Source organism: Schistocerca piceifrons, chromosome 1 (assembly GCF_021461385.2).
Source record: "Schistocerca piceifrons isolate TAMUIC-IGC-003096 chromosome 1, iqSchPice1.1, whole genome shotgun sequence".
NCBI lineage: Eukaryota > Metazoa > Arthropoda > Insecta > Orthoptera > Acrididae > Schistocerca > Schistocerca piceifrons.
This window is the reverse complement of record NC_060138.1, coordinates 324,799,262-325,087,619: the sequence shown is the minus strand read 5'-3', so window position 1 is coordinate 325,087,619 and position 288,358 is coordinate 324,799,262. Positions and strand designations below refer to the sequence as shown.

At 42.1% G+C, this 288,358-nt stretch overlaps 1 protein-coding gene and 1 non-coding gene across 6 annotated transcripts; both read left to right on the top strand.

Moving 5' to 3' along the window:
* Positions 1 to 7,763: 7,763 nt before the first annotated feature.
* Positions 7,764 to 7,838, top strand: Trnas-cga. Its single transcript has one exon. It is a non-coding gene; the product is annotated as a tRNA-Ser (tRNA).
* Positions 7,839 to 139,922: 132,084 nt separating this feature from the next.
* LOC124782314 (nicotinate phosphoribosyltransferase) lies at positions 139,923 to 267,811 on the top strand. Of its 5 annotated transcripts, none has more exons than XM_047253929.1 (13): positions 139,923 to 140,193; positions 141,451 to 141,621; positions 151,689 to 151,815; positions 154,134 to 154,217; positions 154,814 to 154,941; positions 166,360 to 166,478; positions 166,659 to 166,837; positions 196,863 to 197,003; positions 197,099 to 197,223; positions 212,556 to 212,699; positions 241,981 to 242,117; positions 247,330 to 247,458; positions 265,879 to 267,811. In XM_047253929.1, exons 1-13 carry the CDS (start codon positions 140,076 to 140,078, stop codon positions 265,954 to 265,956), a joined length of 1,680 nt encoding a protein of 559 aa, XP_047109885.1. In that variant the 5' UTR covers positions 139,923 to 140,075; the 3' UTR covers positions 265,957 to 267,811. The 5 variants fall into 5 exon arrangements, with proteins under 5 accessions (XP_047109885.1, XP_047109884.1, XP_047109888.1 ...); XM_047253928.1 differs by having other exon boundaries at positions 166,659 to 166,852; XM_047253932.1 differs by having other exon boundaries at positions 139,933 to 140,193; positions 151,754 to 151,815; positions 166,659 to 166,852.
* Positions 267,812 to 288,358: the final 20,547 nt, after the last annotated feature.

Here is a 288,358-nt window from a genome sequence, read left to right as displayed (position 1 = left end):
AGATGGGTAATACACAATACGAACAACCAAAGAAAGAATTCCTTGGAGAGAGAAGCTTCTAATACGTATAAACTGTGGGCCTTTAGATTTTTCTGAGAACGTACAGCTGCAGCGCAGGATTGTGTAAAAGTAAATCATGGGCTGTTGGAAAAGTGAGAAAGGAGAGAATCGAATAGCTTGAGATGTGGTGTAACATAATGGAGCTCAAAATCAAGTGGCCTGCTAAGACCAGAAATGGGGAGATTCCTCCTAGAATCAGCAACGAAAGTAAATACGAGAGGCGTTCAATAAATGACGCAACACATTTTTTTTCTGAGAACAGGTTGGTTTTATCCAGGATTCCAATACGCCATATGATTCCCTATTCTTTCGGCTACAAAGCCCTATTTTTCAACATAATCTCCGTTCAGTGCGACGGCTTTACCCCACATTACTGGGAGGTATAGCCGCATGGTACCACTCTACTGGTCAACGTCAGAGCCAACATTTTGCTACATCAATTACCCCCCCCCCCCCTCCCTCCCTCGACCCCATCGTCCACGTACTGCACCCCGCGGAGTGCAGCCTTCATTGCGCCAAAATGATGGAATTCTGAAGGTGCGAGATCCGGGCTGTATGGTGGATGAGGGAGAACAGTCCAATGAAGTTTTCTGAGCTCCTCTCGGGTGCGCAGACTTGTATGAGGCCGTGCATTGTCGTGGGCAAGCAGAAGTTCGTTTGCACTTTTGCGTCGACGAACACGCTGAAGTTGTTTGTTCAATTTCCTGAGGGTAGCACAGTGCACTTCAGAGTTTGACGTTGCACCATGAGGGAGGACATCAAACAGAATAACTCCTTCAGAGTCCCAGAAGACCGTCGCCATGATTGAAGGCGTGGCTATGAACTTTATCTTCCTAGGAGACGTGGTGTGACACTACTCCATGGATTGCCGTTTTGTTTCCGCCTCGAAGTGACGAATCCATGTTTCATCGCCTGTGACTATGTTCGACAAAAAATTGTCACGATCAAGCCTCATAACGCACAAGTAATTCTGCACAGGTGATCCTTTGCTGCTCTTTAAAATCTTCTGTTAGTCGGCGAGGAGTCCAGCGGGCACACACCTTTGAGCACCCCAACTGGTGGACGAGTGTGTCAGTACTACCAACAGAGTCGTTCAGTTGAGCAGCAATGTGTTCGACTGTGATTCGTCGCTCACCTCGAATGAGAGTGTCCGCACGTTCCTACACTGCAGGCGTCATAGCCGGCCGGCACGCGGGAGATCGGACAGGTTTGCGCCACGTTGTTGCGATTACGACAGACTACTCACACTGCTTTTTTTCACTGCCGTAGGCATTCTGCAAGCGCCTATGAATATCTGCGATGCTCTGGTTTTTACGCCAAAAGAAACTCAGTGACAGCCTCCTGCTTGAAACACACCTCCGTTACAGAAGCCATTTTGAAAGCTACGTATAGCGCCGCCGCCTATCGGAACTTCACGAAGCTATAAGGATATATTCCACGATATTCCACGACAAATTTCGCATTTCTTCGACCGAGAAAGAAATGTTTTGCATTACTTGTTCAAGCCCCTCGTATAAGGAAAACACTATCTAGAAGAAGAGACAGAATGGTAGGGCACATATAAAGACACCAGGGAATAGCTTCCAAAGCGTAGAGAGGTGAGGATGATGAAAACTGTACAGCAATACATACAACAAATAATAGAGAAAGCTGTTTGCGGTTGCTGTTCTGAGATTAAGAGACTGGCACAGCAGAGCAAATCGTGCCGGACCGCATCAAACGAGGGGGAAGGACGCTCACATAGAAAAGAGATGCGTATCGCATCACCACGACTTGCGAAAGGCAGTTGCCACTGTCCGAGTGTTCCTCCGCCACACAATTTTGACTTTTCAAAAACGGTTAACGCAGCATACGTTATACCAAAATTACACTACTGGCCATTAAAGTTGCTACACCACGAACATGACGTGCTACAGATGCGAAATTTAACCGACAGGAAGAAGATGCTGAGATATGCATTCACACAAGGTTGGCGCCGGTGGCGACACCTACAACGCGCTGACATGAGGAAAGTTTCCAACCGATTTCTCGTACACAAACAGCAGTTAACCGGCGTTGTGTGGTGAAACGTTGTTGTGATGTTTCGTGTAAGAAGGAGAAATGCTTACCATCACGTTTCAGACTTTGATAAAGGTCGGATTGTAGCCTATGGCGTCTGCGGTTTAATTTTATCGTGACATTGCTGCTCGCGTTGGTCTAGATACAATTACTGTTAGCAGAATATGGAATCGGTGGGTTCAGGAGGGTAATACGGAACGCCGTGCTAGATCCCAACGGCCTCGTTATCACTAGCATTCGAGATGACACGCATCTTATCCGCATGGCTGTAGCGGATCGTGCAGCCACGTCTCGATCCCTGAGTCAACAGATGGGGACGTTTGCAAGACAACAACCATCTGCACGAACAGTTCGACGACGTTTGCAGCAGCATGGACTATCAGCTCGGAGACCATGGCTACGGGTACCCTTGACGCTGCATCACAGACAGGAGCGCCTGCGATGGTGTACTCAACGACGAACCTGTGTGCACGACGGCAAAACGACATTTTTTCGGATGAATCCAGGTTCTGTTTACAGCATCATCGCGGTGAACGCACACTGGAAGCATGTATTCGTCATCGCCATACTGGCGTAACACCCGGCGTGATGGTATGGGGTGCCATTGGTTACACGTCTCGGTCACCTCTTGTTCGCATTGACGGCACTTTAATCAGTGGACGTTACATTTCAGTTGTGTTACGACCCGTGGCTCTACCCTTCATTCGATCCCTGCGAAACCCTACATTTCAGCAGGATAATCCTCGACCGCATGTTGTAGGTCCTGTACGGGCCTTTATGGATACAGAAAATGTTCAACTGCTGCCCTGACTGCCGTGCGGTAGCGTTCTCGCTTCCCACGCCCGGGTTCCCGGGTTCGATTCCCGGCGGGGTCAGGGATTTTCTCTGCCTCGTGATGACTGGGTGTTGTGTGATGTCCTTATGTTAGTTAGGTTTAAGTAGTTCTAAGTTCTAGGGGACTGATGGCCATAAATGTTAAGTCCTATAGTGCTCAGAGCCTGCCCTGGCCAGCACATTCTCCAGATCTCTCACCAATTGAAAACGACTAAAGTGCACGTCATTTATGTTGGCGGCCGAGTTTAGGTTCGTTCTGCGCATCTGACGTCACAAAACACAGTCAACTAATGAACAGAGAACGACATTGCCAGAGCTCCACTGCAGTGCAGAACACAGACGAGTCGCTTCAGTTTTAGAAACGTTCAGTCATAAATAAAGTAATAGAACAAAAGAAATGTCTTGATAGCACGCATTCTTTTATAGAAAGTTTGGAAAAAGCATTCTTTATACCAATTAATTAATTAAACCAAACAAGCAATAAGACTCCTAATTCAGGCGATAGCAAGGATAGGTGTTTGTATCACTCTCACGAACCGCTTTTTCGCAATAAAGAACAGCGGTAATTGTTTATTTCCTATTGCACTTCGACGAAGCGTGAGTAATTCATAGTCATACCAACAGTGTTTGTCAGTATTTTGCGTGACGTGTTATAGTATATACATGGCGTTGTATTGTCAGATAAGGTGCGTTAGCGTAGCGGTTAAGGTGTTGGGCTGCTATGTGAAAGGTTCTGAGTTCTAACCATGAGTGAGCTGACATGACTAAGTTCGATTCTCGGTGGAACAACATGATATACGTGAAGACGTACCTGGATGATGAAGCGTAAGGAGAGTAGCGACACACCCTTCTGTATCCTGTATGAAGCACTTTTTTTTTTTCGTTTTCCTCATATACATTACCTCGGTGTAGGAACGTGCCGAGATATTGTTTTCTTTTTCTCAGAGCACGATGCGGTGCTAGATACATTTATTTTTGTTGTGGTATAAAGTAAAACCACATTAAGAATGTATTAAAACAGTAAATAAAAATAAATAAATAAACAATAATTCCCACAAAAGATTTCCCCTTCCCATCCCTGATTCCTTGACGGACGAGGGGGACACTGCGACCAGGCCTCGGGTTACGACCCCTGATCGCTCTGCCTTCCGCACCCTCCCCCACCTTCTTAAAAAAAAAAAAAAAAAAAAAAAAAAAAAACCCTTGTGCGATGCTTAATATTTTCATTATTTAAAAACAATATCGAAGTGCCTTACTTCACGAATTATTCGTTTGAATGCAATTTTTTGAAATTTCTAGTGCTTTGTCTCTTCATTAACCCTTTCGCTGCTGCAGACACGTGCTCGCCGGATTCCGCGCTGTGCGCGATTTTGTCATCACTGCACTGCACGCCTGTGCAGACACATGGTGTTCCGACTGCTTTGACACACTTATCATTCGATTTCACAAAAACTATTTGGCCCAAAAATTTGATTTTTACACGTCTTCTTGACTGATACGTTCCCCCCATAAATGACTTAATTTTGTTTCGATGTTCAACGCAGCTATTATGCAGCATTAAATGTAGTAAACCATTGCACGAAATTTTGAAGAGTTTGCAGAGGTAAAAGTCCATAGCGTATACTTTCCGTACGGTCGATTTTAGTTGCCACAATGTTGAGAATGAAATGTGGACGAGATACCTAAATTTCATATAAAATTTACTGTATAACAATATCTCATTTAATTTAAGTACGACATAGGTGTCGTATGCAATATTGAGAAATATTCCGTCTTCCGCGACTGTAATAAAAGTATTATTTACACTAGACGCGTTTGGCTTTATTTTAAAGCACTTCAATCAAGGAAAGGTATGGCACATACACAATGGTACTCATGTTCTCTTTCTTGCTTTTGTTCCACAGTCGCAGTTTTACCAATGGTACTGAAATATATTCCTCTTCTGCAACTGTAATAAGGGGCTTATTTAGACCAGACGCGTTTCTCTCTTTTGAAGCATCTTCAGTGGACAGTATTTTGTCTCCTCCATTGCCAAGTCACCTTTCGTAGTTTTGTGCTGCGGTAACACAATATTCAACGTTTGTGTTGGCAGATCAGTGTTTTAGCAAATAAATGATGTTTGTGTGTGCCACACACAAAAATTATATTTTACATAGCTGAGAGCACTTCAGTGATTGATGGTATATTCAAGTCCTAATGTTTTTATAAGTCCACAGTTTTGTTTAATGTATTTTGTCTACTTCCTTTTGATTGATTGAAGTGCTTTAAAATAAAGCCAAACGTGCTCAGTGTAAATAAAACTTTTGTTACAGTCGCGAAAGACCGAATATTTCTCAATATTACATATGACACCTATGTGGTACATAAATGAGCTATTGTTATACAGTAAATTTTATATGAAATTTAGGTATCTCGTCCACATTTCATTCTCAACATTGTGGCAACTAAAATCGACCGTTTAGGCGTGGGAAACTCCGGTAGGTAAGCGTGCACAGTGAGTGAGATTGTGCAGTTAATTGTTTATCAGAGACATGCAAGGCAAAGAAGAACGAGCCGGACAGCTGCAGCGCTGATAAGGAGAAACGTGTAACACAAGGAGCCGCACGAGGCGATGACGCTGCACTGCCAGTCGCATTATGCGAAGCATTCACCTGCGGAACCGCACATGTGTCCTTCTTCTTGTGCGAGAACAGCAAATCACAGGTCACTGAGCTGTACAGAACGGCCTTGTAACTGACCGAGGTAGTACCTGCAGCAGAGCAACGAGAAATCTTGTGTTAGCGAACTTTATATGCAAAAGTGTTTGCAACTGCGATTCGTGGACACCGTATTTGCATCATTCCAGTCACCCTTCTTCATTTAGTCCGCAGCTTGTGGTCTAGTGGCTGGCGTTGCTGCCTCTGGATCACGGGGTCCCGGGTTCGGATTTTCTCTGATCGGGGACTGGGTGTTTGTGTTGTTCTCATCATTTCATCATCCTCATTATCATTTGTGACAGTGACTAGACTGGTCTGTGAAAAAAATGGACTGTGTAAAAGTTAGGATTTTGTACGGGCGCTGATGACCACGCAGTTGAGCGCCCCACAAACCGTACATCATCATCATCCTTCTTCCCTTATTGTTGCTGCGTACGTGGAAAGAAGAAAATTCAAAAAGTAGACACCTTCAGTATTTGAGGCTACAAATTAGAAAATGCACACTTAGACTTACTAGATGATCTTGTTGTATCCACATTCGCAATGCGCACGTTTACGGGTGTAGATAGATAGCGGATGAAGGAACTAGCATATTGCGCATATTCCCATTCACTGGTTCGATTACGTAACAAATTTTGGGGGAACGTAGAGTCACAGAGACAACATTTCTTTTCATAAGCATTAAAAAACTCTCGATGATCAGAAAAAGATCATCGAAACGGGTAGCAGAGTATTATATTAAATTAAAAATAATAATGTAACTGGTAGCAGGACAGATCGGTTACTCATAACAGTCGAGGCAAGTTCAGCGGGCGAATAATTGATCACTCTCTAGAGCGTACGTACGGATGAATCGTTAAGCTCTTACAGATGGCCCAGCGATCGAGTCACATGATCGACGGCGCGCGCACTGCCTCTTCATGAGAATAAGGAAGTAGCGATCAGTAGGTCATCTATGTTTCAAGCGGATATTGCTAGTAAACATTGGTAAATAATTTAAGGGCGTGACAGAGTGGCAGAAAGGAGCATTCGTGTTTGGCCGTGTGCATGGCCGTACGGCGTATCAAGTCGCTGGACATGTTGGCATTTCGCGACTCTTCAGTGTGTCTACAAGCAATCGTGTAATACACGCGGACAAGAAACACGACATCGAAATTGTCATCGGGAAAAGATCCTCAGAGGGACCGGAGACGCTTATCACGATTTGCGAAAAAAAGTCCCTCTCAAATCCGACAGGAATTCCTGCAAACTATAAATGAAGGTCCAACCCCACTTGTTAGCGAGGGACCAGTGCTACTGGAACTGCGTGCAATGAACATTTGGAGTCGCTAACCTTTCAAGAGGCAACTGCTCCCACATGCACACAAATCTGTGCATCTTCAGTACGTTAGAAATGATCGAACATAGACAATATCTGACTGGCGGAACATAATGCGATCTGACGAACCACGTTTCTCCCAATATTCAAAAGACGCATGTCGTCGAGTGTACCGAAGACGAAGTGAATGTGTCCGGTTCAAGCCGAAGGTGGGTCTGTGACGCTTTGAGGATGATTTTCTTTTCATAAATTGGGCCCGCTCACTGAGGTGACCACTAACATGAACCAGCGTGTTCATTTAAACATTCTGAATGATCATGCGCTGCCTTTCAGTTCTACATGATGAGCATTCTATTCACATCCCTGTTTTTAAAAATGACTAGACGGACTGAAAGAATATGTGACTATGAAACTTCCCGGTATATTAAAACTGTGTGCCGGACCGAGACTCGAAGTCGGGACCTTTGCCTTTCGCTGGCAAGTGCTCTATCAACTGAGCTACCCAAGCACGGTTGGTAGAGCACTTGCCCGCGAAAGGCAAATGTCCCGAGTTCGAGTCTCGGTCCGGCACACAGTTTTAATCTGCCAGGAAGTTTCATATCAGCGCACACTCTGCTGCAGAGTGAAAATATCATTCTGGAAACATCCCCCAGGCTGTGGCTAAGCTATGTCTCCGCAATATCCTTTCCTTCAGGAGTGCTAGTTCTGCAAGTTTCGCAGGAGAGCTTCTGTAAAGTTTGGAAGGTAGGGGACGAGGTACTGGCAGAAGTAAAGCTGTGAGGACGGGGCGTGAGTCGTGCTTGGGTAGCTCAGTTGGTAGAGCACTTACCCTCGAAAGGCAAAGGTCCCGAGTTCGAGTCTCGGTCCGGCACACAGTTTTACTCTGCCAGGAAGTTTCATATCAGCGCACACTCCGGTGCAGAGTGAAAATCTCATTCTGGAATATGTGGCTAGTTTTCTGAACACTCTTCCACCCTGTTACATCTCGACTGGCCTGCAAAATCACATGACTTGAACCCCATTGAAAATCTGCGTGGCATGTTGGAACAGCGGATAAAACACTAACATGAGCATCCCCCCAATTTGGTGGAAATGTGCAATCAAATGTTCAGCGAATGGCTTAACCTGGATGCGACATACCTGCACAAGCTTGTGAATTCACTTCCTGACCGAACACAGAGGGTTATCAAGTCCAGGAGCGGATTTACACGGTATTAAATGATGCGCGTAATGATGATTCTAGGGGTGACTAACTTTTTGTCAGATGAGCTCACTAACACTTAGCCACTACCGCCACATTTAAGTACGCTAAAACTCTGATTATCCGCTGTGGCTGGATCCTGGAAATGTTCGGATAGTGCAAAAACTCGGATATTAGGAATGAAAAAAAGAAATGTCCAATCTACAAACATTTGTACTGGAATCACGAAACCCTTAATTTGTGAGCTAATTAAGATATAAACGATCGTTAAATTTTGTAATATTCAGTTGACACATTCTGATTACAACATTTCAAAAGAAAATAATTGAAAATAATTCTGAATTATGAATTTTTGCTCCAAAGGGTCTGCGTGTCTCTGAGAGCCGCCTCGTCTCTCTCTTTTTTTGTCCCTACCTCTTACACAAGGTGTTTTTTTTTTTTTTAACTTTTAGGAGAAACTTATCATGAAACCAACCACGAAAGAGCTTTGCATACATCCAGCTATTTTGATGATTTTTGTAATTGACAGGGAGACTCTGAGACTTTCGCAGGCAAACATTTTAAAACCCTTGGTTTGACCATAATCGTAAGCTGCTGGCAGCTGAAGTATTAGCACACGTCGCCACTATCGTTCTTTATTCTTTTTAACAGCGCTCACTACAGGATCATTTCCAGTCAGTAATGGTTTCGAAACGAACGTTTAAAATGCAAACTTACGTCATTAGTATTATATAACCCATTTTCTTCACCAAAAGGTGTAATTCTTCACATAACAGACCAGCTAGTATATAAACTGCTGATAACTTTTCAGCCGAGTACTGGTATCCGCCATAACGCTTAACATATTTCTACTTATTTAATGAACCATGAGTAGCAAAGATTTTTCCCTTACGACTAAACTGTACGGCCAGTGCCTTCGCCTTAGCTATAATTATGAGACCTGAAATGATCATGTCTCTACAACGCTGTTGTCAGGACAAGACATGAACAGCTTCACGGTAATATTGGCTGCCGCTACTTTTTATCACCAAGATCAGACGTAGATTGTTCTGAAAAATTAAAATTATGTTTCTTCTTCAGTTCAACAGTCTGGTTTGATGCACTATACTCACAACCAACTGAATACAGTTTCTCACTATTGTCATTGCATTTTATTCCCTGTAATTTTACATGGGTTTCGTGGTTTTTGCGGAAATAACTAAACTGGAACACGGAAGACTTTCAGCTAGTAGCTCTGTTATGGCAGCAGAAGGGAGTATATTCTCCGAAACCAGGTGTCAGTAAGACTTTGTATATAAAAATGGATAGAATGATAATGACAATAACGTTACCCTGTAACGTCAATAACAAAACAGCAGCCTGAATTTGCACATCTTCTGTAATCCTCGGATAATCGAAGGGGAAGGGGGAATCACTGAATTCCAAAGAAACTACCAATAATCAGAAGACGAGAATCGCCCTTCATAACCACAGACAATACGGATACACTGTACTTGGATAATTGAAATTCTACTGCAATATGCTTCTTGTTCTGGTTCTTGAACAACACATGAGAGACTTTGAATAACCTGTCTGCCTGTCCCACTGCGAACAAGAACACTTCCACTTGAAATAACCAACCTCCTCTCCCTCTGTCTGTTAAGGATTCGTGTAAAGCGTTACCTTTTCTCCACAACGCCTCTGTAAGACAATAAGCGTGTGTGAATTCCTAAGGGACCAAACTGCTGAGGTCATCAGTCCCTAAGCTTACACACTATTTAAACTAACTTATGCTAAGAACAGCACACACACCCATGCCCGAGGGAGGACTCGAACCTCCGGCGGGAGGGGCCGCGCAGTCCGTGACACGGGCCCTCTATCCGCGCGCCCACTTCGCGCGACAAGACATAAGTATCTCGCGCAGTTGTTAGACCGGTTACTGCTGCTACAATGGCAGGTTATCAAGATTTAAGTGAGTTTGAACATGGTGTTATAGTCGGCTTATGAGCGATGGGACACAGCATCTCCGAGGTAGCGATGAAGTTGCGATTTTTCCTTACGACTATTTCACGAGTGTACCGTGAATATCGGGAATCCGGTACAACATGAAATCTCCGACATCGCTGCGGCCGGAAAAACATCCTGCAAGAACGGGACCAACGAGGACTGAAGAGACTCGTTCAACGTGACAGAAGTGCAATCCTTCCACAAATTGCTGCAGATTTCAATGCTGGGCTATCAACAAGGGCCAACGACTGAACCATTCAACGAAACATCATCGATATGGGCTTTCGGAGCCGAAGGCCCACTCGTGTACTTTTGATTACTGCACGACACAAAGCTTTGTTCCTCGCCTGGGCTCATCAACACCGACATTGGACTGTCGATGACTGGAAACATGTTGCCTGGTCGGACGAGTCTCGTATCAAATTGTATCGAGATGGACGTGTACGGATATGGAGACAACCTCATGAATCCATGGACCCTGAATGTCAGCAGGGGACTGTTCGAGTTGATGGAGGCTCTGTAATGGTGTGGGGCGTGTGAAGTTAGAGTGATATTGGACCCCTGGTACATCTAGATACGGCGCGGGGCGTGTGAAGTTAGAGTGATATTGGACCCCTGGTACATCTAGATACGGCGCTGACAAGTGACACGTACGTAAGCATCCTGTCTGATCATCTCCATCCGTTCATGTCCATTGTGTATTCCGACGGACTTGAGTAATACCAGCAGGACAATGTGACACCCCACACGTCTTTAATTGCTACAGAGTGGCTACAGGAACATTCTTCTGAGGTTAAACACTTCCGCTGACCACCAAATTCCCCAGACACGAACACTATTGAGAGTATCTGGGATGCCTTGCAAAGTGCTGTTCAGAAGAGATCTCCACCCCTTGTACTCTTAAGGATTTATGGACAGCCCTGCAGGATTATTTGTTTATTTTCATTCACTGGTTTTCGCATGCAGACATTACATATTCACGTTTGAAGTGTGATGCTTACTATTGCCTCTGTTACAACAAGACGGGGAACACTTTAACGTATCACTATGTGTATTAGTTATTAGAGAAGTTGTACAAAAAACGACTTTCTTTGCTTACTGCGACAGCATGGACGGTACCGGTGTTTATATCCACGTGGTAGCTTCTATCTTCATTGCCTGTCAGGGTCATAATTAAGCAGTGTTCTCTATAAACATTGAGTGTCACCACAAATCCTCCAGCGTCCAACATGCGCTGTACAGACTGTGTATACTGTGAAGACCTTCGTTCAAAGAAGTTACGTTTCTCGCTTGGAAACATTTCTTTGGTTTTTGTGTGCATAATAAAGTATAATCGGTGTGCGGACAAATTCATGGAGTGTGATAAATGAAAATGTATTGAAACATTTAATGTTAAACGAAATGAGTGAAATTAATTGACATTGTTGTCCTATCAGCTACAGCCTCCCCAACCACCAAATGAAAGCTAGCTTACCTGAAGATCTTCAGTCTCCTGAGCATGGCAACATCGGAGATCGAATCTACAGCAGGTGTTTCAGTCATTGAGCATTCCATAAACGCTTTACAGAAAAGCAGTAAATCGATTGAATAAATACACTGACTGAAAAAAAATCGCGACACCAAGAAGGAGTTGTGCGACTTAGACGAAAGTTGGTAGGCATGTTTCTACATCTGAAAGATGATATCTGTTAGGATTTCGCACCAGTCTCAGAAGACTGTCGCTGGTAGCACCACCATGAGGATGCAAATCAGGTTAAAATACAAGCTGTGAAGGACGTGGACGTTAGTTACCTTTGAGATTGGACATGATGTTAGTCACGAATGCCTTTAAGGCGACAAAGATGCCTTAAATAGCTCCTCGCTGAATTTGAACGAGGACTTGTAACAGGGCTACGAGAAGCTTGATGTTCCTTCCGTGATGCTGCAGAAAGACTTGGCAGGAATGTACCCACTATACCTGACTGGTGGCAGCGGTGGTCACGAGAAGGTAGGAGGCAAGATGACCGGGCTCCGGACTGCCACGTGGCCTTACCGAGAGGGAAGAGCGTCATGTTCGGCGTATGCGTATCGTACTGCAGCTGCAGCAGCAGTTTGAGGACCAGTTGGCACCACAGTGACACCACCATTTGTTGCATATCGTTTGCTTCAAGGACAGCTCCGAGCCAATTGCCGTGTAGCGCTCATCCCACTGATCCCAAACCGCCGTACTAGACACACTGGACCTACATCTGCAGTTAATGCGTGGGTTGCAATTTCCTATGACGGCAGGAGCTCTCGCGTGGTTATCCCACGCACCCTGACTGCAAGTCTGTACGTCTATCTGGTGATTCGACCTATTGTGCTGTCATTCATGAACAGCATTCCAGGGGGTGTTTATCCAACAAGATAACGCTCTCGTACATACCGCTGTTGTAACCCAACATGCTCTGCAGATATGTTTCCAATGGAGCATATTGGGACATCCTAGGACGGCAACTCCAGCATTAGCCGTCCCTGTATTGACCGACCAAATGCAATAGACACGGAACTCCATCCCACAAATTTACTTCCGGCATCTGTATAACACAAGGTATTCACGTTCGCATGCTTGCATTCAACATTCTGGTGGTTACACGGATTATTAATGTACCATGTAATATCCATGACACTATGTTCTAGCCACAAGATGTTAAAATGAACTAACTGTACAAACTTCAACAAATATTATCGATACTACGTATAAAAAAGACTGTATCGTGTAAAAGTGACGATAATTATTTCATTATTTCTGTAATAATTTAATTTCTGTGTGAATTAAGACTTTTGTCAGAGAACTACATTCATAGGAAACGACAATTCTTTTTTTTGTTATCTGTGATAATTGTGGTTCAGTGGTTCTTCCTGTGCTAACCGATGAACTGTTCGGACGTGAGACGTGTGATGTCTGTAAAGAGAAAACCTGTAACTATATTTTTAGTTATTATTTGAAAAATAGAGTCGCTATTGTCGAGATGTGGATTTGTATTTATTTCAGTTGTAATCCAATCTAATTAATGTTTTCAAGTGTGAATTTTCAGCTCCGCAATTAGGAGCGCAGCCGTTAGCGCTAGTGACTTACAGCGGAGTTTACTAGTGGCTGGTATAAAAAATATGAAGTATTTTTCATTGAGAGTAATTTAAAATGCTAAAGAATAGAAAGTAAAAGGTTTAAAGACTTTTATCTGATTTTTTAACTTGATGTAAAAGGAACGGAGAATAACAATAGACAAATGGACTATCGTCTGTCTGCCGCCATCTTAGCAAAATTATCTCCGCGGCAGTTTTGAATCGAGGATTTTAACAAACATAAATGTTGCTAGATACAAATCAATGGAAATAAATGTGTACCGGTGGTCCCGAATCTACTTTGAAAAACAGAATTTAACTCAGATTGACTCTTTAAAAATAGTGCTCGCAGCACGTTGATGATGATGAGGTCTCATACTCCAAGGAGAATAGGGGACGATGCGGGAGACCCACACCGCTGACTAGACAAGGTCCTAAGGGAGGTGGTTTGCCATTGCCTTCCTCCGACCGTAATGGGGATGAATGATAACGACGACGACATAACATCCAGTCATCTAGAGGCAAGTAAAACCCCTGACCCTGCCGGAAATCGTACCCGGGACCCCCTGCGCGGGAAGCGAGAACGCTACCGCAAGACCAAGAGCTGCGGACGTTACGTAATATCAATTTCTTATTTGCTGATGTATGAAGCCTAATTATTTCGGACGATTTACATGACGTATTTTAATAGGAGACATACGTCAGTGTTGTGCGCGGGTAGTATTTTGTGACTAAATTTCCTTTTGCTAGAGAAAAGTGTTTCCATCTTAAGTAACAGTCGTGTAAAATCTGATAAATGATATGCAATTTAGTGCCACTCACACGACTTTACAGCCAACATTTCTACACAACGTCAAGTGGAGATTTCTTTAGCAGAGTGAAAAATATTAGCGAGGATAATTATTTTTGAGATCAAACGAGTTGTTACGCTGACAATAGGTAACTGGTTTTATATTTTATTGATCTACCTAAAATATCATTTGTAGGTAAATAAAATCACGAAATACTATAAACCGGTTCCAACACAACCAGAATGTCACATTTGGAGTGGTTTATCTCACGTTTACATTAACCCGCAAGCTTGCAATGTTATCACGTAAATATGTTACCTAGACAAATATATTTCAGAAGTTTCATTACTCTACATAATTATTTTTGGTGTTGGAATTATATTTCCGTCACTGTTTATAATGACTATTTAAAACACAACAGAATGCGAGATAGCCTTTTACAGCATGGGACGACACCAATACATAATTCTGGGTTACTCTCTCCACGGGAGTTAGAAGTTGCAAGAGAGTCGTAACTAGTAAAACCATCTTGAGGAGAAGATACGAGATATCGTTGACCATGAGAGATACGAGATACGACTGCAAAACGCGGCATGTGGGACAACTCTCACGCAGCCATCGTCAGTGAGTGGTACGGTGAGCAGTCAGCTCGCAGAATAAGCGCACGAAATTAGGCGATTGCGGCAAGCGCGTCCACACCCTCGTGTCACAACCGTATTTTTACCGATGTGGTTCTACACGTGACTGGCTCCGAAATAATAGAAGCCATGTTAAACGAGACTAGTGGCAACTTCTGCACCAATTGTTTCTAACGATTTAGCAACAGCATCACGAAACTGCGTCAAAATGGTCTTTGTCAATAAACTGTGTCCGAATAGTCTCGGAGGACGTGTCTTCATGGTTTTATTGTCATGGAGAAGAAACATCGAAGTGTGTACTAAAGTAAAAAGTAGTTCCTGCAGTCAGCCTTAATGGGAAAGCTGCACTGACCACTCATGTGGCTTTTTAGCCGGAGTGGCGGAGGAACACATCCGACAGTTAAGTTGGTCATTCTGTTGTATCACTCTGTGGATAGCTTCGCGGAAAAAAGTTGTTCCTTCGCAGTAGCGTGTTCTGCGTCTTCAATGTTATTGCAACAGCTATTTTCTTTAACGTTTTACGTCCTCTAGTTATTTGTATAAAATTACGTGTAGCTGAGGGAAACTTTATATTGGAACAACGAAAAGAAGTGTCAATACCCACTTAACCGGACACAAAAGAAACTGTCGACTGGGACATACCGACAAATCAACTGTAGTGGAACATGTTTTGAAAGACGGTGATCTGGAACAAAATTTAGTGAGACGGGCGTGCTAGCCAGGACATCGCATTATTATGCACACATGTATAGTGAACCTATAGAGATTCAGAAACACCACAATAATTTTAATAGAAAAGAGGAAGGCTTTAAGTTAGATAAGATATGGCGGTCGACTTTGCACCAACGATGTGACAATCGATTACTTTCAATCGAGAATAATAACGTTGGTCAGAGATAGACTTACAGTCGGCCCCACGTGACGTATGGTGACGCGCACTATATAAACGGGAGCGAGTCGTTGACTCACCTCGGAAGATGTCGCCCGCGATTGACAACGAAACCCCAGGAAGAAGTAGTTTTACAGATCGACCATGGCCTCTCAGCCCGGAAGTTTTAACTAATGATTAGTACAATCGGCACCACAATACAGACAAACATATATCCTACACTTACAGGATAGTCCACAAGAATACACCGACGCATTGCCATGCAGACACTCTATAATAAGTGTAATATCAGTAACAGTTATCTGAGAAATTTTTTTATGTATTATTGGAAAATAAAATTTACAACAATAAAGAAAAAACATTATAATATACTCCAAAACTGTCAGCTACTAGTGTAAAGCAATTATGGCTAGAATGTTACAGCTATCAAAGGGCTCTGATTGTGACATATGGCCCATCAAATGTAAAAAGAACATGCTTAGAAAGTACCGGGTGATCAAAAAGTCAGTATAAATTTGAAAACTTAATAAACCACGGAATAATGTAGATAGACAGGTAAAAATTGACACACATGCTTGGAATGACATGGGGTTTTATTAGAACAAAAAAAAGTATTGCTAGACGCGTGAAGTGAAAGATCTCTTGCGCGCGTCGTTTGATGATGATCGTGTGCTCAGCCGCCACTTTCACCATGCTTGGCCTCCCAGGTCCCCAGACCTCAGTCCGTGCGATTATTGGCTTTGGGGTTACCTGAAGTCGCAAGTGTATCGCGTTCGACCGACATCTCTAGGGATGCTGAAAGACAACATCCGACGCCAATGCCTCACCATAACTCCGGACATGCTTGACAGTGCTGTTCACAACATTATTCCTCGACTACAACTATTATTGAGGAATGATGGTGGACATATTGAGCATTTCCTGCAAAAAACATCATCTTTGCTTTGTCTTACTTTGCTATGCTAATTATTGCTATTCTGATCAGATGAAGCGCCATCTGTCGGACATTTTTTGAACGTTTGTATTTTTTTTTTTTTTGATTCTAATAAAACCCCATGTCATTCCAAGTACGTGTGTCAATTTGTACCTCTCTATCTACATTATTCCGTGATTTATTCAGTTTTCAAATTTATACTGACTTTTTGATCACTCAGTAGTATAAAAAGGTAGGTTGGATATTTTCATGCATCAGTTTTATAAGCATTATACACAAACAATTGTTTAAGACTATCAGGTGTATGGCAGTAACTTTGGATTATCACAGGGACCAAAATACAAGTGTCCTTATTGAAGAAAATCAGGTCTAGGGGTGTTCTCCCCTGAATAAATACTGGACTAGGCAATGACAGTCTGGTTGCACCAGACTGGATAAACCATGTCAATGTACTGCATATTAAAATACAACAGTAAGCATCAGTCATAAGAAAGAAAATACATCCTAACATGCTAACATATTGAAGTGCATCACAAACTGCCCAGTGGGTAAACCTCTAATAAATCAGTTTTTGATGTTACTTGTCAAAAGTCATATAATAATTTTTGAATGAACACACCGTCATTTGACTGAATTGTTGTCTATTTAATTACGACCCAGGTTTCGGCCTTTTATGCCATTTTCAAGTGACTGAGTTTATCTCATTGATATATATGCAGGACATCAAACTCAAAATTGACCATTAATTATTTTTCTTAATTTACAGCCAATTTTGAGCTTGATGTTCTGCAATATATGTTAGTGACATAACCGCAGTCACTTGAAAATGGCATAAAGGCCGAAACCTGGGTCGTATTTAAATAAACAACAATACAATTCATTAAAAAAAGACTCTAATAAATCGTCCACAATAGAGAAACGGGCTTATAACATTGTAGATCCGAATATGACAGGTAGACTGTCGAAACTGGTCATCGAGGAAATTAAATAATCTAAAAATATTGCAACACACGATCCTGACTGGCAAATATTCTTATTTACCAAATATCAGATCCCTCCCAACATGTGCAACATCACGTACTACGTCACACTGCAGTTAAAATATTCTTAAAAAGCCAATGACGCATGGACAGGTACGTATTAAACACAAAAATTGTCCTGGCAATGTTAGGATAATTCATGACTTAAATTCCGTCCAGTGCATATCGTAATAGATGTCGTACGCTGGACCGGTATTCATCATCATGAGACAATAATTCAAGGTAATTTTAATAAAAGACCAGATAGAAAGCGGTAGCTAATTGTATATAAACATGCACACGCTATTCGGTATTAAATCTACTGGACAGAATTTACGTAATATACACTATGTGATCAAAAGCATCCGGACACCTGGTTGAAAAGGACTCACAAGTTCGTGGCGCCCTCCATCGGTAATGCTGAAATTCAACACGGTGTTGGCCCACCCTTACCCTTGAAGACAGCTTCCACTCTGGCAGGCATACGTTCAGTAACGTGATGGAAGGTTTCTTGGGGAACGGCAGCCCATTCTTCACGGAATACTGCACTGAGGAGAGGTATCGATGTCGGTCGATGAGGCCTGGCTCGAAATCAGCGGTCGAAAACATCCCAAAGGTGTTCTATAGGATTCAGGTCAGAACTCTGAGCAGGCCAGTCCATTACAGGGATGTTATTGTCGTGTAAACACCCCGCCACAGGCCGTGCATTATGAACAGGTGCTCGACCGTGTTGAAAGATGCAGTCGCCATCACCGAATTGCTCTTCAACAGTGGCAAGCAAGAAGGTGCTTAAAACATCAATGTAGGCCTGTGCTGTGATAGTGCCACACAAAACAAGGAGTGCAAGCCCCCTCCATGGAAAACACGACCACACTATAACGCCACCGTCTCAGAATTTTACTGTTGGCACTACACACGCTGATAGATGACGTTCACCAGGCATTCGCCATAATCACACCCTGCCATCGGAACGCCACATTGTGTACCGTGATTCTTCACTCCACACAACCTTTTTCCACTGTTCAATCGTTCAGTGTTTACGCTCCTTATAACACCAAGGGAGGCTTTGTTTGACATTTACCGGCTTGACGTGTGGCTTATGAGCAACCGCTCGACCATGGAATCTAAGTTTTCTCACCTCCCGCATAACTGTCATAGTACTTGCAGTGGATCCTGATGCATTTTGGAATTCCTGTGTGATGGTCTGGATAGATGTCTGCCTATTACACATTACGACCCTCTTCAACTGTCGGTTTTCTCTGTCAGTCAACAGACGAGGTCGGCCTGTACGCTTTTGTGCTGTACGTGTCCCTTCATGTTTCTATTTCACTAGCACATCGGAAACAGTAGACCTAGGGATGTTTAGAAGTGTGGAAACCTCGCGTACAGACGTGTGATGCAATTGACACCCAATCACCTGACCCCGTTCGAAACCCGTGAATTCCGCAGAGTACCCCATTCTGCTCTCTCACGATGTCTAATGACAACTGAGGTTCCATATATGGAGTATATATGAAGGTAGTATCTATTCCCGAAAGAACAGTTACCGTTGATGACCATGCAGCTTCGCTAGAATGAAAAGGTAATTAAATGGACACCCTAGCTGCAAACAGGCGTTGATATACTTCATTGGGGCATGTTGAAAATATGTGCCCCGACCGGAACTCGAATGATGGATACAGTGTCTGCCATGTAAGCAAGAGATCCCGGGTTCGTGTCCCAATGAAGTATATCAACGCCTGTTTGCGTCTAGGGTGTCCATTTAAATATCATTTCAATATATGGAGTACTTGGCAGTAGGTGGCAGCACAACGCGCCTAATATGAAAAACATATGTTTTCGGAAGTGTCCGGATACTTTTGATCACATAGTGTATATTCTGCAAGAGTAATGTCGAAAGCTTCCTCCATTCGTCAAAAATTTATGTTTTCATCTTTTTCTTAAATTATGATTTAATGGCCGATGCCATTCTCGGCCCCAGACAAATCCTAGCTTGCTCTCAGTCTTTAACTCCTTAATGCTGAACGCCGCAAATTCGTATCATACCCAACTGACACTAATAAACAGAAGGTTCAAAACCCAGAGTGTGTTTCAAATGGTTACCCAGATTCACAAAATAATGAAGAGCTGGACACAACTATAAAACACAAGCTGAATTACTGTGCATTAACGGATTAACTAATGAGAAGAATAAATGGCCCTAACTGTGAATTTCGAAGTGGAGAATTGCATAATACTGAAATGAGATTAACTGAATGTGGTGACAGAAACAAGTTTCAAATGAATACATTAATTTATTCAGTTGAAACCACAAACATGAAACCCATCCAACTATCTAATAATCTCAGTTAATATTACAAAGTTGTATCGCACGGATTACACCAAGTGAAGCTGGTGACCCTCAGAGTTACTTGAAAGTTTTGAGAACTTGCCCTTTAGATGCAGTTGAATTCTAAAAATGACGTGTAGGCTTGTAACTAAATAAACGCAGTGATTTCTTGCCTGATAGACAGACTGAAAAACGCATGCATCTACCCCGAGCTCTGCTGGACTTGAGACAGAAACTGCAACGATCTAACTAAATTATGACCAAGAATTGTCCTAAGGTGCCGCTGCTGCTAATAATGTTCATTGCAAAATGCAGTGTTGCTGTCGCGACTGTCTCTCTGAAGGATTGGGCACGATTGCTGACGGCGCTCCTCAGAACACGAGGCCGGCTGCTGTGGCCGAGCGGTTCTAGGCGCTTCAGCCTGGAACCGTGCGACTGCTACGGTCACAGGTTCGAATCCTGCCTGGGGCATGGCTGTGTGTGATGTCCTTAGGTTCGTTAGGTTTAAGTAGTTCTAAGTTTTAGGGGACTGATGACCTCAGATGTTAAGTCACATAGTGCTCAGAGCCCTTTGAACCCTTTTCAACCATTATTGTAATATTCCTCTTCCTCATTATCTGCTTAGTAGAGTGCAGCTCTCGTATTAAGTGAAAAGGAACATGGCAAATGGTTGTCGCTTTTCATAACGTCCCCCCAGCAATAAAATTTTTCACCGGAGGTGACCTTCTTAAGATAGGTAATAGGGGCAGTGACTAGCAAAATTTACCACCAACAATGTGCTGAATTCAGAGAGAATATCAAGTCTGTCTAAGTGACAATCAACGTCAGTATCTGTCAATAGGGTGCAATCAGTAACACTGACAACCACAACATGTAAATAATGACCAACTGGTAATCAGTGATTAACACGTACATCCTCAAGGAAGCCACCTCAACTTTTACTTAATAATGGCTGAAGGTAAATCCTTGATAAATTAATGACCATACAAATACAAACAAGGATTCTATTACCACCTGATAAAAAGGAAACATCACTCTAGCAAATCAAGAGCCAGAATTACGTTATAAAATTATCTCTGGTACTCTGCTCTTCATCATGTGTCGTTCCTTGCCAAGTAATTGAGAGGATAAATTCTAGTGACAGAAGATCTACTCATACCAAATAACTTACAAGAATATTTGTACAGTTACTCAAGAGGATACAGAAGTTGCAAGACATCTACAGATATTGTGTGTTGAAACAACGATATGACTATAGCTTTAGGAAAATATTGGCACATACCACAGATGTAAACATTGTCAAGTTCAACAAGCGAAATATGTGAAGATACAGTTGGTAGCACACAATGATGCATAAATCAAGTTGTGTAACATTGACACAAAAACGAAAGCAAATATAATTCGAATTATGTGCTTACGACTAATCATATTGTTGGGTAATTGAGAAGTGTTAATTTCATGTCAAAGGTAATACTAATCGTGATATGGAATACAGAATGTTTCAACTTATTGAAATAGTTCGTTGGTGAAAAACACGTTGTGTGTGTGCTAAACCTAATGTGAACATGGCAACAAAGAGACTCGTCTTTATGTGTGTAATTGAATCCTTAAAAATGAACATGTGTATGCTTGTTAATTCCAAATTAACTGGCAGGACATGTGAAGGATACGAAGTTTACGTAATAAATATGAATACATTATATAACAGAGTACATGATAAAACAGCAGAACATAGTCGTTGATCATAATAATGATCCATCAATATAATGTAGAATAAATCTGATCTGGGAGTGGTATCAATATGTGTTTTCACACGGGCGCTGTGGGGTTCGCTTTGAAACACAAGTGTATTGAGTGCTCTCACTGATGCACAATCAACATGGAGAGGCCGCAGATCAGTTTGTTGCTTTTTCCTCTGGTTGGCACTCGCAGTGTGGGTGTGAGGTAACTGGTGTGAGCAGCAACAGCAGTGGGGAGCAGTTAAATCATCCACTAGTTCTCCCAGGCATAGTCAGCAGAAGGGTGCCAACGAAGCTAATGAGACTTCACCTGCCACAATGGTGACGTAGCACTCAGTTTCTAAAGTATCAGTCCGATAGCAATATGTATGTATGTGTGTGTGTGTGTGTGTGTGCGCGCGCGCGCGCGCGCGCGCGCGCGTGCGTTTGCTTGTGCGTATGCGTGGCCAGAAACCGTCTGAGGTACTTCCCAAAAATAAACGTGCTGTTAACAGTACTGGTCGCTCATTGTCAACGTTGACAAGTCGTGGAGTAGCTTCTACAATCTTTGCTATCCAGCGGTTTCCATTTGAAGTGGGTATGCCGATCAGAATCGAACAAGGCAGCAGATAACACCTGGATATTCCCACCAGAATAGAAAACTTATACTGGGTAATGTTTTTATGTACAGTACTGCGGTGTCATACAGACTGACTAATGAATAAAATCGTCCATAAGGAGAAAAAAATGTGAGTTTCACCATACTAATGTGGACTCTTTATGAGAGGGATAGATGAAGGTGAAAATAGTTCATTTGTTATGATATTGCACGAACATGAGCAGTAATTACGGTACTCGTAGTGCACGAGGTTCCTTTGTTTACATTGACAGCTTTGTCGTCCTGGAGAACGACTGTGCTGAGACGGTGAAGCTAACTGTGTTGCCGTCCGTCTCTCTCGACCTGGACGTTCCTGTTGAGTCCCCAAACCCGCAGGTCTGCCATTCATGTCAGTGTTAGTGTTCTGGGCGAACCTGGCCGCAGCTGCCTCCTGTTAGGGTAGAGCATGCCTCCGTCGAATCCCCCGTTCCTCGCGCACGTGGCTCCGCGCTATCCTCAAGACCAGATTCCGTACAAACATTACGTTATTACAATATTAAATGCAACCTAAAATTATATCTCCATAATTATGGCGTTACAAATTTACATATGGAAGTGATTCTAACAGTATAAGATGAATTAAAACGTCTGCAGATATAGTCCTACGTATAGAAAGTAAAGAAAGTTTCCTCACAGGATCTGAATAGTTATGTGATCTTCGCAAAAGTTCTCCGTTTAATCATCGTTACTAATTCTGTCTTCAATGCTGTTAATGTTGTATAAAGATCTCATTCACAGTCAGTGGCTCTTACGGTATGTCAGTTATTCTGTCTCTTGCACTTCACGAATATTTTTCGTTAAAGATTTAGGGCTAGTGGGAGTTGTTACAAGATTAGTGTCAGTCCATGTCTTTCGCTCATGCCATATCTTAAGTGTAACAACGTAATTATTTGCATGCTCACTGTGTCCCATTAGTTACATAGATAGTGCAAGCAAACTAAGGCAGGTAAGATTATCGTTTACAAACTGAGGTGCTTGCCCTTGATGATACAATCCTTTCGTATCTAGCCGTCATCATAGTTCACCTTTCCTCCCTACAATATTCGCTTTACCAGAGGTTCACACGCCACGAAGTTCGCCTGTCAACAGAAACCTCACAACAGGGAAAAGAACATCTCACCACATGTTATTTACATCAAGTTATTATACCCCTGCGCTGGATTAGCCGAGCGGTCTTGGGCGCTGCAGTCATGGACTGTACGGCTGGTCCCGGCGGAGGTTCGAGTCCACCCTCGGGCATGAGTGTGTGTGTTTGTCCTTACGATAATTTAGGTTAAGTAGTGTGTATGCTTAGGGACTGATGACCTTAGCAGTTAAGTCCCATAAGATTTCACACACATTTGAACATTTTTTTATTATACCTCTCAAATCGAATATGAAAACCAGCTGAAATGCTCACTAAACCACTCTGTACTCCACATAAAACACGCAGCTATTCATAAGAGCAGTCATTACTTTACGTTATCCTCCTCGTTGCGTTAAGTAATCAGTGTGCTCAAAACTTACGTATGTCATAGCCGTCAATTCCATATCTCTATCCTCACATCAGAACGGCCGACCGCATTGGCCGGGCGGTTCTAGGCGCTTCAGTCTGGAACCGCGCGACCGCTACGACTGCAGGTACGAATCCTGCCTCGTGCATGGATGTGTGTGATGTCCTTAAGTTAGTTAGGTTTAAGTAGTTCTAAGTTCTATGGGACTGATGACCTCAGATGTTAAGTCCCATAGTGCTCAGAGCCATTTGAACCATTTGAACATCAGAACGAACCAAAATACCTCACGGTTCCCAGACGGCGTCAAACACAGCTCTGGACTTTCTTACACTATATTCCCTACGCTGAAATTAAGTAAGGTGCTAGAAGAACACGTTCCCGGTAACGGGAGAATGAAAAACAAAAAATAATTCATGGTCATGATTGACATTCTTACATTCTACTTAGCTCCAAACACAACAATCTTTACTCTAATGTTGCCCTCTGCTGTATGTAGCATCAGTGGTAAACTCTCGTAACCAGTAGCACGTATCCTAAATTTAATGATAAACAAAACAACTATGCTGCTCTCCCTTCTCTGTCAATAACTCCGTGTCCTTGATGTGCCCCAGTCGGCGCCTGGCGCCTACTGTCTACAACTCAGCGCTTTCGTTTCAATTACGTCCATATCTCTTATCCTTTACATCCTGCTTTCCATACCAGAGTTCACTCCGTTCATAAATGACACGAACAAACTTTATTTTGCCACGTTCGTGGTCCACACCAATAGGTATGAGGTCTCCCTCGCCTTCTTCCTTCTCTCTCGTCACACTTTATGCCCACGTGTCCTCCAGGCATCTTCTGAATTCATTCACGCTCTCTTTCTTTGGACCGACTAAGACCCAACGATATTTCGTTAGCAGCTTGTCATGACACAACCACATGATTTATGTATGAGAGAAAGGTTCGTCTGGATACATATTCGTCTCTTTCAGCTCGTCAAGTGACAGGACTGGGATACAGAAACCCATCTCCTTTAGAGGCCGTAAACTTAAAATTTCTTGCCTAACCTCGTCTTCTGTCACACACGATCAGTACATCGATAAATATTCTCTCCAAATATCGCAAACGATCAACATTTCTTAGTAATTGTAAACACTCAATTTTGCTCCTCTGTGTCAATGCGACTCATCACGAAATCTATCCGACGTCGTGCAGATCAGTTGGGAGGATTGGCCAACGCAGGCCACTGGATGTATCGATATCCCATTTCCTTTGAAGTCATGGAATGCACGTGCTAACATGTAGAATTCGTCATCCCTTTCTCTATTTCCTCACGACTTATCCTTTCTGACTGTGCTGAGACGGTGAAGCTAACTGTGTTGCCGTCCGTCTCTCTCGACCTGGACGTTCCTGTTGAGTCCCCAAACCCGCAGGTCTGCCATTCATGTCAGTGTTAGTGTTCTGGGCGAACCTGGCCGCAGCTGCCTCCTGTTAGGGTAGAGCATGCCTCCGTCGAATCCCCCGTTCCTCGCGCACGTGGCTCCGCGCTATCCTCAAGACCAGATTCCGTACAAACATTACGTTATTACAATATTAAATGCAACCTAAAATTATATCTCCATAATTATGGCGTTACAAATTTACATATGGAAGTGATTCTAACAGTATAAGATGAATTAAAACGTCTGCAGATATAGTCCTACGTATAGAAAGTAAAGAAAGTTTCCTCACAGGATCTGAATAGTTATGTGATCTTCGCAAAAGTTCTCCGTTTAATCATCGTTACTAATTCTGTCTTCAATGCTGTTAATGTTGTATAAAGATCTCATTCACAGTCAGTGGCTCTTACGGTATGTCAGTTATTCTGTCTCTTGCACTTCACGAATATTTTTCGTTAAAGATTTAGGGCTAGTGGGAGTTGTTACAAGATTAGTGTCAGTCCATGTCTTTCGCTCATGCCATATCTTAAGTGTAACAACGTAATTATTTGCATGCTCACTGTGTCCCATTAGTTACATAGATAGTGCAAGCAAACTAAGGCAGGTAAGATTATCGTTTACAAACTGAGGTGCTTGCCCTTGATGATACAATCCTTTCGTATCTAGCCGTCATCATAGTTCACCTTTCCTCCCTACAATATTCGCTTTACCAGAGGTTCACACGCCACGAAGTTCGCCTGTCAACAGAAACCTCACAACAGGGAAAAGAACATCTCACCACATGTTATTTACATCAAGTTATTATACCCCTGCGCTGGATGTTAAGTCCCATAGTGCTCAGAGCCATTTGAACCATTTGAACATCAGAACGAACCAAAATACCTCACGGTTCCCAGACGGCGTCAAACACAGCTCTGGACTTTCTTACACTATATTCCCTACGCTGAAATTAAGTAAGGTGCTAGAAGAACACGTTCCCGGTAACGGGAGAATGAAAAACAAAAAATAATTCATGGTCATGATTGACATTCTTACATTCTACTTAGCTCCAAACACAACAATCTTTACTCTAATGTTGCCCTCTGCTGTATGTAGCATCAGTGGTAAACTCTCGTAACCAGTAGCACGTATCCTAAATTTAATGATAAACAAAACAACTATGCTGCTCTCCCTTCTCTGTCAATAACTCCGTGTCCTTGATGTGCCCCAGTCGGCGCCTGGCGCCTACTGTCTACAACTCAGCGCTTTCGTTTCAATTACGTCCATATCTCTTATCCTTTACATCCTGCTTTCCATACCAGAGTTCACTCCGTTCGTAAATGACACGAACAAACTTTATTTTGCCACGTTCGTGGTCCACACCAATAGGTATGAGGTCTCCCTCGCCTTCTTCCTTCTCTCTCGTCACACTTTATGCCCACGTGTCCTCCAGGCATCTTCTGAATTCATTCACGCTCTCTTTCTTTGGACCGACTAAGACCCAACGATATTTCGTTAGCAGCTTGTCATGACACAACCACATGATTTATGTATGAGAGAAAGGTTCGTCTGGATACATATTCGTCTCTTTCAGCTCGTCAAGTGACAGGACTGGGATACAGAAACCCATCTCCTTTAGAGGCCGTAAACTTAAAATTTCTTGCCTAACCTCGTCTTCTGTCACACACGATCAGTACATCGATAAATATTCTCTCCAAATATCGCAAACGATCAACATTTCTTAGTAATTGTAAACACTCAATTTTGCTCCTCTGTGTCAATGCGACTCATCACGAAATCTATCCGACGTCGTGCAGATCAGTTGGGAGGATTGGCCAACGCAGGCCACTGGATGTATCGATATCCCATTTCCTTTGAAGTCATGGAATGCACGTGCTAACATGTAGAATTCGTCATCCCTTTCTCTATTTCCTCACGACTTATCCTTTCTGACTGACTCCCAATCTTTGCCTAATCCTAGTTCATCGACGCCGCCAAGGCTAAACCCTGTACCATTAACTGCTGACTTTACACTTCCAGCTTGTTGCGCGCCCTTCCTCACGGCCTGCCCGCAACCTCCTGCTCTAACAGTGACTGTTCTGTTCTCTAGCAAACACATCCTACCTGTTTTCAACCGAACAATGTTCTCATTCCACTACTCTATTCTTTTGTTCGCCATGTGACTAATTTTGTCCTGCTGTTGTTCGGAGTGTATGCAGCCTTGGCGTTTCCGTGGATTTGGCCTTGTGTGTGTGACATTTGACCCTGTCTATGCCTTACGCATCAGCTTCTGCTACTAGTTCACGTTTCTTGACCTGTAATCGATTTATGGCCACTTCATATTTCGCCTTAATGCAGTCTTCGGGTTGGCCGACACGCTCCTTTGCCATGTCAGCGAGTTTCTCTATCTTTCCTTACAATATGTCTCGCTTAACTGCACTTGATCTCTTTGCAAATCGGAAAGTTCTTCCAGTCCACATTCTATGGCTTTCACTCTACAGGTTAATTTCTTTACCTGATCGTGGCTTTCCTACACTGCTTTCTGCATTTTTCACTCGCCCCCAAGCCTACCTTCTTGGCTTCTTGTGTTACGTTCTATTCCTTCTGTGCTGGTTTCTTAGCTCCTTCTCGTAATTTCAGAATTTCCTTCGAACCTTCGTTTCGTATCTTTTCTCCCATATCCTCGGCTTCTTTCCGCATGTCTTGTATCTTTTCTTCCATATCCTCAGCTTTTTTTATCATTTATTGTATCTTTTCTCCCATAGCCTCACTTTCTTTCTTCGGGTCTTTCCTCCTTGCTTTTAAAAACTCTATAACGTTAAACTATCATTTCCGGTCTCACAGTCCCCATCTCGTGAAGATTCGCACGAACCCAATAGAGTACTGGTGTGCTTGGCCTCTGACTCTCTTCTTCCTCGCAACTGCGAATAGTTACTAACACTTCTGTATGTCGTGAAGTGCAGCGCGGTGTAGCCTCGCGGTCTTGGACGTCTTGTCACGGTCAGCGCGGCTCCCCCCGTCGGAGGTTCGAGTCCTCCCTCGGGCATGGGTGTGTATGTTGTCCATAGCATAAGTCAGTTTAAGTTAGGTTAAGTAGTGTGTAAGCTTAGGGACCGATGACCTACGCAGTTTGGTCCCATAAGATCTTACCACAAATCTACAAATCTGTTGTGGCGTGACGTGGTTTCTTCTCCTGCTCATCGACAATCAAGCACGGCATCTGCTTCCTGAACACTGGGATTCACAGCACTCAACACACTGACTGCATCTTTATGTTCGCAGTGACCTGCACTAACCGCACAACCACTTTTACCTTCACCTTCTCTCACAATTTCTTCACAATCTTCAACACTACTTTCCTTTGCATCACAACTCATTAGTTCATCATCCTGACAATAAACTGTCTTTTGTGTTTCCCTACAGTCGCTCTTACGTGTTATTTGATCACCCTCCCCCCCAACTTTCCTGCATTGAGTATCCTTATCCGAACAGCATGTGTCAGCTATCACCAGGGGGTTCACCTCTTTCAGGAGACGGCGTCTTATCGCGTATACGCGAATCTCGCAGGTAAGATACGCGAACATCAGAATTGCCGTACAAAGTCTGATACAGACATGCTTACAACGTGGTGTAACGCAACAAACTACACTCCTGGAAATGGAAAAAAGAACACATTGACACCGGTGTGTCAGACCCACCATACTTGCTCCGGACACTGCGAGAGGGCTGTACAAGCAATAATCACACGCACGGCACAGCGGACACACCAGGAACCGCGGTGTTGGCCGTCGAATGGCGCTAGCTGCGCAGTATTTGTGCACTGCCGCCGTCAGTGTCAGCCAGTTTGCCGTGGCATACGGAGCTCCATCACAGTCTTTAACACCGGTAGCATGCCGCGACAGCGTGGACGTGAGCCGTATGTGCAGTTGACGGACTTTGAGCGAGGGTGTATAGTGGGCATGCGGGAGGCCGGGTGGACGTACCGCCGAATTGCTCAACACGTGGGGCGTGAGGTCTCCACAGTACATCGATGTTGTCGCCAGTGGTCGGCGGAAGGTGCACGTGCCCGTCGACCTGGGACCGGACCGCAGCGACGCACGGATGCACGCCAAGACCGTAGGATCCTACGCAGTGCCGTAGGGGACCGCACCGCCACTTCCCAGCAAATTAGGGACACTGTTGCTCCTGGGGTATCGGCGAGGACCATTCGCAACCGTCTCCATGAAGCTGGGCTACGGTCCCGCACACCGTTAGGCCGTCTTCCGCTCACGCCCCAACATCGTGCAGCCCGCCTCCAGTGGTGTCGCGACAGGCGTGAATGGAGGGACGAATGGAGACGTGTCGTCTTCAGCGATGAGAGTCGCTTCTGCATTGGTGCCAATGATGGTCGTATGCGTGTTTGGCGCCGTGCAGGTGAGCGCCACAATTAGGACTGGATACGACCGAGGCACACAGGGCCAACACCCGGCATCATGGTGTGGGGAGCGATCTCCTACACTGGCCGTACACCACTGGTGATCGTCGAGGGGACACTGAATAGTGCACGGTACATCCAAACCGTCATCGAACCCATCGTTCTACCATTCCTAGGCCGGCAAGGGAACTTGCTGTTCCAACAGGACAATGCACGTCCGCATGTATCCCGTGCCACCCAACGTGCTCTAGAAGGTGTAAGTCAACTACCCTGGCCAGCAAAATCTCCGGATCTGTCCCCCATTGAGCATGTTTGGGACTGGATGAAGCGTCGTCTCACGCGGTCTGCACGTCCAGCACGAACGCTGGTCCAACTGAGGCGCCAGGTGGAAATGGCATGGCAAGCCGTTCCACAGGACTACATCCAGCATCTCTACGATCGTCTCCATGGGAGAATAGCAGCCTGCATTGCTGCGAAAGGTGGATATACACTGCACTAGTGCCGACATTGTGCATGCTCTGTTGCCTGTGTCTATGTGCCTGTGGTTCTGTCAGTGTGATCATGTGATGTATCTGACCTCAGGAATGTGTCAATAAAGTTTCCCCTTCCTGGGACAATGAATTCACGGTGTTCTTATTTCAATTTCCAGGAGTGTATATACCGTGTAGGACAAGAGTGGCACTGCGGCCTTCTTGTCTGTTACAGTAATTTTACCAAATTTTGCATTAATTGTTGCTTTTTACCCAATACCCGGTCGTCATCTACTTTTTCCCTGTGCGTCACTCGATACTCTGCTTATTTTTTCCTCCCTGTGCATAGCCAAGTGCAGCTCACTCATTCCTGGCTGAGTGGTCATACAGTATGCACGTGGTACAAAATTCCTACTTTGCCCGATTACACAGTGCACTATGCCCACTGAAATTACTCTGAGTACTCTTAGTAGGATGCAGATTGTCTCCTCCTCGTTAGTTACCCTTGAACTGGCTCAAATTCGGGAAAACAGTCTCCTGACCAGAAATACTAGGTATCGTGACGTATACTCACCGCTATCACACTCGCGAATGTTGAAACTGCTCAAAAAATAAAAAATTCCTACAACTGTTATCTAGTTTCCTGCACAGTGTAAAATGAAATCACGTAAAAGTTTTACACACAGAACCTTTCTAAATTTTTTCCAATGCTGATTTACAACGCGGATAAACAAACAGGCGTGGAACAAAGTCCGTGAAACCCTAAATATGGAGCTGAAAGTAAAATTTCATATGTTATTTATCCGCACCAGCAAAGTACTATGAACTACCATGGTTCTATGTACTTATCTTTACCAAGTCATTGACGATGAACACGAACGATGATACTTGACTACTTCACATAACCACCTATGTTGGGATGATCAAGGCAGGGTCCGCCAATTTATGCAAAACAAGGCGCGCGTTTCGAATGGCTACCCGTACCCAGAAAACTAAATAACAGCCGGACACGCCTTTAAGGCCCAAGCTGAATTTCTGTGCACAAACGGGTTAACTAATACAAAGAATTGATGACCCTAGCTGTGGATTCTGAAGTGGAGAATTGCATAGTACTAAAATGAGATTAATTGAAAGTGTTAACAGAAACAAGTTTTAAATGAATACATTAATTCATTCAGTTAAAAACACAAACATGACACCCATCTATCTAACAAGCTCAGTTAATGTTACAAAGCTGCTCTGCATGGAATACACTAAGAGAATCTGCTGGTTCTCAGAGTTACTTGGAAGGCTTGAGAACTCGCCCTTCAGACACAACTGGTGTTCTAAGAATGAACCGCAAGCTTCTAACTAAACGAACACAGTGGCTGTTGGCCTGACAGTAAGTCTTAGAAACCCACGCATCTACCCAAAGCACTGCTGGACTCGAGACAGAAACTGCAGTTTTTTGACTAAATTCTGACCAAGGGTTGTTCTAAAGTTCCCGCGGTGCTGATAATGCTCACAGTAAATCAACAGCATAGGGTATGCAGAAGTACAGGGCAAGGCTGATGCTTCTGCCGATCCGAACTCTGGACCCCGGGCTATCTCGTAGATCCACACTCGTCTCCATTTCTGGAAGAACTCTTCCATGGAGGTTCGCCTCCTTCCCCGGACGAACTCCCTATTTCCTGATAGTCACATTTCAGTTCGCTGCAGACAGAATCACACTGACTGCATTCACACAAGACATACAGCGCCAGTTCAAGGCCTTACGAAGTGGGGTGCTATTGGGTACAACCACAAATCACACTTGATGTGTGTCCAGGTCACTCTGACCAGTGTGACCTACGTGAATGACATGCAGCGACCCCTAGCCATACCCTTCCTGCATAACACCCCAAACGCCATTTTTCAGCAAGACAATGCATGACCACGTGTTGCTGCATGAACACGTGCTTTCTTGGTGTTACAGGATGCCCTGGCCGGCCAGATCACCAGACTTCTGTGTAAGAACACTGAGCCCACCAATGGCGTGATTGCTTCTTCTGCAAAAATCCCGCTAAGAAAAACCTGCCACCTTAAAACACCAGTGACTTCGATCGACCCCTCTTTTTCTAAAAACTTCTCCCTTTGATCTGTCTTCCTGACCTCACGAGCATTTTTTTCCAATAGTACGCTTTCATAGCCAGCAGCTAGGCTCGCATCAGAACTCCCCAGAAAGCAAAAAACTGCGCTTGAGACAGGACTCCTATTTTGCGGCATGCCGCGTTTTTTTAGGATAGTGCTTGACTATTACTCGCTGAAGGCAGCCTCCAGAACATGGCAGAGCGCCAGTCTCCCACTGATTAAAGTTCCTCCTCTCTGCGTTGCTCGCCTGCTAGACTGAGGATGAGTCTTAAACGAACAATAGCACCTGGCCCCAGAGTCTCGCCTGGTGATGCAGCATGCTAAGAAGCACTTTCAGAAAGCAAAGAAAAGGTAGACTCGCATCATGTTAAATGCAGTTGAGATACGACATTAGTTAGATATAAGTACAAACAGCGACTGCAGACAAATTGGTTTTATAATGCATTGTTGTAATGTTTCACCTCCTCATTATCCTCTTAGTAGAGTGTTATGCTCATATTAAATGGAAAGAGATATGCCAAAAGGCTTCAAGGTTATTTGTTTTTGAGTGCCAATGACGGTAGGTGTGGATTCTTCATACAGCTATCAACACCTCTGACATGTGCTTCTGTCTCCTGAATGTTTCGGGTACCTCTAGAATGACTTGCTGTTTGCACGTTTGTTCATGACACATAAACGAGAAATTATCGTCATTGTCTGGACCATTACAGCTAGATACGGAGTCTACTTATTTATTTGTTCTATAGTATCTTTATTGTGACACAAATCACATTTTGATATAATAAACTCCTTTCACATGCAAGGGAATTCGAAAATAATGTGTAAATTACGCATCATTGGTCGTTTGTGTACCTCTGCGGGCACATGCGCGAGATGAAATCTTGTAAAGTGAAAGTTAATATTTCTGTTGATCATAGAATACTTCAGCAGCCAGCTGCGTTCATAATTTATCTATATTTACTTTAATTTATTACAGGTTTTTAATAGTTTAGACAGACATCTGACCTCAACAACGTTTTCACTGATTACATTTCATTTTTATTGTGATGTGAAAATTCTAATGAACTGCTAACACTCTGAAGCTGTTATTGTATTAGCGACAGATCCACGAACTGCAGAGATTTTAAAGGTTGTGTGTCACAGCGTAAAGGAACTGTGAGAGCTTCAAAATTTCCTGTAATAAACAAAATGATATGCTTGAATTCTCATCCAGAATAGCAGAGGCACTCTGCAAGCAGGGAAAAGACATGATAAATAAAAAGATAAATAGGCCCTCAGCTAGTATAGAGGCTGAACTACTGTGCGAGAAGCAGCAGGGTCCAACAAAACCGGTTCCAAGTAAGTCTACCTGGACTGATGCAGTAGGTCATTGGCCTCAGGTTACAGATTCAAGAGGAAGACGTAAAAGAACAAATTGTAAATTTTTCAGTTTCAGTCATGTAAAGCCTATTAATTTATTATCAATATCTTAAATAAAAGTCTTTTTCTAAATGAAGTGTTTTTAGGTGTTGAGTATCTCAAAAGCCTGTTGTCACAAACATGCGGCATACGCAGTTATATATGACAAGTGTAACATATTTTAGATTTGACCTTGTGTACCTTGTAACTCTTCATTACTGGATGAAAAATATGATTTTTGATTTTTTCCTTTCGAGTAGAAATTTATTCATGTGTCAAGGGGCCAATAAACCACGACGATGACATTGCATTACGTTATAACATTCCCTCCACTAAAATGGACCGTGTACAAAATAAAATTGTATTCATATTGTTATGGTTTCTTGAACAACTTTTTCCATTCTATTTTCGTTCTCAGCCGGCAGATATTCTTTCCAGAACTGTTTGTACTGCTGTACTATCGCTGCCGAGCGAACTGGCATAGCAATAAACTCACTGGGCCCGCATTCTGGAGGAGTGGGGTTCAAATCCGTTTCCGCCAGTCCGGATTTAGATTTCCCGTGGTTTCTCCAAACAGATCAATGGAAACGCCTGGAAGGTTCCTTTGAAAACAGCACAGTCAGGTTTCTTCCCTATCCTCAAACAATCCAAACTGGTGTTCCGTCCACAGCCGCCCGCAACGGGGGAAGAGGGGGGAGGGTTGAAACGACAAGAGGGGAACTATATACTTACATGGATATGGCCGAAAGAACAGACACCATATCCATATAAGTATATAGTTCTGGCAATACCGGCCATGACCTTCTTCTTCTGTGCGGATGCACACATATTCCTCGAAACTCTAACGGGACTTGGTAAGAATGTCTTCCACGAGTAATGAGTACGTTGGGGTGGGACACTACGAATGTAGTGTGTGGACATACAAGGTGAGAATGTGGGTCTCGTGGGAGGCGTGAGCGAGATAGTCCCTGCAGTCACACTATCCTCTGTGTCCTCGATGGCTCAGATGGCTAGAGCGTCTGCCATGTAAGCAGAAGATCTCTAGTTCGAGTCCCGGTCGGGGCACACATTTTCACCTGTCCCCGTTGATATACATCAACGCCCGTCAGCAGCTGAAGGTATTAAATTAATTCTAATTTAGAGGGGGAACTTCCCCCCCCCCCTCCCTCCTCCCCTTGGAATCTGGAATACCGTCAGTTCTCTAGGACGTAATAAGTACCTTATATGTAAATTGAAGGCAGAGGAGGGGAGAAAGAAAAGGAGAGGTAAGGGGTTACTGATGTCAGCTGCATTGGGACATTACGCGCAATCAACGGCGACGAGTGAAAATGTGCATTGGACAGGGATTCGAACCTGGAATCTCCTACTTACTACGCAGGTACGTTAACCATTGTGGCACCCAGGAACAGTGTTATCGCAACTGCGTAGATTATCTTGCCACGTCTCACAACCGATCAACATTCCCACCGAGAGCCACCTACCTGCAGTCCCTGTCCATTTCCTCCATGTTTGCTGCTCTGAGATTCCTACAGGAGATCAGACATACTTGTGCATCCGCTCCGAAGAAGGTGGATCCATTGCCTAGCTAGGCGAATCAGTTATACCAGCTGAATGTATTTGGCAAGTATACTAATTTACAACATCACTCTCTTTTGTGATGTGTGTGTGTGTGTCACCCTCATGAACGGCAAATCATTCCTTATAAATGCAAAAACCGTCATTTCTTATTGTAGAGGCTACATATTACTAGTCACTGATGTACTAGCCTCAGACATCACACGGGTCTGAAGAAAACTGGGGTTGGGATGGGCAATGTTGAGAATTAATCGATGTTGATTTGGACTCCATCGACTCCAAAACATCGATTTTAATAACAAATTTATAGAATGGCGTAAAGAGCAACATACAAATTGATCTTATATCATATTTAGAGTGTGAAATTTTCACTTTGTAGCGGAGTGGCTTATTAAAACTATACGCTGGATGAAGCTTCTTGCGAGCAAGTAAAACTCGAAATTAGGAGAGGAATCAAAACACTTTTGAAAAGGAAATAACTCAAGTTATACAAAATCCGCCTTACACATATCATGCACCAGACGCTGTTCACTAAGGAAATGGTTCGGGTTCTCGAACAACTAAGAAAAAGAAAAAAAAAAAGAAAGTCTCTGCTGATTGGTGAGTGCTTCTGCATTCGGGCACGTCGTCTCGTAGAATTGGAGGAGACAACCGTTTTGTCATGATCACTGTATGCTTCTTCATCATGTTCAACATCAGCTTCTCATACCTGGGACGTTCCAGTTTTGCGAAGGATCTTGTGACGCACACCCCAGGAAGTCAGAAAAAAAAACTGTTGCTATTTCGGGTTGCGCACAATCGCCGTATACCTTTCATACAGGTGGTTCCGGAAGTCCAGCACATTCTTCAGGCCGTCGCGAAGCAGATAATGCACTGCTTGGCGTGCAGTCATGTCATCGCGTTCGTCTTGGTTCGCGATTTGTACGTTCCGTCCGGAAAAAGATCTGTCGTAGGACCAGTAACCTGTTGCCCTACGCGACGAAAAAGGCAGTCATCTTCGTCAGTAGACGCCACACTTCCGCAAAGGGGCCGCACGTAATACGATTGGTGTCGACATCTGTAATCTGACAATCCTGGCCTAAAGGGGAGTTCAGGATATTGACGTCATGGAGGCGAGATCAGGTGTCTTGTTTGCCACTGACTACATTGTTCATGTTTATGTGTCAAGGGTGGTATGGTGAATTGTCCACCATATCAATGACCATTGATTGTGATGTGCCATGTTTCCACACGGTTGGCGAGGCGCCTGTTCTTGAGTATTTATTAGATGTCGCGCGCTGTCGTCTGTCTATTGGCCACTAGATCTCTCACAAAGTAGCTATATTCAAGAAAAGATATCTAGTATGATGAAATGGTTGAGTAATTTGAGAATCTGCTGCCATTTCGTCTGTCAATAGTCCCGACAGACTCGGATGTTGTGTAACCCACGTTTGCAACATCGCGCTGAGATAAAGGGCCACCGTGCGATCATGAACGTGTACGAGCCCGATACCTCCTCTGCCAATGGGTAGGGTCAGGGCATCATATCGGACCTTATAAGTAATCCCGGGTTGACGAAGTATCCAGCTGCTGCTAATACGTATCAAGAAAGAATCTGTGTGTAAAGAGGGTACGTGGCCCCAAGTAGATATTTACATAGACGACCCTTGGAATCATGTCTAAAGCGTGCAATCCGTTCTCTCTGACACCATTCCGGATGGCTTCGAGCAACTTCTTAAAGTTGATGAACACCGTGCGTCGTGCGTTATTCGTGAACACAATCACCACACACTTTATACTGTCCTAACGCAGCCTGCAGGTAGCCCAGTACCAATATTCAGCCGGCCGCTGTGGCAGAGCGGTTCTAGGCGCTTTAGTCTGGAACCGCGCGACCGCTACGGTCGCAGGTTCGAATCCTGTCCCGGGCATGGATGTGTGTGCTGTCCTTAGGTTAGTTAGGTTAAAGTAGTTCTAAGTTCTAGGGGACTGATGACCTCAGATGTTAAGTCCCATAGTGCTCAGAGAAATTGGAACCATTTTGAACCAATATTCAGGGCGACCGATTCGTCCACATTCATACAGCTACACGTAGTGGTACTGTATCTACAGATCCAACCTAAAGCCTCCAGCAATATGACTTCCGCCTCCTGATCGAGTGTCCCAGAAAGGACGTGAGTAACGTCTTGCTTGGCTGTCGTCTCATGTTTCTTTCGGTGTATAATCGGGTGTAATTGTTAACAAAGGTATATGCTATGTAATTTTATGTCGTGAGGTGTGTGGCATCCTCTGTGTCAATGGTATGTGCAGGGCTCTGCGGCACCGTTTGTATTCATTAAGGTCATAGTGCATCGGTGGGCGTCCGTCTGCAACTCGATCTAGTGTCCTCGCGTGGACCGCTGCTCCTTCTAGATGAGGAAACATAATAGCAATGATTTTTGTCTTGGCTCTTTGTACTACCACCTGTCGTTCAGGAGAGGCAGCCTTTGGTACATTCACGTAATATCGTGAAACAAAAGTTTAAAGTCTGTCGTCTCCACTGTGAATGTTCGTGCCCCAACGCAATCAATACACGCTGTATCACTAGTTTTGTATATTCCAACCACCAACGTAATACCATAGAGTATATCCGTCGATGCTCTTAACCAGATTACCATACTTCTCGTATAATTTGGTGGCACTTTGGAACTTTAACGTGAACCACACAGACTGTGGCTTGGCCACACCTGCTGTCTTTAGAGGGCAATCGTGCAGATATGTACTGTGCGGTCGGTGAAGGCCGCTAGCTTAGTTCCGTGTCACGGACGTCAGGTTGGAGGCGGCGCATGATGTTAGACGCGGTCGAGGCGGCTGGTGGAGTGGCCAGTTACATATATGTATATCTGGTTCGGCCTCCACTGACGTGTTCCCACGAATCTACCAACTGCAAATCCCACACTAATGTTCTCAGTTCTGCTCACGAATTACACTACTGGCCATTAAAATTGCTACAACAAGAACAAATGCAGATGATAAACGGGTATTCATGGGACAAATATATTATACTAGAACTGACATGTGACTACATATTCATTCTACATGTGATTACATACTCACAGGACAAATATATTATACTAAAACTGACATGCGATTACATTTTCATGCAATTTGAGTGCACAGATCCTGAGAAATCAGTACCCAGAACAACCACCTCTGGCCGTAATAACGGCCTTCATGCGCCTGGGCATTGAGTCAAACAGAGCTTGGATGGTGTGTACAGGTACAGCTGCCCATGCAGCTTCAACACGGTACCACAGTTCATCAAGAGTAGTGACTGGCGTATTGTAACGAGCCAGTTGCTCGGCCACCATTGACCAGACAGTTTCAATTGGTGAGAGATCTGGAAAATGTGCCGGCCAGGGCAACAGCCGAACATTTTCTGTATCCATAAAGGCCCGTACAGGACCTGCAACATGCGGTCGTGCATTATCCTGCTGAAATGTAGGTTTTCGCAGGGATCGAATAAAGGGTAGAGCCACGGGTCGTAACACATCTGAAATGTGACGTCCACTGTTCAAAGTGCCGTCAATGCGAACAAGGGGTGACCGAGACGTGTACCCAAAGGCACCCCATACCATCACGCCGGGTGTTACGCCATTATGACGATGACGAATACACGCTTCCAATGTGCGTTCACCGCGATGTCGCCAAACACGGATGCGACCATCATGATGCTGCAAACAGAACCTGGATTCATCCGAAAAAACGACGTTTTGCCTTCGTGCACCCAGGTTCGTCGTTGAGTACACCATCGCAGGCGCTCCTGTCTGTGATGCAGCGTCAAGGGTTACCGCAGCCATGGTCTCCGAGCTGATAGTCCATGCTGCTGCAAACGCCGTCGAACTGTTCGTGCGGATGGTTGTTGTCTTGCAAACGTCCCCATCTGATGATTCAGGGATCGAGACGTGGCTGCACGATCCGTTACAGCCGTGCGGATAAGATGCCTGTCACCTCGACTGCTAGTGATACGAGGCCGTTGGGATCCAGCACGGCGTTCCGTATTACCCTCCCGAACCCACCGATTCCATATTCTGCTAACAGTCATTGGATCTCGAGGAACGCGAGCAGCAATGTCGCGATACGATAAACCTCAATTGCGGTAGGCTACAATCCGACCTTTATCAAAGTGGAAACATGATGGTACACATTTCTCCTCCTTACACGAGGCATCACAACAACGTTTCACCAGGCAACGTCGGTCAACTGCTGTTTGTGTATGAGAAATCGGTTGTAAACTTTCCTCATGTCAGAGCTTTGTAGGTGTCGGCACCGGCGCCAACCTTGTGTGAATGCTCTGAAAAGCTAACCATTTGCATATCACAGCATCTTCTTCCTGTCGGTTAAATTTCGCGTCTGTTGCACGTCATCTTCGTGGTGTAGCAATTTTAATGGCCAATAGTGTATAACGTGAGAACAGATCCTTCGGCTCCAGCACACAATTGAAGTCGCTATCGAGGATGTAATGAGCGTGCCTTCCAAGAAAGAGAGGGGCTACGTCTTCTGCGAAGAAGCGAGATCGTTCTTTTCGTTTGTCCATCCTGACGGGGCACAGATGTTGATAAGCTGCACTCCAAGTTCTGTTATAGACATTCCCCGTGCCAGCGCTACGTAGGTAGGTGACGCCCACCGTTACCGTGCCTTCCTTAAGGAGTATCGCTATGTCACTACCGGTTTCTGAAGCTGGTGACATAAAGTTGTAGTAACTACGAGGCGCGGGAAATTCGTCGGTGTATGCTCCCTATAAAAGGGCGATATCTATATCTGCCGCTTGTAGCATATCTTAGAGTAAGGTCGTTTTGATCCGTAATCGTGTGATATTAGTATTAATGAATGCGATGTGGCACACATGTTGACGTCCTACGTGTTGTGGGGCATGTATGTTAGGTACACATTATCCTTGTCGGTACGATCTTCGTCGGTGGCGTCAGTTAATCGGCTATCATCGTTTATAATGTTGGCGCTGTGCAGGAGTGTCACCTCAACCGTGATTGCAGGCAGCTGGATTTTCTCACTGTCATCGGCCCAGTTCTGCCAAGACTAATCCGGTGGCCGGACATTCTCGGCCTCAGCTGTTATGGTCATGTCTTCCTTTACTGTGTCGAGTTCTGGGACTTCCTGGGGATATGCTTGAAAGATCTCTCTGGTGTAGAGAAGGGCATCGCATTCGGTCATATAGCGTCGGTCGTCGTCGAAGATCCCCGTTCTTTAAGTGGAGTCGTCATCGTCTGCCTGTTCGCGTTGTAACGTCCCCTTAGAAAAATTATGAATGACTGTGCTAGTAAACTTCTATGTTATTTGATACAAAGACAGCTGAGTAAAACTGAACGTACTCAGACAGTTCTATCTTTACTTATTCTGATCATCACTAAAGAGACACACAATATTTTTAGCACAACGCAATCTGACTTTCAAAAATGCCTACAAAAGAATGGCCCTGACTAACAATCACTTACCTCACAAGCATTTTTGTTACTCGAACTACTGCAATACAGCGAGAGCCATTACTGCTAGCTAAATAAAAGATTCTAACTACTGAAGGCACTAACTACTGATAGGCATAGTCAGCAGATGAAAGATTTTGATAGAGAACAAAGAATGTATTTACCTTAAATGACCTTCAAATGTCATCATACATATATCTATCAATTCATGACATCCATCTTTACAAATTTCCTTTTTCTGGCGGACACACGGCCAGGTCGTCCGCTTATAGTGACCTCTCAAAACTCTGCCATCTCTCTCCCCACATCCACCACTGCTGGTGGCTCACCTCCAACTGCGCAACGCTACGCGCTGTTCACATCCAACTGCCTAACACTACACAAGCGAATATTCCAGCAATGAGTCCAACCAGCCACAGACTGCACACAGCACAGTCAGTGATTTTCATACAGAGTGCTACGTGACGTTACCAACATAAAAACCTAAACAGCCTACTTACAGCATTCGTATTCTCTCGTATGAAGAAAGCAATCGTCCGATGGTGTGTGATGTCTTTTCTTTCATCTTTTTGGAGACCACTGTTTTCTCTGTTGTACGTCCATATCCGTATTGGAATGCTGCTTGGAAACTTCGTCGTCTTGGACAAAATTGGGCTTCAGTACAATCAGCTGGCTGATCTCTCTATTCATCTCCATTCGTGTGACGTAGGACTTCCGTTACATTTCCTCAACAGCGGATTCCTCGCCTGACATCTTGGACACATTGTCATCCACTTGTGTCGACTGAGCCATGGGATCCTCCGTCATTTGGTAGTGTGAAACGTGAAAGAGGGAATCCTTCTGGAAGGTGGCCATGTATATGAGAGGCATGGATGCTGTCGTGGGAATGGTTACAGCTTTGTCTGTCGGTATCTCAATTATACTCCTTTGGACGCACTGTGAGCGTAAGGGCCTTCCTTACCACAAGCTGAGCAGGTCCTGGGCTGCCCGTCATAAATAATTATAGCTCTACAGCCGCCAATGAGGAGGTAAGACATGACATGCCGTGTAAGGTCGATCCGATCTTGCCTCACCCTGCTAGGAACGGGGTATGTCGTCAAACTGGTCCACGTTTTGGCGACGTGGCTGAATATACGTCCATATTGTTGTAAAGCAATGACCACGACATCTTCTGGAGCATCGAAGGGAAGTTCAAAACCTGTAACAGTGCATAGCCCGAGTCTTGTGTGATCAGTGGACGTCAGAATGTGCGGATTTTAGCCTCCTATTACGATCACGTACAATTATATCACACACTGCCTCGTTGCTCAATTTAAGGTAAACCGCACTACTCATAATAGAGAGATGGATTCCTATCAGGTCTGTTTTGGTGTCTTCCTGTACGAATCGTTTGATTTCGAAAGCGGATCCATTAGCGATGCTGATATTGATGGTTCACTTATAAGTGTGCCATGTCGTGTCTATTACGTAGTTGCTCGCGAGAAACACAAAAGATGAATATCCTTGTGCAAGCAACACTCCGCGGTGTAGACATAAACAACTATCCATGCCACTCCGCCGCTCGCTGGAAACCGCGCCAAATGAGCTATTCGAGCACCACTCACAACCCGTCCTCAAAGATTTAGTTCCACCGGTACCTCATCTCATCTTCCAAAACTACATACAAGCTCGCCTGTGCAACTTACAGGACTAACACTGCTGGAAGAAAGACTATTGCGGAGACATGGCTTGGCCACAGCCTGTGGTGCTGTTTCCAGAATGAAATTTTGACTCTGCAGCGGAGTGTGCACCAATATGAAACTTCATGGCGGGTAAGAGATGAAGTACTGACGGAAGTACAGCTGCAAGAATGGATCGTCATTGGTGCTTGGGTAGCTCAGTTGGTGCCGGCACGGTAGCTCAGTGTGCTCGGTCAGAGGGTTTGCTACCCTCTGTAATAAAAAAAACTGAGTGAACGGATCAACGAAGAACCTGATCGGCTGTCATCGGACGTCCGCCCCGAACAAATTCAACGAACAATATGGAACAAAATGAGATTTTAAAAAAAGTTAGTAGAGCACTTCCCTACAAAAAGCAAATGTCCCGAGTTCGAGTCTTGGTCCAGCACACAGTTTTAATCTTTCAGTAAGTTTAATAACATATTTATTAATTAATAAATATAACAATAATAAACATTGCATATTCCATAACTTTTCGTAAATAGACCAAAAAAGTAGCTTTTCTCAGAGATGATATCCCTTCATTCTATTGCATTGTTGACAGAAAGTATATCCTGCTTTTGAAATCATTTTTTTTATTCAGAAGCTGATGATGTGGCTTTACAGCTCAGATATCTAAGTGCAGTTTTTGTAGCTTTTGATATATAATACCAGTGACGTGATTCCATAATTCTAATGGATCTTGTTCAAGATATAGAAAGTAATCTTTCAGGTAACAGCTGAACTGTGATGGTAGATCCGTTTTCTGTTTCAGTTTGCAAAATGCTCTTTCCTTGTGACATTTTATAATGTTCATTCCACAAATAACACTTGTTTCTCTCCTTTTCTTTAACGTATCACCATGCTGCCCATCGTCACAGACAGTAACCTCAACACCTGTGAGCATATCATTGATTGTTTTGATTGCCTCTGAACGTGCTAAAGCGTCTTGGAAGTGTATGTTCTTCAATCTAGGAGCGAACAACATTGATTTTTATTTATTTCCTTATTTATTGGTTATTTAACCTGACAAGATTCGGGTTTTAAGGTCCTCTCTTTAATATGACCAGCAGCAATGCATAGGCCTACCAAAGAAATTACGAAACCTTCCCATTGATATTAATGATAATTGAGCAGTGTGAGCTGGCTTCGCGGCCAGAGTAATACCTCTCTGGTTGTCGATGGTCCTCTGTGGTTTAGTGTTCCTATCAGAGACGTTGGTATAAGGGTGTTTGACTGGAAGACTAATTAAGCGCGCGCGGGGTATCGGTTGCCTTCGGGTCTTTCAAGTTTGGTTCCGCGGTGGTGCGAGTATACTCCGCGAGGGGGCGGATCACGCGGCTCCGATTTTGTAGCACTGTTTGTAGTTATGCAACCGTCCACTGTTTTCCTTGAAACCACAGCAATCTATGTTGCGCGCTGGTTGATGTGCATAGTGCAACAGGTTACTATCACGCAAATTGTACCGAACATCCTTGAAACGCACAAACGCCAGTTTCTGTGACAAGCGCGCCTTGTCCTCCTTTGAACATCCGTAGTTTCTCTTATGCGCTACATGGTCATACTGCTGCGGACTTATTCCAAATGTGTTCATAATTGTTTTTTTATTATGCTACGCATGATCTTCTGTATACGTGTTTATGTTTTGTAACCGCTACTTGGACAGCGATTGTCCTTTACCACGCTTCACTGGAGGTGGTATTTGTGGTTGCCTGTCCGACAAGGATGATGAACTACATGGCTCTACACTTCTTTCATGCACGCCCCAGGTAGCTGAGTGCAGTCTGCGTTCGGCAGGGCAGCAGTGCGCACCGCGCTCGGCCGTCCACGCCGCTGCGCGCGCGGAGTGTTTTTGTTTACTTCCTCGTCACAGCGCTTCTCAGTCGAACAAGCTGTAATGGCCAACTCTTACAGGAAGAACACTCTTAAGTTCACCTTCTCAAACGAATACGCACGACCCAAAGCACTGGCCGTCGAACGCTTCCTACGCGAAGACGTGAAGATCCCGCGTGACGAACTCATCGGCATACACCTATCGATCATTAGCAGCGTCGTTTATGTTAAGATGACTTCCGACGCTGCCTGCAACGAGATCATTCAAAGGACGCGACATGGACTAAAATTTCGGCATTCCGACGGAAACGTCGGGCCTGTGGATGTCGACCATGCAGGACTTGGCCTTCGGACGATCCGTGTATTCGAACTGCCTTTCGAGGTGGCTGAAGATGAAGTCATCGCGGCGCTAAGTCCGTTCGGAAAAGTCCAGAGCCACGTAGCCGAGACATGGGCACAGTTTACGACGTATCCGGTGCTTAATGGTGTGAGACAAGTCCGAATCGATCTCAAACGGCACTTTCCATCATACATTTCTATCGGCGGCTGCCGTGCGGTAGTCATTTACGACGGACAACCTCGAACGTGTTCCGGTTGTGGCCAAGAAGGCCACGTCCGTAATGAATGCCTGCAACGCCGCATCACACAACTAAGGCCCGACGATACGAACACCGACAGAACCGTGACCACCCTTCCAGTCACCTATGCGGCGACACTGCACGTCCAGCCCTCACAAGGCGCCGTTCACGAGCGTCTCTCTGGTCCGATACACCCGGAGGCGTCCGAGCACCTTGACACCGGCGATGCCGCCCGTGAACATGTCCAACAGCCGGGCACACCCACGCTAGAAGATCACAAGGATACCAATGAGAGTGTTCTGGAGAATGAAGACCGCATCATAGCACCCGCGGCTTTTGTACCGGAACGACGTGAATCTCTTCCTTCCTCAGACACCGAAACTCATTGCCGAAAGCAGAAGTCGCCGAAACGACGAAAAAAACGCCGCAAGACATCAGAATCGACCATTGAGCCCCCTCTGCAGGACGAAGAAATGCCACATCACTCCGACGGAGAACACGATAACACTTTCTCCTCTGCCACGGAGACGCGTCATCCACAAGACGGTGAACCGTCCGACAGAGATCGTGCGCAAGCCCCGCGCCCAGAAGCCATGGAACATAGCACGCCTGTTGTCACCGACGCCATTGAGCCGACTCGGCCAGCGCTGCCACCTCTCGCCGATGTCAAACCTGTCGGACACCTTTCATGGGCGGATGACACGGATTTCCCACCTCCATCTGATGCGGAAATGAGATCTGTTTCTCCGTTCGACCAAAACTAAAATGGGGGAAGTTTCTACGGCGAATCCTGCGACTTCTATGGACTTCCAGCATCCACAACAACAATCTTCACCAGCTACGACCCTATCAACAGCACGGATCTCCCATCAGGCGTACCGAATAGCTACTATCAATACTAATAATATCGGCTCCCATGCTAAACTTCAACTGCTCCGTGACACGCTAAGAGCAGCGGACATCGACATCGCCCTGTTACAAGAACTGAGGACAGCGACTTGGACTGGGTGTTATGGATATGAGACGTACGCCGCCCCTGCAGCTATGGAACACACAGGCGCAGCCATCCTCCTCCGAGAAGGAATTGCAGTTTCCGATGTCGCATACCTCCCAACAGCGCGAGGGGTGGCCATAACAGTTGAAGGACTCAAAATCATAAATCTCTACGCCCCATCGGGCACTGATAAACGGAGGGATCGCTCCCAGTTCTACGCAGAAGATATCACGCCTTTATTCCTCGGTCGATACGATCATCTCATCGTAGGTGGAGATTTCAACTGTGTTCTCGAGCGCACAGACCAATACCCCCATTTCACCACATGTCCCGAACTTCGCTTCCTCGTCCGCCGCCTTCGTCTCCTCGACACTTGGCGAGTGATACACGGCGACCGCCCGGGGTATACACACATCACGAGCCACTCCGCCAGCCGACTTGATAGAATATACATCTCTAACGCTCTAAAATCAGTACTCCTCGACGCGGAACGTTGGCCGTCTGCCTTTTCGGATCATGACATCTATATCTGTACCATGAACCTACGTCGACAATCTATATGGCGCAGTGCAGGACCCTGGAAACTCAATGTCGCGCTCCTGCGGGACCCTGAATGTCGACAACAGGTCACCGACACGTGGCACACCTGTGTTCAACGCATTATGCGTTACGAGACCACACTGCAGTGGTGGTTGCTGTGCGCCAAACCGGCCATCCGACGCACATTGACACACTATGGCAGAGCAAAAGCCAGGTGGAATCACCATACCACTGATTTCTACTATAGCGCTCTACGTGAACTCATGGATCATCCTCCATCCCCGGATCGCCTCAAAGAAGCTCAACGCATCAAGGCAAAGATTCTATCCTTGACCAGATGCCGTCTAGAGGGAGCCATTGTACGAGCCCGCAGCCAAGACAGGATTAATGGTGAAGAACCTTCTATGCATCATATTGTTCAAAATGTTCGTCGACGCCGACAGGCTTTAATGACAACTATAGACTTACCTGATGGACGAAGGCTGACTTCGCAAGCTACCATTGCGGATGCATTCACAACGCACTATAGACTTTTCTATCAAGAAGTACCTGCCGGTGCAGAGGCCATTGCTGAGGTTGCCCATGAGACACTTGGTACTCTAAACGCAGCAGCTGCAACCCTCCTGACTGCTGAAGTGACCACCGACGACGTCCAGGGCGCTGTGGCCAAGGGGTCTCTGAATCGATCTCCCGGCCCGGACGGTTTACCTCTCGAATTTTACAGAACCTTCCAAGATTTGATGATGCCACGATGGAGGGACATGTACTGGGAACTTTTGTCCGGCGCGGCAAACCCGCCACCAATGTTCATGGAAGGCTTACTTGTACCAGTCCCGAAACCCGCAGGAGGAACACGACTCGACAGTTATCGGCCGATCACGTTACTCAATTCGGACTTCAAGATTTTCACACGCCTTCTGGCAGTGCGACTCAAACGTGTATTACGGGACATTGTCTCCCACGAACAAACATCCTTAGGCGGCGATTGTAATATACAGACGGCCCTCAGTGAATATCGAGATGTGATCGCTGTGGCAACACACTCGCGACTGCCAGGCGCTTTAATCTCCATTGACTTCAAACAAGCGTTTGACCGCGTCAATCATGCATTCCTCAACGCAGTGATGGACCGAATGGCAATACCCCCGACGTTCACGCAAGTGATTATGCGGCTCCTTCGTGGAGCAACGTCCAGACTTCTCGTCAACGGCAGACTTACAGAACCTATACGGATTGAACGCTCAGTACGGCAGTGTTGCCCTTTGTCGACGGTACTTTATGCCATTGCGATGGAACCACTCATTTGCGGATTACGGCGACGTTTGACAGGTATTCCACTCCGGGATCATATGTTCCGCTGCCGAGCTTACGCGGACGACTTGGCCCTCGTCGTACGTTCAGCGGCTGAAGTACAAGCTGCGATGCAGTGGATTACCCGTTACAGTGCAGGGGCAGGGAGCGCTATGAACGTGGCAAAATCATGCGCCATGAAGATCGGCCGCGGCCTTCCCGCAGACAGCGTAGCTCCATTTCAACTGGTAGACACCATTCGTTGTCTCGGATTGGTGTACACGCGAGACATTCGCCGCACCTCGGCGATCAATTTTCGTGCGCTGCTGCAACGCATCCGGGCCAACATACAAAATCACATACTGCGCCCGCTGAATATGTGCCAGAGAGTCACGTTCGTCAATACCCATCTGGCAGCTCGGATACCCCATATAGCGCAGATTCTGCCCATCACTGCGACAATGGCGGCCAGGTTACAGGCGGCATTCGGCTATTTCATTTGTTCTGGACACATCTTCAAAGTCCAGTATGAAGCTCTCACCTTACCGAAGCGAGACGGTGGCCTCGATCTGGTTAATGTGAGAGCCAGGACAACGGCACTTTACACCAATACTATGCTCCGGTTATGGAAAAGCCAAAATGCTAGTTTCACTGGAATGTTGACCACCGAGCTCGCGCCTGTTTCAAGACGCCCACCGACGTCTTTGGCACACATCCCACCTCCGATGTCACATATCGGCCGTTTCTTTTTGGAGTACAGCTACATATGCACCGAGCTCCCCAGGACCAGGAAGACGACCACCCGCGACATCTACCGCCTTCTCCGAAAGTCTCCACCCCGCAACCCCGTCGAAACACGTCACCCCCAAGTTTCATGGCCTACAGTTTGGAAAACGATCCACCAACCATATCACACCACTGACACCACCTCTATGTGGTACCTTCTCGTCAACGGCAAGTATACTACAAGACAGAAACTGCATCGCATCGCACTGGTGGACTCACCCCTGTGCCTCAAGTGCAATGTCGAAGATACAGATTTACATCGTTTTGAGTGTGGGCCAGCAGCAGCTGTCTGGACCCTCGTACAGAAGATTGTGGCTTTCTACCTCCGAGTACCACCACATCACGTTTCTCCCACTATGATGATATATCCCGACACGACCTACTTTCCATCGGCTAAGTGGCACGCCATCACATGGATCAGTGGCATGGCTGTCGACTACCTCTTCCGAGGCGACATCGTCGATCCGGCGGACTTTTGGACACGCCTCCAAGTGTATCACCACACCCTTCGCCGGCATCGACACTATCGGGTCACTTTCGCGAACTATTTACAGACCATTTTCACCAACCCGCCTCAAAGCTGGAATCTCAACGAACCGTGCCAGCCAAGGCTGGACGATCCCACGTTCCCCTTCAATGGTCAATGATAGAATGCATTTTGTTCTGCTGGCGCGCCAAAGTGGGGCATGGCGCGGAAAGTATTCCTATTTTATTTCAGTTCTCTTTCCTCCTCCTCTTCTAAGTTTTTTTTCTCCTTACACTTGTTTATCCCTTTCACACATAGCTCTCTATCTGCAGCCTATTTGTTTTCTTTCTCTTGTGCTCCAAAAAAAAAAAAAAAAAATAAAAAAAGAAATGCTGCTGATGGTGAGACTGTACACTCATTTATGTTACCAAAAAAAACATACAAATACAAAAGAAGGCCGTTGCGGAAATATAGCTACCTTTTATGTTTTACGTTTTCAAAGGACATTGTGTTATTTATGAAGAACGTCGTCTTTTATTTTCATACCCAAGAGGTTTTTATTTGTTTTCTTATATAAAAAAAAAAAAAAAGTTGGTAGAGCACTTGCCCGCGAAAAAAAAAAAAAAAAAAAAAGTGGTCAGCGCGACAGACTGTCAATCCTAAGGGCCCGGGTTCGATTCCCGGCTGGGTCGGAGATTTTTCTCTCCACAGGGACTGGGTGTTGTGTTGTCTTAATCATCATCATTTCATCCCCATCGACGCGCAAGTCGCCGAAGTGGCGTCAAATCGAAAGACTTGCACCAGGCGAACGGTCTACCAGACGGGAGGCCCTCGTCACACGACATTTCATTTCACTTGTTTCATTATCACTTTCACTTTTTAAGCACGTATGGTCGTCGTTGTACTCCGCGTGTACATTGTCCGCACAGTTCGAGCATATACGACACTACATATTCCACTGACTCATTTTCCAGAGACGTTAATATTTCACCTGCCACTTCTTTCTCACTCTGCGAAATTCGTTGGGTTCCTCTCAACTTCGTCAAGTGTTTGCTTTCTTTGTCGTTTCCATTGCGCTGCTTTGTACCAACACCTCTAGCACTGTAGCACTGTTGTGAGCTACTCGTCGACTAAGCATTTCAACTAAGCTCCGTAACCTCAAGCTGGGCTCATCATTGGATACCTCCAGTCTCACCCCTGTAGCCAAATTGTGGTTACGTAGTAGACAATACGCGGGGCGTCCAATGCCATAAACATCATTGGCATTTGGCAACCTCGTACTCAAGGAGTTCCTTGTTAGACTGAAAAATTAGTGGCTTCGTGCTAACATTGAACATTTACGTGCAATACAGTTCGCAAGCAACTTGCAGTTTATGGCAGAATGATAGCTATTTTTAAACAGCTTTAGCATAATTAGTAAAGATGTTTCCCATTACTTCCTACTGAATGCCGTCATAAACTGATTGCACGAGCTGCTTGGCAAAGTGCAGCAGGAGAAACTCTAGGTGTAGGTCATCCGGTACACCCTACAGCATCACTTATTGTAAAAAGTAATGTAAATTATTTTAACGACATATGACTACCACAGTCTAACATAACAGTCGCGACACTTCGCCTCTATTTTGTTGCTACAGCGCCAGCAGCGCCCCAAGCGGTCGGTAGGTTGAACTGTGAGTTCGGCGCGATCGTGAAAGCGAATAGTAATTATTTATTTTGATTTATACAATGGTTTTTACCATCGGGAGCGTTTGTAGCGCAATAAATTGCAGCAACAACAGGAAGAAGACACCACAGCTGTCTTTTTTTAGGTTTCCTAAGGATCCTGGGAGGTATATACCATCATGTTACTAAACTGTATCGTCAGGATTCACTTGCAAACTATATGTGTATAAATGATAAATGTTTCGTTTTAGGAGCAGAAAATGGCTAGTTAATAGCAGACGGGAAGACCTTATGAAGAAAGACCCAGTTACCTGTATAATAATATTAGCTTTTGTTCGCTACAACTCGTTTGGAATGCAGTACCCACACTGTTTGACATTCCAAATAAACCCCCTCAACTGACGATGAAGAAGAAACTGCCACAAAGATTCGACAGTCAATCTAAAGCTGTAAAACAGTCCTATGACACAGAAGCAGCCAGTTCGACTGTCCATGTATCAGTGCCAGATTCGTGTGAATCACCAACACAGACCTGCTTTGACGATGAAGTGGTTAAATTAAGTGCAGCTGTTCGTGTCGTACAAAAGCGTGTGAAGTGTCAGAATGTGCAGAAGCGAAACTATTACAGGACAAAGAAAGTGCCTACAGACAGATCGTTTGAAAATTATTCAAATATTTGGTTTTTCGTGAAAAGTAATGTAATCAGCTCATTACAGTGTTTTCAGCATATGTCTCCCACTATTTGGCAGTTGCTTGTCCCACTTAGAATAATATAAAGATGAAGGTCGTACTTGTGGCAACAGGCGACAATGACAAACACAGTAAGCTTACAGAGCGATAAACGAGCTGTCGATCGCTTTTGCATGTAGAGGTACGTGTCTGTGCTTCTTACATGTGAATCTGTGTGTTTATATTCTTTTGATATCAACGTGGTAAGCTGCAATTCTGTCCAATGTCACAAGTGTTTCTTCACGAATGTGTTGTAGCTTACCACTCTATTCATGGTTTTTGTCCATACTTGCGCATATTTTAGAATCATTTTTAGAAACGTATATGCCTTCTGACACTACACAAACTCTTGGAGGCAAGAAAATAACTCGAATAAATCGCAAATTACGTAGGAAATGGATGCAAACAAATATTATGCTTACGACGCGTCTGACGTTCACCTTACCCGCCGCTTGGAGCGCTACTGTCGCTCCATCTGTCAAACGGCAACAACTTTTACAGCAGTGAGTGTCGCGACTGTTATGTTAGACTGTGTGACTACAATGGAACAGCTATACGTGCTCAGAGAATTGTAGTAATATTATCTCTGTACCGTAGTATATAAGAAAAGATTTCATTGTTTTCTCTTGTCTTCTTCTTCTTTGTCTTCCGTGCGTGGTTGGTTCTGAGGTTGTATTTCGATTACGGTCTGTAAAGAATTATTTCTGCTATATGTAGTGTATTTAGAATATCTGCTAAATAAATATGTCAGTATTAAATGCAGTATGTGTTTTTGTTATTATCACGAAAGTACCTTCCCTGACCCCTTTATTTAATTAATATTACATAACAATTAAATGAGGCCCTGGCCATTAGTAATTGCATTGTTGAAGCGACGCCATTGCTGTTAAAATCGATAAAAATTTCTTCATAGCTATTTAATTCTGAAAATATTGAAAAGATTTAATCTCAGTAAATGAAAAACGGCGTCTCATAATAATTTCCATTTCATTTTAGGCCAGAGGCACGGCTTTATTGAAATAAAGGATTCTAATTGTGTACGCTGCCATTGCACGTCGGCAGCTATACTGGAGCATCAAGCCTCACAGAGAAAAATAATTGCTTGAATATTATATTTAATTACCTTATCGCGTAACAGCAAAGAAAGATAATTTTTTTATCCATCGTGAGAAAGACGGATGTCTTCACGTTGGAATAAGCATAATATTTCTGGCCATAGCGCCCTGAGAAAATTTAGCCGTGGGTTTAAATGAACGTAAAAGAGATTTTCTTTAATCAAACATTTTCATTCCAAATTAACGGAACATTTTTTCTCTCTTTTCAAAAAATGTAAGTTACGCGATAAACCACGCTTAGCTTTTGCGAAGCGCTGACCGACCGACGCGATGTAGTGGTTAGGCCAGCGAACTCGCATTCGGGAGGAATGGGGTTCAGATAACCTTCTTACCAAACAGATGTATTTTGTCTCTGGTTTCCCTAAATCGCTCAAGCAAATGCCGGCATAGTTCCTTCGAGAAAGACGCGGCTGATCCTCTTCCCTAATCTCGTCCCAACCGTACCGTTCCTCCATCTATAATGACCTCGTGGTCGTAGGAGCACAGAATCTTGATATTCCTTCTTTTCTTCTGATGTATTTAATTTTTCTAAGCATCGCTTTATCCTAGCATGTACTCTAGTCACTACTGATCGATCGTTAAATCCTAATCCACTTTACCTTTTTTGGGTGATGATTGCTTTAGTTAGTTGCTACGACCTCTTGAAGTTTATAACCAGAATTTCCAATATACCTGTAATGGAAAATAAAAATCAATATTTACGCCACACATTTCCGTTGTGAATGAGAATGGAAGATTTCGGGTGGCGTGTGCATGTGTGCGTGTGTTTGTGTTTGTGTTTGTTTGTGTGTGTGTGTGTGTGTGATTGCACTGCGGTAGTGCTGTACCATGAATAGTCACTTACGACAGAAATTGATTACAGAAGGAAATAAATCTCACCGACGTGACAGCAAAGTCGTTCGGCCTATCTCGGAGACGAAAATTTATCGTTCAGTACTTTCCCTTCAGTCGCTATACAGTATCTTAATCATACTCGTATGGGCTGCAGCAAATGGCTTTTCGAAGCAAAGATCGTTTTCCGTGACATTGTGCCATTCTCGAAGCGGATTACCAAGGAAGGTGGCGCAGTGTTTCAAACTCTATCGGAATTCTTCATTCTCTCTTTTCGAAAATATTCCAAGAGACCGGAACAAGGGTTTTTGACGAGTGATAGTATCCAGAGCGCTGAACTTTTAATATCTGTATTTCTCTGTCTGCAGAGGTAATAAAAGAACTGCGTATTTTTTTCCCATACTGGACTATGTACTTCTTTCTTGCTTTAATGACATTAAAATTCTCTTGAAGAGAAGACTTAAGTAATATGGCAATTGCTACAAGTTTTTACAATCTCATTGCCCTTATATGGCCGACGAAGTTTAATCATTGCATTAGTATTCAGAAAGGCTAGAGTTCAAATTACTCTGCGACTTTCTGATTTTATGAAACAATTATTTCTGTAGTTCCCCTAAATCACCTGAGACGAATGTTGGGCTGTGTTACCTTCTCCAGCTAGACCTTGTCCATTTTCCTCTTCCATCCTGGTCTAGCTGAGTCAGCACCCTATGTCTGATGACGGCGCGATGGACATCATTATTGTTCATCCTTCCTATTCATAATATTCTCTCACGGCGTTGCAGTACTTTTTATTGTACAGCAGTATAGTTATGAGGTACCTGTATAAGTTCCTTGAATATTTTCTTCCTTAATAATTTACAGTGCATAATCATGCTGCTCCTGTTCTTTCTGCTGCTAAAATATTTTGTGTTTCGCACACTCACAATGTTAAACACTCAAAGTCTAAAAACTAATTTTTCCAGTTAAAATCGAGTCCTGTTCCTCCCATGCCCGCTCACATTCATTTACACAGTCACGCAGAAACATACAATAAAAATAAAACAAAGTCTTATTGTAAAGCTACTATTAAAATACACGTAATATAAAATAATTGTAACTGAAACACGGTGGTGAGCTGACTAAAGACATGAAAAGGATGGACCGTTCATGGCGTAAAAACGGATGCCAAGTTTGTCTCATCTCAGAGAACATACAGAGCACAATAACGGTGAAACAAACTGTAGCTTTCCTGTCCCGATGTAAAACACATTCAATTACGAAGTAACGTTTAGAAAGTGCAACAAAGTGGTATAGATGGGCCTTTTCGCCAGAAAAGGTTTCGTATGTGTCAAAGGGCAGTGCTGTATTTGAGGAGCATTAAAAGTATACCTTCTCGCCTCATTGGGCAGAAGAAGTATTGCCAAGGCAGAGTTGTTAGATTCACCTACTGCGGTTGATGTTCATACCAAGTCACTCAGTCTCTCAAATATTTTGGACGCCTATCCGCAGTGGAAACACGTCAGACTTTTCGGCATCAAACGGATCCAATCTCTTTGGAGATGTTCGCACACAGAACGGGAACAGTCATCGCGATGCTGTTGTTATAGCAATGTTCAAAACCTATATAAAAAACGGAAACATCTGTATATTAAGTAATACCGATAAGAATGGGGTTACTTCAATTATCACATAGGACCTGGCATCATTTCATTTCGACAACGAAGGTGTAGAGGAGTTATGTGTCAAGCTCGAGCAAACTATGGATCATGTTCTTCACAAATATGTTGACAGAAGAACATTTAAGTCTTTGGAATCCTGCCGCCCTCCCCCCTCGACATACAAACAAAAGCAATAAAGATAAAATCTTCTGGGTTATTAGGCTGCATCATATTTCCTCTAAAATGATCGATGTTTCGACCCCTCTGCTGGGATCGTCCTCAGGATCTTCCGGTGTTCATTCCTGCTAGGACACTGTCAGAGACGAGTGTCGCGTCCTCTTCTAAAGGGGACTTTTTACGCGTTCGTGCCGGAGAAGTGATAGTATTGGTTAAAATTCTTATGGCTACCTTTGGTGGGCCATAGTCGTAAGCTAAAATTCCCGCACTGATGAAGAAGAAGGGACGTTGTTCGCGAAACTCATGTGGATACTATTGGTGGCTCATCGTCATTGGATAGAAAGGCACTATTCCACACTACGCTGGAGGAGGGTTATTGGTTGAAATTCCTCCTACTGCTATTGGTTGGTCGTCATAATTGGCTGGATTAGAAACGGACAGAGCAAGAGAGAGGGAATATTTATCTCATATATTATTGTCCGCCGAGGTTACTCGCAGCTCGTTGTTCGTGTCGCTCGCACACCGCGGCCGCATATTCACTTCCTTGATGGCGGGGAACCACGATGCCGGAAGCCTATAGCCGTCCTCTCTACTGAAATTAGATGCGCTCTCGGAATTTTCAACCACTTCTCGGACCTTTCTTCTATAAATGTTTGTTTCCTTAGCCAGCACACGTACGTTAGTAAAATCGATGTCAGAGCCACGGTCCTCATAATGTTCCGCTACTGCTGATTTTGCACTTTGTTTTAGCCGCATGGCTCTGGCTCTAAGCACTATGGGACTTAACATCTGATATCATCAGTCCCCTAGACTTAGAACATCTTAAACCTAACCAACCTAAGGACATCACACACTTCCATGACCGAGGCGGGATTCGAATCTGCGACCGTAGCAGCAGCTCGTTTCCAGACTGAAGTGCCTAGAACCGCTCGGCCACAACGGCCTGATTATCCGCATGTGCCGTTCGGGGTCCTTAATGCGTTCTTTAACAGTTCTTCCCGTTTCGCCTATATACACTTTGCTGCAGCCACATGTCACTTGATAGACGCCTGCGTTGTGGAGGCAATCAGGTGTATCCGTTTTCCGTCGGAAAAAATCTTTTGTTTTGACTAAAAAAAGATGTCTGAATACCATTTTCTTTAGAATTCTGCTTATGCGGTCACTGACCCCAGAAAAGAGCGGTAGCCTAACGGAGTGAGAAGGCGGTTCCTCGTCATTCTTACTAGCGTTTTTAATATTCCGCCTATAAGCCCTGTCGATTGAATAACTATCATAGCCATTTGCTTTCAATGTCCTCTTTAAAAAATTAAACTCCGATTCCAAGTTGTCGTCATCGCTGATACGGCAGCTACGTGAAGACAGAGTGTTGAGTACTGCTTGCTTCTTGGCTTGGTGGCGGTGCGGAGTTGCATCTGAATACCTGTTTGTGTTAGTCGGCTTTCTATACACTCTGTGACCGCGTGTTATCAGATCTTTTGTATACGAACACATCTAGAAACGGGAGACCGACCTCACTGACAGCCCCCAGGTTAATTTGATTTTTGGGGTGAATTCCATTTAAGAAAATGTGGTACGCATAAAGTTCTTCTTCGCTGTGTGGCCATATAACAAATGTATCGTCCACATAGCGGATCCAGCAGGAAGGTGTTAAGGAGCACTACTTAATGCCTGTTGCTCAAAATGTTCCATAAAAACGTCAGCTGCAACTGGCGAAATGGGTGAGCTCATAGCAAAGCCGTCAGCCTGTTCATAGAATTCACCATTGTATTTAAAAAAGCTCGAACTAAGACATAATTCGATTAACTCACAAACATCTAGGGCAACATTCTCCCTTATGGTCTCCGTTGTATCCAATAGTGGGACGTTAGGAAATAACGCTGTCACATCGAAGCTAACAAGAATGTCACCTGCAGATATCTTCAGTGTGCGTATAATTTCTAAAAAATGTTTCGAAACTTTGATAAAAGTATTTGTTTTACCAGCTAGATGTCTCAGTTTACCAGATATATGACGTGCTAAAAAATAAGTCAGCGAGTTAATCCCACTGACGATAGGTCTCAAAGGAATTGATTCTTTATGTATTTTGGGTAGTCCATACATTCTGGGTGAGACAGGTATTCGAGGTGTTAGATTCTTTGTAATAGAGCTGTCCAGTCTGGAGTCTAATATCAGATTTTTAACTTTTCGAACGATTCTGTTCGTCGGATCACTTTTCAACTTGCGATACACAGGATCAGCTAGTAGTTGTTCCATCTTCCTGTGATAATCCGCAGCGTCCAAACAACAGTAGCATTCCCCTTATCCGATTTTGTTACAACGATGCTTTCGTTTCTCACGAGTTCAATAAGAGATTTCCTTTCCTGCGCCTATTTGTTGCTTTTGGGAGATTTCGATTTCCGTAGAACTCACGTAACTGCTGTATCAGCGATGACGACAACTTGGAATCGGAGTTGAACATTTTAAAGAGGACATTGAAAGCAAATGGCTATGATAGTTATCCAATCGACAGGGTTTTAGGCGGAATATCAATAACGCTAATAAGGTTGACGAGGAACCGCCTTCTCACTCCGTTAGGCTACCGTTCGTTTTTGGGGTCAGTGACCGCATAAACAGAATTCTAAAGAAAAATCGTATTCAGGCATATTTTTTTAGGCAAAACAAAATAAAAGATTTTTTCCGACTGAAAACGGATACGCATGATTGCCTCCACAATGCAGTCGTCTCTCAAGTGACATGTGGCTGCGGCAAAGTGTATATAGGCGAAACGGGAGGAACTGTTGAATAACGCATTAAGGAACACGAACGGCACATGCGGCTAAAACAAAGTGCAAAATCGGCAGTAGCGGAACATCATGAGAACTGTGGCTCTGACATCGATTTTAATAACGTACGTGTGCTGGCTAAGGAAACAAACATTTATAGAAGAAAGGTCCGAGAAGCGGTTGAAATTTCCAAGAGTGCATCTAATTTCAGTAGAGAGGACGGCTATAGGCTCCGGCATCGTGGCTCCCCGCCATCAAGGAAGTGAATATGCGGCCGCGGTGTGCGAGCGACATAAACAACGCGCTGCAAGTCACGTCGGCAGACAATAATATTTGAGGTAAACATTCCCTCTCTCTTGCTCTATCCGTTTCTAATCTAGCCAATTATGACGGCCAACAAATAGCAGTAGGAGGAATTTCAACCAATAACCCTCCTCCAGCGTAGTGTGGAATAGTGCCTTTCTATCCAATAACGATGAGTCACCAATAGTATCCACATGAGTTTCGCGAACAACGCCCCTTCGTCTTCATCAGTGCGGGAATTTTAGCTTACGACTATGGCCCACCAATGGTAGCCATAAGAATTTTAACCAGTACTACCACTTCTCCAGCACGAACGCGTAAAAACTGCCCTTTAGAAGAGGACGTGACACTCGTCCCCGACAGTGTTCTAGCAGTAGTGGACACCAAACGATCCTGAGGAAGATCCCAGCAGAGGGGTCGAAATATCGATCATTTTAGAGGAAATATGATGCGGCCTAATAACTCAGAAGATTTTAACTTCAGTGACAACAGCCACGAAAGCCTGCAGGACCTCCCACAAAATCTTAAGTATAATTTGTTAAGATGTTTATGGTATGAAGATCAGCCTCGAGACATCCACTGACGAGGTGGGAAACGACATGGAAAATAGCAAAATAATAACTGAAATTCTGAATTCTTTTTTAAGATATACTTTCACAAAGAAATATCATCGACTGTTCTCACTATTCATTTACTATATTGCTGCAAAGATGAACGGCGTAGTAACCAGTACTACTGGTGTTGTAAATCAGCTAAAGTGGTTGAAACTCAACAGAACCTCTTTTTTTTACTTCCCATTCTCCATCTCTAAATGAAGAGCGAGCTGTTCCAGTTGTAACCCACTGTAGAGTCAGGGAAATACCAAGCGAACTGGTTGTGGGGCATAGGGTATCCCAAGTGGCGATATGTGGGAGGACGTTTCCAACTCCGCCATTTGCCTTACAGCCAAAGGAGACCTCCGATAAAACTTGGTTAATACCAGCGGATGGGAACTCTTTTAACGTAATTTTTGGACGACATATCTCAGACAGATACTTGTGGGAATGTATTTTTGTTTACGTGTTTCGCAGGGCACAGTCGATGACCTGCTTGGTATGTGCAGTGTTCCTGCAGTCTCGACATGTTTGAGGACAGCGTCATTAAAACCCAAGTGCCCTTGTTAATACGTACACGGTTCTATACAGAAACTGCGAGTGAGTTAGATTCATCCTTGACTATAATGTACCGTGTATCCATTGAGCAGAGAAATATTCTCCAGCGATTCGTAAAGAGCACAAGTACAACTGCTCCACAGAATTGCCGATGTGTCACTCACCTCTGTAGAAGATTCTAGTACGTATTCTGAGCTCAAATCTAATAACAAAGGAAAATGATCTCCACGGCAAGCAATATGGATTTCAGAATTATCGGTCGTTCGAAACTTGTCTTCCGTTCTTCACACACCTCATTCTAAACGTGATGTATCACAGCGTATCGCAGCTTATATGCAACACAGCACGACTCCGATGCTGTTATACACTGACAGAAACAAAATCTCAACACAAAGGAGGAGTTGTGCGACGTAAACGAAAGTTAGTAGCTGAGTCTCTACATCAGAAAGATGCCGTCTATTCAAATTTCGCGCCACTCGCATAAAAGTGGCGTTAGTAGCGTCACTATGAAGATGCAAATCAGGTTTCATTTAAATACACGCTGTAACGCTTATGAGCGTTAGTCACCTTTGAGACTGTACGCGGTGAGTTCATGTTAGTCAAGAATGATTTTAAGACGACGAAGACACCATTATTGACATCTTACTGAGTTTGAACGACGTCGTTTAATAGGGTTACGAGAAGCTGGATTGCAGGAAGACTTGGAAGGAATGTAGCCACTGTACATGATTATTGGCAGCGGTGGTCACGAGAATGTACGGCCGCAAGAAGACCGGGCTCCGGACGGCCACATGGCACTACCGATAGCGAAGACCATCGTGTTCGACGCATGGCTCTGACTCATCGTAATGCTTCTGCAGCAGCACTTTACGCAGCAGTTGACAAAACAGTGACACAATGAACTGTTTTATATCGGTTACTTCAAGGACACCTCAGAGACAGGCGCCCTGTATAGTGCATTCCACTGACCCAGAACTTCCGTCATTTGCGATTTCAGTGGTGTCAAGCGAGAGCTCAGGGTGCTTATCTGTTGTGTTTTCTTTTGAAAGCTGGTTCTGCTTCCGTGCCAGTGGTGGCCGTATGTTGGTTAGAAGGCCAATCGAGGTCCTGCAAAGTCAACCTGTCTGCGTGAACCTACGCCTGGTGTTATGGCTGGGGTGCGATTTCGTGCCGCAACAGGAGCACTCTTGTGGTTATCCCACTCACACAAAATTTTTCTGTAGCCTGGACTGCTAATGAATAATAAACCTGGCAAGCCGAACCTCTCTTAATTGTCAAACAAGAATGTGTATGATTGTTTGGTCATAGCAGTTAACATGGAGTGTGGTGATGACTACACAGTGTACAGGGAATGGTCTCCACCTAACAGGGAACGAACGCTGACTGTCTGCCGAAGAGTAGCTGGGACAGTTTCCTTAATCTTGTAGCTAAATTCATAGTCTTCCCATCGTCTGACGCAAAGCATCAAAATCACTAGTCGCCAGTCAGGTGAAATTCCATAAACCCATGACTACTTCAATTTTTAATTACTTTAACAAGGTGCCCCCGAAGTTAGGTCTTTCCATTAACATAACGCTCGCGCCTCCAATAACGTAGACATTTTCACGTTCTTTCATTCAAAATTAGCACCAAGCACTCATTACCTGTGTAAGAGCGTAGCCAACGAAGGAGTAAATAAAACTAGAGTGAATGCTGGATTCAGTCCCGGTACATTGTCTATAAACAATCGAGCACCACATTCAGTATTGTTTTCTAGAGATTAGCTGCTTCAAATGAAAACTACATTTCCGCATGGGCAAACCGTCGGCCTCTGTAGACAGCGTTGGTCTCACTGTCTCACTGGTACAGATGGGACACCTACAGGGATTGGAGAAAAGAATTCACTGTCATAACAAGGTCGTGCTCCGGACGGCCACTGTAGAAATGAATGTCGCCCTCGTGAACCCCGTCAGCACCAAAATATCACGAATGGAACTGCAGAAGCAGATAACTTCAAGACAAGCAGGAATTCCGAAACCAAAGATAAGTGACCCAAATCATGTAACAGGAAAACGTAGTGCCGAACCCACAAAACCTGGGCTATGGAGCGGTGGAAGAAAGTCATTAATTCGGATGAGTCGAGTTTCACACTGTTTCCAACTTCTGGCACAGTTTACGTCCCAAGAGTGAAAAGTGCCGGGGCTCGGTGATCATTTCGGCAGCTACATCGTGGCATTCCATGGGCCCCATGGAGGGCTCTTCAGGCAACACTGTCATTTCTCACTTTCCCTATTCCATTCGCTTACTTTCTCCTCGTCATAATTTCGCGAGACGCACGTAGGAATGATGAATAATATGTTGATTGACACTTCTTTAACGGGAAACGCCTCCTCCTTCTAGCGTCTGCAACTGGATATGACTGACCATCTCCAAAACGCTCTCGCATCACTGCAAGGATTCCTGACGAAATATTCCGCTTTTCGTTGGACTTCTCTATCCTCATCACTACAAGAAGAAACACAAAAAAGAAATTACATAATACATAAACCAATATATGCAGAGGAGATTCTTCTCCTTGGGGAGAAATCGCTTATGGAGTTCCACATCCACCAGGCTCAGTCTAAGGTTCACTATTGTTTCTCATATACGCTAACTGCTTTCCGTCTGATATCCAACAAGTGGAATTAGTTCCTTTTGCAGATGACACTAGTACTCTAATTAGTACAAAAATATATACAGCAACAGAAGAAATGGTAAGTAACATTACTAAAATTATTATTGAGTAGTTTTCTGCAAATGATCTCATTCTCAATTTATTTTAAAGTAAAAAAAAAACAAAATCTATTCAGCCCTGCACATCTGGAGGTCCTACAATGATGACAATTGGAACACTCGGCGAGGAAACAAAAACTGGGGTATAAAATTAAAAACTTTTAGGTGTCCGTACTGACGAGAATTTAATTTGAGAAAACATATTTTTTAATTCTCAAAACAACTCAGTCAAGTCACCTACATATGCACTTCGGATCATTGAAAATCTTGAAGAGAGGCAAATCAGTAAGTTAAAATATTTTGCGTATTTTCATTCAGTGATGGAGCATGGAATAATGCTCTGGAGCAACTCAAGAAAGATTTCATTGTTCAAAAATGGGCTGTAAGAATAATATGAGGTGCTTACCTACGATCATCTTACAGACACCTGTTTAAGTTATTAGGCGTTTTTGACTACTGCTTCATCGTATGCGTGTTCCTTCATGAAATTCGTTGTAAATAACCCACATTAGTTGAAAAGGACCAATGATGTATACAACCAGAAAAATAATCATTTAAATAAAAATAAACTTCAAAATACTACGTTTCAAACCGGAATAAAAAGTGCAAAGTAATGTCTCCTAGCCCTAAATACACTGATGAGCCAAAATATTATGACCACCTGCTTAATAGCTTGTTTGTCCGTCTTTGAAAAGAGATACACCACTGATCCAGGGATCCGCAGTTTGTTGTTAGGTTTGTGGAGGTGTGTGGCATTGGATGTCCACGCACAGGTCATGTATTCCGCCTAAATAACGAGCCTCAGATTTGCGCAAGTGGTGATGGCCTCCGATAGCGACCCAGATGGATTCCATAAGATTTACATCACGCGAACTTTGCTAGCCGAATCATCGGAGTGTGTTCACTGTAATGCTTCTCAAACCACTGTAGCACGGTTCTGGCTCCGAGACACGGACAGTTATTACTGCTCAAAGATGGCATCGCCGCCTCTTTCCGCAGATGCTCACAACAGTAGCAAGTGAACATTCTACCAGCTTCGTTGTTTTCGAGATCGTTCACAGGATCTGTGTAATAATAGTCTGCGATTCGTCAAAGTCGCTTATCTCAATGGATTTCCCCATTTGCAGCTTATGTCTTCGCTAGAGGGAAACCCCGCCCGTGTCTGCTGCGCTTATACACTCCTGGAAATGGAAAAAAGAACACATTGACACCGGTGTGTCAGACCCACCATACTTGCTCCGGACACTGCGAGAGGGCTGTACAAGCAATGATCACACGCACGGCACAGCGGACACACCAGGAACCGCGGTGTTGGCCGTCGAATGGCGCTAGCTGCGCAGCATTTGTGCACCGCCACCGTCAGTGTCAGCCAGTTTGCCGTGGCATACGGAGCTCCATCGCATGCCGCGACAGCGTGGACGTGAACCGTATGTGCAGTTGACGGACTTTGAGCGAGGGCGTATAGTGGGCATGCGGGAGGCCGGGTGGACGTACCGCCGAATTGCTCAACACGTGGGGCGTGAGGTCTCCACAGTACATCGATGTTGTCGCCAGTGGTCGGCGGAAGGTGCACGTGCCCGTCGACCTGGGACCGGACCGCAGCGACGCACGGATGCACGCCAAGACCGTAGGATCCTACGCAGTGCCGTAGGGGACCGCACCGCCACTTCCCAGCAAATTAGGGACACTGTTGCTCCTGGGGTATCGGCGAGGACCATTCGCAACCGTCTCCATGAGGCTGGGCTACGGTCCCGCACACCATTAGGCCGTCTCCCGCTCACGCCCCAACATCGTGCAGCCCGCCTCCAGTGGTGTCGCGACAGGCGTGAATGGAGGGACGAATGGAGACGTGTCGTCTTCAGCGATGAGAGTCGCTTCTGCCTTGGTGCCAATGATGGTCGTATGAGTGTTTGGCGCCGTGCAGGTGAGCGCCACAATCAGGACTGCATACGACCGAGGCACACAGGGCCAACACCCGGCATCATGGTGTGGGGAGCGATCTCCTACACTGGCCGTACACCACTGGTGATCGTCGAGGGGACACTGAATAGTGCACGGTACATCCAAACCGTCATCGAACCCATCGTTCTACCATTCCTAGACTGGCAAGGGAACTTGCTGTTCCAACAGGACAATGCACGTCCGCATGTATCCCGTGCCACCCAACGTGCTCTAGAAGGTGTAAGTCAACTACCCTGGCCAGCAAGATCTCCGGATCTGTCCCCCATTGAGCATGTTTGGGACTGGATGAAGCGTCGTCTCACGCGGTCTGCACGTCCAGCACGAACGCTGGTCCAACTGAGGCGCCAGGTGGAAATGGCATGACAAGCCGTTCCACAGGACTACATCCAGCATCTCTATGATCGTCTCCATGGGAGAATAGCAGCCTGCATTGCTGCGAAAGGTGGATATATACTGTACTAGTGCCGACATTGTGCATGCTCTGTTGCCTGTGTCTATGTGCCTGTGGTTCTGTCAGTGTGATCATGTGATGTATCTGACCCCAGGAATGTGTCAATAAAGTTTCCCCTTCCTGGGACAATGAATTCACGGTGTTCTTATTTCAATTTCCAGGAGTGTATATCTTTCTTATCGTGTCACATGCCCACAACGCCATCAGGAGGTAACCAACGTCGCGGTGGACAGTGGTCACAATACTTTGGCTCATGAGTGTAGATTCCCATCGTCATTCAGACAGTCATGAAAATTTGCGATTGTGAATTTTTAATAGTAATAAAAATACATATACGATTTAAAACAAAAAACATGAGGCGCATGCGATAATCAAAGTAAGAAGGTGAACCACTCATGCATCAGTTATGCATTGCATGCGCCCCAAGTTTTTCGCTTTAAATCTTATAGGTACTTTAGTAACTACTAAAAATTTACAATCACAAACTTTCTAAATTATCTGTATCAGGTTAGGAACCTGTATGGGTCTAGGGGATACTATTTCACATTTTTTAGTCCGATTTACAAACGTGTTAAAATTAAAATTTTATTTTTTTTTAATAATCTTTTTGTTTATTAGTTTTGTGTGTGCGAAAATTTGTAATTGATTTTAAACGTATTATGAGATCGTAGGAGAGACATTTGTAAAACTTCAGGTTTATTTAAATGTCTTTCGCCTGAAAATATCTTAAATTGAATAGTTTTATACCTACCTATTAATAACTTGTCAATCTGTTTAACTGTTGTTCACCGAAAAATTCAAATAAAGAAGCAAGCAAAATTAACTTTATATGATTTTTTTAAATCTTTATTTCAATACTAGTTTTATACCCACGGCTTTGCCCTTGTACACATGTATCACATATATTGCATGCATCTCCTTTGCCCTCTGTCCATCTCCTACTCCCCTTTTCTCTACCCATCTCCTCTTCCCATGTCTCTGTGCCTATCTCCTCTTCCTCCTCCTCTGTCCAACTGCTCCTTCCCCTCTCTTTGTCCATCTTCTCGTCCCCCCCCTCTAGCTATCTCCTCCTTCAACATCCACCTGGTTAGCTGAATGGTAACATGCCTGCCTACATGCAGTGGGCCCAAGTTCGATTCCCAGCTGGGCTGGAGATTTTCTCCACTCGTGGACTGGGTGTTGTATTGTCCTCATCATCATCTCATTATCATCAACATGCAAGTCACCCAAATGGCGTCACCTGAAATAAGACTTGTAACTCGACGACCAAATTTTTTTTTTTTTTTTTAATTTGCTCCTTCCACCTCTCTCTGTCCATTTCCTCCTCTCTCTTCTCTGTCTGTCTCCTCTCTCTCCGTCCATCTCATCCTCCCTCCTCTCACTATCCATCTCCTCCTGTCCCTCTGCTCACCACACATACTACCTTAAATGAATTCCAATACTACCCAAACAAAATGCCGGCTGTGCAGGGCAGCCTAGATGTCAGGTGTTACCAACCAAGCGAGTTAATATTGCATTCTCATCCAGTTCTAAGTCGTTTAAAATTTCATGTCTCTAGATCATCAAGAAGTTTAACATGGTTTTGCAAGAGGTACGCCATCTTTATTCCAAAGATTCCCATATAAGTTCTCTGAGCATATCTGTAACTCTTTTGTACAGGCTGTGCTGAGCTGCTACGATCCTATCAGCACATCTCTGAATTTGTACGATGTCTGTTATCATTCCTGCTTGAGAAGGGCTCCAGGCATTGTAACAGTATTGTAGAATTGGTTGCCTAGATTCTCGTCCATGACCTTCCTAACAGAACTCTTCCAACTAATCCCATATTGAATCAATAACACTGACATTCAATTAATTCCTGCTGCGAAATTTGATACTAGGGTATGCAAAAGCTCTGAGACTGCAACTGATAAAATCTTTGTAGACAAACGTAGGCAAAAAAGTCATATCACAAAACTAATAGTAAATGGGCTATCTCACCATGACACTGAGCATCCTATGTAAAATATTGAAACATGTCAGGAGGGTAAGAAATCAGTCAAAATTGAGAATTTTAGGAGACTGTTCAAAGACATGAACTAGATGCGTGTTTACAATACCTCTAACTTAAATCGAAAATACAAAGCATTCATTAAGAAAGTTACTTCCTCATTTGAAAACAGAAGTTTAACAATAAAACATAGATTACAAAAGGAATAAAGATATCATGTGGGATAAAAAGGAGACTGTATTTACTATCCAGGAACAGCTCTGATGTTAGCATTGTAATGCTTTACAGAAAATACTGCAAAATTTTGAAGTAAGTAACACAGAAATCTAAGCAGCTTTATTATGAGAAAAAATAATTACATCAGGCAAAAAAATTAAAACTATATGGGATATACTGAAGACAGATACAGATGGGGCAAAAATGAAGAGGAACAGGTAAGTCCAAAAACAAATGAGCCACTGGTACTATTAGAATTATAAGAATTGCATAGACACCCAACAACACACCGCAAGAAGTTGTTGTTGTTGTTGTCTTCAGTCCAGAGACTGGTTTGATGCAGCTCTCCATGCTACTCTATCCTGTGCAAGCTTCTTCATCTCCCAGTACCTACTGCAACCTATATCCTTCTGAATCTGTTTAGTATATTCAACTCTTGGTTTCCCTTTACGATTTTTACCCTTCGCACTGCCCTCCAATACTAAATTGATGATCCCTTGATGCCTCAACACAAGTCCTCCCAAGCGATCCCTTCTTCTAGTCAAGTTGTGCAACAAATTTCTCTTCTCCCCAATTCTATTCAATACCTCCTCATTAGTTATGTGATCTACCCATCTAATCTTCAGCATCCTTCTGTAGCACCACATTTCGAAAGCTTCTATTCTCTTCTTGTCTGAACTATACGTCATCCACGTTTCACTTCCATACATGGCTACACTCCATACAAATACTTTCAGAAACGGCTTCCTAACACTTAAATCTATACTCGATGTTAACTAATTTCTCTTCTTCAGAAACGCTTTCCTTGCCATTGCCAGTCTACATTTTATATCCACTCTACTTCGACCATCATCAGTTATTTCGCTCCCCAAATAGCAAAACTCCTTTACTACTTTAAGCGTCTTATTTCTTAATCTAATTCCCTCAGCATCGCGCCACTTAATTAGACTACATTCCATTATCCTCGTTTTGCTTTTGTTGACGTTCATATTATATCCTCCTTTCAAGACACTGTCCATTCCGTTCAACTGCTCTTCCAAGTCCTTTGCTGTCTCTGACAGAATTACAATGTCATCGGCGAACCTCAAAATTTTTATTTCTTCTCCATGGATTTTAATATCTACTCCGAAAGATTTCTTTTGTTTCCTTTACTGCTTGCTCAATATACAAATTGAATAACATCGAAGAGAGGCTACAACCCTGTCTCACTCCCTTCCCAACCACTGCTTCCCTTTCATATCCCTCGACTCTTATAACTGGCATCTGCTTTCTGTACAAATTGTAAATAGCCTTTTGCTCCCTGTATTTTACCCCTGCCACCTTCAGAAATTGAAAGAGAGTATTCCAGTCAGCATTGTCAAAAGCATTCTCCAAGTCTACAAATGCTAGAAACGTAGGTTTGGCTTTACTTAATCTATTTTCTAAGATAAGTCGTAGGGTCAGTATTGCCTCACGTGTTCCAACATTTCTACGGAATCCAAACTGGTCTTCCCCGAGGTCGGTTTCTACCAGTTTTTCCATTCATCTGTAAAGAATTCGTGTTAGTATTTTGCAGCCGTGGCTTATTAAACTGATAGTTCGGTAATTTTCACATCTGTCAACTCCTGCTTTCTTTGGGATTGGAATTATTATATTCTTTTTGCAGTCTGAGGGTATTTCGGCTGTCTCATACATCTTGCTCACCAGATGGTAGAGTTTTGTCAGGCCTGGCTCTCCCAAGGCTATCAGTAGTTCTAACGGAATGTTGTCCACTCGCGGGGCCTTGTTTCGACCTAGGTGTTTCAGGGCTCTGTTAAACTCTTCACACAGTATAATATCTCCTATTTCATCTTCATCTACATCCTCTTCCATTTTCATAATATTGTCCTCAAGAATATCGCCCTTGTATACTCTCTATATACTCCTTCCACCTTTCTGCTTTCCCTTATTTGCTTATAACTGGGTTTCCATCTGACCTCCTGATATTCATGCAAGTGGTTCTCTTTTCTCCAAAGGTCTCTTCAACTTTCCTGTAGGCAGTATCTATCTTACCCCTGGTTATATACGCCTCTACAACCTTACATTTGTCCTCTAGCCATCCCTGCTTAGCCATTTTGCATTTCCTGTCGATCTCATTTTTGAGACGTTTCTATTCCTTTTTGCCTGCTTCATTTACTGCATTTTTGTATTTTCTCCTTTCATCAATTAAATTCAGTATCTCTTCTGTAATCCAAGGGTTTCTATTAGCCATCGTCTTTTTACCTCCTTGAGACACTCGTACTATGTGCATGTAATGTCACAAACCTCTTAAACAAGTACTTTGTTTCTGATACTGACAGGTTGGGATTATGAGATTCAGTAAACAGTACCAAGGAATATCTGAGACCAGTCTTTCAAATAACTTCCCAAAGAAGTAGCATCCACCATAAAACTCTTAAAATCAAAGTATTCTAGTGGTTGCGATAACATATCAACGAATTTAATCAAGAAGTGCTGATATGAGTTATGTGTGTATTCAGTCTCTCATCAGTGGAGCATTTCCAGACTGGCTAAAATATACTGAAGTTAAGACTGTTTACAAGAAGGGGGTTAAAGAGATACTGTTAAACTATCGATCAATTTCATTTTTGCTGCTTTTTCCAAAAATATTTCAAAAAATTGTTTTCGAGAGTCTTCTCAAGCATCTGACTACAAATAATATATTGTCCAAGTCACAGTTTGGCTTCCTTAAGGGTTCAAATATAGAGAAGGTTATTTTCATATGCAGTGAGAATGTACTTAATTCATTAGATAACAAATTAGAGGCTACTGCCATTTTCTGTGACCTGTCAAAAACCTGCGAGTGTGTGAATCACAGCATTCTCTTAAGTAAATTAGAATAGTATGGTGGTCTCACCGACAGTGCTGCGAAACTGTTTAAGTCTTACTTAACTAACGGGAAACAAAGTGTGTCACTATGAAATATCTATAGAGTAGCCATCAATGTTCATCTGATTGGGTATTAATAACATGAGTTGTTCTTCAAGGTTCCATCTTGGGTCCGTTGCTTTTTGTTGTGTACATTAATGACCCTTCATCTGTTACATTACCAACTACTAAGTTTGTTTTGTTTGCAGATGACACAAAGATTGCAATAAATAGTGAGTCAAGTACAGATTTAAAAATGGCTGCTAATCAATATTCCACTGGCATTAACAAATGGTTTAAAGTTAATTCACTGTCATTAAACTTTGAAAAGACCCACTATATGCAGTTCAGAACCAGTAAAAGATTCCATTCCAGCACGTGTACAACATATGAAGAGGTAGACAGTGTTAAATTTCTGGAAATACCACTTGATATTAAATTCAGTTAGGAAATTCATACCAGAGAATTGATGAAGCGCCTAAACAATTCTGTATTTGCAAAACAGGTGACGTCAGGTGCACGAAATATAAATATAAAATAACTTGCAGAGTTCGCTTACTTTCATTCTATTACATCATATGGGACCATATTCTGGCGTAACTTGTCAAACTGAGCAGAAGTTTTTAGAGTGCAAAAGCGTGTAATACGACCCATTTGTGCTGTAAATTCAGAAATATCATGTAGAAACCTGACCAAGGAGTATTCTGACCACTGCTTCTCAGTATATTTATTCCTTGATGAAATTTGTTGCAAATAATGTATCTCTATTCACAACTAATAGCTCAATATTTTGTATCAGTTCTAGGAATAAGAACAATTTACTCAAAGGTTTAAAATTACTTACCTTGGTCCAAAAAAGGGTCCAATTTCAGGGACAGGCATTTTCAATAAATTGGTAGTAACCATTCAAACTTGGTTTGAGATAAAGCACAGTTTAAACAGAGTTTGAAAGACATTTTGACACTTTTTGTGACCAAAGGATCTGGACACCCCCAAAAACATACATTTTTCATATTAGGTGCATTGTGCTGCCACCTAATGCTAGGTACTCCATATCAGCTACCTCAGTAGTCATTAGACATCGTGAGAGAGAGGAATGGAGCGATCCGCGGAATTCACGGACTTTGAACGTGGTCAGGTGATTGGGTGTTGCTTGTGTCATACGTCTGTACGCGAGATTTCCACACTCCTAAACATCCCTAAGTCTACTATTTCAGATGTGATAGTGAAATAGAAACGTGAAGACACACGGACAGTACAAAAGCATACAGGCCGATCTCATCTGTTGACTGACAGAGATCACCGAGAGTTGAAGAGGGTCGTAATGTGTAATCGGCAGACATATATCCTGACCATCACACAGGAATTCCAAACTGCATCAGGATCAACTACAAATACTACGACAGTTAGGCGGGAGGAGAGAAAACTTGGATTTCATGGTCGAGCGGCTGCTCATAAGCCACACATCACGCCGGTAAATGCCAAACGACTCCTCGCTTGTTGTAAGGAGCGTAAACATTAGACGATTGAACGGTGGAAAAACGTTGTGTGGAATGCCAAATCACGGTACACAATGTGGCGATCCGATGGCAGGGTGTGGGTATGGCCAATGCCCGGTGAACGTCTTCTGCCAGCGTGTGTAGTGCCAACAGTAAAATTCGGAGGCGGTGGTGTTATGGTGTGGTCGTGTTTTTCAAAAAAATGTACAAATGTGAGTGAAATCTTATGGGACTTAACTGCTAAGGTCATCAGTCCCTAAACTTACACACTACTTAACCTAAATTATCCTAAGGACAAACACACACACACCCATTGTGTTTGCGTACCACTATCACAGGTGTACACTGATGTTTTAAGAACCTTCTTCCTTCCCACTGTTGAAGAGCAATTCGGGGATGGCGATTGTATCTTTAAACACGATCGAGCACCTGTTGATAATTCCCGGCCTCTGGCGGAGTGGTTACCCGACAATAACATCCCTGTAGTGGACTGGCCTGCACAGACCCCTGACCTGAATCTTATAGTACACCTTTGGGGTGTTTTGGAACGCCGACTTCTTGCCAGGCCTCACCGACCGACATCGATACCTCTCCTCAGTGCAGCACTCCGTGAAGAATGGGCTGCCACTTCCCAAAAAACCTTCCAGCACCTGATTGAAGGTTCGCCTGCGACGGTGGAAGCTGTCACCAAGGGTAAGGGTGGGCCAACACCATACTGAATTCCAGCACTACCGATGAAGGGCGCCACGAACTTGTAAGTCATTTTCAGCCAGGTGTCCAAATATTTTTGATCACATAGTGTAGGTTACTCTATAGATGAATATCTAAACATGGACTGTTAGGTCACCGTAAGTAAAAACGTCTGTTAGATATCAGTTTTGACAGCACTTGGTCACAACCGTCAAGATGATGTATTTTGTGTATGATAAATTTATTAAAAGTGCGTCACTATGCTTCATTCTGACGGTGTATGAATTCCGTAAATATTAGCAGTTCCAGTTTACTGTAATGTACTCACTTATCTTGACAATCTCCAGACAAGTGATCATGGAAGGGAGTATTATACTCAAATGTTGTATGTTTTTTATGTTATACTTTCTCACAGGTTTCACACCCACGAAAATCATCTCGTTTGTGAGTCTGTGGAACGAAAACTGAATCTAATCCATATCCTTATCATGTCAGACGGAGTTTACGATGTGCCTGGCTGTGTTTAACAGCCGACAGTTGAGTTTTAACTTGGTTTTTGCGAAGTTGACTGTTACTGTCATAAGTAATCATGTCCTTTACAGCCTCTGTCAGGTGAAGTTCCACTTCTTCAAAAGACATAGCCAGAGTTGCAAAAAGCCAGGTCATCTACGTAAAGAAAATTCCTTATGAGTTCTGGAAACGGTCGGTTATTATTGTAGAAGTTAAAAAGATCAAAGGCCATTACTTTCTGGCAGCAACCCGTCTTTCAGACATCGCCATCGAATGTGTTGTTCCTGAAAGTTTTCATATAACTTTCTGTTTCGGAGTAAGTTTGGTGGAATCGTAGTCTTTGGTAAGTCTATAAATCTTTCTTGACAATATTCTGTAACTGAGACTACCGTAAGCAGCCGTCAGGTTGATGAAAGCTACAACTCTAATATTGTAGTCTCTGAACTCATCCTCTATATATCGGGTTAGATTTAGAATTTTGTCGTGACTGAAAACCGTGTAACAATAACCAGAAAGTTTGGAGACTACTAAAGAGGTGATTCAACAACAATTACAGGTAGCGTAAATATTATTGCCAAGTAGTTAGTCCACTAGGACATCGTGAACAGCAAACTTGAAAATCGTATAAGACGTTCACATTGTAAAATAAATCGAACTAAAGAACATGAACTAATGCAGCTCTGATCTGAATTTAGTCACTGACAGTTACGAGACAGTATATCAATATGATTCTACACAGAGTATACGAAAGAATTTGCTCCTCTTGTAGCAGCAGAGTACCGTACGTCGCTGGAGTAGCGAAGCGTTCCTAATTATTGGAAAAAAGCACAGGGCATTCCTGTTTTAAAACTGTAGACCTCTATCTCTGACGTCGGTGTCTTGTAGCAGTCAAAATGGGTTCCGAAAACTACGATCGTCTGAAATCCAGCTCGCTCTGTCCATCCACGAAACATGGAAGGCAGCAGATAGAAGAGCCCAGGTTGATGGCCGTTTTCCTTGACCTCTGGAAGGCGTTCGATACAGTTCCGCACTGCAGGCTAATTAACAAAATACCAGCGTACGGAATATCAGACTAGCTGTGTGACTGGACAGACGAGTTCCTCGCAAACTGAACACAGCAGGTCATTCTCAAGGGAGAGGAGTCTTCAGACGTACAAGTAACTTCGGTCCTACCCCGAAGGAGTGTTATACTACCATTACTTTTCGCAGTAGCCTACCTGTAAATAATCTAGAGGGTAACATCGGAAGCTCCATAATGCTTTTCACGGATGATTCAGTTGTAGACAGGTAAGTCAGAACGCAAGAAAATTGTAATGAAATGCAGGAAGACCAATAGGCGATCGACGCTTGGTACAGGGCGTGGCAATTGACCCTCAATATAAACATATGTTACGTATCGCAAATATATAGACAGAAAGACACTTTATTGTATGATTGCACAGTTCTAGAACGACCACTGGAAGCAGTTACTTCCATAAAATAAATATGTGAGTATTCGTACAGAGAGCTTTGAAATGGAACGACCACATAAAATTAATAGCGAGTACGGCAGATGCCATACTGAGATTCACTGGAAGAGTCCTCAGAACATGAAGTCAATCAACAAAGGAAGTAGCTTATAAAACACTCGTTCGACCAATGTTGCTCGTCTATAAGCGACCCGTACAAAAAAAAAAAAAAGGTTCAAATGGCTCTAAGTACTATGGGTCTTAACATCTGAGGTCATCAGTCCCCTAGACATAGAACTACTTAAACCTAACTACTCTAAGGCCATCACACACAGTCATGCCCGAGGCAGGATCCGAACCTGCGACCGTAGCAGCAGCGCGGTTCCGAACTGAAGCGCCTAGAACCGCTCGGCCACAGGGACCAGCTCGACCCATACCACATAGGAAAGGTGGAGGAAATAGAGAAAATCCAAAGAAGAGCTGCGTGTTTCGTTACAGATTCATTTAGTAAGCGCGAAAGCGTCCCGGAGATGCTCAGCCAATTCCAGCGACACACGCTGCAAGAGAGGCGATCTGCACAACGGTGTCGTCTACTGCTAAAATTCCGAGAGTGCACGTTCCTAGGAGAATCAACCAATATATTGCGTTCCCATAGGTATATGTCACGAAAAGATCGTGAAGACAAAATTATGAATTACCTCGAAGAAACCGATTTATTGACACATAGTCAGCACGGATTCAGAAAACTTCGTTCTTGAGGAACACAGCTAGCTCTTTATACTCATGAAGGTATGAGTGCTATCGACAGGAGATGTCAAATTGATTCCATATTTTTAGATTTCCAGAAGGCTTTCGTCACCGTTCCTCACAAGCGTCTTCTAACAAAACTGCATGCCTGTGGAATATCACCTCGGTTGTGCAACTGGATTTGTGTTTTCCTGTTAGAAAGGTCACAGTTCGTAGTAACAGACTGAAAGCCATCGAGTGAAACAGTAGTAGTATCCGGCGTTCCTCAAGGAAGTGTTACAGGCCCTCTATTGTTCCTGATTTATATTAACGACGTAGGAGACAATCTGAGTAGCGCTGTTAGATTGTTTGCAGATGATGCTGTCATTTACCGTCTTGTAAAGTCATGAAATAATCAAAACTAATTGCAAAATGATTTAGATAAGATATCTGTATGGTGCGAAAAGTGTCAATTGACCCTGAATAAAGAAAAGTGTGAAGTTATTCACACGGGTATTAAAAGAAATCCGCTAAATTTCGATTACGCGGTAAGCACACAAATCTGAAGGCTGTAAATTCAACTAAATACTTAGGGATTACAGTTACAAATAACCTAAATTGGAACGATCACATAGATAATGTTGTGGGTAGAGCAAACCAACGACTGCGATTCATTGGCAGAACGCGTGCAACAGGTCTACTAAAGTGACTGCTTACACCACGCTTGTCCGCCCTGTTCTGGAGTATTGCTGTGCAGTGTGGGATCCGCGTCTGGTGGGACTGACGGATGACATCGAAAAAGTTCAAAGAAGGGCAGCTCGTTTTGTATTATCGCGAAATAGGGCAGATAGTGCCACTGACATGATACGTGAATTGGAGTTGCAATCACTAAACAAAGGCGTTTTTCGTTGTGACGGGATCTCCTCACGGAATTTCAATCACCAGTTTTCTCCCCCGATTGCGAAAACATTCTGTTGGCACCCGCCTACATAGGGAGAAATGATCGTCACGATAAATTAAGAGAAATCAGGGCTCGCACAGAGAGATCGAAGCGCTCGTTTTACCCGCGCGCCGTTCGAGAGTGGAACGGTAGAGAGACAGCTTGAAGGTGGTTCATTGAACCCTCTGCCAGGCACTTTATTGCCGATAGCAGAGTAATCACGTAGATGTAGATGATTCTAACTTAGCAATTGTTCTTCCCGCGAACCATTCGGGACTGGAACGGGAAAAATGGGAAGTGACAGATAAACGAATTACGCTGCGCTTGCGGAGTGTAGATGTACGTGGGATGTACGTGTAGATGTAGCAGAATGGTGCAGCATTAGGTGTAGATAACATGAGATTTGAACAGGTGAAACATTTTGAGAAGGATGTGAGGGAATGGATCCTTGAACTCTATAACAGTTTCCTCAAAAAATCCTATACACAAAAAATCTGTCGGAAGTCATGTATGATATCTCTTGTAGTAATCCAACTTGGTTCGATTCTGATACTGACGACCAGACTGAGAAAGCGGTCGAACAAATGTTTCTCAAACTATTTCGCAGTGGATGAATTGAATTTCCATGAGATGCATCCGATGAACATCATCCTGACATCCTCTTTTCCTAAGACTACTCTGATGTTATTCCATTTCAGGTTACTCCAAACGGTTACAGTTGGATATTTTACGGCTGTTGTATTGTATTGTACTGTATTGAACTGGGGACGTAGAAACGACAGAGAGGCTTCGTCCCCGCCTTAGCCCTCAGTGGTTCACCCCCCCCCCCCCCCCCCCACCCCAACAGGCTACTACAGCAGTCCAGTCCACCCACCCCGCCGCCGGGTTATTGTGCGGTACGGCCCCAAGTGGACCCCCACGGGAACGCCTCACACCACACGAGTGTAACCCGAGTGTTTGGTAGAGTAATTACGGTGTTCGCTTACGTGGAGACAGTGTTTGCGCAGCAATCGCCGAAATAGAGTAACTGAGGCGGAATAAGGAGAACCAGCCCGCATTCGCCGAGGCAGATGGAGAACCGCCTTAAAAACCATCCACAGAATGGCTGGCACACCGGACCTTGACATTACTCCGCCGGGCCGATTCGTGCCGTGACAGGCACACCTTCCCGCCCATAAAGCAGCGCGTTAGACCGCACGGCTAACCGGGCGGGCTTACGGCAGTTACTGTCTGCAGTAGTTTATCGTCAATAGTGTAATTGAGCAATAACAGATATCTTCGTTTATTTGTAAGCAATACGTTGCGCTCATTTACGTTCAGCGTTGACGACCAGTCGGTGCACCAATCGTTTATCCTATGTAGGTCATCCTGTATTTAGCTACCCATTACAGGTATTGCAGCCGTCGTTAGACAACAGCAGCTTCCGTGAACAGCCTCATGGAGTTTTGGCCTTACCCACTATACCATTTATACACTGCTCTGCAAAACTTAAGAACGAACAAGATGAAGTAACATGACATATGAACTACACAGTCGAGGTGAAAGAAAGAGCGGGAGGGTGTTTCCAGAGGTCTCCCAGTCCTGAACAGAAAGTTGGACGTCGCATAACGTGAGGTCAGCGTGACTATAGCGCCAAATGGCGTTGATCTCACAACACAAGGCAGTTGAAGGTACGGGAAAGTCACTGTGTGTCAATCAGCAAGGAATTACATGGCACTCTGCTGGTGTTCTACATTACAACATGACCCATATGCAACATTTGGATGACTTCACAAGGAGAATCATCGGTTCAAAAATGGTTCAAATGGCTCTGAGCACTATGGGACTCAACTGCTGTGGTCATAAGTCCCCTAGAACTTAGAACTACTTAAACCTAACTAACCTAAGGACATCACACACATCCATGCCCGAGGCAGGATTCGAACCTGCGACCGCAGCGGTCGTGCGGTTCCAGACTGGAGCGCCTTTAACCGCTCGGCCACTCCGGCCGGCGAGAATCATCGCGAAACAGGAAGAACGACGAAGTGTGAGGAGGGTAGTCCATGAGTTTAGTATTGTTCACAGCACTGTTTCACACGTATGGGGAGCGTGCCGAACCACAGGCACTGCTGCCAGAAGGAGAGGAAGTGATCGACCACGGTCAACTGCAGCAGCAGATTACCGCAGCATTGTGCAAAAGACGAGAGGGGACAAACGTCAAACAGCGGGAGCGATTGCAACGACGTTTAAGAGAACTACAAGGCACGCAATCTCTCGCTCCACAGTGGCACGGTGACTGCACTCTTGTGGCCTCCTTCCCCGCCGCCCAGTACGTTGTGTGCTGTATACATCGACACATCGGCGACACCGTTTGCGATGGCGCCAAGAGCATAGGGACTGGACCAACGAGCGATGGGGCCACGTGCTCTTCTCTGATGAGAACAGGTTCAGTCTGAGTAGCGATTCTGGCCGTATCCTCATGTGGCGAAAGGTGGGAACGCGTAATCCACCGAGCAACGTTCTCAAAGATGAAGGTTTTGATAGCCCAGGTGTTATTGTGAGGGAAGGAATAATGCTGCAGGGACGTTCCAAATCTTTGAACACGATACACTCACCGGCCAAGGTTATTGAGACACCAAATTCCTTCCCCATGTGCGTCTTTTCAGGGAGAATTCGTCTCTGACTGCATATTTACGGATGACAATGCGCGACCGCTCCGACCAGTGTGGGCAGAGCAGCTCTTGGAATGAGAGGATATTCGGCGAATGCACTGTCCATTCCCACGACCTAAATGCCATCAAGCATGCGTGGGATGCTTTGGGGAGACAATATGGCAGCACGTCCACATGTGCCATCGACCATCCAGCAACCGTCAACCGCGCTGGTGGAGGGATGGAACGCCCTACCACAAAAACTTTTTACCAGCTTTGTGGCCAGCACATTGCCGTCCATCGTGATCAAACACCCTTTTGTATAACGTCCAAGGGACGATCATAAATCGTGGCGAGTTCCGTCTAATTATTGTTTTTAAAATAAAAGTGTCGTTTCTGTTCACATCATTGCGTATTACTGCAGTTAGTTTCAGTACCATACTGTAGCAGTTCTTTATACGTGAGCTCCAGGCTTCATCGAGCTCTGTTACTTGGCCGTGAGACATCATACGAAAGTTACCTTCGTCCGTAAGTTTTGCGCACCAATGCATGTGCTACGGTATAAACAGTCTTACATGTGTAGTGCCTGTTCTTCTGGATATGTCCGAAATAACAGACGTCACACATATAAATATATGCGCCCTGACAGGAAGTGCAGATCCACTCTTCGTCCGATCTCTTGCAAGAATCAACTTGAGGCTGCGAGCAATGAGGGTAATGGACACTGCACACTACGTATGCATTGTGAGACAAGTTGGGTAGGAGAGGAAGCATGCTCGGATAGCCGAAGTATTTAAAGCGACCGTTCGCGTACAAGGGGAAATCCGGATTCGAGTCCCCATCGGGCACAAATTTATTTCAGTGCCGAATGCTAACCACAGTTGGCGGTGGCGTGTTTGTTGCTGTTAGAAGTAGTTCATATTGTCCCGAAATTGAAGTAGATGGCTCCTGTGAGTTAGTCTGGGCAGAGGTCATTCTTGGCAACCGGAATAAAATATTAACTAGATCCTTTTACTGACTTCCCAATTCAGATCATACAATTGCTGAAAGGTTCAAACGAATCTTGAGTTTATTTTCAAACACGTACTCGACTCAAACAGTTGTAGTTGATGGTGACTTTAATTTGTCCTCGATGTTGTTGTTGTTGTGGTCTTCAGTCCATAGACTGGTTTGATACAGCTCTCCATGCTATTCTATCCTGTGCAAGCTTCTTCATCTCCCAGTACCTACTGCAACCTACATCCTTCTGAATCTGTTTAGTGTATTCATCTCTTGGTCTCCGTCTACGATTTTTATCCTCCACGCTGCCCTCCAATACTAATTTGGTGATCCCTTCATGCCTCAGAACATGCCCTACCAACCGATGCCTTCTTCTAGTCAAGTCGCGCCAGAAATTTCTCTTCTCTCCAATTTTTTTCAATACTTCCTCATTAGTTATGTGATCTATCCATCTAATCTTCAGCATTCTTCTGCAGCACCACATTTCGAAAGCTTCTATTCTCTTCTTGTCTAAACTATTTATCGTCCACGTTTCACTTTCATACGTTGCTACACTCCATGCAAATACTTTCACAAACGACTTCCTGACACTTAAATCTATACTCGATGTTAAAAAATTTCTGTTCTTCAGAAACGCTTTCCTTGCCATTGCCAGTCTACATTTTATATCCTCTCTACTTCGACCATCACCAGTTATTTTACTCCCCAAATAGCAAAACTCCTTTACTACTTTAAGTGTCTCATTTCCTAATCTAGTTCCCTCAGCATCACCCGATTTAATTCGCCTACATTCCATTATCCTCGTTTTGCTTTTGTTGATGTTCATCTTATATCCTCCTTTCAAGAAACTAATTACAATGTCATCGGCGAACCTCAAAGTTTTTATTTCTTCTCCATGAATTTTAATTCCTACTCCGAATTTTTCTTTTGTTTCCTTTTCTGCTTGCTCAATATGCAGATTGAATAACATCGGGGATAGGCTACAACCCTGCCTCACTCCCTTCCCAACCATGTTGGCGAAAATGTATGTTTAAACCCAGAGGTATGCATACAACATCTTTCGAAAACGTGCTAAATGCATTCTCTGAAAATTATTTCGAGCAGTTAGTTCATGAGCCCACGTGAATAATAAACGGTTGTGAAAACACACTTGACCTCTTAGCAACAAATAACCCTGAGCTAATAACTAGCATCAAAACGGATACAGTGATTAGCGAACACAGGGTTGTCGTAGCGAGATTCACTATTGTTGCCCCTTAGTCCTCTAAAAATAAACGAAAATTATACCTATTCAAAGAAGCTGATAAAAATTCACTTGACGTCTTCCTGAGAGACAATCTACACTCTTTCCAAGTTAATAACGTAAGTATACACCAGGTGTGGCTTGAATTCAAAGACATAGTATCGGCAGCAATTGAGAGATTTATGACAAATAAATTGAAAAACGACGGAGCTGACTCTCTTTTGTACACAAAAGTGGTCGGAAGACTGTTGCAAAAACAACGAAAAGAGCATGCCATATTCAAACGGATGCAAAATCCCAAGGTATGCGATCTTTTACAGAAGCTTGAAATTTAGCGCGGACGTCAATGAGAGATGCTTAGAATAGTTTCCACAATGAAACATTGTCTCGAAAGCTGGCAGAAAATCCAAAGCGATTCTGGTCGTATATGAAGTATGCTAGCGTCTAGACACAATCAATGCCCTCTCTGCGTGATAGCAATGGAAATACTATCGATGACAGTGCTGACATAGCAGAACACTGAACACGACCTTCCGAAATTCCTTTACCTAAGAAGGCGAAGTAAATATTCCAGAATTCGAATCAAGAACAGCTGCCAACATGACTAAAGTAGAAGTAGATACCCTCGGAGTAGTGAACCAACTTAAATTAATCAAGTCTTCCGGCCCAGACTGTATAACAGTTTGGTTCCTTTCACAGTATGCTGACACAATAGCTCCATACTTAAGACACATGTACAACCGTTCGCTCGACGAAAGATCCATAGCCAAAGACTAGAAAATTGAACAGGTCGCACAATATTCATAAAAGGTAATACGAGTAATAGACTAAATTAAAGGCCCATATCATTAACGTCGATATGCAGCAGGATTTTGTAACATATATTGTATTCGAACATTATGAATTACCTCGGAGAGTACGGTATATTGACACAGAGTCAACATCGATTTAAAAAACATCGTTTTTGTGAAACACAACTAGCTCTTTACACACACGAAATGTTGACTGCTATTGATAAGGGATTTCAAATTGATTCCGTGTTTTCAGATTTCAAAAAAGGCTTTTGACACTGTACCACGCAAGCGGCTTATAGTAAAATTGCGTGCTTACGGAGTATCGTTTCAGTTGTGTGACTGGATTCGTGATTTCCTTTCAGAGAGGTCATACTTCTTAGTAACTGACGGAAAGTCAACGAATAAAACAGAAGTGATTTCTGGCGTTCCCTAGGGTAGAGTTATAGGCCCTTTGCTGTACAAAAGATTTAGGAGACAATCTGAGCAGTTGCCTTAGGTTTTGCTGTAGTTTATCGACTAGCAAAGTCATCAGAAGATCAAAACATATTACAAAACGATTTATAAAAGATATATGTATGGTGCAAAAATTGGCGATTGACCCTAAATACCGAAAAGTTGGAGGTCATCGACATGAGTGCTAAAAGGAATCCGTTAAACTTCGGTTACACGATAAATCAGTCAAATCTAAAGGCCGTAAGTTTAACTAAATACCTAGGAATTACAATTACGAACAACTTAAACGGCAAGGAACACATAGAAAATGTTGTGAGGAAGGCTAACAGATCTACTAAGGAGACTGCCCACACTACGCTTGTCCGTCCTCTTTTAGAATACTGCCGCGCGGTACGGGATCCTTACCAGATAGGACTGACGGAGTACATCGAGAAAGTTCAAAGAAGGGCGCACGTTTTGTATTATCGCGAAATAGGATTTGAGGTGGACATCATTAAAACAAAGGCGTCTTTCGTAGCGGCGCAATCTTCTCACGAAGTTTGAATCACCAACTTTCTCCTCCGAATGCGAAAATATTTTCTTGACGCCGGCCTACATTGGGAGAAACTATCACCATAACGACAGAAAGGAAATCAGAGCTCGCACGGGAAGATATGGGTGTTCGTTTTTTCCACACGCTGTGGGAGATTAGAATAATAGAGAATTTTTGTGAAGGTGGTTCGATGAACCCTCTGCCAGGCACTTAAGTGTGATTTGCACAGTATTCATGTAGACGTAGATGTAGGTGAAGATCGAAACTTTAATTTCGTCATATAAAACAGTCTTATAAAACTCCCTTCGAATACTCCGGGAGCCACTTTAACATCTATCGTATTCGCACCGTTTATGATGGCCCGTTGACGAGTTCTATCAGCTAGAGCCGATCACAAGTCATTGGTATTTCGCTCAATAACCAATAGTGCGGCACTGTATCGGATGTCTTCCGGAATTCAAGGAACTCAGGATCAACCGCGGCGTCGATGGTCTACGACTCTTTGGATCTAATGGAACAACAGAGCAACCATTACACTTTTGAAGCTTTCAGTAAAACCTCTTCAACAAATAGGAACACTAGTTTCGTACGTCAGTTTTGCCTGTAGCTCTCTTGATAACGAGATATTTCCAGGTGGAGAGCAGCTGAAGCACGGGGTTAGTGATCTCCCCTTACTCGTAGCCGCGGACACTGCCGTTCGCAAGTGCGGTTAAACGTCAGGCAGCGCGCATCGGGAGACGATAACGTGCAACCTGCATATGCAGATTAGAGGCGCCTACCTGGCGATGACAGTGCCCGATGACATCACGCCTGCAACTTTTACCAACAGGCTGCTTAGCCGGCCGCACACGTCAATGCAGCTGCAGGTGCTGCGACCAAGTGGTCAAATGTTCGCTCCGCTTAGCGTCACATGCCAAATATAGACAAACATGCCTATAGGTGCAATATGCCTTTCGCTTGAATAGTGGGTAGAATAACGTAACTAATTCTCAAATTTTCATTTTGCTTTTATGATAACATTTTATGTAAATCAATTAAAAGAATCTGAACAACGGACATATAATGACACCTCCTCGCAGACTACACCTGCGTGCCGGACCAGCATTCGAGTTCGGAAACTTTGTCTTTCAGAGGCAAATACTCTACTGACTGATTATCGAGGCACGATTCATGACCCACCCTCGCGGCTTTACTTCCACCAGTAGCTCTCGTGTACCTATTAAACTTCACAAAAGCTATCCTTTATACACGGCCAAGAAGTTTTACGGTCAGCGCACACTCCCCCGTCGAGTGAAAATGAATCCTGGAAACAATCTTCTTCGCTGTATCTAATCTATTACTCCACAATACCCTTTCTCCCAGGACTGCCATTCCTGTTAAGTAGATACGAGAACTTACATTGAGGTGACTAAAGTAATGGGATACTTCCTAATATCTTGTCTGACCTCATTTTGCCCCGCGTAGCGCACTAACTCGATGTGGCATAGACTTAACAAGTCGTTGGAAGTCCCTGCAGAAACACTGAGTGAGCCACTAAGCCTCTGTAGTCGTCCGAAACTGCGAAAGTATTGGCGGTGCTGGATTTTGTGCATGGACTGATCTCTCGATTATGTCCCATAAATATTCGATGGGATTCGTGTCGGACGATCTGAGTGGTCAGATCACTCATTCGAACAGTTCAGACTGTTCTACAAACCAGTCGCAAACAATTGTGACCTGGTGACAAGTCTGAGAATATGAAGTCCATGAATGGCTGCAAATGGCCTCCAGGTAGCCGAACATAACCGTTTCCAGTCAATTATCGGTTCAGTTGGATCAGAGGACCCAGGCCATTCCATGTAAACACAGCCCACACCATTTTGGAGCTTACACAGTTCCTTGTTAACAAGTTGGGTCCATGCATTCGTGAGGTCTGCGGCTCACATGAACCCTACCATCAGCTCTTACCAACTGAAATCGGGGCTCATCTGACCGGGTGACGGTATTCCAACCGACATGGCCAAGGGAGGCGCTGCAGGCATGTCGTGCTGTTAGCAAAGGGACTCGCGTCGCTAATCTGTTGCCATAGCCCATATACACCAAATTTCGCCGCACTGCCCTATCGGATACGTACGTCACATGTCCCACATTGATTTCTGGGCCTATTTCACGCAAAGTTGCTTGTCTGTTAACACTGACAACACTGTGCCAGGTCTGCTGCTCTCGGTCGTTAAGTGAAGCCCATCGTCCACTGTGTTGTCTGTGGAGAGAGGTAATGCCTGAAATCTGGAATCCTCGGCACACTCTTGACACTGTGGATCTCGGAATATTTAATTCCCTAACGATTTCCGAAATGGCATTTCCCTTGCGACTAGCTCCAACCACTATTTCGCGTTCAAAGTCTGTTAATTCTCGTCGTGCGGCCATAATCACGCTATAAATCTTTTCACATGAGTCACCTGACTATAAATGACCGCTTCGCCAATTTACTGCCGTTTTATATATTGTGTACGCGTGACTACCGCCATCAGTAAAACTTCTGGGCTCCAGATGAGGACTGGCACACAAGTTTCAGATCAGCGCAGACTCCGCTACAGAGTGAAAATTCGTTCTAGAAAAGTATTTATTGTTTGCATTTTAAGAACAGTTCGAAAGGAGGTCGAAGTCATGACAAACGAATTACGAAATAAGAGTTTAGCGTTCCGTAAACGACGAGGTCATTAGAGGGGAACACAATCACAGACTGGTGAAGACTGGAAAAGAAGCAGGCACTGCCCTCGGAGAGGAATCAACTTGGCATTTGATTTAAACGATTTAGACAAATCATGGAAAAGTGAAATCTGGATGACCCATGTGGGTCTGAACCGCTGTTCTCCGAGTACGAGTCCATAGTCTTCCTTCCAAAGCGTCACTTCGCTCTCTCACAAGACACGGAAGACATCCTCACACGGGGAGGACACAACGTTGGAATGACAGATTTACTTCAAACTTTGTACACCTTTAGTCGGTCATTACAACAACATAATGTGCAAGCAGTAAGGTGTTCAAGTCAGACAATTCCGAGAAAAACGCAAGAGAAGTTTTACGCGTCTATTATGTAACTGATGCATGTGGGCGTAAATGCATGACGTTAGAGTTCGTGGTGATCAATGGTTAGCGTTCGAGTGCTGTAAGACGGGCGTGTCTGAAATGCTCACAGTTAAATTTTAATCTATATTTTTTTACTTAATTTATATGATATTTGAGAGGTAATATGATTAAAAAATCTGCTGTATTTTCATGAAGTTTTAGAGAATTTCATGTTACTTGACTACTTACTAATTTTAATTAAATTTAATTATTAGAAGAAACATATCTGTAACTATCGACAAATAAACAAAGAACCGCATAGAGTTTTACTGAAAATGTATGCCTGTCGTGATTTACGAAATCCCTTATACATGCAGTCTGTAAGGTACCCGGAACTACTTTGCACCTTGACTCTCCGAGTTGCAGACACAGAGGCGGACCCCATTTTGCAGGTAACCTGCGTAGCGGTAAGACGTTGCTAATGTACCAAGAACGAATATTGTTGGTGCAATTTTTTTTAATATCACGGAACTTACACTTTTACTACGAAAATGAAGGTTTGAGCAGAAATCTAACGGTCGCCTCAGACACGTTCGCCTTAGGAGGCTCAATAGCAAACCACTTTTTTTTTTTAAGAGAGTTCACTATCAAAAGAAAAAAAACGGGACCCTGCAACGGCCCTGTTGGCGCATATCCAAGTTGGCTTCTCGCTAACTTAAAAACGATGTATAGTTCCCTGAGTACATCAGGCATGAAAGTAAGTTCCTGAATGTTGAGCTATCTTCTCATTTCTCTTCTCATACCCGGAACATCCCAGCTAGCCACAGAATTCGCGAATAACGAACCCAAGTAATTGGAGATACATGATCTATATTTCACGTGTCGTCGTTAAGATCACATGTTGCTCTTGCAGTATGTATCAGCAGTCTATGAAGTTCTTGTCATCGGTGAGATACAGATAACACGTCACCATCCCCTTTATCCAGTTATGGCGTTTGTCCTGGCAGTGCCAAAGTATACTTTGTCCGGGAACAGTAGCTCATCTGCTTTGATCGCCATGAGTGCCGTACGCAGTAAACGCGCTAGCATTCTCCTCGTTAGAAGTCAACATTCGATTGCCTTGTCACAAACCAAAAAATGCTCGTCGGCATCAACGGCGGCGTGGTGGGACATATGGACATGTCGACCAGGTGAACAGAGTACAATCTTTGACGATTTGGGAATTTGTCGTGCACCACTACATACCACAACGCACGTACCTCTGTATGGAGAAAGGGAAGATGCACAGCTCTTCATATTCTCTGCCACTGTATCGCTGAGTACCTCTGTTCGACCACACTGCGAGATTGTTGCTGAAGGAGGCTTCAGTATACGTCTTTTGTTGTGGGCAGCCTGGTCTCTGGCAAACTGTCCTGAACGTGACTGTAGTCGACGAAGAAGTCCCGAATGTGTGCGAGCGGTGCCGTGATGTGGCCAACATTTGCTGGCAGACGGAGTGAATGGGGGCCCACTTCGTTGATCACAGCGCCTATTAAGGTGACGTGCTCGGCTCTCCAATAGCGTTGCATCGTACTAAGAAATAACACACGTACCCTGTTCCTCAAATTTACGATGCCTCCTCCTCTCGGTGACAGCGTTAAAGTATCGTAGCGGATTTTAAAGAGAAGGTCAGCACTCACGAAATGTCCGAAGGCCGACTGTAGTCTTGACGCGATCGTGGTGGGCAACGTCAATATGTGTGCCAAGTGACTCATTTTTGATGTCAAATAGACTTTGACATAACGTGCGCGCTGGAACATACCTGTCGATTGCAGTGCGTGTTGTTAATAATGCGCGAATCTGTCGCAGTAGCCGTCGATAATTATCCACCGCTGTGCGTCGTATGTTTCCATGGAACACCACTTCCTGACGCTTGAGAGTGGGGACCTCGGTGATGGGCACTGCTGTCCCCAGTGGTAGCCCTCTGCCCACTTCCAAACATCTGGTTTTTCGTAGGTTAATGATGTACCCACCGCCGTTCCATACTGCTGAGACCATTCCAGCACCGCCTGGATTTCAACTTCTGACTTGACCAAAAGAACGACGTCGTCGGCGTATGCGCGACATTGGTAAGATGCGGTCCGTAGTTGGACGCTTTAAAGGCGTCGTCGGAGGCCGTGTAGTGCAGGCTCAAGAGCGACTGTACATAAGATGACCGAAAGGAGGCAACCTTGCCGCACTGAGCGCTGGATCGTGATAGTTTCTGAGCTAGCGCCGTTCACTAAGACTCTCGAGTGCGCGCCATGAATCAACGTCAAGATCGTGTCCACAAACGTAAGGCGGATGCCCACACGTTCCATGAGCGCCAGTAGGAACATATGGTCTACTCGGTCGAAAGCGTGATTGAAATCCACTGCCATTAGGGCTCCTCATTATCTACATGCTGGCATCAGTGCTATGACATCCCTGTATGCCCCTAGGGCTGTGTGTGTGTATTGGTCTTCCCACCTAGACACGTTTGATCCAAATGTATTTTGTCGTTTTTCGCTGCTTGATGGCGGGCACGAAGGATACACTCAAATGTTTTGTAGTCTCTGTTCAATAATGTCAAAGGCCGGTAGTCTTGTGGGCTACGACCACCGCTTGGTTTTGGAACGGATATCATGATATCCTCTGTGGACTCGGTAGGGATCCATAAGGTAGGTGTTAAGGTGTTAAAAGTTCGTTGTACATCTGTACCCACGTCGGTTCCATCAGAGGAGCAAAGGTGCGGTAGAACTCAAGAGAGAGCCTATCCGGTTCTGAAATTTGTTTAACACACCATACTCTTGGGCAGCGTCTAGATCATCCATAGTGATTTCAGCCATAAGGCCGTCTACCTCAGTGGGATGCTCGTCCGGGGGCATTTCGTGAAGCACGTCTGCCAGTCGTGCTCTGTGCACCTGGTCCTCCGCATAGAAACTACGATAGTGGTGATCAAAGGCAACTGCAATATCCTTCCGTAACGTGGTACGCGATCCATCAGCCATTTCGACATCCCGTATAAGTGTACGTCGCTGCTGCCTTCTTTCTCTCACTATATAGTGTAATGACGACCGTTCGTTGCGTAACCCGTCGAGCACCTCGCACGCCTTCCATCTTCACTGCCGTAAGACGCAGCAGTTGTGTTTTGATACGCTGGACAGCCTGCTGACGGTCGAGGAGATGGTGGTTGTGTCGCCAACTCACGCAGAGCTGTGAAATAAAATTCGGAAGTCGCCCGTTGCCAATGTGACTTACCTTGGCCATATCGTATGCACGTTCTGCGTAAAGCCGGTTTGATACAGCAGTGCCACCACTGAAGCGTTGAATCGTACGCACGTTGACGCTGTTGCCATTGACACCATGTGTCCCGTAAACAGTTCTCATCCCGAAGATGAGCAAGTTCAGATTCTATGGGCCCCTACTGCCCCATGTCTTTTGCCGTCGCAGAGCGATGGTGCAGAAGCAAGCCAGTGACATGGGATCGGGGGCGATATTCGTAGACCCTATGAACAACGGCCTGTCATGTGCTTCGCCCACGTCGTCCCGTAGCGCTTCAATGTACGTAATAGGCAGTGATGTAATCTGCTGTGGCGGCTGCTGGGTGTCCCGATGTAACTGTACGAGACGTCGCTGAAGACAATCAGTTCGGATACGGCTTCCTGCCCGTAGCCAGAGCAGGTTTTCGGTTGACCATCGCATAGCATATAAGGATGGCTCGACAGCCACCTATTGTCACCTAAGATGATATGCGCTTCCGAGTTCAATGAACTCTAACTTCCGGCACCTACACACAGATACATGTTTCGTAATAGATGCGTGAAACTTCTCTTGCGATTTTCTCGGAATTGTCAGAGTAGTGCACCTTACTACTTACACATTATGTTGTTTTAATGCCCTACTACAGGTGTAAATCCGCGATCCCAACGTCGTGACCTCCCCTTGTCAGTTTGACTCGCATGTACCGGTAAATCAGCTGCGGCGATGAACGACTCCTTCCAGCTTGCGTTTAACGAAAGCGCGGAAGATTTAGAAGTGAGTGGCAACATGAGGATTTCATTCTCTCTCTGACTGACTAAGGCCCCACTAGGAAGTGCGTGAGAAAAGTAATGAGACTGACAACACTGCGAGCGATCTGGCAACGCTATGTCATTCTACTCGCGTAGGCCGGTGTGTTCATGCCTCCCAGATGTTCAGTCCGAGTTTCAGCTCCGTACAGCTGTCACGTGGTTTTTAAGAGCGCCATCAGTGAAGTTATGTTTTTCTTGTGTGTTACGAAAATGAAAAACGGAATGTAGAGCAAAGTTATGAAAGGAAGCTGCGTGTTAAGCTTGGTGAATCCGCAAGTGTGACCTCCGAAAAATTGAAACAGGCCTATGGGGAACACAGTTTACCAAGAACACATGTTTTTCGTGGCACAAATCACTTTTCGAAGGCCGAGAACGCGTTGAAGATGAACTTCACTCAGGCAGGCCAACTTCACACTCCATGGGAAATGTCAATTTTTTTCCTCCAAGACGAACTGCCAACCAAATGTTTTATAAAGATGTCCTCGAAGGGCTCAGGAAAAGGATGAATCGAATGATACAAGTGGATGCTGCATCATGACAAAGCCCCGTGCCCCACGGCCACCTGACTCCTTGTCACTTTTTCCTTTTCTCGAAACTGAAAAGTGTCTTAAAAGGACGTCATTTTGGGACTCTGGAGAACATTCAAAAAATGTGACCGACAAGTTTAACGTCCTACCAGTTGAAGCCTTTCAGCGCTGCTACCAAGTCTGGGAACAACGACTCCGCCGGTATACAGGGTGGTCCATTGATAGTGAGCGGGCCAAATGTCTCACGAATTAAGCGTCAAACGAAAAAACTACAAAGAACGAAACTCGTCTAGCTTGAAGGGGGAAACCAGATGGAGCTATGGTTGGCCCGCTAGATGGCGCTGCCATGGGTCAAACGGATATCAACTGCGTCTTTTTAAATAGGAACCCCCATTTTTGTTACATATTCGTGTAGTACGTAATGAAATATGAATGTTTTACTTGAACCACTTTTTTCGCTTTGTGATAGATGGCGCTGTAATAGTCACAAACGTATAAGTACGTGGTATCACGAAACATTCCGCCAGTGCGGACGGTATTTGTTTCATGATACATTACCCGTGTTAAAATGGACCGTTTACCAATTGCGGGAAAGGTCGATATCTTGTTGATGTATGGCTATTGTGATCAAAATGCCCAAGGGCGTGTGCTATGTAAACTGCTCGGTATCCTGGACGACATCATCCAAGTGTCCGGACCGTTCGCCGGATAGTTACGTTATTTAAGGAAACAGGAAGTGTTCAGCCACATGTGAAACGTCAACCACGACCTGCAACAAATGATGATGCCCAGGTAGGTGTTTTAGCTGCTGTCGCGGCTAATCCGCACATCAGTAGCAGACAAATTGCGCGAGAATCGGGAATCTCAAAAACGTCGGTGTTGAGAATGCTACATCAACATCGATTGCACCCGTACCATATTGCAATGCACCAGGAATGGAATGGCGACGACTTTGAACGTCGTGTACAAATGGTTCAAATGGCTCTGAGCACTATGGGACTTAACTTCTGAGGTCATCAGTCCCCTAGAACTTAGAACTACTTAAACCTAACTAACCTAAGGACATCACACACATCCATTCCCGAGGCAGGATTCGAACCTGCGACCGTAGCGGTCGCGCGGTTCCACACTATAGCGCCTAGAACCGCTCGGCCACTCCGGCCGCCAAACGTCGCGTACAGTTCTGCCACTGGGCACAAGAGAAATTACGGGACGATGACAGATTCTTTGCACGCGTTCTATTTAGCGACGAAGCGTCATTCACCAACAGCGGTAACGTAAACCGGCATAATATGCATTATTGGGCAACATAAAATCCACGATGGCTGCGACAAGTGGAACATCAGCGACCTTGGCGCGTTAATGTATGGTGCGGCATTATGGGAGGAAGGATAGTTGGTCCCCATTTTATCAATGGCAATTTAAATGGTGCAATGTATGCTGATTTCCTACGTAATGTTCTACCGATGTTACTACAAGATGTTTCACTGTATGACAGACTGGCGAAGTACTTCCAACATTATGGATGTCCGGCACATAGCTCGCGTGCGTTTGAAGCGGTATTGGATAGCATATTTCATGACAGGTGGATTGGTCGTCGAAGCACCATACCATGGCCCGCACGTTCACCGGATGAGACGTCCCCGGATTTCTTTCTGTGGGGAAAGTTGAAGGATATTTGCTATCTTGATCCACCGAAAACGCCTAACAACATGCGTCAGCGCGTTGTCAATGCATGTGCGAACATTACGGAAGGCGAACTACTCGCTGTTGAGAGGAATGTCGTTACACGTATTTCCAAATGCACTGAGGTTGACAGACATCATTTCGAGCATTTATTGCATTCATGTGGTTTTTACAGGTAATCACGCTGTAAGAGCATGCGTTCTCAGAAATGGTAAGTTCACAAAGGTACATGTATCACATTGCAACAACCAAAATAAAATGTTCAAACGTACCTACGTTCTGTATTTTAAATTAAAAAACCTACTTGTTACCAACTGCTCGTCTAAAATTGTGACTATTACAGCGCCATCTATCACAAAGCGAAAAACGTGGTCCAACTGAAACATTCACATTTCTTTACGTACTACACGAATATGTAATCAAAAACGGGGGTTCCTATTTTTAGAAACGCAGTCTGTAACTGCCGAAGGGAACTACTTTGAAGGGGACAATATTGTTGCTTGAAACAAATAAAAACCTTGGTAGATAAAAAAAATCAGTCTACTTTTTCCACACACCTCGTATATTAACCAGTGAGCCGGTTAGCTCGACTGGGACTAACCATGCCCTAGTAAAGACTGAGGCAAAAGAACATGCAACTTTTCTGTTGCACAGCATTTTTTCTCTTAATGTACCATTGATGAACTTTGCTCGTTCGTCATCTATTTTGAGCAACACCGTCGGTGAGCATTTTATTGCAATGGAAACTTATTACAAATGAGAAGAAACAAGCGGAGACAGCTTCCACGATTTGTAGAATGTTAGCTGAGCGTAACGCACCTAGTATAGAGACTTCTTGTCTGCTGATAACATTTTTGGGCGATAATGTTTCTGTGTTGAATTCAGCGACATCCACAACAAATAGCAATAACAAATAGGCAGCCGCCAGCGATTCTTCAAAGGTCTACAGCTGTATAACTTCCAAGATGCAACTGAGTCAATAACTTTATTTGAATGACAATTTCAAACGCCGAGAATAGATGGTTGAGAAATGTGGACATGATGAACATGTTTCTTTGCGTGCACGGCGAAGACGTCTGTCATAAAGAGTCCACGATAAAGAATTGCGGCAATGAGTCACAACAATACGTCATAGTGCGTACTAAGTTCCACAAGAGGAGTGTCACGTCAGTCAGCCTTCGATACGTACTAAATCATTGTCGTGAGATGTCACTCCAAACGCCAGTTCAATGTGGAACACGTAACATTTATGGCTCCAGACACCTTCCCTGTCGTTCGCTGCTTACATCGCATGAGCTGTATGAAAGTGGTGATATTCGCTTACTTAACGTTGTTCTCTGACCGATTTTATTCGTGGCCCGCAAACAAAAATTCGATACGCCAGTCAAGACGTCCGGCCGTAGATAATGTTACGCGTGGGAAGCCGCGCCGCGTCGCTAGTTATTTATAAAAATAAGTAAGAAGCTTCAGTGATAAATATTTAAAATTTACACGATACTCGCACGGCTTCTTCGTTGTCAACCCAGTGCCGTAAAGGCATTCGGATACGTGAGTAATATGATGCTACACTACTGGTCATGAAAACTGCATCACAATATCACGGAGGCTACAACCAACAAGCGTCAAATAAGCACGAATTGTACCATACGTTTCGACAAGTGGGTGGTCAGTAAGTCATCAAAACTGCACAGCGAGAGTAACGCCATAATGAAAGATTATGCAGCGGATTTCCCATTCAGAAATCGCATTTGAATGTTAGTTGTTTGTAAGGAATTGAATTCTGCCTCGTGATGTCTACGAGCATGAGTCGGCATTCGACATAAGGCTGCAGACATTCTTTCTACCAGAGGCGGAAATCTGCGTACTAAATTTCTCACCCTGTATACTCCAGAATGACTTAAAATATGATCATGCATCTCCTTACCGCAATGTGTACTCACGATAGGCAAAATTTCGTTTCTTGCTGTCCTTCAAAGTCTTGCAATTTTAATGATCAGCAGTGTAATTGCTGTGCTGATGTAAAATGTGAACATTCTGAAAACAGCCTGGATTAATTTACCTATTGAACTACAGCATTTCCAAAACCATTCTGGTTTCTTCACCAGTCAGGATGGCAAGTGACGACAAGGTCTCTCTTCGCGCCAATTCCCAGTGAGTGGACGGAAAGTAGGTGATTTGTGGACGTCATTTGTTCGACTGTGATCAGTCATATGGTCTGTGAGGAACTGTAGATCAGCAAAGGACTTCTAGGTCTGTCGCACCGTGACCAGCTGTCGCCAGATAGCTGATGGCGTCTGTTCTTCAGCTCCAGCACAGATGCACTACTCAGACTGTAGCTCTCTACGAGGCTGACAGTAACACGCCCATCAATCATTGGAAGCTACGAAATTACCCAATAATTTATATGGACTCTGTTGAAGGATTTTCGAACTTGTTAACTTCTCTTTTCAGACCATCACAAATGCATTAGTATAGTATATTCCATATAACACAGTTAAGTGCAAACGAACATACAAAATATTCTGTGCACGCTGGTTTAAAATGCCCCACAACCTTAGCAGTTGCACTCATTTTTTAGTTTTCAGCGGTTCATTATCTTTTTTTGATGTTGTGTTATCTACAAGGACTACAGAGAGGTCAGACATGTGTGCCCATTCGAAGGCAGAAAACATTCCTGCAGGTTCTGCGTAGTACGACGGGCGTCCAATAAGTAACGCAAAACCTTTTTCTGAAAGCGTGCTGGTTTCATTCAGTACTCCAATACACCATGTTATTCCACATTGTTCTGGCTACAAAACCCTATTTTTCGACATCATCTCCGTTCAATGCAACGGCCTTACGCCGCCTCACTGGGAGGGCTTGTTTGCCCACATGGTACCACTCTATTGATCGTTGCAGAAGTCAACGTCTTGCTGTGTCAGTTGCCTACCCATCACTGAACGGAGACGTTCCGCCGGGCAGCGAGGTATATGACTGTGACTCGTCATCACCTCGAACGAGAGTGTCCGCACGTTCCAACATTCCAGGAGTCACAGGTGTGTGCAGCCGGCCGGCACGCGGAAGGTCAGACGGATCTGCGCGACCTTGTTGCGATGATGACAGACGCCTCGCACAACGACTCACCATGCTTTTGTTCACTGCCAAATCTCCGTAGACATTCTGCAAATGTCTATGAATATCTCGATGCTCTGGTCTTCCGCCAAAACAAACTCAATGACAGCTCTCTGCTTGAAACCCATATACGTTACAGACGCCGTTTTGAAGGCTACATATAAGTGCCGCCACCGATCGGAACATCATATAACTGTAGGAGCTGGAGCGGGAATATTTCACGATGAACCACAACAAATTCCGCATTTTTTTTTCGACCGAAACTGGCCGAGAAAAAAAATGTTTTGCATTAATTATTGGTCGCCCCTCCTATAACTTCCAGCTAACTGTGCTAGGTTAGCTAACGTGATAGAGGCCGTAAACAATACTGATGATTTACTAGTCTGTTCATAGACTGCCTAAAAGAAAATAGTGGTAATGACATAATAATTATTAAGTTCTTCACATACCACTGTAAAATACATTCTCTGCGATTGATTATGAAATATGATGATGTCTTCCATGAACCTGTAGGCACACACCCGTTCTTTCAGCTAAATGAGTGACAAGTCGAGACTCAGACATTAACCCAGAAACTAATTTCGGTTTTCTTGACATGTACAAGTACAAACGAGTTTTAAAAACTGCTGGGGAAGAAATCACGTTGCCAAACATCACTGTCAGAAAGGAGACATTGTTTCCCTCACTCTGCGGCAGACGGTTTTATGCTGTTGAAATCATACATCTTGAATGACAGCGACATCCAAACGAGACCATAAGAATGCTGTTAACATATTGACCTGTTACTTTTGTTTCACTGTCATTCCACTGCCACCCTGAACTTCCTAAACATGTGTAGCTCTGTCACTACAATACTTTAAATAAGACGCCAAACGGAGCCTCAGTGTAGATGCAATGAATTAAAAAAAAAAAAAAAAAAAAAAAAAAAAAAAAAAAAAAAAAAAAAAAAAAATTGGAGGATTGACTGTGTTGTGAAATACATAGTTTTGCTAACGAACGAAACGCTTTAACATAAAGTGCCCTTATTTATTCAAAGTATAATTTCCTTGGCTAGTTAAATGTCTATTCTGTTTTTCAAGGAAAGTAGAAACCCGAAAGTTGTGTCATCTGCTGCGCTGCTGAAAGAACATATTGTATGTAAACGAAGCAAAGTTTCTGAAGAAATTTTTCAAGAGTCGCTTTACTTGAAGCATAAAAAATAAAGAGCACATATTTTGGATTCGCATGTTTCTTCGCTAGGCTGCTGTTTTCAAACGATCTCAGAGACTGTTGGTTGAAAATATTTTATTATTTCAAATTGTAAGTCTCACGTCATAGCCTGACGATGAGGTACTTATCTTTTCGTTATTGGTCTCATTTATTATGATACGTGAAAGTTGTGTGAACTCACTGCCCATTAATCGAAGAATTTACAGTGAATTAAGAGTGCGAATTTCGACTAGTAATCTGAGGGAAGCAGAAATTGGTAGTCCCAGATTGTAATATTTCGAAATGCGTCCCACAACCATCTGTAGAAGTATTTCGAAATATTTTGTATTCAAAGGCAAGAACTGTCTGACTTCGATCCAAGAAGATCGTGGCCATGTCTTTATGATCTTTAAAGAGCCTTAATCTGTTTCTCGCCAGTGGAGATTCATTTACCAATCTTCTGTATAATTTGAAAATGTCCAGGCAAATAATATCTTTCGCCGGAGCATGCAGAGAACCGTGTTCTTATCTGTGTTTGGCTCAAGGAAAGAAGGAAACTTACGGTTGAGAAATTTGCTGCGCTGCTGCATAACTTTCTTTATATACACGAAGTAAAACTGCATCCCTGGTTGCATTTTACTCTGTGCATAACTAATAAAAACCAAAGGTTTTAGATTCGCAATTTTTTACCTATCCAGTTGTTCTGAAACGATTGGAAGCAACTATCCGCCACTTATCCGATTTACATGCTTCTAACAAGTTATCAAACTGCGAAAAGTGGAGCTACAGTCTAACGTGGACTCCGTGCCGCGTTTTACATCATTGAGAGGTGAATGCTACGTTGAAAGGCAGTGTGAAAAAAAATTCGTTCGTCCAGAATTCTATGCTGTTACCTTTCGATTTCAAGACAAGTGTTTTACCACTACACCATTACAGCAGATTCCAATTTTGGGACGCTCTCCGCTAACTCCAGGCACTGCTGCTCTCTCGATTTATGACGGATGTTCGGTACGTGGCAGTGGCCTCGTTTTCACAACTTAGTTTTAATTCTTCATTATACACACAATTTATGTGAAATACACTCCTGGAAATTGAAATAAGAACACCGTGAATTCATTGTCCCAGGAAGGGGAAACTTTATTGACACATTCCTGGGGTCAGATACATCACATGATCACACTGACAGAACCACAGGCACATAGACACAGGCAACAGAGCATGCACAATGTCCGCACTAGTACAGTGTATATCCACCTTTCGCAGCAATGCAGGCTGCTATTCTCCCATGGAGACGATCGTAGAGATGCTGGATGTAGTCCTGTGGAACGGCTTGCCATGCCATTTCCACCTGGCGCCTCAGTTGGACCAGCGTTCGTGCTGGACGTGCAGACCGCGTGAGACGACGCTTCATCCAGTCCCAAACATGCTCAATGGGGGACAGATCCGGAGATCTTGCTGGCCAGGGTAGTTGACTTACACCTTCTAGAGCACGTTGGGTGGCACGGGATACATGCGGACGTGCATTGTCCTGTTGGAACAGCAAGTTCCCTTGCCGGTCTAGGAATGGTAGAACGATGGGTTCGATGACGGTTTGGATGTACCGTGCACTATTCAGTGTCCCCTCGACGATCACCAGTGGTGTACGGCCAGTGTAGGAGATCGCTCCCCACACCATGATGCCGGGTGTTGGCCCTGTGTGCCTCGGTCGTATGCAGTCCTGATTGTGGCGCTCACCTGCACGGCCCCAAACACGCATACGACCATCATTGGCACCAAGGCAGAAGCGACTCTCATCGCTGAAGACGACACGTCTCCATTCGTCCCTCCGTTCACGCCTGTCGCGACACCACTGGAGGCGGGCTCCACGATGTTGGGGCGTGAGCGGAAGACGGCCTAACGGTGTGCGGGACCGTAGCCCAGCTTCATTGAGACGGTTGCGAATGGTCCTCGCCGATACCCCAGGAGCAACAGTGTCCCTAATTTGCTGGGAAGTGGCGGTGCGGTCCCCTACGGCACTGCGTAGGATCCTACGGTCTTGGCGTGCATCCGTGCGTCGCTGCGGTCCGGTCCCAGGTCGACGGGCACGTGCACCTTCCGCCGACCACTGGCGACAACATCGATGTACTGTGGAGACCTCACGCCCCACGTGTTGAGCAATTCGGCGGTACGTCCACCCGGCCTCCCGCATGCCCACTATACGCCCTCGCTCTAAGTCCGTCAACTGCACATACGGTTCACGTCCACGCTGTCGCGGCATGCTACCGGTGTTAAAGACTGCGATGGAGCTCCGTATGCCACGGCAAACTGGCTGACACTGACGGCGGCGGTGCACAAATGCTGCGCAGCTAGCGCCATTCGACGGCCAACACCGCGGTTCCTGGTGTGTCTGCTGTGCCGTGCGTGTGATCATTGCTTGTACAGCCCTCTCGCAGTGTCCGGAGCAAGTATGGTGGGTCTGACACACCGGTGTCAATGTGTTCTTTTTTCCATTTCCAGGAGTGTATTTAGAAATTATATACAAAAACCTTCCTCGTAGCTCAGTGAATCTGTTAGCGAAAAGCGCAACCCATACGGCAGTTCCTCAGATTAGCTTGCAGATTTGCACTATGTGATCAAAAGTATCCGGACACTCCCAAAAACATACGTTTTTCATATTAGGTGCATAGTGCTGCCACCTACTGCCAGTTACTCCATATCAGCCACCTCAGTAGTCGTTAGGCATCGTGAGAGAGCAGAACTGGGCGCTCCGCAGAACTCACGGAATACGAACGTGGTCAGGTGACTGGGTGTCACTTGTGTCATACGTCTGTACGCGAGGTTTCCACACTCCTAAACATCCCGAGGTCTACTGTTTCCGATGTGATAGCGAAGTGGAAACGTGAAGGGATACGTACAGCACAAAAGCATACAGGCCGACCTCGTCTGTTGACTGACAGAGACCGCCGATAGATGAAGAGGGTCGCAATATGTAGTAGGGAGACATCTATCCAGACCATTGCACAAGAATTCTAAACTGCATCAGGATCCACCACAAGTACTACGACAGTTAGGCTGGTGGTGAGAAAACTTGGATTTCATGGCTGCTCATGAGCCACACATCACGCCGGTAAATGCCAAACGACGCCTCGCTTGGTGTAAGGAGCGTAAACATTGGACGATTGAACAGTGGAAAAACGTCGTGTGGAGTGACGAATCACGGTACACGAAGTGTCGATTCGATGGCAGGGAGTGTGTATGGCGAATGCCCACTTAACATCATCTGCCAGCGTGTGTAGTGCCAACAGTAAAATTCGGAGGCATTGGTGTTATGGTGTGGTCGTCTTTTTCATGGGGGGGGGGGGGGGGGGGGGAGGGGTTGCGCCCCTTGTTATTTTGGTGGCACTATCACAGCACAGCCCTACATTGATGTTTTAAGCACCTTTCAGCTTTGAACTGTTGAAAAGCAATTCGGGGATGGCGATTGCATCTTTCAACGTGATCGAGCACGTGTTCATAATTCACGGCCTGCAGCGCAGTGGTTACACGACAATAACATCCCTGTGATGTACTGGCCTGCGCAGAGTCCTGAATCACATAGAACACCATTGGGATGTTTTGGAACACCGACTTCGTTCCGGGTCTCACCGACCGACACCGATACCTCTCCTCAGTGCAGCACTCCATGAAGAATTGGCTGCCACTCCCCAAGGAACCTTCCAGCACCTGATTGAAGGTAACCCAGTTAGAGTGGAAGCTGTCATCAAGGCTAAGCGTGAGCCTACACCATATTGAATTCTAGCATTACCCATGGAGGGCGCCACGAACTTGTAAGTCATTTTCAGCCAGGTGTCCGGATACTTTTGATCACATAGTATATATTGTATCGTGATTTGCGTGGTTTGAGAGTTTTCTACTTTGCTTTTTTTTTTAATCTAGCATCGCGTTCTCAGTGCTCTTTTGACCACAGGAAAACGCTTCGTACAGCCACGTGTGTAATGGAGGTCAAATCAAACCTGCATGCTCAGTACAATTCTCTAGGTCCGCCTGGATAGCCGAAAGCGTTAAGGCGCGGCTTGCGGGATGATAAGGCGGCAAGCATGGGTGTGTTTGAGGCGGCTTCCCGTAGCTAACTGGATAAATACCGGTCTAGTACCGATGTCCCACCTCAGATACGCGACACCTAAACATTCAGAAAAACATTCTGACACATGCGCACAGGATTTAGTCTAGACGCCGACAAGTGGGGTACAGAGATTGTGTCCTTTGGGGAAGAGACCGAGCGAGGTGGCGCAGTAGCTAGCGCACTAGACTCGTATTCGGGAGGACGACGGTTCAGTCCCACGTCCGGCCATCCTGCTTTAGGTTTTCTGTGATTTCCCTAAATCGCTCCAGTCAAATTCCGGGATGGTGCCTATGAAAGGGCACGGTCGACCTCCTTCCCCGTCCTTCCCTAATCCGATGAGACCGATGACCTCGCTGTCTGGTCTCCTCACCCCAAACAACCCAATCCTATGGGGAAGAGGTGACATCATGAAGGACATCCAGCCACCCACTGTCAATAACATTGCTTCCACCCAAACAACAAGGCTGTAGGAAGATCGAAAGCGGCAAGATTGAAGAAAATGCTCTGTGTAGCTGAATAGAGCTTGCCGTGTGTCCAGTCGTGAGCGGGACGAGACAGGTTGTGTACACTACTCAGTCTGTCAACATGTCGAAGGGTCATTTCCAAATGGAACCATTCGCTCATTGCCACATAAAGCAAGAAGGCTTGAGCCTCTAGGTGTCCATTGCGAACAGCGTTACGAAGCACGTAGCATCGTGGTGCGCGAAGAAGATGGACAAGGGAACAACCGGAATAGAACCTACATTAACCGCACCGGATTCTCTTGCCAACAGAATTTGTCTGACTCTTGAACATCGTTAGAGAAGAGCATGGAGGTAGCCAGGTATCACTGCACATTTCAGGCATTCAGTTCCAGAGGTTCAGCAGGGATGTGGGTCAGCCGCGTTTCGATCCAGTATCGCGTACGTACTCTGTCCGATGAAAATTATCCCGACATCTAGTAGTGCCCATTAGTATCAGGTGTGTCCATTCTTCGATTTTATGACGGCTTGAACTCTGCTGGGAGCACTTCCAGTGAGATGTCTGTGGAGGTCGAGAGTCGGGGCACGCCGACTCATTTCAGGAATATTTATTGTCCACAAGCAACTGCCTCACGGTTGTTGCTTTATGACAGAGTGACTTTCGTGCTGATTTAGTCGATCATCGTCTCCTTCCTCATTTACCGTTTTACTAACTCCTAACCATGATAAACACCCACACTATACAACCACCACCTCAATACTTCACTGTTAGCACTAAAAATGCTTCCATCGGATTGCCTCAGAGTAGCTGTAGCGTGATTCATCGCTCCAAGTCTCTCGTTTCTAGTCATATACTGCCCAGTCGTTACTTCACCTCAAGCATCGCTTAGAGTTGACTACAAAAATGCGTGTGGCTTATGGGGAGCTGCTCGACTGATGTACGCCAAAATTTTTATATCCCTGCGCACAGTCATTGTTCTAGCTGGACTGCTGGCAGCACTTGGAGCTCACGAGTGATTCCTTCCGCTGACTCCAAGCGATATTTCCAACTGCCCTCTAGAACGCTCGACGGTCCCTGCCGTCATATATGAAGTCTGCCTGGTCTTGGTTGGGTTTTCCTTCGCGTTTCCACTTCACAGTCACGTCACCAACAATCGAATAGGGCAGTTTTAGGAAGATGAAATGTCCCTCAGAATGAGATTTTCACTCTGCAGCGGAGTGTGCACTGATATGAAACTTCCTGGCAGATTAAAACTGTGTGCCGGACCGAGGCTCGAACTCGGGACCTTTGCCTTTCGCGGGCAAGTGCTCTACCACTTGCCCGCGAAAGGCAAAGGCCCCGAGTTCGAGTATCGGTCCGGCACACAGTTTTAATCTACCAGGAAGTTTCATGAAATGTCCTTGATGGATTTGTTGCTCCGGTTCTATCCAAAGACTAGTCCAGGTTTGAAGTCACTGAGCTGTGCTGACCGATCCATTCTGCCGTTAATGCTTCTCTACTCACAATACAGTACTGCCCACAACCATATACACTGGCAGGTTCGCCTCTCATTACATCTAGTCATCAACTCCGCATTACATAAGCGTGTGCGAATACTTTTGATCAGATGGTGTATACCGGACGCCTCTCATCAGTGCGCAATATCGGAACAGGGTCATCCAAACGTACTGTCCAGCCCCCCGTAGTCGATATTTCGGCAATAAGTTTGTGTTTAAAGACCATAACACACAACCACTCTGCACCTACCTCCGCATCACTTTCCTCCACGAAGGACGAACCAACCGAATGGAAGGACCTCCCGCATTGCTGATACGAACACAACTGTGCGTGCTTGGGACGACTTGAAACTTGCAGTGCACCGTCACAGGAACCCTTCCCACACTCCAGATGACCTTGCGTAGGCTGCTGTCGAAGAGTGGCCTATGTAGCAACTTCTCAGTCGCCTTTTGGACACCATGCCGAGGAGTACATAAGCGTGTTACATCGCACAACGAGGAGCAGCCGGCCATTGAACGGCACCCAGCAGCAGACTGTGGTTATACAGATACTCCGTTCCAAAGAGGTTGCCTCTGTTTTGGTTATTCTTCTATTTTTACTTCAAACTGAACTTTCTATAATCCCGTTGAATGCAGGCCTATACATTTCCGCAGATATGCAGATGATGAAAAACCATTTTAAGCGGTTTACAGAGAGAGTTAATTACTTTTTTTTTACACTTAAGATGTTATGCTTTTCGAACTGCGCTATTTTTGTACATGTGGTTCCAAAATCATGGTTCGTCTATGCATATTTCATTCTAAGCCAGAAAGAGGTATGATGAAAAGTGGATCAAAATTCAAGTTGTGATGTTGAGCGGAGTTATCTTCCTTTCCTTACCCTCGTGGTATCGCTTTCCAGAATCATTCGAGAAAAACTGCCTTACGAGCTATCAGTGGATTCACCTTAGTTTCACGATTCCGTTGCATTATGGAGACAGTAAACATAAGTACAAGAATTCCTTACTGTAAACAAATTCTCAGATTCTTACAAAACCGATTATTGCGCTGTAAGAGGGGCCTGTTTTCAGATAACTGTCAGTCTGAGAATCCTGTAAGGATGTTGCGAGGTAGGTTGCGCTGAGAAGTGATTGTTAAGAAGAAATTTCTATACTTTGCGCCATTTCCGAGTTAATGAACATTGAAATTAGCCAATCAGGCTGCTGCGCTCGGAAATTCAAGCGGCCCGCCAGAGATGGTATCGTCAAATGTGTTCCCTCCACTTGCCACTCGTTATCCACGTAGTCAAAGGTTACAACTATTTTTCGTTTAAGTTTGATGAAGTGCACAAATTTACTTGTCTTTAAGTTTAGAGCCAGTTACCAACACTTGAATCAGATGGTTGATATCGTGTCACGATTTTTTGGATAAGCGCATTACCGTGAACTCTGAGCCGAAGAATATCAGCGTCAGATACGTTGGTAATATTTCGGAGACTTTCATCAAATACCTAAAATATCGAAATCAGGCTTTTGTATTGATGTTAGCATAGCCAGGACATCAATTCACAGTAAAGATAAATATAACCTTTGGAGTGAAATGGTGCTTGTAGATTCATCGGTAAGCAATACGGGAAGTTATAATTTGTAGATTACTTAGCCAGATCTGTGGCAACCGGATGTCTGAACATTAAAGAGGATGCAGAGTTCATAAAACTGAATATCCTTTGCCCTTTTGTTTGTCACATGTTGACTGAAAGAAATCCTTATCGTGGATGATAGAATGTTCTCCACACAGCTAAGAAATGTAGGAAAATGACAATACTTGAAATTAAGAACAATAGTACGGAGTGTTAATTTAGTTTTTAATAAATGAACGAAATGTCATTTTCCCCTGTGTTAAAGTTTCACCAGTAATTAAATTTATGCATACGTAAGGAGACTAGACAGTTACAAGGCGACATCAAATACAGCAACTTTCTTTTGAAATAAAATTTGCATTTAAGGTTCTTATTGTATAGTATATATATTGTGTTGTAGCTGGCTGACGCCATTATTATCAATTGACCACTTTTGACGGCGATGGTGCGTTTGCAGGGAGCTGAGGGATGGATTCTCAAGTACCACAGCGAGTACGGAGTCAAAATTTCTTTCTCAACAGGAATATTCTTTATTGTTAGCTACTTTTCATATAGCACTCCTACGATAGTGGTCTAGGAGACGAACGAGAGTATAGTTGGAGTCACGAACGATGGCACCTACATCACAATTCTCCGACAGCCAATGAACGTTCGGCATGTTCTGAGCTCTCTGCTGCGAATGCCGTAGATACTGCGAGAATGAAATTTGATCGCAGCGAGTTGTTTAGTGAATTTAGATTCCATTTGTTGCGAGTTGTCACCACTGATTGTGGTGGTAAGTGATAAATTCTGCATAAGCAAACGAGAGACATAATTTGCAGGATACACCCTTTTTGCAAGCGGAAAGCACGTGCTTACGCGTACTGCAACTGCCGCCTGGAATGGTCAACAACGCAAACCGCGTCCGAGCCTCGATTTCCAGGAAGGATGGACATATACAGTGTGGAGAAAAGTTAGCGCACTTTATCTTGCCAGCACGATTCCTCACATACAACCAATACAAAAATGTCTCTCACAAAATTTCTTCCTGCTCATATTTCCAGCAGTAAATGAACGTCAAATATTGGCAGTCTGGCAACACTGTAATCACATGTACGGTGAGTATCTCTGTAAGTATAGAGCATCAGTGCTGTGTAGTTGCTGCAGTGGATATCGCTTTGGTGGTTCAAATGGCTCTGAGCACTATGGGAACTTCTGAGGTCATCAGTCCCCTAGAACTTAGAACTACTTAAACCTAACTAACCTAAGGTCATCACACACAGCCATGCCCGAGGCAGGATTCGAATCTGCGACCGTAGTGGGCGTGCGGTTCCAGACTGTAGCGCCTAGAACCGTTCGGCCACACCGGCCGGCGATATCGATTTGGGTTAGTGTACAATAGGTCGAGGGTTCGATGCTCGGTCGATGCCCATTTCTGTTTTTATTTGGCAATTTCATTTTGCCTTGCCTTGCCTTACTTAAGCTACATGTATCTGACATTTACATAGTACATATTTGGAAGTTACCTGCAAAGCACGTTGCTAGCCCTGTTGGTGACGTAAGACCGTAACGAAATGTAATGGACCTGAACGTGACAGCCGACCGATGTGGCCGTGCGGTTCTAAGCGCTTCAGTTTGGAACCGCGTGACCGCTACGGTCGCAGGTTCGAATCCTGCCTAGGGCATGGATGTGTGTGATGTCCTTAGGTTAGTTAGGTTTAAGTAGTTCTAAGTTCTAGGGGACTGATGACCTCAGAAGTTGAGTCCCATAGTGCTCAGAGCGATTTGAACCATTTTTTTGAACGTGACAAGAATAATAGTTGGTACTAATTCATGGGACCATTGGGTGAGGCTACACAGAAAACACGTTGTGAAACAATTCGCGTCCACGATGTGCAAAAGGCGTGCTTAAAATCTGACCAGCAAAAACAATTGTACTTCCATTTCTGTGTTCGTAGTATGTAAGTGCAAACCGGCCGCTGTGGACGAGCGGTTCTAGGCGCTTCAGTCCGGAACCGCGCTACCGCTACGGTCGAATCCTGCCTCGGGCATGGATGTGTGTGATGACCTTAGGTTAGTTGGGTTTAAGTAGTTCTAAGTCTAGGGGACTGATGACCTCAGATGTTAAGTCACACAGTGCCTACAGCCATTTGATTTTTGTAAGTGCAAATGTTTTGTAGAAGACCCACTGTAATCGCTGAATGACGATTAAGCCGCCAGACTCCGTACCACGCAGACTACATTTTGCAAATAACAGCAAGCACGCCTCATCCCACAATCGAACCCATGACCTCCTGAATACTGACCCGAAACGCTATGTACTACATCAGCTGCACGGCATTAATTCTAAATGCTGACAATGCACTGCTGTATATGTACTTATAGTACATGTGATAACAGTTTTGCAGATTGTGAATCTTTAAAGTTCATTTACTGCCGGAAATATTGGCGGGACGAAATTTTGTGAGAGATATTTTTGTATTGCTAGTGTGGTGAATATGACATTACTTGTGTGCTTGGAGGTGGCTCTCTGGCCAGCTTAACTTGCAGCATTCTGTGTGCTAAGAAGTCTTCACCACGGTCGTAAAACATTATATATTCTGTGTATGAGTGTTTCTTCACACTTCGCGCTGCGAAGTTCGAGTGCGCGAATTTTTCTTCACCGTGTATACGGAATTAAGTTTACATGAAACCCTCAGTACGCGAATCCCACTCGATCTCGGCCATTTCTTTTTTTCAAGTTAGTTCCGACAATAGCACAATAGACGCTGCCTCTGGTAAAAACTGCGTTGCCAATCAACATAAACCACACCGTTCGTATTCATCCGATGTCGTATTTAGAAGTGTACCTCTTTGTCCGCTTGGAGCGCTGCTGTCGCAATGTATACCACAACAACAATAAACAAGTGCGTGTCGTGACTGCACATATTAGACTGTGAGTGTACTGTGACATCCGACTGGTGCGGCAACACAGCACCAGCTGGTAGCTGATGACGCAAGTGGGGTCTGAGTCTGCGGCGCAGCGAGGCTTGGAGGCTAGGCTAGCTAGTTTACGCCACAAGCAGCCCAACCCGTACGGATGCTGCCCGTGTACTCGCTACCGCTGCCGGCGCGGGAGTTAACGTCGGCCCCGGATCGAATCCGACATTTTATAGGTAAAAACCGGGCTGGTTCCCATGTTCCGCCTCAGACACATGCTAACAAGTCTCGGAAGACCCAACGGTACTGACCGACCGCCGTGTTATCCTCTGCAATTGGTGTCACCAGCTGCGGATATGGAGGGGCGTGTGGTGAAGCTGAATGCACTCCGCTTGCCAAGAGCGCTCGGCAGACTGGGCAGTCACCCATCCAAGTGCTAGCCAAGTCCAACAGTGCTTAACTTCAGCGATCTGACGGGAACCAGTGTTGCAACTGCAGCAAGGCCGATGGCTCAGATACACGCTACACACTTGCTCACAAACTTTTCAGTCTATACGCAGACAGACTGGTTACACAGCGTCTGTCCTGAGGGGTGAAAATGAGACTGATGACCTTCGCTGTTTGGCCTCCTTGAACACTCAAAATCAGGAACGTGCAGGCCCCACGAGTTGAGCCCAGGACACTCTTAGACTGAACAGAGGGTCTGGCTATGGCACTCACGGGCCGTCCTCGCCTTGGTGGATCCAGATTTAAGCCCAGTACCATCAGGACCATTAACAGTTTGTAGATCGTAGATCAGCGGCTTCACCTAATCGGCGAGGCTTAGCCGCATGTTCGACCTATGAGTGGAACAGAAACGGCAACGCTGTAAACTCGTATCGGCTGTTTGTGTTATGACAGGAGCTAGAATCCCATCACATATCACCACTGCAAAGCCCAATTGCAAAATTACGTTGGTTTCCCAGTGCTAATTTTATATGGGGTCGCAACAGTCAAGTTGATCATGGCCCAAGAAGCAAAACGCAGCTCGTAAACAAAATTGTTGTGGTAGATCAAGAAACGTGGTTGCCTTTGTGGTTTCTACAGCTCTCTTCGGACAACATGTCCTGGCAGATACGCAAGATATCTACGAAAAAACAAAATATGTTACAGCTAATACAGCGCATCTACTTGTTAATATACGAAAAAAACAAGAGCAGTTCTTCTTCACTGCCCCGTGGTGCATATGACATTACTTGTGTGCCTGGGGATGGCTCTCTGGCCAGCTTAACTTGCAGCATTCTGTGTGTTAAGAAGTCTTCACCATGGTCGTAAAACATTAAATATTCTGTGTATGAGTGTCACCCAGTGTTGGCGAAATATGACGCATTGTAAGTGATTTCTGGTATTTGAGGGTTAAAAAAGTTTCACGTACTGACCTTGTATGAGACGCTAAAATCTCTTATTTAATATTACTTGGCTAATTTATCTCATTTGTAAAACTCATTGTCAAAAGTATATAAATATTAGGCGCATACTTCGCCGACTGATACATTGAAGTATCAATTCGTCTTACACCTTGTTTGTCAGATTTATTGCACAGTACATCATGTTACTCGTTTATAGTGTGTGGCAAAAAAAGTTAAGCACCCAAAAGGGGAGGAGGAAAACAAACACAGTGTTGGTGAACCATGACGCATTGTAAGTGATATCTCGTATTTGAGGGTTAAAAAAGGTGTGAGCCCTCTTATCAGTGTGATGTTGCACCCCATCTGGTCTCGATGCATGCACTGACTCGTTTGCTAAGCATGTCGTAAAGCCATTTTATCCTCTCCTGAGGGCCGGCCGAAGTGGCCGTGCGGTTAAAGGCGCTGCAGTCCGGAACCGCAAGACCGCTACCGTCGCAGGTTCGAATCCTGCCTCGGGCATGGATGTTTGTGATGTCCTTAGGTTAGTTAGGTTTAACTAGTTTTAAGTTCTAGGGGACTGATGACCACAGCAGTTGAGTCCCATAGTACTCAGAGCCATTTGAACCTCTCCTGAGGCAAGCTGTTTTAAGTGGTCCTTAATAACCTGGATACTTGTACTGCACAAAACTGACATCCGAGATTATCTCAACATGTTCTATTAGTGACAGGTCTGAGGATCTTGCTGGACACAGGAGTGGAGTACCTCGACGCCACACGGAGATTTCATAGGCACACATGCCATATATGGACGAGCACTCTCCTGTTGATAATTGAGACCACGATACTTGTGAGTTACGAGCATTTCGCTCTCATTTAAGTATATGCCACAAAGAGTGCAGATTCGTCACGAGATGGGGATATTCACAGGCGTCTATTGTGCTGGACGAGGACTAAGGACTGTAGTGTGTGAGTGAGACAGACGAGAACCTACGTCATAGGGAAACCCCGTAGAAGCTGTGTGTGGCCAGGAAGATGTACCAGTGTTAAATATGGCCGACCTAAGATCGGCCATAAAGGGAAACATTTGTGAAAACTACTTAATTCTGTGTAATTCAGGGAGTGAAGCAACAGTAATTATAATCTACCACCCTTAATAAATTTTCATGGTGATCTCAATAAAACTTGAATATTGATCATATCTATAATAGTTTACGATTTACTGTTAAAGTGAAATTAACAAGTTTTGTAACAATGACCTAAATGCTAAAATCTGAACGCTTTGGTAGGCTTTAGCGTTCGACATTTCATATAGAAGCGCATCAGTAAAATGACAACTGTTGTAAATATCAACTCTGTAACTATATTTCTTTAAAAGATTTCGTAAATTTAAATTATCAGTATTTTCAGTTAAGCGTCAGATCATCATTTCCTCCACACAAAACACATTGAACGATGACAGCATGACGCCTTATTGAATCATTAGGTAATAGAATATTTGTTGTAAAGTTTAGTACATAATAGTTACTTTCGTACACTGTTTATTTCTCAGAAAGCACATTGGTGCAAGGCTACTGGCCGTGACATTAAAATTTAAGATTGAAATCGTATTGGTTTTACGTAAAAGAATTTAATGTTTATTATGTAATGGATATTATTGTTACTTTATTTAGAACGTGAAAGTGGTCAAGCTTTGATTATTTAAATATGTTAAAATGTAAAATAACGTAGAATAAGATGTAGCCAATCAGATGGACGGCTTCAGGAAAGGGAACTGCCCCAGTCAATTGAGCGAGGAAACGCGCGGGAAATGCGCAGAGGGACAGTGCTGGCGGAGACGCGAAAGCGGACGGTCGGTCTTTAGGTAGCTAGAAAGTGAAACGACCTAGAAAATTTCGCGTTGTGAGGTATCGCGGTGAGCAGCCGCGCGCCTGGGCTGAACTCTAACATTTCGGAAGTTAACGAGGTGGAGTATTGGACTTGTAATTCGCGATGAGATGGTGAATGATCGAACTGTGTCAAATGGACATGTGCTCGAGTGTAATAGTAATTCTAAACACGACCACTTTCGCTATTAGTTTGCTTTCTGAATAAACCTTATTCTAACCAAATCGCAACTGTGAGGCCTACATCATTTACGAGTCGTTAATTTAGCTCCCAATATTATTGTTACTGTTGTTATATGTTATATTAACGTTGTATGTTTCATAAAATTGCGTAAACTTGCCATCAGCCAGACAATTTAACCAAATGATCACAAGAATCTAATTTGGGGCGTGTAAAGCAACACATGCGGTTCAACCCCTGGACGAGTTTAAGCCAAGACATTTCGACGAAGAGGAACCGCATGTGAGACCGAACATCTTTGGGATGTTAGCCCGCAACTGGAGGCTCCTCCGGGATAGGAATTTGGAAATTGTTAGTTGAGCGATAAGAATCTTGCAAAGTGTTTGAACTGGATTGGATTTGGGAAAATGTTAGTTGTGGAATAAGTTTTAGAATTGGATTTGAATTCGGCAAAGTGTTTCCAAAAGCATTATATGAACTTCGATAGACAGGACCTGTCGCAAAAGTTAAATGTGAATTTAATCAGATCATTACTGCTAAATCATCTGTTAGGTAGATTTTTTTAATGTCCAGCCATATCTTCTATTGTTTTAAATGTCGGCCTTTACAGATAGCAACGGCCTCCTTCATTGTATTATGCAGTTTAGATTCCTCTAGCTGCTCCTGAGCGTTTTGTGTACTTTTCACTGTTGGGGTTATGGCGACAGCGCCACCTGCCAATGACCCAATATCGCCGGAATTAGAAAGGGGATAATTCCACGTGATAACTTAGGTATTGGCGGAACCCTAGGACATCTTATTACTTCTTTCTTCTTCTTCTAAATGACGCCATTTTCCGCTACCACCAGCGATGAATACAATTTTCTAAACACCCAATAGGTTTCTTTTTCTTCGGTGTGCAATGAGTCGTGCTCATTATTTGTTCGAAATTTATTCCAACACCCAATTTAACTGTGGTACGCATTGCTTTATCGACAGCGAATGCCGCTGTACTTTGTCCTGTGCCCATATCCATTCTGCAACATATCTGCTTCGCCTTATCGGCTAAAATTCGATCTGCATAGTGACATTCTGTCAAACCTTGATTTGTACCATACGCTGAATCATGCTCCTTGCATGCCTCATCAAGTAGATTAATTCCCTTATGACCACAAGCCAGATACTTTTCAGTTTTTTTCCAGGTCCACAGAAATTGTATCTTGGAAGATGAAGCTCGACTGGCAGTTTACCAAGAATATCGCCACCACCTCTGCTGATCCCCTTCCTAGCACTAATGGTAGGGTACTGCACTGTCGAAGTTTGTGCACAGTGTTATATAGTAAATCGTGAGCATTCACCCACTTGTGATTCTTGGAAGCTAAACTATTTCACTAAAGCTCCGGTCCCCCCTGCCTGCAATTTTTTCACCAACACTGTCCTTTACGATGTCTCAGGTTTGGCCTCTGTATTTTGGCCACTGTAAATATCTAGGTTGACAAGACTTATCAAACATAGTTTCTTTCCTCCAAATATGCATCAAATCACCTACTTTGAATTTCTGCTTGCGTGTATCCACTATCTTAGTACAACTGTATGCTATATTTGGAAGTCCATTGTAACATGCATCTATCGATCTCATCCTAATTGTGTGTTGTTAAGTTCGATTCTGCTACCCAATAATTTGTTGGAGAACATCTATCCATGTGAAGGAGCCATGAAGATTAAACTGTATCCACATACGATTCTTGAGGGTTCTGTTCAGATGCTCCACAGCACTCGCTTTCATGTGGAAGAATGCAGAACAGTGATTTACGCCATATTGCTCCAGTGCCGACATGAAATCCTTATAGCAAAATTCCCCTCTGTGGTCGATCTGTAGGTTATTAGAAAACCAACTCACACCATTCTGAAGCAGTTGTTCAAATTTCTGCACCAAGTCCCTGCCAGTCATTGCCTTCACAGGAGGGATCCAGGTAACTTTGGAATACGTATGCGTCTGCCACTGGATTCTCCCAATCAACTCTTCAACTTCCGTGGCTGCTGACACTAACCTTGTGCTTATTGCTTGGTCATTTCTCTGGATTTTATCATACACCTAAGATTTACCTTTCGTAGCTGCTGCTTTGATAATACCGTAGCTCACTTCGCTGGATGCTGTCATTCAGCACAAATTCACTTTTTGCAGTGGCTGCCTTGATGCCGCGATGCAATTCCATTAATCTTGCGTTGATTGGCTCTATTTTTCTGTCGGCGTATAAAAGCGTGTTTGGATTATGCTTCGTACCATCGCGATGAGCACACTGCATCCGTGGGAATTGTCCATAGCCTACAATTTGTTGACAGGGTTACATTTTGGTACATTGCTTTTTATGATATTCTCTATATCGACCATCATTCAGTTTTCGCGTTTTATCAATATCCAGAAAAGCATACTCTAAGTTATTCTAGAAATCTCTACATATGGTGACGAATTAATTGTACAACATGTCGGTTCCGACATGAGACTAGTAAATATACTTTAAACTCAGATTGTACTGTTTGAAAGCTGTAATAAGGTTTGCATTATCCCGGACCAACTGTTTCAGGATCCTTGAGTATATTTGGCTCAAATAAAATTTATCGACTTGCTTCTGACGACGAAAGCTGAAATATTTCTTGAGCTCGTTCTGGATTTCCACTGCTACGTTGCCATTTTATGAATACACTGTCTGGCTTCACTTCTTCAGGTGATGTGATATCACTGCTTTCGCTGAAAATCTGATATGTTACCTCTTCAATGCCGTGCAATATTTCCTGCAATATTTTGGCTGAAACAGGGATTTCGAAAAAATATATACATGCTCGAAGCGGCCCCCTTCAGGATGTTTTAACGGCTTTAGGAGTAGATTAGTCTTTCCACAGTCTGAAGGCATGAATGTTATTGGGAAGTAATGCGTCATTCTCCTTCTTCCTTTTCCGGTTTCCAGCATCATCATTACAGGTCCAGTCAGTTACCACAATATTCTTGTGAAGGAGATTTTTTTTGTCCTCTCTACCACGATGACAACTAGATGCAAACATTGGCATACAAATCATGTTATAGGGAACGTAATGTAGCACCTAAACTTTTATAAACACGTATTGCAGGTTATATGAAGACTGAAAAATGATCTCTGGCATACTTGGCTCCACCTCCACTCCGGCGCAACACGAATCATACAAGAGAGTGACGGTTTCTGCTGATGGACACAGAGTTCGGCGAGCAGACTCCAACAGCTTACTCCACACTGTACCCTCGGCTGTTAAATATTTTGATTGTTCTAGGCAATTCTCCAGCTGTGGCAGTATGATTCCCCGGCATTCTTGATGGTGAGTGAACGTTGTCGGGGACCAATGCGGAAATATGCATTGACATATCTAGTAGTCGATACCATTCACCTACGGGTGATAGCACTTTCGCGCAAAATCGTGGATTTTCTAATACGACTACAGTCGGAACTCTCGGTTGGATATCATACCGACATTGACACTCTGTCCGCCTGCTTAGCTGGGTGGTAACGTGCTTCTCTTCCGTGCAGCGGGTCCGGGTTCGATTCCCGGCCGGGTTGGAGACTTTCTCCGCTCGTGGACTGGGTATTGTGTTGTCCTCATCATTTTATCCTCACCGCCAGCACGCAAGTCGCGCAATGTGGCGTCGACTGAAATAAGACTTGCGCTTGGCGGACGAACTTCCCCCGATGGGACCTTCCGGCCAACAATACCATACGCTCATTTCATTTCACTAGCACGTTTACAGCCAGTGTTGTTTAAATTATTGGTAATGTTAAACAACATAATTATCACATCATGTGGTTTCTTCACCTCACCTACTGCTATACATCTCGACTTATTAGCCCTTTGTCGGTTCTCTCACAATCTTTTTTGACAATTAATTTTACCATTTTACTTATTCTATATATTCTACTTTTTGTACATTGAAGGGGAAAAAAAGAAAGAGAAATAAAAGAAAAGGAAGAAAAAGAAAAACCAGCAGATTGCGTTATTTGAAAGTTACATTAACTTGTTTAGGATGGCACATAGTAAAATATATTACGACAAACAGAGCACATTGCATATTGTAAATATGCATATGAGGAGTAGTAGCTGCTTGTTTGGAACATTGGGGTGTGCGTGTCTTTTGGGGATTTAAGTCTTACGTTGTTCATTATTTCAGACTGAACAATTATTAATACACATTTTAGCTAATCAGTATTTTTTTGTATTATCAGTATTTTTGTATTAAATATTACGAGCTACCATTTTCCCAACTGTGTGGTTCGTGAGCGATTGCACTATATTCCACCCATTACAAAATTACCATCAGTGCTTATATTAGGTTTAGAATAGATTCTCCCTTCAAATGGGTCTGATGTACACTTTCCTCCTACTAACCGGTATTATTTTCTTTCGGGTGGCCGAGTGGTTCTAGGCGCTACAGTCTGGAACCGGGCGACCGCTAAGGTCGCAGGTTCGAATCCTGCCTCGGCCATGGATGTGTGTGATGTCCTTAGGTTAGTTAGGTTTAAGTAGTTCTAAGTTCTAGGGGACTGATGACCTCAGAAATTAAGTCCCATAGTGCTCAGAGCCATTTGAACCATTTTTGAACTATTTTCCTTCGGTAACGGGAGCCTTCCTCACTGTAAAATTTCATTAGGCATACACGATCACCGTCAATTACATCGCAGTCCAGTAGGCCGATTAGGAAAGGGGAAGGCTACAGGTGGCGACGCTAGTCACAGGTCAGTATCAATTTGGTGTTGTTCCTGGCACAAATTTTGCACTGTGCTGATTCGTAGCGAATTAAAGCAGGGCAGTAGTAAGTGACGGAAATAATCCACAAAATTTCTAAATTTGTATTAACCAGTAAATAGACAACATGATGAACATAATTGAAACCGATATTTTGATTGTACTTAACGGGGAACAATCGGCAGAACAAAGGGGAACGATGGCAGCGGAACTCATCGTTGAAGAACCGACGGCTCGCATCAAAGACACTACAACTAAAACACAGGAATTGACAAAAATGGAACTCCTGGCCTTTACAGATGCTACGGAATTCGAAATATAAACCAAAACCGAAGCCGCGCGGGGTAGCTGTCCGTTCTAGGGCGCCTTGCCATGGTTCGCGCAGTTGCCCCCGACGGAGGCTCGAATCCTCCCTGGGGAATGGGTGTTCAAATGGTTCAAATGGCTCTGAGCGCTATGGGACTTAACATCTGTGGTCATCAGTCCCCTAGAACTTAGAACTACTTAAACCTAACTAACCTAAGGAAATCACACACATCCATGTCCGAGGCAGGATTCGAACCTGCGACCGTAGCAGTCGCGCGGCTCCGGACTGAGCGCCTAGAACCGCGAGACCACCGCGGCCGGCAGGAATGGGTGTGTGTGTTGTTGTTGGTGTAAGTTAGTTTAAGTTGGATTAAGTAGTGTGTAAGCCTAGGGACCGATGACCTTCGCAGTTTGATCCCATAGAAACTTACCACAAATTTCCAATTTCCAAAACCGAATCCATTGATTGTGGATACGAGGAAGCTATTAAGAAAGAACCAGAGTTAGTCAAAACCGGTAATATCTGGAAATATAAAAGGTTTGTTGACTATGTTGATCAGTACAATTAATGCTCAGTCTGAATTAATTAAAGCAAAAATTAATTCTCAGACCGAATCAATTAATGTTCAATCCAAAAAAATTAAGAGTAAAACTGATGAACAGTTAAGTAAATTGGATGATAGGACAAAGCAATCAAAATTGTTAACAATAATATTGGAGTTATTAACACGAAAGTAGATGAAAACAAGAAAGAAATAATTGAAATGAATACCGAAATCGGTACTCTTAAGCAGGACACGACAGACGTACAGTCAAAAATGGGAAGCATGAACAGTCATTTTGAGACAGAAATAGTGAGCATCAAACAGAAACTGGAACAGACTGTTGACCCCATTACTGAAAATAAAGTAATTGAAAAGGTAGAATTAGCGCGAAAAGACGAGAGGGAAAATATTACGAATTTGCAGACTTCAGCATCAGGCATAGATACTAGAGTGAAGAAACAGCTGTCTACGTGTGATGAGAGAAAGAAGTTAGCGACGACCACTTGCCAAGTAGTTACAAAAATAAAATAACAGCCATAGTGGGAACAATAATAGTAGAAATGGTAGAGGCGAGTATCAAGTGAATATGGTACGTTGGTTCTCAGCAAAATGATTGTAGGCAGAAGCAAAATCAGCAATTGCGACAGACGGGTAGAAACGGGCCTGTCGTACTTCATCAGGGAAACCGTTAGCTGCGCCGGTTTGGGGCCCATAAGGTGTGGGAACACCTTGGCGGCCCGGAAGAAAGCCTACGCATTGTCGCTCTAACAAATCCGAATGGATAAATCGGTGACGACGAAGACAGAGGAGTAATCCACCGGCAGTAACAAGAAGCGAAGTTGAAAACGGCAGTCTACAAAGCGATCACTGTCCGTAATAAAGATGAAAATAGAGTACCGATCGTTAAGGAAGAGGCGGTCGCTGTTAAAGCAACAACGGTACAGCAGGCTCCAAAACAATGTGATTCGCCGGCGGAATTAAAGAAGCCGATATCGGATAAAACTTCCGTTATCGCGCAGGGAGTGTGGAGCGCGAGGAGTTGTGGCTAGGTCAGTTCTGTCGGATGTATGACGAACTATAGAATTACGGAGAATTGATTGGGAAGTGTGCTAATGGAGAGAGCGGACAGTATTTGTCGCTTTTCAACCCGCAAGGAATCAGCGTTTATGAAGAAACGGAAAGCTCTGTACCGAAGAGGCAGGCTTGTTCAAATGTCGTAGTGATTGAAGTAGCCAACCGCAACGACGCTGGTGCTCAGGAAAACTGAGGATAAATTTCTGAAGAGGGACAGGACGAGTTCGCCGATGATAACCGGGCACCACATACTGAAAGCCACTTAGATTACAGCATCTACAAGGTTAAGACTGACGTAATACCGTCAGACGATAGTGGTATGGGTTGCTTGAGCTTGGGAGAAGAATTAGAAGCAGAAACAGAGCACATTTCTCCAAACCATTTGGAATATGATGGCCATCTTTCCAAAGAAAATTTACTTGACTTGACAATTAATGAATTGTTGGTAATACAAGGTTCGTTAATCGAAGAAAGTGATAAAAAGGTCGCACTGTTGGAGCCAAAATGGCTTCAACAACCGCAGAACAGGCAGACAGAAATTATGAATGTTCAAGAACAGAAAATTAAAAAACCACTAGATAAACTGCTGTAAGTATCAGAACCGGACAGATTTTTCTGGAATGACCTTGATGTGCATGAGGACTTGTTACTGTGATAGGAATCCGAAGGTGTATTGAAATCTTACTACTTTCAAGATGTAGAAGAACGAAAAAGAATAGAGTGTATTTGTAAAAATATGCATCGTCATAAAAGAGCGGACGAATGCTTGAAAACAATGAAGACGAAGTACGACGAAAAGAATAAAGACGGAGGAAAGTTGAGAAGGTATTACAGGATGTACAACAATATTTTGTATATACGCAAACATTAGAATAGCGACACTTGGCAGGTGTCCTGGCTCACAAAGTACATCACCGAAACAGTAGACTATTATCACTTAGTCTGTGGTCACTGTTAACCAAAGAAATGTAAAGAGAAAAATGGCTGAAGTTGTGAATTTTAACAACATGTTAAAGAGTATAACAGTTAGGATAAAAACTTGCGATAAGTGTCAGTAAGTGAAGGTGACCAACTGCACAAATCGTCGTCGTATGCAGAGCAAAAGGCCTGACGATGTACAAGAGTTAGTGTGTACAGACATATATAGCCCCTTGCAAAGACCTTAGGTAATTTCGCCTACATATTAGTAGTGCTGGAAGCCTTTTCGAAGTTCATTAAGTTGTATCCGATAAGAAAGGCAACAGCTAAAGCGCTTTATAGGAAACTTGCAAACGATTACTTTGTGCGTATCGGAAAACCAAAAGCGATTTTATCTGATAATGGGGCACAGTTTACTTCAATATTATAGGATGCAAATATGGAAAGCAATGGGGTGGAAGTGATACGCCGGCCAGTGTGGCCGAGCGGTTCTAGGCGCTTCAGTCTGGAACCGCACGACCACTACGGTTGCAGGTTCGAATCCTGCCTCGGGCATGGATGTGTGTGATGTCCTTAGGTTAGCTAGGTTCAAGTAGTTCTTAGTTCTAGGGGACTGATGACCGCAGATGTTAAGTCCCATAGTGCTCAGAGCCATTTGAGCCATTTGGAAGTGATACACATCTCGGCCTATCGCCCGACCGCAAACCAGCGAAACGATACATGCACAAGCTGGGGCGACTTAGTCGAACGATTGTCACCACAGGACGTGGGGCAGACATATAAAACATTTTGAAAAGATTATGAATGCTCTGACGCACGGATCTACAGGATTCACTCCGGAGGAAATCCTATAAGACCATAAGTCTAAGAGTAGGATGGAAGAGATTGATTTCCCTCCGCGAGTATTGACATTGAGGTGAACAAAGAACGTTTACAAGACGTAATGAAAATGAAAGCCGAGCCGCGAATACGGCGTCATGACGCGAAACTGCGGTTTGCTAAATTTACAGTTGGCGATCTCGTTCTCGTTAAAGCGAAGGAGATATCGAGCGAGATTGATAATGAGATTTTTAAATTTAAATTAATTTGTAATGGACCATTTAAGATTTTCAGTATACACTAACTCTTACTGTTTAGCTTTCCCTAATTGTGACAAGCTGTTGGTGTACGTAACAGTCCGGCCGCTGTTGCCGACTGGTTCTAGGCGCTTCAGTACAGAACCACGCGGCCGCAGGTTCGAATACTGCCTCGGACATGGATGTGTGTGATGTCCTTAGGTTAGTTAGGTTTAAGTAGTTCTAAGTCTAGGGGACTGATGACCTCAGATGTTAAGTCCCATAGTGCTCAGAGCCATTTCTTGTACGTAACATTGTTGACTTGAACTTGTATCGATCAAGAACTGATTAATCTGAGAAAGAATTTCCAGTAAAAACTTAATAACTGTAATTTTCAAAATTTATTCCAAATTTATTTCTTGGACCAGACGGTCATCAACGAATATGCAGAAAGTATAACAAACAGAGTAGATGTTCTGAAGCAACAGAAATGAAAGTAAAACGCAAGCCATGAACAATGTGTATAAATGTCACTCTGGTATATGTATCATTTGTAATTTTGTAAATAACATGGTCTAAAAATTCTTTTATGCCATGTTTTCTGTAAGTTTCAGGTCTGTGTACTACGTGCAGGAGTATGAAGCCGGAATTTGGTTGCAATAATCACACGTTTGTTGTTTGAAACTGATAAAAAATATTTTATTCAAAACAATCTCCATTGTTATTTATGCATTTCTCGAACCTCTCCGGCGGGCTATGCACGCCACGCCAAAAAAACAGCTTTCCTTTTGAAGCGAACCAGTCAGCGAGCCATTTTCGTACATTTTCATACGAACCGAAGCGTTGTTCAGCGAGAGCGTGACCCAGTGATGCAAACAGATGATAATCGGACGGAACCAAGTCTGGAGAACAAGCTGCATGGCCCAGTATTTCCCAACTGAACGCCTCGACTGTTTCCCTGATACTTTTTGCTGTGTGTGTGATCGTGAAGCAATTTGACTTTGTGTTGCCTTTTTCCATATTCCAGTCGTTTTTCACATTATACTGGATTTAAATCGATCATTTGCTATTAGCAGCGATCAGTGTTAACAGTTTCACCAGGTATTAGCAGCTCATAATAGATGCCACCCTTCTTTCCAAAGCGATTTGGTCTTGCCGTGGATGTCGGTGGTTTATCTGGACTCACCCACGAGTTACGACACTTAGGATTCTCAAAATATATCCATTTTTCATCTACTGTCACTATTTGACGGAGAAACGACTTTCTTTTGTATTTGGCGAGTAGCATTTCACAAGTGGTCTTTCGATTTGCTTGCTGTCTTTCATTTAATTCATCCGGAAACTATTTTCCCACTTTCTGCACCTTTCCCATAGCTTTCAACCAAAGAGAAACGGCTATCTGCGTCATATTCAATTGTCCCGCGAGTTCATGTTGAGTTTGAGTACCATCTCCATCCAGTAGTGCCTGAAATTCGTCATCTTCGAACTTTTTCGGTAGTTTCCCGCGTTCGCCGTTTCTCACGTTAGTTTTTTGAAACACTCGAAACACTGTTTTCCCAAGAGCATGTTCACCGAAGGCTTCGACAAGCGTTCGATACGATTCTGCAGCAGTTTTCTTCAAATGATAACAGAAAAACAAAGCTGTTAGTTCGTAGGCACAAAACTCGACATGTTTACAGGTTTGAAACAGATAGTGATGTGATGAACTTGGGTCACTGTGTGTTGACATTCGTCATCAGCCATTACAGGAAGCAAACACGGTCCCCCGGGCAGTACACTGACAACCAGCACGATCTATAGGAATATTCTGGTTTCATATTTGTACACCTGGTATGCATGTGAATATGGATAGTGTTGAGTTATCCACTGTGACAGAAATATAAGGACTCCTTGAGATTAGTCGGGAGTGAGTTTTCAAAGAATGCAAGGCAGGTGGACGTTCTGTAATGCAACTGCACAAACAGATAGATCAAGCGTGCGCTGGGGCATACGCAACAATGCCATATTTGGACTGAGCCGTTGCTGGCTCTTAGAACGCTGCGGCTTCCTTTGTAAATGCATGTGTGGAACGCTCCGTTTTTTTTTCTTTTTTTTTTCAGCACAACCAGTGTAAAGCTTTGAAGCATGTTATCTTGTTCTTATCCTTTTACTTATTCTTCCAGTGTAAAGCGTTGAAGCATTTGTTATCTTGTTCTTACCCTTTTACTTATTCTTTAGTGTACCTTCATCTACATTGCTTATGTTTTCTTGTACAGTACTGACATGAAATTTTCATTTCAAACGTAATGATTTTTTGAAAGATCTAATTTTGTTGTTTAAAATATGTAATGGTACGCTGTGGTGATATGAGTTATAATGACACAGTGTTGTCATACTAATTACGTGCCCACACATAATTATAACAGTTAATGAGAAGCTTGATGAGTGATTAACAAAATTTATGTAGACAAACTGAATGCATTTGGGCATCTACATTTCCTTTTGTATTTCTTCGGACGTTTCCTAATTCAGTTTCTCTTCAGGAAAAAACTCCTGGAATGTGGGGCACATGTAACACCGATAATGCAGATAAAATACCTTCTGCACAATCCAAAATTTTTCGGCGTTCAATACCCGATGATAACTTGTACTGTACTTCTAATTTATTAACTGTAAGCCTTACTACAGAAACTATATTTAAAAGTAATGGATGTATTAGTGTATTTATTTGTGAATGTATATAATTCTATTGTAATTTTACTGTAACTACTGTAAATTGCTGGGTAATAGCCAAGAGAACTTTAATTTAATGTAACGATTAACAACGAAATGGCAGTAGCTGTGCCGTTGTTCTTTAACCCGCGAGTATCGAGAGCGCGGTAGGTAGTCACAACTACTGCCTGTCCCGTAATTATATTTGGCTCTGGAGACGACTCGTGGTTTTCAACCAGCAGCAGCAAGAGCGGCAGCTCATCATTGTCGTCGGCTATATTCGTCGTCGTCCACACAACTGCAACACCGTAAGGCTGTTAAGTGACAAAATACAATTAACATTGTAGAGGCATTTTCCAGAGGCATTTCTTTCACAAATTATGTCTAATTTGAATAATACCCTGCAATAGTTAAAACCTGTGCCAACAGCCTTGCCGTAGTGATAACTCCGGTGAAACTTTTTAATATAATTCTGAAACTGCTGAGAGATATTGCTTAATGCAACTCAACCATCTAAAATTGCTGAGTGAAACTGAACGTACTGTCACTTTGCTTGTCTATATCGTTTCAACACTGACCTACAGAATTTTCGCTGACAAATACAGCTCAAACTTGTTCTATTCATTTGTTGCCCACAATATACAAGGATAACGCAACCTGACTATTAATCAACACGAAAGGATGGCCCTGAATTAGAAGAAATCCAAACAATAACCCATACATTTCATAACTCACTTACTTCACAGTAAATCTTCATGACACGAACTACAGCAAATACAGAAAGAATACAGCCAGGTAAATAAAAAGATTCTAACTACTGTAGGCTCTAACAACTAATAGGCATGTGGTTAGCAAAGGGAAGATTTTGTTACAAAGCAAGCAATGCATTTAGCAGATTTTGCCTTAATCATGTGACAACCAGTTCAAAAAATTATATAATCGTCAATAATCCCATTACCCATATTTTGCAATCCATGTCTCCAAGACGGACACACGTCCAGACCGTCCACTCGCGGTAACACTGCTTCTAACCTCCCTCACTGCTAACTATTAACTTTTAACTGCAAGTCCGACCAGCCACAGAGTCTCTTAGCAAAGGCGCACAGCGCTGTCAGTGATATTAATGCAGTCTACAGCGCTGCCAACATACAGACATATAAACAGGCTACTTACACCGGTTCCCGTCACATCATAGAAGTGCTGTCGGGCTGGGGTAGCCCTTGGACGGGTGACCATCCAGTCTGCCGAGCACTGTTGGCAAGCGAGGTGCAATCAGCTCTTGTGAAGCAAACCGAGGAGCTACTTGATTGAGAAGTAGCGGCTCCGGTCTCGTAAACTGACATATGGCCGGAAGAGCGGTGTGCTGACCACATTCCCGTCCATATACTCATCCAGTGACCCCCGTGGGCAGAATATGACACGGCGGCCGGTCGGTACCGTTGGGGCTTCATTGGCTGTTCACACGGAATTTAGTTTAGTTAGCTAAAACTTGTAGGGTATCTGTGTTGTCATTGTCCTCAGACATTATTACCAAGCAGGGCCCCTTTCCTTTCCATGCAATCACCGAGTGTCGTAAAAATATGAAAATTGAAGAACTATTTACTGACAGTTTTGCTTATTTGCTAATGACAAGTTTCAGTCTAAATTTTCTGTCTCAGTAACTGTTCATTCTTGTATTTCATAACAGAGGCTTAACTAATTTACAGTTTCGAGTATTAACTTCATTCGCTTAAAGTAATGGACAATTTCATGGGCTTATTTAATAACTAAAGATACAGCACAAATAAAGAGCGCGCAATTTCATTTATTCTGTATTTAGCTTAGATAGTGACTGCTGCTGGCTGGGTATGTATTTTATTGTTGTTATATTACAAGTAAAATCAGTTGCTCATTTCCTTAAAGTGAATACAATTCAGTCTTTCAATAACCAAAAGTAAATGTTTGCCTTTTTCTAAATTTTGCATTACATTCAATTGAAGTTCCTGAAAGTAATTTTTTTACATTACAAAGTTCTAGTTACATTTATTTAACCAGTAACTTCGTTTAACTTTACTTTCAAAACTTAGTATTTCAGAATAAATAACGGCAAGCTTTCCATTTCATTTATTTCCCTGTGAACTGTTGTGTTGTGCAAAAACGTGACAACCTTCTGTTGCCACGCCAGTGATTGTTTGCTTAAATTTCTTTGTCATTACCTTTCTTATAATTTTAGATATTCTTTGCCCTAGTAGACTTGCGACAGTATAATTGCCCCATTTTACCTAATGAGTATTTTTGTATTATCATTATTTTTGTATTAAATATTACATGCTACCATTTTCCCGCCTGTTTGGTTCGTGAGCGACTGCGCTATATTCCCATTTCAAAATTATCATCGGTATTTAGATTAGGTTTAGAATAGATTCTTCCTTCAGAAGGGTCTGTTGTACACTTTCCTCCTAGTAACCGGATTATTTTCCTTCGGTAACGATAGCCTTCCTCACTGTATAATTTCATTGGGCATACGCGACCATGGTCAATTATATCGCGATCAAAACGGTTCAAATGACTCTGAGCACTATGGGACTTAATTTCTGAGGTCATTAGTCCCCTAGAACTTAGAACTACTTAAACCTAACTAACCTAAGGACATCACACACATCCACGCCCGAGGCAGGATTCAAACCTCCGACCGTAGCGGTCACGCGGTTCCAGATTGTAGCGCCTAGAACCACTCGGCCACTCCGGTCGGCTATATCGCAATCCGGTACGCCGATTAGGAAGGGACGGGCTACACCCTATTGAGTGAAGGTGGTCTGTGGTGTCACGTTTGTTTTGTAGGCCTGTGATGTTGAGAGAAGGGAGAGGTTGAAACCTGGTACTGGCATGACACATAGCCTGCTCCTCTCCAATAGTACCACTTGGATAGCCAGACTTACCGCCCTATCCGACAAACGAACCATATTCAACAGTGCAGACAAGTCTCGAAATTAATCCAGCACGTTGGCGCAAAGTTCACTAATCGGGAATTTGTGCCTATACTTCCCATCTCCTGTTGTTGCTGTGGTCTTCAGTCCAGAGACTGGTTTGATGCAGCTGTCCATGCTACTCTATCCTGTGCAAGGTTCTTGATCTCCCAGAACCTACTGCAACCTACATCCTTCTGAATCTATTTGGTGTATTCATCTCTTCGTCTCCCTCTGCGATTTTTACCCTCCACGCTGTCCTCCAATACTAAATTGGTGATCTCTTGATGCCTCAGAATACGCCCTACCAACCGATCCCTTCTTCTAGTCAAGTTGTGCCACAAATTTCTCTTCTCTCCAATGCTATTCAATACCTCCTCATTAATTATGTGATCTACCCATTTAATCTTCAGCATTCTTCTGTAGCACCACATTTCGAAAGCTTCTATTCTCTTCTTGTCTAAACTATTTATCGTCCATGTTTCACTACCATTTTGCCATCTGGTTTCTGTACAAATTGTAAATAGCCTTTCGCTCCCTGTATTTTACCCCTGCCACCTTCAGAATTTGAAAGAGAGTATTCCCGTCAACATTTCAAAAGCTCTCTAAGTCCACAAATGCTAGAAACGTAGGTTTGCCTTTCCTTAATCTACTTTCAAAGATAAGTCGTAGAGTCAGTATTGCCTCACGTGTTCCAACATTTCTATAGAATCCAAACTGATCTTCCCCGAGGTCGGCTTCTACCAGTTTTTCCATTCGTCTGTAAAGAATTCGTGTTAGTATTTTGCAGCAGTGGCTTATTAAACTGAAGGTTCGGTAATTTTCACGTCTGTCAAGACCTGCTTTCTTTGGGATTGGAATTATTATATTCTTCTTGAAGTGTGAGGGTATTTCGCCTGTCTCATACATCTTGCTCACCAGATGGTAGAGTTTTGTCATGACTGGCTCTGCCAAGGCTGTCAGTAGTTCTAATGGAATGTTGTCTACTCCTGGGGCCTTGTTTCGACTCAGGTATTTCAGTGCTCTGTCAAACTCTTCACGCAGTATCATATCTCCCATTTCATCTTCATCTACATCCTCTTCCATTTCCGTAATATTGTTCTCAAGTACATCGCCTTGTATACACCCTATATATATTCCTTCCACCTATCTGCTTTCCCTTCTTTGCTTAGAACTGGGTTTCCATCTGAGTTCCTGATATTCATACAAGTGGTTCTCTTTTCTCCAAAGGTCTCTTTAATTTTTCTGTAGGCAGTATCTATCTAACTCCTAGTGAGATAAGCCTCTATATCCTTACATTTGTCCTCTAGCCATCCCTGCTTAGCCATTTTACACTTCCTGTTGATCTCATTTTTGAGACGTTTGTATTCCTTTTTGCCTGCTTCATTTACTGCATTTTTATATTTTCTCCTTTCATCAATTAAATTCAATATCTCTTCTGTTACCCAAGGATTTCTATTAGCCCTCGTCTTTTTACCTACTTGATCCTCTGATACCTTCACTTTTTCGTCTCTCAAAGATACCCATTCTTCATCTACTGTATTTCCTTCCTCCATTCTTGTCAATCGTTCCCTAATGCTCTCCCTGAAGCTCTCTACAACCTCTGGTTGTTTCAGTTTATCCAAGTCCCATCTCCTTAAATTCCCACCTTTTTGCAGTTTCTTCAGTTTTAATCTACAGTTCATAACCAATAGATTGTGGTTGGATTCCACATCTGCCCCTGGAAATGTCTTACAATTTAAAACCTGGTTCCTAAATCTGTGTCTGACCATTATATAATCTATCTGATACCTTTTAGTATCTCTAGGCTTTTTTCATTTATGCAACCTTCTTTCATGATTTTTGAACCAAGTGTTAGCTATGATTAAGTTACGCCCTGTGCAAAATTCTAGCAGGCGTCTTCCTCTTTCATTTCTTCCCCCCAAACCGTACTCACCTACTACGTTTCCTTCTCTCCCTTTTCCTACTATCGAATTCCACTCCCCCATGACTATTAAATTTTCGTCTCCCTTCACTATCTGAATAATTTATTTTATCTCATCATACATTTCAACAATCTCTTCGTCATCTGCGGAGCTAGTTGGCATAGAAACTTGTACTACTGTGGTAGGCGTGGGCTTTGTATCTATCTTGGCCACAATAATGCGTTCACTATGCTGTTTGTAGTAGCTTACCCGCACTCCTATTTTTTTTATTCATTATTAAACCTACTCCTGCATTACCCCTATTTGATTTTGTATTCATAACCCTGTATTCACCTGACCAAAAGTCTTGTTCTTCCTGCCACCGAACTTTACCATTTCCCATTAACCTATCAATTTCCCTTTTTAAATTTTCTAACCTACCTGCCCGATTAAGGGATCTTACATTCCACGCTCCGATCCGTAGAACGCCAGTTTTATTTCTCCTGATAACGACGTCCTCTCGAGCAGTCCCTGCCTGGAGATCCGAATGAGGGACTATTTTACCTCCAGAACATTTTACCCAAGAGGACGCCATCATCATTTAACCATACAGTAAAGCTGCATGGCCTCGGGAAAAATTACGGCTGTAGTTTCACCTTGCTTTCAGCCGTTCGCAGTACCAGCACAGCAAGGCCGTTTTGGTTAGTGTTACAAGTCCAGATCAGTCAATCATCCAGACTGTTGCCCCTGCAACAACTGAAAAGGCTGCTGCTCCTCTTCAGGAACCACACGTTTGCCTGGCCTCTCAACAGATACCCCTCCGTTGTGGTTGCACCTACGGTATGGCTATCTGTATCGCTGAGGCACGCAAACCTCCCCACCAGCGGCAAGGTCCATGGTTCATGGGAGTGGTCCCATCTCCTAGTCGGCCAAATACCGACGGTGAAAATTTCTTCTACCACCGGGATTCGAACCAGCTAGCATCTAGTCAAGGAACCACTGCTCAGGCGTTCGTTCGAGACTTCTGCTACTACGGAGGCTTTTTTTGTGTGTATATGATTACTAGTAGTAGTAGTGCTTGTATAGCTAAGAGTTCTAAGAGTTGAAGAACATGAAATGGAACCTGTGGTTAACAACGGAGTGGAACAGGGATGTAGCATACCGTACCCCAAAAGTTATTCAATTTGTGTACTAAGCATGCGGTGAAAGAAACTAAGAAGGGAATTACAGTTCGATGAGAAGAAATACGTCGAGACGTCAGAATGTTAAGTTGCAGATGACATCCCAGGCTTAGACTATTCTGCAACAAGCGTGGCGCATTGTCAGAAGAGAGTACATGTTCCGGGTTTCCCGTAGACACAGCTATAGAAACGAAGTTGCTTTGCGCGAGATGGTAAAATATCGTGTGCAAAGCGTCTAAATTGCACACAGATTCGACGTTAAATTCTGGCGATAAATGGACAAAACTCAATTTTGAGTCCGAGAGTAGTGAATCCAAAAAGTTGATAAGGTAGAGTCTGATCAGGATGTCCTTTCCAACGATAGGGAGGCTCTCGAAAGACCCCGTAAACGAGGAGCAGTTTTCTGCCGTCGAGGAACTGAACTACTTGTAAACTGTGTCACCTTGAAGTGTAATGCAGCATTCAATAATAATTACTTGGCCCGCCATATTAATGTGTAACTTACTTTTTGAAGTACCCTTGTAAAAACTTTGAGGTTCGCCAGTTACACTGTAGTTCTGTCAGAGGCAGCAAAGAGCCTGGAAAAGCCATTTGAATGGAATGGGTTGTGTCTTGGTCAGAAGTTACAAGATGAATATAAAAAAATTAAAACAAGGGAATGTAGTCCAAGCCGGCCGAAGTGGCCGTGCGGTTAAAGGCGCTGCAGTCTGGAACCGCAAGACCGCTACGGTCGCAGGTTCGAATCCTGCCTCGGGCATGGATGTTTGTGATGTCCTTAGGTTAGTTAGGTTTAACTAGTTCTAAGTTCTAGGGGACTAATGACCTCAGCAGTTGAGTCCCATAGTGCTCAGAGCCATTTGAACCATTTGAATGTAGTCCAATTTAATCAGGTGGTGATGAATGAACTAGATTAGGAAATGAGACACTGAAGGTAGTAGACGAATTTTGCTATGTGGCCAGCAAAATAAGTGATGATGGCCGAAGTAGAGAAGACATCAAATAAAGACTGGCTGTAGTATGAAAAGCGTTTTTGAAAAGACGTAATTGTTACCAGGATCGTCAATTTGGTAATGGAGGGAAGGGTGGAAGGTATAAATTGTAGAGGAAGGCCGAGGCTTCAACACGGTAAGCAGGTTCAAATATAGGTAGGTTGCAGGAAGTATTAGGAGATGAAGAGGCTCTCACAAGATGGAGTAGCGTGGAGAGCTGCATCAAATCAAAGTGAAGGCCGCAACAGCAATATAAGACAGTATTTCAGGGTCTCTGAATCTAGTTTGTTTCGGATAATTCGTCACATCTTGCATCCACATGCTCAATTATTCCTTGGTTGACATGATCAAGAGGCCTCTTGACAGTGATTTTCCATTTACAGTGGAACCTCGCATAATTCGTTCCTGAATCCTGCTTATAGTGTCAAACACTAGTTAAGCAAAACAATTTATTCCATAAAAATTAATGTAAAATACGATAACGTGTTCCATACAGAGGGTCTATACAAGGGCGATGCACTTGAGGACAATATTATGGAAATGGATGAGGATGTAGATGAAGATGAAATGGGAGATACGATACTGCGTGAAGAGTTTAACAGAGCACTGAAAGACCTGAGTCGAAACAAGGCCCCGGGAGTAGACAACATTCCATTAGAACTACTGACGGCCTTGGGAGAGCCAGTCCTGACAAAACTCTACCATCTGGTGAGCAAGATGTATGAGACAGCCGAAATACCCTCACACTTCAAGAAGAATATAATAATTCCAATCCCAAAGAAAGCAGGTGTTGACAGATGTGAAAATTACCGAACTATCAGTTTAATAAGTCACAGCTGCAAAATACTAACATGAATTCTTTACAGACGAATGGAAAAACTGATAGAAGCCGACCTCGGGGAAGATCAGTTTGGATTCCACGTGAGGCGATACTGACCTTACAACTTATCTTAGAAGAAAGATTAAGGAAAGGCAAACCTACGTTTCTAGCATTTGTAGACTTAGAGAAAGCTTTTGACAATGTTGACTGGAATACTCTCTTTCAAATTCTAAAGGTGGCAGGGGTAAAATACAGGAAGCGAAAGGCTATTTACAATTTGTACAGAAACCACATGGCAGTTATAAGAGTCGAGGGACATGAAAAGGAGGCAGTGGTTGGGAAGGGAGTGAGACAGGGTTGTAGCCTCTCCCCGATGTTGTTCAATCTGTATATTAAACAAGCAGTAAAGGAGACAAAAGAAAAATTCGAAGTAGATATTAAAATCCATGAAGAAGAAATAAAAACTTTGAGGTTCGCCGATGACATTTTAATTCTATCAGAGACAGCAAAGGACTTGGAAGAGCAGCTGAACGGAATGGACAGTGTCTTGAAAGGAGGATGTAAGATGAACATAAACAAAAGCAAAACGAGGATAATGGAATGTATTGAAAGAAAAATATACGTACTTTATAATTCACGATCCACAATGAATTCTTTTTTGCTAGGACGCTATTTATAGTCATTTGTTTCTGCCGATGCTTGAACTCTGGGCGAAAATGCGGCATAGAATTAACGTCAAATAAATTTGTAGTGAGCGTAGCCACTGCTTTATTGGGTTGATGCTTTTCAATGTACGATGTAACTAATGCCTTCAACATTTCTCTTATTGCGCCAGAAGATTGCTGCTTTGCTGTTACCACCTCCTCCTCCTCCTTTGAAGAACTCCTCCCCACAACTTCCTGCTGTTAAACACAACGCAACTCCATCAGCTCTTCTGTGGTCATTTCTTGGCTGTGATCTTCGTAAAGTTAGAAATAATCTGCTAGTCCGTAGGCTGGACTAACGGAGTGGTGTTGGGTGGCAGAAACTGGATTTTGATTAATTGAAATTCTTCAAAGAGGTAGTTTTGTAGACCTTAAGAATGGACAGGAACGTTGTCCATAATAAGCAAGACACAGAGTAGCAGATTCATATCAAGCAAATATTTTTTCACCGAAGGACCAAACACTTCACTGATCCAATCACAAAAAAGATCACTTATCACCCAAGCCTTGTTGTTGGACCTCCACAATACATTTAACCGGCTATTCTGGACTTTACAGTTCTTGAAGATTCATAGAGTTTCTGAATGGTAAACAAACAGCGGTTTAATTTTCAAATCGCCACTTGCATTGGCGCAGAATAGCAGTATGAGACAGTCTTTCATTGGCTTGTGACCGAGCAATGCATTCTCCCCTGCTTTTTTTTTTTTTAAAAAAAAAAAAGGTACGCTGCGACATCTTTTTCCAGAAAAGAGTCGTCTCGTCACAATTAAAAACCTGTTGCGGCAGATAACCCTCAGAATCTAAGAGCATCTTGAAGTTGCGATGTAGTTCTCTGCTGCCTTTGTGCCGGAGCTGGCTAATTTGCCGTGGCTCACAACGCTAAGGATGCCGGTTCTTCTCTTAAACTTCTCGAACCACCCACGACTTCCCTTAAACACTTCTGATAATCCTGGCGTCTTCTTAAAGAAATGGGCGAAAATCTTTGCCGCCTTCTCACAAATGATGTTCTTGTTAATAGTGTCGCCTTGCAATTGCTTTTCAGTTATCCATATAAGGAGCAATCTTTCGACATCGTCTAGAATACGAAATCGTTACTTAGTACTCGTGTCACTTCCTTTGAAGCATCATCTCTTCAATCCTGTCCTTGTTCTTGAGGATAGTGCAGAGAGCTGATGTACACCGACTGTAAGTGCGTGCTAAATCCGTAACGCTCGCACCACGTTCTCGTTTTCTAACGGTTTTACGTTTCATTTCATAGGTCATTTTCTTTCTCTTATGGACGTCTTCTTGCAGCTTTGTCTTCGGGGACATTTCTATGAAGTTTATTAAAATTTATACACAAAGAAATACTGTGTGAACTCAAGTTTAGAAAAATTTGTGATTGCAAGCTGCACAAAGATGGCAGCAGAAACAACGCTAAACCCCGACTGTAGTACGTACTAAAGACATTGTTCACATGCCGCTGCCGACAATCAAAGGTGTTCACATTGTTGAACGTTTCCCCCGCCGTGCTCGAACGACTGGTGACGTCACACTAAATCGTCACTCGTTATGTGATTCATCGCTCGTTAAGCGAGACATTCTTTTACAATTTTTTTTGCTCGTTATGCGAATTGCGCGTTATGGAGGTGCTCGTTAAGTGAGGTTCCACTGTTAACTGGTCACATGTTTGTAAGAGATCCACTTTCCTCTTGACCTGTTTATATCTGGTGACTTTGGTCTTTATTTTTTGGCCTACGGTCTTACCGTAGCGGTAACACCGGTTCTCGTCAGACCACCGAAGTTAAACGCCATCGGGGTTGGATAGAGCTTGGATGACTGACCGTCCGTCTGTGCCGAGCGCTGTTGGCGAGCGGGATGCACTCAGCCCCTGTGAGGCGAATATGGTGCCACTTGATTGAGAAGTAGCGACTCTGGTCACGAAAAGTGACAACGGCCGGGAGAGCGGTGTGATGATCGCGTGCCACTCCATAAGTATATCCGGTGACGCCTATCGGCTTAGGATGACACGGCGGTCGGTCGGTCGCGTTGGTCCTTCCGAGGGTGTTAGGACGGAGTTGGTTTTCTTAACGTCAAGGCATTACCAATAGCATTTTCCCTTTTCTCCCTATTCTCGTTATCTCCTCTCTTAGTATTATTATTGTTGTTGTTGTTGTTGTTGTGGTCTTCAGTCCAGAGACTGGTTTGATGCAACTCTCCGTGATACTCTGTCCTGTTCAAGCTTCTTCATCTCCCAGCACCTACTGCAATCTACATCCTTCTGAATCTGTTTAGTGTACTCATCTTTTGGTCTCCCTCTACGATTTTTACCCTCCAAGCTGCCCTCCAATACTAAATTGGTGATCCCTTGATGCCTCAGAATGTGCCCTACCAACCAATCCCTTCTTCTAGTCAAGTTGTGTCACAAATTTCTCTTCTCCCCAATTCTATTCAATACCTCCTCGTTAGTTATGTGATCTACCCATCTAATCTTCAGCATTCTTCTGTAGCACCACATTTCGAAAGCTTCTATTCTTTTCTTGTCCAAAATATTTATCGTCCACGTTCCATGCATGGCTACATTCCACACAAATACTTTCAGAAACGACTTCCTGACACTTAAATCTATACTCGATGTTAACAAATTTCTCTTCCTCAGAAACGCTTTCCTTACCATTGCCAGTCTACATTTTATATCCTCTCTACTTCGTCCATCATGAGTTATTTTGATCCCCAAATAGCAAAACTCATTTACTACTTTAAGCTTCTCATTTCCTAATCTAATTCCCGCAGCATCACCCGATTTAATTCGACTATATTCCATTATCCTCGTTTCGCTTTTGTTGGTGTTCATCTTATATCCTCGTTTCAAGACAATGCCCATTCCGTTCAGCTGCTCTTCCAGGTCCTTTGCTGTCTCTGACAGAATTCTGACAGAATTACAATTATTATTGTTATCATTACTATTTATTAAGAATTTGGACGCTGTCTCTTTATTTTTTTCTCCTTCTCCGGATCATTTCCAGCAGTATCTGTACCTATTTTTTACATTTCCGTTAATATTGTTACATCTGCTTGCTTCAAATGTTCATACTTATATCGTTTTTTCCCCTTTCTTTTCTTACGTTCTGCTTGTACTATTGCGACCCCAATGACTAATGTCGAAGCAGAATGATTCCGACCCGGAAGTGTCCAAATAGGTGTTGGTCGTTTTCAATCATGAGTTGGAAAAAGAAAATTAATCGCCGGTATTTTAGTCAACTACACATTGCAGGATGCCGGTGGCTGCCCGATTTCACAGTGTGCCAATGAGCAATATTAAATTCCCGACCTTTCTGTGGAATCTGAGAGAGTGATAGTGTAAGACCCTTGCTAGGTGAACGACTAAGAGAAGTGGTACAGAGGTTAGAGTGTGAGACTCATATTGAGAGTAGTGGAATTCGAAATGCCGCCCGACTATCCAGATACGCTTTTCTGAGTGACAAATACTTAATTTGCCTTTGTTTGGTTACCGCAAAATATTGTGCCATAGGACAACAATGAAAGAAAAAGCCAAAATAAGCAGCCGTAGCAGCGACTGTATTGCTGCTATAACACGTATAACATAAGTTGCTGAATTAACTGTTTTTCTCAAGTCCAGAATATGGCAAGACTTATTTTAATTTAGTCTTTTGTCGATGTGGAGGCATAAAAATTTTGAAAAATAAACATGCCGTACATCATATCATTACAGCTTAGACTTACATTCTCCTGAACTTTCTGAGTCCCGTGGAAATGACTGTACTATATATTCTTTTTTAAAAAAAATTGAAGTCAAGCCTTTAAAATTTTTTTTTAGCTGATAGAGATGTATTGTAGCTAGTAGCTTTTGTATAAAGTGGAAGGTCATTAAAATTGGAAATTTGTGGTGAGATCTTATGGGACCAAACTGCTGAGGTCATCGGTTCCTAAGCTTACACACTACTTAAGCTAACTCAGACTAACTTATGCTAAGGACGACACACACACCCATGCCAGAGGGAGGACTCGAACCTCCGACGGGGGAAGCCGCGCGGACCGTGACAAGACGCCCTTGATCGCTCGGCTACCCCGCGAGGCGAAGGTCATTAACAAAAACGAGAAAGAGCAGGTGGGCCCGGCACGGAACCTTGCACCACTCCCGTACTTAACTGTTCCCCAATCAGATGAAGCTACTGTGCCATCTCCATGATTCAACTATAGCCACTGTTTTCTATCAATCAGGTACGATTTAACTACGTAGGGGATATGAAATGAAGTGGCTGTTCTTTGGTCTTGGAAACATAAAGCATGTTTCAATTTTTTGCTGATATTCTGGTAAGTTGTAGTATGTCAGCGAAATAATTGGACAAACCTTGAGCAGGATACCTCACATCAAAAAAGGAAACATGCCATTTAATCTTATGTTCGGAAATACTTCGTTTTTGATTTATCATTTAAAGAAAAGTTATGCTCTGTTCCTGACAAAGAAAAACTGTTGTTCAACTCCGCCAGACTCAGTGCAAGACATCTACATCTGCACGCTATTCTCTTCAAACCACTGTGAAGTGAATGGCAGCGGCGTCTATGGGTTAACGAAGTTCCAATTCTGAAAATATTCTGTTGTTGTTGTGGTCTTCAGTCCAAAGACTGGTTTGATTCAGCTCTCCATGCTACTCTATCCTGTGCAAGCTTCTTCATCTCCCAGTACCTACTGCAACCTACATCCTTCTGAATCTGTCTCGTGTATTCAACTCTTGGTTTCCCTCTACGATTTTTACCCTCCACGCTGCCCTCTAATACTAAATTGGAGATCCCTGAATGACTCAGAATATGCCCTACCAACCAATCCCTTCTTCCAGTCAAGTTGTGCCACAAGCTCCTCTTCTCCCCAATTCTATTCAATACCTCCTCATTAGTTGTGATCTACCCATATATTCTTCACAATTCTTCTGTAGTACCACATTTCGAAAGCTTCTATTCTCTTCTTGTCCAAACTATTTATCGTCCACGTTTCACTTCCATACATGGCTACACTCCATACAAATACTTTCAGAAACGACTTCCTGACATTTAAATCCATACTCGATGTTAACAGATGTTTCTTCTTCAGAAACGCTTTCCTTGCCATTGCCATTCTACATTTTATATCCTCTCTACTTCGACCATCATCAGTTATTTTGCTCCCCAAATAGCAAAACTCCCTTACTACTTTTAGTGTCTCGTTTCCTAATCTAATTCCCTCGGCATCGCCCGACTTAATTCGACTACGTTCCATTATCCTCCTTTTGCTTTTGTTGACGTTCATCTCATATCCTCCTTTCAAGACACTGTCCATTCCGATCAGCTGCTCTTCCAGGTCCCTTGCTGTCTCTGGCAGAATTACAATGTCATCGGCGAACCTCAAGGTTTTTATTTCATCTCCCTGGATTTTAATTCCTACTCCAAATTTTTGTATTGTTTCCTTTACTTCTTGCTCAATATACAGATTGAATAACGCCGGGAATAGCCTACAACCCTGTCTCACTCTCTTCTAACCACTGCTTCTCTTTCATGTCCCTCGGCTCTTATAACTGCCATCTGGATTTCTGTAAAAATTGTAAATGGCCTTTTGCTCCCAGTATTTTACCCCTGCCACCTTCAGAATTTGAAAGAGAGTATTCTGGCCAACATTGTCATAAGCTTTCTCTAAGTCTACAAATCCTAGAAACATAGGTTTGCCTTTCCTTAATCTAACTTCTAAGATACGTAGTAGGGTCAGTACTGTCTCGCGTGTTCCTACATTTCTACGGAATCCAAACTGATCTTCCCTGAGGTCGGCTTCTGCCAGTTTTTCCATTCGTGTATAAAGAATTTGTGTTAGTATTTTGCACCCGTGACTTATTAAACTGATAGTTCGGTAATTTTCACACCTGCCAGCACGTGCTTTCTTTGGTACTGGAATTATTGCATTCTTCTTTGAGTCTGAGGGTGTTTCACCTGTCTCATACATCTTGCTCACCAAGGCTATCAGTAATGCTAATGGAATGTTGTCTACTTCTGGGGCCTTGTTTCTACTTAGGTCTTTCAGTGCTCTGTCAAATTCTTCACGCAGTATCACATCTCTCATCTCGTCTTCATCTGCGACCTCTTCCATTTCCTTGATATTGCCCTCAAGTACATTGCCCTTGTATAGTCCCTCTATATACTCCTTCCACCTTCTCCTTCTTTGCTTAGGACAGGTTTACCATCTGAGCTCTTGATGTTCATACAGGAGGTTCTCTTTTCTCCAAAGGTCTCTTTAATTTTTCTGTAATGGGCATCTGTCTTACCCCAAGTGATATATGCTTCTACATCCTTAAATTTGTTCTCTAGCCATTCCCACTTAGCCGTTTTTCCCTTCCTGTAGATCTCGTTTTTGAGATGTTTATATTCCTTTTCGACTGCTTCATTTACGACATTTTTTTATTTTCTCCTTTCATCAAATAAATTCAATATCTCTTGTGTTTCCCAAGGATTTCTATTAGCCCTCGTCTTTTTATTTACTTGATCCTCTGCTGCCTTCACGATTTCATCTCTCAAAGCTATCCATTCTTCTTCTACTGTATTCCTTTCCCCCGTTCTTATTAATCGTTCTCTAATGCTCTCTCTGAAACTCTCTACAACCTCAAGTTCTTCAGTTTATCCAGGTCTCATCTCTTTAAATTCCCACCTTTTTGCAGTTTCTTCAGTTTTAATATGCAGTTCATAACCAATAAGTTGTGGCCAGAGTCCACATCTGCCCCTGGAAATGTTTTACAATTTGAAACCTGGTTCCTAAATCTGTGTCTTACCGATATATAATCTATCTGAAACCGTCCAATGTCTCCAGGCCTCTTCCATGTATACAACCTTCTTTCATGATTCTTAAACCAAGTGTTAGCTGTGATTAAGTTATGCTCTGTGCAAAATTCTACCAGGCAGCTTCCTCTATCATTCCTTACACCCATTCCATATTGACCTGTTACTTTTCCTTCTCTTCCTTTTCATACTATCGAATTCCACTCCCCCATGACTATTAAATTTTCGTCTCCCTTCACCATCTGAATAATTTCTTACATCTCATCATACGTTTCTTAAATGTCTTCATCATCTGTGGAGCTAGGTGGAATACAACCTTGTACTACTGTGGAGGTGTGGGCTTCGTGTCTGTCTTGGCCACAATAATGATTTCATTATGCTGTTCGTAGTAGTTTATATGCGTTCCTATTCTTTTGTTCATCATTAAGTATACTCCTGCACTGCCCCTATTTGAGTTTGTATTTATAACCCTGTATTCACCTGAGGAGAAGTTTGGTTCTTCTAGCCTCCGAAATTCACTAATTCTCACTATATCTAACTTTAACTATCCATTTCCCATTATAAATTTTCTAACCTACCTGCCCGATTACGGGATTCACATTACACGCTGAAAACAAGCTGTGACTTAAAAGTTCGAAATACGTAACTTAACATTGACCTACATAGATTTAAAAAATAAATCACAAATTAAATGTTTCCAGCATAGGTAAACATGATTTTTCTGACTTTTGGTGTCAGTAATCCCTTGGCAGAGTTCAACCAAAACAGACAAGATGTGCACGATGGGGGCGCGAATTGTCGTCCATGAAGAAGAATGCCTCGCCAATACGCTGTCGATATGGTTGCATCATCGGTCGGAGGATGGCATTCACGTATCGTACAGCCGTTACGGCGCCTTTCATGACACCAGCGGCGTACGTCGGCCCCACATAATGCCACCCCGAAGCAGCAGGGAACATCCACTTTGCTGCACTCACTGGACAGTGTGACTAAGGCGTTCAGCCTGACCGGATTGCCTCCAAACACGTCTCCGACGATTGTCTGATTCAAGGCATATGCGACACTCATCGGAGAAGAGAACGTGATGCCAATCCTGAGCGGTCCATTCGGTATATTGTTGGGCCCGTCTATACTGCGCTGCATGGTGTCGTGGTTGCAAAGATGGACATCGCCATGGACGTCGTGAGTGAAGTTGCACATCATACAGCCTGTTGCGCACATTTTGAGTCGTAACACGACGTCCTGTGGCTGCACTAAAAGCATTATTCAACGTGGTGGCGTTGCTGTCAGGGTTCCTCCGAACCATAATCCGTAGGTAGCGGTCATCCACTGCAGGCGAAGCCGTTTGGCGGCCTGAGCGAGGCATGTCATCGACAGTTCCTGTCTCTCTGTGTCTCCTCCATGTCGGAACAACATCGCTTTGGTTCTCTCCGAGACGCCTGGACACTTCCCTTGTTGAGAGACCTTCCTGGCACAAAGTAACAATGCGGACGCGATCGAACCGCGATATTGACCGTCTAGGTATGGTTGCACTACAGACAACACGAGCCATGTACCTCCTTCCTGGTGGAATGACTGGAACTAATCGGCTGTCGGACCCCCTCCGTCTAACAGGCGCTGCTCATGCATGGTTGTTTACATCTTTGGGTGGGCTTAGTGACATCTCTGAGCAGTCAGAAGGACTGTGTCTGTGGTACGATATCCACAGTCAACGTCTGTCTTCAGGAGTTCTGGAAACCGGGGTGATGGAAAACTTGTTTTGATGTGTGTATTTTTGGCATAACCAACGGACTGCTTTTAAGAAGGTAGTACGACATATTGTGCATACCGGAACTGCTTCCACGTATGTGGTTTCTTGTCAGTTTGGAGTAACAATGCATGAAGTTACAGTAAGAAGTATTGTGTGGAAGATCACAGTTTTCTATTTATTTGTTACTGAAGGGAAAGCTGCGCTGATAGACATAAAAAACTACCTTACGTGCAGTGAAAATTTACTTTTAAATGCTGAGAAACCTTTTTAGTATGAATCTAAAAACTTTTGACACTATACTGCATTGTGATGTTGCATAGATGCATATATAGAGAGAATATGAAAAAAGGAAGAATGGAAGATTGGGTTTAACGTCCCGTCGGCATCGCGGTCATTAGAGACGGAGCACAACTCGGATTGTGTCAGGGATTGGGAAGGAAATTGGCCGAGCGCTTTCAAAGGAACCATCCCGGCATTTGTCTAAAGAGATTTAGGAAAAGCACAGAAATCTTAAATTTGGTTGGCCGGACGAGGGTTAGAGAGATGAGAGAATATTAGCATTAGGTAATTATTCCACTTGTTCACCCATGAATAGGACGCGAACAGATTTCAATACATAATAGTACTTTGAAGTATGGTTTATAGTAGATATTTCGGTGTAGTTATGTCATATTCACCATGTCGAACAGGTACTTTAAACTGTTAATCATCGAGTCATCATTTGTCTAAATCGCCCTGCAATTTTCTACCATTGACGCAGAATGACAACCACGTTCCTGTACTACGTCAGTCGAGTCAGAGGCTTGTAGATTCACAGAGGAACAGGTTGCAATCATAATAAAAAATTTCAGTTTACATACTGCATTCATTAGTTTGTGGAATATTTATTCTTTTCGCAAAAAACACTGGGCTACTTGACTCGGAAGTAGGGTTTTGATTCCGATTTCCTGTGTAAGTTTGGAGAAATATGTAGTCAGTTAAAAGTATGTTTCAAATTAGAACAACACGTCTCCTAGTTGGAGAAGTTCATAAACATTGCTTTTCACATTGCGGCTTGTAATAACGGTAGTCGAACGTGTCGATTAAAAACTCACATTTAACCTGTTGTCTACAGCATTACGTGGCTATCTATTGCACTACGTTTGGCTAGAGGAATAGACGAAATGGAAATTAAAAATAAGTTGTTGGAAGGTCATGTTTGAAATTGTGAAATTCGCGTATTCTACTACGAATAAAAAGCGCGTTTGTATTCATACTGTTATGCAGCAGGATACGACGACTGATACACTGCCTAGTAAAGCCCGTGAATTTATAATACAAAATACTATATCGTGAGAAAAGCGCACGGCAAAGTTATTTACCGTTATTAAAAGCCGCTACATGAAAAGCTTATAGAGTTTAATGAGTGGGTAGTACTTCAAATAGGAAACTAGTGTTTCTATAATTTGAAATATACTTTTCGCTAAGGATATATTTCTCCAAACTTATATAGGAAATCGGAATAAAAATCCTACTTCTGTGTCAAGCAGCCTAATGCTTTTAGGAAGAAAATAAATAATGTTTGATGCACAACATTTCAAATGTTGCCAGTCCTTATGGATTCCACTATACACAGCTGTACAGCGGTGCTATGATATAATAAAGCAAGGCAGTTACCGAGATAAACAATCGGTCCTTATTAAAAATGACGGATTTGTTGCTTAATTACAATCTTAGAGCCGCACTAACCAAATAGCCTACGTAAGCAAGTCAAATTCCAAAATAATGAACTCTGTTCCAAACTAACACTGGGAACTGGGACAATACTACCACACTACACAGTTTAGAAGAATTAAAGTTCACTGTTTTCTGCCTCTCATTTTTGTCTTGCGAATCACGATCTTGCCATACAAATGCATAGGCGTAAAAACGCGACGAAATTTTCATCTGCAACATATCACGAGTTCATATCGAAATCCTTATTTAATTTCGCGCTTCTTCATTGCGTTGGTCCACCTGTTAGGTAAATGCGCCATTTGCTTCGCGCTTGTCTTATTGTTGACCTCCAGTTGATCGATAAACTGTTCCCTACTTCGGCTCTTCCCCGTAGTAAATGGTGTTGTAATAAAAGGCGCGCGTCCGGTGGAAAATGTTAGTTGGTGAACACAGCACGCGCAGTTTGCATCGTGGTCAGCGAAGTGTGTTGCTGAATAATGTCAGACCAAGACCTGGTAAACTCGGAGTTATATGAACAGGGCAGAGTTACGCCTCCCGACACAATCCGTTTCCTACGTGCGAGGCAGAATGGTGTGGTACAGCCACTACTTACAGGTATGAAAATATAAACACAACATTTAGTAGTAACAACATTTGTTATTTTATGAATACAATAGGTGTTAGGTTGGCAGCTCTCGTGTGAGATCTGTTGTAAAAAAAAAAAAAAAAAAAAAAAAAAAAGAAAAGAAAAACATGACGTTTTGTGCTCCAGAGTCGTTTGTTTATAAATATAAGCTGCGTGGTATTGTAAGTTCCGTTACAGTAACCTGCACCTGGAAATGAAGCGTTGATGGTCCTAATGGAGTTTACATCGCGTGTTGTTATACTTTGTAATTTGATGTTCTTAGTTATGTAATAAAGAAAATATCGAAATCAGTGCCACGTAAATGTAGATCATCCCCATACAACGTTTGTGGTTTACTATAGCCAGCAAGCTCATTGCAGGATTATTGAGACCGATGTCTGAAGACTATTTCTATTGATAGAATCACCACTTCTGCGACCGGCAGTATCAGAATTTCATTTAGGATAACAACTTACTGCATGTTAATTCATGGTGCTTAATATTTTTAGAAATTAACCTCTCCATTTCTAAGGTGTTCTATTTGTACCAAGTTACAAATTACCGTAAACAAAAGCTGTTTGCGTAATATACATTGTCACTGGGAAGAAAAGTTTGTTTTCAAAATAGTTTGCACGTTTCGAGCGCCAGTTTCAAATGACAGTTCGAAGTGTATTTGTAAACTTAATCTCACATGGAGGCAAGGCCTACTCCACTCATATTTGCGTCGTAAATGTTTAGTTATGAGCTTCGCCTACAAAATGAATGTAATTTCAAGGTGGTTTACTCATTTGGTTAGAAGAGTTGAAAGAAAATGTTAAAAGGAATTTATCGTATGGAATTGTTAACAGAGGCTTAATCAATACGTAAAATCCTATAAGATCAAATAATTTTTTCAGATAATTTAGAGTGCAACATATTAAGAGGGTGCAGAATCCAAAGAAACTTAAATAATCTCAGAACAATGTAGAATTACACTTTTCTGTAAAATGCACAGTAGCTACATCTTTTATGCCAACTCTATAACAAATGACACTTTAATGTAGTGCATAGTTTTGTGTTACGGGAATGGTACAAATGACATTTCCTTAATTTCTACTATTTTGAAACAAATTGTTGTTGTTGCATTCAAATTAGCTACAATTACTTGACAGGTGTGTGAAAGAGGCTAGAAAGCTGTTACTGGTATTATTTTTTTTACACCAAAAGTTTACCGTATCACTTGGAGTTGTAATGACATGATTTTACAGATTTATACCAAATTACTATGGCCTATGCGTACTGGAAGTCGGGGAAGGTGAATGATGTTGCTGTCTTTGATTTGTATTTCCGCAAAAATCCATTCCAAGGAGAGTTCACAATATTTGCTGGGCTTGAAGAGTGTCTTTTGTTTCTGGAGAATTTTCATTATTCAGAAAGTGGTAAGTTCATAATATCTGAAAGACACTTTACATCGTACAGTGTCTAAATGATGCTATTATAAATAGTAAGTCGTGTTTTAATGTTTCATATTCTTGCTGCTGCATTGCCAATAAGGTATTGGGCGTTTTTAAAAACAAGCTCTCTCTCTCTCTTAAGAAAATGTGCATTCATTTGTCATAGTGTGAAACTCTTTAAGTGTTTTCTGTTAAAATTTGTTGAAGTATAATTGTAGAATGTATTCGTACCCCCTTGTGCTGTACGGTACAATGATAATATGTGCTTATAGTTTCCTTAAATTGGATCAATAGACCATTTGAAAGATGGTAAAAGGTAATAAATATTCTTAACAATCCAGTAATAACTGAAGAGAGTTTTCCATTGTTTGAAACAAGGTTTTGTTCTGTGACTTTCACAACATTGATGTTCAAAGCGTTCAATAGTTCATGAGAAGTGAGTGCTCTGCCTTCCACACATTCTGTAACTCAATAAATTAATCTTTAATGTGGAAACTGAAGGTTGTATATATACCATAAGGCACATGTTGGAATGCTGCAAGACAAAAAAGGCTTGTAAATATTTCTACAGTCTGCATTTTTTATAAATATTCACTACTGCTGTTCACATGCACCTTCATTCCTTCTCTTCCATACACCATTCCATCCAACCAATAACATAAATGATAGGTCTAGTCCTAATCCTAGAAATGTATAGGAAAGGGAATTTCTCAGCAATGTACTGAATTGTGTACTTTCAAGGAGAGAGTGAAGATATTCCTGAGGAAAAAAAGACTGCACCTTGAAATCTGTGGTGTTCCTGTAGGGTGGACTTGGAAATGACATGCACGACTATGGTTTCTTTAGAAATCAGCTGTTTGTTTCAACTGGAATGAGATAATTTTTTCCATCTTTTGTCCATTCACTTTTTGTTATTTTGGTGTAACACTTAGTGATGAAATTCATTTTAGAAGAATCACGAAACAGTATTAAGAGGAACTCTGTTGGACAGCCACATATTCATTGTGGATTAATGAAAGAAATGTGGAATTTTCACTAGAGTATAGTGCACTAAAGACTGCAGTTGAGTGACATATAGTGTGGTGTTTGAAAGAGAATACATAGTGACGTTGCGAGTTTGCTCTGCCCACATTTGCTTTCTTGAGGTGAAATTCCACCGAAGCAACACTAGACAACATGTTGCTTAGAGTCACATCTTGCATGTTAGTGTGCGGCATGAAGTCTTGCTACGAAGTTCTTGTTACCCAGAAAATGTGTTGCCTGGTGTCACATGTTATATGTGTTTGTAGCATGTGCCTCAGGCATTTCCACTGAAGCTTTGTCAGAACAGTGCACCATATCTTTGCAAATGATAGCAGCAACTGTGTTCTTAGAACCAACCATGAGTGCAGGTAACAGAAGAAAAACAGACATATTGAGTATTTAACTCAAAATTAAATCTGCAAACACGGTGGAAGCTACAAACATACCCAGTATGATTGAATCACTGTACAGTTAACTAATGTGAACTTACCTAAGAATCTCTCTTTTGCTCTTGGTTGATGTGTTTTCCTTGGTTTATCGTCACCTTGTAAGAAATTCGTAGAGCATAATGCAAACCATTTTCCTCCTTGTTTAAGTGATCTGTTACTGTTGCAGTTTTTTATGTTCACAGTAGAATGCTGTCTGTAAATTCTTCATTTTCTCATTTGCCTCTAAAACACTGCAACCATATTTTTGGGTGATCTTCTCCAGCTTATAGCTTCTTGATGTGGCTGTTTGTAATAATTACTTCAGTCGTTTTTGTAAGTAACTTATCTTTTTGAGCATTATTAATGCAAAGTTGGTGATAATACATTTGAGGTAAAGTGTTTAAATTTTTTTCTCATTTACTGTATCGTCACCTATTGTTTGTGCCAACCTGTGCCTCTTAGTTGATTAACTAACTAACTTCATTCTGAGTCAAGTAATCACTGTTAACAGAACACAGAAAAAACTTCACTGCATAAGCGAGAATGTGAATTTTGCAGCTACATCTAACCAAGAAGGCACCAACTAAACAAAAAGTGGGGAATACACCAATAACATGGAAAAACTACACTAAGGATGACATGTTGTAGGCTGAAGTATATCACACAATTTTGTTCAAAATCCCCAGTAGATTATAAAACAAAGCCCTAAAGCATTGTCACAGGTTCCGGAAATCAGGGAATTTAAAACACGTCAGGCAGATATCAGGGAAATTTGGAAAAAAACTGTTTAATCTTTTTTGTCTCAGTAGATGAAATGGTTTATTTACTGAGGTGTCGTGTTGTCGCTACCTCAGTGCAGCCGAGTACGTTCGACGTTCGCCGCTTCCCTACTCTCTCATTACTACTGCTACTGCTTCTTTCCTTCCTACCCCCCCCCTCCCCCCTGCTTGCAGTCAGTGCTGCTATGATTTCTTGCTGATAGCCTAACAGCTGCTGATGAAAGGCAGGGAGAAGTGAGGAGTGGTTTCTTTGGATGTGATTCTCAGACTGTAGACGCAGTGGCCAGACGGCAGTCACTTGTGCATGAGTTGTCTGAGTGATTGTATGACTGTGTGTGTGCTCTCGTTTACTGACAAAGGCTATGGCAGGAAATTTAGTTGCGAGAGTGCAATTGTCTTTTCTTTGTGCCCGTCTGCAACTCACCAATCATCTTTACAGTGAATTGCTACCTGTCACTATTATTGATTCTCAGAGTATTTGAACAAGTTATCTGTTTCACAAATTGATCACTGTGGTCTCATTTCATCAACGTGTTGTCTGTGGCTCATGAATAGCTGTCTACAGAAGTGGATTTTCATGACGGGCCAAAACCGCAGGCTGTTTCTGTAGGTATCTGTAATGAATCGGGCCTGCCGATCTGAAGCCATTCGATTCGTAGTAATGTGCAGGCCCTGCCTGTTGGATCTAGTTTCTCTGATCTGTCAGCAGGCTGAGTCTGTTGTGTGTGTGGCATAATGCAGTGGATTTTCATGGTTTATCCATGGACCCAGGACTGCAGTGCTTCTCAGGAGGTCAGAGGCCATGGCTGACGGATTTCAGGAAATGCCTGTCTCACTGCTAGTATGTTGTACAGTGTGGCATTTTATAGACATTTTATTTGTTCTAGTACATTTTATCACTTCAAAAGTAGTTTATATGTTATAAAGTATGGACGATAAGAAGAAGAAAATCGTCAGCCGCTGGCAGTTTGTGTGCTATGTACTCATATATTTTTTGAAAGAAGAATCACAAAATACCTGTAAAATAATAAATATTCCACAGTGGGTAATATCCGACAATAACGAACATAGTAGAATCAACATTTTATTGGCTGTCACATACAGTGGTGGTTTACACAATTCTTCCTCACCTTGTACACTTATTTCAAGAGACCTACTTTTTTCCGAGGTCATATCTGAAATCAGTGAAAGTATTTCAAATCTGTCTTGCGACTCCAAGGAAATGCTTATTTTTGTCACCAACTGTGATTATTTAGTTTACTAAAATGAAATATCAGTGGTCTTAATGAAACACGCATACCATTTGGCTTGCTTTCTCCATCTAAAAACAGTTCATTACAAAAGATGTTTATGTTAGTACTTAAGCTTTTTCCTCTCATCAGGAAGTGCCAGCTACATGCAAATTTTTTTCGATAATTCCTCATTTGCACTATTGTCTCTTTTACCATAACTGCAAAGACAGATTGTCAACTTAGGTCTTACCTTACATATGAGCTCTCAAAATTTATCAGGGAAAAATGTTAAAACTTGTCTGGAAATCAGGGAATTTCACTTTGGGAAACTTGTGGCAACCCTGCCTTAGTATTAAAAAAAAAACCTCACTGATAATCATACAGCCGGCCGGTGTGGCTGAGCGGTTCTAGGTGCTTCAGTCTGGAACCGCACGACCGCTACGGTCACAGGTTCGAATCCTGCCTCGGGCATGGATGTGTGTCATGTCCTTAGGTTAGTTAGGTTTCAGTAGTTCATCGTTCTAGGGGACTGATAACCTCAGATGTTGAGTCCTATAGTGCTCAGAGCCATTTTTGCTAATCATACAGTAGTACACTTCATGATTGGTTAGCTTTAATGTGTAACCACATGTAGTAGTGGCTGATGATGCATTTCAACTACAGAAATGCATTATGAGACCATTTTCAGTCCACCATGAAAGAGGTTTTTGTAGACAAAAGTATGACGTCAGACACTAATATGCTCACAGAGAAATGGAAAACAGTTTTGGGCTTTCGGTATCAGTGTATCGTGTGTTCAGAAAAACACTGTTGCCCTCTGTGGAGAATGCATAAATTGTCACTTCAATGTATGTCTAACTTTAGAGCACGGTGAGAAAACACTTCAGAACCACTGTACATGTCTTGAGGAACATTTTACACTGACCCAAGCAGTGGAAATGTTGTTCATGAAACATGGAGTCCATAATTCAGAATGATACTGGCACAGAGAACTTGCAGTGCAGGCCACAGAAGTCAGGTTCGTAACCAAAAGAAGTACAGGATGATTTTATGAGGTATTACATGTCACGTGAAGGACATTTGCCTTGCCAATATCAGTACGGACTTGTGCACAGCAAGAGGAAATATGAATTCTTACAGTGCAAGAAAACTCGAACTAAACTGAACTATGTATGAACTATAACTAATCCTATCTTTGTGGATCACTGAGATTGACAGTAGCAAGCTGCTACAAAAATTGCAGTAAATTTGGTGAATTACTTGTAGTGTCTCACAACAAAAATGAATTGAATCCATACCATGTCACAGCCAACAAGCTGTATGGATCCGCTGACTGTGAGCTTGTGAGTGACGAGGGTAAACATGTTGTGCCTTGTCAACATGCAGTATATGCGGCTGGCAACAATTTGCCTACTGTGGAATGTCACAATAGGGTGTGTTGCCACATGGCACTATGGTCAAATTTTTCCATAGCTGCCTGCCACATATTGCCCAGTGCTGATTTGTGTCTCAAAAAATTATTGCCCAGTCATGTTGCTATAACAAGAGACTTGCCTTGGTATGGTCACACCTTCATGCTTGCTACACCATTACCACTGTGTGGCTCCATTTATCACTGATCTTGGCTGTCATCATTGTGCAATCCATTGGCATGTCCATTATTGTGACCCACGTGTTGCCACACTGATGGCAATAGAACCACGGCTGTTAATGCAATGCTGTATTGTGCTTCCGTGCTGCTTCTCCTTACTTTTGTACAGACTAATAATTTTTTGACCAAAGAAACATATCCAGACCAAAAACATTGCTGGCCTGAAAAATAGATACCTGAAGATAGTATCTGGTGTGGAATTTGCCCCATGCAATGAAGTATTATAATGTTGTGTCTCTGGAACATTTAAAGTTTTTTGTGCTCTATAATTTTTTTTTATTAAAGTGATAACCTGTGTTTGGACATGCCTATCCAAGTTTGTTTGAGGTAACTTTCAAATTTTTTTTATTACAATTAAGAATTTTTACAAATTTTTGACATATTGAGGCTTTATACCCCCCCTCCCCGGACCTTGCCTTTGGTGGGCAGGTTTGCGTGCCTCAGCGAACAGATAACCGCACCGTAGGTGCAACCACAATGGAGAGGTATCTGTTTAGAGGCCAGACAAACGTGTGGTTCCTGAAGAGGGGCAGCAGCCTTTTCAGTAGTTGCAGGGCCAACAGTCTGGATGATTGACTGATCTGGCCTTGTAACATTAACCAGAATGGCTTTGCTATTCTGGTACTGCGAACGGCTGAAAGCAAGAGGAAACTACAGCCGTAATTTTTCCTGAGGGCATGCAGCTTTACTGTATGGTTAAATGATGATGGCGTCCTCTTGGGTAAAATGTTCTGGACGTAAAATAGTCCCTCATTCGGATCTCCAGGCAGGGACTGCTCGAGAGGACGTCGTTATCAGGAGAAATAAAACTGGCGTTCTACGGATTGGAGTGTGGAATGTCAGATCCCTTAATCGGGCAGGTAGGTTAGAAAATTTAAAAAGGGAAATTGATAGGTTAATGGGAAATGGTAAAGTTCGGTGGCAGGAAGAACAAGACTTTTGGTCAGGTGAATACAGGGCTATGAATACAAAATCAAATAGGGGTAATGCAGGAGTAGGTTTAATAAGGAATAAAAAAATAGGTGTGTGAGTAAGCTACTGCGAATAGCATAGTGAACCTTTATTGTGGCCAAGATAGACACGAAGCCCACGCCTCCTACAATAGTACAAGTTTATATGCCAACTAGCTCTGCAGATGACGAAGTAATTGATGAAATGTATGATGAGATAAAATAAATTATTCAGATAGTGAAGGGAGATGAAAATTTAATAGTCATGGGTGACTGGAATTTGATAGTAGGAAAATGGGGGGAAGGAAATGTAGTAGGTGAATATGGATTGGGGGGAATAAATGAAAGAGGAAGCCGCCTGGTAGAATTTTGCACAGAGCATAACTTAATCATAGCAAACACTTGGTTCAAAAATCATGAAAGAAGGTTGCATAAATGAAAAAAGCCTAGAGATACTAAATGGTATCAGATAGATTATATAATGGTCAGTTGTTTTGAGGGGGTGGATTCACTTTGGAACCAGTGTTTTCAGGCACCCATCATTTCATGTGATATATTTGACAGCAATTGTGCATTTTTCGTAGACAGAAGCCTTCATCTCGAAACTTCCATGAACTCAAAATGCCTAAAACAAATTGTAGTCCTAAATACCAACAAAAGTGCACCTGAAATTTAATAAATTTTGTTTCACAGCTATGTACTGTTCCACTGGGTTCATTTCGATAAAACACGTAAAAGCAGTAGTACAAACTCAAATGTGTGTTACAATAACTTAGATTACCCACTTTCGTGGGCAGTGATCTCAATATTGGCACTTAAAAACAACCTGTGTCATAATCTCCTTCAGTCATGTAGCAGCATCTCCATGCCAGTTGTTGCTTTGAACACTGTGACTTGACTGCTATGTTGCACTACATTTGCAGAAGTTCCTCAGTTTACCACTAAAAACCTCTGTTTTACAATAGCATCAGTGGTTTCAAGTGAAGGCTCATTTACATATATAAGCTTGCCAGTGTAATTTAACATGTTGAAATATTTCTGTTTTTAGGTCTCCTTTTATAATTAGCAGATGAAACAGAAGACATATCTGTGGCACTTTGCAATTGTGTACTTCCAACAGATATATTTCCCTCCAGATTCCATTCATTCATCGTGATATTGGTTTTATCATATTTCATTTTTAGGCCAAGTTCAGAGCAGATTGGCACAAATTCACTAACCAGTATTTGAAGTTCTTGTATACTATTTTCAAATTTACATCATCATCAGTGAATTTCAGGTTATTTAATATCTTTCCCAGAATTTCGATTCCCTTTGTTTTCCAGTCTAATTTTGACATTGCTTCTTTGAGGACTGCTGAAAATAGTTTTGGACGTATACTATCACCTTGTTCTACACCCTTTTCAATGGGAAATTCTTATTTCCCACCCAGCTACATTCACAAACATTGTGGAAGTTTTGTGTATGTTGTACAAGATATTAATATTGACTTGTTCTATTCGTTGCTCCTGTTAGAGAGACTCGCACCACTGTGTGACTGATCCAATCAAATGTGTTTTCAAAATCTATGAAGGTAAGGCAAAGAGGTAGGTGGTATCATTAGTTCCATTAATTGTTTTGTGTAGAGTGAGGGTATGATATTCTTTTAAGCAGTGGTCGGAACCCAGCTTGCTCAATAGATTGGACCAGGTCAAGTGTAGTGCTCAGTCTGGTATTCAGAATTCTAGTAAACACTTGGCACAGTATGTACAGGAGGCTGATAGGGCGATAGTTCTTTATATCTTTAGTACTGCCTCTCTTATGTATCAGGATTATTTTGGCTTTATTCCAATCTCATGGTAATTTCCCACTGTGCCAACAACTTGGAAATATTTTAGCCAAATGCCTTACAGATTCATCATACATCATCTTCAAAATATCGACTTTGAGATCATTGCCACTTGGAGTGATGAATTGTCTACGATTAAAATATCATCATTGACTTTACTATGCAGGTTACTATAAAAATTCTTCATATCTTCAAGTATTTCTTCCTTATCTGTAATTTGGTCTTGGTCTACGTCTGATTCTTTCCAATCATAAGCTTCTGCTTGACCATCTTCAAATTAGATTATTTATTTTCAAGACTGGCTTTTAGTATATCCTCATCATATGTCTTGATGTCCTCTTTCATGCTCTTGCTTTGAGCCTTGCACAGTATGTGTATTCTGTCTTATCTTTGTTTCTACTTTCATTTTTCTTCTCTTATCATATTGTGTGTCAGCTTCTTTGGCTGGTTTTGAGATTTGTACAAGTCAGCCACTTCTTCAGCTGTTGTGATTAATATGTTTGTTACTACTTCTGCATCATTCCGTTCTTGAAATCTCTCTTTCCGTTCTTCAAGATTTTTGAAATTTAAAATTTTTCGTTTTTCTTTAGTTAGTTTCAATCTTTCATCTTTTGTATCTTTCATCTTTTAAATCTTGCTCTTATTAGTCAATGACTACTAACACAGAAAAGTAACAATGTTCTGGAATTCTTTTGTTGAATTAAATAGAGTTTTTTCAAAATGAAGCTTCTGATGTGTCTGAAAAAGGAAATATGTTACCAGTTTTGACTTGTGACAATGACACATCGGTTTTTAATTTGAAAAATTTTCAAAATTGAAGGATTTTCTCAGTGAGCAATGGGGAATTACGTGAAGAGACAAAAAAGCAAACAAAACAAGGGGCAGAGTGGACTATAAATGCAATTATGACTGGAATGAAAATTAGGTGGAGGAGGGTGGGATGCAACGTGAGGCGAACATATAATACTTAGACCCAGAAAAATCTTTGCTGGCTTCCAAGAGATGCTAAAAGACTGAGATGATACATTTTTTTCTCAATTTCTGTTTAGGATTTCAAGTGAGTCTCTTATTAGGGAAATGAGCATTGGGTACAGATGTGGGAATCCTACGATGCTGCCTCGGACAATATTCTAGCTTGCTTTCCTGTGGACAATATTCTAGCTTGCTTTTGTGTTGTTTTTCTGTGGCTTACAAAACATTGAGTATATGCCTGTTTGGTATTGGTGCTTATGATGAATGCAAGTACAGAACTGTAAGAATAAGATGGAAGCTGTCATTAAACTGAAGGTTGGTTTGACACCACAGTGCTTCACCAGGTATGGCCCTGTTAGAGGTGGTAAGCCATTGCCTTCCTCTGACCTTTCAACTGTCTTATGTAATTAGTCATAAGGGTACCTACAGTTTAACGTGGACTCCAAACCACACACCCACACACTCACACATGCACACAGTGCTTGATTTGGAGGAAAAAAAAAAAAAAAAAGGATTCTAGTACTGTGATCTCCCAGGGGGTGTTGTTTAAATTTAGGCTTCTTAAAATGTTATTTTAATGTTTTTCTGAGCTTTTTAAAAGTGTAAATACAAGATTTGTTTTACATCATTTAGACAAAAGCAGAAGATCTATCATACCACCTCTCAAAATCTGCAATTCTAATCCCCCCCCAATCAGAGGTATCGATTTGGTGCACAGTCACAAATCCAGCAAGAAAGAAGAAGAAAAGAAAAATTATATGTATTCAATAAACTTATATTATGCAGAATATATTTGTGACATGAACTATCAATATTTTATACTAAAATATTGATAAATTTTAATATTTGTTGTTATTATTATTTTTCTTTCTTATCTTTTCTTTTTTTATGATTCTTTGGTTTTTTGTTGGGAAATTATTGCTGTTGGTTGTTCATTTTTAAATCTGATTTTTGAATGGAGAAATTAGACGAGTTACAAATCGAAAACCTTAGTTATCCACTGTACTTTACAAAATAAGGTTGGAAATCAGCATTGTACCTTGGCTGTGGACTAGAATGGCTTGTGGCAAAGCACTTATGTTCAAATTGCTTTCGTTAATTTAGTGATAGTTGGTAGCAAAAAATTGATCTTGTTAGAAAACGCACTAATGTCCAGGAAATTACTTAATTGTCTGAATAATGTTTATAGACATACTGTATCTGAAGCAAACTCTCCCACAAACAATTGAGCCAGAATTCTTTGTCTTTCTGAAGAATCTCACACCGAGAGATGTCACGCTCCATGCCATTGAAGAAGGGTCTGTTTGTTTTCCAAGGTAAAATTCCTGATTATGTTCATTTAAAATATGTAACTAAATTTTGAGCAATGAACTAAGTTCATTTATAACTGTTTGGGTGTCTTTTTATCTTTTAAATAGTTAGATCGCAAGCTGCCAGTAAAACTGATTTAAAAAAAAAAGGAAAAATGTAAACCAAACCTGATAAATAAATACTTATATCTTCAAATACACCTTAATATTACTATTATTTGTGTGCTAGAACAGCTGAACATTGTACATGCCCATTAATGACAGAAGATATAACATTCTGTTGAGGAAAATACACGCACACCAAGAAAATTATTTATGAGACAAATTGTGATAAGAAATGAACAATTTTATTTGTTCATAAAATTCATTTGCCTTTCAGGGTACTTCTATAATAAGTTACAAAATCTTAAAATGCGTAGAACACAGGTTGTTTCATTTCAGAAATGGAATCTTGTTAAATTTATTTTAAATAAGGCTTTATGTTTTGGGAATTAAAGTGGTACATCCCTGTTTTGTACTGTGAGGTATGGGACTGAGAAGTTGTGTTTATCCATTGATTCACAGTTAGTTGTCTTGTAATCACTGATGGTTTGTCAATCTATCATCTCTTCATGTTAGATTGGTTAGCAGTTGATTTCTCATTTTAATGTCGAAAATTCTTTTGCCTGCCTATACCAGAATTTTGGATCCTCACTATATGGTACTGCAGAATGCAATTGAGGTATTGTCTTCAGAGTAGAAGATCTTAATTTCTTTGATTTTGGTTTATAAACATTCAAGTATCTAATGTTATATGAGCATAGTTTAATCAAAGTGTGATGTCTTGTATTTTCAGTTACATTTATTAGTTTGTTGAGGAGATATAAAACAAACCTATGGACTTCTTGTAACTATTTTCCTGCAAAATGCATTTGCGCTATAGCGTTAGAAGTGTTCAATATTTCAGTTTGCTGAACATTAGTAAAAAGGAAAAAAACTCTAAAAGGAGAACAGTTTTTTTACCTTCTTATTGATGAGACTTCCATATATTGGATAATAGCCAAAACTGACACCGTCACAAAATCATTTGACCAAGCAAGGTGGTACAATGTCTAAGACACAGGGATGTGTTTTATGCAAAATGAGTTAAAATTTTCATTTCTTTGTTTCCTTAAATCCATCTGGCAAATAAAAGCCATAATAATAGAATACTGGGAACCATCATTGTCCGGTTCAGGTAATGCTCAACCATTAATGATTTTGACAACAGTTTGAAATCTGTTCTTCCTCCATTCATTCTTGCTGTCATTTGTACCAGTTTTACACCATCTTAAATCACTATAACATATTTTAAACCTTTTTATGGTGTTCCACATTGTTGGAAATAAATCTTGGCATATCTTCTCCTGGACTCACGTTGTGATGGTCTCTTCAAAAAGGAAACCAAAGAACATTTTCTTCTGTATGCGAAGCTCAACTGAGGTGACAAATATTACAGTACTGGCCTTGACCAAAGATGCTGTTGCAGTTATCATTTCAAGAACACTTCCATGAGTTTTGTGGAGACGGTGTATGTAATTTTTTTCTCTTTAGCATTTCTTATCGTATCCTGTTGTGTGTACACTGCAGGTAGTCCAGCAAGAAATTGTGTGTTTATTTCCATAAAAAAATAAAACATTTTTGGAGTGTGCATCCATCCATTCATTCATTCATGGACAAGCTCAGTTTAGCAGCTTTCTGGTATCAATGGTTAGAACCTTCTGTTGTTTTTCATTGGTGCTTGCGATTCTTCATTTACATTGTAAAAAGCTGCAAATTAGCATCTTACATAATTGCCAAGTAAATTGTTGCTTTGGGATAAGCTCTTATTGTTGCAAATATGCTGATGAGTTGCTGTCACCTGTCACTACAACCAAATTAATGTATTGATGACTGTTGAAGGATAAGTGTGGCAAGTATAAAGAACAGTACAAGCTGAGGCTGATTTATAAAATCATTTCCTTCAGTGCTACTGGAGCTTTGCAACCCATAATCCATAAATTTAAAACGTTTGTGTGATTGGAGGCCAACAAGATAACATATTAAAATCACTAACCATTCTTCAATGAGAAGTGTTTGTTTTGTTTGGTGCTTTGAATTTAGTTCTGTAGTTTTGTTTATTAAAATTTGACCTTTCTTAACAATGTAGTATGTCTGTAATTCATTTGTGATCCATACCCTCTCTTGTAATTGCCTCGCTGGTTGTTCCATTAGTACACATAAATGATTAACAAATCTAATGCTTCAGATGCTGCAGCGAGTTGATAAATATTTTTAAGTCTGCTACATGCACTTTCCAATTCCAGAGTCCCATTACTTCGGCTTGAGGGTCCCTTGATCATCGTTCAGTTATTAGAAACAACGTTACTCACTCTTGTCAATTATGCAAGGTAAGCATATTGCACTATTTCTGTCTTTGCTCGTTTACTGTTAAATTGAATTTTGAACAGCAGCAAATTGCAATAATATCATAAAAAAGGCTAAACACCTTTTCTCTTCATAAAATTACAAATTATGTGCTTGGATGTGAGGCTGGCGAAGTTTTTTAATGATAGAGAAACACTGCAGGACAAACAGCTGTGTTGTGATTCATCTGTTTACTACTGCATTATTCTTTCAAACTTCTTTGGCTATTGGAAAAAGAGTTTTTTGAAAGTAAAATGTGGATGTAATAACTAACTAGCTCGATGCATAATGTTGGAGTGACACTACGTACTCCACAGAATAATAGACATGTAACTTTTGTTTAAGTAATTTCTTATACATGTTATGTTTGTTTAAGTACCTTATCAACAACATCCTGCTTGAGGGCAACCTTCTGATTGCAAAGTTTTCATAAGTTCGAGACATTTATTGTGTAGCATTTCTTCGACTGGTAATGGTGTCGCATTCATCTGCATTGTATGATCAAAAGTCTCCAGACATACTTTAAGTATTTGGTGTTATTGAAAGAATATATGATGAAAAATCTAATTTTAAATTATAGCCTTATGGCAACTAATGCTGCCCGCTATCGAATGGCTGCAGGGAAGAACATCACACTACTAGAGTTTGGATTAAGGCGAGCTCAGGGACCTGATGGCGGCTTGTCAGCATCAAAATACTCATACGTTGGTAAGTACAGTAAACATAACTATTGTATTGTCTTAGTTTTACTACTAGTCGTATAATAATTGGTTGAGGTCAAGGGACCAACAGGATGGAACCTTGTATGTTGGAATGAAGAGAAGTGAAAAAGACATCTGTAGTTCAAAAAGTGAAGCCTGGGAGGGGGGGGGGATAAATGTAAGGAAGTTGATTGATGTGGAGAGGCAAGAGGGGGGGGGGGGGCATAAGTCATGGCAGTATGGAAAATGCTTGTAGGACTGGGAGAAGAGGTAAAAGAAAGAGCAAACCAGCCAATCGTTAGTCTGGTAGAGTAGGACAAACATTTTAAATAGCTACTAACAGAAGAAAGGATTGAGTACAAAGGAAATAAAGTGGGAGATGAGAGAGGATCGGGGAGGTGAAGAAATAGAAAAAGTAACCATGAAAGAGGTACAAGAAGGTGGCTACACAAATGATAATCTGGAAATGATCAGTGCCTGGAAATGTACCAACAGAATTTTTGAGGTATGGCCTAGGCAGAATTATCACAAGTTCAATTAGCAGACTGTATACAATGATTTTAAAATGATAAATTGAGCAGGTTATAACTAAAGTAGAAGAACAAAGTAGATTTCAAAGAGACATTTCATGTGTAGACAACAACTTTACACAGAGGAAAGGATTCTAAGCAGTCATTTGGTTTCCATAGATATTGAGAAAGCACATGACACAGTGCTACTAAATATATATAGTTTGAGGTACTGGGATCAGCAGAACTGCCAAAAATTTATCTAAGAAGTGTTGTAAATCTCTTAAGTCAGCAGAATGTGTCATTAAAGTGGGGAAAGAAATTTATAGAGAGGTCATTAGAATAACTAAAACACTGAAACAAGGCTGCTACCTGTCTCCCATGCTCTTGTATGTGTAGAAGACACCAAAATTCAGTGTAGAAACTGCATAGGCATGGTGTTGAAGTAGGGGACCAATGCATGTACACACTTTTCTATGCTATGGTTGTTGCAGCAAACATGGAAGAGGGCATATCTTACATGTTCAGGAAGTTATTGGAAGGATATAAAAAATGTGGTTCGAAAATTAATTTTGAAAAGGCGGAACATCTATGTTGCAGAGAGGAGGGAAGTAACTTAAATGTTTGGGACATCAAATTAAAGTGTGGAGCTTAAGTGTCTGGGTAGTATCGTATCACATGATGAAAGATGTGACAGATATCCAATAACAGATCAGGCAGGGGAGGACTGCTACCCAAAAATTGAACACTGTACATTGGTCCTCAGAAATGAGTTTAAAGGTTAAAATGTGACTATACAAATCCATTGTGGAACTAATAACAAATTTTAGTAGTGGGTATTGGGAAATCATGGAAACTTGTAAAAAGAAGCTTAGAACTTTTAGAAATGGACAACTTAAGAAGAACATGTAAAATTTTGTAGCTTAATCCCTTAAGAAATGAAATAAGAGAAAGAATGCAGACTCATTATAGTATATAGAATGGAAGAAAACAGATGGCCAAAGAAAGCAGTTTCATAGCAGGAGGAAAAGGACAACTAAAAGGTTGGCTAAGAAATATCCAAGAAACTTTGTAGAGAAGAGGAATAGAAGGGAATGAGGAAGAATGGTAAGATAAAGACATTTGTCAACAGAGATACTGGATGCAGTGACAGCTGTAGGACATCCACAACAAGAAGAAAAATAAATAATTAAAATAAACAGTGTTAATGTTTATTAACAATTCTGTCAGTATTTGCAGTATTTATAATAGGTGACTAGTTTCAAATCTTGCAGATCCACACATGCATCTTATCCAGTCAAAATCATTTTTGACTTGGTAAGAGGCACATGTGGATTGTGGCATTCATTCTGTAAACATTTATAAAGCATGTGTTGCCACTATGATGTTTATTATTAAGGTCAGGCACTGTCAGTGCAGCCTCAGTAGGCCAAGCTTCAAATGAACTTGTTAACGTTTGAAACTAGTTGTCTAATATAAATACTGCAACTGTTGAGAGAATCATTAATAACCACTTTAAAAAATTTAATAAAGTTGCTGGTTGTCTATCAACAAAATGTTGAAACTGGGAAAAAAAGAACACAAGATTGTAAGTTTTTTTTAAATTTTGTGGTTGTAGACATATAGGTCTAATTGTGTGCAGTAAATATGTGATAGAAAGTTATGGAATTAATGAGTTGGCGAGGCATGGTTTAGAAAGTTTACCTGTATTTGCGAAGCAGCACATTCAAAATTCAATTCAACAATCTGGATTAACTTTTAGTACAGGTTCCACTCGATTTTTGGTTATTCTTTCTCCTTTTTTCCTGAGCTAGTATTCCATCTAGAGTGATCTAAAGGTACTGAAGTACATACAGAAAGCAACTGCTGTCAGGGCAAACATACATTTCTTAATCCCCCCCATACACACACACACACACACACACACACACACACACACACACACACACACACACACACACACACACATTATTGGAGAATATTCATCCAGACAGTCAGCCTTTGCTACTGAAGGAAACTATTAAGACTATATGTAATTTTTGTAATGAGGAATTACTGAGAAAAGGCTTCAGTTTACTTTTCCAGATTGTCTTTTTTCCCGGCTCATCCAGAAGTTACGTGGCCAAGGGGATATTTTATAATTAGTTCATTTTTCCAAATTATGTTTAGTCAATCAGGCTTATACCCCTCTATGAAATAGGAAAATTTAAGCAACAATAATAATGTTTTCAGTGTCGTTGCCACAAGCTTCCATAAACAGCAACACCCTCTGTAATTCCCATACAAGGGATTTTTGTGCCATATAATCATTGTTAATCATGTAATGGTACCACTTTACACCTAGTACAGAGTCCTCCTTCTCACTTCCCTCTTCCAGCGATATTGATTTACCTTCTGCTGGTGCATGGTACAGGGTGACACAGGGGTCAGCAAGGGCCGGTAACCTAAACTCCTCAGAATGTAAGACAAAGAACAAGATAATAGTTGCATAGGTTCGTTACACATTTTTGTTGGATGTGATTTCACTGCACTTCTTTACTTATCCCAGTAGACTGTACTTCATAATGTTAGAAAACGTCCGCCCTTCCTATTTAAAAGTTTCAAAGCAACTTGTAACTGAATGCACTAAAATTCATAGTTATTTTTAATAAATGAATAAAGTTTTAATCTTAGGCAATTAGCATGATTTGAATATCTTACAGTATGAGGAAATTAAAGCTGAAAGACAATATCTACAGAAGTTATATTATTTATGAGATTTTTATAATGATATTTAACAATTAACAGCTCAGCATTCAGTGTGTGTTCTAGAACACCAGCTTTGTTGCCTTTTGAGTGTGCACTGTTTGTATGACTGTTGTTTCTTCATTTTCCTAAAGACAGTAAGGGAAATAAAGATATGTGTAAGGATTATATGCATTTAAATGTACTGTTTATGGCAATATTTGTAGGTATAGTGTTAAACACATTTGAAGTATGTAATTTGTGAAATGGAAGCATATATTGCAGTGTAGTGAACTTTTAACAAGCAGTCTTCAGTTTGTGACATGTGACACATTATGTAACTGATAAATATGAGCTGATCGTAGCAATGTGGTCTGTCATATGCAAGAAAACATAGCCTCCCACCACTGCTCTGAAGAAGACTTATACATACCTCAATCCTAATTACTACTCTTCATGGGGACTGTTGTTTTTCTGTTTATCAACATTAATATTTTCATCATTTATACCTGGACTACTTTTTGTGCCAAACATGAGATGTCATTGCAATATTTTTGTTTCTCTTGACATAAAAAGATGAGTCATTTTTGCTAAAGATTCTACGATTACCCTCTTGTTCTTGTTTGCATTTATCAGTCTTGAAGATTAAGCACTGTGTCATGACTTGATCCATCCATTGCAGGTCTTCCAAGAGGATACTGGAAAGTTGCACAGGTCACACCATTATTCAGGAAAGGTAGTAGGAGTAATCCACTAAATCACATGCTCGTATAATTATCATCGATATGTAGCAGGATTTTGGAACATATATTGTATTCGAACATTATGAATTACCTCGAAGAAAACTGTCTATTGATACACGTCAACACAGATTTAGAAAACATTTTTCTTGTGCAACACAACTAACTCTTTACTCACATGAAGTGTTGAATGCTGTTGGCGAGGGATTCCAAATTTATTCTGTATTTTTAGATTTCCAGAAGGCTTTTGACACTGTACCACACAAGTGGCTTATAATGAAACTTGGTGCTTATGGAATATTATTTCAGTTGTGTGTTAGCATTTGTGATTTCCTGTCGGAGAGGTCACAGTTCATAGTAATTGACAGGAAGTCATTGAGTGAAACAGAAGTGATTTCTGGCATTCCTCAGGTTAGTGTTCTAGGCCCTTTACTGTTCCTTATTTATATAAATTGGGAGACAATCTGAGCAGCTGTCTTGGGTTGTTTGCAGATTACGCTGTCATTTATCGACTAGTAAAGTCATCATAAGATCAAAACTAATTGCAAAACGATTTAGGAAAGATATTTGTATGGTGTGAAAATTGGCAATTGACCCTGAATAACGAAAAATGTGAGGTCATCCATATGAGTGCTAAAAGGAAATCCATTAAACTTTGGTTGCATGATAAATCAGTCAAACCTAAGGGCCATAAATTCAACTAAATACCTAGAAAGTACAATTACGAACAACTTAAATTGGAAGGAACACATGTAAAATAGTGTGGGGAAGGCTAACCAAAGATTGCGTTTTATTGACAGGACACTGGGAAACAGATTTACTAAAGAGACTGCCTACACTAGGTTTGTCCACCCTATTTTAGAATACTGGTGCGGGTTGTGGGATCCTTACCAGATAGGATTGATAGAGTACATTGAGAAAGTTCAAAGGAGGGCAGCATGTTGTGTATTATCGTGAATAGGGGGGAGAATGTTACTGAAATGATACAGGATTTGGGGTGGTATAATTAAAACAGAGGTGTTTTTTCACTGTGGCGGAATCTTCTCATAAAATTAGGGAAATGTGAGCTTGCACCATAAGATACAGGTGTTTGTTTTTTACGTTTGTTGTACCAGATTGGAGTAATAGAGAACCAATGTGAAGGTGGTTTGATGAACCCTCTTTCAGGCACTGAAATGTGTTTTGCTGAGTGCGCTTGTATATGTAGATGTAGGTAGGTTGCTTCAGGTGTCTTCATCTTGAGTACAAAGGGGTTCTGGCATGCAAGACACTTGTTCAGCCCAGAAAAATTCTCACACACAAATTTTTCTGACAATCCATGTACTGTCATACATTTCTTGATTCTTTATCTTTCTCCAGCCATCCAAATTCTGAGCTAGACCAAAGGTCTTCCTCAGGATTTTTCATCCTAATTTTAATAGTTCCATGTTTATAGCTTTAAAGCTGAAGCTTTTCGTTACATATAACACGTTGGGAAGCATTACTGCATATATTCTTTTTTGTTTTGCTGGAGATGCTGTTTCATACCAAAATTGGTTTGGATGAATTCATAATCCATTATGTTTGCTTCAAATTTAATTTGTGCTTATTGAAACAAATGTTTAACTATATACAATAAACAAATCCTAAGCTCGCTGTGAGACATTGTGTTCCACTCCACTGATAAACACCGTCACTGGACTAGGTTCCTCAATTTCTCAACAGGTTGCTGCCTACCCTCTGTCTTTTCATTTTTTAAAACCACATTGGCAAAATAACATCGCCTTATCATAATTCTGTGCTTATGACACATCCTGAATTTCTTTCCCTAGCATTTCAATTTTACCCGTCCTTGATGTACAGACTCATCCTGGGCATTCTTTTCCATTGTTTTCTTTCATTCCTGATTTCTGTCCTTAAATGGCTTGATTTCTCAGTAGCTGAAGTATTGATGGGTAGAAGGTGTGAACATGTAGAAGCATGTATGTTCCTTTTTGTAGGTTCCTGTGGGGTCCTGATTCTGATGCATGTACGCGTAGTGGCATCAACACAGTGAAACGCAGTTCACTCAGTGTGACAAAATTTTTTGGAGTTTTTTATGATTTTGTAACAGCGACATTAAATTTTTGAAGATTATGTTGCAAATAATCCTGGGTTTGATGTAGACTGTGGTCAAGAAAAAATTTCAGTAAGTCTTATAATCCAGATTTCAGTTGAAAGTGCTTTTAGTACATTATTCCAAAGTGGTTTTATTTTCAAATATGCCTTTTTGTGGTAGGATTATAACAAGAAGATAGGCATCAAGTAACATCAAGGGTAAATAGTGGCAATACGAAGTGTTTTCAAAAAGAAACCGAACTTTTGCTGTATTAGCTTCACTGCTTATTGTACAACATTTTAAGCACTCTCCTCTTCAAAATAGTCCCGTCTACTGGCAGTACACCATTCCCATCATTTCTTCCAGTTTTTGAACACCTCCTGGGGCACAGGTTTCTCATTGCATTGTCCTGTATCTCATCTATGGTTTGGAAACAATGTCCTTTCAACATATTTTTCAGTTTGGGGAATAGGAAAAAGTCTGCTGGGGCTAGGTCTATAGAATATAGTGGATAGGGCACAATGGGCATCAGGTGTTTGCTAGATAGCTGCAGACAAGGAGAGATGTGTTATCTGGGGGCATTGTCATGTTGCAACATCCAGTTCTAGTTTCCCACAATTCAGGCCTCTTCATGTGCACAGCATCCCTCATGCCCCTAGGATTCCCTTGTAGACTTCCTAGCTTGCCATCTGACCACGGGCCACAAATTAATGACGGATAATGCCTTTGTAGTAAAAAAAACGCAACCATACCACCTTGCTCTTTGACCGACTCGTGCATGTGCTTTTTCCTATTTTCATAAACATAGTCATTAAATATTTCTTTGTGTGACTACATGCTAATGCAAAATTACATCTAATTTTTCACTAATGTAAATGTTGTCATCTTTCAGTTTGATGCCACTTAGGTGGCTTGCTTGTCAGTGTTGCTGCTTATTTATTCAAGCAGTTTCTCATTTGCCCTCACAAGGCTGTGTGTACCATTTCTGAGCTTCCAGCACAAAAAAATGCACAGCATTTGTTATTATGTCACGTTAGCACTTGTGAAAAAGAGAAACTTACTAACAACTTCTATAAAATAGTGACATTGTTCTTATGATTAGAAAGTATTTTCCGAAAGTATTTGTGTGGAGTGTATCCTTTTATGGAAGTGAAACATGGAAAATAGTGCAGGCAACAAGAGACTAGGTACTAAAGTGCGCGTCATTTATGTTGGCGGCCGAGTTTAGGTTCGTTCTGCGCATCTGATGTCACAAAACACAGTCAGCCAATGAACAGAGAACGACGTTGCCAGATCTCGACTGCAGTGCAGAGCATGGATGAGTGTCTTCAGTTTTAGAAATGTTCAGTCATAAATAAAGTAATAGAACAAAAGCAATGTCTTGTGGCAGACTTTCTTTTATAGAAAGTTTGGAAAAAGTATTCTTTATACCAATTGCTTCATATACTATTAATTAATTAAACCAAGCAAGCAATAAGACTCCTAATTCAGGTGATAGCAAGGAAAGGTGTTTGTATCAATTTCACGAACCGCTTTTTCGCAATAAAGAACAGCGGTAATTGTTTATTTCCTATTGCACTTCGACGAAGCGTGAGTAATTCATAGTCATACCAACAGTGTTTGCCAATATTTTGCGTTATGTGTTAGTCCTCATGGCGTTCATTAGTCAGACGAGCTGCGTTAGCGTAACGGTTAAGGTGTTGGGCTTCTACGCGAAAAGTTATGAGTTCAAACCTTGTGCAGTGCTTAATATTTTCATTATTTAAAAACAATATCGAAGTGCCTTACTTCACGAATTATATTCGTTTGAATGCAATTTTTTGAAATTTCTAGTGCTTTGTCTCTCCATTTACCCTTTCACTGCTGCAGACGCGTGCTCCCTGCATTCTGCGCTGTGCGCGATTTTGTCATCACTGCACTGCTCACCTGTGCAGACACACGGTGTTCCCACTGCTTTGACACACTTATCATTCGGTTTCACAAAAACTATTTGGCCCAAAAATTTGATTTTTACACGTCTTCTTGACTGATACGTTCCCCCCATAAATGACTTAATTTTGTTTCGATGTTCAACGCAGTTATTAAGCAGCATTAAATGTAGTAAACCATTGCACGAAATTTTGAAGAGTTTGCAGAGGTAGAAGTCCATAGCGAATACTTTCCGTATGGTCGATTTTAGTTGCCACAATGTTGAGAATGAAATGTGGACAAGGTACCTAAATTTCACATAAAATTTACTGTATAACAATATCTCATTTAATTTAAGTACCACAAAGGTGTCGTATGTAATATTGAGAAATATTCCCTCTTTCGCGACTGTAATAAAAGTTTTATTTACACCGGACGTGTTTGGCTTTATTTTAAAGCACTTCAATCAATGAAAGGTATGGCACATACACAATGGTACTCATGTTCTCTTTCTTCTTTTTGTTCCACAGTCGCAGTTTTACCAATGGTACTAAAATATATTCCTCTTCTGCAACTGTAATAAGCGACTTATTTAGACCAGACGCGTTTCTCTCTTTTGAAGCATCTTCAGTGGACAGTATTTTGTCTCCTCCATTGCCAAGTCACCTTTCGTAGTTTTGTGCTGCGGTAACAGAATATTCAATGTTTGTGTTGGCTGATCAGTGTTTTAGTAAATAAATGATGTTTGTGTGTGCCACACACAAAAATTATATTTTACATAGCTCAGAGCACTTCACTGATAGACGGTATATTCAAGTCCTAATGTTTTTGTAAGTCCACAGTTTTGTTTAATGTATTTTGTCTACTTCCTTAGCTCAGTGTAAATAAAACTTTTGTTACAGTCGCGAAAGACTGAATATTTCTCAATATTACATACGACACCTATGTGGTACTTAAATGAGATATTGTTATACAGTAAATTTTATATGAAATTTAGGTATCTTGTCCACATTTCATTCTCAACATTGTGGCAACTAAAATCGACCATACGGAAAGTATACTCTATGGACTTTTACCTCTGCAAACTCTTCAAAATTTCGTGCAATGGTTTACTATATTTAATGCATAATAACTGCGTTGAACATCGAAACAAAATTAAGTCATTTATGGGGGGAAGATATCAGTCAAGAAGACGTGTAAAAATCTAATTTTTGGGGCCAAATAGTTTTTGTGGAATCGAATGATAAGTGTCAAAGCAGTCGGAACACGATGTGTCTGCACAGGCGAGCAGTGCAGCGCAAAGCATGCCTGTGTAGCGCTACATATATTCGACGGCAGAAGTTAGTTGTGGCGGCACCTACCAACATTTTTCAGAACTTCCGCTTACGTTGCACTTGATTCTAAGCCACAAGCGGTTTTTTGGATTACAAAAACCGGGTAAAAAGTGCGGCTTAGATTCGAGTAAATACGGTAGCTTTCTCAGATTCTTCATATGCCAGAGTGAGCTATTTCTTCAGGTATCTGGTCTTTTCTCCTAACAAATCTTCAAATCTTCTACTTCCTCTGGTGAATCTAATACATCTTGCTTCCTTGTGTCCCTTCTGTTTCTGCTGCAATGGCTACTTCTTGAATTTTTTAACATAATATGCAAAACAATTATGCAGGATAGTTTAGTAACATAGTCCACACCATGCATTCTTTAAGATCACAGTTTTAATAACATTAATGGTACAAATACTCAAGTGCACCTTTCTTTGTGTCTCCTCTATTCCACAGCTACCAGGAGAAGAGAAAATACAGTTGCCTTTGCCTAGAAGAACAGTGAAACTACCACTAGGTGCTAAATGGTTGGATGTCCACGAATCTTAATGGGATGTGGGGTTCGGAGCTTGTCTTCTCTGTAAAGTAAGATAGAAGGTAATCTGTGGCATCTCTGCTGAAAGAGCACAATGCTGGTGTAAGCACAAGTTTCTAGGAGCACACTGTTCATGAACATGGAGCAGACCACCCCTACTTGTTCGAATATTGATCCAACTACATCATCAATTATGATTGCAGTGGGCACGGGACTATAGGGATTCAACCATCAATCAATGGAAGAGTGTCAGCTCTTCAGGTGAATCATATTTTTGCTACACTAGATTGATGGTCATCTCCACAAACACTGTCATTGAGGCGAATGAAACGTGCAGAATGCCTCAGATTCTGGCTGGTGGAAGCTGTATTATGCTATGGAAAACATTCTCCTGTGTTTCCTTGGGACTTGTGGTAGTAATCAGACACATACTGACAGCTGTGAACCACCTTCATCCCTTCGTGCTTGATGTCTTCCTCCAATGTGATGTCATTTTTGAGCAGTATAATTGTCTGTGTCTCAGAGCTAGAAGGGGCTACAGTGGTTAGGAGCATTATAGTGAACTTGCATTAATGGTTCGATGATGAAATTCAGTGGGTCACTATTGGGCACCATCACAGTATACAAAAATCAGCTGCCCATTATTAATGTGAATTACATGATCTGTGCACAAACATCTGATGCCACGTATCTACCAACAAACTGTCGGATGCCAGGTCCGAAGAATTGGTGATGTATTTTGTTCCAAAGGTGAACATACATCTTGTTAAGTGGTGGTCCTATAATGTTTTGGCTCATCTGTGGATAAATGATGTTGCTGTGATGCTTTTGCCTTAACATGTGGTAATGTTTACCTTGACTTGTTCCACACCCTTGAAGGTTATGAGATCTACAGTACACAACAAATGAGTGAGTCTTCAGTTTTGACAGTGACTGGAGAAGCATTCAAAATGAATTATAGTTCTACATTGTTGGAGGACACTGGGGATAGTTGGGGGAAAGGATCAGCAAATAGCAAAATAGCTGTTTTGACATTCCATGCTTATGGTGAAATGGCAGTAGTTTTTAATTGCTTTGTCTTTTTTCATATTTACTTGCTACATTACATGTCATACAATTTTATTCAGAACTTCTGTATTTATTTTCTTAATGAGTGAGTGGTAGCAGAATGCCTTTACTTTGATATTAGCCACCCTTTTCACATAACTCATTCTTCCATTCAGCCTTCTGCTCACTCGGGAAGTGTAACTGCAGTTTTATGAATTCTTTTGCATCCGTTAACTACCTAGATGTCCTTATTCACAATTAGCAGCTACCAAAATTTTATTTACTATATGACTGCTTCCTGCGGATATTAGTTTGTTGTATAAACTAGAGAAAGGAGCTCCAGATACAATTATTGTTTGGCATTAATCATTTCCTTGCACTTTCCCTGGTTCTACTAGTCTCAGTGGTAAGTTAGTTTTTGAAGTAAACACTTGTGTTTTGTTTCAGGGGGTAATACTATTCAGAAATATGACATTATTTATTGATTCCTTTTCTATTTTGATTTCATTGTTTTTGTTACTCTTAAAGTAAAAAATGTTTCATATTTATATGGACATTCCATTAGGTGGATTTGATGGGACTAGCAATGTTCTGGCTGGCAAACTGTATGGCATCCCAGTAAAAGGAACACACGCACATTCATATGTAACATCATTTTCTGATGTGAATGAGCTCAAGAACAGAGTAAGTAACTTCATTATACATTTGCTTAAGTAAATAAAAAGACAAAGATAGATAGTGTAAGAAATGATAAGTCGCTCTTGATATTACAGTGCCTTGTAAAACATAATTCAGTAAATCAAAATCTAATACTATTTTTGTAGTTTTGCTCTTTGAGTCTCATAATCAATATCACTATTACAGTTCTTGGCTCATCGAACAACGGGCGTGAAGCATGACATGTTGCCGTTGTGTATAGAATGGAGAAAGAAATTATCAGCATTGCTCGATATCTCTGACAATGAAGCCTCTGATGGTGAAATGGCAGCACTTATCTCCTTTGCAATTGCATTCCCAGAGGGTTTCACAGCACTCGTTGATACGTATGATGTTAAGAGGTATCTTAGGGCGAGCTTGCCTTGCATGGGGAACACAGGCACAGCTTTTATTTGTTTTTGTCTGATGTCACTGTTACTTTTATGTGTTACTGAAACTACAGATCAGCTAAGAAAATCATAAAATTTGTGTTGTATGGTTTTGTCATTGTGAATGTTGCTATAGCACTTGAGAAATCATTTAAGTACTGAATTCTGATACATTAAAACTTGCTTTTTGTGCTTTTGTTAAAATGGATGTGGGAGAATTTATGGCTTGAAAATGGTTTCAAATCCTGTCCATACTAAAGTGAGGCATGTTTGAGGAGAGGAGGCAGGCTAGAAATGAACTGAAAACCTGAAAAGTGTTTCAGATATGTATGATAATTAACCGTTGTGTGAATATTACAACTGCATGCCAGACCACAGTTGACGTGAAGATGGTTCTCTGTTGTGCTGCGTCTTCCTTTCAGAGTTATTTGAGCACATAAACTCTTTCTGAGCAGGCCTTGGAAGGCCCAACAGTACCAACTGGCCACGTGTCATCTTCAGCCTACAGCATCATTGGATGCAGATATGGAGGGGCAAGTGATCAGCACACTGCTCTCCTGGCTGTATGTCAGTTTACGAGACCGGAGCCGCTACTTCTCAATCAAGTAGCTCCTCAGTTTGCCTCACAAGGGCTGAGTGCACCCTGCTTTCCAACAGCGCTCGGCAGGCCATCCAAGCGACAGCCTGACAGCACTTTGGTGATCTGATGGAAACCGGTGTTACCACTGCGGTATGGCTGTTGGCATTTGAGCACATACTTATAATTATTATTTGTGATTTTTAGTCATTCTAAAGATCTTCCTATCAGATTCTGTAGGATTTGTATTTCAAAGACACGTTTCCTGCTGAAGGTTAACATTGCTACTGAGTTTAGCTATACGGGTAGTGTAGACTGGCTTTCACTTGAACATTTGCTCAGTTTTCTGGCAATATGATGAGTAGAGCGTTACTAGTTACAGCTATACATCAGCCAAAAAGGTTATTTTAAAACCACAGTGCTTTACCACATGTGGAGCTGAGAGGTCATATGCATTTGCTTTCTCTGGCCTTTGAACTGACTGGCCCAGCCAGCTATAGGGGGGCATAAAGCTTAATGGACTCTGAACCATGATGCAGCTTAGTATTTTTCATGTATACAAATCACTGTCAGATGTGGAAGAAGGGATAAATGGCAATAGAAATCCTGGAACCATCTGAGGGCTGAACCCAGTCCTTTGGATTGTGGACTGACACTGATCTACTGAGCCACCAGACTAGATAATAGAGTTTATTCCACGTGGCATATATTTCCCTTTTACTATCTAATGTATTTAACCAAATTTGTTGTGAAAGCCTTTACTTTACATGAAATATGAGATGCAGTATCATCCAACATATGTATCCATAATCTGATAATCACATGAATGGAAGATGTCTTGTATAACTAGTTTTTAATAGAAGTTAGTCAGGGTTGACTCCGTGCAATTGACTTTTGTTTCCATTTAATAATTTCTTTAAATTTTCATCTGACAGTATAACTGCATTTTAAAGCTCTGTATGGTAAATTTCAGATTGCCAGATGGATAACAGCATCATCTTCAAACATTGTGTTAACAGATTTCCACCAGTCTTCTTCCCTTTGCCCAGAGACAACAATTACTAAACTTGTCACAATATTGCTCCAACCAGTTAATCATTTAAGAGGAAGCAATGTGTATTTTGGCGGCATTTTTTCATAAAAAGCAAGAATCGTCTACTTGTTATTTGATTGACATTGTGATTAAATGGCCTTAAGCTGTGAGTTTTGAACAATGTCCAGAGGTTTTTCTTTGCTTTTTGACGCCCTTATCAAGAATTCACAGAAAGTGAAATTTGATGTTTGCTGACAATACTGATTAAATAGGGCACTTAGCTCCACAGCACTTTGTAATGTAATATTCATTTGCTGTGCGAGTATGTTTTTTTTTTTTTTTTAATTTTTTACTGAAATGATTAATGGTGCAATTTCTAATAAATTACAAGCAACACTTGCTACTCGTCCCTCTAGGTAAAACAGCTACACAAAACATTCTTACCTTAGTCACTGCTGATGTCCCTTTTAAATGGTTATTTTGTCCCTGAAGGAAATCCTGTAGGATAATAATGTGGGCTAAATCAGATTATTTTATGTTTAAGCCTAATGTTTATTTCAGAAATCTGCATATAGATATGTGAATGGTGGCCTTACACAGACAAAACTGAGAAATCAGTTGAACAGTGTTTAAACCAATATTACAAAATGTAATGACATACTGCAAGCAGACCATTTACACTCAGTAGCAAATCCAAATAAATATAAGCAAGCCATGCATAAACTCACAAAAAAGTACCAAAATGTTCAAATTTTTCTCTGCAAAATCTCTCTGAGATCACAGCGAAAGCTGAAGTTCATCAGTTATCAGTGCTATCATGACAGTTGCCTAACAAATTCTACACAAAAAGCAGCAAATATTAAGGAACACAGATGGCTAAAACTGTCCAACAAAAATAAAGTTTGTGTGGCACAAAAGAAACAGTCACTAAAAGCCACATGAAACTCTCTAAGCTCTGAAATATTTCTAAGTGCCCAGCTCACAACCACCAGTAATTTTTTTTAAGTCCCACAGATGCTAACTTAGGCCATGCCATACTATGCTCTGGCTGTCCAATCTCACTCGACAATCTTACCTAATGAATGCTCACCAACCAAAGTCCCCATGCACAGCTTTGCTCACATCTTTAAGAATTTCATTATGTGACCACTACTCTACTCAACTCATGTGTTTACAAATGACCACCATTCCAGTTTTGAACATTTATTTCACATTTATACATTTACCAGAACACAGAGTAAACATTGATGGTCAATGTTGGCATTGAGCTTGCCTCACCATCACAATTCATATGGTGTACCTAGTTTTCTCATAGCGTGTCTGTAAGACATTTTATGTACATTCCATATAATATCACAGTTTCTCCATAATCCGAGCCACTGGAACCTGTGGCTTTTCCACTCACCCAGCAAACAAACCTTGCAGTTCCACAGTCAGGATATTCGCCTGCTGACCAGACGTGCCTGGTTTGTGCTAACTGCCTTCCCATTTCCAGTGCTTCTCCACCTGACCAGTCAGACCACCCTGGTCCTGCGTGTCCCAACTAAATATATCTGTTCCGATGGAAAATTTTGTGAGGCATCCTCTTTTAATGTTACTAACCAATATATAATGGCTTTAGTGGGGATTAATTGCCAAGTAAAAATCCAGCAAAATAAATTGTACTGTTCAGTAAAATTTGCCTCTGGTCGTAATATGTATGTAGTGGCATATTTGAACGTTCAGGAGAACATTTTCCTTAGTGACATCAGTTTATTTGTTCTGAGTTAAACTATTGTTGGTGTAAAACTGCTGTTTATACCTGGTTTCGATTCCCAACACCCTTTGAGGCTGGGAAAAACTGTATTGGACATTGGGAATTGAACTTGGCTATAAATAGCAGTGTGAGACCAACAGTAGTTTCCAGTCTAATTGGAGCCCAGGCAGTGAAGCCACACGACAACAAAACTCACAGCACTTTTGGGGGGGGGGGGGGGGGGGCCTGGATCTGAAATACTGTGCATGAATTGGAAACAACAACTTGCCAGCAGAATACTCAGATGTACAAGTACACCGTTAATCAGTCACGCCGGGAAAACCTGAAATATTACTGTGTGTTTGTTGCTGCCCTCTAATGTGTTCACACATTTTCCTCTTGCTACTTTGAAGAAGTTGCTGTGGGCAACTTTGTTTTTCACTAAATGTATCATTGTGTTCTGATAAAAGTAAAGGCAGTAAGCTGTTTTGATTAGCATGCATATTGTTTTCTCCTGTTAAACGTCTGCAAAAATTAAGACTGAAAGGCAAAGCTAATTTACACTCAATTTTTTTTTTTTTTTTTTAATGTAGTCTATGGAACATGCCTTACAAATTGACTGTTAGACACACACACTCATAGAAATGTAGGATTCAGCAGTTTTGATGGACTTTGTTCACTATCTCTAATTGAGGATTGGTGAACCATTGACCAAAGGAAATTGCATGGATAATAAGCTGATGGGAATAGAGAGAGTTACACCATGAAGCACAGTTCAACATTAATAACTTTGTGGAGATATTTATCACTTAACTGATACTAAATGATTAAGCCCTCATTCCATTTGGAACAATGACCATCATCGACATCAGTCTGGGGTGTGACCTCCCCCCCCCCCCCCCCCCCCACACGCCCCCTGTTTGGAGTGAATACAATCTTGTATTCTTCAGATTGAGCGAGGAGACTCAGTGGTAAGCACCCGGGACTCTCATTCAGGAGGAGGATGGTTCAAACCTGCATCCAGCCATCCTGATTTAGGTTTTCCGTAATTCCCTAAATAGCTGCAGGCAAATGCCAGGATGGTTCCACTGAAAGGACACAGCCTATTTCCTTCCCCGTCCTTCCCTGATCCGAGCTTATGCCTGTCTCTAATGACCTCTTTGTTGACGGAACGTTAAACACTAGAATCCTCCTCCTCGTATTCTTTAGGGTATGGAAGCGAACAGCTTCCAAATATCACCCTGACGAATTTCTGCCCTTGCTTGAAATGCATATGATGTCAGTTCATGAAGATTGCTGGTTGGAGGCTTGTATAAAAGTAAAATGTCTTCCCATTGCATCCTAGACATATATACATTGCAGGAAAAATCATTCTTTTGAAACACAACTAGCTCTCTATTCTCATGAAGTACCGAGTGAGGTGGCGCAGTGGTTAGCACACTGGACTCGCATTCGGGAGGACGACGGTTCAATCCCGTCTCCAGCCATCCTGATTTAGGTTTTCCGTGATTTTCCTAAATCGTTTCAGGCAAATGCCGGGATGGTTCCTTTTGAAAGGGCACGGCCGATTTCCTTCCCAATCCTTCCCTAACCCGAGCTTGCGCTCCGTCTCTAATGACCTCGTTGTCGACGGGACGTTAAACACTAACCACCACCACCACCTCATGAAGTAATGAATGCTGTCGATACAAGATATTTTTAGATTTCCAGAAAGTTTTCTTATCAAATTGCTTGCCTATGGAGTATCATCTCATGTTATAAGGTCATCAGACGATCAAAGCAACTGCTAAATGACTTACGCAAGGTATCCGTATGCAACAAGTGGCATTTGACTCCAAATAGTGAGAAGTGAGATTACCCACGAGTACTAAACGAAATTGCTAAATTTCGGTTATGCAGTAAATCGCAATAATCTAAAAGCTGTAAATTCAACTAAATACTTAGGGGTAACAATTACAAATAACTTCAATTGGAATGATAATGTAGATAATGTTGTGGGGTAAAGCAAACCAAAGATTGCGATTTATTGTTAGAGTACATATAAAATGCAACAGATCGACTGAAGAGACTATATACATCGTGCTTGTCTGCCCTTTTTGGGGTATTGCTGAGCAGTGAGGGATCCGCATCAGAATGGACTAACAGAGGACACTGAAATTCCAAAGAAGGGCAGTTTATTTTGTATTATCGCAAAATAGGGGAGAGAGTCCAGCTGATATAATGCATGAATTAAGGTGGCAGTCATTAAAACAAAGGCATTTTTTGCTGCAGCAGAATCTTCTTGTGAAATTTCAATCACCAACTTTGTGCTCAGAACATAAAAATTTTCTGTTGGTCTCCATCTGCATAGCGAGAAATGATAGTCATAATGAGATAAATCAGAGCTCACACAGAAAGATTTATGAGTGTGGAACCGTAGAGAAATAGCTTGATGACAGTTCAATGAACCCTCTGCCATGCACTTAATAATTTTGAATTGCAGAGTAATCATGTAGATGTAGACGTAGCTGATTGACAGGTCAGGAGACGAGTTATGCCAGTCAAGAATCCACATGTTCCTCATGGTGCTTGTGGTGTGAAGTGCAGTGTAGGATCTTACATTATCCTCCTGAAAAATGTCATTTGGTATGTTTGTTGTGAAGGGTATGATAACAGTGTTTAAATTCTGCCACTTATTAGCAGGCATGCAGCTTTATTTCAACAGTCCGATTGTCATTTCAACAGTCCGATTGTCATGATCAGTAATCCCCACACCATAATTCGAGGATTTGGAGAGGTATGGGTCTTGAGAATCTTTACTTCCTGTGATCTTTCAGCAAATCATCTGTGGACCTGTTGACATCAGTCTGGCTGCCACAAACAGAAGCGAGGCTCTTTGCTGAATTACTGAAGGTGGAGGATGAGATTAGTGTTAGTTGACAACGAGCTCATTACAAATGGAGCACAAGCTCGGATTAAGGAAGGATGGGAAAGGAAGTTGGCTGTGCCCTTTCGAAGGAACCATCCTGGCATTTGCCTGAAGCTGTTTAGGGAAATAACAGAAAACCTAAATCAGGATGGCCGGGCCGCTGGTTTGAACCATCGTCCTCCCGAATGTGAATCTCGTGTGCTAACCATTGCACAACCTCTCCTCGTTGCTGAACGGCACCAAATGTCACCCAATGTCTCAGGTCACTTTTCCTCTACAAAATGCTAATTTTTTTTCTGCGATATGGTGTCTATGGTAGACAATGCATGACAAATCAGTATACTAACTGTCAACTGCTACAGAAAATTGATTTCTAAATTTCAAATTTGGTGGAAGGGGGTGTAACAAAAGAAATTTTTTTCCAAACAGAAACGTATGGCAACAAGAATAAGGAAAATATCCTTTAGCTCCTTACCTTCTTTTTCTGTTTTATCGGTTTTTGCATATGTCTCAAGAAATTGGGCTAGAGTCCAAAATGCATGTGGTAACTTGTTTCTATGTGTTGGAGTTACATACATGACATTGTTGTTTATTCTTTCACATCTCAGTTGCATGTGACTTGCTGTTGTCACAGGACAAACCACTCGGAGTTGATAAATGCTAAAATAAATAAATAGCAATTGAACAACTTTTTCTACATTTGTAAGTTGATATTCGAGGTAATATTTGTCATGTTAAGCTAGTGGATTGTATTATGAAAAACTTCAATGAAACAAATTACTAACAGTAAGACATCTTGTAACTGGTACAGGAGGAATAATAGTTTGTGATCAGCACACAAATGTCTTCCAGCATATCCTGCTGAGAGACTCGTACATTTAGTACATACTGCGCTTATGAGTGGTGGAAAGTTTGGGACAGAATATGAATGTCGACATTAGAATATATCACTGCATACCAGATAGAGGGGACATTGAACAACAGACTGACAATACTCAACCTGCTGAATTTTGGCATACCTGCTCCCTCCCTCCCTCCCCTCCCCCCTCCCTCCCCCTCCCCCCCTCCCTCCCCTCCCCCTCCCTCCCCCTCCCCCCACCCTCCCCCTCCTCCCCCACCCTCCCCATCCCTCCCCCTCCTCCCTCCCCCCCACCCTCCCCCACCCTCCTCCTCCCCCCCCCTCCTCCCTCCCTCCCTCCCCCTCCTCCCTCCCTCCCCCTCCTCCCCTCCCCTCCTCCTCCCCCCTCCTCCCTCCCCCCTCCTCCCCCCTCCTCCCCTCCCCCTCCTCCCTCCCCCCTCCTCCCCTCCCCCTCCTCCCTCCCCCTCCTCCCCTCCCCCTCCTCCCTCCCTCCCCCCGCTCCCTCCCTCCCCTCTCCTCCCCCTCCTCCCTCCCTCCCCCTGCTCCTCCCTCCCTCCCTCCCTCCCTCCCTCCCTCCCTCACTCCCTCCCTCCCTCACTCCCTCCTTCCCTCACTCCCTCCTTCCCTCACTCCCTCCTTCCCTCACTCCCTCCTTCCCTCACTCCCTCCTTCCCTCACTCCCTCCTTCCCTCACTCCCTCCTTCCCTCACTCCCCTCCCTCAACCTTCACCTTCACTTTCACCTATTTGTGTGGGGATTGGGGCAGGGGTGGGTGGGGAGGGGGGACTAATGTGCACACACTTCAAGGAGTTTGCCAGTTGAGCTGGAAATCATTCTGTCATTTCCCCAGCACATTCTCTATTTGGTGCATAGTGATCTATGCTTCAATAGATTGTTCTATACAGTATGTAAGTTAGATAATTTAATTTGATGCAACGTAAATGATTATGCAAAGATTTGAAAGTGAGTTGGATTTATCTTCAATTCGCCATTAAAAATGTATGAAAATTTCTACAAGCTAAAATTAATTGTGTTCTTTATCTCTTAGTTCTTTTAGTAAATGTAAAAAGCATTCAAAGGCGAGGGAGTCACTTAGATCCGCTGGAATGATTCAGAAAGATTGTACGTACATATCAGAATGAATGCTTGAATACCTGTCAGAAATTTTGAATGTGATTTTGTAGATGTTTAGAGATCAGTCACAAGTACATCTGAAAGGACAGGAAGTGTCGCAGGTTACTGTAGATGAGAAGATGGCATTGGTGAGGTGTGCATGAAACTCAGCGTATGTCATGTGAAGAGTGCATGTACACAAAAACAATTGCATATTTAAAATTCTATATTTAACATAAACTAAAAATCTATTCCATCTATTAAAAAAAGTTATTAAATTTTCCATCCAAGTAAACTATGCTATGGTATTAACAGTTTTTTTCAACTAGTCTTGTAAATGAGATTTATATTATCTTTAATATTTGTTGTTTATATTTCTTTGAAATACTTCAGCAGCTACCATTTTTAAGAGACTTCTCATAACGAAATGATATCCATTGTTTCACTAGCTGTCTTATGCTTCTTGTAGAGGTTTAACAAATCAGCTACCTCAGACAATGGAAACTCCAGATTGGAATATCAACAATAATAGGAAAAGGGATAGACTTCTACTAAGCGGAAAGGTGACCAGTCGAACACACACACGCACATATCTAAAAACAAAGATAATGTAACTTACCAAACGAATGTTGATACACACAAACACGCACACAAAATTTGAGCTTTCGCAACCTAAGGTTGCTTCATCAGGAAAGAGGGAAGGAAGAGGGAAAGACGAAAGGATGTGGGTTTTAAGGGAGAGGGTAAGGAGTCGTTCAATCCCGGGAGCGGAAAGACCTTACCTTAGGAGGGAAGAAGAGGACAGGTACACACTCCCGCGCACACACCACACATATCCATCCGCACATACACAGACACAAGCAGACATTTGTAAAGGCAAAGAGTTTCAACTCTTTGCCTTTACAAATGTCTGCTTGTGTCTGTGTATGTGCGGATGGATATGTGTGTGGTGTGTGTGTGTGTGTGTGTGTGTGTGTGTGTGCGCGCGAGTGTATACCTGTCCTTTTTTCCTCCTAAGGTAAGTCTTTCCGCTCCCGGGATTGGAATGACTCCTTACCCCTCTCCCTTAAAACCCACATCCTTTCGTCTTTCCTCTCCTTCCCTCTTTCCTGATGACGGCAACAGTTTGTTGCGAAGCTTGAATTTCGTGTTTATGTTTGTTGTTTGTGTGTCCTATCGACCTGCCAGCACTTTCGTTCGGTAAGTCACAACATCTGTGTTTATATATAAGGAAGCACACCTATTGCAAACATTAACACTACCACCAGCAGCTCTGACTGGGAATGAGACTGTCACTTGAATAGCAGTCTGGAGTGAGTTGGGGAAGATGGGAGGGATAGCAGGGCACGATTTTCATTCAGTTTTGTAATTTGACATATTTTCTGCAGTTATTGAGGTGAGAAATGCATTAACCACATTGTTAAAAAAAAATCTGAATTTTCACAGCACTTTCAAATACAATCTCACTTCATCAATCCTTAAAATGCTTAAGTGTTGGTTGTAATCATATGTTGATTACACAGCCTTTTATCTCCAATATATAACACTATAGCTTAGTGAATCCTTAAAAAAGAAAGATGTTTTTTTTATGGTATGGCTGTGTATCAAGAATTGTTACCCCCTGCGGGTTCGGGGTAAGAATAGGCCCACGGTATTCCTGCCTGTCGTAAGAGGCGACTAAAAGGAGTCTCAACTGTTTCGGCCTTAATGTGATGGTCCCCATTGGGGTTTGACCCTCCATTTTTCCAAATTCAACAGAAGTACGAGCCTTTTTGGGGAAGGACACCTTACGTGGTGCACCATGTGTCCTCTGTGCCCTAAGACCTTGGCACACGTATCGTCTTGGCGTCGTAACTGCACCCTCCATCCATCATTTTGGGCATACACACCTGATGGATTGTGTCAGTTACGCCCTTAGTGCGTCACCATCTGCACTCGCGATGACTATGGACTACCAATGGCACCCAAAATCCAGCACGGTAGCCAGCCCGTTGTGGTGGGGTCGTCATGTACCCTTTAGGTTGTAGCCCCCTGACAACACAGGGATTGTACTGCCGATGCCTGCGCTGACACCTCCCCACGTAAGCCAAGGAGTAGATGCCCGTCTGTCTGGGGCATCAGGACTCCCGGCAACGGCCATCCTGCCAGGTGGCCTTTGCTGTGGCTGGGTGACGCCCGTGGGGAGAGCCCCTGGTCAGAGTGGGTGGCATCGAGGCGGATACCCCGCAATGAAGCGGGTAAAGTCTCAATCCAGTGGTCGCACGACCACCAACGTCTCTAAGCGCGGTAAAGTCGACTTTAACGCTGTGGCATATGACCCCAAATCGTTCCCTTCCCTAGCCACGCCCTGGGAGGGACACAGGGCTGCGGACAGACAGGAGCCATATTCACCGCGATACCCTGTGTGCAGCAGAACTGATGGGGATTCATTTTTGGGGACGAAGCCTCTGTTCTTTGTGACCCATCTTGAAGATAAGTTCGGGGAAGTGGCATCTCTTTCCAAAATGCGGAGCGGGGCCATTTTGATACAAGCAGCTTCCTCTTCACAGTCAAGGGCGTTACTCGCCTGTGAGAAGCTCCCCATAAGTCACTAAATTTGGTCCAGGGGATTATCTTTCATAAAGATTTTCTGCTACAGTCTGATGACGAGCTACGGGAGAACTTGGCACGACGAGGTGTACACTTTGTTCGTCGTGTCTTTCGGGGACCCAAGGATAATAGGATCACTACCGGTGCTTTCATCCTGGCCTTTGAGGGCGACTGCTTGCCTGAGAAGGTCAAGGTCATGATCTACCGGTGCGATGTCAAGCCCTATGTCCCGCCCCCTATGCGATGCTTCCAGTGCTGGAAATTAGGACACATGTCCTCCAGATGCACTGCCAGCCCCACGTGTCGAGATTGTGGACGACCTTCTCATCCCAATGCTCCGTGTGCTCCGCCTCCCACCTGTGTTAACTGTGGGGAGCATCATTCTCCCTGCTCGCTAAACTTGCAGTTTACCAACGAGAGCGGAAGATACAAGAAATTAAGACCCTGGACCGTTTAACTTACCAAGAGGCGAGGAAGAAATTAGAACGGCTCAACCCCACACCTATATTGAGGAGTTATGCTGCTGTAACACTGCCGCCACCAGTTCCTGCAAAGATTCCTCTCACAGTTGGCCCACCGAACAGTCACGTTACACCTGCCCCATCACAGGTGGGGGCCACTCTCTCTTCCACTGCTCCCAAAACACCCAGTTTGGGAGCAGTGCGCCCCGAACAACTGGGGACGTCAGTCCCCACCTCCCAGCCGGCTAGGCGACCGCCCTCTCCGGCTGCCCAGCCGGCTAGGCGACAGCCCTCTCCGGCTGCTCAGCCGGCTAGGTGACAGCCCTCTCCGGCTTCTCAGCCGGAGGGGCGACAGCCCTCTCTGGCTGCTCAGCCGGGGATGCACGGGCCTCCTCTGGCCTCACTTGTTCAGATGGGATCCCTTGGGGGAGTCCCTTCCAAGGACTTCACCAGTGTCTCACAAGACACTATAGGCCAGTGGCTGAAGAAGCCACCAGCTGCTGCTCGAAGGGCTTTACGCTCTTCCTCTGTTCCTGATAATGCGTCAGGAAAGCCCTGCCAGCATGTAAATCCTCCTCCAAAAGACAAGAGAGAGAAGAGGAAGCTCTCTAAGAAGCGTAAGGACCCAGTGGTTCCCGCGCCACCGCTTCCTGTCAGCTCAGCCTCTGAGGATGAGGTCCAGCTCTTTGTGTCCCCTGATGACCTAGATCTCACCGTCTCCTCAGAAACGATGGACGTAGCGACGTCCGTCTCTCAGTCGATGGCAGCATGTGACCCTGCGAATTAATTTGATTTTTCAGTGCCTGCATGCCCCTACAGGACACGCTTTGTCCAATCCTCCAGTGGAATTGTGGCGGTTATTTTAGCCATCTACCTGAGTTACATCAGCTTCTAAGCATGACACCTGCTTTCTGCATTGCCCTCCAGGAAACCTGGTTCCCGGCAATGTGGACCCCTGTCCTTCGTGGATACAAGGGTTATTACTGCAACCGTAGCACTTACATTTGTGTGTCAGGTGGAGCCTGCGTGTATGTCCTTACCTCTGTATATAGTGCTCCTGTGCCCCTTCAAACATCATTGGAAGCTGTGGCTGTCCGCGTAAGGACTACCCAGGACATAACCGTCTGCAGTGTCTATCTCCCTCCAGGTGGTACAGTCTCCCTGACCGAATTGGCTGCACTTTTCACCCAACTTCCCACGCCTTTTCTTCTCCTGGGGGATTTTAACGCCCACAATCCCCTGTGGGGTGGAACGAAGATTACTGGCCGAGGCAGAGATGTCAAGAATCTCGTCTCCCAACTCGACCTCTGCCTCTTAAACACTGGCGCCGCCACACATTTCAGTGTGGCTCATGGCACGTTCTCGGCCATAGATCTGTCGTTTTGCAGCCCAGGGCTTGTACCATCGGTCCACTGGAGAGTCCATGACGACTTGTGTGGTAGTGACCATTTTCCAATCTTCCTTTCACTACCCCAGCGTCGCTCCCGTGAATGCTTGCCTAGATGGGCATTTAGCAAGGCAAACTGGGAAACGTTCTCCTCTGCTGCCACTGCTGACTCTCTCCCCCACGGTATCATCGATGTGGCGGTTGAGACACTGACTGCAGCGATTGCTTCTGCTGCGGAACGTACCATTCCTCGTTCGTTAGGGTGCCCCCGGCGAAAGTCAGTGCCTTGGTGGTCTCCAGAGGTCGCTCAAGCCATTAAAGAATGTCGGCGGGCTCTTCAGCGACATAAGCGGCACCCGTCTTTGGAGAACCTCATTTTTTTCAAACGTCTCCGTGCTCAGGCACGGCGGCTCATCAAAAGGTGGAAACAGGAGTGCTGGGAGAGGTACGTTTCCACTATTGGCTCCCCCGTACTTCACCCTCCCAGGTGTGGATGAAGATTCGGCGCATCTTTGGATTGCAGCACTCCACAAGTGTCGCAGGGCTTACCCTCAACGGGACGGTATCCACCGATGCCGATGCAATCGCCGAGCATTTCGCACAGCACTATGTTCGGGCCTCTGCGTCGGGGAATTACCCGCCTGCGTTTCGCGCGCTCAAACGCCGGGAGGAAGACAAACGGCTTTCTTTTGCTTCTCGCCACCCTGAGGCGTATAACGCCCCATTTAGTTTGTGGGAACTTCAGAGCGCCCTGGCACAGTGCCCCGATACAGCCTCTGGGCCAGATGGCATCCACAATCAGATGCTCAAACACCTGTCCCCGGACTGTCAGCGGTGTGTTCTTGCCATCTTCAACCGCATATGGGGCGATAGTGTCTTTCCGTCGCAGTGGCGGGAGAGTACCGTCATTCCGGTGCTGAAGCCTGGTAAGGACCCGCTTAATGTGGACAGCTATCGGCCCATCAGCTTGACAAATACTCTGTGCAAGCTATTGGAACGCATGGTGAGTCGACGGCTGTGTTGGCTGCTTGAGTCTCGGGGTCTTCTGGCTCCGTGCCAGAGCGGCTTCCGTCAGGGCCGTTCCACCGCCGATACTTTGGTCTTTCTCGAGTCTGCAATCCGCACTGCTTTTTCCAGGCGCCAACACCTCGTCTCCGTCTTTTTCGATCTCTCCAGAGCATATGACACGACGTGGCGGCACCATATTCTCGCCACGTTGCACGGGTGGGGTCTCCGGGGCTCTCTCCCCATTTTTATTCAGAATTTTTTTATCTATTCGGACATTCCGCGTTTTAATTGGCACATCCCATAGTTCACTTCATATCCAGGAGAACGGCGTTTCACAGGACTCTGTCTTGAGCGTGCCCCTTTTCCTTGTGGCCATTAATGGCCTTGCAGCAGCAGCAGGGTCGTCTGTCTCACCCACGTTATATGCTGACGATTTCTGCATCTTTTTTAGCTCCTCCACCATTAGTGTTGCAGAAGGTAGGTTGCAGGGAGCCATACGCAAGGCACAGGCGTGGGCCCTAGCCCATGGGTTTCAATTTTCTCCTGTGAAGACTTGTGTTATGCACTTTTGTCGGCGTCGTACTGTCCACCCCCACCCTGAGCTTTATCTTCAGGATGCCATGCTCCTGGTTGTTGACACTTACCATTTTCTGGAATTGCTGTTCGATTCCCGGCTTACTTGGCTTCCACATATTCGTCAGCTCAAGCGTCAGTGCTGGCGGCATCTGAATGCCCTCCGCTGCCTCAGCAACACAACGTGGGGTGCAGATCGTAATACGCTGCTGCAGCTCTACAATGCCCTCGTGCTGTCCCGACTGGATTATGGGAGTGTGGCATATATCTCAGCGTCGCCCTCAGCGTTGCAACTGCTGGACCCCATTCACCACTGTGGGACTCGACAGGCGACAGGAGCATTCCGCACCAGCCCTGTTAATAGCCTCCTTGCTGAGGCTGGGGTTCCTCCACTTCGTATTCGGCGTCAACAGCTGTTAGCCAACTATGCTGCCCACGTCCGTTGTTCGCCCTGTAACCCTAACTATCGTCTCCTTTTTGCTAATATGGCAGTCCATCTCCCACACCGGCGGCTGCGATCTGGCCATACAATTGGGATCCGTGTTTGGTCGCTCCTTAATGAACTCGAGTGTTTGCCTCTTCCATCTGCTTTCCAGGTCCGCCCACATACACCACCTTGGTGTATTCGTCGGCCGCAGCTTCAGCTGGAACTTTCCCGATGGCCAAAAGATTCAGTTCCTCCTGCAGTCTTGCGCCGCCAATTCCTTGCTCTCCTAGGCGCATACCATGCCTCAGAGGTTATCTATACCGATGGCTCGATGTTTGATGGCCGTGTGGGGTACGCTTATGCTCATGCGGACTATGTCGACCAGCGCTCCTTGCCAGAAGGCTGCAGTGTTTACACCGCAGAACTGACAGCCATTTTTCGTGCCCTTGAGCATATTCGTACCAGCACTGGAGAGTCCTTTGTCATTTGCAGTGACTCGCTCAGTAGTCTGCAGGCTCTTGACCAGTGCTACCCACGCCATCCCATTGTTGGTGCCATCCAGTGGTCCCTTCACGCTCTTGAACAGCGTGGTCGTTCGGTGGTGTTCATATGGACCCCGGGACACGTTGGGATTGCGGGAAACGAACTCGCCAACAAGTTAGCCAAAGAGGCTACCCGCAAACTGCCGTTGGAGATCGGCCTCCCGGCAACTGATCTCCAAACGGTTTTGCACCGTCGGGTCTTTGGGTTGTGGGGAGATGAATGGCGCACTCTGTCTGCACCCAACAAGCTGCGGCAGGTAAAGGAGACCACGACTGTGTGGGGTTCCTCCATGCGGGCCTCTCGCAGGGATTCTGTTGTTCTGTGTAGGCTCCGCATTGGCCACTCTTGGCTGACGCATGGTCATCTGCTGCGTCGAGAGGACCCCCCTCATTGTCGCTGTGGTGCGAATATGACGGTGGCCCATATATTGTTGGACTGTCCTCTTTTAACCGCTCTCGGGCGAACTTTTAATCTCCTAGATGGTTTATCATCTCTTTTAGGTGACGATGTCTCTATGGCAGATCGTGTTTTAAGTTTTATTCGAGCAAGTGGGTTTTATAGGTCCCTCTAATTTTATTGCGTCACCCTCTTTTGTGCTGTATATTTTACTTAGTTTTGTGTTGTCATCCGACTCCACCCTAAACTTTCAGGCAGGAGGTTTTAATGTGTTGCAGGGTGGCTGGCTCATCCTCTTATTTTCGTGATCAGCCAGCCTCAGTCCTCTGCTGTACAGTTTTACTTCCTTCTGCCTTTCTTCTCTGTGTTCTTTTTGTTGCTGTGCTCCGTTTTCCATGTTTCTTTATTATTGACCTTGGGGATTTTCTTCCCCTGGAATTTTTATCTTGTGCTTCGAATGACTAATGGATGGTTTCCCTGCGCTCCGTGTGTTTATGAAACAAGGGACCGATGACCTCTGCAGTTTGGTCCCTTTAATCCTCAAACCAACCAACCAAGAATTGTTTCCATCATAATTTGTTGTGGATTGGCAGTGACTTTTGGAGAGAGAAATCTAACCTGTATCTATGTTGTTGTGATTCGGAAAGAACTGACCTATTTAAATGGTGTTGCATAGATGATTTTGTTGCATTATTAATACGATAAGAAAAGTCCTGGACAGAGTACAGACAATGGAAGGTTAAGAGTAGCTATTTGCCATTAATTGAGGCATTGAGTGGTGAAAAAGTAAATGCACAAGATTGAAATCATAGATAACTTTTGGACATGGCAGAGAGAGACATGCCAACAGTGGTGCGCCCAATGATGACACTGGACTGTGTCATCTTGTCAGATGAGTCTCAGTTCTGTGTACAGCATTATTAGGGATGTACCTGTGCATGGAATCACCTGGGAGAGCAAATGATGGCAGATAACATTCACAGTCATCACACAGGCCCAGCACTGAGTGCAATGGAAAATGAAATGAGTGTTTGGCATCATTGGCCGGGCAGCCCCTTACAGGTAGGTCCCCCCGCCTTGGTGCAGTTCTTACTACATTCAACACCACATTGGATGACCTGTGTGCCAGATGGGGATGAAATGATGATGAAGACAACACAAAACCCAGTCCCTGAGTGGAGAAAATCCCCGACCCAGCTGGGAATTGAACCCAGGCCCCTTAGGATGGCAGTCTGTCATGCTGACCATTCAGCTATCGGGGCGGACAGCTGAGTGTGATTGTATGGGGATACCATCAGATACACGAAATGATCACTACCAGTTCGCTTAACATGTCAGAAATGTAAAGGCAGCTGTCCACATTTATTGGCTAAGTGAACTGGTGGCTATTACCTGTCTCTGAGGTCACCACAATGCAACAAAACATGTTGCCTGTACTGTCCTGACTGACTTTGGTAAGGGCGTTCAACTGATGCAGTTACTGGCATGTTCTCCAGATGTGTTGGCCATTAAAAACATGAATTTGGGTTGCCCAGTGATTGGTACACCACCCCTCATCAACCAGTATCATTGGAAGAACTGGGTCATAGAACTGAGGCAGTGTGAAACAATGTACCTGCACCTGTCTTCGAAGCTCAGTTCTACTCAAAGTTGAACTAAATAAGTCCTCGGTCACAAATTTTAGTCTTTAGTCAAAAAGGCTAAAAATTGTGCCCGAGGGCTTATTTGGTTCAACTTTGTTCAACAGACTGCAATAAATTTGTTTCGAATTAATAGAATTAGTATAGGATATGTATTTTCTATAAATTTTGGGAAATTGCTGCCTCATTCTAAATTTTTTTGTATTGACCATACACTGTCCATTGTAATGTGTTTTTGGTTCCAAAAGTCACGCGACATTCTTGTAAGTAATAAAAAGGATGATTATTAAAAAAAAATCCTGAGAACTGACTTACTACCAAATAAATTAGAAAGTAACTTGTACCTGGTACCGGAAGAATGGTAATATACCTGCAAAAACTGATTGTAACACTCATCTTAAGAATAACCAATGTTTTATTCTTCCTTTGAAAGAGAAACAATAGTTGGGGGAAATAACGGGGATAAAAAGAAAGTCACCCAGCATATGATGGTGAGGGAAACAAGAGGGCAGGATGAAAGGAAATGAATTTAAGGATTAAAATTTAACAGTAAGTGGTCTTCTTATAATAAGAAGGTATTACAGAGCTTTATGCCAACCCATAACTCTTGCATTAATTAAAGCATGGAATTACCTACCTCTCGACAAGGCTATGGATTTTTTGCTTTCATATGAAGTATCACTGGGCTGTGCCCATCTGACTTCAGAATGCGTTAGGGGTTTACATGAAGTTGAGGGATTGGGATTATGTGTGTGTTTTCTGTGTGTAAGCTTGTGTTTGGTGTTTCATGTACGTGTTACTGGTCCCTAAAGAAGTGTGTAAGGGTTAATTTTGGGCATTTGTGAGAAGCTTCTGATGGTTTGTTTCTTAAATTTTGAATGAGAAATGGGTCGAAGTTTGTGTTGTTTCATAAAATTTTGTGGATTTGTCTTGAATAAATGTGTAAATGGTGACCTAGCTGTCAAAGAAATGATTGTGCATTTCAGCCCAATGTAAGGTTTTTAGATTGTCTGGCATTTGATGGTAGCTGTTGCAGTTCTCCTCTCCTTTTGCAAAATCATTCTGCCACAAATGTGTCACTACCACCAACAAAACATTGCAGTCAGGGAACATATCTTCGATGGTAGCCTTAGTTACTATTCTTGGCAAACCAAATGAGTGAAATAAATGGAAAATGTAGTAATAAAATGTTCCTGCTGTCTTTTATAAAATTTTTACTATACCAGTCTTCATTTCACAAAGTTATAGCTTCATCATCATGGCCCAGTCATTATGCAAGAACATTTATAATGATGTCAACATGCCAAAAATGTGGTTCGTAGGAGTTACAGTGTATTCTTAATTGTGATTGACAGTGTTGTCGTGAACTGTGTAAAGATTATGGTAGAATATATGTAGATTTTTGTTAAAGCTTGTAATATGTAAAACATAGTGTCACAGTTTGCAGCTGTACTATAAATTTTAATTAAATAATTTTCCATCAGAATTTCGCAAACCGAAATTAACAATGCATTGTAACTTCCTGGTGTGTTGACATGGAAATGAAAGTACTTGGAAAAACTATTGAAGCCCTACTGACGAAGCTGTGACTTTGAGATGCACATTGGCATAGTGAAAATGCTGTAAAGGACAAGGAATAGATTTTATTATGAATTTTTCCGATCTCAACATTGCATAAAAACATGGAAAAAATATTCTGCAGATAGCAGTTACTTTGATATTGTAAAAGTATGAATAATTCACAAAATTTTAAGCTTTCACAGAGTACCAACTAAAGATTTTGATTTGGGGTATGTAGCTGATTGGTGTGGTGATTTGAATGGCATAATAAGAGCTATTACTGTCATATCTCTTGAATGCAGCAAACTGTTAACACCATAACATAGTTTAATCATCTAGTCAAAATAAAAATAACGAGCCTGAACAATCAAGACTTGTATCAGGAACAGCAGTTTATTGTTGGCACTGGCAAAGTTGCCTTGAATGTGTCACTTTCTTAAGCATGTGAAAGTCATCACTCTTTTACACACCATGTAAACTTTTGTGTACACAGTGAAAATCGCACAATTTGTAATTATTAAAATATTATTTTTTCTCAATTATTTTTCATCTGATGACTAATTGTTCTTCAGTTGTGCCAACATGCTTCAGATATATTTTTGATGGTTTTTCTTGTTTGTTTTGTATTCATTGTGATGTAAATAGTTGTTTATCCATAGTAAAGTATCTATTCCTTTTTTAAGGTTCATATTTAAGTGTACTAGAGGAAGATCAGAAATGGAAATCTCTCAGAGATACAAATGAAAGGCCACACTTGTTAAATGACTGTTTTTAGAGCAAATGACAGTTTAATGATGAAGACAGTTAAGTGTTTATTTTGACCTCTTGCAAACTCACATGTAGGATGTGTGTATATGATTCTAGTATTTGAATGTAATACAAAAAATGAAAGTCCCTTGTGGTGTTGAAATGCTTATAAGGCTATTGAGTGTAATTGTCAGCGTTTGCTTGCATGCTTGCCTGTGTGCATAAATGTTCGCCTACAGCATAGGGAAAACAGTTTAGTCGTTTTCTGTAATATCGTCTTTATTGTGTATAATAGAGAATATCAGCAAGAGAGAGCAATTAGATGAATTCCAAAGCTTATAAAGTCTCTCATGTGCTGTAACTCCCAATGAAAATGTTGCACACAAATGTATATTACTGTACATATTAGAGAAATATGTGTACCATTTATATGAAATTAGCCATATAGATAAGTGAGACTAGGACATTGTGAAGGACAAAGTTGTAAACAGTAGTATCGATGATTGTAGCTCAGCTTTCATCATCTTATATTTCTTGTTAGTGCACAGTCATATGGTACAGGAAGTGGTCAGTGGTGAGAAATGTGATGGGCAGTAGATGAGGAGTCAGTATTACATGAGCTAGCACAGGTCCATGCATGCACATAACTGTTGGAGCAACTCGTAAATGGTTAAGTCCAGTGGTAGGGGGGGAGGGAGGGGGGGATCAGGATAGGGAGTGAATGACATCCACACTGTGCCGAGTTAGAGTACAAGTAACACCATCCTGTTACTTTGTGACAATAACTTGTTTCATGGTATTTGCAATCATTTTTTGAAGTTGAGCTCTTTTTCCCAATTGTACATATAAATTTTGTGTGAAACTGTGTTAAGTTATCCAACACCATACCATAAGATAAAATAGCACTCTGGTAGTATACTCCACGCAGAACAGTGTTTTCAGTATCTTCTCTTGGGAATATATCTGCTTGGCGGAATTCGCCTTTGTCCAGTCTCCTTCCATTTCTTTCTACAGGAAGTGATTTCTCACTTGAATAATGGTGTTGTGTGTTTATCTCATTGCTGCACCATTGTGTGCAACACAATACATTTTTTTGAAAATCTTTATTGGCATTCTAACTAAGATATTCAGTATGTTAGATATTACTTTTTCATGACACTTCCTTAACTTAGTGCTCCCCCCCCTCCCTCGTGTAAATTATGTATCTTCGTGGTCCAGAGATCGCATGCCATTTTGTGAATCTCATTGAACACTTACAAAACTGAGGCAAATCATTAATTTGTATATACAGGGTGTCTCAACTAACTCTGCCACCTCACTGGCCGTGGTGGCCGAGCGGTTCTAGGCGCTTCAGTCTGGAACCGCGCGACTGCTACGGTCGCAGGTTCAAATCCTGCCTCAGGCATGGATGTGTGTGATGTCCTTAGGTTAGTTAGGTTTAAGTAGTTCTAAAAGTTCTAGGGGACTGATGACCTCAGATGTTAAGTCCCATAGTGCTCAGAGCCATTTGAACCATCTGCCACCTCAAATATTTCTGGAACAACAATATATATTCAGAAACGGTTTTCACCAGCACGAATGTACATCAGGGGCTTAGCAAACCAAATACTATGCGAAATTTTAAAATGTAAACAAATACTATTTTCAACACAAACTTGTGTATTTTTAAATGGACGCCCCCTATTATTTCATATGCAATCTATAGCATGAAAAATTACAAAATAATGGCATTGGTTGCATCGCAATACGTCAGTTACATCCTGAGAAATTGCAAAGCGAAGTTGACACTTGAAATAAATGAAGCGCACAGCTAGCGCATGTCCTGAGACTCTGAGTGTGCACCTCACGCTGCCTGTGTTGGGTTCACGGAATGGGAAGGTATGCACAATCCACAAAAATAAACAAGTAACACGTCCAACTCAAAGTTACATTTTTCAAATTGTAGATGTATGTTTATTCTAGCGAAATGACAACTAGAGCTACATTTAGAGATAACAAACTTAAATTCACTGTGCTAAACACATTTACTAGTTTCCTGTCACCATCAGAAACTGTATTGTTGTGCATTATGTCCAGCAGTGAAACTGTGTCACGTTAACATATGTTCGAAATGCCCTTTGTTTGCATCGATACACATTTGCAGATGGGTAACGAGAGAGTGTTGCACAGATTGTAGAGTTTCTACAGATATTGTTGCACGCGCCGTAGTAACATGATGTTGCATATCCTCTACTGTCATTGAGGGTTCTTGATACACTGTCTCTCACTCCGCCCCAAAGAAAGAAGTCAAAAATGGCGTCAAGTCAGGGAACCGTGCTGGCCATTGCACAGTACCTCCCCGCCCATCCACCTATTTGGAAATGTCACATCTAGAATGTCTCTGGCAACTTTTGCATTGTGTGCGGGACATCCATCATGTTAGAACCACACTGATAGACGGGTTTCCAATTCTAGATCCTCCATGGGGAGCGCTAGTGTGTGTTGATGAAATGATGCAATTCTCTGTCCATTCAATGTTCCACGGTAAAAATAAGAACCTACAATACAGTTAGCAATGATACTGTGCCAAACATTGACACGCCACTGTCATTGATGAGCAACTTGGCGAATTTAGTGGGGATTTTGCATGGACCTGCAGTGCATGCTCCACAGATTCACATTTCCATGATTTGTAAATGAAGCCTCGTCTGTAAACAATGTATTGCTTAGGAATACTAGATTACTTTACAACTACTGAAGTGCAAAACGACAGAATGCAATGCGGGAATCAAGGTCATTCCCGTACAGTTCTTGGTGCAGTGAGATATGGAACGGATGAAACCGATGCTGATGCAAAATTCTGCACACACTACTGTGGCTTATTCCTACACTTCGTGCAGTTACCGATCTGGGTAGCATTCAGCATGCAGTTTCCCAGCTGCAGTTGCATTTCTGTGACATTTGTCATAAATTAAAATAGTATCTAGTTTTTCTTCATTACTGAAGACTGACATATCGACTAGATGATGGCAAATGTAATAAGGATACAGGCACCAGTGCAGGCAACCACTGCTCTGAGCAGAGTACTACATGCAATGCATTACGCCAGAAACTGTGATGCTGTTGCTATCCTTTACAAGCCACATATTTCAGAACTTACGAGGTTTCGAAGCATGAAACCAAGTGTGTTACTACTAATTGTACCTATAGTTGTCATTTCGCAACAATAAACATTATGCAGAGGAAATCCATCGGTTTGATACCGTATTATTTGACACATTATAAGAGGTGGATGGTTCAAGTAATATACAGGTCAAGAAGGGGCTAAATATCCCCCTTTAGGAGTTCCATCAATGAAATATGGGCCAGTGGTGTTTTGTCACACAACACCACACCCTACATTAACACTCCACTGACGTAGTACGTCAATCACATCACGATTTCTGGCAGGATGAGGTGCACACTTGAGCCTAAGGACGCGTGCTTCATTTATTTCAAGCATCAACTTTGCTTTGCAGTTTCTCCAGATGTAACTGATGTATTACGATGCAACCAACGCCATTATTTTTGTGATTTTTAATGCTATTTATTGCATAAAAATAATAGGGGGTTTCCATTTGAAAATACACAAATTTGTGTTGAAGATAGTATTTGGTTTCCTGAGATCCTGTCATATGTTCGTGCTGGTTGAAACCGTTTTTTAATGTCTATTGTTGTTTCAGAGATATTTGAGGTGGTAGAGTTAGGTGTGACACCCTTAATTACTCCATGGTTGTTGTTATACATGTGGAAGGGTAATATTCTGCATTTGAGTTGACAAAGATTGATGTACAGTCTTCATTTAAAAAAAAAAAAAACCTAATATCAGGAGTTTACGCTTAGATGGTTTCGCTCAGTAGTTGAATCAGTAGTTTGAAGATGGGAACGAATCCAAAGCATCCTTTTGTGGTGAAATAAAAGAAACCTTCTCCTTAAACAAACAGGAATATGATATTATTTACTTTAACCTCCTATCTCATTTACCTTGCACAGATGAGTTGGACTGTCCTGAAGGGTGCATCATAATATTAAAAACCGAGGATTTGTTCCTATCTTCAAACTGATTATGATTTGGGCATTAAAACTTATTACAAAATCAGAAATAATTATATTTTCACAAAACATTCATAATCCAACTTAATTCTTTCCACCCTGCCCCACACAATCATGCTGGTTTGGTTTTAAATTTGTCCTGGTTTAGTTACATCACTTTTCTGCATCCCTCCAGACTGCAATAATTTTTAGAATTACCAGCTTCTGTTTGGCAGCTGTTTTGTTTTACATTCTGACCACCAGAGCATAACGCAGCAGATCATTTCAAACTTCAGTAAGAAGACAAAGCCATGCATCATCCAGATCCTACATTTCATTAGTTTAAGGGAATTCCTGCATTATTTTAGATAGAATATTTCATCTAACATATGTAAGGTGTCTAAAACATGCATTATTTTTTACAAGATTTAAAGTTGAGTAGCACAATAATGCTAGTGACTTCTTGAACAATCTATCGAAAGGCAAATTTTATTAGTATTTTTACTTGATTCTATGGGTCATAATATATGGAAATTGGTACATATTAGATAAAAGTTCAAGAATTTTTATCTTCGGGTGGAAAGGAATGTACTAGAAATATCTATGTTACTCACAGGGTTTGAAAATATTATCGACAAAATTTACTCCAATTATCATTACCGTCCTTCACCTTCATCGTTCTCAGCAGTAGCTCTTGTTGCTCTCTCAATACCACCCCATAAAATGGTCTGTATTTACATATATAGAATGTGTGTGGCATACATCCTGGATGTGCTTGTCTTGTATTGGAGTTCTTCCATTGTACAAGTATCCTGTATTTTAAGAACTGGTGGCCAAAGTTCTAAAAATAAAATTCCGAAGTCCTCGGAAACATCCTCATTTTCAATTTCCAAATACAGGCAGTTAGAATATTTCTTGCCTAAAGGTTATTTAACCGCATCTGGTGCAGTGAAAAAAACTGTTGGAATGTGAGGCACTTCTGTTTTGTCTTTTTGCAGCAAGGAAATTTTTTCACGGCACCAGATGCGGTTAAATAACCTTTAGGCAAGAAGTATTCTAACTGCCTGTATTTGGAAATGAAAAATGAGGATGTACAAAAAAATGAGGACGTACAGAAAGCATACTGAATATTTTCATAACTATCCAGTTGGTTAAAGGAATAGGAGTAATGAATAAATCCAGTAAAAAGTAGCACCTCAAAAAAAGCTGAGAATTACACGAGTATTGACAAAAAGTGGTATCGAGAGATTCATTAGCATTGAGGCCGACATCAATAGAGTCAATTTGGAAGAGAGAAAATTACCCTAGGGTTGTTACACCTTGCAACAGGAAGCACTGATCAATCTTTGTAATATCATCCATTAGCTACCTATTGAAGGAGAAAGTGTTCTAAAGTTTTGTTGCAGTTTGAACTCCACAGGTGTCACTGAAAAGATAAAGGTCTTTAATCTCAGCATCCAAGTTATATTCAACCACACATGCTACAGACTTCATTGGGTCGATGTTTAACTCCTCCTTCCAGATAAACATATAGATCAGCAGAATCTGATTTCATATTGTGTATGCAGAATACATATAACCAGAGTTTCCTCTGATAGAAAATTTCCTGAACGGGCAATTCCAGTAAAGAGAGGTTTTGCATATGGTCAGATAAGTGCTCCAACCTTTGTGTCATCACTTTTTACCTTCACACTTGTTCTCGTGAGTATTATAGACATCGATTTGAGGACCCCCAGATGTATAATCATAATTTTTCTTCAAAAGTTATAGTTTATTTCCTTGGAAAGAACTGGATTTCTATTAAAAAGAGGTTGTACATGGTTTTGGTGTGAAGTGCAGCACTCAAATACTTTCTATTCTGATTCCTGTAGTGTGTTTCGTTAGCAGGAAATTTGTTAATCAGTTCATCTATAAAAGCACAAATGTTCTATATTGCATTACTGCAAAGTCCGTGCTTGCATATATTATCCACAGGAACCTGGTTTGCTGCTATTAATATCAATTGAAAGATTGCTTTACTCTTTGTTCAGTACACAACACTAAATGCATTTTTACACCCAGTCATACATGCATTGCCTTTCATTACATGATAAAAAATGCTAACGTGTTTCAGTGGTTCTTCTCTTTGAGATTACCTCTGTAATGTTGATTTCCGATCAATCAGTCAAATTAAGAATGTGTCCTACTCATTTTTAGAATGCACATAAAACAAAGTTCCTTCTCATTGAATATAATAGAGGGAAACATTCCACGTGGGAAAAATATATCTAAAAACACAGATGATGTGACTTACCGAACGAAAGTGCTGGCAGGTCGATAGACACACAAACATACACACGAAATTCAAGCTTTCGCAACAAACTGTTTCCTCATCAGGAAAGAGGGAAGGAGAGGGAAAGACGAAAGGATGTGGGTTTTAAGGGAGAGGGTAAGGAATCATTCCAATCCCGGGAGCGGAAAGACTTACCTTAGGAGGAAAAAAGGACAGGTATACACTCGCGCGCGCATATCCATCCGCACATACACAGACACAAGCAGACATTTGTAAAGGCAAAGAGATATATATGTGTGTGTGTGTGTGTGTGTGTGTGTGTGTGTGTGTGTGTGTGTGTGTGTGTGTGCGTGCTGCTCGCGCGTGTATACCTGTCCTTTTTTCCTCCTAAGGTAAGTCTTTCCGCTCCCAGGATTGGAATGACTCCTTACCCTCTCCCTTAAAACCCACATCCTTTCGTCTTTCCCTCTCCTTCCCTCTTTCCTGATGAGGCAACAGTTTGTTGCGAAAGCTTGAATTTTGTGTGTATGTTTGTGTTTGTTTGTGTGTCTATCAACCTGCCAGCACTTTCGTTTGGTAAGTCACATCATCTGTGTTTTTAGATATAAAGTCCCTTCTCATGTACATTTAACCTTTCAGTACATTTATGTTTACAAAACTAACACCACTATTATTGGTCTGAGATGATGATGATGTTACACCTGTCCTAATGCTCATATACTCATCACAGTGAAGTGGTTTGTTTTGCTGCACTTCATAATTTTATGTTTCTGGATGACAAATACCTTTCTTCTTCTTTGCTGTAATAGAGTCGTATCACTTTCAGATGTGACATTGTAGCAGTAACCTCAACACCAAACAATTGAATCTTTAAGGCTGCAACCGAAAACACGCCATCACATCAGAAGTGCCAGACCAACATGCTTGTAAAACATCTCGAATAGTTATTATGTTAATAACTGTTATTCATTTACCATTAACGAAGAATATCTATACTCGGACATCAGAATTAAACATGAAAGAATACCCTGATCCACTACAGACGCAAGGTTTTAACCCTATCACTGCGCATTTACTCTCAGCGGCTCCCGCTCTGTGCGCGTTATTTTCACCCGGTGCGTATATATATGACTGTAGCATTCTACCGTTATTATTGAGATAAAAATGAGACGCAAAATCCAATATTGTTGGTGTAAATCGTTTCCTTTTTTAAAATCTTTGTCCAGAAAGTCTAATTTTGTTCAAAAAAAGTACTTTATTAGGAGAAAAGAACACAAAACATATTACATTAGTAATACTTGAAAGTGTGGTATTTCTCAAAACAAAAATTCAAACATAAAGGCACATTACATTTTACACAAATGTATCTTGTGTCACTTCGTTTATCATGTTTTGCACATACAATACACATTCTCTGGGCGGCCTTCTTCTTTGAAGTTCCTGGGATTAGCGAGATAAAGTGGCGCTCCGTTAGGCGTAAGGGATTGTCACCATCAGCCGATCTCCTTCCACGACGTCCCTCTGTTTGCGGTAGGTGGTGAATCTCTAGGATCTCCTTGATAAGTTTCTGTTGAAAATCAGATACTGAAATATTTCGTCCCGTTTGAGTTTCATATAATGTATGTGCATTGAGCAGAGACAGATCCACCAATCGAAAAAATACTTTTTTATACCATTTTACAGTTTTTCGTACACATTCTACTGAACTTAACATCATGTCGCTCCTGTCGATGGCCCCCATATTGTCAGTGTAGCTTACGATGCAAGCTGGTTTTGTTTTTGGTTCATTCGTGGTTCTGTCAGTTTTGTCAGTCGCTGTAATTTCGCTTGTATGAAGAGTTGAAAGCATCCTAACTTCCTGCTTGTCTTGCCACTTCAGAACAAGAAGTTTATCTGTTGACTTAAACTCGATCTCGCCTTTTCTAAGTTTTTTTGATAAAGCAGGCATGCCTTTGCAGTTTGTTCTCACAGGTCCACAGGGATTAGTCACTCTGTCATGCAAATAAGAAAATAATGTTGGGCTAGTGTACCAATTGTCAACATATAATGTGTGACCTTTACCAAGGTAATGTTCAAGTAAAGTGAGAACAATGCTTCCAGATATTCTAACATTTACACCAAAGTCAGTTTCTTTTTTTTTTTACGTCTGTTGCTGCACCCACATAAATAATAAAGTCAAGGATATAACCAGTTTCACAATCACTTAACACAAAAAGTTTTACACCAAATCTGTGGCGTTTGGAAGGAATGTACTGCTTGAAGAAGACACTACCTTTGAAGAGAACTAAACTTTCGTCAATGCACAAATTTTTAAAAGGATAGAAAGCACCTGGAAATACTTTTCTCAAGTGATCCACAATTTGATGTAATTTCCAGATTTTGTCATCTCCAGGGTCCTTACTGTTATCAGCAAAATGTAACATTCTAAGTAACAGAAGATATCTATCTCTTGGCATGATTTGCGCAAACATTGGAGTAGACAGTAACTGATCGTTGGTCCAATAACTGTTTATTTCATTTTTTCTCACTTGAGCCATCAGAAAATTCACAGCAAGGAAACAGTAAACTTCGTCACTGTTTGTGTTTTTCCAACGTCACAGTCTTGATTTTTCACTGGCATCATTGCAAAGGTGTTCATAATATAAATTACATAGTTCAGCTCTGTAGCTCACAATTTCTTGGCTAAAAAAAACTTGGAAGCAGTCGTATACAGTACACAAGTCATCTAAATTGACGATTTTGCAACCAGAACCACTGTTATCGAAATTATACACTTTAGGGTCCAAATCAGAGTCTTTCCATCTAAAATAAACTGTTTTGTGTCTCTTAGGAGATTTTTCAGGCATACGCTCAGCCTCTTCTTCGGAATCGGAGAAAGAATCGACTATAACATCAAAATCTGGATCTGCATTTACTGGTTCAACGTTTGTTGGTTCACAAATATTTTTTATATTTCTGGTGACAGATTTATCTGCCAGCTCGCCGTCGTCATTATCTGTCCACCCATAATCAGCTGGATTGGGCATGATGATGTCCTTGTCGTCACTTTGGTTTAGAATACTCAGTAGCTCATCGTCTGTAAACGGACGGTAACTTCGCGTCCGTTTAATTCGGTAATGCGTAAACGGCCGCACACAAACTAGGTAATATAGCGATACGAATGAACTCAGCAGAAAGAGAATTCAGCATTCAATAGTTGTTCAGGTATTTCCTAGTATCCCAACAATTAAACTGCATACTTGCGCAACAATTACTTCCGACTCGCTGGCCCGATTGTCGGCGTTATACATAACTATACGACTGTACCAGGGAACCACTGTAAGCATTTTTTATAGCAAATAGTATATATATGTCTGGAGCACTGAAACGATTAGCTTATATTTACGTCTGGAGCAGTGAAAGGGTTAAGCAGCTGAACAGCAGATATGAATACCAGCTGTTAGCGTGATCACAGAGTTGAGGACGAACATACTCAAGAGTTTGGATATGTTCCCTTCTTCAATCTAATGAGTATTTCCAAGTCAGACTAAGGTGGCTCAAGAGTGGCTTTTGTTCCCTTTCTATACCTCAAAATGTGCATCTATAAGATAACACAGGATCTGTGAAGAAAAAAAAAAATAGTTCTCTTGGTTCTAGTTCCTTTGTCAATCTACCAATTCTATTAAGATCAGTTTTCAGCCTCTATTTATTTAAAATGGAAATTGCCTGTGTAATGTAAAGTTTTTTGTTGTCCCAATTTCTATTTATTTACTTCTGCTTGGCAGAGTTCATCTTCATCAGTTGTACACTTGTTTTTTGTATTTGCTGGAGACTTTCTCCATACAATTTTTACTGGGTGCATTGTTATTGGCTAAAAATGCATTTGAGAAAAAAAAACAGTCATTCATACTCAATATGTATTCTACGCTGAATTCATTGGTAGCAGTACTTTCAGTATGCATCTCAATTGTTGTTAGTTGTGAAATGTTAAAACCAGTTTTCATTGTAGTCATGATTTTAGTTTCAAAAACATTATTAAAAAATGAAATGTTTGTGTTTGTTGACTCATATAATTAACTTGAGACTTTTCTGATACAAATTCTAATTTTGAATTGTCTGTTTTTAGGAGTGGACTACTAAATTTCTGTGCTGTTGCACTGGCTATGAATGACTTGGGATATCGTGCACAAGGCATTCGGATTGACAGCGGGGATTTAGCCTACCTTTCCAATAAAGCAAGAGAAATTTTTGAAACTGTAGCTCAAAAGTAAGAATGTATTGAGTCTTTTGGTGTCTTCTTTTTTGGATATTCATAACAGTTTGTTACGTGCTACGTGCAATTAATTGAGTTCATGGTTTCAGCCTGCATCTCCCATGGTTTGCAGAACTTATGATTGTTGCTTCAAATGACATCAATGAAGAAACCATTTTAAGTCTCAATGAGCAAGACCACAAGATAGACTGCTTTGGTATTGGAACCCATTTAGGTCCGTATATTTTCTTTTGCAAAACTGCATTTTAATTTTTTATTGGGTAATGAGGTAAATATTCACAAATTTTGATTTAAATATATCGTTGTTTTGTGTTTGTGTATTAGGGAAAGTTCTAGACTACTTGCCAGAGTTAGTCTGTGTGTTGTGTCAGGCTGCAAACTTACCCTCGCCACAGGAGAGAACACCTTCCATTAACACTACTGAAATTATTGTTATAACGCTTTTGGCTGTGTGAGGCTGCTCATTGTTATGCATCAATGGAATGCCTAAGAAGATATGTTTGCACTCTTAAACAGTGAAAAATCCAGGATGGAATGTAACAATATTATGAATAGGCTAGTTGCTATTCACCATATAGTGGAGATGCTGAGTCGCAGATAGGCACATCAAAAAGACTGCGAAAAAATAAGCTTTTGGCCAACAAGGCTTTGTCAAAACACACACACACACACACACACACACACACACACACACACACACACACAGAGAGAGAGAGAGAGAGAGAGAGAGAGAGAGAGAGAGAGAGAGACGACGACGACTGCAGAGTCTGGCAGCTGAAACCACACACTGTGGCTTCAGCTGTCAGAGACTGCAGTCAATTGTGAAAGTTGCGTTTGCGTGAGTGTGTCATCTATTTCCGACAAAGGCCTTGTTCGTCGAAAACTTATTTTGTGACAGTCTTTTTGTTGTGCCTATCTGCGACTCAGCGTCTCCGCTATATGGTGAGTACCAACTATCCTTTTCATAATATTGCTTGTACTTTTACGTTTAACCTGGATACATGTCTTTGGAATCAGCACAGTTGGTAGCGTATGTTGTTGTTGTTGTTGTTGTTGTTGTTGTATGTTGTTGTTGTTGTTTTAAGATAATCAATTCAAAGCCTTATATCTGCGTCCCAAATCTTTAGCTGTGAATCACTTGAGAATGTGTTTAGTGCTTGCAGCTGTTACTCTTTTCTCTGTATGCAGCACATATTGAGCAATGAATTGTAATAATACGCTCTCATTTTATGTACAAAAGCTGATTAAACTGTACCTATCACATTATGTTAATAATTGATTACACAGAGACATATGGAAGCCATTTTCTCATAACTGAATGGGAAGAAGCTGTAATGTGCACAATAATAAAGATATATGCTGTACCACGAGTCAGCTTATCTTACTGCACACAACATTCTAATATTTGCACAGACAGAGGCTGTCAAGTGAGGGAAGGAAGAACATGGATTGTTATTTTTAGACATGTTTGTATCCACGGTTTGAAGACACAAATAGTTTGTTTTCTAAGTAGGCTACTTATTGAATAGTCCGCCTCTGTGCAGAAGAGCTGGCTTTGATTCCCAGCAAAGGACTTTTCGTTGGTAAAAGATCTGATACGGGGTTCACTCAGCTCCATGAGACTACCTAAGGCTGAGAGGGCAGTGTGCTGTCCTCATGCCACTCCTTACCACACCCAGTGATGATGTTATTGGCCAGAACAGGGAACTTCACCTTTAATGTACATACTGAATAACTGAATCATAAATATTTGTGTGATGAGGCTCTTGAGTGATAATTTACAGAAAGACCATTAAGAAGTGGGGTTTGAAGGAGTCATTGTTGACAGGTTTGGCAGTGGATCATTTGACAAAGCATGTATTGCACACTGCTGTTGCTGATAATGTTTTTGTCATGTGCAGCACACTTTCAGCAATCATATGGCAACACTATAAGTGGCAAGTAATGGAACGAAAAATAAACTGTCAAAGGCATAAATGCTAAAAGTACTCAGACAAACTATGCGAATGTTGACGATGGCAGTGCTAGAATGACAGTGTTGCCCTATGGGTAGACTAGGAGAATGACTTTCAATACAGGCTCTGAAATGGGCTGCACCACTGAGGAACTGACTGAATATGTCTGTGAGAGCCTTCTGTGATGGCAGTAAATGGTAACCAACATCACAGCGTCAGTGCTGTTATATAGTGATATGAACCCAATGCAGTAAATAAAGTTATATTTTATCACACCCAGTTTCATTTTACAGCTCATAGTGCATTGAAAAGGTACCCATGCAATTGCAGTTTATTAACAACTGTAAAAATAAATAAGTCCAGCATTTTGTGTGATGTATTTAGTTTGTATAATACTTCAGACATACCTGAGTGTTATGTGTGACTTCAAGTGTGTTGACACACTGCTATGAAATGCAGGAAACAGGTAACAGAGACAAAACTTCTGCTGACCATTTGGTGGCAGTGCAGATTAGTTAGTTCATTATTTGCATACTGCACTGGTCTCCCCCCTCCCCAAGCCCCTTAATATGACTGAGAAAATTAAAACTGAACAATTTTCTTGCTACAGTATAATTCATACTTTCTAGACAAGTTTCACCTTTTAGATGAAAGGCAGTAAGAACTGATGAAGTAGTCAATCAAAGCATATTCAGTGGATTGACTGTATCCCAAGTATTAAGCCAGGCGCGTCATCCAGAAAGCATAATATTTTGTCAAGCCGACCTTGACATCTTGAGGTTTTCCTGAAGACTGGTTGATTTCTGCTGGGCATTGCCTTATCATCTCCCGCCCCGCCCCCCATCCGGCTTTGGATGTGGTCCCTGCTGGCGTGGCAACAATGCATTCCCATCTACTGTTGTTACAATGGGAGGAGCAGATTTCCATGTGGATTGCCTCTGTACTTTGATCATACTCATGACTAGGTTCTAGACCTTGCTAAGTTGAAAGCTACTACAGCCTCTGTAGGAATGTAATTCTAGAAAGTGTTGGATTGTTGCAACAGTTTGCTGCTGCTGTAAATCATGACAGGTCTTGGGAGATGCAGTGCTCTGCCACAGTTGACTTTGTTGGCTGTTTGTTGCCTGTGTGGCATTTTGCATCTCTCCTGTACCGTCTGAATAGTCTGACCTACATACATTTTCCCTCACTGGCAAGGGATGCAGTAGACTCCTGGTTTCCAGATCCTAGATCATTCTTGTCACATCCCAGTAAGGCTTTTGTCTTAGATAGTGGGTGGAACACGCACTTGAAATCATTTCAGAATATTTCTCTGATTTGTTCCAGACATTCAGGATGATCACTGTTGCAACCGGCTACTGTTTGTCCTCAGCAGGCTGCCGTCTCTGCTTTTTCAGGCTTAAGGCACATTGTATCTAGTGGTTGTGATAATCGTTCATATGGATCATGGCCTATAAATGCTGCAGTTCAGCTGCTGAACTGTCACAGTCGGAGATTTCATATTCTCTGTGCACTGGGGTGCTTAGGATACATTCTCATTGTAAAGGGGCATGACAGCTGTAGCCAAGTGTTTACAGTAGATGCTGTGACTTAGTGTGCCATCTGGTCTTTGCTCTACGAGCAAAGCTAGTGCAGCTCTCCTTCCTTTCCGGGCTGCATACCTTCCTTTTCCACATCCCTCCCCATCCCTGCTCCTTCCCCCTCCTCTCCTCCCTCTGCCCCTTCCCTTCCCCTTCTCTCTCTTTTTGGGAGTATGTTTTGTGCCTGCATCTGGAGATGGACGCTTGTGACCATAAGACGTAGTCTCTCTTCTTTGCTATCTATGGTGGAAAGTCTCTGTCCTCCCTCTGTCCTCTTTTTCCTTGCCTCTTCTCTTTACCCTCTTCTCCGCTGCGGCATTTGAGACCCCTCCTCTTTCCTTTTCTTTGTTCCTCCCTTCCTCTCTCTTTCTTCCCTGTGCGTGTCTGAAGGCCAACCCACGCGTTCCCATACGTAGCCGGTGACGGGGGAACGTGTTTTTCCCTGCCCCGGGTAGACAGGTAGGACACGTACATACCCCCTGGTAGAGGTCAGGCCCAGGGAGGGGTGATTACCCGAGCTGGTACCTTCCGAACGTGCCGACCCTTCGTCCGTTTCTCGGTAGGTGTGACCTCAGGTGTAGAAAATCACCTAAGGCGGGAGTGCCCACCATCGGAGACGCCGGTAATCATGGGGGATATGTTTGCAATGGTTTCCTCTACGTATACAACTTCTGCCCACAAGAGAAAGCTAGAAGAGTCTCAGCCACGGACAATTCTTCCCTCAGTGCCAAAGTTCCTAGTTGTTTCTCGCCCTGATCAAAGTCAAGACTTATCCACAGTCAACCCTTTCATTATTCAGAAAGGTGTGGATGCAATTGCAGGTCCTGTAAAGCCTTGTTTCTGATTACGAAATGGCAACTTCTTGTTAGAAACAGTCAGTGCCCTCCAGGCACAAAAATTTTGCGAACTACACTGTTACACACCTTCCCTGTCTGGGTGGAAGTGCATTGTACTTTAAATTCATCACTCGGGGTGGTTTATACATGTTCACTCGATGGATTATCCAACAAGGACATTCAAAATTACCTGTCTGACTAGGGCATAATGGCCCTACATCGAGTCATGAAAAGGGTTGACGAGGGCTTGGTACCGATCCGTACTCTCTTCTTGACAGTTGATAGAGTTCAACTTCCATCGAACATTAAAGCGGGCTATGAGATAATTTCAGCTCGTCCTTACATCCCCAACCCTATGCATTGCTTTCGGTGTCGGCGGTTTAATAATACCAGCCAGTCATGTTCCAATATGGCCAAATGCGTTGCACGTGGCAGGGATGCCCATGAGGGTGATTGTCCACCCCCATTCCCTCGTTGGATCAACTGTATCGGTGATCGCGCTGCTTCATCTCGTGATTGTCCTAATTTCATAGATAGATGAATGAATTATTCAGGAAATCCGAGTGAAGGAAAAGGTGTCTACATTTGCTGCTCATAAGTTATTCGCCAGTAGAAAGCCCACTTTTTTCCCAGTGGGTAAATATAGCACTGACCTTGCATCTCCTCAACCTACTAAGGAGGTAGCCACGCAGACTTGCGATCTCACCTTCAGCGCCATGGTCATCCGATCATCCAGTCCAAAGATCACCCGTTCAGCCTCCACTCTATCACCTGCTCACTCTGAGGCTCACCCCTCATTGGCTCCTGCTAAATCACGGGCCCCAAAGAAAAAATCGGACACCCGGACTTCAAAAAAGGTGCCTGCTCGTGAAGATTTGTTACATACCCCAACCTCACAACCACAGATTCCTCCCTCATCTCAACTTCCAACTTGGCTCATACGAAACAAAGTTCGTCTCCTTCTCCACCATGGCATGTTTCCTCTACAGTGCCAGCCAGCGGCAGCCGGCCGTGGCCATTTTCCATGTCGCTGAGATGCACCGCTGGCAGCCGATCTCTGGCAGCAGGAGCTGCCCCCGAACAACCTATGAATCTGGATCTTTTGCCTTTGGCTGAATGCTGTTCCACACCATCAGCTGCCGGCTCTCAGCGGTCATAGATTTGACGGTCTCTCAGCGTTCGTCGAGTTGACGGCAGCCGTGATGAGATTTTCCCCTTTCTGTCCGCCCTGTGTCAATTATCCATTGGAATATCCACAGAATTCGTTCCAGTCGAGATGTCAAGGTCAGGACATTCTGGAGAGTTAAAAGGAAGTGATTTGGTGACACTGGGGGTTGATCAATGTTAAGTGGATTAGGGAAATGAGTCAGTCAGGATTCAGTCTTCCATCCAAGTGTGATCCACCCCCACTACCCAAAATCACTCTGTTAACTTTCCAGAATTTCTTAACCTTGCCCATCCCCCTCATCATCATTCTCCTAGTAACTCAACATGGAAACCATACTTACATCCTCAGAAAAAACAGCACTCCACCATCTAAAAACTGATCCTAACCGTGTAATCCTATCTACTGACAAAGGCTCCAGCACTGTCGTTATGAACCACAGAGATTACCTGGCACAGGGACTGTACCAACTGTCAGATATGTCTACCTTCAGATCTTCTCTCAGTGACCCCAGTCCAGAAATCCAACAAGATTTCCTGTGCCTTCTCAGAATCTTAGGCCCATCCCAGAACATTTCTCCTGTGTCCCTCTCTCTCCTCATCCCCCCACACTCCTACCCTCTACATGCTTCATAAGTCCATAAACCCAGCCACCCAGTAAGTCTCATTGTGAACGATTAATGTGTCCAACTGAGAGAATCTCTGCTCTCGTGACCCAACACCTTCAGCATATTACCCATGACCTATCCCCCCCATCAACACTCTACAGTTTCTATTCCTGTATGACCTGGTGCTCTGCTTGTCACTGTCGATGCCACCTCCCTCTATGCTTACATCCCAAATGCCTGTGGCCTTCCCACTGCTGAACACTGCCTTTCCCAGCGCCTAACTTAGTCCAGATGAACAACCTCATTTCAAGTTGCCATGGCCCACTATGTCCTCATCCACAAAAACCCCAAACCCTTTACTTGGTTCAGATTCATTGATGGCATGTTCCTGCCAAGGACCGAGGGTGAGGGCACCCTATTCACATTCCTCCAGAACCTCAACACCTTCTCCCACTTTCACTTCACCTAGTTCTCCTCAAACCAATGAGCCAGCTTCCTCGATGTTGACCACCTCAAGGATGACTGTGTCAGCACCACCATCCACATCAAACCTATCAACCACCTCCAGTTCGACAGCTGCCACCCGTTATGTACAAAGAAGTCTCTTTCATACAGCGTAGTGCCTGTGATCATGGCTACCAACTCTCTCTCTCTCTCTCTCTCTCTCTCTCTCTCTCTCTCTCTCTCTCTCTCTCTCTCTACATCTACATTTATACTCCACAAGCCACCCAATGGTGTGTGGTGGAGGGCACTTTATGTGCCACTGTCATTACCTCCCTTTCCTGTTCCAGTCGCGTATGGTTCGCGGGAAGAACGACTGCCGGAAAGCCTCCATGCGCACTTGAATCTCTCTAATTTTACATTCGTGATCTCCTCGGGAGGTATAAGTAGGAAGAAGCAATATATTCGGTACCTCATCTAGAAACGCACCCTCTCTAAACCTGGACAGCAAACAACACCGCAATGCAGAGCGCCTCTTTTGCAGAGCATGACAACTAACAAGCTGTCTGTCCTCATGGGTGTCCACCACCGAACTCTGGCCAAGAGACAGCTGAACCTCCCAGTCGCTGAGCGTGCCACCCAACATGACATTCTTTTTTAGTGACTACTTCACAGGCTGCATCATCTGGGTCCCTTCTAGCAACGCTAGCTTTCCAAATTGCACAGGTGGGAACTCGCCCTACAAAATATTCTTATTTCTCGTAATCCCCTGGCCTCAACATCCCCGTAACTGTCCCCCCAGGGGGCCCATGGTTATTTCATGAGTTTGTGCGTGGCACACATGGGGCACCCAGCTGTTGCAGCCAATTCTTCCTTCCCTGGCTCATTTCCTTCACCCTGCCCTCCCTACCTATCCTCGCTCCTTCTCTTTTGCCACTTCCTTCTTCTCTCTCGGTGTTATGATTTATGTTGACCTGGCTATCCACCTGGTTTCCTGTATTGGTTACAGTTTTGTTCCTTTTGCCTGTTCTTTCATCCTTTTTGACATTTAGGTCCCTACTTGAAGTGTGACCTCAACTTCAAAATTTCCTGTTTTTAGTGCGAGCCATATGGGGAAGAACTCCTTCCGTAGTATCCACGGTGTGAATTCCTTTTCCCCCTTTCTCCCCCTCTCCCTTCCCCACTGTAGCCCCCTTCAACACTGCTAGGTCGCCAGCACGTGTAGCCAGTCCCTGTGGTGGGGCTAGTATGTATCCATACGGTTGAGCCCTATGGCTGAGCCCCCTGACAACACAGGGATCACACTACTGATACCTGAGCTGTTCCCTCCCCATGAATGCCAAGGAGTGGTTGCTTGTATTCTTGGAGCATCGGAACTCTCGGCAACAGCCGCCATGCCAGGCTGCCCTTGCTGTGGCTAGGTGGCACCCGTGGAGAGAGCCCCTGGTCAGAGTGGGTGGTATCAAGTACGATGTTTGGTGCATGATGCATATGAAGCTGCAAAAATCTGGCCATTCTCAAACAGCTGTCTCTTCTAGTGGTGAAGGATTATTGAATGCTGCTTCATATGACCCGGCAACCTTCCCTTCCCTGCGAGGAGGACCAGGCTCTCCATCTTGGGATGAAACTCTTACCCCATTACCTCTTCTGTACTAGGGCGGATGAGGACACATTCACCATCGCAAAGTCATTGTTTTTCGTGAAAAATATCGAGGATAAGTTTGGCGAAGTGGAGCTCTTAGTAAGATGCGGTCAGGCGCTCTGTTGATCAAAGCTTCTTCTGCCACCCAGTCCGCAGCTCTTTGTGGCTGTGATCGTCTTGGCAATGTCCCGGTGTGTATCGTTCCTCACCAGTCTCTGAATATGGTCCAGGGAGTAATTTTTCATAGGGATCTCATCCTGCAACCTGATTAGGAACTTCGGGCTAATCTGGAGCGGCATGGTGTTCATTTTGGTCGACATGTGCAGAAGGGTGGCAAAGACAACTGCACCGATACTGGCGCCTTCAATCTAGCTTTGAGGAGGATAGCCTCCCAGAGAAGGACAAGATTATGTGCTACAGATGTGACACTGAAGCCATATGTCCCTCTGCATATGATGTGCTTTCGGTGCTTGCGTTTTGGGCATATTTCTTCCCACTTTATGGAAGACCCTTTGTGTAGTGGTTGTGGCCACCCCCACCATGAGGGAAGCCCCTGTGTCCTGCCACTTATGTGTGTCAGTTGTGCTGACCATCACTCCCCTCGCTCATCGGCTTGTATGACTTACAAGAGAGAAAGGAAGATCCAAGAATAGAAGTCCCTGGATCGCCTGTCTTATGTTGAGGCTCACCAAAAATATGAGAGATTCCATCCAGTGTCACTATCTTCAACTTTCACCTGTGTTACTTCATTTCCTCCTCCTCCTTCCTCATCCTTATCCCAGCCTCATCCCTCTCTCCCTTTCCCCTCCCCTGCAGTTCCCACGACCTCCCATCAGGGAACCGCTCCCCCACCCAGCCCAAAGAAGTGCCCCCCTTCTTTGGCATCTGCCAGTGATCGGTCTCCCTCCTGGGACCTCTCTCCCCAGCGTCTCTCAGGCCAGAAGACCCTTAGCACCACTCGGACATGAGGTGCACCATCTGTGCGCCCCAAGGTCGCCCACTCTCTTTCGGTTCCAGATCTTACAGAAGCCTGTGCTTCCCCCTGTGTCCAGCCCTCCTCCACCTCAGAAAGAGAAGAAGAAGCAACATAAATCCCAAGACAAGGTCGCCCACTCTATTTCGGTTCCAGATCTTACAGAAGCCTGTGCTTCCCCCTGTGTCCAGCCCTCCTCCACCTCAGAAAGAGAAGAAGAAGCAACATAAATCCCAAGATAAGGTGTCCCCAGTGCCCCCGGAGGTACCATCTTCCCCTCGCAACCTGAGTCTGACATCTTATTTATAAATGTCACCCAATCCTTGTTGGTGATGACTACTGATCTCCTCCACGGCTTCTTCATGTCTAGCTTGGGCTCTCGCCGTACGATCATCCAGTGGATTTGCAATGGATACTATCGTCACCTATTGGAAATGCAATGTCTTGTCTCCTCCTATTCTGCGTTCTGTCTTGTTCTTCATGAAACGCATTTCCGTGATGACCACTCTCCAACATTTTGTTGTAATCAAGTGTACTGTTGGAACCGTGCTGGCCCCAGGTAGCATCTGGTGGTGTCTGCACTTTGGTTTGCTCCGATGTCATTAGTGACCGGATCCCCCTATGTACCAACTTGAAAGTGATAGCGGTGAGAGTGCAAACGACTCCAGCAGTTACCATTTGCAATGTCTACCTCCTTCCAGGTAGGCCACTTGCTTACGTTGCACTGTTTACCTTAATCCAGCAACTCCCGCCCCTGTTGCTCCTCCTTGGGGACCCCAGTGCCCACCATCCACTGTGGGGGAGTGTCACTGCAACGAGTAGGGGTGTCCCAATTGACCAACTTATCATGGACCTCGATTTCTGTCTCCTCAATGATGGTTCCCCAATCCACTTCAGTGCCTCTCATGGCACCTTCTCTGCTGTCAGTCTCACGATCTCTTCCTCTGCCCTCGTGCCTTCCCTACATTGGTCATCCCATGGTGACCTTTGTCACAATGACCACTTTCCAGTGATTCTATCATTCCCCTGCTGCCATCAGGCAGACAGGCCCCCACATTGGGCATTCTGCAGGGCCAGTTGGCGTTTATATATGTGTGCTGCGCACTTTGACACCTCCCTCTCGAATTCCATTGATGCAGTCATGCAAGGCATCTCTGCCACTATTCTTCATCCTGCTGGTACTGCTCTCCCCATCTGCAGGTCCCCCTCGCCGTCGACCGGTACCGTGGTGGACCGAGGATGTTGCAGTCGCTGTCCAGGACTGCCAACAAGTGATGCAGTGATTTAATCAACACCCTTCATAGAGCAGCCTGCTCACTTTTAAGTGTCTCTGTGCCAAGGCTCCTTACTTATTAAGCAGAATAAAAACGAATGCTGGGAGCACTATATTTCCTCCCTGGGGACGTATGCCTCATTATCGTAGGTTTGGTCCAAGCTGCTTAGCTTCTGGGCTGCCAGCAACAGTCAACTGACCAGATTCTGAATCTCCAAGGTGCTCTGTGCACTGATCCATTGGTCCTCACTACACACTTCGTGATGGCATTGTAATCCTCTTCCTACCCTTCTACCTTTCTCCGGCAGAAACACAGAGTTGAACTGACCCCACTCTGGTTACCCTCCATGACTGTGGCTTCTGTGGTCCCCTTCCCATGGTATCCCACAGGGTTCTGTGCTAAGTGTGACACTCTTCCTCATTACCATCAATGGGCTGGATACCCTGGCATTGTACATCGATTCACGCATCTGGTGCAGCTCCCAGTGGGTAGCATCTGCTGAGCACCAGCTCTAAGGTGCCATTCGACAGGCCTCTGCGTGGGCCACCATCCATGGCTTCCAGTTTCCTCTCTCCAAAACGCAAGTTATGCATTTTTGTCATCGACCCACAGTACACCCTGATCCAGAACTTTATTTAGGCAACCAGCTGCTAGATGTTTCTGGGGCCTTATTTTTTATAACAAGCTGAAATGGCTGCCCCACATTTGCCATCTAAAGGCTACATGTATGCGGAAGCTTAATGCTCTCCGCCTCCTGGCCCACACATCTTGGGTTGCAGACCATTCTACTCTTCTCCATCTTTACTGTGCTCTGGTGTTGTCCAGAATAGATTATGGTAGTCAGGTTTATGGCTCAGCAGCTCCTTCCACTTTGGAACTCCTTGACCCTGTCCGTCATTGTGTAGTGCGTCTGGCTATTGGTCCTTTCACACTAGTCCTGTTGATAGTCTCCCCACAGAAGCAATGATTCCCCCTCTACACATCCGACAGAGCCAACTTCTTGTTTCTTACGCTGTCGCCATTTTCGCCAATCCTCTGACCCTCCTGTGTACCCTGTGCTCATCACCAATGAGGGATGGCCCCCCTCCTAACACCCGTTCATGGGTAGACATGTGTCTCACTTTCCCCTGTTGGGATCTCCACTCACTGGACTGCACCCCATGTCTTTTCTCCCCCCCCCCCCCCCCTCTCTGGATGGTTCCCAGAGCATGGATTAGGACCAATATATTCCACAGTCCTATGGTCTTTGTCGCTCCTGTGGTTTTCCACCGTCTTGTATGTGCTCTCCTTGCAGAGTTCCAGGGTGTCACCATCTTTTACACTGATTATTCTAAGACAATCGATAAGGCGGAATACACTTTCACGTCTCCTACTGGCTTCGAACACCATTTATTTCCGGGATCATGTAGTGTGTTCCAAGCAGAGCTTCTAGCCATTCACAGGGCCCTCCTTTTTGTTTCTTAGGCCTCCGTCCGCACAATGTTTTAATTTGTTCAGACTCCATGAGCAGCCTGCAGGCTGTTGACCGATGCTACTCTCGTCACCCTTTGGTCTCTGCTATCCATGACCACCTCTCTGCCCTTAAGCATGCTGCCTGTTTAGTCATCTTTCTCTGGGTCCCAAGTCATGTGGGCATCCCAGGGAATGAACTGGCTGACCATTTAGCTAGAGAAGTAGGTACTTACCCCTTTTCCTTTCAAGATTCCAACTGCGGATATGCGGATCTATGTCAAATCTCTCTTTGCCCAAAAGTGGAATGCCATCTGGAGGGCTACTGCTCATAATAATAAACTCTGCACAATCAAGGAGTCTACTGCAGTTTGGCGCACTTCTTTCCACTCCTCTCTGAAGGAGTCCACTGTTTCATGCCATTTACGCATTGATCATACCTGGCTCACCCATTGTTTCCTCCTACGTAACGACCCACCTCCACAATGTGATTATGGAACCAGACTGACTGTATCTCACATATTGGTGGAATGTTCCCTTCTTTCGGCAGTTCATGTTATGTATAGCCTTCCCGATTCCTTAAATTTAATATTAGCAGACGATCCATAGATGGTTGAACTGGTCCTCAGTTTCCTCCGTGAAAGTGGTTTTTATTCCCAGATATAAGGTTTTACTTTAGTCTTGGAGCAGGGGCAGGTTGGCTGTGGTTGGGACTTCTTTTACAGTCTTCTTGGTCTTTGAACTCATGACTGCCCCCTTTTTTCCAGTTTTTAGATTTGGTCTCACATTTTTTGCCTTTACTGTGCATGTTTAATGTTCATTATTTTATAATTTGACTCCCCTGACTGGATCTGTCTACTTTTAGCAGACCCTTTTTCTTCTGTGACTCACTTCGAATCGTGAGACCGATGACCTCACTCTTTGGTCTCATAACTCCTCTCAATTAATCAATCAATCAATCAGTCCCCCTAACTATCGCCTTCTCTGCTCACACTCCAGCACTGCATGTTTCAGTTACGCACCTACGGTCTTTCCACTTCACTAAGTCTCCCCTTTCCCCCTCTCCTCTCCACTTCACCCTCCAGCACAGCCTCCTGACTCTCCACCTAGGAGCCCATCCTGTTTCCACCACATCTCTGTATGCTCCCAAAAGCAGCACATCATCTTCCCCAACCATCCCATATTGCTTGCGTATGTTAGGTGCAGTCTGCCGGTGAGCCCCAGTGCTCAGAGACAGTTGCCATGTGTGTGAGTTGTGCTTGCATGCATGTTTGTGTGTGTGTGTGTGTGTGTGTGTGTGTGTGTTTTGGGGGAAGGACAGTTACAAATGCTTATAAAATAACTGTCAGCAGGGTAGGTAAACATTTGGGGGTAATGCATCTAGGTGGCCAGACAGTTGCACTTTTGATTTATAGATTATTTGGACGGAATGGGGAAGGGAGTTATGTGGCAGTATTCTGGTGAACACCTGTTGTTATGTTGTTCTGCTGTTTCTCTGTTAATGTAACCACTAAGTGTTTGTTATGTTCACTTGGTCATTTAAAAGGTTTTTTTCTGTTTTAGTTTTATGTATATTTCTTTCTAAGGTTATAGGGCATTTATATTTTTTTATTCTCATTTTTTCATATGTTCTTCCATAGAGGTTGGCTTTCACATATGTTCACTGATATGTTCTGCTAATGTGGGGTTTTATGTCCCTTATTTCCAGGATCTCATCTTGTTGTTTCGGATGCCAGATGTTCTCCTTTTTCGCTCATATTCCTCACATCACATATCTTACATTGTAATTGATGTATGTCTTCTTTGTGTATGTGTTTTTGTCTTTTGTTGGTTTTGGGTTGAATTTCTGAATAGAATTTTCTGTCTAATTCAGATTCTGATGTATTGTCTTTTGAAAATACTGGGTATTTTATTTGTGAGTGTTTATACCACCTTGTTTTCTTTTTATTGTTTTGTTTATTCTGTGTAATAGTATTATGAGCACACATGCATGCTTGCTTTCTTGTGTGTGTGTGTGTGTGTGTGTGTGTGTGTGTGTGTGTGTGTGTGTGTGTGTGTGTGTGTGTGTGGTGATTGTGTGTGTGTGTGTGTGTTGTGATTGTGCAACTGTTGTACACATCATCATTTGCGGCTATCTCCATTATATTGTCTAGCTCTTTTTAGTAAGTTTCTTTGTTGAGCGGTACTGTGTTGACCTAATGAAACATAGTTCTAGGTGCCTGATTTTGTGAGTTTGTATAATAGAAGCTCTGGTGTGTGTCTGTGCCTGTTGTGACATTAGAGTTAATTTCAAAAATGTACTAATTGTTTTCTTTTTAATTTTGTATCTAAGAAGTTAATATGATTACCACATTCCTTTGGTGTTGTGAATGTATACTTTTATGTATCTTGAAATCTGCATGTTGATGATCAGTTTTGGTGGTGGTTTATCTATTAAGCAAATTAAATAACAAGTTCGAAAGTATGCTGGAAAATGAATTGTAATAGGACTAAAATAATATAGCACAAACACATTGATGAGAGAATTGTAACAATTAACAGAAAAGTCACAAAACCGATCCAGATCAGTGAACAGCAATTGCCTGAAGTGAAGTGCTGCTGACAAACTAAATAAGGGATGTCAAAACTGAGTATCAGCCATGTGTGAAAAGGAAAGTTTATTGTTGGTGTTTAACAAGTTTTGTTGTACAACTATGAGGCATAGTCTTTATTTGTAAAAAACATTCAAAAACTGAAGGTTGCTCAGCAAGCACTGGGGAGGTGCATGTTGTGGAGTACTAGGAAAGATAGCGAAACAAATATAAGGATCACAGATGAGTCAAGAAAGGAAGATGTGGTTCTTACCATACTGGAAATGTAATGGAAGTAGGTAGGTCTTACAGTGAGGCAACTGAATGGTAATTGGATCAATGAAGTTCTTTCCTGGATTCCAGGAGGTAAGAAAAAGTGGTTAGAATGACTGAAAGGAAGATATGTAAATGACATTATAAAACGTAAAAGTGCAGCATACAGGTGTGCACTACAAGATCCTCGAGGAATTATTCTTCCAGCAGTTGTTGTCAGATTGGTGATGGTAGTGAATTGTGTAATAAATATTGAGAATTTTGAACATAAAGTATGTCACGATTGCAGGTGTACCACCATCAGCAGTGCCCTATTTACTTTATTGTGAAACACCTCTCATCACAATCACGTACTTACTTTCATAGCAAACATAATGTCATTCGCGTATCTGCCCCTCCGCCTGGGCCACAGTGTTGGGATAGCATACGTGCAAATTTGCTTGTTATTAGCTTTGAGGAAAGGTATCTGAAATCTAAGCGACAAGTTGAAAATCTTGTTTGTATGTCTTATCTACCATCCAACACGTGAACTATAGGGTAAGTTTTTATCTTTGCACTTTTCATTTTTTAACGTACTTGTACAGTCATTTCTGTTTTCATATTTTCAGTAACTTGAATTGCCCAAAGACTATGGCATGTCTGTTTCCATTACTGGTAATGTCACATTGGTATAACTGGTTGTCATTTGTTGTTTTGTTTTATCATGTTAATAATGATGCAGTATGTATATTTGTGGCACAAAAAGAGAGAGCCAAATTTTAAAATCTTGCTTCCTCAACAGTTACATGCCAGAGGCAGCCAGCTCTTGGATGTGTGTACAAAATGGTAGAAATCAATGGAAGCCCTAGAATAAAACTTAGTCAAGATGTGGCGAAGATAACAATGCCAGGAAAGAAGGATGTGTACAGACTATATGGATCAGATGGTAAATAAACTAATGTTGTATATATATTATGCCTTTCTTTTGTATTACAACTAGTAGAAGGTATAAAAAAAGCTCTTATTCATCCAGTAGTCATCACTGATCTAGAACTGTAGTAGTGTCCAAAATTGAAACTAATCAAAACTAAACAAGTGCTTCCTGAACAGACATTAATTACCACGTCATGTTATTAGAAAGGCTATGGATCCAAATATACACTCAAAAAAGGGACAAAACTGATAAATCTCTTCTACAACAAGAAAGCAGATATGTCATACATGTTTGGTAGTGACATGGAATACTATGCAGTGATCCAAGAACTTAATTGGCAGTCTATTTATTCCTGAGAAAAACTGTGCAGAGGTCAGGAATAGTCTTTGGTTGCAACTTGCTATGTGTGAGACATTTTCCTGATGTATCCCAAGTGTGCTAATTAGGATTAAGATTCTAAGGCTTCACTGGCCAGTCCATGCTGTCTATATTGGTCCTGTTGTGGAATGGTCAGCATTTGTTGGCCTTCATCGGCTCCTGTGTCTCAGAACTGTTCCTGGAACATAGAATTGGTACTTTGCTGTAATCAGTGCTTCCCAGACTTCTGTCTATGTCTAACCTACTTGTAAACATCCAGGGATTATCCTCTGAATAATAAGGTCCAAATTATGGGTCTGCACCATCGAATTATAAATGACAACAGGAGATTAAATTTGCCTCTCAACAGGCATGTGCCTAGTGCATTGATTTTCAACATTTTTAGTAGTGTCTATTCCAGGCAGAAATAGAAGTGTCCCACAGAGACAGCACAATTCTTATTTGTGTCCCCACAAACTGGAATTATCTTGACAGTTGTGTACAATGATTACGCACCTCTTCTCTTTCCACTTTTTCCCCAATAAAGTTTCTGACACTAGTATGCTACATAAAAGACTCCTTTGTCATCATCTGGTTTCTGCTGCTTGAATAATGTAATCCACATACTTTGCAATAGTAACATTTTGTTTATGTATTTGTTTATAAACAAAAGTATGTTGTGCACCACAGTGTTGAAATTTACTACCTAAAACATACACTGAGGCGAGAAAAGGCTGGACTCAACAAGTCATTTGAGACCCCTGCAGAAATATGGAACCATGCTGCCTCTGTAGCCATCTGTAACTGTGAAAGTGTTGCTGGTGCAAGGTTTTGTGCACAAACTGACCTTTCTATTATGTCCTACAAATGTTTGATGGGATACATTTTGGGCAAACTGTTTGGGTAGATCATTTACTTGAACTGCTCAGAATGTTTTTCAAACCAACTGTCAATAATTGTGTCCCTGTGGCATAAAAATTCCATCATTATTTGGGAACATGAAATCCATGAATGGCTGCAAATGGTCTCCAAGTTGCCAGACATAACCATTTCCAGTTAGTCAAACAGTGGAACTCCAGGCAGAAATAGCAACAATGTTAGAAAAGATAGATTGCTACTTATCATAAAGATGACACATTAAGTTGCAGACAGGCACAATTGAGACACTTGCACAAAGCTTTCAGCTGGAGCCTTCATCAGAGAAAAAGAAACACCACCATTCATACCCAGAGGCAAGGTATGAAAAGCTACGAAAACTTGGGCTCAAAGCTATCCGCAAAACGGCCAAGTAACTAACAGAGTCGCATTTTAAACCTTAAAGAACAATAGCTTCCTTCAAGCTGATCATTCAAGGAGGCAGCAACCAAAATTCAGGTACCAGTTACAACTTTTAGTAAAAATCTCAATCAAAAACCAATCTCTCTCTCTCTCTCTCTCTCTCTCTCTCTCTCTCTCTCTCTCTCTCTCTCTCTCTCCAAAAACACATGTATAAATATTCATGTTATTAAGATAAAAGTTATTTTATAGAGTTTACATTGAAATCACCAGAGATTAATAACTTCTTCTTTTTGTCTGACAGACAGCATAATAGGGAGTCAAACTTTTTAATATGAATAGTTTCCAATCTCTTAATGGGGACCTGTACAATGTTGCTAATATCAACACTACATTATCTAACTGTAGTTTATATGCACAAACTTCAATGTGCTGATCGACACAAAATTTGTTTACTTTTCCGGTTTTGTATTTATACCCTTGTTATGTGTAAATGGCAACTCCTCTTTTATCCATGCCGGATCTTCCAAAGTGTAAGATGCTAAATTATACCCATTTTACAGACACTTTCCATCCCCACAGTTACATGGTGTTCAGACAGACAAAGTACAGGGTGATTCAAAAAGAATACCACAACTTTAGGAATTTAAAACTCTGCAACGACAAAAGGCAGAGCTAAGCACTATCTGTCGGCGAATTAAGGGAGCTATAAAGTTTCATTTAGTTGTACATTTGTTCGCTTGAGGCGCTGTTGACTAGGCGTCAGCGTCAGTTGATGCTAAGATGGCGACTGCTCAACAGAAAGCTTTTTGTGTTATTGAGTACGGCAGAAGTGAATCGACGACAGTTGTTCAGCGTGCATTTTGAACGAAGTATGGTGCTAAACCTCCTGATAGGTGGTGTATTAAACGTTGGTATAAACAGTTTACAGAGAATGGATGTTTGTGCAAAGGGAAAAGTTCTGGACGGCCGAGAACGAGTGATGAAAATGTAGCACGCATCCAGCAAGCATTTGTTCGCAGCCCAGGAAAATGGGATATGGTGCTTCGGCCACCTCTCCCAGCCACCATTGATGATTTGAAACGAGAAATAACAGCAGCTATCCAAACTGTTACGCCTGATATGCTACAGAGAGTGTGGAACGAGTTGGAGTATCGGGTTGATATTGCTCGAGTGTCTGGAGAGGGCCATATTGAACATCTCTGAACTTGTTTTTGAGTGAAAAAAAAACCTTTTTAAATACTCTTTGTAATGATGTATAACAGAAGGTTATATTATGTGTCTTTCTTTAAATACACATTTTTAAATTTGTGGTATTCTTTTTGAATCACCCTGTATATCAATCTCGTTCTTATTTTAGAGATCATCTAAACACACTAACAGTTAATGTACTTTATTTTTTTATTTCCCTGATATTTTGATGAAGTAAATTGATACTATCCTTAGCTTTATATCTATTTAGTGTACATGAAGCTTCTTTTATTCTGTTTTTCTTGAATGTTGTCTCTATGGACTTTGGCTTTAACCCAAAAAACCTGTCTGCCTGGTACCATTAACCACAGGGATCATACAATGTATGGCTGTGGCCTCCCTTACAGTATCTGCTAGTAGGGAAGCTAACTTATCGTACCGTAGGTTGTAAGGATAATTCCCATCTGCCCAGTTAAGAAAAGTTGGTTGTGAAATGGAGGATACAGATGGCTTGGGTAGTGAAGCAGCCACTGAAATCAAGTATGTTATGTTCAGCTGCACGTTGTGCCACAGGGTGGGCTTCTTTGCTCTTCGCACAATTTGGTAGTGGCCATTCAACCTGGTGGACAGCTGGTTGGGAGTCCTACCAATATAAAAAGCTGTGCAATGAATGCAGCAGAGCTAGTAAATAACATGGCTGCTTTCATAGGTGGCATGGCCCCTGATGGGATAGGATAAAGGTGTGAATACTGGAATAGGGAGTGCTGGGTGGGTGGATTGGGCAGGTGTCTTCCACAGACATATGATCTTCGTGCTAAGGGGTTGCGATTGGGAATGGCATAGGGATATACCCGGATGTTGTGGAGGTTGGGTGGGCGATAGAACACCGCTTTAGGAGTGGTGGGAAGGATATCATTTAGGATGTCCCTCATTTAAGGTCATGATGGTAGATAATCAAACCCCTGATGAAGGGTGTAGTTCAGTTGCTCCAGTCTGGGTTGGTACTGGGTGACGGAAGGGGCACTCCTTTGTGGCTGGTTCTTGAGGGTGGTGCGAGGATTGGTGGTGTGGGGGGAATGGTATAGGAGGTCCATTTACAGACTAGGTCTGGGGAATAGTGTCTGTCTGTGAAGGTCTTTGAGAGAGCCCTCAGCATTACAAGCAAGGAAGTTCTGGTTACTGCAGATATGCCATCCCTGGGTGGCCAGACTCTTTGGGAGAGGTTTTTTTTTTTTGTGTGTGTATGAAAGGGATGACAGCTGTTGAAATGCAGCTACTGGTTGTCTGGTGGGTTCAATGTGGACAGAGGTTGGGATGAAGCTATCAGGACAGAGGTGGTCAACATCTACTAAGGTGGCACAATGGGTTGAGGAGGACCAGGTGAAGCAGATGGGGGAGGTGTTGAGGTTTTGAAGCATCGAAGATAGAGTGTTTTGGCTCTGAGTCCAGATCATGAAAATCTTGTTGTCTGAGGTTTAAAATATGACTCTGTTAGTTATTTGGCCGTATTGCGGATAGCTTTTAGCCCAAGTTTTCCTAGCTTTTCATACCTAAGGGACCACTGTTGTAAGTAAATAAGATCAAACAGCAATCTGCTTTTCGTGAGAAAAGGAGATTGCTTGGCACACAAACTTCCTTCAAACTACACCTCCTGCTACATCAAAATTGGTCAATGGAGTTCAGCACCATACTATTGTACAAGAATATAATCCAATTACTGTAATTAAGAAATTATGAGAGGTTGTTACTTATTGAATGAAAACTATAGAGAATGCATTTCTTTTCCTGTATTTTAGTGAACTTTGTACACTTGCAATTCTGTCAATTGATAGACGGTGACGATAATGAAGTTCACCTCCTTTTCCAAAAAAAAAAAAAAAAGAAGATATTTCTATTCTTCACTTCCAGAAAATTTGTATACATAAATGTTTGGCAACTCTTACACATACCTTACTCGGTTTTGTCACTAAAATATCAATTTTCATTAAATGTAACAATACGTTCTGAGTGATGGCCTAGCAACACGTCCTCTTACCACAAGATACAGACTAACAGCCCTCTTCCCTTTTTTTTTCTTTTCTTTTTTCCCCTTAAATAAATCAATTGTCTTTTTTGTAGAGTCCATACTCAAAGATTCACAACTACTACCAGCTTCTCTACACATATAGTTCAAGACAATAGCACTCTAATAAATAATGTATTTGTACAGCAAGAGGATGTAAAACTAAGACACGCTTTCCCTGTGATAAATGGATTATCAGACAATCGTGCACATTTGATTAACTTACAGAACCTAGCACGGTCAACAGTTCAGAAACCATTAAGCAAAAGTTTAAGGCTGGCCAACCCGGTATCTATAGAGCACTTCAGGGAAACTTAGAAATGTTAATTGGAGAGATGTATGGAAGAGCCAAATGCTAATGATAAAAGCAGCATATTTCTTGATAAATTTATATCCCTTTTTGAACACTGTTGCCCAAAAAAAGTGCTAAATGTTATACCAAACATTTTCAAAGGAACCTGGGATTACTAAAGGTATTAAAGTGTCTGCAGAAAGAAAAAGAAAATTGTACGAGACAGTAAGAATAAGTAAAGACCCAGAAGTGATTTTACACTATAAAGATTATTGTAACATACTGAGAAAAGTTGTCAGAAAATCAAAAAATATGTACATGAGAGATGAAATTAATAACTCAGGCAATAAAATCAAATTAATATGGAATGTTATTAGAAGAGGGACAGGAAAAGTAAGCACTGGGGTAGGTAGTATTGGTATTAAAGACAATGAGACCATCTTAACCAACAGTACACAAGTAGCTAATGTATTTAACAACCATTTCTTAAGTTTAGGCGAAGAAATTGGTGAGAATAGTTCAAAAGAAAAAGCCAAGCAGTATGTGGAAGAGTCAGTTTTGAGAAATCCTTGTCAGATTAATTTTCATCTAACAACCTCTTGTGAAATAAGGAAAATCATTAAAACTTTGACAAATATATGTTCTTTTGGAGTAGATGACATCTCTAACAAGATATTAAAACAATGTGGAACAGTTCCAGCTGATGTTCTGAGTCACACCTGATAATGCGTCACTAACTCAAGGTATTTTCCCAGACAGGTTAAAATATGCCATTGTTAAGCCTCTCTACAGAAAAGGGGACACCACAAATGTCAACAATTACCAGCCAGTTTTCTTTGCTTACAGCATTTTCAAAAATCGTTGAGAAAGTAATGTACTCAAGAGTGGTTAGCCATCTCAACAGTAATGGGATACTTAGTAAATCACAGTTTGGATTTCAAAGACGCTGTTCTACTGAATCAGCAATACACAATTTCACTGCCCACATAATAGAGTCTTTAAATAGTAAAATGTCACCAATAGGAATTTTCAGTGACTTGTCCAAAGAATTTGATTGTGTGAACCATAAAATTATTTTACAGAAATTACAATTCTATCGTATATAGGGAAGAGCATATGAATGGTTCAAGTCATATCTACACAACAGGAAGCAAAAAAGTTTCTTTGAATGGTTTAAGTGATTTAAGGAAGTTTCCCACTTCATCTAACTGGGGTGAAATTATGTTAGATGTTCCACGGGGTTTGATCATGGGTCCCCTTCTGTTCTTGATATATGTGAATGACCTCCCTTCTTATCTGAAGTGAGAAGCTATACTGACACTGTTTGCTGATGATACAATCCATATTATTAATCCAGTAAAAGAAACTCCAATAGAAAATGATACAAATAATGTCTTCGGAAAAGTTATTGATTGGTTTTCTGCAAATGGGCTTGCTCTGAACTTTGAAAAACACAGTACATTCAGATTTCTACTGCAAGGAGTATAGATCCTTCAATACATATAACACATCAAAAGCAGTCACTAGCCAGGGTAGAGCATACGAAGTTTTTGGGTATACGTATAGATGAGAATCTTAATTGGAAAATTCATATTTTGGATCTCGTAAAGCGTTTAAGTTCAGCAAGTTATGCAATCAAAATAATTTCTAGTTGTGAGGATATATAAATTAGCAAGCTCACATACTTTCCATATTTTCACTCTCTGATGTCATGTGGAATAATATTTTGGGGTTACTCAACACTTTGGCAAAAAATATCCACTGCTCAAAAGAAAGTTGTTAGAATAATATGTGGGGCTCATTGTCGCACATTTTATAAGCATCTATTTGAAAGGTTAGGAATTCTTACAATAGTCTCTCAGTGCATTTACTCACTAATTAAATTTGTTCTCAACAACATGGACCACTTTTAAAAACAACAGCGACATTCGTGATTATAATATGAGAAGGAAGACAGACTTGCACTATACTCTACTTAACCTATTTTTGGCACAGAAAGGGGTAAAATATGCTGCTGTAAAACTTTTTGATAAATTACCATATGAAATAAAATGACTGACAGAAAGCAGTAATAGTTTCAAAAATAAATTGAAATCATATCTTCTTGACAACTCTTTCTATACCATAGATGAATTCATGAACCGGCATAAATAAATCTATAGGTATAATATATGCATTTTGTGCCATGTAAGGGAATGGGGTGGGTAATTAAAAGTTTAAGCTTAAAAAACAGAAGAAAAGAAACTTGATTCATGTGTGCATTTCTTATGCACTTGACACACTCCACTTCATAACAGTTACCATGAGATTGATCACTGGAACATGTAACTAACTAACATTTTGTCTCCCACAGCCCATTCACCTAACAGTTTCCACCCTCTCTGTCCTGTCATATCCTTCCCATTCTTGTCTCCTACCTGCTTCGTTTGCTGTCCTCTTCCAGTGCACTCACCCATCTTTTCCTGTACCTCTCCTTCTTCGCTCCTTTTTCCCACCTCCCTGCCCCACGATCTCCTGATGCTGTGCCTGTTGGCATTCTATTCTGTGCACCTCTCACCAGACAGTGTTCCTCTCTCCCACCATCCACACACTACTATCAGTTCTTCTTCCCTGCGCCATTCAGATTGATGCCTCCATCCCATATGATAGTTGCATTCTGACCCGAGCTACTGGAGTTGGCTGTCGTGTGCATGAGCTGTGCATTCTTGTGTGTATGAATGATGTGGATTTCTCTTTTGCTGATGAAGGCTGTACCTGAAGAATTTATTGTCTTTTTTAATTGTGCCTGTCCACAACTTAATGTGTCACCTTTATGGTAAGTATCAATCTTATCTTTTCCTACATTATTGATTTCCAATCAATGATCAGTTCAGTTCGGGGACCATATCATGTAAATACAGCTCACACCATTGTGGAGCCACCACCAGCTTGCATAGAGCCTTTTTAACAACATGGGTCCACGGCTTTGTGGGGTCTGCACCAAACTCAAATCCTACTATCAGCTCTTACCAACTGAAATTGAGACTTGTGAGACAAAACCTTGCTGCCATAGCCCATTAATGCCAAATTTTGCTGCACTGTCCTAAAATATATTCGTCATAGGCCCCACATTGATTTCTGCGGTTATTTCATGCAGTGTTGCTTGTCTGTTAGCATTGACAACTCTATGCAAATGCTGCTGCTGTCATTCATTAAGGGAAGGCCATAGACTACAGTTTGTCTGTGGTGAGAGGTAATGCCTGAAATGTGGTATTTTCTGCACACACTTGGCACTGTGGATCTTGAAACACTGAATATCCAAACTATTTCCAAAATGAAGTGTCCCATGTGTCTAGCCCCAATTACCATTCTGTGTTCCAGGCATGTTAATTCCCATCATGCAGCAATAATCACTTTGGAGATCTTTTCACATGAATCATTTGTGTACAAATGACAGCTCTGCCAATGAGCTGCCCTTTTATATCTTGTGTATGTGACACTACCACCATCTGTATAACATTTCACATTCTGATTTTTACATGAAATGAAATAGCTCTTTTGTTCAGTTCAACTATAATTGTTTCCGTGTTTTTATCTTGTTTCTTCATCCCCCCCCCCCCCCCCCTCCTCCCCACACCCACCTTTTCATTTCTTTCTCATATTTTTCTGTTTGTTCCCAAAGCCCGTTTTCCCCTATCACTGAATCATCTTAGTAGCAACTCACATTTTGTTTGCCGTTGTGCCCTGAATTTAATTCCTGTTTTCTGTTAATCTTTTTTCTGTTTATTTCCTTTCAGTAAACTCTTCTTATTTTCATTACCTGTAACTTTAATTTGTGACCTATCAACTGCTTCCAGATCACTATTAAGTGTGCTTGTGAATTTTAGTGTATGTTGTTCTATTGTTACTTCATTTTCATTCACTGTATGTGATGTCCTCACTGATGATTTGAATGAATTTTTCTTCCATTTATAAAATTTTCCTGTTTCTTTATCCTAATAGGAAATTTTAAAAATGTCAAAGTCTTTGAGTGAAATATATTTTTAAACTAGCAAATGTGGCAGTGCTTCTTAGTTGCTAAATATGTGTGGGAATTGGATTTACATCCTAATCTCCTCTTCCCCTTCTCTTTGTCCGTCTTCTCATCCTCCTCCTCTCTATGTCCATCTCCTCCTTCCCTCTTCTGTGTCCATCTGCTCCCCTCCCCACCCTCCTGTCTCTTTGATCTTGAACCTTTTTAATCCTAATCTGAGAAGAAAAGTAAAACAGCGCATCATTGTGTGTACAATTTTTGTTTAAAAATATTTATAATGAGGAAAAAAAATCTGTATGGGAGAATCAGTCTTTCTAATGGTTTAAGTGCCCTCCTATTGTAGTTAAAACTGATTAAAAGAAAGAAAACAAAACCACACATATTTACAGAAGAGCAAAACACATTTTCTCTCTTGCAATTGGTTTTAACAGTAAAAACCTGTACATTGTTGTTTAAAAGAATATTTATGTCCATATGAGAGTCCTAAAAATTTGAAGAGTCCATCCGAATATTCATTAGAGTATCGGATTAGAATTTGAAGTACAATCAGTCAAGTACTTCTTGAGGTTTTTGATAACATCGTTTCCCCTTTCTATATTAAATATTAATTTATATATTATAAGATGGCACTCTAATAGGTATATAAAACACAGACATATTTGAATGTAATATTGTATTAAAATTTCAAAGCAGTTAGGGATATTTCAGAAATTTAAGATTTTGAACAAATGAACATACACATTTTTATTTATGGAGGTGTGTGTGTGTGTGTGTGTGTGTGTGTGTGTGTGTGTGTGTGTGTGTCAGACCTCAGACCTGCACAATAATTTATGTTGTTGCATTTGTGGGTGAAGACTCTCCTCGCCCTACAAAGTATATTATTCTTTCTTTGCTGTATTGAAAAAGGGGAAGAGGTATAAATGGTGGAAGAAAGAAAAGTTGCACCAACCCTCCGATTATAAAAAAAGTCAAACTTACATCCGGCATAATCCATATCACTTCAGGCATGGGGGGTTTTACCTTCATAGTCTCGCATGTTATTGAATTTAGCAAATGCTAAAATTCAAGAGTAAGTAAGAAACACTTTTTTTTTTGTTTTCTCCAAAAAAATTCCTGCCTCGAGTTAAGGCCTCCAAAGATGACACTGCAAACACCATTTTGAAGATGCAAATTTCAGAAAAATTTTTAAAACGCTGTATCTCTGTAACAGTTCTAGATACTTTGTTAGAGTTTTTTTATTTGAGAGAATTGCTGTATGATTACAATGGCATCCTCCTTTTGGCCATAGTTGTCAAAGTTCTTTTACTGTCGCCTTTTGAATTTTTTCATAATCTACAGAACTTTTTTCTAATGCCAGTCCAGAAAAGTTTGATTTTTTTCTGTTGATTGGTACCATATTCTCTGTAAACGAGAGCTTCCACTTTTAAGTTGGACAGGTTTTATTTTTAAAAAATCATTTTTTTTATCTTTCAAGGCTAGTGTATGTCTTTGATGAAGTTGTTTCTTACTAATTTCTTTGTTGCAATGTGTGTGTGTTTTTTTTTTTAGTCTTTGTTGCAGTTATTTCTTTTCAGTTTTATTTTGGAGGTATTTCATACACTTTGTTGTAGTTTCTTGTCAGTTTCTTTGTCATGGTTGTTCGTTGCAGGTTTCTGTATTGTAGTTGTTCACTGCTAATTTGTTTACTGAAGAGGCTTCTAAGAAATCTGAGACCATCCAGTGAGTTCTGTGTTTCTGTGAGGAATTTGCCAGTTGACACAGTTGCAGTATGTTTGTGAAAAAGACTGTTTGAAATGTGTTAAGAATCAAATTTTAATGATTCTCTATGTGACTCGGTTAAGTGCTGTACCATCAAAGAGTAAAACAGGCATTTTTGTTCAGTTGCCCTGTCAAGACTTTCAGTTAAATAAAAAAACCATCTAATAGTTTTTAACTTTACGTGTGTTATTTTATCGTAAGAAACTAAATTACACCAGGTTATGGGCTCAGGTTTGTATTAAATATACACAATATGCGATAAATACCTGGCCCCAAGTGTACTCTCACGTAAAGTTAAGTCGAGATGGCAACTGAAGTGGAAAAATATCGTATTTTTTTATTCGATGGAACGAATTCAACTGGAAAGTCAGGATGGAGAATCTCCTCGAGGAACTGGAACTATTACCATTTGTGCAAGCGAATTATCTCACAAAGGTGGAATTTGTCAATGGAGAGGAGAACATGTAGCATGCCGCAAAGGAAACAAGATTGGCTGAAATGGCTAAACAAGATTGTAAATGTAAGTCTCATCCTGATCAACACATTGCCGACCGTCACTTGCATTATAGTATTTGAGAGTTGTAGCATCACGTTTTAGTACCTGAATAGTGTAAATTCGTGTAGTCGTCTGTCTTCTGTTTTTGTTTTGAACGGCCAGTGTCGGTTGATCACAGCCAGTGTGCTCCCTGCCGCCGTTGGATAAGCAGCTGCAGCAGCAAGTCGTATACTCTTAGCTCACTTATTTGTTACATAGTTTAATTCTTAATTTCTTTGCATGTTTTTGGTATTTGCATTGTTTAATTCATAAATTTCGGGCATATTATAGTATTTGAGAGTTGTAGCATCACGTTTTAGTACCCGAATAGTGTAAAATCGCGTAGTCTCCTTCCGCCGCCAAGCAGTGTGTCAGCAGTGCGCCAGTAGCAGCATTACTGCATTTACTAGGCAATCTTGTATTTTAATAACTGTTTAAATTTTGTGTCGATTTGTTTGCACTCTCTGTAGATTAGTTCAGACGTTCTTTGCACAACAGTTTTTAGCATGGATAGGGACTGCAACTGCTGTGTTCGGATGCAGGCTGAGTTGGCATCCCTTCACTCCCAGCTTCAGGCAGTGTTGGCTTCGGTCACACAGCTTGAGGCTGTTGCCAATGGGCATCACTGTGGGGGGTCCGGATGGGGGTTTGTCAGGGACGGCCAGCTCGTCCCACGCATCCCCCAATCGGACTACTACTGTGGCTGCCCAGGATACTGCCCACATTGAGGCTGATCCCTCACCTGGGGTAGAGTGGGAGGTCGTCTCGAGGTGTGGCAGGGGGCGAAAGACATTCCGGAGGGCTGAACGGAAGACCTCTCCAGTTTGTCTATGAACCGGTTTCAGGCTCTGTCTCAGGCTGATACTGATCTTTGGCTGGACATGGCTGCTTGTCCTGTTCCAGAGGTTGTCCCTCAGTCTGCGAGATCCGGGCGGTCGCAGAGGGTGGGCTTACTGGTAGTTGGGAGCTCCAACGTGTAGTCACTTGCTGCGTGTAGTGGACTCCTAACCTATCCAGTGGAACCCGAAACCCCACCCTATGGCGCAAGTCGAGGAATCTGCAGCCCCTTAGGGATATGGCAGCAAGAGAGGGGAAGAAAACCAATGTGCACTCCGTGTGCATACCGGGGGGAGTCATTCCAGATGTGGAAAGGGTCCTTCCGGATGCCATGAAGGGTACAGGGTGCACCCATCTGCAGGTGGTCGCTCATGTCGGCACCAATGATGTGTGTCGCTATGGATCAGAGGAAATCTTCTCTGGCTTCCGCCGGCTAACTGATTTGGTGAAGACTGCCAGTCTCGCTAGCGGGATGAAAGCAGAGCTCACCATCTGCAGCATCGTCGACAGGACTGACTGCGGACCTTTGGTACAGAGCCGAGAGGAGGGTCTGAATCAGAGGCTGAGACGATTCTGCGACCGTGTGGGCTGCAGTTTTCTCAACTTGCGCCATAGGGTGGGGTTTCGGGTTGCACTGGATAGGTTAGGAGTCCACTACACGCAGCAAGTGACTACACGGGTAGCAGGGGTTGTGTGGCATGGACTGGGCGGTTTTTTAGGTTATAATGGCCTCAGGCAAGTACAGAAAGGGCAGCAGTACTGTTGAAGCTGCATTGGTAAAGTATCGGAACTTCAAGCGCTGATAGAAAGCACCGAAGCTGAAATCGTTATAGGTACAGAAAGCTGGCTGAAGCCAGAGATTAATATCTGCCAAAATTTTTACAAAGGCACAGACGGTGCTTAGAAAGGATAGATTGCATGCAACCGGTGGTGGCATGTTTGTCGCTGTTAGTAGTAGTTTATCCTGTAGTGAAGTAGAAGTGGATAGTTCCTGTGAATTATTATGGGTGGAGGTTACACTCGACAACCGAGCTAAGTTAATAGTTGGCTCCTTTTACCGGCCTCCCGACTCAGCAGCAATAGTGGCAGAACAACTGAGACAAAATTTGGAATACATTTCACATAAATTTTCTCAGCATGTTATAGTCTTAGGTGGAGATTTTAATTTACCAGATATAGACTGGGACACTCAGATGTTTAGGACGGGTGGTAGGGACAGAGCATCGAGTGACATTACATTGAGTGCACTATCCGAAAATTACCTCGAGCAATTAAACAGGGAACCGACTTATGGAGATAACATCTTGGACCTACTGATAACAAACAGACCCGAACTTTTCGATTCTGTAAGCGCAGAACAGGGAATCAGTGATCATAAGGCCGTTGCGGCATCCCTGAATATGGAAGTAAATAGGAATATAAAAAAGGGAGGACGGTTTATCTGTTTAGCAAGAGTAATAGAAGGCAGATTTCAGACTACGTAACAGATCAAAATGAAAATTTCTGTTCTGACACTGACAATGATGAGTGTTTATGGAAAAAGTTCAAGGCAATCGTAAAATGCATTTTAGACAGGTACGTGCCGAGTAAAACTGTGAGGGACGGGAAAAACCCACCGTGGTTCAACAACAAAGTTAGGAAACTACTGCGAAAGCAAAGAGAGCTTCACTCAAAGTGTAAATGCAGCCAAAACCTGTCAGACAAACAGAAGCTAAACTATTTCAAAGTTAGTGTAAGAAGGGCTATGCGTGAAGCATTCAGTGAATTCGAAAGTAAAATTCTATGTACTGACTTGACAGAAAATCCTAGGAAGTTCTGGTCTTACGTTAAATCAGTAAGTGGCTCGAAACAGCATATCCAGACACCCCGGGATGATGATGGCATTGAAACAGAGAATGACACGCGTAAAGCTGAAATACTAAACACCTTTTTCCAAAGCTGTTTCACAGAGGAAGACCGCACTGCAGTTCCTTCTCTAAATCCTCGCACAAACGAAAAATGGCTGACATCGAAATAAGTGTCCAAGGAATAGAAAAGCAATTGGAACCACTCAGCAGAGGAAAGTCCACTGGACCTGACGGGATACCAATTTGATTCTACACAGAGTACGCGAAAGAACTTGCCCCCCTTCTAACAGCCGTGTACCGCAAGTCTCTAGAGGAACGGAAGGTTCCAAATGATTGGAAAAGAGCACAGGTAGTCCCAGTTTTCAAGAAGGGTCGTCGAGCAGATGCGCTAAACTATAGACCTATATCTCGGACGTCGATATGTTGTAGAATTTTAGAACATGTTTTTTGCTCGCATATCATGTCGTTTTTGGAAACCCAGAATCTACTCTCTAGGAATCAAAATGGATTCCGGAAACAGCGATCATGTGAGACCCAACTCGCTTTATTTGTTCTTGAGACCCAGAAAATATTAGATACAGGCTCCCAGGTAGATGCTATTTTCCTTGACTTCCGGAAGACGTTCGATACAGTTCCGCACTGTCGCCTGATAAACAAAGTAAGAGCCTACGTAATATCAGACCAGCTGTGTGGCTGGATTGAAGAGTTTTTAGCAAACAGAACACAGCATGTTGTTATCAATAGAGAGACGTCTACAGACGTTAAAGTAACCTCTGGCGTGCCACAGGGGAGTGTTATGGGACCATTGCTTTTCACAATATATATAAATGACCTAGTAGACAGTGTCGGAAGTTCCATGCGGCTTTTCGTGGATGATGCTGTAGTATACAGAGAAGTTGCAGCATTAGAAAATTGTAGCGAAATGCAGGAAGATCTGCAGTGGATAGGCACTTGGTGCAAGGAGTGGCAACTGATCCTTAACATAGACAAATGTAATGTATTGCGAATACATAGAAAGAAGGATCCTTTATTGTATGATTATATGATAGCGGAACAAACACTGGTAGCAGTTACTTCTGTAAAATATGTGGGAGTATGCGTGCGGAACGATTTGAAGTGGAATGATCATATAAAATTAATTGTTGGTAAGGTGGGTACCAGGTTGAGATTCATTGGAAGAGTCCTTAGAAAATGTAGTCCATCAACAAAGGAGGTGGCTTACAAAACACTCATTCAACCTATACTTGAGTGTTGCTCATGAGTGTGGGATCTGTACCAGATCGCGTTGGTGGAGGAGATAGAGAAGATCCAAAGAAGAGCGGCGCGTTTCGTCACAGGGTTATTTGGTAAGCGTGATAGCGTTACGGAGATGTTTAGCAAACTCGAGAGGCACTCTGCATCGCGGTGTAGCTTGCTCGCCAGGTTTCGAGAGGGTGCATTTCTGGATGAGGTATTGAATATATTGCTTCCCCCTACTTATACCTCCCGAGGAGATCACGAATGTAAAATTAGAGAGATTCGAGCATGCACGGAGGCTTTCAGACAGTCGTTCCTCCCGCGAACCATATGTGACTGGAACAGAAAAGGGAGGTAATGACAGTGGCACGTAAAGTGCCCTCTGCCACCCACCGTTGGGTGGCTTGCGGAGTATAAATGTAGATGTAGATGTAGAATACACGAAAGATAATGTAACTTCTTTTGATTCATGGACCTCTCTGTGCAATACGCTAGAGAGAAAAGGAATTGCTGGTCAACATCTGTTGGAAAAACAATTGTTAACTATGAAATTTAACACAACAAATGATTTGCTATTTAACCACTTTCTGAAGTTTGATAAACTGATTTGTGATTTACGTTCGACTGGAGCTACTGTTGAAGAAACGGACATAGTGTGCCATTTGCTTATAACGATGCCTACAGAATACAACATAATGGTCACTGCAATTGAAGCCCTCTCAGTGAAAGACTTGACGCTGAGCTTCATGAAAAATAGGCTACTGGATGAAGAATCAAAGCGGAAGGGAGTTGTCAGGAAAAACAGAAATGGTGAACACTGTAACACTGTCTCCTACAGATTTTCAGACTTAACGGTATCAAAAAAAGGGTTTTTCAGACACCAGTAAAACAAAATGTCAACAAGGAACTTCTTTGAACTTTACTTGTGACTGTTGCGGGAAGCTGGTCACAAAACGGCTAATTGTTAGAGTAAAGGTACCAAACAAGAACTCAGGAATCATTAACTCTGTGGTCGTAACTAACGGCAAAGAAGAAGATGGGTTTTATTTTGCAGCATCAAATGAAGATCAGTCAACAAACAACATAAAATTGTTCTTGGACTCTGGAGCAACGGAACATCTGATAAACAGTAAGATACCTCTCACTAATTTAAGGGAACTGGAACAGCCAATTAAAGTCAGAGTAGCTAAGTCAGGCATTTTTCTTGAGCCTAAAGTAAAAGGAGAAATTAAAGTCACTAGTGTGGTAAAAGGAAAGGAAATTCAGCTAACGATTAAAGATGTTTTATCTGTGCCTGATGTTAATTATAATTTGCTGTCAGTTAGAAAATTGGAAATGAATGGTTTTAGTATCACATTTGAAAAGGCTCAAGGTTTAATTAAAAAAATAAAAGTAACTGTTGCCATTGCAAATAGGAATGAATCTCAGTTATATGTTGTAAATCTTTTGCAACGAAAACCTGTGTCAGCTGCTTCAACTGCAACTAATGCGAAACTGTGGCATAGCAGATTAGGCCATTTGAGTTATGGTAACATTAAACGCCTCCAGTCACTAGTTGATGATATGGAACTGGACACTTCAACAATCTCCACGGAACAATGTTCAAATTGGATTGAAGGAAAAAGTCACAGCTGCCATACAATCACAATAGGAAATGTACCACGAAACCTTTTCAGTTGACCCACAGTGATCTGTGTGGGCCAATTGCACCGGAATCATTCGATAGAAAGAAGTATGTGCTCATGTTCGTCGATGACTTTACGCATTTCACAGTGGCCTATGCACTGGAATCAAAGTTAGAGGTAACTCATTGTCTGAAGATGTTTCATACCATGGCTACAGCTTATTTCAACTTGAAGATTAGTAGACTGCACTGTGATAGTGGTCGTGAATACATGTCAAATGAATTGAAACTGTGTTTTGAAGGGCAAGGAATACAGTTTGAGTTTACAGTCAGATATACTCATCAGCAAAATTGTGTTTCAGAGCTAATGAACAGAACTATTATTGAGAAAGCTCATTGTATGGTGCTTCAGTGTAAATTAGATAAAATGTTCTGGTCAGAAGCTGTTCGTACTGCCGTGTTCGGGGGTAAGAATAGGCCCGCGGTATTCCTGCCTGTCGTAAGAGGCGACTAAAAGGAGTCTCAAACGTTTCGGCCTTATGTGATGGTCCCCTCTCGGGTTTGACCTCCATCTATCTAAATTATTCCGAAGAGCGAGCCAATTGGGGAAGGGCACCTTACATGGTGCACTGTATCCTTCGTGCAATTAGACCTATAGCCGTCTTTCTCGTCGTTGCAATGGTGTCCCGCTCGTTTTCGATCTCTTGGGCGATTACCACGCTGCACTCTGCAGTGTTTCTTTTAACTGTGACGACGACCTTGGCCATTTTTGCACCTAAGATCCAGCACGGTAGCCAGTCCGTTGTGGTGGGGTCGCCATGTACCCTCTTGGTTGTAGCCCCCTGACAACACAGGGATCGCTCTACTGATGCCTGTGCCGTTCACTCCCCACGTATGCCAAGGAGTAGATGCCCATCTCCCTGGGGCATCAGGACTCCCGGCAATGGCCATCCTGCCAGGTGGCCTTTGCTGTGGCTGGATGGCGCCCGTGGGGAGGGCCCTTGGTCGGAGTAGGTGGCATCAGGGCGGATGATCCGCAATGAAGCGTGGTACATCATCTCTTGCTGGCGGCCAGCCGCCAGCAGTCTCTAAGCGTTCTCGGGCTCAATTTAATGCTCAGAAGTACGATCCGAAAACGTTCCCCTCCCTGGCCACGCCGTGGGAAGAGCGTAAGTCTCAGGATGGAGGTAACAGTTATTCGCCCCGATTCTTAGTTTGCACGAGAGCTGATGGGGAGTCTTTTCTCTCCACAAAGCCTCAGTTCTTCGTCGAGCATTTAGAGGACAAGTTTGGGGAGGTGGAGGGCTTGTCTAAACTGCGCTCTGGGTCAGTACTGATACAAACGGCATCCTCCGCCCAGTCCCGCAGGTTACTTGCTTGTGACAAGTTGGGGGATGTTAACGTTTCTATTACACCACATAAGAGTTTAAATATGGTCCAGGGTGTTATTTTCCATAGGGATCTCCTTTTGCAGTCTGATGACGAGCTGCGCGCCAACTTAGAACGTAGAGGTGTTCATTTCGTCCGGCGCGTTCATCGGGGTCCGAGGGACAATCAGGTTGCTACCGGTGCCTTCATCTTGGCCTTCGAGGGTGATACGTTACCGGAAAAGGTCAAGGTGATGGTCTACCGATGTGACGTCAAGCCCTATATCCCTCCCCCGATGCGGTGCTTCAAGTGCTGGAAGTTCGGCCATATGTCTTCCCGCTGCACTTCCAGCCTCACATGTCGCGATTGCGGACGCCCATCTCATCCCGATACTCCATGTGCCCCGCCTCCCATCTGCGTCAACTGCGGGGAGCACCATTCACCTTGCTCGCCTGACTGCAAAGTCTTTCAGAAAGAGCGCAAAATCATGGAATATAAGACCCTGGACCGGCTGACCTATACTGAGGCCAAACGGAAATATGACAGACTCCATCCTGTGAGAATGACATCTACTTATGCAGCTGCTACAACAACTGTGCTAGCTCCATCAGTTTCGAGACTTCCAGCCAGCTCGATAAGCAGTAAGACTCCTCCTGCCCCCTTGCCCGTGGGGGGGCTCTACCCAACCGGTTGCTCCTGCACCACCTACCTCGGGAGCAACCTCCTCCCACCCGTCGGGGACGTCCGTCCCTGCTTCTCAGCCGGAGAAGCGTCTAACTTCTTCGGCTACTCTCGCCCGTAAGAGTTCCCTTGGGACCCTCCCTTCCCAGGGTTCCACCAGCGGGAAGGATGACTGCCACCAGTGGCATAAGTCCTCACCAGCGGCCGGGCGTAGGGCTTCACGATCCTCCTCTGTCCCGGAGACTGAATCGGTGAAGCCTTCCCAGCCGGTGAACCCCAAGGTTCAGCGAGAGAAGTCCAAGAGAAAGACCTCTAAGGCCAAGGAACTTGCGATGGCACCAACCCCACCGCACCTTTCGCGCTCTGCGTCTGAGGATGAAGTCGAGATTCTAGCGTCCGCTGAGGACCTTGATCTCGCTGGTCCCTCAGACGCCATGGATGCCTCTCGTACGGGTACTGAATCGGTGGCAGTGAGTGAACAAGCGGCGTAAATTGCCTTCCCAGTCCTTTAACGCCTTTCTCAGCCATGGACAATACCATCCTCCAGTGGAACTGCGGCGGTTTTTTCCACCATTTAGCTGAGCTCCGCCAACTTCTCAGCCTTCGCCCTTTCTTCTGCATTGCTCTCCAGGAAACTTGGTTTCCAGCGATGCGAACCCCCGCCCTCCGTGGCTATCGGGGTTATTACAAGAACCGAGCAGCTTATGAAAGGGTGTCTGGTGGCGTCTGCATATATGTCCTTCACACTCTGCACAGCGAGTCTGTCCCTCTCCAGACGCCTTTAGAGGCTGTCGCTGTACGCGTATGGACGCTACAGGCTATTACCGTCTGCAGTCTTTACATTCCACCGGATGGTGATGTCTCGCAGCATGTCCTGGCTGCACTGGTCGCCCAATTGCCGCCGCCTTTCTTGCTATTGGGCGACTTCAACGCCCATAACCCTCTGTGGGGTGGGTCAGTGGCCACAGGCCGAGGCGCCATCGTTGAACATTTGTTGTCGCAGCTCGATCTCTCGCTGTTAAATGATGGTGCCTTCACACACTTCAGTGTGGCGCATGGCACCTACTCCGCCATTGACCTTTCCATCTGTAGCCCTAGCCTCTTACCGTCTGTCCAATGGAGTGTGCATGACGACCTGTGTGGTAGTGACCACTTTCCGCTCTTTTTGTCACTACCACAGCGTCACTCTTCTGGGCGCCCTAGCAGATGGGCTATGAATAAGGCTGACTGGGATTTGTTCTCCTCCACTGCCGCTTTTGAGCCTCTCTCTACTGATGACATTGATGCGGTGGTTCAATCTGTCACCACCGGCATCGTTACTGCCGCCGAATCTGCCATTCCCCGTTCTTCTGGGTCCGCTCGGCGGAAGGCTGTGCCTTGGTGGTCGCCTGAGATCGCTGAAGCGATTACAGATCGCCGGCGGACGCTCCAGCGTCACAAGCGACATCCCTCCTTAGCCCACCTTATCGCCTTCAAACGGCTGCGTGCGCGGGCCCGCCTCCTTATCCGCCAAGGCAAGAAGGAGTGCTGGGAGCGGTATGTGTCCACCATTGGCCTCCATGTCACTCCTTCGCAGGTCTGGGCCAAGATTCGACGCGTCTACGGCTATCGGACCCCTGCCAGCGTCCCTGCGCTCTCACTGAATGGAGCCGTTTGTACCGACTCCGACGTCATTGCAAATCGCTTAGCAGAGCATTTTGCTATGAGTTCCGCTTCTGCGAATTACCCCCAGGCCTTCCGCTCCATTAAAGAGCGGCTGGAACGTCGGAGCCTTTCGTTTCACACCAACCACCCAGAATCTTACAATGCTCCATTCAGTGAGTGGGAATTTCACAGTGCCCTAGCTGCTTGCCCTGATACCGCTCCTGGGCCAGATGGCATCCACTGTCAGATGCTGAAACACCTTTCAGTGGACTGCCGGCGGCGCCTTCTCGATCTTTACAACCGTCTTTGGGTCGAGGGGGGAGTTTCCGTCGCAATGGCGGAAAGGCATTGTCGTCCCCGTTTTGAAACCTGGGAAGACCCCTCTGGAGGTGGACAGCTACCGTCCCATTAGCCTCACCAACGTTCTTTGTAAGTTGCTTGAACGGATGGTGAGCCGGCGCTTGCATTGGGTACTGGAGTCTCGGGGCCTTCTGGCTCCGTCTCAGGGTGGGTTCCGTAAAGGCCGCTCCGCCACCGACAATCTGGTGAGTCTGGAGTCGGCCATCCGTACTGCTTTTGCCCGCCGTCAGCACCTGGTCGCTGTCTTTTTCGACATGCGGAAGGCGTACGATACGACATGGCGTCATCACATTCTTTCTGCGCTTCATGGATGGGGTCTTCGGGGTCCTCTGCCGATTTTTATCCGCAATTTTCTGTCGTGTCGTACCTTCCGCGTGCAAGTCGCGGCCTCGTATAGTTCCTCCCACGTCCAGGAGAACGGTGTGCCACAGGGCTCTGTTTTAAGTGTCTGTCTGTTTTTAATAGCCATTAACGGGCTTGCTGCGGCCGTGGGAAATTCTGTCTCCGCTTCCCTGTATGCTGACGACTTCTGCCTTTATTACAGCTCTACTGGCATTGCAGCTGTTGAACGTCAGCTACAGGGCGCTATCCGTAAGGCGCAGTCTTGGGCTGTAGCGCATGGGTTTCAGTTTTCGGCAGCCAAGACCCGCGTTAAGCATTTCTGCCGGCGCCGAACAGTCCATCCTGAGCCGCGGCTTTATCTTGCCGACGAACTCCTTGCTGTGGTGGAGACCCACAGGTTTTTGGGGGTGGTTTTCGATGCCCGGTTGACTTGGCTGCCTCATATCCGGCAGCTGAAACAGACGTGTTGGCGGCATCTAAACGCTCTGAGATGCTTGAGCAACACCCGCTGGGCCGCCGACCGCTCTACACTGTTGCAGCTCTACCAGGCGTTAATCCAGTCCCGTCTGGATTATGGGAGCCTGGCTTATGGCTCAGCATCCCCATCTGCGTTACGGGTGCTGGACCCGATCCTCCACAGCGGGATACGCCTTGCCACTGGTGCTTTCCGCACCAGCCCTGTGGACAGCGTACTAGTGGAGGCAGGTGTACCTCCACTGCGGTTCCGACGCCAACGTTTGCTGGCCGCTTATGCTGCCCATGTTCTAAGCTCGCCCGGGCATCCAAACTATCGCCTCCTGTTCCCGCGGTTGGTCGTCTGTATGCCAGAACGTCGGCCCCGGTCTGGTTGTACAATAGCGGTCCGCGTCAAAGAGCTTCTCTCTGGGCTCCAGGGTTTCACTGTTCCACCTCCTTTCCGGGCTACTTTGCATACACCCCCATGGTGTGTTCGTCGCCCTAGCCTTCGGCTCGACTTGGCACAGGGCCCTAAGGACTCAGTCCCTCCAGAGGCCTTCCGCCGCCACTTTTATTCCATCCTGGCCACGTATCAGGGCTCTGGTGTTGTTTACACTGACGGTTCGATGGTTGCTGGTCGTGTCGGATATGCGCTCACTCTAGGGGACCTTTCCGAACAACGTTCCTTGCCGGATGGCTGCAGCGTTTACACTGCTGAACTGGTCGCCATCTTTCGTGCCCTAGAGTATATCCGCTCCTGCTCAGGTGAGTCCTTCGTTATCTGTAGCGATTCCCTGAGCGGTTTACGAGCTCTCGACCAGTGTTTCCCTCGTTCTCGTTTGGTGATGGCTATCCACGAGTCTCTGCATACTCTCGCCTGTTGCGGCCGCTCTGTGGTCTTTGTGTGGACCCCCGGTCATGTCGGTATCCCGGGTAACGAACATGTTGACCGCCTGGCGAAAGAGGCCACCAGTAAGCCATCTCTGGACGTTGGCCTCCCAGAGACTGATTTGCGGGCAGTCTTCCGCCGCAAAATCTTGGCGCTATGGGACGATGAATGGCGCGAACTGCAAATGTGCAATAAACTCCGTGCTGTCAAGGAGACGACGGCTGTGTGGCGGTCATCCCTGCGAGCCACTCGCAGGGACTCGGTAGTTCTTTGCCGGCTCCGCATTGGCCACTCCCGGCTGACACACAGTTATTTACTGCGCCGGGAGGACCCTCCTCTATGTCGCTGTGGGGCAGCTTTGACAGTGGCCCACATTTTGCTGGCCTGCCCCCTTTTAGCTGTGGTCAGGCAGACATTTGCGCTGCCTGCTACGCTCCCTGCCCTTTTAACAGACGACTCCACTATGGCTGACTTAGTTTTAAGTTTTATTCGGGCAGGGGGATTTTATCATTTACTCTGAGTGTTTCTGTTTTATTTTATTGTTTTGTGTTGATTCTGGCCTTTGGCCTATGGTTTTACACTGATTTTTTAATGTGTTTCTAAGTGGTTGGCCTTTCCTTTTTTATGTCTATGGTCGGCCAACCACCGTCACACTCTGTGTGGTTTTAGTTTGTTTTGTCTTGTCTTTGTCTCAGTATCTCTTGTTCTGTATCGTCTGTGATCTCTTCTGTTCCTTGTTTTTATTCTCTGTGGGTGTTCTTTGTCTTTGAACAAAGGGACCGATGACCATGGCAGTCTGGTCCCTTTAATCCCCCAAACCAACCAACCAACTGCCGTGTACCTGCTTAATAGAAGTCCTACCAAGGCTTTGGAAGGAAAGGTACCTGCAGCTTTGTGGTATAATGAGAAGCCTAATTTGGGTATGCTGAGAGTGTTCGGATGTATTGCTTATCTACTGCTACCAAAGGAATTGAGAACAGGTAAATTTGAAGGCAAATCCTTAAAATGCTATATTACTGGTTACTGACCTAATGGCTACAGGCTTTGGTGTCCAGAGGAAGGAAAAATAGTCATAGGAAGGAACATTGTTTTCTACGAAGGAAGGTTTGAGTTTGAAAGTAAACCAGCTGAGGACTGGATCCCAGAATCTGTAAAGGAATCATTCAAGAAGGGTGATAATGAAGACGTCGAAGAAGATGCCAAACCAAGTGACCGAGAAAGAAGGCTGCTGTAACCATGGCCGAAACGTTGGTTTTTCTCCACCAGCAGTAGGTTTATACATTATGACGCGGTACCATACCCAGAAAACGTTTATGCCAAGTGATGGGGGTCATGAAAGAATTCCCATACCGGAACTGACCAGTGACAAAAAGGGAGCTGAAAATTTGTCGGAAAAGAAAACTGTTCGATGTTCTACCAGGAAGAGGAACCATCCTAAATATCTGAAAGACTACGCTGTCCTTGCACTCAATGCTTATTCATTTGTGGATGATGTACTGAAAAGTTACAAGGAAATTGCAAATCGTGAAGATAAGGAATACTGGTATAAAGCTGTACTGGATGAAACTGACTCTATAAAGGAAAACAGGACATGGATCTATGTTAAATTACCACCTGGAAGGAAGACTATTGGCAGTAAGTGGGTGTTCAAATTAAAAAAGGACAAGGGTGGAAATATCATAAGACACAAGGCTAGAATTGTGGCAAAAGGATGTTCACAGAAAAGGGGATTTGACTACAATGAAACATATGCACCAGTGGCTCGACTTGAACTGTTAGAATAATGCTAGTTATTGCAATCCAACTAGGACTGGTTCTGGAACAGTTTGATGTCGCCACCAGTTTTCTTCTTGGATTACTCAAGGAGGAAATATACATTACTATTCCTGAACGAGTGGGTATTCGAGAAGAATTGAAAGACGCAATTGGTTTGGTTTGCAGATCACAGAAATCTTTATATGGCGTAAAGCAAGCACCACTAGCATGGAATCACTCTATTCACACCTTTCTTATGTCTATCGATTCACTCAGTCAGAAGCAGATAAATGTCTTTACTGTATGATTTTAAAGATAGTTGTTATTTATTTTGTGCTCTATGCTGATGACATTTTGATGGCAGGAAATAATAGAGAGGAAATGGACAGAGTGAAATTTTAAGTTAAAGCAGAAGTTCAAAATAAAGGAACAGGGAGAACCATAATCATACTTGGGAATCGAGAGTTCTATGAACAACGGAGAAATGTATCTGAGCCAAACATCGTATTTGAAGAATTTGCTACAACGATTCAACATGCAAGATTGTAATCCGGTCAAGATGCCTGTAGAAGTTAAACTTGAAATCACGGAAGGAAAAATCATCGATAAGCCTTGCAGAGAGTTGATTGGATGTTTGATGTACGCAATGACAGCAACAAGACCTGATTTGTGTGCTATGGTCAACTTCTTGAGCAGATACCAAAATAATCCATCGGAACAACTCTGGAAAAGCTTAAAAAGAGTTTTGAGACATATCAAAGGAACCATCGATATGAGACTACATTATCGAAAGGGGAATCAAGAAGTTCTTCTGGCCTATGCTGATGCAAAATGGAATAGAAAAGAAGAGGCAAGATCTACCTCTAGTTATCTATTAAAATGTTTTGGAAACACCGTCTGTTGGGCAACAAAGAAACAGACTAGTGTTGCTTTGTCTTCTACAGAGGCAAAATATGTAGCTCTGGTAACAGCTGCAGCTGAGTTACTCTGGGTGAAATATTTGCTGGATGATATTCAAATTCCACTCCAGCTACCAATTCGTATATTTGAGGATAATCAGTCCTGTATACGTTTACTGAAAACATTGGAACTTCGACGGTTGAGACACGTCAATGTTAAATATAATTTTGTGCGTCAACTCCACCATCGCAGGATCATCGCGGCCGAGCATGTACGTTTGGAGGACCAGATTGCAGATATTTTTACCAAAGGCTTACCAGCTCTTAGATTCATTGCTTTGAGGTGCTTATTGGGTTTATTTTAATTTTTGTTAGCGTTAAATGTAAAATCATTAAATTGAGGAGGGGTGTTAAGTGCTGTACCATCAAAGAGTAAAACAGGTGTTTTTGTTCAGTTGTTCTGTTAAGACTTTCAGTTTAATAAAAAAAAAACCATCTAATAGTTTTTAACTTTACATGTGTTATTTTATCGTAAGAAACTAAATTGCAGCAAAATGTGTTCTGACTGGGGCCACAGGCGAGTGAAGTGTGCTGACTGTTTGCATATCCATAAAAGAGTGATATATAAGACAAACAAAAAACAGACTTTGTTCAGGTTGGGAATAAGTGTTCTCATTTGAAGACACTGTTTAAAAAACAAAGTGAAGTTGTTCCCAGTGATGACTTTTTGTGTTCTAAATGTTTTGACAGAATAACAGTGGTATTATATGAAAAAGGTGAAGTCTGCCATGGTGCAAATGATGCAGATTTTGCATCAATAGAAAAGAATTAAATACCCTGAATCAGTCAACTACAGAGGTAGGTATTAGTCCTGTTAAGAAACTGTGGTCAGTAAAGTCAAGTCATAAGCTCTATGCATCAAGAAAGCACAGAGAAAATAACTAAAGCTATGGATGAATACCCTACAGCAAAACTGACCACACTCTTCAAAGTAGAAATTCCATCTTCAGAAGAAAATGAACCAAAGCACTCTTGCACCTCTTGCCAGGAATTTTTCACAAATATCATATCAGCTGTTGTGCGTCCTGCTGTGAAAAGGTGCAAGTTTTAACTATTATTCCAGAGACATTTTCAAAGAAAACAATTTTGGACCATGTTCCATCAGTATCAAAGTACATGGTAGGAAATCAAGAAATGTGAGGTTTGTAAAAGGAGTCTTTGGAAGACCAGATCCCTATTATGATCATCCTGTTGAAGCAGCTCAAGTTCAAATAGTGCAGTCATTTTATCTGAAAGATAAATGGGACTGTTCTTGCCAGAGTGCCAACAAAAAAAGACACTATAACTGTAACAGTTGAAGGTCAAAAAGTTGTGAAAGTGAAGAGGTACATGACTCGCAGTATTAAAGAAACTTTTGGAATTTGTAAGAGCAACTACACAACTTCACTTACGGTATTGGAAGATCAAAATTTTATGTGCTATGACCTAAGTGGGTAGCTCCATAGCCACCTAGAGATGTCTGTTTATGTGTGTACTGCACAAATTTTGAACTTTCTGTGAAACTTTGAAGACCTTACTGGAGCACATGACATATGACATCTTGGTTGGGCATGTGAAGTTGTTAGTAGTCTGTGACGTAAAGCGAGGGACTTTTTTATTTTAAGAATGTGGTGACTGCCCTGGAAAGGGAGGACTGTCTTTACAGACACTTGGCCTGGAAGACGTAGTAGATAACTCTGCAGAAATTACATATGTGACATGGGAGAAAAATAAATTAAGAAAACTGTTGCGTTTGACAGTTTCATTGATGAACTTAGTAAATCATCAGTGAAAGCAGTAACACACCAGCATCTGAAGAATTGCAACAACACATTGCAGAAGTGAAGAGGTCTGCACAGACTGGAGAACTATGTTTAGTGCTTCACTGTGATTTTGCTGAGAACTGGTGTGTAATTCTCCCACAAGAAGTACAGGGGTATCATTGGAGTAACGACCAGGTTTCAGTATTTACAGGAGTAAGATATTTTCAAAGCAAGGCCACAAGTGTTGCAGTTATAAGTGATGACACAGGACATGACTCAGCACATGCTTGGCTAGCAATGCACAAAATTCTTAAACTGCAAACGGGCAGAGAACATAATTATTTCTGATGGTGCTCCTACTCATTTTAAGAATTGTTACCAGCTGTTTGAATTGAGTAAGTTGCTTGTGCCAACTGACCAGGTATTCAATGCCACTGGTCATGGAAAGGGGCCTTGTGATGGTGTAGGAGGCCTGCTGAAGTGCCATGCAACAAAACATAATCTTTCCGGACCAAATACAGCTGCGATGCAGCGTGCTGAGGATTTTACGAGAGTTGTGAAATCTTACACATCCACAGCCCTCATTCTTTCGTGCAAAGAGCAAATCGAAGGATTCCGTGAGCAGAAAAAAGAATCGTTCAAACAAACTACTCCTGTGGAAGGAATTCCGAAGACACATTTTTGCACTCAAAGTGATGGGTGAACTCACATTGCACGCACTTTAAAGGGCAAGAGAGAAGAAATTTCATTTGTTCGGCCAACACCTCAGAAACAGCAGAATAATATTCAGGTTCACAACTGAGAAGGGGGTGACTGGTGGATTGCTGAGATTACAGACACCAGTTATGAGTTAAATGAAACTGCAGTGAACTTTACATGCTAACACATGGACCAGCTCCTGGATATAGATTTCCAGCTGGAGGACAGCAACAACACCATCAGTGCTCACTTTCTGTTCACAATGTTTTGAAGACTGCAAGTGCTTCAATTCCTATTGGTTCAACACGAAGGCATCTCTCTATATCAAAGGAAGCAGTGGAACACATTTTTAGTTAATTGACTGGCTAATTTTAGTACAAAACAAAGTGCACAGAAGTTGTATAAAATGAAACCTTTGTCTTTGGACCTTTCACATACATTTTGGAACCATTTAAAATGCTTGAAAAATGAGTTTCTTACTCATCTTTCAAAACTAAAATTATGTTAAATAAGGCTAGTTTTTATTTTTATGAGCCTGTTATGTGATAATGAAACAGATTTTATGTATGGCAAAAATTTCTATTGTTTATTAAACCTGTTCAACCTAAAAGTGGAAGCTCTTCTTTTCAGGGAATGTAGAACTATATAGTACTAATCAACAGGGAAAAAAATCAAACTTTTTTGGACTGGCATTTTTGAAATTTTTTTTTGCATAAATTATAAAAAAGTTTAGAATGTTATAGTAAAAGAACTTTGACAGATAAGTCCAAATGGAGGATTTCTTTGTAATCAAAAAGCAATTATCTTTCAAATGAAGAAAAGCCAACAAAATATCTAGAACTATTCCAGAGATACAGAATTTTAAAATTTTTTCCAAAATTCGCATCTTCAAAATGGTATGCGCACTGTCATATTCGGAGGGCTGTATCTCGGAGCAGAAATTTTTTTGGAGAAAAAAAAGATGTGTTCCTTACTTAGTCCTTCATTTTAACATATGCTAAATTCAATAAGGTCTGAGACTATGAAGGTAAGATTTTTTCCTAGTCTGCCAGAATTGATATGGACTGTGCCATCAAGTAATACACACTATAGGAAAAGGCTGAAAGTGTAGCTCTTGTATGCTTTCTCTGATCTTTTGTACCCTGTCCAACTCTAGTATATTTTTAACAATAATGAGTAAAACATTGGCTCTGCGCGCGCGCGCGCGCACACACACACACACACACACACACACACACACACACACACACACACACACACACACACTCTCTCTCTCTCTCTCTTAAGTGTAATTTTTTGGATTTTTCAGATCTCTTGTTAACATTTTCATAGTGGATAACGTTGTAAATGTTGATAAAATTCTATTTTTTAGGGCATGCGCTAATTGATCTAATTAAGAGATCTGTAGAGCCACCACCGGAGGTGGGTCACAAAGTGCTGTGCAGGCATCCATTTGAAGAATCAAAACGTGCTTATGTCATTCCAACAAGAGTGGAGCCATTACTTAAGGTTTGTTTGAACATGTCACATGTTAAAACTGATTTCTAGGGCAATGGAAGGATGACATCCAATTTAACTGAAGAGCCACAAAATGATACAGAAGGGGCTATGACAGAGGGAGTTATAATTTCTAGGGGATTGATTGATTTCAGCAATTACCATTAGTAGAGATATCTGAATGTTTGAAAAATCTGAACTTCGGTGGAACACTTCTGTATCATTTTCTTGGAAATACGGCTTTGAAAATTTTTGACACTAAATATGTTTTCGAAAAGTGTGACATGGAGCACAATACTGTCTAAAAATAACTTGCAAGATTAAACCGTAATTTCATGCTTTATGTGGTTCATCTATAAAAATAAACTTTGGAGTTTAATGTGTTTTGTGTCTCTGTGCTGTTCTACCCTGTTCCCATTGCAGCTAATTCATATTAGCTTGTAAAGACTAATGCTTCTTCCTGAGCCTTTAGAGATGGTTTCATTAAAAAAAATTTAGGAAAGAAGAATAGTATGTAAACACGAAGAGAAATGTTTCAGTGTCTTGATCCTAAATTAAGGAGTAAAGGTGACAACTCAGTGATTCACTATGCTATCAAAAGGCACATAAACAATTCTTCATCTCAGTTTAGTAGTTAAAAACATAGACTTATAGTATGGAATGTTTAATGTACACATTTTATAAAATTCCTACACATTTAGAAAAATTACGAAAGCAGTCGTTCAAGACAGAGGCATTTACAGTGTAAGATGCAAGTATTTTGTTACTATTATGAAGCTGCTTCATGACGAGAATGATATTCACATTGTGTCCAGTTAAGTTTCAGTTTCTTTATTTTAATTTTTATTGAGTAACATATCTGTTTCCAGATTGTGTTAATATTGTTATTGATTGTCCATCTGTGAGGGTCCATAATTGCAAAGCACTAGTATTAGTGCATTATGTGTTCTGACTTTGCAAATAACAATATTGTTTTAGCGTTTACTGGAAAATTCTGGTTTAAGACAGTTGATCATTAAGTTTTGTTCCAAGCTATGCAAAACGACTATAGAAATGTGTAGAAGCATTTTTGCTAAAGGCAGGATTGATACTGAAAAAAGCCGTAAGCACTAATTTTGGAGAGCTTCTGTTCTGATAATTCTCACAGTTGGACACATTACACGCAAAAGTAAAGCAAAAAATTAAGTTATTAAATCACGTAGCTGACACCACTATTTAAGTAGCCCACCTACACATTTATACTTTCCTACAGGTACAGTTTGTCCCTTACAAGGCCATGTGAAAATGAAAAAAGTAATTCCAGTGTGAAGAAAATAAAACAGTATCCGACATAAAGACAGTATGTTCGAAAATGCACTACTGTAAAATCAGAATCTGCTGCTGTGCAATATTCCTTACCATATTATTCCACTCCATGCATGGAACACAGTTGAATGCTCCTTGGCATGTTAACCATGCAAGGCTGAGTAAGTGAGCATAAAATGTTAGGCAGGGTGAGCACAACCTAACTGTATAGGCTTCCCACCCAAGTTAATGTGGCCACAAGTAGAAGTGGTGACAAAATCCTAAGTCATGTTTGACTCCAAAGGTGTGAAATATAATTTTATCCATGTGATTACAGCTAGCATAGGCTTCTCACTTACTGTGTCTGTCTGGAAACATTCAGCATGAGGAAGCAAGTGCAGTAAGAAGTAAAATTGAAACCAGGGTGTAAATTGTGAAGAAATGGGAGGGTCTAAATAGCAACAGCTGGAATAAATTATTGTTTATTGTTGAAAAAATAGCATGTCTGCTGGGTATTTTGTTCAAAAACTGCTCTACATTAGTGTGTTTCCAGGTGGGAATGACTCATTTTATAGAAACACAGTTGTAAGTAATCCCACACTTCAAAAGCTCATTCAGGGATACTAGCAGTAAAAAAAAAAATAGCAGCAAAGTTTATTGCAGGGGGTGCTAAAGATATGAAACCTTTTAATTATCTTTGTAGTGAATGTTTTAAAGAACAAGGCCAAGAATGAATAGATCTAGAGGCAGTCTGTGGAGAAGTTTGTATTTCACATGTAATAGCACTTCTCTCCACCAAAGTACACGTGACAGAGGACAGACTGATGCAGTTTGAAACAGAAAAATGCCTTCCATTATTATGAAAGTTGTTAATAAAACACGTGCTGTGACAGTTGATATGTTGACTGATTTGCACAATCAGATGCACTGTTTGGTGCTCACAGCAAATAATTTCTACATCTATACTCTTCAGACCACTGTGAAGTATACGAGAGAGATTACTTCCCATTGTTCAAAGTATTAGGGCTTTTTCCATTCCATTTATTTATGGAGCATGGTAAGGAGGATTACTGAAAGGCCTCTGTGCACACTGTAATCAGTCTAATCTTGTCTTCGTGATCCTTGTGGGAGTGATAGTGTAGTCTGTTCCTAGATTCCTCGCTTAAAAAAGATTCTAGAAACTTTCTGAGCAGGCCTTCATTGAACATTTTGTGTATCTACAAGTGTCTGCCAGTTCTTTCAGCAGTTTTGTAACTCTCTCCCATGGGTCAAAATGTGTGTGAACATTTGTGCTGCTCCTTATTGTATCTGTTCAGCATCCCCTGTTAGTTCTATTTTGTACAGAATCCAAACACTTGATCAATATTTTAGGATGGGCCACATGAGTATTTTTTTTTGCAATCTCCTTTTGTAGACTGATTTCATTTTCATAATGTTCCATGAACAAATCGAAGTCTACCACCTGCTTTACCTATGATTCAATCTATGTCATCATTCAGTTTCGTATCCCCACAAATTGTGACACTAGGATATTTGTATGAGTCGAATGATTCAAACAAGGATATGGTTTCTTTTCTTTTTTTATGAAATGCAAAATTTTACATTTCTGAAGATGTAAAGCAATTTGCCAGTCTTTGCACCACTTGTAAACCTGATCAAGATCTTGACTAAACACTTGCATAGCTTTTTACAGAGATTACTTCATTACAGATAATGGCTTGATCTGTAAAAAGCCTGAGGCTACAATCAATATTGTCTGCAAGTTCATAATATACAGTATGAACAGCAGGGCTCCCAACACCTTTTCACATCGATGACTCTCCATCCTAGATAACATGCAAATCTCACATGGATCATACTTTCAGTAATAAGCGTACATGTGGTACTGACTCAAATACCTTGGAAGTCAAGGAACACTACATCTTTTTGACTGATTTGATGAATGGCTTTCAGGATATCGTGTGAAAAGGCTGTCAGGGAATCGTGAGAAAGCACTAGTTTGGTTTCACATAATTGATGTTTTCGGGATCCATGGTGGTTGGCATGGAGGAGGTCATTCTGTTCAAGATACCACATTACATTTGAGCTCATAATATGTTCTAAGATTATACAACAAATAGACATCAGTGATATTGGATGGTAATTTTCTGTAGCACTTCTGCTGCCCTTCTTGTGGATGGGTGGGACCTTTGCTTTCTGCCGTCTACTGTGTGCTGTTTTTTATTCGAGGGATCTCCTATATATTATTATTGAAAGATGGGTTATAATGGCCATAAATTTATTATAAAATCTGGTAGGAATACCATCAGGCCTAGGAACATTGTTCAGTTTTAATGATTTCAGTAGTTTCTCAGTGCCACAGACAGTGATGTTCTATTTCACTCATCTTTGAATAAACACAGATTGGTCTCTTGTGAGTAATGTTTTATTTGCAGCTAAATCCCCAGACATTGAGTAGAATATAAATATTATGAGAGAAATAAGAGAGGATGGCTGACTGGAACATTTTGTTGGAAGTGTTGCATAACTTCTTTGTTTACTCTGACCAGCATGCCAAGATAATAAAAACTTTGGAAAATCGTGAATGGCTTTCGTGTGTTGTTCATATTAACACAGCAGCTAGACACATTTTTGATGAAGATAATTTCTTGTTTAGCGATGCCCCAAAGATCACAGCAACAACAAATACGGTCATATGCATTGTATGTCACATGAAGAAAAGTGGCTTCTACTCATCTTGGAATTCATTGCTAAAACAAGAGGTCAGCACATGCTGGATCAGCTTTTATACCATGCTAGAGTCCATACATATTCACTGTAATGAAGTTTCTACTTGACTGACGAGAAAGAATTATGCTTGTAGAGATGCACACAGCTTGTTCATGCATTGTTGTCTTTCAACAAACCCATTACCAAAATGTTGATTGTAAAGCTGGACAACATTTGGAGGATTCTGTACCGGTACTGCATAGCCCTCAAATTACCTGTGATAGCAGTGACAGGCATACATGATACTGGCCCAAAACATGACTGATATCCTAGATGGCAGAACCTGAGCAAACTCAAGATGTGCTTTTGTAAGTGGCTGCCTCCGCACTCTTTCAATGATTATTAGGTGTCAGAGAGAAATCCCTAAACTTTTTGGTGAAGAGAACCAAACAGCATTCATCCAGATTTCGTTCCAGGCGTTTCCTTGTCTGCCTTCTTCGCACACCATAGTACTAAGGGATTTGCCCTGTTGTTTATTATGGACTCCTCAAGGACAAACTGATTATGTGGAAGTGGTTGAATACTGTCTGGATCAACACAGTCGTGCTGATAGCCTCCTCTGGGTACCTCTGAACCGTAGTTTGTAGGTAATGATCATCAGCTGGTGTTGTTGACTGGGCATTCATTACAAGGCAGACCTTCAGTGATTTTTGTCTCACACTGTTGGTCAAAAGATCGAATGACATCAGTGCAGTGTATGCCAGATCAGTGGGCAGCTTCCCATGCTGCAATACTTTTTCCTGTAAAGTGGTATTGTGTACGTGGTCTCAACTAGAAATCGCCCTTTCAGCCATGTCGACAGACTGAACTGCGTACGCAAGTTGCATTGCCTCATTCATGCTTGGAGACACAGCACATACTGCAGAACTACACTGAGAATACATATTTGCTTTTACCTCCAATACACAGATGGCTGTATGTAACAATTTCCTGTGGTCAAAAGAATACTGAGGCAAGAGGTTTCCAGCTGGAAGGAAAAAAGAGAGAGAAAGAAAAAAAAAAGAACTGTATTTGATGCTACCGGTGGAAAACTTTCTTAAGCAGTTTATGTCGGCTCCTATCAAGATATTTTATAGATTACTTCATTCTGGTGTGTGTTTCATTTGTCTTTGTTTTTTGGGAATTCCTGTCATACAGGCATAATTTAAAATTGATGTGCTTCCTTTTTAAGGTTTGCTGGCAGGATGGTAAAATTTGTTGCCCTCTTCCTACACTCAGTGAGGTGCGATCAAAAGTCCATGCTTCTCTACGCACTCTGAGGCAGGATCACAAACGAAATCTGAATCCAACACCATATAAGGTAAGACTGATATAAAAGTTTTTATCAGCGCTTAAAAAATTAGTGACCATTAGTAAATAATTATAGCTAGCTTTATGCCTATTGTTGAGAAGACTGTAATGATTATCTACTTTCCATGCAGCCATAGAACACTTCAGGGCAGTTTTGTGATGATACATACAGGTCTATAAAGGCACCACATCTTTTTGCCTTCAGAAGAAGGAAATCGACACTGATGATGCATTACAGAAAAGATAGGGACAAGATGCCCTCTTAAGCATTGTGTAAAATGAACATAGTCGATTTTTGCTTTATTTTACATAATATTGTTTGCCAAAATTATCATGCCTTGGAGGAAGCATAAGAATGATCAAAGTTCTGCAGTTCAAAAGGGGGAATGGTCAACTTTCATTTGGTGTATGTAATCTCTAATCACTATTGATCATTTTATATGATACAGACTTCATCATATGTATTGGGTTGGTGCATGAGTTCGTAGTGTTTTTCCATAAGTTTAACATACACAACAGTTACGCACAACAGAGACTTCAGTCATAAACGATCTGAGGGTAATCTCAAAAGTAAGGTCTCCTGTTTTTTATAAGTACATAACTCTGTTTGTGTGGCAGTTAGTCACACTGTTATGAAGAGTGCTTCACGCGCTGTGTGTAAACATGTGCACGCCACGCTGAGGCGCTCAGTCTTGGCTTGGCAGCCGTTGAGAATGGAGCTCCTGTTGGATGTTACAGCCAAGTGCGAATTGCGTGCAGTTATTCGGTTTTTGAATGCAAAGGGCACTGCACCGATTGAAATTCATCGCCAATTGACAGAAGTGTATCGTGAATCTTGCATGGATGTCAAAAATGTTCGTAAGTGGTGTAGAGAGTTTGCACCTGGTCGGACCGAAATTCATGGTGAACAAAGGAGTGGGAGACCGTCAATTTCTGAGGAGACAGTGTTGAAGGTTGAGCAAAGCATGCGTGAAGATGGGTGGATCACCCTGGATGACCTCTGCACGTTGGTTCCTGAGATTTCCCAAAGCACCACTCACAGAATTTTAATGGAAACATTGAACTACCGGAAGGTGTGCGCAAGATGGGTGCCACGCATGCTGACTGAGGACCACATGTGGCAACGAGTTGGTGCTTCCCACGCATTTCTTCACCACCTTGCAGCCGAACAGGACAACTTTCTGGACTAAATTGTCAAGGGTGACGAAACCGTGGCATACCACTTTACACGTGAGACCAAGCAGCAATCACGCCAGTGGCGGCATCCTTCTTTGCCAAAGCCACGGAAATTCAAACAAACACAGTATGTCGATAAAGTCATGACAACGGTTTTCTGGGATCGGAAAGGGTTATTGTTGGTCGACTTTATGCCCACTTGGACCACTGTGAGAGTCTGAGAAAACTCAAACGGGCAATTCATAACCAGAGAAGAGGAATGTTGAGCAAGGGCGTACACTCTCTCCATGAAAACTTTCGCCCACACATCACTCAGCAAACCTTTGCTCTCCTGCAACAGTTTCAGTGGAACATAATCACCTACCCACCCTATAGTCCTGACTTGCCGCCCAGTGAGTATCATCTGTTCCCTAGGTTAAAAGAACATTTGGCTGGAAAGCGATTCAGCTCCGACGACGATGTGAAAGAAGAGGTTCATAACTTTCTGAACAGCATGGCGGCGAGCTGGTATGACATGGGCATACAAAAACTGTCACAGCGTGTACAAAAATGCATCGACAGAAATGGTGATTATGTCACAAAATAGCTAAATGATCAAGCTGTAAGCTGATGTAAACCATTGTAGAGATAAACAGGTCTATGTACTTATAACCCTCATATATTCTCCTTCACTATTTACAGCAATCTTTCAATGCTGGGGTAACTTTTCAATTCCATGGCTGTAAAAATCATGTGGTTTTCAGGTGAAGAACTCGTCAAATCATGATAGGAGCATGCTTTTTGGGTGCGGAACGACTTCCCAAACCAACTCTAGTGTAATCTTTTTTGTCAGTCTAGCAGGATGCAGGTGGGTATTACCATTATCATGGATTAGTATCACTTGACACAGTTTTCCAGGTCGTCATTCGTATGGTCCCCAAAGTGTCTCAGTTTTTGACAGTAAATGTAGGCAGTTATAGTTACACCTTGGGGAAGCAATTCATAGTCCACCACATCTTTGCTGTTCCAACAGATGCATAACATTATCTTTTGTGAAAGCACACAGGTCTTTGTTTGGGGAGTTGCTGCTGTGTTTTGGCACAACCATTCATTTCTTTCTCTTACATAAGCATAAAGACGCTATTTTTCGTCACTAGCAGCACTACGGGATAGGAGTGGTCGTGTTGTTCACAAGCCAATTGATGATGGATGAGCAAGCAGATGACCACCCACTGTGTTTTGTGATTTCAGCTTAGTGCGTGCGATACTCCTAATATCCATTGTGTGCAAATATCACACGATGGTTGGATGATCACAGTTTGTCCCATTTGCCAGTTCTTGAGTACACTGATGTGGATTATTGTGAATTAATGTGTTTAAACTATCTTCATCAAACCTCAAAGGTGTTCCTGAAAATTGAGAGTTGCTAATGTCAAAATGATCCTACTCAAAATGCGAAAATCATTATCTTGCCATGCTCTGTCCAATGGCATTATCCTCATATAGGGTGCAAACCTTTCTGGCTGTCTCCACTGTTGTCACACAGAGGAATATGTCAGAATTGTTCAAATTTTTCCACTTGACACTCCATTTTCTAGTGTCCACAGCTCCACTCACTGTCTCGAAGTAACAAAATGACAATATGTAAGTATACCCATAGCAACCGGAATACTAACACATGAAACAAAAGCGCTACAAACTTGTGCACCAACCTAGTATAAACAGAAGTCTAGTCCAATCAAAGGATACAGCCACAGTCTTAAATATTAAAATCAGCATTGTCCATGTTGTTCAAATCTCTCATAGTGTAACATGAGTTTTCTGTCAGCCAGTTATATAATTGAATTTTAAAATATTTTAATGGCATGGATCGAGCAGAGAGAGATAAAAATTTTTGAGATCATTTACTTTCTGCTAGATTCAATTTTTGCTAGTCTGTGCTTTGGGATGTCATTCATTGCATTATTTCTGGTAATGTGTTTGTGAATTGCTTCGATCACTACGCAATTTTTAATGTTCTTCTTGGCAATGCTGTTAGTATTATTCACCTGGTGCAAAGAGGGCAACAGTGTTTGATGAGATCACAGCTTATTAAACAGAAATTCTTTTAGGTGTTGATAAATAGGGGCATGTCCCCATATCTATCTATCTTTTTTTCCAGGTATTTATCCCATGTGGTACAAGGTCAGCTTTTTCAACAATAAGCAAATTTTATTTTGTCATTTAATTTTGTGTCCAGATGCCCTTTCTGATGCCACAGTCATCAAGGTAACCTAAGGGGAAAGGGCAAGGGGGAGGGGGGCAGATGTGCGCTGGCTGTTTGAGAAATGTGTAAATTTTGTTCCATATGTTAACCACATTTTAGCTGTTTGTATTTGAATCTCATAGTCTAGAGGTTAGCTTTGCTACCTCCAGAATGGGGGTTGTGGGGTCAATTCCTCACTGCATCAGAGATTTTCTTCATTTGGGGACTAGATGTTTGTGTTACCTTAACCATCCCATCTTCATCACAAAAGATGCGCAATTCGCCAATTTGGTATCAAATAGAAAGACTTGCACCAGGTGGTCTAACAGTCCCATATGGGGTCCCCCAGTCAATAATGCCATATGCTATGATTTCATTTCAGCCATTATCTGAGGCTTTTGCCTAAAAAGATATGGGAATAAGATATGTGACTGAAAGGGGACGAAATGTGTCGTACAAAATTAACTACTGTGAGCCTTATTTCTCAGTTTACTCATTAGTAGGACAGTGATGAGTATCTTTTTGCAAACTTGATCGATATGTTCTTCCCAATTCAGTTGGCATCAATAAAAATTCCTAAAAGTTTGACACTTTTATTTTGTGTATCCTTAGACAAACATAACAGGACCTTTTGGGTTTGCTCTGGATTACAAACAAGGTTATTGAGTGTATAACAGTTTAATGCAGAACCAAATGTAAATATAAATACAGAAAACTGTTACCAATCACTTTTAAACTATTTTTTATTCCCATAGTCTAGTTTTCAGGTTCAGCTTTAGATGGAGCAAGCTGAAGTTACACCTCTATTTTCATTATGTGATGTTGGGTAGTGGCTCTATGACAGGAAGATAGGAAATACACTGATAAGTCAAAACATTAGGACCACTGCCCACTGTGAGGTTGGATGCCAACTGGTGGTTTGCAAGGTACATGGCATGGTAACAAATGTATGAAAGTGGAGCAGACATAGACAGGAGTCACCTTAGCGAGTATGGGTTGCAAATGGGGAATTCCATTGAGATAAGAAACTTTGACAAAGGGCAGATTGTTATTCACAGGCTCTACGTAATGAGTATCTCAAAACAGGTGAATCTGATTGAATGTTCACATACTTCTGTCGTGAGCATCTACGGAAAGAGGTAGAAAGACAGTGAAACTACCACCAGGCACTAAATGGTTGCATGTCCATGTCTCTTCACAGAGTGTTGGGTTCAGAGGCTTGTCTGCTCTGTAATGCAGGACAAATGGTGATATGTGGCGTCTCTCCTGGAAGAGCACAATGCTGGTGCACGCACAAGTATTTTGGAGCACACTGTTCGTCGTACATTGTTGAACATGGAGCTCTGCAGCAAATCACCCCTATGTGTTCATATGCTGAAACAATGATACGATTGCAGTAGGCACAGAACCATTGGGATTCAACCTTCAGTCAAGGGAAACATGTCAGATCTTCAGGAGAATCCCATTTTTGCTACACTAGCTTGATGGTCATCCCCACAAACTTCGTCATCAAAGTGAACAGCGACTTGAATGTGCAGCCTGCCATGGATGCAGGCTGGTGGGAGCAGTATTAAGCTATGGGAGACGTTCTCCTGCTCTTACATGGGACTTGTGGTAGTAATTGAAGAGACACTGACAGTTGCAAACCACCTGCATCCCATCATGCTTGTTGTCTTCCCCAATGGCAATTTCATCTTTCAGCAGTATAATTTTATGTGTCTTGAAGCCAGAACTGTGCTACGTAGTTTGAGGAGCATTATAGCGAACTCACATTGATGTCTTAGTGACCAAATTTGCCAATGTAATTCCAATGGAACTCATCTGGGTCACTGTTGTATGCAATCACTGAGTACACAGATTAGCGGCCTGTTATTTACACGAGTTGCATGACTTGTGCATAAACATCCAATGCCACAGACCTCCAGAAACCTACCAACAAACTGTCGGATCCCTGACAACACAGAATCAGCGATGTATTTCATCCAAAGACGGACAAACAAGCTATTAAGCAGGCGGTCATAATGTTTTGGCTCATCGGTGTATGTTGGCATATTACTGAGAGTGGTAGCGGTGCATGGCAAGTTCTGTTGAATTTTCTGCATGTGAGGTAGCAGATTTACACACGTTGCTATTCTTCAAGTTGTAACTGCTGTAATGTTTACTTTCTGTAAAACAAGACAATTGTCATGATTGTTCTTGGTCATGGGAGAAATTAGTACTACGATCCAACATTACCTGCTTAATTCTAAAGGCACGCCATTTTTGTTTTTAGTACGGCTTCTGTGACTAACAAATGCTTTTGCCAGTATTTGAGACAAAAACCATGAGCTTTGTGAAATTATTTCCTATTGTGTACTTATAGTGGTGTATGTTGCATTTTTAAATTCCCTGCATATATTTTCCCCATGCTTATTCGTCTTTTCTTCCTTCTTGCCAATGTGAAAAGTCTGTGGAAGGCTGGTCTGAAAAGAACTGGACAAATGAAGTGGACATGTCTTGAATCTGAAATTGGACTGTGAAATGTGATGTCAGTACAAGATGTCAGTGACGGATTGTAGAGCTTCATGCAGCTTTAAAACATTGAATCTCTCTGACAATTACTGTCATCTGCTCCTACAGTTTATGTACATGCATTGTGCACTTTGACAGCTTTCATTTGTTGCTTTGTAAGAAATACTTCTGATTTTAAACCAGGTATATTCGGCTTATACATGCTTCTTTCAGAGGTGAATGTCTTGTCTTGTTGTTTATGACCCACTGTCCTTCTGAACAAATACATGTTGTGATGGTTTGTGACACCATTGCATATTTCAAGAAACTTAATTTTTTCCAGAATACTAGTAATTGGACTGTGGCTATTACATTGGGGTATTTTTAAAGTGGTACGTTTCCTCTAACACAGTGCCAGAAATGCAGTGCAAAGGAACGACCATTGGCTTGTGTTCCCATGTCCGTCTGAGTCACGATCCTCGCTCATACTCAGTTGACAGTATTGCTGGACTGGTGGATTCTTGGCTTTACTGTGTTGTTTAATCTGCTGTTTTACATGTGCACTTTTTAAGTTTATTACTGTATTCTGTTTAAAATTAAAGTTGCTGTATAGTTATAAACAATTTATTAAGGTGTGATTAAGAAGTGTACAAATCAGAAAAGGAAACGCGTTGTGTGCGCACATGAACAGAAACTAAGTGTTCTGCAAAGACCTGACAGAAACGAGTCATTTACTAACTCAGCCTCTGAAATCTGTGTTGGAGTGACAACAGTTAAAGACTGGAAAAAGAACCAAAAGTGGTGACCATGAATTGTCATTGATTGTAATTGACAAATCTAAGAAAACAAGACCCTTGAAAAACATAAACATGCCAGCACTTTCTGTTTATTACAAAGCTGAAAAGGTGTTTGGATGAATGGTAATTTTTTGGGTGAGCAGATTTTGGATGCATTTGTTCTAGCTGTTGAAACATACTTGAAATCAAAAAACCTATCACTCTGCACATTTGTATTCCTAGACAATACCTCAAGGTGACATAAAATCTATGTTTTTGCCCCTCCTCGTTTCCCCTTTGACTTAATCCAGCCAATGGATCAGGGAGTTATTGACTGGTTACAAAATGATTTTACAGCAGGAAATACATCAGCACATTGTTGAAGAGAACAGAAGGGTAATTGTAATCTTTTTGAAGCCTTAACATGTGCATTTAGGTGCTAAGTCATGGGACAGCAATATGCATATATTCAGATGACAGTAGTATCGCATACGCAAGGTATGAAAGGGAAGTGCATTGGCGGAGCTGTTATTTTTACTCAGGTGATTAATATGAAAAGGTTTCTGGCGTGATTATGGCCTCACGATGATTGTTAACAGACTTTGAACACAGAATTGTAATTGGAGCTACTTTATCTGATCAAAATTATCCGGACACCTGGCTGAAAATCACTTAAAAGTTTGTGGCACCCTCCATCGGTAATGCTGGAATTCTGTATGATGTTGGCCCACCCTTCCACTCTCTCAGGCATACATTCAATTAGATGCCGGAAGGTATCTTGGGGAATGGCAGCCCATTCTTCACCGAGTGCTGCACTTAGGAGATGTACCGATGTCGGTCAGTGGGGCCTAGCACGAAGTTGGCATTCAAAACCATCCCAAAGGTGTTCTATAGGATTCAGGTCATGACTCTGTGCAGACCAATCCATTACAGGGATGTTATTGGCATGTAACCACTCTGCCACAGGCCGTGCATTATGAACGGGTGGTTGATTGTGTTGAAAGATGCAGTCGCCATCCTTGAATTGCTCTTCAACAGTGAGAAGCAAGAAGGTGCTTAAAACATCAATGTAGGCCCGTGCTGTGATAGTGCCACGCAAAACAACAAGGGGTGCAAGCCCCCTCCATGAAAAACACGACCACACCATAATACCACAGCCTCCGAATTTTACTGTTGACACTGCACACACTGGCAGATGACATTCCCTGCCATCGGATCACCACAGTGTGTACCATGATTCATCACTCCACACAATGTTTTTCCACTTTGCAATTGTCCAGTGTTTACACTCCTTACACCAAGCGAGGCGTCGTTTGGCATTTACCAGCGTGATGTGTGACTTATGAGCGGCTGCTCGACCATGAAATCCAAGTCTTCTCACCTCCCGCCTAACTGTCATAGTACTTGCAGTGGATTCTGATACAGTTTGAAATTCACGTGTGATGATTTGGATAAACGTCTGCCTATTACACATTATGACCCTCTTCAACTGTCTGCACTCTCTGACGAGATCGGCCTGTATTCTTTTGTGCTGTACATGTCCCTTCATGTTTCCACTTCACTATCAGATCAGAAATAGTGGACCTAGGGATGTTTAGGTGTGTGGAAATGTCACTTACAGACATACGACACAAGTGACACCCAATCACCTGACCACATTTAAAGTCCACGAGTTCCGCGGAGTGCCCAGCCCTGCTCTACCATGATGTCTAATGACTACTGAGGTTGCTGATATGTAGTACCTGGCAGTTGGTGGCAGCACAATGCACCTAATATGAAAAACATATGTTTTTGGGGGTGTCTGGATACTTTTGATCACAAGTGTAGCTGCATGAGACATTTCATTTCGGAAATAGTTGGGATCCACAGAGTTAGGAGTGTGCCAAAAATACTTAATGACTGAGAGCAGCACTGTTTACATAGAGTTGTCACTGCTAACAGACAAGCAACACTGCATGAAATAACCACAGAAATCAATGTGGGACATATGATGACTATCCATTAAGACAGTGGTATGAAATTTCGCATTAATGGGCTATGGCGGCAGACGACCGACGCAAGTGCCTTTGCTAACAGCATGACACCACCTGTATTGCCTCTCCTTGGCTTATTAGTGTATTGGTCACACCCTAGCTACTGAAAAACCATAGCCTGGGCATGTGAGTCCTGATTTCAGTTGGTAAGAGCTGATGGTCTTCGCCATGGTCCAGGAGTAGCATCTTTGCCTAGTAATCAAAATATCGTCAGCTTAAGAAGTCACCCAAAGTCTGGCCTTGTAAAGAGGGCAGGGGAGTGACACAGGTTCAGGGCACTCTCTTGCCCTTGGGCGGGAAACTGCTCCTAAAAGGTGGAAGAATCAGCAATTATCAATGGCATTAGGATGCAGAAGACAGTGGAAACTACTGCATTAAAGATACAGTGTTTATCCGCAGGATATGTGGCCCAATAGTTGGAAAGTGTCATGATGATCTTTCTATTGGTGAAAAATTTCTGACTAGTCTCCCACTCAAATCTCCAGGAGAGGACTACCAAGGAGAAGGTGACCATGAGGAAAAGATCAAATAAGGAAATGATAATGTTCTATGAGTCACGCCGTGAAATATTGGCGAGTATAGAGTGAGGAATTAGAGAGGAGAAAGGCTAATAGAGCTCTACAATAAATTTGAGTTTGTAATAGTGTATACTCTGTTCAAGAATCACAGAAGGGGGGGGGGGGGGGTAAACTTGGAAAAAGCAGGGAGATATGAGAAGATTTCAGTTAGATTGAATCATGGTCTGGAAGAAATTGTGAAATCAGATATTGAATTATAAGACATACCCAGGAGTATGTATAGACTCAGATCATAATTTAGTAATGATGAAGAGCTGGCTGAAATGTAAGAGATTAGTTAGGAAGAAAAAATGTGCAAAGAAGTGAGATTCTGAAATACTAAGGAATGAAAAGCTATGCTTGCAGTTCTCTGATGCTATAGATGCTGCAATAATGAAGAGCTCAGTAGGCACTTCAGTTGAAGATATCTCTAAAAAGGGCAGTCACAGAAGCTAGAAAGAAAAACGTAGGTACAAGGAAGATCACTGCGAAGAAACTATGGGTAACAGAAGAAATACTTCAACTGATTGATGAACTCAGGAACTCAGAAATGCTCAGGGAAATTCAGGAATACAGAGGTACAATTCACTCAATAATGACATAAATAGGAAGTGCAGGGAATCTTAAGATGAAATCCGGAAAAATGTGAAGAATGATTTTTGGAAGGACCTGACTCTGCATATAGGAAAGTCAAAGATAGCCTTCAGTGAAATTTAAAGTAAAGGGAGTAACATTAAAAGAGTCCAATAGGAATTCCACTGTTAAATGCAGAGGAGAGAGCAGATTGGTGGAAAGAGTACGTTTAAGGCCCCTATTAGGGGAAGATTTGTCTAATGTAATAGAAGAAGAAACAGGAGGCTACATAGAAGAGATGGAGGATATAATATTAGTCAGAATTTAAAAGATATTTGGAAGACTTAAGATCAAATAAAGTAGAAGGGATAGATAACATTACATTGGAATTTCTAAAATCATTGAGAGAAATGGCAACAAAATGACTATTTATGTTGGCTTGTGGAATGTATGAGACTGGCGATGTACCATAAGACTTTTGGAAAAACATCATTCACACAATTACAAAGGTAGCAAGAGCTGACAAGTGCAAGAATTATTGCACTACCAGCTTAATAGCTCATGCACCCAAGTTGCTGAAAAGAGTAATGTACAGAAGAATGGAAAAGAAAATTGAGAATCTGCCAGATGATGATCAATGTGGCGTTAGGGAATTTTGAAGGCACGAGAGAGGCAGATGTGACATTGCAGTTGATAATGGAAGCAAGACTAAAGAAAACTTAAGACACATTCATAGGATCTGTCGACTTGGAAAAAGCGTTCGACACTGTAAAGTGGTGCTAGATGTTTGAAACTCTGAGAAAAGCAGGGATAAGCTATATGGAAAGACGGGTAATATACAATATGTACAAGAATAAAGAGGGAACAGTAACAGTGAGAGAAGGGTGTAAGACAGAGATGTAGTCTTCTGTGCAATCTATGCATCAAAGAAACAATGATGGAAATAAGAGAGATTCTAGTGCAGGATTAAAATTCAGATAAAAGGATATCAGTGATAAAATTTCTTGATTATATTGCTGTACTCAGTGAAAGTGAAGCAGAATTACAGGATCTGTTGAATGAAATGAAGAGTCTAATGTGTTCAGAATATAAATTGAAGGTAAAACAAAGAAAGACAAAAGTAATGAGAAGTAGCAAAACATCAGAATTGTGGACAGTGTAGTGGATGAAGTCAAGGAATTCTGCTGTCTAGACACCAAAATAACCCTTACGGTGATGGAGCAAGGAGGACATAAAAAGCAGACTGGCACTGGCAAAAAGGACATTCCTGGCCGAGAGAAATCTATAAATATCAAATGTAGGCCTTAATTTGAGGAGGAAATTTCTAAGAATGTACATATGCACACAATATTGAATGGACTTTGGGAAAACTGGAACAGAAGAGAATCGAAGCGTTTGATATGTAGTGCTACAGAAGAATGTTGAAAATTAGATGGACAGATAAGATAAGGAATGTTGTAAGTTCTCCACAGAATCGGAAAGGAGAGGAATAAAGGGGTAACACAGACAAGAAGAATGGGCAGGATGATGGGACACCTGTTAGGACATAAGGAAATAACTTCCATGGTACTAGAGGGAGCTCATGTTCACAAACAACATTGTCATGTCACTGGGACACAATTGTTCAAGATTGTTTTGAAGAACATTTTGGGGCAGTTCGAAGCGAATGGTTTGACAACCAAATTGCCCTACGTGTATCGCATCAAAGATTTATGGGGCATAATTGAGAGGTCAGTTGATGCACAACATCCTGCACCAGCAGCTCTTCCACAATTGCGGACGACTATAGAGCAGCCTGGATCAGTATTTCTGCAAGGCCTTCCAATGACTTGCTGAGTCCATGCCACATAAAGTTGCTGCATTAAACTGGGCAGAAGGAGGCCCGACACAATATTGGGAGGGGATCCTATGACTTATTGTCATCTCCGTGTAATATGTAATTTACACAGTTGGTCAAGCTCAGGAAAAACTTTAATCCTGTTGTGGAGTTGTTCACTACAGTGACCAGATGCTAATTTCACATCTTAGGCATTTTTAATCTCTCCTGCCAAATGCACGCAGGGCACAGCACCAGTAGGGAGTATCAGCAGAAGTAGACCATGTGCATTTGCAGCCTCTGAACTGATTATAAACGCCAAAGAAGTGACATTAACAGCTGTCCGCTGCACCAGGGGGTTAAGGAAAGAACTCGACAGAAATCATGGATAAGGTATCCTACCCTAAACCAAGAGCAAGAATGTCCAAAAACTAATGAATCAGCAATGCAGATTTAGTCACCAATTTGCAAGTCATTGATCTTATTTTGCAACAATACTCGTATAATGTTGAGCAAGAGGAGTTAGACAATGAAGAGAACGAAGAACACAAAAAGATCAGCCACTATGCAGCAAAGGGTATTTGGAACAACAGCCAATTGACACAGCTACGGACATATTGCAGGCAAACAAGTGGCATAATGCAGTCAATGTCAAGGTTTAAGAAAGTGGAACAAAAAACATTTATTTCTTCAAATAGATTTCCAGTATCCAAAAATCTCTGTTTTCCCTTCTCTCTATTTAGAATGTGGTGGTTAATCGAGGTCCTACTGTGTTAACAAATTGTCTGTGTTCCTGGATGAAACAGTACATAAAAAAAGGGAAAGACAACCACTCACTTTTAGTGGACTAATGCATGGTACATACCCATGTAACAAAAAACAGTTTTCCTTAGCTTTAGGGCTCTGGCAGTTTTTCTAGCAAAAATACACATAATCTCACACACAGACTCACAGACACCCACACACATCCTCCCACAGTGCCATTTGTGTGTATGTGTACAGTTGCTATAAAAAGAACCAGACTTGAAACCTATTGAGACCCCCCCCCCCCCCCCCCCCCCCCCCCCCACCCACACGAATCAAATGGAAACCCAATAATGGTTGCGTTGTAAACTGAAACTTGCAATGCCAGGAATGATATGTTTGATTTAAATGAACAGTATACCACAGTATATGTACAGGAGTACATGGACTTGTTTTCTATTTTTAGACTGTATATTTTCTGTTATAGAAATTTGGTATGGGGTGAACAACACATGAGGTGCAGTCAAAACCTCTGTATGTTGTGTCATGGAATAAAAGTGTTCCTGGATGTATTCCAGGAGTATCTCCCACAAGGCAGTTTCCATGGAGTTTAAAAAGCATGAACAACAGGTCCTGGAGGACTATGACGAATTAGTCTGCCTCCATAGCTGAGTGTTAATTGTGGATGACTGCAGTGTTGTGGGGACGGGTTCGATTCTTGGCCAGAGTGGAGAATTTTTCGTCTCAGGAATGGGATGTTGTTTTGTCCTTATCATCATTGACTTTCAAGTCACTGAGATGGCGTCAAACAAAGGGACTTGCACTAAGCAGCTGAACAACCCTATGTAGAGTCTCTTGCCAGAAATGCCATACCATCATTTCATTTTTATGCTGAATGAGTTGCGACCACCACATACATTACATGTACGTATGCATGACTGAAAAAAGTGATCTCAGGCTTTCAATTGTGTTCAAGGGTTATACAAGGTGCAGAAAAACAATTTCACCAAAAGTGTAGGGCAGAAAGACAATATCAAATGAATGAACTTGGGAATAGGAACTAGGAGTCACAACTGAATATTTACAGCACTATGCCAGCATGAAACAGCGGTCAGTTTGAATACTTGCTATGACATACTTACGTTAATTAAGTGGTGGCCAGTCTGTATACAATAGCATACTCATTTTTCGTTTAGTTGGACCTTTTTATTACGTATTGAAACATGAACCTGTGATTGTTTTCATTTTTAAAGAAGTACTGTATGGTACATCAGCTAAGTATGATGCACGGGGGGGGGGGGGGGGGGGGGGGGGGGTGATGCTTCAATTTTTTTTCTTTTTCTCGTTGTAATGAATGATTAGTCCAGGCAATTTTGTTCACATGTGCCTTTTCTGTGAACTACGTTTCATTTTGAGCAAAGATATCCATATGTCAAATTTCAATTACATTCCTTCGAAAAGATGCATCTGTGACCCCTATTTCATACACGCAGAGTCCATTTTTGATGCTGTCTTTCACCTCTACTCTTTTGGTTAGATTGTTTTTCTGCACCCTGTACATCGAAAAGGTTTAAACTGAACGTTCTTTAGCTGAAAGCTCGTGAATATGGGGCTGAAACTCCAAGAAGAGTTTATCAGTATCCAATATATTTATATGGATGAATATCGGGCAGTTGGGCAAGTCAGGGAATCAGTGGTATAGTCATTGTTTGAAGAATACTTGAACATTTTTGTCTATGTGCTCCGCATTGTCATGCTAACTATGGCATGTGTAGTAGGCACTGATACATTTCTGATGTGATGACTGCTGTTCAGATATCATCCATCTGTTGCATCCAGTAGTAGCACCTCAAGCCAAAAGAGTTTGTGTTTGTCCATTGTTCTGCTTAAAATATGCATTGGCAGAAATGGAAAGTGTTAAATCATGAGCACCAATTTGATATTTATCAATCTTTGTAGAAACGCTCATCACACAATGGTATTAAAGGATTAAACTTTCTTACCATTTGGAATTGATGTCCATGTTCAACATTAGCATGTGGTGTGACCCCATGAGCATAAATATCCTCTTGTATTCATTGTGCTTGGAAACAAACACTCTCCAAATATCATACCATTCCATATACAGCAAGCACTCAGCCTCTCTTCAACGATTACCTGATCAGTCTTCTTGTTATATCCAATAGCTCCCCATCACACCATAATTTCAGGAGTTGGAGAATTAAGGATCTCGAAAATTGCTACTTCATGTGACCTCCCACTAAGTCATCACAGTGGCATCGATTGGGCGCCGCAGACACAAATGAGACTCACTGCTGAACCTCACAGAGTGCTACTCAGTGCCCTAGTTGAGTGTGGTTCTACCACATGCAAGTGTCTGTTGTTTGTGGTATTGTGTCAGTGGTAAATGAAGCATGCCAACTCCAGATCTTAACCCAGCTTCCAATAATCAATTCCTGACAGTTTATGGCAGAGATCCAACTATTGTGAATTGGTCATATTAATTATGAATTTCCTTCAGTAATTATTACTGTATGAGTGGCATGGCAAAAATTATGATGTTTCAGTTTTGTATTGATTTACAAGTTTAAGTGTATAAAGTACTCAAAAGGATGCACAAGAGAGAATTATTCTTTACAGTTTGAATTCTCAACAATATTTCTTTTTATGTTTTTGTTAAATGGTACTTGCCCTTTTGATTAAACCAAATACCACGTATGGTGTACGATTTCACTCATCGTAATGTATAACCAGGTATGAAGTAGTATATGTTGTGCAGTTGTTCTCTATGCTATTCACACAGTGACTCTTCCTGGCGAGTTCCAGCGCAGGTGTCTTTGTTTTGTTGTGATGACACACTGGGGCCGAGCTCTGTTCAGTGAATAATGTGTGTGTGTGTGTGTGTGTGTGTGTGTGTGTGTGTGTGTGTGTGTGTGTGTGTGTGTGTGTGTGACATACTAGCAAGCTTTTATTGCATTTGTCGTAAACAGATTAACGTAGAAAGCTCTTCTACTGCATACTAAGCATGTATCGAGGAAATATGTTTGAAATATTTTGAAATATACAATGAAGTGATTTCTGGTGCAGCAAAAATGTGTGTGGTGATGGTACTGGGACTAGTGACACTGCTAAGAAACCAAGAATTGTTCAAAAATTAGGGAGGAATACTCCAAAGCATGGCCCTGTTTACTGCACTGCTCTAAAGTGACTCACATGTGTTTTGTAGTTGTTTGAAGAGACTACTGCCGCAAATACGTTGCTAGCAAAATTCATTCAGATACAACAAAGTTGAGGACACAAACAAGAATTTAACAATTTGTACGCAATCCTTGGAAAATGAAAATTTGAAAACAAATGCAGAGTTATTATTTACAGCATTCTTGTTGAGCACAACTTTCCTTTAGTATGCAGTGACCATGTAAGATGTTTGTTCAAGAAAATGGCTCTTGATTCAAAAATAGCCTTCAAGTACGGTTGTGTGAGAACAATAACAGGAGCACTAGTTAAAAGTGTGGCTTCTACTACTGAGGGAAGGGTAATGAAGTTAATGGAGTCCTAGCACTTTGCCCTGGCAACAGATGGCAGTAATGATATGAATGACAAAAAGCTCTACCGAGTAGTTCTGTTGCTTTTTGACACCAAAACTATGCAGATTTCAACTATAATTCTCTTAGTCTGAGAAACCAATGACAATACAGGCAAAAGAAAATTAACTGTTTTGGATAATGAACTGAAGAAGAGGGAGAGTCATTGGGATAACTGTTTAGGTTTCACATGTGATAATGAGAGTACTATGGCTAGTGTTTCCAAAGGTGTAAGTTCCTTTATTTGTAAAGAAAATGTTAATGCTCACCAGCAAGGCTGTGCTTCTCATCGTGTGCACTTAGCTCTCTAAAGGGCTTTAATGGTCTTGTAAACATTAATATTGATCAATTTTTAACTGACATTTGTTATTACTTGCTAAAGAGTTCAGAGAGGCAAAATTATTTGAAGATATGCCAGTGAGTCTTTGGTGAAAAGCCACGCAAAATATTGAAATAAGTTTCTACTAGGTGATTGTCTCTGCTATGGTGCATATTGAGGGTCTTAGAACAGTGGACCCTTTGAAAGTGTTCTTCTGTAAATCATATTCTGAATTCAAAATGTCTGTAGGTTAAATCACAGTTTTTGTAGGTTAAGGCACAGTTTGAAAGTCCATCTACTAAGCTTTATCTTTTGTTTCTCAGCTCTGTTCTTCCAGTTCTCAACTTCTTAAATGTATTCCTCCATCAAGAGAAACCACTTATGAATAAGCTTCCTTCATAATTAAATAATGTTTGCAATGATTTTATTGTTTACTTTGAGAGAGATTCGTCAGTTCCAGATTGTGATAGTAATTTGCCTCATGTGATATTTGGTCTGTTAAGGCACAGAAAAGCGACTGAGTTGGTCATTGGGGGCAAATGTGAGGGCTTACAGTAAGTAAGTTTCTCTAGACAAAACTACACTGAAAAATTTTTATTCCAATGTCAGATTGCTCCATACAAATACGTAAAAGTACATTGTTAGCAAATAACCAGTTAAAGAAAAGTTTATTCAGGATGTTCTATCATCAGGAGAAATAGAATCTTTGGAAACAGAGTGCAGTTGTTAACCAATCTGAAGCATTCTCTATTGAAAAGAATGAGAGAGCTGACAGAATTTGGAATGAGATTTCAAAACTCACTGTTCCATTTAAAAAAATGGTCCTTTAACGTCTCCTTCAGAGATGTAGTGCAGGTCTGAGACTACATCAAACTCTAGCAGTTATTTAAAAAAAGGAAAGAAAAGTGGGGTCTTCTTGTATATCAGTCATTGAATATACTCCATTTGTTTCAGTTGTGTGTTGGTTTTACAGTAATGTTTGATTTAGTGACACATTAAAATATCCTGCCACTCTTCCCCTCCCGCCTGCACTATCTGACTCATTATTCGTTCACTTTCTTAAAAATTGGCATCTCTGTTAATGGTGGCATTTTGGCACTAGCCTCTGCCAAGATTTCAGCTGTTGTCATTCATCTATTTGTCAGACCTAATCAAACAATCCAGTAACCTTTTCATGATGTCTTTAAGGAAGGACCCATGCTTAATCTTCCTGCCACACTGTTATCCTGAGTCCATCTTGTCACCACTTATTCTGTAGTCATTACACTATGCCAATAATTTAAAGTCCAACAGATGGTCATAAGCTGCCCATTCATGTCCACTGGGCATGCTGTGTTGCGATCTTCACCTTAAAAGTTCCATTAACAATAGATACACGCAGCATCTATCATGTACTCACACCATACTTTATCTGTAGGAATTTTTTGTGTAGTGAAAATAAGCTGCGTAAGATTGAAATTTTCATCAGCATATACTACAGATGTGGAAATACTAGAGTATAATTTTTTTGTGTTTGGTCAAGTAGTTCATGGAATAATACTTTCGTTTACATCATTGTAATCACTCTGACAAGTCTTGTATATATTTGTGATGCCAGGAACGTCTTATGTATAGGATGCCATCAGTCTACACTAATTCCTGTGCTACAACATTGAGTCAACAGTGTGGACAAACCCAATGTCTGTTACAGCCATATGGACAAGAGAGCTGTCATCCTATGTTGTCATATTCTGTGGCCAAGTACCTGCATATCACTGCTGTCAATTGGTACAACATTTGATTTGCTGTCATTGTGTCTCTCTCTGATTTTATTCTTGTTTGCCTAATATTCTGTCCTACACGTCGTCTCTATTTGGGTCCATTCAAATATTTGTATTTAAATTCTGTAATAATTATTATGTGCAGATTAACATGCGGATGACGACATAAAAAACACTATTGGACACCAGATGTATAAATATATATCCCTTTGGGACCCAGTGATTTTGTAGGTTGCATAAAATAGTGTTGTCATTATGGAACGAGAACTGAATTGATGTTTGCATATTACTTTTTAAGTAATTTATATTTTTATGCATTTATTTATTTGTTTTGTCTCTAGCTTCATTATATCAATTTGAACTTCTTTGTTTCAACAGGTGTCGGTGAGCTCTGAACTGTACACCTTTATTCATGAGCTGTGGCTTCAGAATGCTCCTATTGGTGAGCTGTATTAAATGTAGTATTGTTATAAAATATTATAGAATGAGGAAGTTCATGTGTAAATATGTTAAAATTGTAACCAAGGGCAATGATGATTTTTGGTAACATACTGCACAAAGTTACTATACTAAGATATTGCTCAGGCATGGTATCAGAACTATAAATGGTACAGAATGTTATTTTTAAACACTTTCTTTCATACTCTATACTGAAGAAAGTTTTAGCTGAGGCAGTCATATTTGCCAGAAACAAATTAGGAAGATAGATTTAAACTTCAGTTTTGGGGAAGCTTCTCCAGATGATTGCTACATGACAGTGTCTGCATCACCTTGGGCAAATGCTTTTGGAGAGCACACGACCTTGCTTTTCAATCTTTTGCTTCTGTCTGCATAGGTGCTTTGTGTAATTTGGTCTAAGGAGAGAGTAGTGCAACATTTGTTGAGCACTTGGAAAAAGATCTTGCTCTGCGGAGTAGTTATCATCATTGATCATGTATTTTACAGAGCTTTAATCACATAGATGGTGAATGAAGTACTCTTAATTTTTGCTTAGATCATAAGTTGAGAGAGAGAGGTAAACTATCTCATCTGAGCTTCTGTCATACTACTTAGTATTTTAGCTCGGAGTTTTTGCCTAGGAAGCAAGCTGTTTGCTTATGAGTTGTAATGAACAACTGAATAACTGCTCTGCATTGAACTGTGAAATGGTAATGTGAACCGAGACACCTGATTATAATAAAAACTGCCGACTGTTGTTATATTCATCACAGATACTTAGATGAGCAAACCCTTAGTCATATCTGACACTTTTTTCCTTGGACTTCAACACTGTTAGCAAACCTCTGTTGAGAAACATTTATTATGTACACTGTAAATTACCATTTAAATACGTCATCCTGTAGGTAATAAACACATACAAAAAACAATCATGTGAGCACTTGGGCACAAATGTGTTTCTGTCTAAACTGTGTTAATATAAGTTTTAATTTTTTGTAAATTTTAAATGTTGCATTGTATACTTTTAGAGAAATGACATATTTTGTAAGATAAGTTTTTAGGACATCTGTTCTTGTAATTTTGGGCTGTGATGTGTGTAAAAACATTTCTTAAGTATTACATTTTTGTTTTTTATGTAGTTTAACTCTTTTTTTTAACATTATACAAAGGATACATTGCTGCTTGCCACAAACCTGAGGCATCAAGCTGCAGACATATTCAGTGAACAGAATGCTAAAATATTTATGCTTTCAGACAAATTTTTTCTTCTGAAGTAGAAAACACACACACATTCACACAAGTACAATTCACAAAAACATGGCCACTGCCTCTGGGCACTGAGGTACCTGAGGCAGTGGCCATGTGTGAGTGTGAGTTGTATTTGTGTGACTGTTAGTTTTCTACTTCAGAAGAAGGATTATGTCTGAGAATGAAAATATTTCAGCATTCTATTTCATTGTGCCTGCCTGCAGCTCAATGCTTCCTGTACATTGTGAGTGGCTATCTATCATTTCCGTCTTGTCATATTCCATCCTGGACCTTCCATTGTTCCACTCTTTTTTCATCATACGTGTATTTTCCAATATACTTCACTTTTTTGGTTGAATTACATGAGTATTAAATAACCTGTTAATTAATAAATGGTACGTTACTTATGGAAGGTAACATTCTGACTGAGGATCTATAACAACAAAGACACAAACAGTTACTGCAAATCATTTACTGTAAATCATTGAAGGTTAATGTAGTTTTGGTGTAAGATATGTTGTAAGGTTTACATAAGATGTATTGATTTGTATTGACTTTGTAAAAATGTTCAGTATATGTACCTTGTAAATTTATGGCAGAATATATAAATGTGATATTTTCTTTATATATTCCCTAGTTAATCTGTCCTTAAATAAAAAAGTTTGTCGTACTTCCCAAGATCAATCCTTCATCACTTCTTGAAGATATGGTGATGTATGTTGATGAGAGTTAAGAAGACAAGAAGATCGTATTGGTAGATAGTGGTCATGGGTGTGTGGACGGACAAACTGGTGCAAAACACTGTGAGAGATGCTGACAACATAAACAGTATTTTCAAGCCAAGTGCAGAGCTCAGTAACGTCACCTTTGATTTAAATTATTTGAGAAAGATCTTGGCTGAGAATGCTCCTTGTACTAATATGAAATTGTGTTTCTTTATGAACGGTATGATACATCCTGGATGAAATGATCCTTGAATTGTATTAATGCAGAACCTGTAAAAGCACTCGGGGAGAGGGCCATTTGCCCAGGTTGTGACTCGTGTTTTGTCTTGGACTTGATCACATCATATGTGACATAGTTTGTACCAGAATGCTTCTACTAAAGGGTCTGATTGCATGGAAAACTGCCAAAAGCTTCTAGCCTAATGCATATCCATGCTGTCACAGTGATTTTCATTGTGTTCCTTGGGTCTGTTTAGGTTAAATTCTTCAGAAAGACTATCTTTCATAAACATATCAGAAACTTCATTAATAAAAATGATGGACTCATAATATCCATACAGGAAGATGAAAGGGCAGGTGGATGTCAGTGTATTTGTTGTGTATAAGACTGTAGAAAATCACTGAAACAGAATAGATACATGTTGATGGTTTGCAGTCTAATATCGTTCTACTGTAGGACTAGTGAGAGGAAAAGAAGTGTTATTATTTGTATCAGGAATTAAATCCCAGGCCTCTCACAGTAATTAAAAATTAGTTGAATGCTGTGCACTACAGTGTGCACAAGCTAATAGCACTGGTAGTTTACTGGACAGAATCAATAAACTTGAATAGAAAGTATCAATGAAAGATTGTTTGTGGGGACTTCAGTGTTGATTTTATGTCATACAGTGATCATCAAGGACAACTAGGCTGTTTGAAGTCTTGCTTTCTTTTATTGCCCATAGTAAAGTTTCGGACAAGGATTGACGTGGTGCAACATCCTTACTTTTTTTGATCCAACTACATTTTATGATTTGGAAGTAGAACTGATAGTGGTTTAGTAAACAAAGATCATCAAATGTTAATAATAAAATATGCTCAACAGCTTGGTGCAGATCATAGAAGAGCCTAAACAGTGGCTTAACCATGCAGTTTGGGGGTTAATTATAGGAAGAATGTTAGGAAGAGATTTGTAAAGCATCTAGTGTAGATGAAACAATTTGTTCTTGCATGAACATAGCCTTTTAGCATATTGAGTGTTGGTTTATCTTGAAAGAAACCAGGTAAAACCAAAACAGAGGAGAACTCCAGGGATTAATATATCTTATGCTTGGAAGGTAGAGTTCTACACAAATTGAAACGACCACCAACATTATTTTAAAAAATGAGAGACAGACGATGTACACAAAAACTAAAACACTCAAAAGAAGAAAGCACAAATCATTTAGATCACATTTCAGTACAAATTATGTTTGTTTTGTTTATACAAAATAGCTATGGCAGAAATTGTCCATCAAATGTAACTTTCTTCTTCAGTGCAGCTACTACATTAAGACTGCATTAATCCACCACTTGATAATTCGACAGTCTGGCATGCATCATAAATTTTCCCATATTTATAGTTTGTTATTGGCAGTACGCCTTCAAGACACATCTGAACCATTCGATGTGGCACTAACAACTGCTTCACTGAGCCAAAATGGAAAGCAGTACAAATAATGAGTCAACAACTGATTGCTCTTATATTGTACAAGTGATAAATCCTGCATCCACTAATGAACTGATTGCATTTTTAGCAGAAGTAGTAGACAAATGGATCGACATGGACAGAAATTTATCTATTGAAGAAGAGCTGACTGACAGCGTGATATTACAAGCTGTTTTCGACACACAGGAGGCACCAGAAACTGAGGGTGAGGAAGAAGAATCTCCTACAAGTCAAATCTCTTGAGCTGAGGCTTCAGAAGGTTTAAACACTTCTGTGAAATTCTCTGAGCGTAACCAACAATACAACACTTCTGAAATTATGAATCTGTAAATCATACAGGATAATTTTTGTGCAAAAAAGAGGTCAATCCAAGAAACAAGTTAATCCTTTTTGCAATGTTCCAGGGTCTCAGCTAAACCAATCCAATATATTCTGTGCTCTAAATGGCATCAGATATCCGCACTATTCCTAAGGATGTTGATTCCAATATTCTTAGTAACATTTTTTTGTTAATTAGCTTGTTCTTGATCGTTTTAGATCACTGGTGCTTATTTTATTTCATAACTGGCTTGTGAAATTTTTTTATGTATATTGAACTTGTATGAAAGTTTGAGCCATAAACTGATTTGATAGAGCAGTACAGTATTTGCCTTTTAATTCAATTTTCATTTTAGAGAAAAGTAATACACTATTTAAATTTTTTTATGCTGTAACCTCTCCTATTGTTTTTAATAAATAATATTTATTTTGTTTTTGTACATTAAAACTCTTAAGTTTTGGTCCTATCCTTTTTTTAAAACCAGGTTTTTAAAAATGGCCTTGATAATCTAGCATATTTAATAATCCAGCAGTGACAGATCCCCTAGCATGCTGGATTATTATAGTCCTAATGCAACAGTCAAATTCGGATGCATTAAATTCAGTTCAGCACATATTGTACACGTGTCAGACAGATACTAGTTACAAAAATACAGTTCCTAAAGAGATTACAAAATTCATTTGGTCTTAAAATCTTGTGTTGACTTGATAGTGATTCAGGGTATAAATTATCCCGATTGATTAAAAATGCTTTAGCAACACCAATGCATATAATGTGATACAAAAACAAACCACCTCTAATCTCAGATTTCATTCTTTCCATTATTTTCAATAATATTTGTTAAAATGGTCTATGATACAATGTTGACTAATTTTTCAAGCATATTTTGTTAACTGCCTCTCAATTTGGCTTTTGTGAAAGACTCTCCAGGAAAAGTTCTTTGTAGCAAACTACAATAATATGACATTAAATGGCAGCCCTCTTACGTGAATGGAAGTCCTACTCTCATAACAGAAAGCAGAGGATTACATTGACAGACTATCATAGGAATAAGACTAAATATAAAATGAATAACATGTTGGGTCCAACAAGATTCAGTACAGGATTTATTCCTGTCCTTAACCTACATACATGATCTTCCAATGACTAAAGGACAGTTCAAAATAATGTTTACTGATGGCACAAGCATTCCAATCAAGGGCCCACTCCCTTCCGAATACTGCCCAGAAGATATTTAAACAAGCATACAACTTATTGGGAGGAAAACTTGTCTTATTCATAAAAATATTGATGTATGATTTTTAAACAATCAAAGAAGGGCCTGCATGTTAAAGGTTCTATGTTAAATGAAAATTTCTTTTGAAAGATTCCTTGGGGTGTAGACGAATAACAACTTAAAATGAAGTCAGCGCATAAAGAAACTAATCAAGAAGGTCAGTTCAGTCTGTTTTCAATCCTTATTGTCTTAAGGAATTTGTCCTGAAGCAATACGTCTGAAGTAAATAAAGTATTTATCCATTGTGAAGTGAGCGGAAATAATATTCTGTAAAGTAGACAACCATACATATTGCAGATGTGTCTTTAAAGACTTTGGAATTTGTATATTCATTTTCTCGTATTCAGATCATGACGTGGGGAATAACTTCCATTAGAGAAAAAATATTTGCTGATGCTTACGGGCAATACTAGGTCTCTCTTTATTATTTAGTGTGTACCTGAGAGGTGGCAGGATATAGGCACTGTGTGGCGTGTACAAGCATTGTGTGTTGTCTGTAATCCAGTCATCTGCACCATATGAAAGGGGGTAGTCCGAGCAAAATTAAGGTTCCTGATTTGCTTCTAAAATATCTTTCTCTATAGAGACACTCATTTGTAAGGTTTTTTAGTAGAAAATCTCATCAATTTATTGGTATAGGTGGCATGCAGATGCAACACATATGGTTAGTAGATCCTGCTTGGTAGGTGAAATCTCGTCATCCCAACAGCAGGGATTTAATGTGGATAGTTTGCATATTCTTACAAGTTCTTATAGTTTCTCCTCCCTTATGACTAGCTTTTTCCAAAACCTACTTTGCGCTAAAATTGATCCATATGCTCTGGTCTTATGGAAGTAGATTTCCCGACAATTTCATACAAATCTCTTGGGAATATGAGTATAATTTCCTCACAATGAAAGCCACAGATTAACTTCTAAACAAGGCTGAGGCTCCTTGTATTATTTTACACACTGTAAGACAGTGCAATTTAACTACAACAATTTACTTCTCCTGTGAGCAACTACACCTCTTTCCACAATGGCTACCAGGACAAGACATAATGAAAGCACGTCTAAAACAATTGACACTTCAGAACACTAGAGAGAGAGTGAAATTTAAAGTCTGTTTTTGGAAGTAAGTTCCTATGGGACCAAACTGCTGAGGTCATCGGTCCCTAGGTTTATACTCTACTTAATCTAACTTTAACTTACACTGATGAGAACACACGCACCACTGCCCGAGGGAGGATTCGTACCTCCGAGGGGGGGACAGCCGAGCGAACTGTGCCAAGACACCTCAGCCCGTGTGGCTTAAAGTCTGTCACGGCTAATGTATTCCCACTTCTTTGCTGTGGAACATGTAACTATAAATTTAGTCCTTCCAGCTAGAGCAAGTGCTAAAAGTGGCAGCCTTCCACGTGATTACGAGTGTTGCAACCCTCATGCATTCCCAAGTGGACACTCTTAAATAAGCCAGGAGTGGTTTCAATTGCATTACATGCTGCCTGATTTCATTCAACAAGAATGACTCAATACTCTAAAAGGATAGTATACACATAAGTTTTGATGTGACTCCATACAGGAAGAAATCGACTGGCATGCTGTCAGGTGGCCGAGGTGCAAGGCCGCCTCTCCCAGTCCAGTTCACAATAAATGTGTCAGTGAGGTGCTGGCACACACAGTGGTGGTTAAAATTTGGTTTGTCCACTATCACATCAAAACCACATTTTCGCTTGTCTATTTATTGGAACATCGTGTAGCAGCTCGAGTAGGTCATTTACTAGAAAGTTGACACACATCTGGCTGTCTAGACGAGCTGAAAGAGTAACAAGTCTAGTATTATGTTTGCGAGCAATACCAGCTCACATATTTACTGAAAACTGTTGTTGGTTATGTGTGGCCAGACTTTCACAGTCGTTTTCTTCTGCCCACATGTAGCTAATGTTGGTATTTACGTAGCCATCTCCCGTAAAATGTGCTTCATCTGTAAACAACAAACATGGTGTAAACTCAGGATTAACAATACATTGCTATATAAATCACTGTGAAAATTGCATACAGGTCTCCAAGTCAGCTGGTCCAAGAGCCTGTACCTCTTACAAATGGAATGAACTTAACTGGTGCCAATGGAGCACTCTTCACATGGAGGTGTTGCCCATATTTCTTGCAATCATTCATGTGCCTGTAAATGGGTTGACTTCAACTCTGTCCATTATTTCCTCTTCAAATTGCAGCATACACAAACCTCTTGTGTTTATGCCCTCATAATCTGTGTAGAAGATCCCATACTCATGCAGTCACTGATGTAGCCTTTGGAACAGTGTGTGATATGGCTATTTATTGGGGAATCATTGATGCAGACATGCTGCTTAGCATTCACAGCCTCTAGCTTCACTGTACAGCAAGTGCAAGTCCGCCAGTTCTGGTGAGGAACAAGCATTCATAGTGGTCTGGTGAATGAGGCACAATGACAATCAAGACATAACTGTTTCACCTTAAAGGCAGAGGCAACAACTGAATTATAGGCAAACACACCTGCACACTGCAGAGTGCCAATGCCCAGCTGTCTCTGAGGATGTAACCAAACCAGAAAATCTGTAAACCAGATGCAGTGTATCCTTTAATAAGTAACATTAATGCTGGCTTTGGTGCTGCAAATGGTATGGTAAATCATCTATAGAAATCAAGAATAATGAACAGCCTAACATGGATCAGTGAGGCTCTCCTTAACAAACATTCTTGTATCCTGAAAAATAACTTTTATTTTCATAACATACTGCTAGTATCTGTTGCCTGCTGAAAAGATATGGCTCAAACCAGTTGCTTACAACTCAGCAGATACTGCATTTGTGTACACTGCCTGAAAAAAAAGTAAAGGACCCAGAAGACATGACTGGATGTCAAATGTAACATTGTATGTGTACACACCATTGGTGGGTATGTAAATGTGTAGGCTTGCAATTCTCAGACAAGTAGAATGGCTACCAGAGTGCATCAATATTGTTAGTGTTTAGTGTTACTAGATGTGGTAGGGTCTATAAGGGCATCAACAGAATCATATGTCGAGTGATCGGTGTAAAGGACACAGAAATGCCACTACTTACATGAACAGTATTATCAGCACCCAACAGTGCTTGAAAGGGGCTCTTTGTGGTCTTCATTTGCCCAGCTGGTTGAATTGTGTAATAACCAGAGTTGTGTGACATTCGGTTGTGACACTGGCTTGATGTTTGGCTGCAAGGGAACTTGAGGACAGGCATACTCATCATCAAGGTTTCGGTTGACCACATATGACCATTGCAAGGGAGGTTCGCCACATTGTGCACCAAACACATCATAACCCCATCCCATCTGCAACTGCCAACCAAGAACAAGTAATGAACTCCCTGCAACACTTTGCGTCTCCCCATGCCATTGGTCAGAGACTAGTAGCAGCCAGATTAGGGAATTATTGACAACCGTAGGCTGCCGTTAACACCAGAACACAAGCAGTTCCATTCAGCCAGACTACAGAGTTACCAACCACTTTAGGCTGCGATTAACATCAGAATACAAGCAGCTGCTTTTGGAGGGGCCCCATTACTGGGAAACATGGACTGCTGATAAGTAGCATTGTGTTGTTTTCAGCAATGAATCATGTTGCTGCACTACCACAGATGATCATCGTCATTGAGTATTCTGGCAACGTGGGGGGAGATCCCATTCATCTAATGTTTTGGAGAGGCACTGTGCTGTCACTTATGATATCATGAGGTGAAGAACCATGAGATTGACTTCAAGTTGTGGCTGGTAATGACTGAAGGAATTCTGATAACACAATGATATGTCTTAGATATCCTGCATCCTCATGTGTTGCATCTCGTGTGATGGTATCATGGTGCCATTTTTCAAGAATACAATGCTTCACCACACACGGAATGTGACTCCTTGGACTGTTTGCATGACACTGAGATATTCCTGCAGTCCAGCAATATCCCCAGATGTGGCCCTCATGTAGCATCTGTGGCACAAGCTTGGATGTCAACTCGTTCTCAGTGCCAATGTACAGGATATCCCAGGACCAGTTACAACACAACGGTTGTGGGGCAACTTGCCTCAGGAGAGGATATAATGGCTTTATGACATCCTTCCCATCTGAATCAGTGCATGAACCCAGGCTGGAGGAGGTGCAACATTATATACGTGGGCTCATACGGCCAAGTTCTGTGTAGTTTACCTTGATTTTTTGTTAACACTCAGATAACATCACACCCTCCCAAACCATTAAGTTTAATTTTGTTTCCTCCCCTTCTGGATGCTTCACTTGTTTTGTGGAGCAGTATAATTTCCTCCAAAGTAGATCATGATTGACAAATCAAAGTCCTTTGGTACTTTCACATATTATGTGGATTGTATTGCATCATCATTTGCCCATCTTTTAGTTTTTGTGATGAATTTTCTGCTCCTTACTTTATTTATTCCCTCATTTTTAATAACAACTTTTCAGACGGATTTCATTTCTTACTTTGTTGTTGTTTAATAGCTGAGGTATTTACTAACTTTTTGCTGCCACTTAAGTTTCCTGTATATCTTCCTATAGCTAACCACGTATGGTTTCAAAGCTGCATTTTGTTTTGCAGCACTGTTTGTGCATGTCTCAGAGAGAACCAGACAATGAAAACTCCAAGTAGGAATGTCAACAATGTAGGGAAAGACTGATTGCTGCTTACTATAAAGAAGATACATCATGTTGCAGGCAGGTACAATTAAAAGATACTCACATAAAGCTTTCGGCTACAGCCTTCGTCAGTAAAAGACACGCACCACCAACTCCAGCATCTCTGGCTGGAATGCAACTATCACATGGGATGCACGCAGCAATCTGGAGGGGGCGGGGAAGGAGAGGGGATAGTAGGGTGTATGGTTGGGGAGAGAGACAAACATTGTCTGGGGTGGAGTGTGCAAGGACTAGACTGCCAACATGAGCAGCATCAGGAGTAGTGACACTTTCTGTGCAACCCACCCATCATTTTGCACGACATTGCGCAGGCACATACAGAGCTGCTTTGTTCTGTTGATGGGACTGGGAAGTGCTGTACCGTCCACAATACTCACCGGACTTAAGTCCTTGTGACTTTGATTTGATTCCGAAGATGGAGGAACCACTTCGTGGCATTTGCTTCAGAACTGTTCCAGAGATTTGACAGGCAGTAGACTGCTCCATTCACACCATCAACAGAACAGGCTCTACTAACGGTATACTACACCTTCCACATCGCTGGTAACAGGTTCTACATAACACTGGTGACTACTTTGAAGGACATAACAGGTGCAAACATGTAACTCTTTTATATCGATTGTGAATAAATAGTTGACACTATTTAAGTTCCATTCTTCACACATATGCCTTTATATGAGTCCTAATTACTTTTATCTCCTTACATGTTGAGAATAGGTTTAGCCAGCTGTCAGAATCATGTGTAGAGGATCTTCTAGTAGTTGCAGGAGCAGCTAAGATGCAACAGATACCCAACATCATTAGGAAGCCTAACTTAGATAGGAAAATTAAGAAGAGAGTTCTGTTGCTGCTAGTTAGCAATAATGGCCGCAGTGCAGCAGGCTGCAGTTGCAGGAGACATTAGGAAGGAATACCAAGTCACTAGCAGTTTTAAACCAAGTGCAAGACTCATTAAGATGACAAAGACTTTACTAAAGAGGATCAGATAGTAACACTGGAAGAGGCAGGGAGTAATCTTGAAAGGTACTAGGCATATGATATAGGCAGTGACTTGTTGGACAGGATTGCTACTCAAACTTGGATCATTTATGTTCACTTTCTGCAGCTGTTCCAGCATTACAATCCACACTATCTTGGCAGTGCCATGAGGTGAGTGAGACTTGAGAGGGCACTGATGACTGCCGATAAGGCAAACATGTCAGTGGTGTCAGGTAAGAGTACCCGTAGGTTGGGATATAATAGGCCCTTCATACACCTGATTAGAATTGGGAAGTGATGGTTGGAAAGTTATAACTGACATTATAGGAGGTGGATCTGGACTCATTCCAGGTAAAATTCTGGTGAAACATGTTGAAGGGCAAAAACTTTTCTTAGGATGAAGTCAAGTAGGAAGTTTCCGTGCTTGAGGAATGCTGAAAATTAGTTCAATAAATGGGGAATGCGGATCAGAAGGTTGAGTCAGCTTAATTAATCAAAATATTAGGGAAGATATAGTAGGTATAATTTGCTAATAGATCTCGGACCATCATTTATGTAGTGAAGAAATTCTAATCTTCCTATGGAGGATTACATCTTATTTGATATCTATGCAAGGAGTTTGTTGTAGAAGGGAGGTGTGACTGTTGATTCCAAATGTAAAATTTCAAACAAAAGAGCTGAGATAAACATTATAAAGGCCAAATATTTCAGAGCATTTGAATTTTCATGGAAAAAAAGAACTTTCCATTACAGGCCTCTACAGATCCCCCAGTTCTGACTACAGGGTTTTCATCTCCAGACTTGACGCTATGCTAGTCATGGTGCTTAAGAAAAACATTAAGTTGATTTAGTTTGGGGATTTCAATATAAACTTTCTGACTGTTTGTTCAGAGAAAAAAAGTTAATGGACTTAATTCAGTCTTACAGCCAGGCACAAACAGTACACTTTCCAACTAAAGTTCAGGGAAACAGCTGCATTATCATAGACATTATCTTCACCAGTTGTTCTCTAGTGGATGCAGCGGCAGTGTAAGGCCAAAGTGGCACAAGCCTCTACTTGAGGCACCAAGATGAGAGGGGTGCCAGAGACATCACGACTGTAGGACTTTAATAGAAGAAGAGTCACAATTATAATGGCCTCTTGGAGGCACCAGCTGAGGAGATGGCAAAGTGCAGGATTTGTATACAGTGTGTATTACAATTAATAGTGAAAACTGCCATGGATGAAAGTGTACAAGGAAGAAAGGGAGGAGAGGGGGCATCACGTGATAAGTTGCTTTTGTGGAAAAATGTTCTCAAACCGGCCCTGAGTGGATGGGCACAGAGTGAGCAAAATCGGTAATGTCCCAGCAGATCATGATCAACAGATAATAATTCTGAAAGGGATCAAGGCAGACTCATATCCCAAAGTAATGAAGAAGAGACTTAGATATATGAGCCCATTTACAGTGCAGACATTTAAGGCCAATCTCAAATATCAAACTCGGCAAGAAGTCTACCATATAGGTAACCTGAGTGACAATCATGATACATTTCTTTAAACCTTTATCGCTTTCTTTGACAGCTCTTTCTCATTAAAAATTGCAGACAAATATCCATTAATAAAAAGCAACTAATGAAGGAGGAAATGGGAACATTGTTGTAATATGTGAAGTCAGAGCCCAGCAACAGAATTTCACTACAGACAAAACTGCAAAGTGCTGTGAAATGTCATTAGACAGGCTAGGACAATGTGTTATACCAGCCAGATAGAAGCTCTCAGAACAATAGCAAGACTATATAGTCAATTGTGAAGGAAGTGTCAGTGAATAATGGAGCTAAATGCTCAACATATTACACCTCTCTTGTTTGAGATTGTGCAAAACATTTAATAATCACTTCTTCTCACTAGAATGTTAGATAAAAGTTTTATTGGTATAGATAAATATGCAGAACTGTTGAAAGCTTATGTCCTGAGACAACTACATCCGACGCCTGTCAGGGAACAGATAAAGATGAAATTAAATCAATTATTATTACATTAAAGAGTAAATATTCCCAAGGGTGTGATGAAATTTCAAATTCTATGAAGAACAATGCACCATAATTTAGTACCGTACTCAGTCACTTGTGCACTCTGTTTTCCAGGTGTAGTCAGTTTCCCTACAAATTGAAGCACTCATTAGTGAAACCACTTTATAAATAGAGTGAAAGAGAAAATGTGGACAATTACTAGCCAGTTACTTTGATACCAATGTTTACAGAATGTGAGTTTTGCTTGGTCAGCTGAGTTACTAGACCACTTGCCTGTGATTGTAGATTGTATTTTATTGGTCCTGTTGTCTACATAGCAGCTTATGCATAAAACATTGGACAAGTCAAGTTATAAATATACAGGCTGAAAGTCATTTCAAGGCATACATATTTAAGCTTACAATAATACACTTTACACATAAGTATTTATATAACACATTTCATAAATTTAAATATTCTTCAATGGAGTAAAAGCAGTGATGCTGTAAACATGACTTTAGAGATTTTCCAAATGTATTGACCTCAGTGATAGCTTTTATGTTTTCAGGAAGTTTGTTATAAAGCTTAACTCCCATGTGAAAAGTACCTTTTTGGCACAGTGCTCTGCTGATTTGAGCCTTATGTAAGATTCTGTTTTGTCTGGTAAAGTGCTCATGTATATCACAGTTTTTTTGCAGTCTCCGGTCCTTGCCTATTACATTTAATTTAAAGAACAAAAGGGTTTCCATAATGTATACACATGGTAATGGAGGAATACCAGATTTCTTAAACTGGGGTTTACAAGAGTCTCTAGGCTTGCACCCAAACAAGATTCTAATGGCCCTTTTTTGTAGTTTAAAAGTGCTATTACCTGTTTTAGAGTTTCCCCAGAAGGTGACCCCATATCTAAGACGAGAATGAAAGTACGCATGATATGCATTCAATACTGTTTTCTCACTAGAGCATGATTTTAATGAAAAAAGAAGGTAACATGTTTTGCTCAGTTCTGCATTGAGATATTCAATATGCTTATTCCATCTGATGTTACTCTGCAGCCAAAGTCCTAAGAATTTGGTTTCAGTACTGTTACCAACTGGTTCGTCATTGATAGAGACTGATGGGATAAACATGTCCTTGTTAGGAACATTGTGGAATTTTAGAGCAATGGTTTTCTTACTGTTTATTACAAGCTGATTACTCTGTGCCCAGCTGCTAAGGTGTTTCATGACCGTGTTTACTGTCTGCTGTAACTGTTCATTGTCGTCTCCTTTTAGCAGAATCGTGGTGTCATCTGCAAATATGATTGTTTTGTGTGCATCAATATTTAAGCTTAGATCATTTATGTACAGAAGAAACAGAAGGGGCCCCAATACTGATCCTTGGGGTACACCACATTTTATTTGTTTATAGTCAGATAAGTGATTTGATACAGTTTTTAGTTCAATATTTGTGTGCTTGATGCACACTGCCTGCATACGATTTGTCAGGAAGGAACTGATCTACTTGTTGGACAGACCTCGAATACCATATCTTTCTAGCTTTGATAGCAGAATTTTGTGGTCCACCATATCAAAAGCTTTTGACAAGTCAATAAAGACTCCTATTGTTTCCTGTTTTTTGTCCATCAGGTTTAGGATGGAATTGATGCACTCATAGACAGCAGTTGTCGTTGACCTCTTATTTCTGAATCCATGTTGTTCACTACATAGGATGCTCTTTTTATTTATAAATTTCATAAGTTTCTCATACATAACTTTTTCCAGTTCTTTAGAGATGCAGGAGGAAATTGTGATGGGTCTGTAGTTATTTACATTGTCTTTATCCCCTTTTTTATATACAGGAATAACTTTTGATGTTTTCAACACATCAGGGAAAGTGCCTGCCTGAAGTGAGCAGTCGCATGAATGTGTGAGTACTTCAATTAGGTTTGATGCGCTCTTCTTTAACATTGTTGCAGGTATACCATCAATACCTGCCAATTTGGAATTTTTTAGTTCTTTTGTTGCTTTAGCTACTTGATCTTGTGAAACAGAACTGATGTACATTGATCCTCTACATGCACTTATTTTATATTCATTTGCCTGGGTGATCTTAAAGTTTGATTGTAACATATTTTCAGCAACACCTGTGAAAAAGTTGTTAAATTTGTTGGCTACTTCTAAGGGGTTTGTTACTTTTTTATTTTTATGAGCTAGTGTTATATTTCTGGAAGGTTGTCTGTATTCCCCACATTCTTTTTTTATAACACTCCACATAGCCTTTGATTTATTAGCTGAATTATAAATAATTTCATCATTATGCATTATTTTTGCTGCTCTTATTACTTTTCTTAATATTTTGGAGTATTTTTTATAGTATGTGTGTACTACAGGTGAGGAATTTTTGGAGTTACATATTTCATGAAGTAGTCTTTTCATCTGGCATGAAACCCTTATTCCCTTTGTGATCCAGCTGTTTGTTCTAGAGTTTCCCCGTATGGTTAATGTTTTCAGTGGGAATGCAAGTTCAAAGAAATGGGTTAATGTGTCAATGAAAGTGTTGAATTTTTCATTTATATTGTTCATTTTGTACACTCATAGCCATTTTTCTTTCTGTAATAAGTTGTGATAGGCCTAATTCCCAGATTCAAGTCCCGGACCAGCACACAGTTTTAATCTCCCAGCAAGTTTCAAACTAGCACACCCTCCACTGCAGAGTGAAAGACATGCAGGAGAATTTCTGTAACATTTGGGATGTTGAAAAAGAGAACTGATGGTAGTAAAGCCGTCAGGGTGGGTTGCAAGTCATGCTTGGACAGCTCAGTTGGTCAAGCACTTGCCCAGGACATGCAAACAGCCTGGTGCACAGTTTCAATGTTGTTTTCATTAATGAATGTTTGTTACGTAGTGCTCAATTACTTTGCAGGTATTATTTAGCGCATTTCAAACATAAATTTAATTTTCTTGTCATTTGAAAAAACAGTGTCTGCCACACCAAAGCCATAATCATATATCTGTTTGTCAACAAATTAAATTTCAATTGTTGTTTCCATTAAATTTCAAATCTTCTGTGTTTACATGGTAAATCTCTTACCATTGATTGTGGTGTAGTCTATGTGTAAAAGTAGGATCCATTAGAAATGGTGATTCTTTCTGTCACTGCAATAATCTGACTGAAAATTAATATTACTTTCTTCATAGACAATGGTCTCACTTTTGTCATCATGGAGTTTTATTAAGACTGTATGTACCTTTGTGGAGACGGTTGAGATAGATGTAAATTATTACAATCATGAATTTAATCAGTTCATTTACTTATATTTTACTTATTTCCTTTTGTTTACTGCAATAGTTTTAACAATTTGTCAAAATCACAAGAGAGATTGAAAAGCCAATAAGTACTTACTGGAACTACTGGCCAGCCTTTCTCTTTTCGGTAACTTAAGCGATTTCCTGAGTTGAACTTTCTGTTTTATGTGACTAGATTTGAAACAGTTATTCTGTGCTGTGTTAACTAATTATAGACTGTATGATTTTGTGCACTCTGTGGCACAAATTGTCACATCAGCTTTGTTTCAGTTGGTTCCACAATTATAATTAAACTGGGAGCATTGTACATGCACTTTTTTGATTTCAGTGGGTATCACATTACATTCTGATCAACAGATCAAATCAGGAAGTCTTTCATCTGCTTTTATTGTTTCTTGACGAGGGAAGAGCATTTCTTGTCTTTAATAAAAAGTACATTTTGAGGAGATAATAGTTATAATAATGTTTATCTTGTGAATTTGTAACAGAATTCCAACATTTTGGCATGCCATGAAGCTGCTTTTATTTTTAATGATTTTTTCAGCTACGAGTACTTTTCAAAAAGTTTCCATTTTACCCTACAAAAGAGAACTAATGTGTGTTGGAGAGGAATGTTGTCCATTTAAGATGTCATGCTTTTGGTGTAACTGCACAATTAACTATTTAATGCTGCATTATGATGCTGCTATGACTTTTATGATGGTCTCACGTCCCTGGTATTGCAATAGTCAGGTAATATGTCTGACCATCCGCAAACATCTGCCACTTTCCAAGACTTTCATTCATTTATTTTGCTGTAACCACGACAGAAACAGTCATGGGGTGGCCGCTAACGAAAACGCGGCGGGACTGAATGGGAATGGCCCGCGAACAAACAAGATGGACGAACGGGAATGGAAGGACAAGCACGATGACAGACAACCGAGCAAGACACCAAGATCAACAACCAAGTATTAAGCAACAGGGTCACAAGAGATAACCTCACAAAATCAAAACAATGTCCACTCGTAAACGGGAAGTAAGCACACGTAACGTAAACATGATATCTGTAAGTGAGACATCAACCGACTCAAAGTGAATACCAGACAGACTCACTGAGTGAGAGGCAGCCGCCTAAATACACAACAGGGTATGTCACTATTGGCTGCTTGGACCACGTGCTCCACTGGTGCCCTCACGTTAGACTCAGGGCCAGGAGCGCGCACAGCTACGGCTTACGGCGCGACTGCTGCAGAGATCTCTAGTGGTCATTGAGTTCCATGCTGTCTGGCGCAGATTCAAGTCGCGGTGCTCGGTACCAGATATTTACCAGAATACTGTATCAAGGATTAATCAAAATGCTTTGAAGTTTGATATGATTCTCACACTGGTTTTTGTAATTTTGTTCTTTAATTTCATAATCAAGACAATAGCTTAAACAGTTGGCAGTGCTTTGTAGGCAATGGAGTTGTGTAGTTATTATCAGATATCAGGTAGGGCAGTAAAGATTTTTGCATTCTATCATAGATGTGCCTAGTTACTTGTGTAACACATCTTTTCAAGTCACTATTAACCATACAGAGATACATATTCCATAATCAGATTGCTACAAAAGAATGGAGAAAAATATGGTGATAACTACATGGCAGTTCCATTGAAACTGGTGTGTTGCAGGCTTTCTTGGCATATTTCAGTGATAAACTAACCTTGGGTGATCATCTGAGTGGTGTTGTTGTCGCAGTGTTTCCATGAGTTTTGACCCCTCATCTTCAGACAATGTGCCAAGATGCCTTGTTGTATGTACTTACAACTGCTGGACTGCTGACTATTTCTGTAGGTGGGCCAATCACATGCCCCCAGAAGAGGGTGCTGTACTGGAGGAGGGGGGGGGGGGGGGAATGGCCAGTGGTGGGGGAATGTGGCATGATGCTGGTGTGGGCTTCGAGTCACAGTGGCTGTCCATTCTGTCACCTTCAGAATGGACTGTTCCTGTCATGCTTTCACAGCTGTGGAATCCCTTACCATGCTGAGTTGAAATCCGCAATACCAGTTTATTAGATTGTTGTGCAGACATAGTTATACCATCTCCTTGACAACTGAGTCCCAGAATCTATTGGCACTGCATATCTTCTTCATTCGTTCAGAATCGAAGGTAAGTTCCTGTCAGTGCTTGCTCTGAAACTGTGGACGTGTCTGTCTGCCCCAGTTGAACGTTTATGATGTGCTCTGTACGGTGTTGTGAGATGCATCACTGTGTCAGTCTGAAGTATTGCAGCCCACATTCACACTCAATACCATAAATGTCTGGCATCTGCAATCCCAGCCAGTCTTCAGTTAAGCTAAGCATGTCCTTAGTTTTCTGCATTTGGTGGAAAACAGTCTTTATTTGGTGCTTCTTCATTATTCTCATGACCTATGCTGACAGTGGCCCCACATACAGCAGGAATGACACAAGTTTGGCATCTTCTTCTTCTACTTCTTCTTGTCCTCCCTCCCCATATCAGTCTGTAAGGCACATTGTATTTGCGTCATCTTTCTGTTTTGTGGAAATGTTCCCACAAACACTGTTACTCGTTCAGTAAACTCTTTGAATCACAGATGGACTCTGGGCTCTATGTACTAACATGGCTAGTACCAAGCTGTGTTGTGTTGGATGGTGGAAATTCTGAGCATGAAAGTAAAGGTCCATGTTCATCTTCTTTCTATAGACCAAGTACCCCAACATGATGTCGAGTTTCTCTTGATCAAAATGTCGAAGAAAGGTAGGCTTCCTTTCTCTTCTACCTCCACTGTGAACTGATGCTATCACGTATGCGACTGAGGTGATGTAGGAACTCCTGTACATTTTCTCTATCATGTGGCCACACCACAAGCATGTCATCTACATATCTGTAGAACACGTTGGTTTCCCCCCTTGGGGAGGGGGAGAGGCACTTGATCTGTGGGTGTGGAGAGCTTTTAATATTTTGGAAGGTGGATAACAACTCATAAGGAGACATACAAAAGTTCAGTTTCCAACCCTGTTAAAATCTGTAGAATACCAACTTTTAAATCAGTTTTTGAACAGAAAACCCCCTGACTACATTATGTTTTTTCCTTTCCCTGTGAGTTGGGGAGAGGGGGGGAGGGGGGGGGGGGTATGGCCCTCTCTTGCCCCCAGGTATGGGTATAGATTAGCAATATCCAGATGTAAAGTGTAACCCATGGCAACCCCATCTATTTACTCGTAGAATTTCCCACCTCGTTCGAAATAAGAGGTGGTTAGTATGTGTCAGAAGGCACTGTACAAAAGAATAGGTACCTATTTCTCTGTGTGTAACCAATTAACAGATTCACAGTTTTAGTTTTTCAAATGGCACATCATTTGTCATGACAGTATGCTTTTTTTAATGATACAGTGGAATTTATCACAAAGAAAAAGAAATATGTGGTCACTGTCTGTAGGATAAACGAAAGCTTTTGACTGTGCCAACATTGGTGTATTGCCAAATACATTAGAATATTATGGAATTAGAAAAAGGTATTTAGTTAGTGTCAGTCTTATCTGAGCAGAAGGTTGCTTTACACTGTCACATTAACAAAAAATAAGCTGGTGATTTACTGTGGCACTGGAAAATGAAACCGAACTTAGTGACAATGCGGTAAGTCACTGGACTCACATTCAGACATTTAAAGGATTTCAAATTCCCATTCAGATTTACAAGTCATCTCCAGAAAGTAAGTTCTATTCTGGAGAAAAAAAATCAAACCAAAATTTATTTTTACAAGAAGGAGCATTTTATAAACTATTTTCTGCATAGTCGCTACTACTGTGTAGACATTTGTCGTAGTGGGAAAACAACTTTTATATGACCTCGTCCTAGAAAGATGTTGCCAGCGAAGATAGCCTCTGCCGAACACCATTCTTTGCATCTTCATTGTTGTTAAAATGCCTTTCTCCAAAATCATGCCTCAAGTTCAAGAACAAGAGGCAACCAGTAGGTGTGAGATCAGGGCAATTCAAAACAAAAGGCATGGAATGCTCTGTCAAGTTGTCCTGTTGCTTCATGACAATGTCCCCATCATGTTGATGTTACTCAAAACCTTATTCAACAACTCAGTTGAGAGCAGTTCGATCACCCACTGTACAGCCCTGATCTCACACATCCAATTGCCATTTGTACAGCCCCACTCTCGCATCTTCTGACTACTACTTATCCTCCTTCCTTTGGAGGAAGGCGTTTTGACAGCACTTATGATGCAAAAAATGGTGGTCAGGAATGGCCGTCTTCACTGGTGGGATCTTTCTATGAAGACGACATAGAAAAGTTGTTTCCCTACTATGACAAATGTCTGAACTGTGGTGGCAGCTGCGTAGAAAACTATTTCAAGCAATGCTCTTTCTTTTAAAAATATGTTTTACTTTGAAAAGAAAAAAATGTTTTTATGTGGGTTTTTTCCCCCAGCTCCAAAACGGTACTTGGCTCTGGCTCTTATTTTCTGAACGTGCCTCATGGATTTACCTGTGACTTCCTTAAATCACTTAATGTGAATGGGGTGATTCCATCTCAAGGAGTCTAGTTTTACAAATTTTTGCCACTCAACCATCTTAGATTTTGATCAGATTTCTTGTGGAGATTTGTGAAACTGCCAAAGGAAGATACAGAAATATCTAAACAAGTTTTAATACTTTGTCAGTAGGGGTATCTTTGGTGAGTTCTACAGAATGTTACTCAAATTCAGCATGAAGGTTTTTAGCTGACTTGCTAAAGTTTCATGAATTAATCTATTTTTTCCCTAATATGGTAATCCTTCGATTATGAATCATTTGCAGAGGTTCAGATTTAATCACCAAAATGGCTTAATTATGAAGATGAATTGTAGATTCATCATTGAATCTTAGGCAGAATGACTCAGTAACATTTCCATTCTTTGTTTGTTCTTCTATTGGAATGATAGGTTAGCAAATGGCAACTTGAAGCATCCAAATTACCAAAAGTATAATTTGCGAGGTCTTTTCCCCCTGATGAATACATAAGAGCTTTAAAGTGGCAACTCAATCACAAAAATAAAATTTGACTACACTTTTTCTCTTTTGATTACTTTTTTCTTGTGTACAAAAATTTGATAGTAGGAAGAGAAGAGAAGGAAAAATAGTAGAACATGAACCAGGGAAAAGAAAAGAAATAGGAAGCTGCCTGGTAGAATTTAGTGCAGTTCGCAATTTAATCATTGCAAATACTTGGTATAAGAATCATGAAAGAAGGCTGTACATGTGGAAAATATTGCCCAGAAGACAAATCAGATTGTGATCATTGTTGCCAGGCATGCAGGTGGGACTACACAAATGGAATGATTACACTTTCAACTTTGAAAGACCAAAATTTATTGCACTACATGGCCGCAAAACGTATGCATTAGTATGGCATTGCGCCCCCAAGGCTGAGAATACAAATGTTGAGACATTATGGCAGGGAGTTGTACAGGTCTCCAATGTAGACTTGCGATACTCCAGCCCATACTGGTTGCACATTATTGTGCAGCTCCTGCAGATTGGTGGGTGGTAGTGGAGTTCTGATGAGACACTCCATGGCACCCACACATTCTTGATCGGGGAAAGATGGGGTGATGCAGGTGGCCATGCTAGAGTATCCACAGCTGCAAAACACGTTCAGGAAGTGGTAGTGTCATGGGGATGAGCATTGCTCTGTTGAAATATGGCTTGGGGGTGTACGTTCGTGAACGGCAGAGCCGTCAGTTGCAAGACCTCCTCTATATACTCTGCAGTTCTCATGGAGCCCATTAGGAACTAACAGTGAATGGACACAATAGGAAATCACTCCCCACGCTGCCACACCAGGTTGGGCATTGTGTAATGGGAGACCACAAACTACTCTTCAAGGCACAGTCCAATGTGCATCCAGACAGGGACCTGATGGTCTTCACCTCCAAGGCAGAACTGGAACTCTTTACTAAACATGGCCCACTGCCAGTCTGCAGGACGTCTGTCATTGCCAACACAAGGCTTTATGCTGCAGCGGTATGAGCAGCAGGCATTGAAACGGTGTTGTGTGGAGAGCCCTGCATTATGCAAAAGGTACTTCCACTTGCCGTTTGTTGCATAGAAGGCAGACAGCCCACTGAATGGCTCCTATCATTGCCATTGGAACTGTTCACACATGGCAGACAGTCTGTCAGTTCTCCCTCCTTGTGGTGTTTGTTGGATTTCCAGAGCCTCCATGTCATGCAAGCAT

Bases quoted from the DNA above. Each gene is read 5' to 3' on its own strand.
- LOC124782314 (XM_047253928.1), top strand. From the start codon at position 140,076: ATGTCAGACCAAGACCTGGTAAACTCGGAGTTATATGAACAGGGCAGA. The intron at 151,816-154,133 runs GTAAAATTCCTG...TTCCAATTCCAG, and splicing joins GGGTCTGTTTGTTTTCCAAG to AGTCCCATTACTTCGGCTTG. The intron at 247,459-265,878 runs GTAAGACTGATA...TTGTTTCAACAG, and splicing joins TGAATCCAACACCATATAAG to GTGTCGGTGAGCTCTGAACT.